This window comes from Pogona vitticeps, chromosome 2 (assembly GCF_051106095.1).
Source record: "Pogona vitticeps strain Pit_001003342236 chromosome 2, PviZW2.1, whole genome shotgun sequence".
Classification (NCBI taxonomy): Eukaryota; Metazoa; Chordata; class Lepidosauria; order Squamata; family Agamidae; genus Pogona; species Pogona vitticeps.
Window position 1 is genome coordinate 5,826,510 of NC_135784.1, and position 287,546 is coordinate 6,114,055.

The 287,546-nt window shown below is 45.3% G+C and overlaps 8 protein-coding genes and 3 long non-coding RNA genes across 39 annotated transcripts in view; 5 read left to right on the top strand and 6 right to left on the bottom strand.

Moving 5' to 3' along the window:
* LOC110070971 (uncharacterized) overlaps positions 1-10,574 on the top strand; it is a 56,514-nt gene extending 45,940 nt beyond the window's left edge. For 3 of the 5 annotated variants that reach the window (XM_078387167.1, XM_078387166.1, XM_072987408.2), the window contains exon 2: positions 7,305-10,574. In XM_078387167.1, the coding sequence (XP_078243293.1) occupies positions 7,533-9,089 (1,557 nt within the window). In that variant the 5' untranslated portion in view covers positions 7,305-7,532 and the 3' untranslated portion in view covers positions 9,090-10,574. Of the gene's footprint in view, positions 971-7,304 lie in introns of all 5 variants that reach the window. The other 2 variants (XM_078387169.1, XM_078387168.1) reach the window with 1 other exon arrangement.
* A 10-nt stretch (positions 10,575-10,584) lies between these two features.
* On the bottom strand, positions 10,585-25,332 carry LOC140703918 (uncharacterized). The gene is made up of 2 exons (XR_012083098.2): positions 25,138-25,332; positions 10,585-10,857 (listed from the first exon to the last, which is right to left on the bottom strand). It is a non-coding gene; the product is annotated as an uncharacterized LOC140703918 (long non-coding RNA).
* Positions 25,333-25,358: 26 nt separating this feature from the next.
* LOC140703775 (uncharacterized) lies at positions 25,359-42,929 on the top strand. 5 transcript variants are annotated; one of them, XM_078387110.1, is made up of 3 exons: positions 25,359-25,589; positions 35,196-35,337; positions 39,567-42,929. In XM_078387110.1, the coding sequence occupies exon 3, from the start codon at positions 39,897-39,899 to the stop codon at positions 41,631-41,633; it is 1,737 nt and encodes a 578-aa protein (XP_078243236.1). In that variant the 5' UTR covers positions 25,359-25,589; positions 35,196-35,337; positions 39,567-39,896; the 3' UTR covers positions 41,634-42,929. The 5 variants fall into 5 exon arrangements, with proteins under 5 accessions (XP_078243236.1, XP_078243237.1, XP_072843552.2 ...); XM_078387111.1 differs by having other exon boundaries at positions 35,199-35,337; XM_078387112.1 differs by lacking the exon at positions 25,359-25,589 and adding an exon at positions 25,828-29,612.
* Positions 42,930-52,326: 9,397 nt separating this feature from the next.
* LOC110070606 (uncharacterized) lies at positions 52,327-72,234 on the top strand. Of its 4 annotated transcripts, XM_072987458.2 has the most exons (4): positions 52,807-53,016; positions 59,468-59,553; positions 60,018-60,438; positions 68,759-72,234. In XM_072987458.2, the coding sequence occupies exon 4, from the start codon at positions 69,093-69,095 to the stop codon at positions 70,908-70,910; it is 1,818 nt and encodes a 605-aa protein (XP_072843559.2). In that variant the 5' UTR covers positions 52,807-53,016; positions 59,468-59,553; positions 60,018-60,438; positions 68,759-69,092; the 3' UTR covers positions 70,911-72,234. The 4 variants fall into 4 exon arrangements, with proteins under 4 accessions (XP_078243218.1, XP_020633956.3, XP_072843559.2 ...); XM_078387092.1 differs by lacking the exons at positions 52,807-53,016; positions 60,018-60,438 and adding an exon at positions 52,327-52,494; XM_020778297.3 differs by lacking the exon at positions 60,018-60,438 and having other exon boundaries at positions 52,508-53,016.
* Positions 72,235-91,414: 19,180 nt separating this feature from the next.
* Positions 91,415-185,516, bottom strand: LOC110070607 (uncharacterized). The gene is given in 5 exon segments (XM_078386432.1): positions 91,415-97,960; positions 117,937-119,394; positions 136,848-138,671; positions 151,603-151,687; positions 185,434-185,516. Coding segments are annotated over 3 exon segments (4,437 nt in total). The 5' UTR covers positions 138,348-138,671; positions 151,603-151,687; positions 185,434-185,516; the 3' UTR covers positions 91,415-96,481.
* Positions 122,606-127,446, bottom strand: LOC140703783 (uncharacterized). The gene is made up of 3 exons (XR_013542465.1): positions 127,240-127,446; positions 123,548-123,668; positions 122,606-122,696 (listed from the first exon to the last, which is right to left on the bottom strand). It is a non-coding gene; the product is annotated as an uncharacterized LOC140703783 (long non-coding RNA).
* On the top strand, positions 127,737-130,060 carry LOC144587312 (uncharacterized). Of its 2 annotated transcripts, none has more exons than XR_013542463.1 (2): positions 127,737-127,908; positions 129,669-130,060. It is a non-coding gene; the product is annotated as an uncharacterized LOC144587312 (long non-coding RNA). The 2 variants fall into 2 exon arrangements; XR_013542464.1 differs by lacking the exon at positions 127,737-127,908 and adding an exon at positions 127,922-128,168.
* On the bottom strand, positions 159,781-185,568 carry LOC144587305 (uncharacterized). Its single transcript, XM_078387382.1, has 4 exons — positions 185,434-185,568; positions 182,845-182,929; positions 169,942-171,511; positions 159,781-163,348 (listed from the first exon to the last, which is right to left on the bottom strand). The coding sequence occupies exons 3-4, from the start codon at positions 171,173-171,175 to the stop codon at positions 161,640-161,642; spliced, it is 2,943 nt and encodes a 980-aa protein (XP_078243508.1). The 5' UTR covers positions 171,176-171,511; positions 182,845-182,929; positions 185,434-185,568; the 3' UTR covers positions 159,781-161,639.
* Positions 185,569-188,399: 2,831 nt separating this feature from the next.
* On the top strand, positions 188,400-196,402 carry LOC140703916 (uncharacterized). Its single transcript, XM_078387192.1, has 2 exons — positions 188,400-189,229; positions 192,331-196,402. The coding sequence occupies exons 1-2, from the start codon at positions 188,400-188,402 to the stop codon at positions 192,995-192,997; spliced, it is 1,497 nt and encodes a 498-aa protein (XP_078243318.1). The 3' UTR covers positions 192,998-196,402.
* A 1,551-nt stretch (positions 196,403-197,953) lies between these two features.
* Positions 197,954-221,244, bottom strand: LOC110071012 (uncharacterized). Of its 4 annotated transcripts, none has more exons than XM_078386927.1 (5): positions 220,978-221,244; positions 220,165-220,277; positions 219,632-219,830; positions 218,988-219,072; positions 197,954-204,370 (listed from the first exon to the last, which is right to left on the bottom strand). In XM_078386927.1, the coding sequence occupies exon 5, from the start codon at positions 204,039-204,041 to the stop codon at positions 201,453-201,455; it is 2,589 nt and encodes an 862-aa protein (XP_078243053.1). In that variant the 5' UTR covers positions 204,042-204,370; positions 218,988-219,072; positions 219,632-219,830; positions 220,165-220,277; positions 220,978-221,244; the 3' UTR covers positions 197,954-201,452. The 4 variants fall into 4 exon arrangements, with proteins under 4 accessions (XP_078243053.1, XP_078243052.1, XP_072843276.2 ...); XM_078386926.1 differs by having other exon boundaries at positions 219,636-219,830; positions 221,123-221,239; XM_072987175.2 differs by lacking the exon at positions 219,632-219,830 and having other exon boundaries at positions 220,978-221,239.
* Positions 221,245-229,714: 8,470 nt separating this feature from the next.
* On the bottom strand, positions 229,715-282,358 carry LOC110071083 (uncharacterized). Of its 14 annotated transcripts, none has more exons than XM_078386995.1 (5): positions 281,002-281,091; positions 279,653-279,739; positions 264,547-266,131; positions 243,601-243,610; positions 229,715-240,433 (listed from the first exon to the last, which is right to left on the bottom strand). In XM_078386995.1, exons 3-5 carry the CDS (start codon positions 265,886-265,888, stop codon positions 238,540-238,542), a joined length of 3,246 nt encoding a protein of 1,081 aa, XP_078243121.1. In that variant the 5' UTR covers positions 265,889-266,131; positions 279,653-279,739; positions 281,002-281,091; the 3' UTR covers positions 229,715-238,539. The 14 variants fall into 14 exon arrangements, with proteins under 14 accessions (XP_078243121.1, XP_072843245.2, XP_072843244.2 ...); XM_078386992.1 differs by lacking the exons at positions 229,715-240,433; positions 243,601-243,610 and adding exons at positions 279,404-279,528; positions 279,829-279,858 and having other exon boundaries at positions 258,182-266,131; positions 281,002-281,075; XM_078386991.1 differs by lacking the exons at positions 229,715-240,433; positions 243,601-243,610 and adding exons at positions 279,404-279,528; positions 279,829-279,862 and having other exon boundaries at positions 258,182-266,131; positions 281,002-281,064.
* Between the last annotated feature and the right edge of the window lie 5,188 nt (positions 282,359-287,546).

Consider the following 287,546-nt stretch of genomic DNA (forward strand, 5'->3'; position numbering starts at 1 on the left):
GGCGGTGGTGGCAGAGGGGGAAAGAAGGGTGCGTTCCCCCAGTGCTTTTTCTCTCCTCCCCCCAATTGCTCCTTCCTCCATACAACCCCCACCTGGCCTCACCCCCCGCATTTTGCCCAGACTTGGAAACGTTACTTTAAGGGCCCCTGTCCTGGGGGGTACAGGGAGGGAGAGAAGGGGCTGAAAAGGGGGACACAAGGGGGTCCCAGAAATGGGGCTTATGGGGAGAAAGGGGTCAGCTGAGAGCAATATCTCTCCCTTCCCTCCCAGATGCCTGAGCCTCTTCTGTATTCCCCTCCCTCTGTGGTATTTAAAGGGGACTGTTAAAGACTTGGTTCAGTAGCTCTGGACCTGGCAAAGGGAAGGGAAGACTAGATCCCTCTCCCGGCCAGATCCCAGGCTGGGGATCCACTGCAGGAAGGGGTGTGTGGGTAGTTTGGAGGGATCTCCTTCTTCTCTGTGTTTGTGTTGAATGGGGGGTCTCCTGGTCTCATTGTGGGAAAAGCCTTTTATTATCCATAGAGGAAAGCAGGGCAGAAAGAGAAAGAGGCCCAGGAAGGGCAGATTCTTGGGACAAAGGTGGAAAGGAGATCTCCTCCCCCCTCCAAGGAGAGGAACCTCTGGCCAGCTCTCCCGGCTGCAAAGAAGAGGCTTGACCAGTGGCAGCCTTTCTCCCAGATGCGCCATTCAGAGCCGCCCAGTTTACAAAAGGCCCCTCCCTCCCTCCCAGCTGTTTTCCTTCCTCGGCTGCTCCTTGCTCTGCCCCACCGGATGTAAGCAGGGGAAAGGCCTCCCTCCAAAGGGAAAACCTTCGCTCTTCCTTCCTCCCGGGATCTCCCCAGAGGGATCCTTTGGCTTCTTCTCTTCTCCCAGGGAGGGTGAAGGGAGCCAGAGCCGATCTCTCCTGGTTCTTCTCAGATCCAAATGAGAAGAGATCAAACTCCAGAGCCCTCCAGCCTTTGCAAGGCAGGTGAGCTCTTTTTATTTCCATCTGATGCACCACCACACTATTAAAACAGCCATCATCATCATCAAGCTCGTTCTGGCTTGGGTGACCCAAGGTTTCTCAGAGAGAGAGAGAGTCCTCAGAAGCGGTTTCCCCTTTTCCTTCTCCTGGTACGGTGGAGCTGGCTATTCTCATGGTCGGCGGCCCCAGCCACCGATCCTGAACCCCAGAGCTCTCCAGCCGGCTACTCTCCCATCAGCAGAATGCCCTTTCTTTTTGCTGCTTGAATAAGGATGTGGAATCATTTGAGCCCCATCGCCAGCAGCCCCAGGAGCCTTTGGGGAGGGGGGGAGGCCACCCCCAAGTCTCTCGTAGCTGCTCTCGAGGGATCGAGAGGCTGCAGAGATGGGCTTGACTTGACCTGCGGGTGTGAAACCTCCATCTTCTTCCCTTATTCCTTTAGTTCCCAATCCTGCTCGGCTCCACCCTGTATTAACTGCTGTGGGTGAGACTCAGCTTAGTGTGGGGCTTTCCCGAATTTCTCCTTCCAAGCTGCTCCTGCGTGTGGGGTTCTTTTGGAGAGGGAAAGGTGGAAGAGAGCCTTTTTCCTTTATAAAAAATGTTGATAAACTAACAAAAATCCAGAATCGCGAAGTTTGAAGAGGCCTCTGAGGCCATTGATTCCAATCCCCTGCACACTGTAGGTCTATTTCTTTTAATAGCTCCTGAAATAGTGCTTGTCCTTTTAGTTGCCATATCACACGGCTGGCTCCTATTCATCTTCTGATCTACAATGATCCCAAGAACCTTCTTGCTTGTAGTTTTGCTCAGACAGTTATCCTTGACTTACTCTGTTGAATTTCATTCATAGAAATCATAGAAAAGTGAAGTTAGGAGGGGCCTACAAAGCCATCAAGCCAAACCCCTTGCTCCATGCAGGAATACAATCAAAGCAGATCTGCCAGGTGATGATCTAAGTTTCTCTTCCATGCCTCCAGTGTTGGAGCACTCACCAACGGGATACATCCACTGCAGGAGGTTGGAAGGAGAGATAGAGCTTTGTGTCATCCGCATATTGGTGACACAAAGCTCCAGAACCCCTGATGACCTCCCCCAGCGGCTTCATATAGATAGCATTGCGGGACTCCACAATTGAGAGTCCACGGAGCGGACAGCATCTCCCCAAGCTGAACTCTCTGGGGACAATCCCCGAGGTAGGATCGAAGCCTGGCCAAGGCCTCCCCCCCCATCCCTACCCCGAGAGTCTCCCTGGGAGGATACCATGATTGACTGACTTATTTATTTATTGCATTTCTATCCTGCCCATCTAGACTAAAGGTCTACTTTGGGCAGTTTACAAATTTAAAAACAATAAAACCAAAAACATATATTAGAGATCCAAGGTGGTGAAAGTATAAGAAAATAAGATACGGCAGGAGGAAAAGCCTGCCCAAATAGCCAGGTCTTAAATTTATTCCTGAAAACACCCAGATAGGGAGCCAGGCGGATCTCCATTAGCAAGTTGTTCCAAAGGCGAGGGGCCACTGCTGAGAAGGTTTTGTTCCTCATTCTTTCTTTCTGGACCTCCCTCGGCCACCCGGCATGGCTGGAATGAGTGATTCTGGCAGAATTGGGTGGGAGAAGGCGCTCTGCCAGATATCGAGGTCCAAAACCGTTTAGGGTTTTATATGTAATCGTAAGAACTTTGAAATCAACGTGGAAATGAAAGGGCAGCCAATGCAGGGTGGCCAGCATGGGGGAAATATGTTGGTACCTTTTCACCCCTGTAAGAAGTCTGACTGCCATATTTTGTACCATCTGAAGTTTCCGTGACAGTCTCAAAGGTAGCCCCACGTAGAGCACATTATAGTAGTCTAATCTTGAGACTATGAGTGCATGGACCAAACCGGTGAGCACCCCCACATCAAGATAGGGATGCAGCTGGGCAATCCGCCAAAGGTGGATGACACCTGGGTCCCCATGGTGAGCACCGGGTCCAGAGGTACACCCAAACTGCGGACCTCACTCTTGGTGGTAAGAGTCATTCCCCCAAAAGAAAAGGGTGTTTCCCAGACCACTGATGTCTGGGACATCCACCTGAAGGACATTCAGCCTCAGTCCATTCACCTGCATCCATTGCTGAACTGTTGTTGGAAAAAAGGAGATGTAGAGCTGAGTATCATCAGTGTCTTGATGACACGAAACCCATATCCCCTGATGACCCCGCCCAGCGGCCTCATATAGATATTAAACAGCATTGGGGAGATTATCGAGCCCTGCGGAACCCCACAATTGAGACTACACGGGGCCAAGAAACTCTCTCCAATCTGCACTCTCTGGGGATGGTTCTCCAAGAAGGAACGGAGCCAGGCAAGAAACAGGCCACCGATTCCCAATTCGGAGAGCCTCCCCAGGAGAATAGCATGGTTGACGGTATCAAAGGTAACTGAGATATCGAGGAGGACCAACTGACACAATTTGCCCCTGTTGGCCTCCCTCAGTAGGTCATCAAACATGGCAACCAATGCTGATTCCTTGCCGTGGCGCAGCCTGAAGCCCGACTGGAATGGATCCAGGGCATTTGGTTTCATCCAGAAGAGCCTGCAGCTGATCAGCTACCACCCTCTCAACTACTGTGCTGAGGAAAGAAACATTGGCAACGGGCCTAAAATTACCAATATTGTCCGCCGCCAAGCTCGGTCTCTTTGTAATGGGTCTAATGAGTGTCTCCTTGAGGGCAAGGTATCAAATGGTATCAAAGGCCACTGAAAGACTGAGGAGGACCAACAGGGACATCTTGCCTCAGTCGGCCTCCCTCGAGAGGCGATCTTGGAAGGCGACCAATGCCAGCTCTGTGCCTAAACCCGGACTGGGACGTACGAAGGGCATTGGTTTCCTCCAGGAGAGCCTGAAGCAGATTGACATTGAAATCACCCAGAACCAAGACTCTGGGGGACCTTAGTGTTGTTGCCAAGATGAAGTCCACCAGCTCCGGAAAAGGGAGTGCTGGATTGCGGGGAACACGGTAAACCAGCCCCATCCCAAATCCGACACATGGAGGGTCTCGAGGCCTGGGATGCTCCAGTCAGAGAGCCTAACAACCTCTAAGGTGTTTTTGTAAATGACGGCAACTCCCCTTTCTTGCCCCTCCAGTCTTGCCGGACGTTGGATGGAATGTCCGGGTGGGCAAGGTCGTGAAAGGGCTACGCTGCTTTCTGCGCCCAAAAAGGGCTCAGTTGGAGAAGCTCGATCTGTTAAGTCATCCAGGATTAAATCCTGGATTTATTGGGTTTTATTTGACATGGATTTGGCGTTTAACAACGTCAGGGATAGAGTGGAGTCTGTTACCCCACTTAGGTTATGGTCCGTTACTCTAATGGAGAGAGAGATCCGATTTCCTAAGAAGCTGGCCCATAAGAAGAGACTTAACAATCACATATAGTTTTCCACTTATTCATGTAACGTTTACTATGTTTCCAATGCCTATAATGGCATACCAGATATCAAGAGGCCTCTGACTCACACATTCTTCCTATACTTACACCCTGACCGTGAAGTCCCTCAGTTGATGGAAGGTGATTGCTTCGCTTTCTCTCGGTGATCATCTGTAGACACGAGAGCATGGATGCCCAGTTGCAGCGCTGTTCTGGAGCACACCATCCATGGAAATATCCCTAACTTTTATAGTTGAGAATAGATATGCTGACAAAAAGGCCTCTTCCTGAATGAGTCATTTTCCAGCTCCTAGTTTTTCCCCATGAAATCCTAAATCAAATCTTTATCTACATGTCCAGATAAAGGCGATTGTCACTCTCCCTTTTCTTTATAAGTCCTTGTTACAGGGTCTTAGTCAGGAACACACTCACAGGGTCACAAGGGTTGCCTGAGCACGTTGCCTTGTATCTGGCATCTGGCATCCAAGCTAGAAGAAGGGACGGGCTTCAGATATCTGAACCCATTTCTTCTAGATTTACTTACTCTTGGGCCACACCATACTTTCCCCTGCCCGTTACCACTTGGATGTTATTCATTCCCTACACTAGAACACAGGACCACAGTCCCAGATGACAAATGCTGTTGTGGTTAAAGTGCAGTGTGAGAATAAATAGTATAAATCTGATTTAAAGGAGTCAATGAATCAGTTGGTGTATACAATTTATAAAATTATCATATAATTTCACAGTTAATCAGTCCTGGTTGCTGAAATAATTTTAAGTAGGGTTGATCAATTATAAAATTTGAAGTTCCAATTATAGTTTTAACGGGTCAATAGTTATGTCATGAGCTAAATTTCCAGGTTAATTTGCACACACTCCTACCAGCGAGCCCGTCTTAGAGATAGGAACATTGTGATTAGGCAGTGAGCCAGTCTTGGAAAGAGGTAAGTAACAACAGAAGCATCCCCAAACCGTGAATTGTTTAGCACCATGGCTTTCCTGGACCACAAAGCCTGTAATCACAGTCTGAGTTTTGTAAAGACTTTCTGAAGAGGTGTTAAAAAAGTCAAGGCATTGAGTCAGGGCAGTGACCTTGAGAACTGTGCTTCCGATAAGCAGCTGGACAGAGTCAAATGAAGAAATGGTACTTTTTAACCATGCAGTAAACAGGAGCTGTAATTCATACTTTTGGGAAGGGCTCATGAATGCAGGAGCCCAACTTAAATTTCCAAGAAGCTGCTGCCTTTGCAGCAATGCAGATTGTGATGGAGTTTGCAGTTCCGGTAAAAACATGGGACGTGTAGTTTCCATGATAGAAATTTTCCAGATAGAAATTTTTAGATGTTGTTTTCACCTGCTCTGGAGGCATGTAAAAACCTGTTTTCTGAAAGCAGTTAGTCAAAAACTCAGAAATAGAAGCAGAGAGAAATTGACTTGTCATTAAATTTTGATCCATGGAATGATAGACAAGGAGTTCAGACAGGACAATGGTTAAATAATGCCATTAGGACTGGTCCAAAGAAAGGCTTTGAAGTTAGCTCCCTATCACTATGGGAAAGATGAAGAATGAGTAGTAGCTCTTTGAATTTATTTTATTTATTTATTTCATTTATATCCGCCTATCTCGTCAATGTGACCACTGAAGCAGCTATGACATCATCCAGGAAAGTTTTCTCTACACTGAAGAATCAGCCAACAGCTTAGCAACTTTGGGAAGAAGCGTTCCCCCACAGCATGATGTTTCAAATACATTCAAACCAGAATCTCTCACCTTCCCTTTCCGTGATAAGCAATGTATCAAGAAATCTCGGTGGGAAAGTTTTTGGTATCCTATGCAGTTTAAAGTCTCATGTTGTTAAAAGAAAATGCCCTATATAATCTTGTCCTGAGTACAGATGGTAACAATGTTAGAGATTCGGTCCAAAAATCTTTTGAGCCTTCATTAATTTCTATAAGTGACAGCAGTATTGGCATTGTACTGTGGGAGCCTAATCCAAAATTTTAAATGGAGATTCAAATGAGACGTTAATCCAGGACGTCAGCAGGACAAAAATGTCCTTCCCGTTCAGAAATCAAATCGACGAGGTCCCAAGAGATTAGACTGCCCGTCATGAAGGGATCATTTGGTTCCCACAATTTTCTGGATGTTAGTGATGGTACTGCTGTCAAGTGGGGGAACCACTCTGAACCTCCTGTGATGTTCTTAGAAGAACACCCAGCCCAAGGTTTTCTCTCACTCCCTTAAATTCCATCCCTCTGACAGTCATTTCTGTCGCTTGTCGAAATGCCAGCTTTGGATTGTTTTGTCCTTTGATGGACATGGCTTTTGTGCTGTAAGCCATCCCATCAGAGGGTGAAGAGGAGTTCTCCAATTACATAAGACCAGTAAAAATTAGGATCAAGTAAGTTAAAAATAGAACTGAACAAAAGAAAAAAAATTAACAAACCATAGAGACCAGACTAATACAAAGTAGAACCCGTCTGCCATGTTGAAAAAAGAAAAAAACCCATGTCTCACCCCTCAGGCTCCTTTTCTCAAAGCAAACCATGCCCAGTTCTTTTCTTCTTTCTATGTTGGCTTTTGGTTCTTACTGCATTGTTTTCAAGTTGCATGTAGAGTGTCTGCTTTGTAATCGGCTCAAGAATTTTCCCTGAGATGGATGTCAGGCTGACTGATTTGCAGTTCCCTGGTTCCCCTTTTTGAAAATAGGGACAGGGTCAGCTCTCCTCCATCTATCTGGCTCTTCACCCATCTCCCTTGATGACAAGAGAATATTACACAGTGGTTCTGCAATTTCTTCAGCCAGTTCCTTCAATATCCTTGGATGCAGCTCACCTGGTCCTGGGGATTTGAAATCCTCCAAACGACGTATTTCTTTTACATTGCACTCCTCTTTGATCTCTTTTTTTTTCTCCATCAGGTGATGAAGAGGACAACTGGAATTCTTTGGAGCCAATCATTCTGTCATTGAAAACAAAACCCAAGTGTGGAGCACCAAAAAAATTCTGCACTATTCATAAGGAGGAGAAGGGAAGCCAGGAAAAAAAGAGAGATAAAGAAAACTCCAGCTTCTCCTTCTGATCACCTTGACACAGTCCACCCAGAGCAGAAACAAAGTCAATGCATAGAAAAAGGAAAGAGCATCACGATGCACAGTGATTGCACTAAACCCCTGAGAGGTGAGAGACAATACAAATGCTTACAGTGTGGAAAGAGCTTCAGTCAGAAAAGTACCCTTTGTTCTCATCAAAGAACTCACACTGGGGAGAAACCATATAAATGTATGGAATGTGGAAAGTGCTTCAGTCAGAGCAGTAACCTCGGTTCCCATCGAAGAACTCACACTGGGGAGAAACCATATAAATGTATGGAATGTGAAAAGTGCTTCAGTCAGAGAAGTAGCCTCAGTTCCCACCAAAGAACTCACACTGGGGAGAAAAAGTATCAATGCATGGAATGTGGAAAGAACTTTAGTGAGAGCAGTCACTTTAGTTCACATCTAAGAATTCACACAGGGGAGAAACCATATAAATGCCTGGAATGTGGAAAGACCTTCAGTGAACACAGTAGCCTTCGTAAACATGAAAGAATTCACACTGGGGAGAAACCTTATAAATGCATGGAATGTGGAAAGAGCTTCAGTGAAAGCAGTACCCTTAGATCACATCAAAGAACTCACACTGGGGAGAAACCATTTAAATGCATGGAATGTGGAAAGAGCTTCAGTCACAGTATATCCCTGAGTTCACATCAAAGAACTCACACTGGGGAGAAACCATATAAATGCATGGAATGTGGAAAAAGCTTCAGTGAAAGCAGTCGCCTGAGTTCCCATCAAAGAACGCACACTGGGGAGAAACCATATAAATGCATGGAATGTGCAAAGAGCTTCAGTCAGAGCAGTCACTTTAAGGCACATCTAAGAATTCACACAGGGGAGAAACTATATAAATGTATGGAATGTGGAAAGAGCTTCAGTCACAACTTTAACCTCAGTTCACATCAAAGAACTCACACTGGGGAGAAACCATATAAATGCATGGAATGTGGAAAATGCTTCAGTCACAGCAGATCCCTGAATTCACATCTAAGTATTCACACAGGGGAGAAACCATATAAATGCATGGAATGTGGAAAGAGCTTCATTGAGAGCAGTCACTTTAGTTCACATCACAGAACTCACACTGGGGAGAAACCATATAAATGCATGGAATGTGGAAAGAGCTTCAGTGACCACAGTAGCCTTCGTAAACATGAAAGAATTCACACTGGGGAAAAACCATATAAATGCTTGGAATGCGGAAAGAACTTCAGTCAAAGCAGTACCCTTAGATCACATCAAAGAACTCACACTGGGGAGAAACCATTCAAATGCTTGGAATGTGGAAAGAGCTTCAGTCACAGCAGTTCCCTGAGTTCACATCAAAGAACTCATACTGGGGAGAAACCATATAAATGCGTGGAATGTGGAAAAAGCTTCAGTGGCCGCAGTAGGTTTCGTAAACATGAAAGAATTCACACTGGGGAAAAACCATTTGAATGCATGGAATGTGGAAAGAGCTTCAGTGAAAGCAGTACCCTTAGATCACATCAAAGAACTCACACTGGGGAGAAACCATATAAATGCATGGAATGTGGAAAGAGCTTCAGTCAGAGCAATAGTCTTCGTTTACATCAAAGGACTCACACTCTAGAAACCATTTAAATGTATGGAATGTGGAAAGAACTTCAGTTGGCAAGGTCACATGAGTTTACATCAGTGAAGTCACACTGGGGAGAAACCATATAAATGCATGGAATGTGGAAAGAGCTTCAGTCAGAGAGTTCACCTGAGTACACATCAAAGAACTCACACTGGAGAGAAACCATATAAATGCATGGAATATGGAAAAAGATTTACTCGAAGCAATAGCCTTAGTTTATATCAAAGAAGTCACATGGAATAGAAACTATAGAAGTGTCAGCAGTCTCTTGTTTGCATCAAACAAGTCACACAGGTGAAAAACCATAGAAATGCATGGAATGTGGAAAGAGCTTCAAAGTCACAAGATTTGTTCACATCTACAAATTCAAAGAGAGAACAGAACAATCCAGGAAATATGAATTGCACGTCCTCAAGTGTTATATTCTCATCAAGAATATGCGGTTCTAATGAATCCGATTCACATGTTGGGGAGAAACCATATTAATACTTGGAACATGGAAGGAGCTCGTCCTACAGTCGTGGCCTTTATAGGAAAGAACTACTTCCGCTACATGGAATATGGAAAGAGTCCACTGTACCAGTGGCAACCTTGAAACATGAGAGAAGCAACTGGTTGAAGCTGTGTGCTAGAAGAACAGTGTTGTGACTTTTCTTTCAGGAGCAGTCAACGTGTTCATCTCAATGGGCAAAATGAAATATTTTGTTAGAGAGCTGCCTTTTTCTGGTGAGGATTTTATTGAGAATGACATTCGGATTGAGATTTAATTATTTAGAATGAAAGTAAGCCTAGAAGTTATACAGTGCAGCTTGCCCATGTGTGAGCATTTGAGCATTTATAAGCTAATTAGAATACAATCTGTAACCCATCAGTTTGTGGTTGTTGTTTTTTTAATGTTGGGAAATGCTTTTTTAGAAATTCAATAGTGTAATTTTCTTAACTATAGATTGAGAATGTTTCTCTGTTTTATGCTTTAAGAATGATAGGACAGACTTAGTAAGAATTAGACTGGAGGTTGGATGCCTGCCATTTCAATAAAGCCTTCACATCAAGATCCTTATTCACTTTCTGGACAAAGTATATTGGTTTGCTATGAACAGTGAAGAGGAGGGACTATTCTTTTAATTAGCTATATTAATTTACTTTATCCTGGAATGTAACAGTTTTTCTTCAAAGTAAAAAGATAAGTATTTCAGCAGTCAGGAAATTAACCACAGAAATTAACCACGATGTTGAAAAAAGGTACTTGACCAGAAATCAACACCGGACCATAAAATGGACTGCTTGAAATGTGTAGAGATGTAGAGTGGAAAGGCCAGTGTTGGAGTCGGTAATGGGGAAATAAAACGATGGCTGCGATGGACACCAGGGGTGACCAGAGCAGAAAAGGCAACCTTTGGGGGCAGATGGTGACTTTGGCCAGATTGGCTTTTTAAGGGAAATGGTGCCATTCCATGATCTTTGTCTCCAATAAATAGCTCAGAATATCTCAGAGGCTGACTGGTGGTTCTTGGATTATTTGAGATTAATTGGTTGTGACCTTCTTTGAAGGTCTGGCCACTTCTACAAACAGTGGCATGTTAAAAATATCAGTCATCTGTGCCCAGGTGGCTAAGGGATCCTTACCTGGAGAGATCTCGTTTTGAGAAATCTCCAGCATTTTGTCCTTGTGGAGGCCTCTCTAGCCTGGATCCAGAAGATCTTGCTCCCCATCCAGCACAGGCTGCCACCCTCTTCTGTGATCTGCTTTTCCACTGTCCAGGATCACCTCTGAAATGAAAGCAGGAATAATGAAGCGCATTGAATAATTGAATTCCATGGAATAGGCAGCATTAAGAACTCTGAGAGAAAAAAATCGATCTGGCACATGGTACTGCGATTATATATGGAAAAAATTGTGACAGTATTAGTGACCAGAACAGATTTCCCGAGGCTGGAGTACAATATTGTCATGACCAGTTTCCTGTGAAGGAGAACTTGATTGGTCGGACAGAGAGTAATTGGAAGTCTGAGCACCCCTATGCAGCTGGGTTGAGTCCTTGGTGACCTCAGCTAGGGCGTACAACAAACGTCTTCTTACAAGTCTGCCCTAAAAAGATACTTGCTCAACTTTAGGAAAAAATCAATAAGAAGTTACACATGAGCTTTGTAGTCCTTAGACCTACTTGGCTCAATAAGGTAGGACTCAGTAGCTTAATGTGGCCTTGCTTCCCCCTCAGGGTTTAGCTATGACAGCTTCACTGTTCAAGAGATCAAAAGATTTTATAATTAATACTTTTTTTGAAAAAATATAAATTTACAGAATAAAGTCAGTTTGATGCAAAAGCATAGCAAATTAACATTTTCAAGGCTTGTTACAAAATATAGATAAAGCAATAATTCTCCTTTAAGTACAATAGCTCTAAAAATCACTAAAGGCTTCCTTAGGGCAGGCAAAAGTCATAAAGCCCCCCCCCCCCTTCTTTCTTCCTTGTCTCCCTACATCTTCCCCAGTCTTTTACCTGCACGGAGCAGCAGGCAACAAGACCTAGAAAAATTGATGATGGAAAAAATAGAACAAAAATGTAGAACAAAAGAAGGATCTCTACACATAGTAAAAGTTCCTTTTTCAAGCTTCTTGGAACCATCCTTCTCCGTCTCTCAAGCTGTCATCCAATTGCGGCATAAGGTTATAGAAGCAGTCCGTCCTTCTCTTCTCATGAGAAACAGGTGTTGTTTTTTCTCAATCCATTGCCTTCTACGCCACAAGAAGTGTCTGGTCTTCTTATCTTGTATTGGCTTGTCCTGGCCTAAAGGAAAAAAATTCCCACAGCCCTCTGGAAATACACTGCCAGCATGCAAAATCATTCATGCACAGAACCAATATGGAATCCATTTCACATTGTTCACAACTACATATCCCATCTTCAGTACATGATTTAAACCACATAATCTGATCCATGACAAATATAAGGATACAGTAGTGCCTCGCTAGACAGTTACCCCGCATGACAGTTTTTTCGCTAGACTGACTTTTTGCGATCGCTATAGCGATTCGCAAAACTGTGATTCCTTTGGGGGAATTTTGATAGACAATGTTTGGTCCCTGCTTCGCAAACCGATTTTTGCTAGACAACGATATGCTTTTTGCTAGACAATTCTTTCGCTAAACAGTGATTTCAGTGGAACAGATTATCGTCTAGCGAGGCACCACTGTACCCGTTTTCCCTGTTATTACTTGATTTGGTTATAGAATTGTTGGTGAATGCTATCAGGAAAGACAAGTCAATTTATTAATTAATGAAGTAGAGGATCCTGGCCAAACAGAGTCAGCGCAAGGACACATCCCTATTCAACTCTGCTTCGGATGTCAAAGGGATCTGATGTTGAGCTATCAAAAACTACAGGGAGCTTCATTTCCTCATAAAAGGACCTGATGATGTTAAGAAGTCGAGGTGGACATCCAATCTTGGGAAGTATTTTAAAAAGTCTGTCCCTGATAACCAAATCAAAGACCTTTGTAAGATCATCTATGAAGGTGACAAAGAGTGGTCATCATTGTTCCCTACATTATACCCCGCCCTGAGTAGACCTGGTCTAGGGTATAAATCTAATTAAAGTAAAATAAAGTACATTTCTCCTTCAACACCTGCTAGGACATTTTGGAAACCAATAGGGATCAATCCGTTTTCAGGGGACAACCCTAATAATAGGTGCTTCCTCCCTGCCGAGGGCATACCGTTCTGCAGAGTCCAAATTTCAGTAGGATAGGATCTGACCATGACAAGGGGAGGGACTCGAGATTCACCATCTTTAGATCATCCTCTCGCTGGCCTGGAGTGAGAGACACCAGGTCTGCACCATGACCTGCCACATGTGTGGCCCTGGTGGAATGTAGGGACAGGCTCATGACCACCATGGCATCCATCAGCACCTGTCGCTCCGCATGCATGTTTGATGTCCAAGGCATCGCAACACAACAGCGAAGGCCTATTTCATAAGCTCTGGTATGCAGGTGTGCTGGGTCACGGTAGGAGTGGTATGCCACCATTCTGGCCCAGTGATAGTGCATCTGGTAAACTGAGATGCAAGAGAGCAGAGACCGTTCTGATATTCAGGGAGTTCCTGTGGAGGAGGGCAGCACCCCTGCCCTGCCCTGATGCTGGATGGAGGAGCCTGGGAAGCACACCTGGGCAAGTGCAGCTCTCCTTTCCTCTCCTACTCAGATCTCAGATCAGCCCTTTCTCTCTTCTGTCAGGTCTAATTGGACCCACCCGGCCTTTAACAGCCCCATGTGCAGATCACAAGGTCGGCTGATAGGGTTACCTCGATTCCGCTGGCTGAGAGGAGGAGGGGTAACAGACTGTCTTCCACTGAATATCATCACAACTGGTATAACTCCACTCACAAGGGGTATATGTCCATGACGATATACCTAACTCTGAGAGCCTGGATGTCTTCTCTTTTTTAGCTAAAAGGACGAGAATTCTAGCTGTGGGGATAAGGTTCCTGCTGGATTCTGGTAACTGTAGTGAAAAATATACCAAAGCCCATGCTTAGTGGTACCTTAGGGACTAGTGCACATCCTTAAGGCCTGCAAACTCAGTCTTGTGTTATGTCCTTCCTCTCTCCCTCCTACCTTCATTTTTATATATATTTATATATATTTTATATATATATTTTCCTCTGGTAGTGCCCAAAAAGGACAGTAGCCTCCGTTTAGTGGTTCTGGCTGCAAAGGTTCTGAGGTTATTGCGTATTTATGGTGCTTTTTCCGAAAACAGCCCCGTGATGCCAAGAGAACAAAACAAAAAGGACACATCCTCCTTCTATATCCCCGATGCTCTAGATTTCTGTTGGCAGGGAGTGACACCCCTTCTTTTGTTTGGCCTCTGTGCAGATCTTGCCTGAGGGTGAGGACAAAATCCTGTAGGTTAAACAGAAGAGGCTGGACAGCGGAGGTGGGGCAGGGATTCTCACTAGAGGTCTGGGTCACACCGAGATGCCTGAAGCAAGGCTGAGATGTATGACTCGCGAGACGGGTCTTGCGAGGAGCAGAAGGCTAACAACGCTCTGGAGAACAGGCTGCTGCCCCTGTTGTAAGAGACTCCCTTCCTCAGACTCCACAGGAGAGGGGAAATCTGACTGTGAGGGGCGCTGCTGCTCCTCGCTTCCTTTCCTGAGGGGTGGCCCCAGCCGCCATCCTCCGCCTCCTCCTCAAAGGAGGACCAACCCAGATGCCCCTCCTCTCCGGACTTCCGGAGTCTCAAGAGGACAAGGCTGAAGGAGGGAGACTCTGAGTCCGTCTGGAGGCTCTGGCTCCGCCCAATGAGGTCGCGCCTCTTCCGCGTCACCCGTTGTTGGGAGGAAGCCCTCCAGGGCTGGTCTCCTTGGGCGTCCCTCTGCCATTTTGTGGCGCCTGTGAAGGAGTTGCCTGGCAACCCGGCAACGTTCTGTTTCCGCCCAGAAGACAATGGAGACCCAATGAGAGCTGGCTCCTTATACTCCGGCTTCGTGTTACTTGTCTCCGGGCGGAAGCCCATCCCCCTGGAAGGCTGGACGGCCAAGAACCGCCATTTCCCCCACCCCTTCCTTCCCTTCTAGTGCCTGACTGGCTGCCCTCCAAGCCCACTCACGGCTCGTCTCTGCGTACGTGCAATCCTCACTGGCTGCCCAGCTCTCCCTACTGCGCATGTGCTCCTCTTCTCCAGAGAGGGGGTCGAGAGGCGTGTGAGTTAGCCAGTGGGTGGGGTGGGGTGAGTCTGTGGCACCTGCGCAGTTGAGAAGGAGGCGAGAACTTCTCGCCTCAGGAAGGCGGTTCTCGAGTTTTAGTAGCCGATCATTTTTTTAAAAAATTCCTCCCTCATGAGAGAGAGAAAGAGAGAGAAAAGGGGGCGGAGGGATGCGCTGTTGTTGTCGGTCGGGTTGACGGGTTCACTCGTGCCGCCTCCTATCTGTGTGTCGTCACATTCAAATCCTGCCCTTCTAAAGGCTTCCGTGACAGGCAGAAGTTCAACAGGGTGGGGCTTTTCCTCTGGTCCTGTCTCCTCTTCCCCCAAACGTTTGAATGGGGAAAGAGAAAGACTTCTCTTCTCCCCCCCCCCACAGGCTGGGAGGGCCAGTTGTGGTACGAAGGAGATGTGGGCTTTGGGGCAGGGGTGTCACATTTCGGTGCTTGGGGGGGGGAAAGCCCCCCAGAAAGGAGGCCAGGAGTGGAGAGAAAACTCGCTGTCGAGAAGCACCAGTGACTCCACTCAAACTGGAAAGGGGTTTTTTTTTGAGAGGGGTTTCTTTCCCAATGACTCAGGCTCAACTCAGAACCCACCCAACCTTTCCCTATTTTTGAGGGGGGGAAAGCTTGTTTTTAATAGGAACTCAAAACTCTGTACCAATGATTCAGACTTAAACTTGGTGTGAAGGACTCAAACTTGGGACTCGGACCCAAAGGCTTTACCAATGGTCAGTGGGGAAGAGGACCGCATGTGCGGGAGAGCGAGCTAAGCAGCCAGTGAAGGGATCTTGCACATATGCAGAGAAGAGCCGTGGGTGGGCTTGGAGGGCCCCCTCCCTCGCTCCTCCCCGCTGTACCCCATAGCCCGCTTCCCATCTGGGGGGAGAGGCTTTGGGGGTCAAAGTACACACAATGGACGCTCCCGCTTTCCCCCTCTGCCACCCCCCAAAGGGATCCAGCAAGATCTGGGGAAAGAAGGGGGTCCCCTCGCAGGAAAGTGGACGACCCACCAACACACACAAAGGGCTTGGGGGTCTTACTCGGGGAGGAATGAGACCCCTCCCAGACTTCCCATCAGTCCCCCCCTCCAAATTTACACCCCCCAAGGAGAAAGAGGAGGAGGAACCAGAGAAAAACAAAATAGATGCCTCCCGCTCTCCCCCTTCTAAGGCCTTCCTGCAGACTGAGGGGGAGGAGGGGTCAAATCTAGAATGCAAGATCTCTGGGGGGTTGCTGTTTCATTGACACAACCTTTGTGAAACAGCACTGGATCCCTGTACAAGACAAAGAGATCCTGACCCTAGTTGAATCCATAGATGGTCGTCTCCTCCGCTCCAGTCGTCTCCTCCGCTCTGGTCCTGTGACCTAAGAAACCCAACCGGTCATCCTCCAGGTTCAACACCATCAGGAGCAACTACACTTCGATATTGCCCGCATGCCCCGTTTTCCACTTATTTTGGGACTTTCCTGGCTCCGAACCCATAACCCCCTAATGGACTGGACACAAGGAGAGTTAGATTTCAGGGACCCGTGTCCGCATCTGGGTCCACCAGCTACCTTGGCCGCAGCAGGGTCAACAGACAAGTCTGTGATACCCTTGGATTATAAGGACTTTGCTGATGTCTTCGAGGAGAAGGGGGCTGACCAACTACCTCCACACCGACCCTTTGACTGTGCTATCAATTTGGTGCCTGTGGCACCTGTGGCACGGATTTACCCCATGTTGGAACCCGAACTCGCAGCCTTGAGGGCTTTCCTTGATAAAAATCTGAAACGGGGATTCATCCGGCCATCCACGTCACCCCTGTCTGCACCTGTCATTTTTGTTAAAAAGAAGGGTGGGGAGCTCCGCCCCTGCAATGATTACAGAGCCTTGAACAAAATAACTATCAGAGAGCGCTACCCCCTACCATTGATTGGCGAACTTCTGGATGGCCTTAAAGGGGCACAGATTTACACCAAGTTGGACCTCCATGGAGCCTATAATTTGGTACGAATTCGTGTTGGCGACGAGTGGAAGACGGCTTTTGGAACACATTATGACCAACATGAATATCTGGTCATGCCTTTCGGATTAACCAACGCTCCTGCAGGACATTTTGGTCAGTACAAAACTCTGCACTTGCTCACACGGGAGTTTTGGTGGCCCCATGTTCAAGCTGATGTCACCCGATATGTTGGTTCTTGTGAGGTTTGTCGTCGAGCCAAGGACATACCAGCCAAACCTTCAGGTCTGCTACAACCATTACTTGTACTGGCCGGCCCTTGGGACACAGTATCTTTGGATGTTATCACAGATCTCCCGCGGTCACAAGGGTATACCTGTGTCTTAGTAATAGTGGACCTGTTTACTAAGGTAGGTGGGACTCGTCAGCCCTGGAAGGCAGCCCATCTAGGAGAAGGAAAACTCCAAATTTAAACCTCCACTGCCTTGTGGCTATATCCACTTATGGAAAGGGCTTCAGGAGATAACCTCGAGGCAAAATCCGGAGCCGGAGTCCCGGAGGCATTTTCTTTCATTCTGCCAACTCCTGCGACGTTGCTGGAACCAGTTGTATTGGCTCTTGCCTTTCCACTGGACCATTTCAGCGATGTGGAGAGGGGGGATTTGCTGCTTGGGTAACAGCCTATCCTCCATACTATTTTACCCAGGCTTCGTGCTCTGGAGAGGACACTCCAGCTTCGCATACAGCGTCGAAACAACACGGGAAGTTACCGGTTATAAGTCTCTGCTCAATTGGCTTAGAGCAGGACGCCAGGGGCTACTTCTGACGGTGGGAGAGGTCATTGCACCTCACTAGGTAGATACCGCCCGCCTTAAGCTGGGCAGCCCCCAGCCAGTAAGGTGCTACCTCGCCACGGTCTGTTAACCTCACGGGGTGCGTGGGGTTTAGGGTGAAACCCGACAAGCAGATCGACAACCGTGCACCATGCAACAATCATAAGAAAACTTCTGCCCTAAAGCTGGGCACCTGGAATGTACGGACAATGACCCCTGGCTTTCCTGACTACGGCTTTCCTAACGACCTGCAAGAAATAGACGATGTGCGCAAGACAGCTGTCATTGACATGGAACTGAGTAGACTGCAGATGGACATTGTTGCCCTGCAAGAGACAAGACTGCCAGACTCGGGATCTGTCAAAGAAAAAAACTTCTCATTCTTCTGGCAGGGAAAACCATCGAATGAGACCAGGGAATATGGTGTTGGCTTTGCAGTCAGAAACACTCTCCTGAGATGCATTGTTCCACCCACTGTGGGGAGTGAAAGAATCCTGTCTCTGCAGCTCCACTCATCAGCAGGACCAGTAACCCTCATTAGTGCATATGCACCAACACTGTCATCCACTACAGAAGTGAAAGACAAATTCTATGACGATCTGGCAGCTACTATCAAAAAAGTCCCTGAAAGAGAGTCACTGTTCATTCTTGGAGACTTTAATGCTAGAGTTGGTGCTGATCACAATTCTTGGCCCACTTGTCTAGGCCGTTTTGGCATTGGAAAGATGAACGAAAATGGCCAACGCTTACTGGAGTTTTGCTGTTACTATGGTCTCTGTGTCAGCAACACATTCTTTAATACGAAGCTGCAACACAGAGTTTCCTGGAGACATCCAAGATCCAAGCATTGGCATCAGGTCGATTTGATCCTCACTAGACGTTCTAGCCTTCCTAGTGTTACGATCACATGCAGATACCAGAGTGCTGATTGCGATACTGATCACTCCCTGGTGTGTAGTAGAGTAAAACTGCGAACAAAGAAATTGTATCACATGAAAAAGGAAGGAAGACCACGTATTGACATCAACAAGACTCACGATGAAAGAAAAGTGAAGGAATTTGCCCAAGCACTCGAGGAAACCCTTCCAGGTCCAGCTAATGTAAATGCACCTGAACGATGGGAACACTTCAAGAACACTGTCTACAACACCGCCTTGTCCACCTTCGGCAAGAAGACCAGAAAGATGGCTGACTGGTTCGAAGCCCATTCGGAGGAGTTAATGCCAGCCATTGAGGATAAGAGAAGAGCTCTAGCAGCATACAAAGCCTGTCCTAGCGAGTACAACCTGCAAGCTCTTTGAGCCGCTCGTAGCCAAGTCCAACAGGCTGCCAGGAGATGCTCCAATGACTATTGGCTTCAGCTCTGCTCTCAGATACAGATAGCAGCGGACACAGGTAACATCAAAGGAATGTATGATGGTATCAAGCAGGCCTTAGGTCCATTACAGAAGAAATCTGCTCCCTTGAAGTCTGCTACAGGTGTGATCATCCAGGACCGAGCACAGCAGATAGAACGCTGGGTGCAGCACTACTCTGAGCTATATTCCAGAAAGAATGTAGTAACCGAAGAAGCATTAAATAACATTGAGTGCCTGCCTGTCTTGGAAGAGCTGGACAGCGAACCAACCCTAGCAGAAATAAACGCGGCCTTGGATTCCCTCACCTCTGGCAAGGCACCTGGAAGGGACAACATCCCTGTTGAAGTGCTGAAATGCGGTAAGGAGATCATCATCACCGAACTGTATGAAATCTTTTGTCTCTGCTGGAGGGAAGGTGGAGTACCACAGGACATGAAGGATGCAAACATTGTCACATTGTACAAGAACAAAGGTGATAGGGGTGACTGCAATAACTACCGTGGTATTTCTCTTCTTAGCGTTGTAGGGAAGCTGCTTGCCTGTGTTGTGCTGAAGAGGCTCCAGGTGCTTGCAGACAGAGTCTATCCGGAATCACAGTGTGGATTTCGAGCAAATAGATCCACCACTGACATGGTATTCTCCCTCCGACAGTTGCAGGAGAAATGCAGGGAACAACAACAGCCGCTCTTAGTGGTCTCATAGACCTTACAAAAGCATTTGACTTGGTTAGCAGGGATGGCCTTTTCAAAATACTTCCCAAGATTGGATGTCCACCTCGTCTCCTTAACATCATCAGGTCCTTCCACGATGGAATGAAAGGCACTGTAGTTTTTGACGGCTCAACATCAGATCCCTTTGACATCCGAAGCGGAGTGAAACAGGGCTGTGTCCTCGCACCAACACTTTTTGGGATCTTTTTTGCTGTCATGCTGAAGCATGCCTTTGGAACTGCAACAGAAAGTGTCTATCTCCGGACTAGATCAGATGGAAAGCTCTTTAATCTCTCTAGATTGACAGCGAAGACCAAAGTCCAACTGAAATGCATGCGGGACTTCCTCTTTGCAGACGATGCAGCCATTGTTGCCCACTCTGCTGAAGACCTCCAACAACTCATGAATCGTTTCAGCAAGGCCTGCCAAGACTTTGGACTAACAATCAGCCTGAAGAAAACACAAGTCATGGGCCAGGGTGTGGACTCACCTCCCTCTATTACCATATCCACACAAGAATTGGAGGTTGTTCATGACTTTGTGTACCTTGGCTCAACCATCTCTGACACCCTCTCTCTAGATGTCGAGCTGGATAAACGCATTGGGAAAGCAGCCACCATGTTCTCTAGACTCAAAAAGAGAGTATGGCTCAATAAGAAACTGACAACACATACCAAGATCCAGGTCTATAGAGCCTGTGTCCTGAGCACACTCCTGTACTGCAGCGAGTCCTGGACCCTTTGTGCACGGCAGGAGAGGAAGCTGAACACCTTCCATATGCGTTGCCTACGACGGATTTTTGGTATCACCTGGCAGGACAGAGTTCCAAATAGAGTAGTCCTAGAACGAGCTGGAATTTTCAGCATGCATACATTACTGAAACAGCGACGTCTACGCTGGCTTGGGCACGTTGTGAGAATGGCTGATGGTCGGATTCCAAAGGATCTCCTATATGGAGAATTAGTGCAGGGAAATCGCCCCAGAGGGAGACCACAGCTGCGATACAAGGATATCTGCAAGTGGGATCTGAAGGCCTTAGGAATAGACCTCAACAGATGGGAAACTCTGACATCTGATCGTTCAGCCTGGAGGCAGGCAGTACATCACGGCCTCTCCCAATTTGAAGAGACCCTTGTCCAGCAGGCTGAGGTAAAGAGGAAGTCACAAAGGAAGCAAAACCAGGGAGCTGGACAGGGGACAGATTGGATTTGTCTTCAGTGTGGAAGAGATTGTAACTCTCGAATTGGCCTCCTCAGCCACACTAGACGCTGTTCCAAGTCCTCCATACAGAGCACGCTACCATAGTCTTTCGAGACTGAAGGATGCCTACTATTACTAAGATGCTCATTTTGTCCCATGTTCCAAACCTCCCACAGCTCCTGACACCGCCAAATTCTACTTCCATCATGTTTTCCGTCTACATGGGCTCCCGACGCACCTAATTTCTGACCGAGGTTCCCAATTCACTTCCCAGTTCTGGCAAGCCTTACACACTAGTTTGGGTACCCAGGTGCACTTGTCGTCAGCATATCACCCCCAAACAGATGGACAGACCGAGCGTACCAATGCTACCTTAGAACAATATTTCCACTGCTACACCTCTTATCAGTAAGATAATTGGGCTACCATGTTACCCCTGGTGGAATTTGCTTACAATAACGCTGTACACACATCTACAGAACAGACACAATTTAAAGCCAACTATGGGTACCATCCTCGCTTTTTCCCGGCTACCTTACCATCAACCATGGTTCCTGTTGCCGATGCCCATATACGCGAGTTGCAGGCCCTCCAAGGCTTACTCCGAGAGCAGCTTCAGCAGGCTAAAGAAGCTTATAAGACAGTGGCCAACTGAAAGCGACAAGAAGGGCCACCTCTGAAACCAGGAGATCAGGTCTGGCTTTCCACCCGTTACCTCCGCTGACCTGGCCAATCCCGTAAGTTGGACCCTCGGTTTATAGGACCCGATGTAATCCTGGAACAAATCAACCCTGTTGCCTTCCAGCTACAACTTCCAGATACTCTCCGCTTCCATCCGGTTTTCCATCGATCTCTCCTTGTTCCTGTCTCTGCATCAGACCCTGCCTGACCTTCACCTCCGGCTCCACCTCCACCTATTCTGATCGATGGTGAAGAAGAATACGAGGTGCGTCAGATTTTAGACTCCCGAATTCACTGAGGAGGTCTTCAGTATTTTGTAGATTGGTATGGTTACGGTCCTGAGGATCAATCGTGGGAACCCGCCAGTAATCTACACGCCCCTGAATTGATACGGCAGTTCCATGCTACCTATCCCGATCAACCCGGCCCATCTGAAGAGGGGAGCCCTGGGGAGGGGGATACTGTCATGAGTACAGCTGAAGACCTGGAATCAAAAGGGTTAACTGAGGCTGAGTAGAATGCTGAGCAATCAGAAACACCTGAACCGCCTCCAGATTCTCCTTCCCCAGCAGACAAGCTTCGGGCCAGGCTTCGGGGAAGACTTATGGCAAAAAGGTCAGAGGATCACTCAAAGGCTGTCCATAGAAACATCCATTCAACTAGCCCTGAGTACTGACAGGATGGAAAGGTATCTAGCAGCTCAAGGGGCTATTTAACTATAAAAGCAGCTCCTAGTCAGCTAGGATTCTGTGGAAGCAATGAGTCAAAACCCCTGGCTTGCATCCACGCTCTTACAACCTTGAACCGTGTTTCCTGGACTCCTGACTCTGGACTCTGACCTTGGACTACGTTGTGTGTTGACTCTGGATTCTGACCCTGGACTACGTTGTGTGTTGACTCTGGATTCTGACCCTGGACTACGTTGTGTGTTTGACTCTGGCCTCTGACCTTGGACTACGTTCTGTGAGTTGGTTTGGTATTTGGATACCGGCTTTGCATTCCTAGTATTCCTGACTTTGGACTGGCTTACTGGACCTCGGCTGTTGTAACCCCTGGGAATGTGACATCCTGTGAGACCAAGCAGGTGGGAGGGTGGGGGTTAAAGGAGAGAGAGAGATGTGCAGGCACCCTCCTTCAAGGTCCCGTTCCTGCTCAACCACCACTGAGGACAGAAGCTCCTCTACCACCTTCCTGACTCTATGTTTTTCCCCTAATGGGTGTCTTCAGGATTAGCCCTCCCCATCATCTCCACATGGGGGAAGGGGAAGCAGAGAAGAGGGATAACACTGGGAGGGAGGGAACTCAGGGGGAGGAAGATTGGGCGGTGAGGGACAGGAAAAGCCCCTCCCAATCATCCCTTGCAGGATCCCAAGGTGGGGCTTTCCACCTGACGGGGAAAGGTGTGGGATGGGGAGGGGTGCCCAGAGCAACAAAGAAGCATGAAAGGGCACCTCTTGGCCTCCCCTTCATGAAGGGACCTATGGCTGCCTCTGCATGGGAACCGGAAGAACAAGGCGGGGTCCTCCACCTGCTTCCCCTCATCTCTGGGTCCTCCCCTCCCTCCACAAGGCAGGAGTAAAAAGCAAAGTTTCTGCTGGGGGGGAGAGAGAGAAGACCCAGAAAAGGGTGAGAGGCTTCCACCAGGCATTGCAAATGAACCCCTGCCAGGTAGACCTTGCTGGAACTGAGGCAGTTCTGGTGGATGCCATCCTGGCCCTTGCTTGTCCCATTTTCATGGCCACTTTTCAGGTGGGGCATCTGGATGGTGTGGCCAAGATTCCTGGAGAGCTGAATGTGGCCTCCCAATGCATGCTGGATCCTGGTCCTTCCTGGCTCAGAAAAGCAGCCCGAGGGAGAGATGGCCAAGTGGGTATAGGGAGCGCGAAGGCCTCCTTGCAGATGGGGCGGGATCCCCGCTTGCTTTCAAGGAGGCAGGAAGAAGACTGTGATGAAAGAAGTTCTCCCGGGATCTCAGTCTAGTGAACAATGAGGGGCTAGTCTCAAAGATTCCAATTCCTGGGCAAGGTCCCAGATTGCTGATTTATCAGCTCCAGCGGTTCCTGGAGGTGACGCATTACCTGGATCGCTTTCAATCTGCCATTTCAGGCCTGGTTAGAGGACAGAGACAACGGCTTTGGTCCCTTTGTGGGACAACTTTGGCTGGGATCTGGACAAGGGGAATGTGTGTGTCCCCTTTCGGTTCTGTTGGGCCTCTCCTGAGCTCTCAATACCATCATCTACAGTATCCTTCGGGGTCTTTTTCTCTAGGATGGGACTTGGGGACACTTGTTCTATTGTGCATCCAGTCCTTCTTGGAGGGGAGAACCCAGCGGGTGATGCTGGGGGGTCTCCAGTTGGACACGCTGGCCTTTGACCTGTGAGGTCCCTTGGGGGATCTCTTTTGCCCCCTATGAATGGTGCGTGTGTCTCTGTCTGTGTGTGAGAGACGTGGGGGCCTTTTTGCCCATTTTCCAGATCTGCTCCTTTTTGCTTTGAGAGGAATTTTGTTTAGCCTTCCTCGCAGGCAGAGCAGGAGGGAAGCACTTGTGCATGTGTTTGTGTGTTCGTGCGTGCATGTGTGTGTCACTTGCACAGACCAATATGGCTACGTCTTCTGCAAGTAGGAAGGCTTGTTATGTTTCAACTTGGGGGTTGACTCAAGATGACCACTCAATGATGACAACTGTCCTATGGCTTGCTCCTTTTTTTAAACCTTTTTATTTTAACCTTATGCTCAGACATTTCTATTTTCTCATCATCCTATTGGTGTGTCCTGAGGGCATCTAGAGACCACAGTGATGGCCTAAATGGCCTTTCAAACACCTGGATTACTGTGGATTATTGGAGCTCAAAGAATTGGCAAAATGGGGAAGAAGGAAACGACAGCCGACTGCTTCTAACTTTCCTCCGAAGGTTGCTAAACAACCACGGCTAAGATGAGAGGGACCTATTTGTGACAGCAACGGTAAGTGAGTCAACTATGAACACCACTCAAAATAAATTCTCTGTTTTGGCTACAGATTCCCAGGAATCTAATGGGAAAAGTCTCAGTTATTGAAAACCTCCCCCCTCTCACTGACTTGAAAATGGCAGGACCAGCTATGAAACAAACTGTAACTAGTCAAGCTGGTGAAGGGTTAGAAACCTCAGAGGAGGGTAAAGATTCATTGACCCTGGTGGATAAGGGGGTGATAGATCTCCAGCTATTGAGATAAATGGGGGAGCACTGCATAGCTACGGGGAAAACAGGGAAGGCTATCTTTGAGAAAATCCAGCATCACACTCTCTCTCTCTCTCTCTCTCTCTCTCTCTCTCTCTCTCTCTCTCTCTCTCTCTCTCTCTCTCACACACACACACACACACACACACACACACACACACACACACACACACACACACACACACACACACACACACACACACACACACACACACACACACACCCCCACCCCCACACACAGCAGAAGGTACAAGACTCCTCTAAATCCAAAAACCACTTCTCGATGCCTTCTAGTAGCACAAATAATCATAGAAGTGATCCACAAGACAGGATTGAGCACGTCGTGGGAGGAGGGCTATCTTTGCTCTGAAAGCCACAGTCCTCCTGCTCACCTTTCCAGTCACCTCTAGGAATCCATCTCTCTTGTCTGGTGTGCTGCCCCTCTAGGATTCCGTGTCTCTCTGATCTCTTTCCTGTCTCGGATGCTCACGCTCTAGGTATCTTCTCTCTCTCTTCAAGCCAACCAGAATGTCTAAGAGAGTTCCTCTCTAGGAATCCGTCTCACTTTGCTCCAGTGGTCCCCAACCTTGAGGATCCGCCCCTTCCTCTCCTCCCTCTTCCTCCTCCCCCCGCCCCTTCTTCCTATGCTGGAAAAGAGGAGAAACCGAGGAGCTCCCAAAGGGGAGGGAAGAAGAGGAGCCTCTCCAAAGGGTGGGGGTCGAGGCGGAACCGGAGGTGGGAAGCTGGGAGTCCGGCCTCCTCCTCTTGCCCCCCTACCTCTAGGATCCCCCCCAGGGAAATGGCCGCTTGCTCGCGAGTTTCCCGCCAGAGGAGCTGCAAGGAGGTAAGCAATCGGGAGGGTTTGTTTAAGAAAAAAAAGAGCCCCTCCTCCTGTCACCTCACAGACTCTCTCCTCCCGCTTAGTCTGCAAAGCGCGAAGGCCTTGCAAAGGGAAGGCGCCTATTTTGTTTTTCTCCCGATCATCCTCCTCCTCTTCCTCCTAGATCTTGATAGTCTCCAGCTCCCATCATCACCGGCCGACCCGCTCAGTGGGGGTGGATGATGAGGCCTATGAGGTAAATGTGGAGGAGGGGGGCAGATGGGAAGTCTCTGGGAGGGGTCTCGATCCCGCCCGAGTAAGACACCCGGGCCCTTTGTCTGTGTGTAATATAAAACTAGTCTATAAAGTTCTAAGTTCACAATACAGTAATAAAGAGTTATGAAGGATGATTTTACAAAATGGAAGATTTTACAAAATGGAGTATAGGCAGTTTAGTCGTGTGATGGGCAGAATGTGAGCCCTCCGCCGTGACTGGATTGGTCAGTGGGATAAAGAGGGAAAATATGCGTCGGGTATAAAAGTGGCTCTTTATGTGTTGTAAGGGCAGAGACCATACTTGCCGAAGTGTGCTCTCTCTCCATGCCTGCAGACATTGATTGATTGATTGATTTGATTTATATCCCGCCCATCTGGTATATTATACCACTCAAGCTGGTGAAGGGTTAGAAGTGTTTGACATGAAAATAAAACTGCTTACTACTATTCGGTGGCTCCTCCTTGGCTTTTCTGCGAGGAGACCCACTTATTTCCCCAGATCGTGCAGGCAACCATCTTTGGGGGGGGGAGAGAAGGGAGGGTCCCCCAGTGCTCTTTCTCTCCCCCTGAATTGCTCCTTCCTCAAAGACCAAGCAGTCCGGATTGGACCCCCTCCTCCCACTCGGTCTGCAACGCGTGAAGGCCTTGCAAAGGGGAGGGGTCTCCATCCCACCTGAGTAACACACCCGGGCCCTTTGTCTATGTGTGTTGGGGGACCTCGGCTTTCCTGCGAGGAGACCCCCTTCTTTCCCCAGATCCTGCAAGCACCCTTTTTTGGGGTGGTGGTGGCAGAGGGGGTGAGGAGGGAGCATCCCCCAGTGCTCTTCCCCCCAGTTGCTCCTTCCTCCATACAACCCCCCTGGCCTCACCCTCCCTTTTGTCCAGGCTTAGAAAAGTTACTTCGAAAAGGCCCCCTGTCCTGGGGGGTGCAGGGAGGGAAGGAGGGAGGGTGCTGCAAAAGGGGGACATGAGGGAGTCGCAGAAATGGGTCTTTGGGGGTGTCAGCTGGGGGCGACAGTGTTCCCTTCCCCCCATGCCTGGCCTGCCATCCTGATCCTCTTCTGGATCCCAATCTGCCTCCCTCTGGATTGAGAAGAGGGAGGGGCAGACCAGATCCCCGTTCCAACCATATCCCAGGCTGGGGATCCACTACAGGAAGGGAGGTGGGTGGAGGGATTTCTTTCATGCGTTCCTGGTGTGTGTTTCTCTCTCTTTGTGTGTTTTTTTTGGGGGGGCTCCCTGGTGGCATTACAGGAAAAGCCTTTGTTTTATCCAGAAAGGAAAGCAGGGCAGAAAGTAACAGGGCCAGGAAGGCCACAGGTTTGGGGCAGAGGCAGAAAGGAGATCTCCCTCCCCCCAAGGAGAGGATCCTCTCCTGGCTTCAAGGAAGAGGCTTGTACAGGTGGGGGCCTTTCTCCTGAATGGGCCATTCAGAGCTGTCCCGTTTACAAAAGGCCCCTCCTACCCTCCCAGCTTTTTTCCTTCAGACCCTGCTCCTTTCTCTGCCCCACCGGATGGAAGAAGGAGAAAGGCAGCCGACTAGAGGGAAAGCCTTTGCTCTTCCTCCCGGGATCTCTCCAGAGGGATCCTTTGGCTTCTTCTCTTCTCCCAGAATAAAGTCAGTTTGATGCAAAAGCATAGCAAATTACTATTTTCAAGGCTTGTTACAAAATAGAAATGAAGCAATAATTCTTTTAATTACAATAGCTCTAAAAACCCCTAAAAATCTCTAAAAGCATCCTTAGGGTAGGCAAAAGGCATAAAGCCCCCCTTCCTTTCTTCCTGGTCTCCCTACATTTCCCTCAGTCCTTTACCTGCACTGGGCAGCAGGCAAACAGACCTAGAAGATCTATGATGGAAAAATCTATGATGCTTCCCCCTCAGGGTTTAGCTATGACAGCTTCACTGTTCAAGAGACCAAAAGATTTTATAATTAATACTTTTTTTGAAAAAATATAAATTTACAGAATAAAGTCAGTTTGATGCAAAAGCATAGCAAATTAACATTTTCAAGGCTTGTTACAAAATATAGATAAAGCAATAATTCTCCTTTAATTACAATACCTCTAAAATCACTAAAGGCTTCCTTAGGGCAGGCGAAAGTCATAAAGCCCCCCCCCCTTTCTTCCTTGTCTCCCTACATCTTCCCCAGTCCTTTACCTGCACGGAGCAGCAGGCAAACAGACCTAGAAAATCTATGATGGAAAAATAGACCAAAAATTGTAGAACAAAAGAAGGAATCTCTGCACATAGTAAAAGTTCCTTTTTCAAGCTTCTTCGAACCACCCTTCTCCTCCATCTCTCAAGCTGTCAACTAATCACGGCATAAGGTTATGGAAACAGTCCGTCCTTCTCTTCTCATGAGAAACACGTGTTGTTTTCTCAGTCCATCGCCTTCTATGCCACAACAAGTGTAATGGCTTGTCCTGGCCTAAAGGAAAAACATTCCCACAGCTCTCTGGAAATACACTCCCAGCATGCAAAATAATTTATACACAGAACCAATATGGAATCCATTTTACATTGTTCACAACTACATGTCCCATCTTCAATACATGATTTAAACTACATAAATCAACCCATGACACCACGTTCTTTCCTTCTGGACCTCCCTCGGCGTTAGGCCCCTCAGCCGCCAGGCTTGGCTGGAATGAGTGACTCTACCAGAACTGGTGGGAGAAGGCGTTCTGCCAGATATCGAGGTCCTAAACCATTTAGGACTTTATATGTCATCGTAAGAATGTTGAAATCAACGTGGAAACCAATGGGCAACCAATGCACGGCGGCCAGCGTGGGGAAAATATGTTGGCACCTTTTCACCCCTGTAAGAAGTCTGACCGCCGCATTTTGTATCATCTGAAGATTCTGTGTCAGTCTCAAAGGTAGCCCCACATACAGCGCATTACAGTGGTCTAATCTTGAGACTACGAGTACATGGACCAAAGTGGTGAGCACCCTCACATCAAGATGGGGATGCAGCTGGGCAATCCACTGAAGGTGGACATGTGCGGAACAGACCACTGATGACATCTGGTTCTCGATGGTAAGCGCTGGGTCCAGAGGTACTCCCAAACTGTGAACCTCACTCTTGGTGGTAAGAGTCACGCCCCCAAAAAGATGTCTGGGACACCCACCCGAAGGACCTCTGTCTTGCCCGGATTCAGCCTCAATCCATTCACCTGCATCCATTGCTGAACAGCCCCCAAGCAGCGCTCAAGGGATGAGACAGCATCCACTGTTGTTGGGAAAAAGGAGATGTAGAGCTGAGTATCATCAGCATATGGATGACACAAAGCCCCACATCCCCTGACGACCCCTCCCAGCAGCCTCATATAGAAGTTAAACAGCATTGGAGAGATAATAGAGCTCTGCGGAAACCCACAATTGAGGCTCCAGAGGGCCGAGAAACTCCCTCCAATCTGCACTCTCTGGGGATGGTTCTCCAAGAAGGAACGGAGCCAGGCAAGAACCAGGCCACCGATTCCCAATTCGGAGAGCCTCCCCAGGAGAATAGCATGGTTGACGGTATCAAGGGCAGCTGAGATATCGAGAAGGACCAGCAGAGACATTTTGCCCCTGTTGACCTCCCTCATTAGATCATCAAACAGGGTGACCCAATGCTATTTCCGTATTGTGGTGCGGCCTAAAGTCTGAATGGAATGGATCCAGAGCATTGGTTTCATCCAGAAGAGCCCGCAGCTGATCAGCCACCACCCTCTCAACTACCGTGCTGAGGAAAGAAACATTGACAATGGGCGTATACTAGGGCAGGTATGTCTGGGCAGATGCTTTGGTGGGACATTTTTTCTAGGCGGACCTTTATTTTTCCTGACCACATGGTCTGATGGGGGGCAGGGCTTCAGCTTTTTTTCTAGGAGCAGGAGCTCTAAGGCCCCTTCTTGAAGAGGAAGCTAGTGCAGGTATGTCTGGGCAGATGCTTTGGTGGAGCATTTTTTCTAGGTGGACCTTTATTTGCTGAGGGGTTTGTTTTTTCTCTTTGTTCTCACTCATCACATGACCCTAGAGGGAGGGCCTAGTGGCTTGAATTGGTATGCCCCTGGAACCTTTTCTCATTTGCCTGGGAGGTTTTGGCTGAGGATGAGGGCCAGGTAAATGGGTGTTCTGCAGAGGCGTTTGTTTTTTTTCTCTTTGCTCTCATTCATTACATGGCCCTAGAGGGAGGACCTAGTGGCTTGAATTGGGATGCCCTTGGAACCTGTTCTAATTTGCCTAGGAGGCTTTGGCTGAGGACAAAGGCCAGATGAATGGGTATTCTGCTGAGGGGTTTGTTTTTCTCTTTGTTCTCACTCATCACATGGCCCTAGAGGGAGGGCCTAGTGGCTTGAATTGGGATGCCCCCAATTCAATACTCTAACTCTATCTCCAATCCTAATATGGTGAATATGAATGGCCTGAGGGAGGGCAGAGTTTCAGCTTTAATGGAGGATGAGCAGGAGAGCATGTCTAATGGTGCATGAAATTCTCTAATCCTATTTTTTACCCTAACTTGATTAAGAGGAATGGCAATTAACATTGCATACCTCCACACTATTAGAGAGCAGGCCGGGTAGGTGGGGCTCGTCAGCCCTGGAAGGCAGCCCATCTAGGAGAAGGAAAACTCTGACTTTAAACCTCCACTGCCTTGTGGCTATATCCGCTGATGGAAAAGGCTTCAGGAGATAACCTCGAGACAAGATTTGGAGCCGGAATTATGGAGGTAGTTTGTGTCATTCTGCCAACTCCTGTGACGTTGCTGGAACCAGTTGTATTGGCTCTCGCTTTTCCACTGGACTATTTCAGCAACGTGGAGAGGGGGGATTTGCTGCTTGGGTAACAGTCTATCCTCCATATTATTTTACCCAGGCTTCGTGCTTTGGAGAGGACACTCCAGCTTTGCATACAGCGTCAAAACAACACAGGAAGTAGCAGTTACCGGTTATAAGTCTTTGCTCAATTGGCGTAGAGCATGACACCCAGGGGCTACTTCTGGCGATGGGAGAGGTCATTGCACCTCACTAGGTAGATACCACCCGCCTTAAGCTGGAATATAGTCAATATACAGGTTTAAAAATTAATTTCCAAAAATCTAAATTATTATGTTTAAATATCCCTATTATAGAACAAAATGAAATTTTAAAAGCATCTCATTTAGAGTTATGCTATTCAAGTTTTAAATACAGTGGTGCCTCGCTTAGTGAGTGCTTCGCTATGCGATGAATTCGCATAGCGAGGGGGTCCGGGCCATTGCTGGAGCATTCGCTCAGCGATGGCCCCTATGGCGATTTTTCGCTTTGCGATGATCGCTAAGCGATTCGCTTAGCGATCTTCGCAAAACGAAGCGGGGGAGAACAGCTGATCGGCGGTTCCAAAATGGCCGCCGGAAGGTCCGCGCCGCATTTTCGCGCCCTGCCCTCGCTTACCGAGGGCGCGAAAATGGCGGCGCTATGGAAGAAACATCGCTTAACGGTGAGTTTTCAAGCCATAGGAACGCATTGAACGAAGTTCAATGCGTTTCTATGGCTTTTTTAGTCCCGTTTAGCGATGTTTTCGCATAGCGAAGGTTAATCCGGAACGGATTAACCTCGCTATGCGAGGCACCACTGTACTTAGGAATATGGGTAACAAAAAACCTTAATTAATCTACAGAAACTATAAAAATCTATTTAAATTTGCAAAAGAAAAAATGACAAAGTGGGTCAATTTGAACCTATCAATGCTGGGGAGAATCACTTTGATTAAATCTTATATATAACCAAAATTTCAGTTTCTATTCCAAAATATTCCATTACAGCCAGATACAAAAAAAAGTAAAACTATGGCAAGGAAAGCTAGAAAATTTTATTGCAGGAAAGGGAAAGAAGATAAGATTCATAAATAGTGTCAAATATCGACAGGGTCAAAAGGGGGGGATTAGGGATACCACAGCTCCGAAAATATTATGAAGTTTTGCAAATAAACCAAATTATTAAACTTATACAAATTGATGAGACTTGTTGGAAAAGGAGAATAAATACAGAACCCATTCATTTCTGAAACATTAAGGATATGGAGAAAAGATAGTAAAGCGTTGCCCCCCCAGTATCCCCTTTATGTCCCCTCTTGGATCAACCAGATTTTAAGTCTAAAGAGAAATATGCACAATTTAAGGAATGGAAACAAAGTGGAATATATAGAATTAATGACATATTTGATTGAGGGGAACCAATTACTATTAGGCAAATAGAAGAGAAAACAAAGCAAATAAAAATCAATTGGCTACAAATAAAACAAATGAGAAGTTTCGCTATGCACTTACAACAAAAACCTGGCTTTCTAAGAACATTAACTGAATTTGAACAATATTATATTCAAAAAGATAAAAATAAAAAGAGAGGACTAACCTCACTAATATATAAAAGCATTATTGAGAAAGAATATGGAAAATGTGGAGGATCTAAAACAGTGTGGGAAACAAATTTAAATATTAATATGCCTGAGGAAATTTGGACAGGAATTTGGGAAAAATACCCATATAAATCTATATCAGCAAGTGTGAAAGAAATGGTTCTGAAGGTAGTGCATCGGTGGCATCTGTACCTGACAAAGCTACATAGAATTAATGAAGATATATCTGATAAATGTTGGAGGAACTGTGGACAAAAAGGAACTCTGGAACACATGTGGATCTCTTGCCCCAAAATAGAAGCATTTTGGCATGAGGTAATTGGATGGATAGAGACACTGACTAATCAAAAAATAGATATTAATGAAACATTATTGTTATTTTCAATATTCACAAGGGGAAATGAGAAACTAGAATATAAAGAATTAGTTGCAAATCTTATAGGCACCGCAAGATCTGAAATCGTTAAAAATCGGGAAAAAGCCCAAGATCTCTCATTGCAAGCATTCACAAGTAAAATACGGCATACAATGCTGATGGAAAAAATGACTAATAAAGTTCGATTACATAGAGGAGAAATAAGCCACAGTAAATTCACTGAAAATTGGAAGCCATTATTAAAATAGGCCGACAAAATAGACTTTGAGACATTTGGCTTGGAAAAAAAAATTAGATTGTTGGCAGTGGTGGGATTCAAATAAATTAACAAAAGGTTCTATGTCCTAATGACCATTTTAACTATACCAAAAGATATACCGAAATACATATGTCTCTTACCAATGGATGTTGATGAGCATGGGGGGAAAAATAGATGGCGCAGCTGGTCTGCTTCCTAACCTAATACTTCAAAGATGTTTTTAACCCCACTCAGTATGATGGGAGCTGTAACCTAAGACATCTAGAGATTCTAGAGGATGCCACAGTAGAAAAGGTTGCAACCTTTTACTGATAACAAATGTACTTAGACACAGATAGATAGAATACAGGCAAATGGAGAGAACACTGACATCATTACACCTGTACATGAAAGTGGTTGTTATTTCTTCTGACTATATGCACTGGTTCTCATTTTCATTTTGTGCTTTGACAAGATACCCAAGAACAAATATGTGTGTGTAACATTTAAAGAAGTGGGGAATGGCAACTAGGAATATAATGCCACGAGGTCAAGCCTGACACTGATTCCAGCATATTTTCAAGAGTCACAAAACGAACATTGCATACATCTGAGCTTCAAACTTAACAGAACCTGCATGCGGTTGGGCACTGAAAAATCTGTATTGAAGTGCAAATTATAAAGTGAAAATTAGCAGTGACTTCAGGAGTTAAATCCCCTGTGAGGCAACCACATCTTCAGACTTCTACTGGAGCTGGTGCTATAGCTACAGAGCTGAACGAATATGGTCTCTCGCTGATAGAATTGTGTGGGTGTCATTGTCTTTATATCCAGCCCGTCTTACTCATTTGATAAGGTTTGCCTGGTGGTCTCCTATCTAACTCCCTCCTGCCACCTGCTTTCCTATTACATTTAGCATCATAAATCAAGGACAGAAAAAACAAAACTTGTCTTCTAGTAATCATCTATTTGCCATGCCTTTCCTGGACAATTATTTTATGTAATTTTTACTCAAAACAAGTATATGCTGACTGTGCTTTGCAGGGAGAATGTTCTTTGTAGCAATCCCAAACATACTGCTGATATATTAGCAGACTTAAGTGAAGACTGAATCCTCAGTGTGGTCATTTTCAGCAGACAGATAGGAGGGATGTCATATTGCCTTTTACCTTAGCTAGCTCAAAATGTCCTGGTACAGAGCATAAGAATTTTGTGCTTCAAGATTCTACACCTGCTATGGAGTTGAGAAAGAGAATGCAATTTTGCCAACTAATACCCTAAGCAAGGTGGAATGATATTAGCAGCCGATCTCCTGCAATGAAGTGTGTGTGGGGGGGTGTCTTCTGACCAATATATTGGAAACACACTCATTCCACTGACAACCAGCATAGTAGCTTTGGTGCTGGCATGGTACACTTATATTAAAATGCTCCCAAGTTAATAAAACTTTTAAACACTCCTACTTGTTTTTCAGTTCAAAATCAGGTGAGGGCACAAGAACCAAAGACAAGGTGTTTGCAAAAAAGTGAGAATTAAAATGGGAGAAGGGTGTTCTGCGAATCTCATCTGTGTAAGGATTGTGAAGGTATTATAATTACTACAAAAAACACCCAAAGTAAATCTCGACAAGACCTGGAAATGCCTTCATGACATTTAAAAGGCTTCTAAGTGAGGTGGATATTTTTTTTAAAAAAAGGAGAAAGACAGGGAAATGAAGAAAGAAAAGCAAGCAGAAAATGCAGATCTATTCCTGGCCTTTGGGAAATCTACATAAGAAAATGAAGGTGTGGGACACTGCCAGATGCTTTGTGATGGGAATTTCTCACATTAGTGTTTTTATATTGGTAGCTATAGAAACAACTAGTCACTGGACACATAGGTTATAAAGCCACACAGCTACTTGGCTAAGCAAGTGATAGTTGCCCTAGGACCATAAAAGCAATCTGATGTACTTCCCCTCCACCTGGAGTAAGTTACACCTAATTTAAGAATGCACAGGCTGCAATAAAGCTGCATTTTTGCTCTCCCAGAAGATGTTTTTTCTCTCTGTATAGTAGTTGGCATTACTGTATATTGTCTCAGAGGATATAAAGGAAACAGAAAGAAAATAGGCATTTTGGGGAGGAAGAGATGCAGAATAGAACAGTTACCTGTTTCAAAGGGGAATGCCCAGAATCTCCCAGCTGCTATGGTCAGTAGTCATATTGGATGTTGTATTCTCAGAGCAGTGAAATTTTTGAACTGCAGCCTGAACACACTTGATCTTGCTAGATTTCAGACTGTTAGACTATCAAGAAACAACAGGGACCTTTTTGTACATTTAGTTAATTTTAAAAAAAAACCTCAATATTTTCAGCAGAATATATGCAGAATTTTGAAAATGTTGGAGACTTCATATGACATAATTTAACAAAGAAAATTCCCACACATGCCTACCCAGAAGAAAAAATGCCTAGTGTTCCTCATGGAAGGCAGCCGGAACCAGCTCCATGCTGAGGGTGAGTTACCTCACGGGGAACCTGACACGCGTGCCATGAAGGGGAAGGGAGAGCAGGGAGGGGTGGGAAAAGCAGGGGAGGGGAGGAGGGGGGACTCCCACGCCTCAGGCAGCCAAGGGCCAGTGCTCACCGAGGAGGCGGCAGCGGAGGAGGTTCTTGGGCAGCTCTAGAAGGGATGGCAAGCAACCTCCGTGTCGGGTGGCAGGAGAAGCAGGTGAGAGGTTGCCGAGCCCTCTCCCAGATGCCCATCCTCCGGCTCCGAGCAGAGCGCGGCTTGTAGAGGCGGCAGCAGCGGCGGGTCAATCCAAGCATGGTGGCAGCTGCCAATAAATCTCTCCCCTTCCCCCTCGCACCTCCCCCCGCAAAGCCAGCAGCAAGAGACTCTGAAGGCTCCAAGGCACACACTCAGGCACTGGCAATCCCAACGTTGCTGCGATGGGCGGGAGGGGAGGAGAGCAGTGGTGGGATTCAGCAGGCCAGCAAACAGTTCTGCAAAACCCTTAGTATATTAGGTACCGGTTCTGTAGAACCGGTGTGAACCTGCTGAATCCCACTACTGATTGTTGGTCAATATTTCTTTAAAAGGTGAGGGGGGTTGGTATAAACGTGATTTGGAGAATTGTGGGGAATAGCTTTGTATGTATTATTTGTAATATGATGGATTGTCTTTCATTCTTTAGAAATATAAATAATTATCACTTGGAAAAAAGAGTCAATGAATCATTGCCATGATATAATTTCACAGTTAATCAGTTTTGGTTGTTGAAATAATTTTAAGTAGGGTTGATCAATTATAAAATTTGAAGTTCTAATTATAGTTTTATTGGGTCAATAGTTAAGGTATTAGCTAAATTTCCAGGTTAATTTACATCTCCCCTACCCCCTCAAGTGATAGTACAGCAAAAGCAGTAGTCAGTGGGATTTAAACTCGGATATCTGTTTTGGATTTCATATTATTGATGTATTAGATAGGTTAATTCATCAGACTTGAATTAAAATGTAAACCATTCCATCCCTTAAGTACACCTTCCTCCCTCTTCTAGAACCCATTCTTGAACCCTTCAGCACTTCCTGTAACAAGCAATGAGCATACCATCTGTAGTCCCCGTGCAAGCAGCCGGAGGTTCCAGGAGTTTTCAGGACATCAGAGGGACCCTAAATGTCCTTCCCATTCAGAAATTGAATTGACTAAGTCCTGAGAGATTAGACGGTCTGTTATGATTGAATCGTTCGGTTCCCACTATTTTCTGGATGTTAGGGACGGTCCCGCTGTCAAGTGGGGGAACCACTCTGAACCTCCTGTGATGTTCTTAGCACGAGGTTTTCAATCATCCCTCTGACTTTCATTTCTATCAATTTTCTAAATACAGAACTTAAGAACTTGAGAACTTAATCCGTATTGGAAGGCGGTTCTCGAGTCAAAAAGTCTGTAAGTCAAGACTCCATTGACCTACAGTGCATTGAAAACCGATTAATCCTGTAACAGGCCATTTTTGTTCCATTTTTGGTTTTTTTCTGGTCTGTAAGTCAAGCCGTCTGTAAGTCAAGGGTCCACTGTACTGGCTTTGGATCGTTTTGTCCTTAGATGGGCACGGACCAGCTTTTGTGCAGGAAGCCGTCCCATCAGAAGGTGAAGAGGAGTTCTCCAATTATGTAAGACCAGTAGAAATTAGGATCAAGTGAGGAAAAATTATTAGACAGAACTTAACAAAAGAAAACAAATAACAAACCACAGAGACCAGACCAATACACAGTATAAACTGTTTGCCATGTTGGGAAAAGGGGGGAATTATGTCTCTCACCTCAGGCTCCTTTTCTCAAAGCCAAACGTGCCCAGTTCCTTCAGTCTTTCTATTTTGGCTTTCATTTCTTACTGCATTGTTTTCAAGTTGCATGCAGAGTGTCTGCTTTGTAATCGGCTCAAGAATTTTCCCTGAGATGGATGTCAGGCTGACTGGTCTGCAGTTCCCTAGTTCCCCTTTTTGAAGATAGGAAGAGTGTCAGCTCTCCTCCACCTGCCTGGCTCTTCACCCACCTCCCATGATGACAAGAGAATATTAGACAGTGGTTCTGCAATTTCTTCAGCCAGTTCGTTCAATATCCTTGGATGCAGTTCATGTGGTCCTGGGGATTTGAAATCCTCCAAACAAGTAAGGTATTTGGTTGTTGTGGGTTTTTCGGGCACTTTGGCCGTGTTCTGAAGGTTGTTCTTCCTAACGTTTCACCAGTCTCTGTTGTAAGCTTTGTCTTCCTCCTAGGAGAACAGACAAGGCCAGAATAGAGAGTTTCCAGAATTCAGGTACTCTGAGATGAGATGAGCCCTTCTCTCACCTAGGATGTCCCCTGACATTCCTTTCCCAAATCTATCCCCATTAAAGAACCAGTAAGAACCACACAATAAACCATGAGTCAGAACTCAGGGAAAATAATGGGCTCAAGGTAGTGAATTTGTGGCCAAAAATAGGTAGCTAAATATTCACGCTATTCTGTTCAAGAGACCAAACTTAGGATCTTATGCATTATTGTTTTTATTAGAAAAATATAGATCTAGAAAGAATTCAGTTTATTGCAAAGCATAGCATTTAAAAACATTTCCAAATAAGCCATTAGAACATTTAACAAACTTCAGCTAGAAAAATAAAACAAAGAAATGAACACTAATCTATATGAAAGGCTAGACCTTCCTTCTATCTTATAAGAAAGCTACATTCTTATGTATCCAGGAATTCCATAGTCCATCAGGAACTGCAAAGTCCATTGTAGTCCATCGAAATGGGTAGCTATTCTCCATCCATGTTGGAGAAAAGCCATACTAATCCATGTTAAGAAAAAGGCCCTCTCTCTCTCTGTCTCAGCAATCCTCCATTTTACAACCCACGGCTCTATCATCCCCCTTCTCCTCCTTCCAGAGGAAAACCAATCAGGATGAAGGGAAAAGTGTCTGTCTCCGCCTCAGATTCCCATGAATAAGGTCAGGTGTTATTAATGTTACTGGTGGAATGTTTTGACTTCGGAAATTCTTCTCTCCAGTCTCCTAGTAACCAGATAAGAGCCTGAGAGCTGCATCTTGAAACTTCTAGCACAGACGCACACATTGATTCAAAATGGATTCCTTGAAGACAGTTACATGACTACATAATCCATCTAAGAAACACACTATAGCTTCACAAACACATATTATCACATCTGTGGCCGGCATCATCAGAGGACAGCACTCTGTGCTCTGTTGTAGTTTGTTTGGTTGATTGGGAGTCCCAAACAAACTACACCAGAGCAGAGCACAGAGTGCTGTCCTCTGAAGATGCCAGCCACAGAAACTGGTGAAACATTAGGAAGAACAACCTTCAAAATGTCACGAAAGGGTGACTACTGGTTCTTTTGTATCCCAAGAAGAACAATATTAAACAGCAAAGGACCTCACAAGACACATTAATAAATGTAAAATGAATATACTTTATTACCTATTGATTACAATTCTAAATAAAGGGGTTTTATGCATTCAGCACATTCACACCACATACATACTCACGAAAGAGAGAGAAGTCTTTATCTACATTGTCCAAGTTCCAAAGAAGGTAGTTGGTTCCAAAAGCTTTTTGGTCTCAGCAGACAGATAGGCTAACAGGCAAAACAGACAGACTAATGTTCTCCTAGACTCCTCTTCTTATATTCTATTTGGACAGTTTTTTTTATAATAGAGCATGCGTAAAAGACATTTCTTTGTCTCAGGTTGCTCACAGGGCATACGTGGTAGAGTTTCCTTTGTTTGCCCCTAGATACCTGGTTCTTATCACTTATTATGAAGTATGGAATGCTTTTGGTCTGACATGTCTTCCATCACTTAGTGGACAGGTATGGAATCTGCTTTGCTCAGGAGGCTCTCCATACCAGGGTCTTCTTAATCCCCTTGACTCTACCCCCAGTGGCAGATGGTTTTTGTCAATTTAGTTCAGCAAAAGTTGAATCTCTCACAATGAGGGCTTCCAGCTGGAAATACAAAGTCCCATAGTTCCTCTGGTTCTGTTGGTTTCCATCTTTGTATCCTAACTCTCTCTCTGATTCTTCACCTGATCCAGGCCAAACATACACTCACCTGACAAAAACACAGCCAAAGAGCCCAAAAAACCCACAACAACCATTAGATTCCGGCTGTGAAAGCCTTTGCGAATACAAGTAAGGTATTTCTTTTATGTTGCACTATTTCATCTCTTTTTTTCCCCCTCCATCAGGCGATGAAGAGGACAACTGCAATTCTGTGAAGCCAGTTATTCTTTCATTAAAAAGAAAACCCTAGTGTGGAGCAACAAAAAAATTCTTTACACATTAAAAGGAAGAAAAAGGAAGAAAGGAACCCAGGAAAAAAAGAGATAAAGAAAACTCCAGCTTCTCCTGCTATTGAAGTTGATGCACTTCTGATCACATGAAAAAATCAACAAGGAAAAGTAAGGACAAAAGTTTCCCTGAGCAGGTTAACATTCAAGGGTGCCTCAGATGACAGTGGATTTGACATAGCTCACCTAGAGAAACAAAGTCAATGCATAGAAAAAGGGAATAGCATAATGATGCACAGTGAATGTACTTCACGTGAAAAATCCCTGAGAGGTGAGAGACAATACAAATGCCTACAGTGTGGAAAGAGCTTCAGAAAGAGCAGTACGCTCAGTTGCCATCAAAGAATGCACACTGGAGAGAAACCATATACATGCATGGAATGTGGAAAGAGCTTCAGTCACAGCAGTAAACTTAATTTACATCAAAGAACTCACACTGGGGAAAAACCATATAAATGCACGGAATGTGGGAAGAGCTTTAGTCAGAGAGTTCACCTGAGTTCACATCAAAGAACGCACACTGGGGAGAAACCATATAAATGCATGGAATGTGGGAAGAACTTCAGTCGGCAAGTTCACCTGAGTTCACATCAAAGAACTCACACTGGGGAGAAACCATATAAATGCATGGAATGTGGAAAGAGCTTCAGTCACAGCAACTCCTTGAGTTTACATCAAAGAACTCACACTGGGGAGAGACCATATAAATGCATGGAATGTGGGAAGAACTTCAGTCGGCAAGTTCACCTGAGTTCCCATCAAAGAACTCACACTGGGGAGAAACCATATAAATGCATGGAATGTGGGAAGAACTTCAGTCAGAGCGATAGTCTTAGTTCCCATCTAAGAATTCACACTGGGGAGAAACCATATAAATGCATGGAATGTGGGAAGTGCTTCAGTAAAAGCAGTAACTTCAGTTCACATCAAAGAACTCACACTGGGGAGAAACCATATAAATGCATGGAATGTGGAAAGAGCTTCAGTCACAGCAACTCCTTGAGTTTACATCAAAGAACTCACACTGGGGAGAGACCATATAAATGCATGGAATGTGGAAAGAGCTTCAGTCGGCAAGATCACCTGAGTTTACATCAAAGAACTCACACTGGGGAGAAACCATATAAATGCTTGGAATGTGGGAAGAGCTTCAGTCAGAAGGATAGCCTTAGTTCCCATCTAAGAATTCACACTGGGGAGAAACCATATAAATGCTTGGATTGTGGAAAGAGCTTCGGTCAGAGGGGTACCTTGAGTTTACATCTAAGAATTCACACTGGGGAGAAACCATATAAATGCATGGAATGTGGAAAGAGCTTCCGTCGTAGAGTTTTCCTGAGTTCCCATCGAAGAACTCACACTGGAGAGAAACCATATAAATGTATGGAATGTGGAAAGAGCTTCAGTCAGAGCGGTGCCTTGAGTTTACATCAAAGAACTCACACTGGAGAGAAACCTTATAAATGCATGGAATGTGGAAAGAGCTTTAGTGATAACAATACCCTTAAATCACATCAAAGAACTCACACTGGGGAGAAACCATATAAATGCATGGAATGTGGGAAGACCTTCAGTCAGAGTGGTACCTTGAGTTTACATCGAAGAACTCACACTGGGGAGAAACCATATAAATGCATGGAATGTGGGAAGAACTGCAGTCGGCAAGTTCACCTGAGTTCCCATCGAAGAACTCACACTGGGGAGAAACCATATACATGCATGGAATGTGGAAAGAGCTTTAGTGATAACAGTACCCTTAAATCACATCAAAGAACTCACACTGGGGAGAAACCATATAAATGCATGGAATGTGGGAAGAGCTTCAGTCAGAGTAGTACCTTGAGTTCCCATCGAAGAACTCACACTGGGGAGAAACCATATAAATGCATGGAATGTGGGAAGAGCTTCAGTCACTGCAAATCCTTGCATTTACATCAAAGAACTCACACAGGGGAAAAACTGTAGATGTGCATGGAATTATGAAGTGTGAGAGAAACAACTGTTAGAAGATGTTTGCTCGAAGAACAATGTTGTGATTTTTCTTCTTTCAGGTGTTCATCTTGATGGGCAAAATTAAATATTTTTGTTAGAGAGCTGCCTTTTTCTGGTGAGGATTTTATTGGGAATGACATTCAGATTTAAATTTAATTGTTTTGAATGAAAATAAGCCTTGAAGAAGTTATACAAAGCAGCTTTTCATAGTTTGTGAGTATTTGAGCATTTATAAGCTAATTAGAATACAATCTGTAACCCATCAATTTGTGGTGGCTTTTTTTAATGTTGGGAAATGCTTTTTTAGAAATTAAATAGTGTAATTTTCTTAACCATAGGATTAGAATTTTCCTCTGTTTTATGCTTTAAGAATGATAGGATAGAGTTATTAAGAATTAGACCAGAGTTTGGATGTTTGCCATTTTAATAAAGCCTTCACATCAAGATCCTTATTCACTTTCTGGACAAAGTATATTGATTTGCTATGAAAAGTGAAGAGGAGGGACTATATATTAATTAGCTATATTAATCAAGAAATGGACTTGTAACAGGGAGACGGGACTTCTACTGTATCCTGGAATGTAACATTTTCTCTTCTGAGTAAAAAGAGAAACTATTTCAGCAGTCAGGAAATTAACCACAGAAATTAACCACAATGTTGAAAAAAGGGACAACCAGAAATCAACACCAGATCATAAAATGGACTGCTTAGAATGTGTAGTGATTTAGATTGGAAAGGCCAGTCTTGGAGTCAGTAAAAGGGTAATAAAAGTGTCAAGGAAAATTACAGGCCTGAGCAGAATAGAGTGGATTAATGAGAATCCATATTGAACAGGTGTGTTAAAACTAAGTCAGGATGACTCCGCAGTGCTGATGCAACTCATGGCTGATGCAACTCAGGGATGATGCAATGTGTGATCTGATTGGTTCTATATGTGTATATAAGTGTGAATTGCACAGTCAGTTGTATCTTCCTGCTTGAAGATCACTTCTACATGTTATGCTGCCAGAATGCTGTAAATACTGCTGTAAATACACGTTGCTGAAGGAAATGCTGCTGGACTGTGCGTGAGTTAATTCTGGACTGCCTGGACTGCAAATTACTCTCCTAAAACCGTGATTTCTGCTAAGAAACGCTGTAAGAATCCAGGGGTGACCAGAGCAGAAAAGGCCATCATTTGGGAAGGTACCTTTGGCCAGGTTCGCCTTGAGGGGAATTGTGCCATTCCATGATCATTGTCTCCAATAAATAGCCTGTATTGCAAAACAGCTCTGAGGTTGACTGCTGGTTCTTGGATTATTTGTTGTGACCTTCTTTGAAGCTTTGAAAGTTTGGCCACTTCTATAAACAGTAGCATGATAGAAATAACAGTCACAATTTGTGCCCAGGTGGAAAAGGGATCCTTACCTGGAGAGACCTCATTTCGAGAAATCTCCAGCATTTTGTCCTTGTGGAGATCTCTCCAGCGTGGTTCCAGAAGATCTTGCTCCCCATCCAGCACAGGCTGCCACCCTCTTTCATGATCTGCTTTTCCACTGACCAGGATCGGCTCTGAAAGTAAAATGAAAGCAGGATTAATAAAGCACATTGTACTGCGATTATACAGTATAGGGAAAAATTTGTGAGAGTATTAGTGACCAGAACAGATTTCCCGAGGTTGGAATACAATATGAGGATACCTGCTTTCCCTGTTATTATTTGATTTGGTTATAGAATTGTTGGTGAATGCGGTCAATTTATTAATTAGTGAAGTAGAGGAACCTGGCCAAACAGAGTCAGCGTGAGGACACAGCCCTGTTTCACTCCGCATCTGATGTCAAAGGGATCTGATTTTGAGCCATCAAAAGCCACAGTGCCCTTCAATGAAACAACCTGATTATGCTAAGGAGTCGAGGTGGACATCCAATCTTGGGAGTATTTTAAAAACATTGTCTGATAACCAAATCAAAGACCTTTGTTAGATCATTTATGATCTAACAAAAAAGAGTGGTTGTCATTTTTCCCTACATTTCTCCTGCAGCAGTTTGAGGGAGAACACCATGCCATTCCAGGAGGAATGGAAGAGAGGAGGGCCTGGTGTGCTCTGGCCCATGGGTTCACGAAGAGTCGGACACGACTTAACAACAACAACCATGTTAATGGTGGATCTATTAGCTCAAAATCCACACAGTGATTCTAAATAGACTCTGGAGTATTTCTAACCGCAAAGCCAAGACCATATTCCCTGGTCTCATCCGAGCACCAGTTCCATACTAGACCTGATAGACAACCAATTGAAAAAACAGAAGCTGCATTGAATGTGAGAACAGTTACCAGTAGGCTACAACTGGCCCAAAAGCATGGTTACAATACCAAATTGAAACCCCAGGAGTTCCAACTGAAACCAAAGGTAGTCCGTCTACTCCCCTCCACCTCAGCAAAGTTCCTTGGCCAGTGACAGAGCCCATTTGAGATAGTCCAGTGTATTGGGCCCATTGAGTACATGATTTATATGCCCAGTCATCACAACCCACTGTAACTCTTTCATGTAAATCTGGAGAAGGGAGTGGAAGGGCCATTGTGCGGCTGTCCTGGTAGAGCAGGAATCCCAGAAGCAAGTAGCCCTGAGGGAGGATTTGTCCCCTTCAACAAAAGGTAGAATTCTGGGATGTATTTTCATTGACTTATGGGAGAATCTTGCCACCAATATCAACCCAGGTGTAGTAATGAGGGCTCCAGGGAGAAATGGGTCAATACAGCTATGGCAGGAAATTGAAGGGACAGTGAAAAATGCCATCCATCTCAGAGTCATAGGGGAAGCACACTTCTTCACCTCCTTGGACCTCATCAGGGATTACTTGATGCAGAAGGAAGACAGAGATGAAACAGTTTTCTCGACCACCAAGGAGCTCTATCAATTCGATTGCATGCCTTTTGGCCCCTGTGGCACAGCTGCATCCTTCCAACAACTGAGACACCAGGCTCTCACCCTTCAGTCCATTACTGATGCCAGACACTAATTTAGAATCTAAACAGTTTGCTAAGATTTAGATGACACGGGTCAGCGGCGTGGTTATGTTCGTGTACATTGCTATGAACTGGCGGTAATAGTTTGCGAAGCCGAGAAACCGCTGCACATCCTTACGATTCCTGGGCTTCTGCCAGGTCGGAACCGACTCTATTTTCTTTGGGTCCATCTGGATCCCTTGGGGAGATACAATGTGACCAAGGAACCCAACTTCCTGCAAGTTGAAGTCACACTTCTCCAGCTTGGCTTAGATTCGGTGGTCTCATAATCATTGTAAGACCTGACAAACATGTTCCATGTGCTGAACAGGGTCTTGGGAGTAAATCAAAATGTCATCCAGATAGATTATCACAAAACGATCAAGCAGGTCCCGAAAGATTACTTTCATGAACTGCTGGAACACAGCCAGAGCATTGGTTAGAGCAAAAGGCATGACCAAGTATTCATGCTAGCCATAACAAAAGCAGTCTTCCACTCGTCGCCAGCACGGATTCACACCAAATTATAGGCACCCCAGAGGTCCAACTTGGTATAAATACATGCCCCTTTAAGGCGATCCATGAGTTTGCTGATCAACGGCAGTCGGTAATGGTCTCGAATGGTTCTTTTATTCAAAGCCCAGTAATCATTGCAGGGGCAAAGCTCTCCGCACTTCTTAACAAAGATAACAGGTGCAGATAGGGGTGACGTGGACGGCCAGATGAATCCCCATTTCAGATTTTTATCAAGAAAGGCCTGCGAGGGCGCGAGTTCTGGTTCCAACATGGGGTAGATCAGCACCACAGGAAGGGGTGCCCTAGGCACCAAATTTATAGCACAATTGTAGGGTCGGTGTGGGGGTAGCTGGTCAGCCCCCTTCTCCTCAAAGACTTCAGCAAAGTCCTTGTATTCCAAGGGTATCATGGGACTATCTGTTAACTCTGCTGCAGCCAAGGTAGCCGGTGGACCCAGATGCAGACACAGGTCCCTGAAATGCAACTCCCCTTGTGTCCGGTCCATTAGTGGGTTATGTGTTCAGAGCCAGGAAAGTCCCAGAATAAGCGGGAAACGGGGCATGCGTGCAACGTTGAATTGTAGTTGCTCCTGATGGTTTTGGACCTGGAGAATGACTGGATGGGTGTCCTGGGTCACTGGGCTGGAGCGGAGGAGACGCCCGTCTATGGACTCAACTAGGGTCAGGGTTTCTTTATCCTGTATGGGGATCCGGTGCTGTTTCACAAAGGCCGTGTCCATGAAACAGCAGTCGGCTCCAGAAGCAACCATGGCGTAAAGAAAGAGCCAGCATCCATCCGGCAGGCAAAGTTTCACTGGAAAAAGGAATGGACCCAGGATGTTAACATAGGGTTCAGGGGACCCAGCTAGGTGCCCCATGTCTGGGGGTCCACTTAGACGTGGGGCAAATCTTTTACTAACAGTGGTAGCACAGAGCCGGAGATGCGCCACTTGACCAAGCAGCTAGACGCAAAGTGTCCTGCTCCTCCACAGTACAGGCAGAAAATCTGGGAGCGGCATCATGTTTTTTCCTCAGGGCTGAGGCATGGCTGAGCAACCCCTAACTGCATGGGCTCAGAATCCTCTTGTCTAGTGTTGGTGGGCATCGGGGATGGCTGCAAGGGACAGGAACCGCTCTATGCTAGGCGTCGGCTCTCCAGGCGGCCATCAACGCGAAGGTATAGAGTGATTAGTTTTTGCAGCATACTGGGTCGTTCTACACATGCCAGCTCATCTAGGATCCCATCAGCCAACCCCTCCATATAGTGGTCCATGAGAGCTGCCTCATTCCAGAGCAAGTCTTGAGCCAAGTGTCTGAACTCAGTGGAATACTGGGAAACTGAACCCTTAAACTGTTTCAGGCCCGAATCTTCCTATTAGCAGCTTGCAAGGGATTAGCAAAAACTGCTGAGATATGTTCCAAAAAGCCCTGGTAATTGGTTAGCAGGGGTGAAGGAGCAAGGAGTAGAGGAGTAGCCCATTTAGCTGCCTGTCCCTTGAGAAGGGTGCTATGAAGCATACCTTGGTTTTGTCCGTGGGAAAGTCTCTGGCACACAGCTCAATATACAGTTTACACTGCCAGGAATGCTGGAAACTCCTCCACCTTTCCTCCAAACTTTTCTGGAGGAAGCATAGGGCACTTGACCTGGGAAGCAGTGTTGGCTTGGGATTGCAGTTGTTGCTGCTGAAGCTGTGCCACCGTTTGAATAAGAAACTGCACTTGAGTAAGCACAGCATTCAGCAGACCCGAACCTTTGCTTGTTTCTTCCTCCATCTTGTGGGGGGAGTGTGGGTGGAAGCAATCTGTCATGTTCCCGGGGGTTACAACAGCAGAGTCCAATAAGCCAGTCCAATGTCAGAAGTTCAGAGAATGCAGAGCCGATATCAAAATGTCAAAGCCAAATCACAAACCGTAATCCGAAGTCAGGGTCCAAAATCAAATCACACAATATAGTCCAGGGTCAGAGTCCAAAGGCAAGGGTCCAGAGAACAAAGTTCAAGGTAGTCAGGAGCATGGATATGAGCCAGAGATTTGACTTGTTGCTTCCACAAGCTTGCCATCATCTGGGTGCAGATTTTATAGCAACAGCAGCCATCTAAACACCTCATCCTGCTAATACTCAGGGCTGGTCGACCTAATGTTCCTATGGGAAGCATTCATGCGGGCTTCAGATCTCTGTCTCATGAGTCCTTGCTGAAGCTTGTCCCTTACTCTGGCTACTGGGGAAGGAAAATCTGGTGGTGATTCAGCTGCCTATGATTCTGATTGCCTAGCATTCTCCTCAGCTGTAATTAACACCTCAGATTACAGATCTTCTTCAGCAGATGACAGTTCCTCATCCAGGACAGAGGGGGGATTGGAAACAATCTGCCACAAATCCTCCCTTCTCAGCAACATTTTGGCTTTATTTATTAATACAAAATAAACCTACTACCACACAAAAAACTATAAAAACAATACAAAACAATACTAACAATAAAATACCATTACACGTGTGCTCCCATCACCTTCAGCACTAGCATTACACTTCATTCAATCCATTTTCACTCCAAAACTTCATTGTTTCTTCCCTTGGTGTATACCCCTTCCCTCTCCAAAATACATTCCATATTTTCTTCAAATCATTATTTTTCCATTGGCCTTATTTTCATATCACATGTCAGTAAATTATTAATTGCCATATCCCATAGTTCTCTATACCATTCCTCCAAGTTAAATTATCATTTCTCCAGTTTCTTGAAAAAACTAACTTTGCAGCCGTAATCCTTATTTTCTTTCAACAATTGATCTTTCTTAATCACATTCAATAAGGCCATTAACGGAGACATTTGAATATTCAATCCAATTGTTTCAGATATTTCTTTAAAGATTATATTCCATTCTTTCTTTCTTTCTTTCACATAACCACCATTATTTATCTATTATATTCACTTTTACCAGTGTTAATTACCACCACCATATTACCTTATACTGTATCTGTATTTGTCTTCAGTGTGGAAAGGATGGTCACTCATAAACTGGCCTTCTCAGCCACACTAGATGCTGTTCCAAGACCTCTGTTCCTTTATTTTTCCAGACCTATTCTTCATAATGTTTTCATCCCACATGTGTGTTCAGGGACCTATGGCGGGGGTGGAGGTGGGGGGTTAGGGTCAAAGATGCTGACCCATTTCTAAAGCAGAGGCTCTTGCCATTAGGGTATATGTGAGGTCAAGTGAGGGAAATGTTGGAAGGTCTTGGAGAGGATGATGTTTTGTTTGCATTATGGGTGATGGAGCCACGATGTGGAAGCATTCTGTCAAAACTGTCAAAACATGGGACCGGCTGAAAATTTGCTCACCAGAAAGACCCAAAAAAGAACAGGAATGTTTTCAAGAATATCTCCTCACTGGGAGGAGGGTGTTTTGTCAGTAGGAGGGGTGATGGGGCCATGATGTGGAAGCGTTCCCTAGAAGGCTGGGAAAGGGGAGTTCTTTTTTATCCTACGGTGGAGCCCATCCAGCAACGGAGGTGGCACCAAGTGTGGCCTCCCTGACCTTGTCTAGATGTCCCCATGCCTGCCTGTGTTCCCTCCTTGCTGAGATGGGCCCTTTCATTAATTCATTCATTCATCCATCCATCCATTCTTTCTTTCTTTCTCTCTTTCTTTCTCCCTCCCAATGGATGGGTGGGTGGGTGGGGACTCAAGGAAGTGTCCACAGGCTGCCAAAGCATAAATGTATTCCAGATCACAATGCACAACAAACTGCAATTAAACCTTTCAAAATATGAAAAACATTCCCAGGTTGAAAGGAATGTAAACACATGGCAGCAGCCAGATTGATGACTGGGGCCCGTGATAAGGATCACATAAGTCCCTGTTACAGCAGCTCCACTGGCTGCTGATCAGTTACCACTGGGTAGAATTTAAAGTTCTGGTTTCAACCAGAATAAAGCCATAAATGGCTTGGGTCCCAGCTATCTCAAAGATCACATATCCCATGATGAGCCCTCTTGGGTGTTAAGATCATCAGGGGAGGTTCTGTTGCTTCTCCCAGACTTTGGAACTCCCTCCCCCTGGAGGCCAAGCTGGCCTCCTCGGCTGTCCTTCCATCTTCGCAGGCCAAGACTTTTCTCTCCAGCCAAGCTTTCCCATCAATGACCAGCAGCTTGTGTGTAGTTTTTATACTGATCATTCTGAATTACCGCTTTGACTGGATTGTTAGTACTACTAGTGTTTTTGATTTTTAGGTTTTCCATTTCTCAGAGCAAAGTGTTTAAAACTTTTGTATACTTATTGATCTTTGCCATAATATTTCCTGTTAATGATGAAAGGTGCCTCATTTATTTTTCACAGTTTTAAATATTGTCTTTTAATCATGTTAACCACCGTTGTTTTCAACTTTAAATATTATCTTTTATTGTTGTAAGCTGCTTGGGTCCTGAGAAAGGTGGGTAAAATATTTCCAACCAACCAACCAACCAACCAACCAACCCACCAACCCACCCACCAACACACCAACCAACACACCAACCAACACACCAACACACCAACCAACACACCAACCAACACACCAACCAACCAACACACCAACCAACCAACACACCAACCAACCAACACACCAACCAACCAACACACCAACCAACCAACCAGCCAACACACCAACCAACCAACCCACCAACCCACCCACCAACCCAAACCAACCCAAACCAACCCAACCTCCCTCCCTCCCTCCACCCTTCCCACTTAAATGCTCAAATCCTGCCAGGGCACCGGCAGATCAAAAGCCAGTTTATATGGTGTGGTATTCACCATGCTCTGTGATAGCTTCCCACTGGAGTGGCGGAGGGCATGTAGTGCAGAAGGCCCCTGGGATCTGATCAGTCCCACCGCACTCCCTCTTCTAAGTGGGCGTGTGTGAATAAGGCAGGATCAGATCCAAAAAGGTACAGTACTTCCTACGTCCTACCTGTCCATCCTGGACTGTCCGAGGAGACTGCCTGTCTTTTCATGCATCCATTCAAATGGGGGCTTCAGAAGGGAAGGTCCCACACGGGTCCGTTCCTGGTTTGGATGAGACCAAGTGACACAGCGAATGCCACCCTGCCCTGGAAATTGCTGTTGTCCTCTGATTACCAATCAGAGGTAATTGTGGGATTCTTCTAGGTACAACTCATGATTTCGAAATGTGATCAATGCAGTGAAACGTGTTCCACTCCATGGGCTTTGGGGCAGGGCTGGGAGTTCTCCTGAGCGACCCACAGGCTAGATTAGGTCTATAGATTGGGTATTCTGTTTCACAGAACAGATTGGTTGTCCTGCCTTATAATAATAATAATAATAATAATAATAATAATAATAATAATAATAATAATAATAATAATAATAATAATAATAATAATTATTATTATTATTATTATTATTATTATTATTATTATTATTATTATTATTATTATTATTATTTATTTTTATTTTTATTTTTATTTTTATTTATTTATTTATTTATTTATTTATTTATTTTTATTTATTTATTTATTTATTTATTTATTTATTTATTTATTTATTTATTTAACTTATATGCCGCCCACACTACCCGAAGGTCTCTGGGTGGCTTACAGCATTTAAAATACAATAAAAGGCCAAAATAAAAGGGCAAAATAATTAAAAGGCAATTAAAATATATATTCTAAAAATTGCCTCAGACCCACATTTGATGTTATTTCAGTTAAAAGCCATTTGGAACAGGAAGGTTTTGACCTGGCGCCGAAATGTCATCAGCGTCGGCGCCAGACGAATCTCAGTCAGGAGGGCATTCCATAGTCTAGGGGCAGCTGCCGAAAAGGCCCTTTGTCTACAAGCCATCCCTCTTATCTCCTTAAGGGATGGCTCTTTCAAAAGGGCCCCCTGGCTAGATCTTAACTGCTGGGTAGGTTCATATGGAAGGAGGCGGTCCTTCAGGTATCCAGGGCCCAAGCCATTTAGGGTTTTATATGTCAAAACAAGCACTTTGACTTGTGCCCGGGCAGCAACTGTTAACCAATGTAAATTAAACAGAATCGGCTTGATGTGATCTCTAGCAGCTCCACCACCCACCAGCCGCGCAGCTCGATTCTGGACCAGTTGCAGTTGCCGGACCGTCTTCAAAGGCAGCCCCACGTAGAGCGCATTGCAATAATCAATATGAGATGTTACCAGTGCGTGTGTAACTGTCATGAGACTCCGCTCATCATCATCATCATCATCATCATCATCATCATCATCATCATCATCATCATCATCATCATCATCATAAATAAATAAATAATAATAATGAAGCTGCACAGTTCTGGAACAGAAAGGGGAAGCTGATCTGCTGTGCATCATAATTCCTTCCTTCCCTTCATTTAGAGGCTTTGGCCTGAAAGGCACCCCCAAGGGGTTGACTTTCAGGTGGCCTTGACTTCTGCTTCTCTCTTGCAAGGCTCTCCTGCTTTCTGCAGCCGGGTGAGCTTCATTTGGACCAGGGTGTGCTTAGAGCAAAGGTGCTGCGCCATCCACATGTTCTTTTCTTCCTCTGCGCCCGCCTCGTCCGGCCCAAATGTCTTATCAGTAGAAACCCCTCTTGAAGGTAGCTCCTTCCCTGCCCTTCTCCGCCCTTTCTGGCTGAGTTCCTCGGGAGTGAACGTTTCCGTGTAAACATGAACGCCCAACTGTACACGGCACCTTTGCTCTCATCTAGGAAAAAGAAGCAAGCCATTATCTGTAATTCTTTACTTTAGGTTAACAACTAACATAACTAGGAGTTATCAAGTTACTTCTGGGGGCAATGAATGACATCAGATGTAAAAATTAACACCTGGTTACTTTCAAAAGCTACTTTTCAAGGGCCTGTTTATGCAAGAGCCCTGATGAAGTGAAGTAAGAGATCATCCAGCCAAGTTCCTTTTCAAATGGAAGGAGGTTGGGGGGGTTCCCTTCTTCTGCCTCTTTAGGTAAAGGTTCCCCTTGACAATTTTTGTCCAGTCGTGTTCGACTCTAGGGGGCGGTGCTCATCCCCGTTTCCAAGCCATAGAGCTAGCGTTTGTCCGAAGACAATCTTCCGTGGTCACATGGCCAGTGCGACTTAGACACGGAACGCTGTTACCTTCCCACCGAGGTGGTCCCTATTTATCTACTTGCATTTGCATGCTTTTGAACCGCTAGGTTGGCGGAAGCTGGGACAAGCGACGGGCGCTCACTCCGTTGCGTGGATTCGATCTTACGACTGCCGGATCTTCTGACCCTGCAGCACAGGCTTCTGCGGTTTAGCCCACAGCACCACCACGTGCCTCTTTGGTGGTGCCTAAACCGGGTGGGCAGAAAGAAACAGCCCAGGTACTGCCTTTTTTTTTTCTTCCCTCTTCTCTGCGCGTGGGGGGCTGGCTAACTTTCCGCGGGGAGGGCCTTTCCAGTCGCCTCTAGGAATCCGTCTCTCTTGTCTGGCATGCTTTCCCTCTAGGAATCCGTGTCTCGTTGATCTCTTTCTTGTCTCGGGCCGTCACTCTCTAGGAATCTTCTCTCTCTGTTCAAGCCAACCAGAATGTCTCTAATCTAAAAGAGTTCCTCTCTAGGAATCCGTCTCACGTTGTTCCCGTGGTCCCCAACCTTAAGGCTCCGCCCCTTCCGCTCCTGCCTCCTCCTCCTCCTCCCACCGAGAACTCTCAAAGGGGGGGGAGAAGAGGATCCGCTCCAAAGGGTGGAGGTCGAGGGGGAACCGGAGGTGGGAAGCTGGGAGTCCGGCCTCCTCCTCCTGCCCCCCCCACACCTCTAGGATCCCCCCCCCCAGGGAAAAAGGCCGCTTTGCAGGGGACGAGAGGGGCTTCCTCGCGAGTTTCCCTCCGGAGGACTGGCAAGGAGGTGAGCGATCGGGGCGGGGGGGGAGCAGAACTGGGTGGGAGGCTAAAGGGTGCGTAGAAGGGGTTGCAATGAGATACCCAGGAAAAGAGCCTTTCTTCCCCCCCCTCCCCCATCGATCCCCAGAGGCCATTCAATCCGGATGGTCCGCAACGGGGGAGGGCCTTACAAGGGGGGCCGAGGGGGAGGTGTCTCTCTCTCTCTCTTTTTGTCCTGTCCCTCCTCCTCTTCCTCCTCCTCGGGGTGGGGGGAGAATTTGGAGGGGGGAACAGATGAGACGTCTGGGAGGGGTATCGATCCGTCCTCCCCCCCCCCCCCCGCAAGACACCCGGGCCCTTTGCCTGTCTGTGTATCAATGGGTCCTCCTCGGCTTTTGTGCAAGGAGACCCCCCTTCTTTCCCCAGAGCCTGCAGGACCCCTTTTGGGGGGGGTGGCAGAGGGGAAAGGAGGGAGTGTCGCTTCCCCCCATTTTCTCCTTCGTCTACGCACACCCCCCAGCTTCACCCCCCCTTTTTGCCCAGGTTGGTTGCTTTAAGCTTCCAGGCTTGCAGCAGGGAGGGAGAGATGGGTTTCCAAATGGTGGACACGGGGGGGGGCTGAGAAATAGGGTTTGGGAGGACAGGGGGGGCAGCTGCCGGCAACGAGGTGCCTGGTCTGCCATCCTGAGCCTCTTCTGGATCCCCCTCCCCCTTAAGAAGCATTTGGTTCAGTGGCTCTGGATCTGGAAGAGGGAAGGGCCGACCAGATCCCCTTCCCGACCAGATTCCAGGCTGGAGATCCACTACAAGAGGGGGGTTGGTGTGAGTGGGTGGAGGGAGGGATTTAAACACTCCCTCCCTGTGCATGTGTGTGTTGAAGGGGGGGGCTTTCTGCTGGAATAGCCGGAAAAGCCTTGTTTTCTCGGGTTTTATGATCGGGGAATACAGATTCTTGGCCTTCTCTGTGAAAAGGTCTCCAAGGTGCCATGCCAGAACCAGAGGAGGCCAGAGATACTTTCCCCACATGGTTACTGCAAAGCCACACGTGAATCAGGCCCACCGGGTGGTCCAGGAGTCATCAGAGACCATCCAGTCGAGCTCCTTTTCAAATGGAAAAAGTTGGTGTTTAACCTTCTTCTGCCTCTGTGGCGGTGCCTGAAACGGGGGGGGGGGGGGGCAGAAAGCACCAGCTGAGGCCGTCCCTTTTTTTCCTCCCCACTTCTCTGACTATTCTGGGTAAAACATGGTCCGGCAAAAAAATCCCAGTCTTCACCTCTGCCAAGACGGTGCACGTGCGCTGGGGAGCCTGGCTAGCTTTCCACGGGGAGGGTCTGCATTATTTTTCTCTCTGTGTGTTTGTGAGTTTTATTTATTTAGTTTATTTATTTATTGGATTTTTACCCCACACCTCTAGACAATGTCTACTTGAATTGCAAGTATTTATTTTATTTATTTATTTATTTATTTATTTAATATCCCGCCCATCTGGTAGACTCTACCCCTCTGGGCGGCTGGGAAGTAGGAAGGCTTGTTGCAATGTTTCAACTTGCAGAGAGCAAGACCTTCTGCCTCCTCCTTTCTTGCCTTCCCCTCGGAAGCCACGTCCCCTCCTCTGCCCCCATGGATCGATCCCGGGCTCACTTTCTTTCCATGGAGAGGGCCCTGGCCCTGCTCGGGGGGGGGGCTCTGCACCAGGAGGGCCACCAGGAAGGGGGATCACTGGAAGCCATCTCCCCCCCAAGGCACTCCCTGCTTTTTTTTTCTGGGGAAGCGTGAAATGCTTGGTAGACCCTATTTGGGGGAGGAATAAGGGGGCTCTCGCAACCCCCAGGTGGCTCCCCCCTCTCCTTGAGGCTCTGCCCCTTCTTCCTCCCCCCTCTGCCCCACTTTCCATTCTGGAAAACAGGAGAAACCGAGAGCTTTCAAAGGGGGAAGATAAGGAGCTGCTGGGGGGGGGGTGTCGAGACGGAACCGTAGGTGGGAAGCTGCGCTCTGGCCTCCTCCTGTCCCCCACCTCTTGGATGCCCCAGGGAAGCCCACTTTGGAATGGGGAGGGGGGTTGGCTTCCTTGTGAATTTCGTGCCAGAGGAGCTGCAGGGAGGTGAGCAATTTGGAGGTGCAAGACCGGGACAGGAGGTGGGGGGGCTAAGGGGTTGCAGAGATACATTTAAGAAACAAAATGAAAAAGATCCTCCCCCAGCCCAAACCCACAGAGATGGTGCAGTCCGGATTGGGGGCCCACTCCAGCTCTGTCTGCAACGTGCAAAGCCTTGCGGGGGGCACCTATTTTGTTTTTCTCTGGATTCTCCTCTTCCTCCTAGGGCAGTGATGGTGAACCTTTTTGAGCCCGAGTGCCCAAAAGGCAACACAAAATCAAATTATTTATTTTGAATTGCCAACACTGCAATTAAACCTGAATATTGAAGTTAGTTTAGAAAAAAAACAACTCGTGTCATTTACACATTTTGTCTCTCTGGTTCTTTATGGATTTCTCCAGCTACACTGAATTCAGTGCACCCTATTTCTAAAGGAAAGAGAAAGACTGCACATCAGATGGATTGACTCAATAAAGAAAACCAGTCTTTTGTTTGTAAGACTTTTTGTGTGGTGTTGCAGTCAATGCAGGGCCAGGAGAAGAGAGACTGGGATTCAGATTTGGGGAATAAACTATGATACTCTTGCCTCCTTTGCGGATGAGAAAGAGATAAATGTTATTGCTACACACTTCAGACATCTAGTCCCAGGTGTGTCAGTTGTCTTTTACTCTGTGTTTGCTGTTAGTGAGACTCTGCTAAATATTCCAGTTCTGCCCAGTTCAATTTAGAGTCTAAACAGAATCTTGGAATACTGTACTTGCTGTTCTCAGCAAAAATTGCAGAGCTAAATGCAGTGGAGATGAACTTTGGAAGGTTCCTTTTTTTCATGGTTTTATTTAGACTTATTTATATTTAATTTATATACCACCCCATTAGTCCCAAGGCACTATTCTGGGCAGCTTATAGACAATTACAAACCAGGACATACAAACTATAGACACTAAAATGTCACAGAAACAGGAATGAGAAATCAAAACGACAAAAGCCAATGGCACCAACAAATGTTCACAATAAAGAGGACCAGATGGGAGGAGCTCAGAGAGTAGTGTTTTTTTAAAGCTGAACCCCCATCTCTGTTGTCTGCTTTTCTTAGAAAAGCTACTTTGCTAAGAAAAGAAAACTGCCCAGAGTAGACCTTCGGTCCATATGGACGGGATAGAAATCTAATACATAAAGAAATTTTTTTTTTTCACTTCACCAGTTTGTTTTCCAGAGTGTCCCGTGACTGGTCACATCTATCATGGCAGCGTTTCTCAATGCTCCCAGGTTTGGGGACCCTTTGCTGCAGCTTCAGATGATCGGGATCATACCAGTACCTTAACGAAGATCACCTAACGAACCTGATAAATGACATAACTATATTCAAATAAAGCAGGCATTCTGAAGGTTATAGAGTGGTGCCCCGCATAGCGAGGTTAATCCGTTCCGGATTAACCTTCGCTATGCGAAAACATCGCTGTACGGGGCAGGAAAAGCCTATTGGGACGCATTAAACTTAGTTTAATGCGTTCCAATAGGCGCCAAAACTTACCCCTCCAGCGATGTTTTCGCTGGTCCGGCGGCCATTTTGGAGCCGCCGATCAGCTGATTGGCGGCTCCAAAATGGCCACCGGACGCCCCAATCGTCGCAAAGTGAGTGCGGCGATTGGGGCAGCTCCGTATAGCGATCCCCAAAAAGGGATCGCTATACGGATTCTTCGTTATACGGTGCGCTCGTTAAGCGAGGCACCACTGTACTTAACTAATGAATGGATTAAATACTCATACTGTTACTTTGTCCTTTAAAAAACCACAAAGATTAATGAATAATCATTTATCAAACCTGTCGTCTTATAAACACCATTGACTACAAGGGATTTACGCTTGTATAAACATGGATAGCATTGCATTTTAGAAGTGTTATGTCACAGGATTGCAGAGCTCCATCCCATAACATATGATGAAGCTCTAATGATATATTTCTGATCTATTTCTATAGTACTATAATTTTTCAAACCTTGACCTATTCCTGCCAAGTTAAAACTCCTTCTTTCCTTTTTCCTTTCCTTTTCCTTTCCTTTCCTTTTTCCTTTCCTTTTCCTTTCCTTTTCCTTTCCTTTTTCCTTCCCTTCCCTTCCCTTCTTTCCTTCCTTCTTTCCTTCCTTCCTTCCTTCCTTCCTTCCTTCTTTCTTTTGTATGCTACTTATCTAGCCAGGCTAATTTGAGTGGTTCATAAAACAGCCAAACAAAAAATATAATATAATGACAATTAAATAATCACATAATAAAATATTAGATATTTAAATATTTCAAATTGTGTAGAGGGCAGAAAAATCTTTTCATCAAAGGTTGTTTTAAGACAAACATGTTTAGGTGTCTTTTATTAATTTCCCTACTTACCACAAAAAGACATTGCAGGGCTATATTTTGGATTAAAAATAGAACTATGTGAAAAATGCTTTAAAATTACTTCCACCTCCCACTCCGTCAAAAAGAAAGCAATTTGTAAGGCTGACCAGGAAAAAATATGAAATGTGTACCCTAATACAATCTTACCAAAATCCTTTACTGGATACTTTTGAATGCAATGTAATCCACCCATTGTGATTAGCTTTTGATGCCTTTTTAATTCAGGTTTTAGGAGTCAAGTCTGTGTCTCTCTCTCATACACACACACACACATACACACAAAATTTGGAAGATTCCTTTTTTCATAGTTTTACAAAAGTGTCACTTTCTCACAGACACAACCTCACACCCTTCCTCCTTGGATTTTCAGCAATGATTTGTATCAGTTCAGTATGTCCCTGTTTCCTCTCATTACTTTTAAACAAGCTTGATGAATCCGTCCGCCTCTTGCACCTTCCTTCCCACCTTAATTGGAGCTTTCCCTCCTGCTTGCAGTCATGTCTGGTGGAAGTAGGAATTCACAGACCAGATTGACTGCCCCGGCCTGTTCTACAGCAGAAAAATATTAAAGCAGCCTTATCTCTGATTTCTAAAATAACTAAATTATTTAGTGCCGCAACCAAGGAAGGTAGCATGGATGGGTGGCTTATAATTGTGCAATTTAAGATTCTGCTTTGTGGGGGTAGCATTCCGCTCATGTGCCCGGGGAAAGGTCTCTGCATGCTAGATGTTGCATGTGTGCCGTACGTTCGCCATCACTGTCCTGGGGGTAAATTTGGAGGGGGGGACAGATGGGAAGTCTGGGAGGGGTCTTCATCCCGCCCTCCCCCTGCCCGAGTAAGACACCCAGGCCCTTAGTCTGTGTGTGTCAGTGGGTCCTCCTTGGCTTTCCTGCGAGGAGACCCCCTTCTTTCCCCTGATCCTGCAGGCACCCTTTTTGGGGGGGCAGAGGGGGAAAGGAGGGAGCCTCCTCCCGGTGCTCTTTCACTCCTCCCCCTATTGCTCCAACCTCCATATAACCCCCACCCAGCCTGACCCCCCCTCTTTTTCCCAGGCTTGGAAAGGTTACTGTAAGGCCCTCTGTCCTGGGGATACAGGGAGGGAGGGAGGGGGCTGCAAAGTGGAGAAGAGAATGGCTCCCAGAAATGGGGCTTTGGGGGAGAAGGGGGGGTTGAGAGTGACAGGATTCCCTTCTTCCCCTCAGATGTCTGACCTTCCATTTCTCCTGGCTGCAAGGAAGAGGCTTTTCTGGTTGGGGCCTTTCTCCTGGAGGTGCCATTCAGAGCCACCCCATCTACAAAAGACCCGTCCCTCCCAGCTGTTCCTTCATCCACTGCTCCTTTCTCGGCCCCACCAGATGGAAGAAGGAGAAAGGCAGCCATCCAGAGGGAAAGCCTTTGCTCTTCCTTCCTCCTGGGATCTCTGCAGAGGGATCCTTTGGCTTCTTCACTTCTCCCAGAGAGGGGGAGGGGAGACTGAGCCAATCTCTCCCATTTCTTCCCAGGAATGAATGAGAGGAGATCAAATGCCAGATCCCTCCAAACTTTGCCAGGGAGGGAGTCCTCAGAAGCCCTTTCCCTTTCCCTTCTCAGGGGACGGTGGACCTGGCCCAAGGCCATCCTGGCTCTTCTCGTGGGAGGTGGCCCAAGGGGGGGAATTGAACTCCCAACTTCTGGCTCTGCAGCCACAGATCCAAAACCCCAGAGCTCTCCAGCCACCTACTCTCCCGTCAGCAGAATGCCATTTCTTTCTGCAGCTGGGATAAGGATGTCAAAGCATTTGAGCCCCATCACCAGCAGCCCCAGGGAGCCTTTTGGGGAGGGGGCCGCCACCCTCCAGGTCTCCCGTAGCTGCTCTTGAGGGATCGAGAGGCCACTGAAATGGGCTTGACCTGACCTGTTCTTCTCCGTCCCTCACAGAGGGCTACGTGGGTGTGAAACCTCCGTCTATTTCCCTTCACTTTGCTTCTGTTCTGTCTGCTTCGTTTCATAGCCTCTGAAGTGACTTCCAGCCAACCTGAGGGGGGGAGGAAACCTTCCATTTGCCAAAGAAAAGCCCCAGAAGCACACACACGACTGGTGAGTTTCCCAGGCCAGGTGGGACTTTGAGCCCAGGTTGCAGGAGTCCCCTTTTGATTATCAACCATGCTGCCTCTCTCAACATGTGCAGAGTGTTATTATTATTTTAGTTCCCAATCTTGCTCAGCTCAACCCTGCATTAACTGCTCTGGGTGAGATGCCGAATGGTGTGGGATATCTCCTTCCAAGCTGCTCCTGTGTGGGGGGTTCTTTTGGAGAGGGAAAGGTGGAAGAGAGCCTTTTAGCCTTCATAAAAACATTGATAAACCAACAAAAATCCAGAATCATGAAGTTTGAAGAGACCTCTGAGGCCATTGAGTCTCAGTGCTTCCTGAAATAGTGTTTGTCCTTTTTGTAGCAACATCACATGGCTGGCTCCTATTCAGCTTGTGATCTACAACGATTCCAAGATCCTTCTTGGTTGTAGTATTGCTGAGATGGTTCTCCCCAACCTTCATTCATAGAAATTGACAGTGTCATTGAAGCGACCAACATGAATTTGACCCAAGTCCGGGAGGCAGTGGAAGACAGGAGGGCCTGGTGTGCTCTGGTTCATGGGGTCATGAAGAATCAAACAACACAAGGCCATCTAGCTCAGCCCCCTGCTCAAGGCAGTAATACCATAAAAGCAGATGTGCCAGGTGATGATCTCAGTTTCTCTTCAATGCCTCACCAACGGGACAGGATCCACTGCAGAAGGATGGAAGGAGAGATAGAATTTCGTGTCATCCGCATATTGCTGACAAAAAGCTCTGATGACCTCTCCCAGCGGCTTCATATAGATAGCATTGCAGAGATAATTAACCCCTGTGGGACTCCATAATTGAGAGTCCACGGAGCGGACAGCATCTGCCCAAGCTGAACTCTCTGAGGATCGTTCTCAAGGTAGGACCGAAGCCTGGCCAAGGCCTGCCCCCCCATCCCTAACCCCAAGAGTCTCCCCAGGAGGATACTGTGGTCAATTTATTTATTTATTTATTTATTAGATTTCTGTCTCGCCCGTCTAGACCAAAGGTCTACTCTGGGCGGTTTACAAATTTAAAAACAATAAAACCAAAACCATATATTATAGATCCATCATGGCAAAGTACTGTATAAGAAACTAAGATATGGCCGGAGGGAAAGCCTGCCCAAATAGCCAGGTTTTAAGTTTATTCCTGAAAACACCAAAAGAGGAAGCCAGGCGGATCTCCACGGGCTAGTTGTTCCAAAGACGAGGGGCCACTGCTGAGAAGGCTCTGTTCCTTGTTCGTTCCTTCTGGACCTCCCTCAGCATTAGGTCCCTCAGCCGCCTGGCCTGGCTGGAACAAGTGATTCTGGCAGAACTGCGGGTGGGGGGGAGAGAGAAGGCACTCTGCCAGACAGTGAAGTCCTAAACCATTTAGGGATTTCTATGTCATTAGCTCGGTTTCTTCCTAATGGGTCTAATGAGTGTCTCCTTGAGGGCAAGGTATCAAGTGATATCAACAGCCACTGAATGATTGAGGAGGACCAACAAGGATGTCTTGCCCCAGTCGGCCATCTTGGAAGTCGATCAATGCCGGTTCAGTCCCTAAACCCTGACTGGAACGTACCAAGGGCATTGGTTTCCTCCAGGAGAGCCTGAAGCTGATTGACATTGAAATCACCCAGAACCAAGACTCTGGGGGACCTCAGTGTTGTTGCCGAGATGAAGTCCACCAGCTCTGGAAAAGAGAGTGCTGGATTGCGGGGAACACGGTAAACCAGCCCCATCCCTAATCCATGCTGGCCCAAAAGCAAGTAGGTCTAGAAGAAAGGATGTAAGATATGTGAATCCTGTCTTTTCTTCTAGCTTGAATGCCAGTGGCCAGATATGTTGTAACTTGCTCAGGCAACCCTTATGACCATGTGAGTGTGTGTTCCAGACTAAGGCCCTGTAACAAGGACTTATGAGGAAAAGGGAGAATGATAGTTGCCTTTATCTGGACATGTAAATAAAGATTTGTTTTGGGTTCAAATAGTCCTCTTCGTGAACGAGTCATTTTCCAGCTTCTACTTTTCCCCCAGGAAAACCCGAAATGGATCTTTATCTACATATCCAGATAATCCACTTGTAGATATGCTGTTCTCTGGGCCCTTCAATGTTGCACATCCATCTCTTGTTGCCTCCCTTTCTCCTGCTTACTTCAGCTTTTTCCATGGCCTTTCTAGTGCACATATCCGTTCCCAGAAGGCGATTGTCATTCTCCCTTTTCTTTATAAGTCCTTGTTACAGGGTCTTAGTCTGGAACCCACTCACACAGTCACAAGGGTTTCCTGAGCATGTTGCCTCATATTTGGCTACTGGCATCCAAGCTAGAAGAAGGGACAGGCTTCAGATATCTGACCCCCTTTCTACTTGCCCTTGGGCCAGCACCGTACTTTTCAATGCCCGTTACTGCCTGAATGTTATTCATTCCCTACACTACAACACAGGACTACAGTCTCTGATGACAAATGTGTTGGCGTAGGGCCAACTCCAGAGGCTTGATATGGCATATTGCCTCTCCAAAAGCTAGGAGTCCGATATGGATAATGAAGCATCTCACAGCACTCTGTTAGGGAAAAACAGACCTTGGAACCAAAGGTAACAAGTTACACAGAGCCTCTTCTTTGGTAGCTTCAAATCCTCCCCTTCAGAAGCAGAGTAAAGATGCAGACGTATGAGAAATAACACAGAGAGAGTACTGATAAGACTTATATTAGACTTGGTCAGACATATATACATGGCAACATATACATTGACATAGACATCTCAGAGCAACATAATACTTCACATTCAAGTAAAGTAATGACTACCAGACTCACAACTCTGTGGCAAAGTACTGTTCTGACTCTTTTTTAAATAGTGAGAGCATCATATCACTGCAGACACGGCAACTGAACATGGTTGGCAAGCATTACTTAAGCTTCCTGTATGCTATCAGTCATACATTGACTTGACATTACAGGCATGACTTTGCATTTCCACTAGAATATTAAATTTAACTCCTTGTTCACTTAAAGGAACAAATCCTGACAAAATGCTGGTGTAGTTAAAGTGCAATGTGAGAATAAATTATATAAATCTGATTTTAAAAGTTAATTGATGTATACAGTTTATTAAATTGCCATGATATAGTTTCACAGTTAATCAATTCTAGTTGCTGAAATAATTTTAAGTAAGGTTGATCAATTATAAAATTTGAAGTTCTAATTATAGTTTTAATGAGTCAATTGTTGTTGTTGTTTGGTCATTTAGTCGTGTCTGACTCTTCGTGACCCCATGGACCAGAGCACGCCAGGCCCTCCTGTCTTCCACTGTCTCCTGGAGTTGGGTCAAATTCATGTTGGTAGCTTCGATGACACTGTCCAACCATCTTGTCCTCTGTCGTCCCCTTCTCCTCCTGCCTTCACACTTTCCTAACATCAGCATCTTATCCAGGGATTGTGTGTAGGCATCCTTCAGTCTCGAGAGACTATGGTATCGTGCTCTGTATGGAGGTCTTGGAACAGTGTCTTGTGTGGCTGAGAAGGCCAATTCGAGAGTGACAATCCCTTCCACACTGGAGACAAATCCAATCTGTCCCCTGTCCAGCTCCCTGGTTTTGCTTGTTTTGGGACTGCCTCTTTGCCTCGGTCTGCTGTACAAGTGTCTCTTCAAATTGGGAGAGGCCATGATGCACCGCCTGCCTCCAGGCTGAACGCTCAGACGTCAAGGTTTCCCATCTGTTGAGGTCCATTCCTAAGGCCTTCAGATCCTGCTTGCAGATGTCCTTGTAACGCAGCTGTGGTCTCCCTCGGGGGCGGCTTCCCTTCACTAATTCTCCATACAGGAGATCTTTTGGAATCCGACCATCAGCCATTCTCACGACGTGCCCAAGCCAACGTAGACGGCGCTGTTTCAATATTGTATACATGCTGAAAATTCCAGCTCGTTCTAGGACTACTCTATTTGGAACTTTGTCCTGCCAGGTGATACCAAAAATGCGTCGGAGACAACGCATATGGAAGGTGTTCAGCTTTCTCTCCTGCCATGCACAAAGGGTCCAGGACTCGCTGCAGTATAGGAGTGTGCTCAGGACACAGGCTCTATAGACCTGTATTTTGGTGTATGCCGTCAACTTCTTATTAAGCCATACTCTCTTTGTGAGTCTAGAGAACATGGTAGCTGCTTTCCCAATGCGTTTATCCAGCTCGACATCTAGGGAGAGAGTGTCAGAGATTGTTGAGCCAAGGTACACAAATTCATGAACAACCTCTAGTTCTTGCATGGAGATAGTAATAGAGGGAGGTGAGTCCACGCCCTGGCACATGACTTGTGTTTTCTTCAGGCTGATAGTTAGTCCAAAGTCTTGGCAGGCCTTGCTAAAACGATTTATGAGTTGTTGGAGGTCTTCAGCAGAGTGGACAACAATGGCTGCATCATCAGCAAAGAGGAAGTCCCGCATGCATTTCAGTTGGACTTTGGTCTTCGCTCTCAATCTAGTGAGATTAAAGAGCTTTCCATCTGATCTAGTCCGGAGATAGACAGCTTCTGTTGCAGTTCCAAAGGCCTGCTTCAGCATGACAGCAAAGAAGATCCCAAACAGGGTCGGCGCAAGGACACAGCCTTGTTTTACTCCGCTTCGGATGTCAAAGGGATCTGATGTTGAGCCATCAAATACTACAGTGCCCTTCATTTCCTCATGAAAGGACCTGATGATATTAAGGAGTTGAGGTGGACATCCAATCTTGGGAAGTATTTTAAAAAGTCCATCCCTGCTAACCAAGTCAAAGGCCTTTGTGAGATCTATGAAGGCCACAAAGAGTGGCTGTTGTTGTTCCCTGCATTTCTCCTGCAACTATCTGAGGGAAAATATCATGTCGGTGGTGGATCTATTAGCTCGAAAACCATACTGTGATTCTGGATACACTCTGTCTGCAAGCACCTGAAGTCTCTTCAGCACAACACGGGCAAGCAGCTTCCCTACCACGCTGAGAAGAGAGATACCACGGTAGTTATTGCAGTCACCCCTGTCGCCTTTGTTCTTATACAATGTGACGATGTTTGCATCCTTCATGTCCTGTGGTACTCCACCTTCTCTCCAGCAAAGACAAAAGAGTTCATACAGCTCAGTGGTGATGATCTCTTTACAGCACTTCAAAACTTCAACGGGGATGTTGTCCTTTCCAGGTGCCTTGCCAGAGGCAAGGGAATCCAAGGCCGCTTTTATTTCTGCTAAAGTTGGTTCACTGTCCAGCTCTTCCAAGAGAGGCAGGCACTCAATGTTATTTAGTGCCTCTTCTGTTACTACATTCTCTTTAGAATATAGCTCAGAGTAGTGCTGCACCCAGCGTTCCATCTGCTGTGCTCGGTCCTGGATGATCACGCCTGTAGTAGACTTCAAGGGAGCAGATTTCTTCTGTATTGGACCTAAAGCCTGCTTGATACCGTCATACATTCCCTTGATGTTACCTGTGTCCGCTGCTATCTGTATCTGAGAGCAGAGCTGAAGCCAATAATCATTTGAACATCTCCTGGCAGTCTGTTGGACTTGGCTACGAGCAGCTCGAAGAGCCTGCAAGTTGTACTCACTAGGACAGGCTTTGTATGCTGCTAGAGCTCTCCTCTTATCCTCGATGGCTGGAATCAGCTCCTCCGAATGGGCTTCGAACCAGTCAGCCATCTTTTTGGTCTTCTTGCCAAATGTGGACAAGGCAGTGTTATAAACAGCGTTCTTGAAGTGTTCCCATCGTTCAGGTGCATTCGCATCAGCCGGGCCTGGAAGGGTTTCCTGAAGCGCTTGGGCAAATTCCTCCACTTTTCTTTGATTGTGAATCTTGTTGATATCTATATGTGGCCTTCCTTCCTTTTTAGTGTGATACAATCTCTTTGTTTGCAGTTTTATTCTGCTACACACCAGGGAATGATCAGTATCACAATCAGCACTCTGGTAACTGCGTGTGATCATAATACTAGATAGGCTAGAACGTCTAGTGAGGATCAAATCAAGCTGATGCCAATGCTTCGATCTTGGATGTCTCCAGGAAACTTTGTGTTGAGGCTTTGTATTAAAGAACGTGTTGGTGACACAAAGACCATAATAACAGCAAAACTCCAGCAAGCGTTGGCCATTTTCATTCATCTTCCCAATGCCAAAACGGCCTAGACAGGTGGGCCAAGAGTTGTGATCAGCACCAACTCTAGCGTTAAAGTCTCCGAGAATGAACAGCGGCTCTCTCTCAGGGACTTTTTTTGATAGCAGCTGCCAAATCATCATAGAATTTGTCTTTGACTTCTGTTGTGGATGACAGTGTTGGTGCATATGCACTGATGAGGGTGACCAGTCCCGCTGATGACTGGAGCTGCAGAGACAGGATTCTTTCACTCCCCACAGTAGGTGGAACAATGGATCTCAGCAGAGTATTTCTGACCGCAAAGCCAACACCATATTCCCTGGTCTCGTTCAATGGTTTTCCCTGCCAGAAGAATGAGAAGTTTTTTTCCTTGACAGATCCCATGTCTGGCAATCTCGTCTCTTGCAGGGCAACAATGTCCATCCGCAGTCTACTCAGTTCAATGTCGATAACAGCTGTCTTGCGCACGTCGTCTATTTCCTGCAGGTTGTCAGAAAAGCCAGGGGTCATTGTCCGAACATTCCAGGTTCCCAGCTTTAGGGCAGATGTTTTCTTCTGATTGTTGCATGGTGCAGGGTTATTGATCTGTTTTTCGGCTCTCCCACCATCAGAAGTAGCCCCTGGCATCATGCTCTATGCCAATCGAGCAAAACGTATAACCAGTAACTGCTAGTTCCTGTGTTATTTCGACACTGTATGCAAAGCTGGAGTGTCCTCTCCAGAGCACGAAGCCTGGGTAGAATAATATGGAGGATAGGCTGTTACCCAAGCAGCAAATCCCCCCTCTCCATGTCACTGAAATAGTCCAATGGAGAGGCAAGAGCCAATACAACTGGTTCCAGCGACGTCGCAGGAGTTGGCAGAACAACACGAACTGTCTACGGGAGTCCGGCTCCGGATTTTGCCTCGAGGTTATCTCCTGAAGCCTTTTCCATCAGTGGATATAGCCACAAGGCAGTGGAGGTTTGAAATCAGAGTTTTCCTTCTCTTAGATGGGCTGCCTTACATGGCTGACGAGTCCCACCTACCCGCTCTGCTACCTAATAGTGTGGAAGTATGACCCTACTCCTGAAACATTCCTGCCACCAGGTGTGTGAAATGCTATTTGGCTATCCCATTTAGCAGATTAGAGTAAAAAATAGAATGAGGGGATTTCTCATTCTCAGCTTCTGCTGGCACTAATTTAAAGGCAAAGCCACGCCCCCTCAGACCATGCGGTCAAAGGGTCAGCCTACCAGAAAAGATCACACCAACTAAAATGGCCCCCAAGCACAGCTCCCTCCTGCCTCCGCTTCCTCTTCAGGGATAATGACCCAGGGATAATGGGTCAATAATTCAGGGTCAATAATTCAGGGATAATGACCCAGGGATAATGGGTCAATAATTATTATCTAAATTTCCAGGTTAATTTACATCTCCCCCACCCACTCCAAGTGATAGCAAAGCAAAAACAGTACTCAGTGAGATTTAAACTTGGATATCCAAGTTGGATTTCATAAGATGGATGTATTAGATAGGTTAAATAATCAAACTTAGATTAAAACTTGAACCATTCCATCCATTAAGTACAACTTCCTCCCTCCACTACAATCCATTCTTGAATGCTCCAGCACTTCCCGTAACAAGCAATGAGCAAATCTTCTGAAGTCCCTGTGGAAGGAGCAAGTGGTTCAAGCAGTTTTTCTCGGCAATGAAATGCTAATGCTGGTCAATTTCACCCCCTCTACCACACCACCTCTCTGTCAATATCAATTCCTGTTGGTAACTATGTCACTAAGAAATCATGATTTGTGTGACCTGAAGGGCCATTTACGCATGGGATTTATCAGCAGCAGTGGTTCTGAGGCAGGGAGGACAGGAAGTATCCAACTTCCTTTTCCTTGTCATCTTGGACATTCTTTCATGTCCACAGGACGTTTCAAATACATCCAAACCAGAATCTTTTGCCTTCCCTCTCCATGATAAGCAGTGTATCTAGAAATCCCAGAGGGAAATTTTTTGATATCCTATCAAATTTAAAGTCTCATTACGCTGTTAAAAGAAAATGCCCTATAAATCTTGTCCTTAGAACAGATGGTAACAATGTTAGGGCTTCGGTCCGAACATCTTCTGAGCCTTCATCAATTTTTGTAAATTACGGTAGTATCAGCATTGCGTTGTGGGAGCCTAATCCAAAATTTAAAACAGAGATTCAAATGAGAGGTTAATCCAGGATGTTGACAGGACTCTAAAAGTCCTTCCTGTTCAGAAATCGAATTGGTTAAGTCCCAAGAGATTAGACTGTCCATCATGAATTGATCATTTAGTGTGTGCAATTTTCTGGATGTTAGCGACAGTACCGCTGTCAAGTGGGGGAACCACTCAGAACCTCCCGTGATCTTCTTAGAAGAACACCCAGCCCAAGGTTTTCACTCACCCCCTGAGATTCCGTCCCTCTGACAGTCATTTCTGTTGCTTGTCGAAATGCTGGCTTTGGATCATTTTGTCCTTAGATGGACACGGACTAGCTTTCATGCTGGAAGCCGTCCCATGAGAGGGTGAAGAGGAGTTCTCCAATTAGGTAAGTCTAGTAGAAATTAGGATGCAGTGAGGTAAAAAAATAGACAGAACCCAAAAGAAAACAAATAACAAATCAAAGACAATACAAAGTAGCACCATTCCGCCATGTGGGGGGGGCAAAGGGGGGGAATCACGTCTCTTCCCCCAGGCTCCTTTTCTCATAGCCAAACAATCCGAGTTCTTTCCTTCTTTCTGTGTTGGCTTTTGGTTCTCACTGCATTGTTTTCAAGCTGCCTGCAGAGTGTCCGCTTTGTAATCGGCTCAAGAATTTTCCCTGAGATGAATGTTAGGCTGACTAATTTGTAAATCCCTGGTTCCCCTTTTTGAAGTTAGGGACAGGGTCAGTTCCCCTCCACCTGTCTGGCTGATCACCCATCTCCCATAATAACAAGAGAATATTAGACAGCGGTTCTACAATTTGTTCTGCCAGTTCCTTCAATATCTTTGGATACACTTCATCCGGCCCTGGGGATTTGAAGTCGTCAAAACAAATAGGATATTTCTTTCACGTTGCACTCCTCTTTCATGTCTTTTTTTCCCCCATTAGGTGATGAATAGGACAACGGGAAATCTATGGAGCCAGTCACTCTTTCATTGAAAAGAAAACCTAAGTGTGGAGCACCAAAAAATTTCTATACACTTAAAAGGAGAAAAAGGGAAGAATTGAAGCCAGGGAAAAAAGAGAGATACAGAAAACTCCAGCTTCTCGTGCTATTGAATTTGATGCACTTCTGATCACGTGAAAAAATCAACAAGGAAAAGAAAAGACAAAAGTTTCCCTGGGCAGATAAAGATTCCAGGGTTCCCCAGATGTCAATAGACTTGACACAGTCAACCCAGAGGAGAAAGAAAGTCAATGCATAGAAAAAGGAAAGAGCATAATGATGCACAGTGAAAGTACTTCACGTGACAAATCCCTGAGAGGTGAGAAACAATACAAATGCCTACAGTGTGGAAAGAGCCTCAGAAAGAGCAGTACGCTCAGTTGCCATCAAAGAACGCACACTGGAGAGAAACCATATAATTGCATGGAATGTGGAAAGAGTTTCGGTGACCACAGTAGCCTTCGTAAACATGAAAGGATTCACACTGGGGAGAAACCATATAAATGCATGGAATGTGGAAAGAGCTTCACTGAGAGCAGTAGCCTTCGTAAACATGAAAGAATTCACACTGGAGAGAAACCATATAAATGCATGGAATGTGGAAAGAGCTTCAATGAGAGCAGTGCCCTCCGTTCACATCAAAGAATTCACACTGGGGAAAAACAATTTATTTGCATAGAATGTGGAAAGAGCTTCAATCAGAGCAGTCACCTGAGTTCCCATCAAAGAACTCACACTGGGGAGAAACCGTATAAATGCATGGAATGTGGGAAGAGCTTCACTCATAGCAGTACCCTGACTAAACATGAAAGAAATCACACTGGGGAAAACCCATATAAATGCATAGAATGTGGAAAGAGCTTCAGTCAGCGCTGTAATCTCAGTTCTCATCACAGAACTCACACTGGGGAGAAACCTTATACATGCATGGATTGTGGAAAGAGTTTCAGTCACATCAGTCAACTTAGTTCCCATCAAAGAACTCACACTGGGGAGAAACCATATAAATGCATGGAATGTGGGAAGTGCTTCAGTCAGAGCAGTACCCTGAGTAGACATCAAAGAATTCACACAGGGGAGAAAAAATATAAATGCATGGCATGTGGCAAGTGCTTCACTCATAGCAGTAGCCTCAGTTGCCATCAAAAAACTCACACTGAGGAGAAACCATTTAAATGCATGGAATGTGGACAGAGCTTCAGTGAGAGCAGCCACTTTAGTTCACATCAAGGAACTCACACTAGGGAGAAACCATATAAATGCATGGAATGTGGGAAGTGCTTCAGTCAGAGCGGTCAACTTAGTTCACATCGAAGAATTCACACTGGGGAGAAACCATATAAATGCATGGAATGTGGAAAGAGCTTCACTCATAGCAGTAGCCTTCGTAAACATGAAAGAATTCACACTGGGGAAAAACCATATAAATGCATGGAATGTGGGAAGTGCTTCAATCAGAGCAGTACCCTGAGTAGACATCAAATAATTCACACAGTGGAGAAAAAATATAAATGCATGGCATGTGGCAAGTGCTTCACTCACAGCAGTAGCCTCAGTTGCCATCAAAAAACTCACACTGAGGAGAAACCATTTAAATGCATGGAATGTGGACAGAGCTTCAGTGAGAGCAGTCACTTTAGTTCACATCAAGGAACTCACACTAGGGAGAAACCATATAAATGCATGGAATGTGGGAAGTGCTTCAGTCAGAGCGGTCAACTTAGTTCACATCGAAGAATTCACACTGGGGAGAAACCATATAAATGCATGGAATGTGGAAAGAGCTTCACTCATAGCAGTAGCCTTCGTAAACATGAAAGAATTCACACTGGGGAAAAACCATATAAATGCATGGAATGTGGAAAGAGCTTCATTCAAAGTAGTACCCTGAGTTCACATCAAAGAACTCACACTGGGGAGAAACCATTCAAATGCGTGGAATGTGGAAAGAGCTTTAGTCAACGCAGTAGCCTTAGTTTTCATCAAAGAAGTCACATGGAATGGAAAGCATATAAATGCATGAAATATGGAAAGGGTCTCAGGTGTCAGCAGTCTCTTGCTTGCATCAAAGAAGTCACATGGGAAAAACCATAGAAATGCATGGAATGTGGGAAAAGCTTCAAATCTTTTTTTTTCACATCTAAAAATTTACAGGAGGAGCAGAACAATCCAGGGAATGCGAAACTTATCTCCTCAAGTACAATGCGGTTCTAATGAATCAGATTCACACAGGGGAGAAACGATATGAATACTTGGAACGTGGAAGGAGCTGCTCCTACAGTGGTGGCCTTTATAAGAATGAACAAACCCAAGGGCAATTCTACTTCACCTACGCGGAATGTGGAAAGAGCCCACTGTACCTTATTAACATGAGAGACTTCCTCTTTCAGGAGTAGTTAAAGTGTTCATCATGATGGGTAAAATTAAATATTTTCTTGGAGTGCTGCCTTTTTTTGGTGAGGATTTTATTGGGAATGACATTTGGATTGAAATTTAATTATTTTGAATGAAAGTAACCCTTGAAGCCGTTATACAGTACAGCTTGCCAGTGTGTGAGTATTGGAGCATTTATAAGCTAATTAGAATACAATCTGTCACCTATCAGTTTGTGGTGGCTTTTTTTAATGTTGGAAAATGCTTTTTAAAGAAATTATATAGTGCACTTTTCTTAACCATAGGTTGAGAATATTTCTCTGTTTTATGCTTTAAGAACGATGGGATAGACTTAGTAAGAATTATACTGGAGTTTGGATGCTTGCCATGTCAATAAAACCTTCATATCAAGATCCTTATTCACTTTCTGGACAAAGTATATCGATTTACTATGAACAGTGAAGAGGAGGGAATATTATTTTATTTAGCCAACCTATCCAAAATGGATAGGTTTGTTCTCCTTGCAGTCCAGGGGACTCTCAAGAGTCTCCTTCAGCACTATAATTCAAAAGCATCCATTCTTCGGTGGTCAGCCTTCACTTCCATACATTGCTACTGGAAAAACTGTACCTTTAAATATCCGGACCTTTGTCTCTGCTTTTTAAGATGTTGTCGAGGTTCGTCATCATTTTCCTCCCAAGAAGCAGGCGTCTTTTAATTTCGTGGCTGCTGTCCCCATCTGCAGTGATCCTGGAGCCCAAGAAAGTGAAATCTGTTGCTGCCTCCATATCTTCCCCTTCTATTTGTCAGGAGGTGATCGGACCAGTGGCCGTGATCTTAGCTTTTTTTATCCTATCAAAAGATTGTGGCATTCGCCCCTCGTGCCCCTTGCCTGATTCTCCAAACATAGAGGACACAAAGGCAAACTATTACTCCTTTTCACCCACTGTTACCAATTGATCACTAAATCAACATTAATTATGAAAGGATGAAGATGAAGGTCCAACTTCACTGTCTTTTAAATAAAACTTGTTTATTGATTACAGATGTTTGATTATTAATCATAGGTAACTTCTTTTATCATCAATCTCAACCTTCTATTTGTTATTACAGTTCTTATTCACTTTTCACTCTAATCACACCTCAGATCTCCCAAATACTACACTCTATCTCTCCACTCTGATCTCCTCTCTCACTCTTACTCACTTTTTTTAGAACCAGGGTAAAGCATTTTCTGTCCCATAGCTTTTTAAAACTCTGATTTTTCCCTTCTTTTTTCTTTTTGCTGTCTATTCCTCACACCCTATGCACAAGACCTGGAGACAGCTTTGTACTCAGAAGTTGGAAATGTCTCCTTTTTGACTGTCCTTTACAGAACCTCCCACCCCACCTGCCTCAGGTAGATGGCCACTGACCCATTCAAAAATGTAACTTTTCCACACTCAGGCTCATATTTGGTATTTGGGCATGGTTACAACACCAAATTGAAACCACAGGAGTTCCAGCTGGGACCAAAGGTAGTCCATCTACTCCCCTCCACCTCAGCAAAGCTCCTTGTCCAGTGACACGGCCCATTTGAGGTAGTCCAGGGTGTTGGGCCCATTGAGTACATGATTTAGATGCCCAGTCATCACAACCCACTGTGACTTTCATATAAATCTGGTAAAGGAGTGGAAGGGCCATTCCCTACATTTGGGAATGTAGCAGATGCCTTGCTGGAACCTGAGGCTGTCCTGGTAAAGCAGGAGTCCCAGAAGCAAGTAGCCCTGACAAAGAGCTTCAACTAAAGGTAGACTTCTGGGATATATTTTCATTGACTTCTGGGAGAATTCTGCCATCAACATCGACCCGGGTGTAGCAAAGAGTGCTCCAGGAGAAACGGGTCAATAAAGCTATGGCAGGAAATTGAAGGGGAGGTGAACAATGTCATCCATCTCAGAGTCATAGAGCCATTCATTGCCCATGGATGTGGCAACCAGTCCTGGTGCCCAAACTGGATGGCAGTGTTCAATGTTGCATCGACCTGTGAGATCTTAATGCCCTGAGTGGGTAAGGTTTTAGAGAGTTTAGGGGAAGCACACTTCGTCAACTTCTTGGATCTCATCAGGGATTACTTGGTGCGGAAGGAAGACAGAGATAAAACAGTCTTCTTGACCACCTAAGAGCTCTATCAATTCGATTGCATGCCTTTTGGCTTCTGTGGCACAGCTGCATCCTTCCAACAACTGTGCGACCAGGCTCTCACCCTTCACTCCGTTACTGACACTAGACACTGATTTAGAACCTAAACAATTTCCTCGGATTTAGATGTAAAGGAGAAATAGAGTTGGATGTCATCCACATCTTATTGACACCATTCCCCAAAACCCCAGACAACCTCTCCCAGTGGTTTCATGTAGATGTTAAATAGCATAGGGGAGAAAACATGCTGATGGAGATCACATGCTGGTGGCCAGGGTGGTGAACAGGAATCCCCTAGCACCACTCTCTTAAGTTCTTCCTTACAGGAAGGACCAGAGCCACTGTAAAACAGTACCCCCCATGTTCCATTCCTGATAGACCACCCAGAAAGATATCATGGTCAATAGTATTAAAAGCAGCTGAGAGGTCCAGCTGAACCTACAGGGACACAGATCCCTTATCCAGTTTCCAGTATAGGTCATCCACTAAGATGGCCTCCAACTCATAACCAGGCCTGAACCAGATTGAAATTGATACAGATAACCCATCTAATCCAGGAACCCCTGGAGCTTAAAAGCCGCAACCTGCTGTGAGTCAGTTGTCATATCTGTTCGCTTTATTGTTAGGTAGTCAGAGCAGTACTCTTTTACTAGATAGGTGGGACAGAAATGGAATAATAGTGCATACATGCACACACACAGAGACACACGCACACAAATACATACTTTACTTTGTCCCTTAGCAGGAAGGATGAACGTAAGCTTGCCTTTGCATGGACCAAAATGAAGAGAAAGCTCCTGTGACATGTTAGTGTGGAAAGGGGAAGGAGCACCAGGTTCTTCAACCTGCCAGTGTGGGAATTTACTAGTCTAGAGCTCCATCTTGTGGCTTCTAAAGGATACACCAGTAGTGTTTAGCATAAATCACGCACTGCTTTGTTAACAGTCAAGCATTGTTCTATGATTCTGCTCTGCACAACATTGTTCTATGATTCTGCTCTGCGCATCTGTGGAATGCCTTAAGACTGATAACCACTCAACGCCTCTTTGGGCGAACCCTTATCTAATGCAAATTTGCTGACTCAATAAAAAGGTCCCTGGGGTGAAGAAGGTAGACATTTTTCTTCACCGGTGACATGCTTTATGACTAGATAAAAGAGTCTAGTGTCTTCCTTTTCTCAGAAATCTCTCCCTTTGATGCAGCTGCTGCTTGGTCAGGTTCCTAGCAGTGGTTCCCTGGCAATTTTGCCACACCACAGATGGCTTCTGGGGAGAGGAGGAGCTCTGGACTTGCTCCTGGTACATTGGGGCTGTGGAGGGGGTGGAGGTGGGGGTCAAGGCATGCATCTCCTTCCATGGCTGGCTGGGGCCAACCTGTGACCAGAAGACTCAAGCTATGGCAGAGGTTTCTACTGACTTCCTCACTGCACACTGATCCTAGTTTCTGGTGGCGTTCCCTCTCTAGTCTTCCAATTAACCCCACTTCTGTGACTGGGCCCTTTTCTTTTTCCTTGTGGGTGAGCTGTTGACTTGCTGGGAATTGACCTGTAGCAGCGCTTTCCACACTGACCCCTTCAGGGGAGGCTTTCCTCTGAGCCTTTCTGTCTTGCAGACCTTGGACCATATGAATAGATTCCACATTTAGTTCCTACCATCCCAAACGCTTTGTCATGGCCAGGTTGCTTATCATGATTTAAATTTGCTGCTTGAAGAAACAAACATGTTTTAATTAAATAATTAATTAAAAGCAAAAAAAAAATCTTTAAAAAGGCACTGAATTGAAATCACAGAAGGAAAGACTAACTGGTGTTAAAAAGCAACACTCCCCCACTGTAAATACAAGCAGCTATGGAGTCATGAGCCAATTCTTTCCGTACCAAGAGCTAGGAAACCATCTTTGTTTCTCTTAGTAGCGAGAAGGGAGGTAGAAATTCTACTGTTAAAGACTCAAGATCCTTGACTAGGGAAGACGGGTAGCAAAACCAGGACATCAAATGCAGGGTCTGCAGGTGCAGGAGGTGAGTCGGCAGACATTGGTCAGGAGAGTTTAATCTCAGCCATTTAATAGCCTTTAAAAATCCTGTCCTTATTCTGGCCAAAAGGCTTTATGGCCTGTCAGTCTGTCATTGCTCCTGTTCCATCCGTATGACCAAAACCCTGTCACTTAAAAGTAGTTAGAGTAGCTGAATCAGTGGGGATTATGCTAAAATAGTTTATAGTTAAAGGAAATCCATTCAGATCTGTGGAGCTTAAGAGTGCGTTCATTAACAAAATCCCTACTGATTCAATAGGCCGAACTCTCTGGCAGCTTTTTACAGTAAACAACAGGATTTTGTCTCATTAACTGAAGTTTGTACCTTTCCACCGTTGGTGACCATTAAAATGAGAATTGGTGGGAATCGTATTGCCTGCTTATGTGTAGGGGATGGGAAGCTTTGAAGTCTTGCCAGCGAACACCTTGGCTTCCATGGCAGCTGCCCATGCTCCTCCGCTGCCAAGACCACCGTCAGTGGGAGGCCTCTGCCGCCACTGCCCAGCCTGGGCTTCACCACCGCTGCCCAGCCGGGATGGGTCCTCTCCTCCCAGCTGGGCTCTGGCTCTCGACGTTGGGTCCCTCCGCACTGCTCGCTTCCCAGCCGGGCTGTGCCTCCTGGAGCCTGGCCAGGAAGTAAGCAGCACGGATGGACCCAACGTCAGGAGCCAGAGCCCGGTGGGGAGGCTATTTGAATTTCCCACCCCTTTTCCCTGCCATTTTCCGTTCATAAGTCAAAATGTTCGTAGGTCAACGCGTTTGTAAGTCAAGGCACCACTGTACAAAACAAACAAAAACATATATGCGCGGAGGTGTTTTCCGTACAATCATATCCAGTATATAGTCCTGAGTACATAAACCATATTGCCCTACTTATACCATATTATATTTGCTTGTATGTGTGTGTGTGTGTGTGTGTGTGTATGCATATATAGTTCAGATCCATGCTTCAAATATTAAATTCAGTAAAAACCTTCCTGATTTATAGTGATTAACAGAAATACATTATCTGAAACATAATCTTACACATATTTATCTTTCACACAGCAACTTATCTATTACTTATATAGATGAAAGTCCAAAATTGCTAACAGAATATCTTAATATACAGTTGTGTTCAAAATTATTCAACCCCCAATACTGTAAAGGGGTTTAGGGACTATAGTGTACATTTGGAATTGTATTCAGAATGAAATCCTACAAGGACGTTTTAAAGAACCAAATGCAACTAAAACAACATCAATTGTTTATGTAACACAGTAGTAAATGTTTCTTTTGTGGTTTCTTCATTGCCACAATTATTCAACCCCTTAAAGACTACCACTCTGAAGAAGAGAGGTTCATTCAGGTGTTTTCGATCAGGTATTGAAAACACCTGTGGATGTCACCGAGCACCAATCAAGCATAATAAGCACCAATTAGGCAGCTTTAAAATGACTGTGATACTCAGCTCCTTCTAGACATTTACTGGTGTGGTTACAAACATGGTGAAGTCAAGAGAATGGTCCAGGAAGACAAGAGAAGAGGTGATTTGTCTTCACAGGAAGGGCAATGGCTATAAGAAGATTGCAAAGAAGTTAAACATACCAAGAGACACCATAGGAAGCATCATTCACAAATTCAAGGCAAAGGGCACTGTTGAAATGCTACCTGGCCGTGGAAGAAAGAAGATGCTGACTTCGACTGCTGTGCGCTACCTAAAGCGTAGAGTGGTGAAAAGTCCCCGTGTGACTGCTGAGGAACTGAAAAAAGATTTGTCAGATGTGGTTATAGAAGTTTCAGCTCAGACAATAAGGCGCACACTGCGTAATGAAGGTCTCCATGCCAGAACCCCCAGACCCCTTGCTGTCTCCCAAGAATAAGAAGAGTCGACTGCAGTATGCCAAAAGTCATGTGGGCAAACCACAAAAGTTGTGGGATAGTGTTCTGTGGACTGATGAAACAAAATTAGAACTGTTTGGGCCCATGGATCAACGCTATGTTTGGAGGAGAAAGAACAAGGCATATGACGAAAAGAACACCTTGCCTACTGTGAAGCACGGCGGAGGGTCAATAATGCTTTGGGGCTGTTTTGCTTCTGCAGGTACAGGGAAGCTTCAGCGTGTACAAGGTACCATGAATTTTCTTCAGTACCAGGAGATATTGGATGAAAATGTGATGCAGTCCGTCACACACCTGAGGCTTGGGAGACGTTGGACCTTTCAACAGGACAATGATCCCAAGCATACCTCCATGGTTGCAGAGCATGGTTGCAGAGGAAAGGCTGGAACATTTTGGAGTGGCCATCGCAGTCACCAGACTTAAATCCGATTGAGAACCTTTGGTGGGACTTAAAGAAAGCAGTTGCAGTGCGCAAGCCTAAGAATTTGACTGAACTGGAGGCTTTTGCCCATGAAGAATGGGCGAAGATACCCGTAGATCGCTGCAAGACACTTGTGTCAAGCTATGCTTCACGTTTAAAAACTGTTATAACTGTAAAAGGATGTTGTACTAAGTACTAAGATTGAATGTCACTTGGGGGTTGAATAAAAACTAATAATGATGTGAGCACAGAAAAGACATTTGTGGTTATTTCATTATAAACTTAAGGTTATATTTCTCTGACCTACAAGTGCCTCTTTCATGTAAATGTAAGCAAGATGACTGAATGATCAAAATCAATGTCAAAATGGCCAAAACATTCAATTTCACTGTAATTATTCACCAAAAAATAAATTGATAGATTCTTTTTCCTGCACCCTTATCTTTCCACCGAACTGTATGAAATCTTTCATCTTTGCTGGAGCGAAGGTGGAGTACCACAGGACATGAAGAATGAGAACATTGTCACATTGTATAAGAACAAAGGAGACAGGGGCAACTGCAATAACTACCGTGGCCTCTCTCTTCTTAGCGTAGTAGGGAAGCTTTTTGCCCATGTTTTGCTGAAGAGACTCCAGGTGCTTGCAGACAGAGTCTATCCAGAATCACAGTGTGGATTTCGAGCAAATAGATCCACCACGACATGGTATTCTCCCTCAGACAGTTGCAGGAGAAATGCAGGGAAGAATAATAGCCACTCTTTGTGGCCTTCATAGATCTCACAAAGGCCTTTGATTTGGTTAGCAGGGATGGCCTTTTAAAAGTCCTTCCCAAGATCGGATGTCCTCCTCGACTCCTTAGCATCATCAGGTCCTTTCATGAGGGAATGAAGGGCACTGTAGTTTTTGATGGCTCAACATCAGATCCCTTTGACATCCAAAGCAGAGTGAAACAGGGCTGTGTCCACGCGACAACCCTGATTGGGATCTTTTTTGCTGTCATGCTGAAGCATGCCTTTGGAACTGCAACAGAAGGTGTCTATCTCCGGACTAGATCAGATGGAAAGCTCTTTAATCTCTCTAGACTGAGAGCAAAGACCAAAGTCCAGCTGAAATGCATGCGGGACTTCCTCTTCGCCGATGATGCAGCCATTGTTGCCCACTCTGCTGAAGACCTCCAACAACTCATGAATTGTTTTAGCAAGGCCTGCCAGGACTTTGGACTAACTATCAGCCTGAAGAAAACACAAGTCTTGGGCCAGGGCGTGGACTCACCTCCCTCTATCACCATCTCCATGCAAGAAGTAGAGGTTGTCCATGAATTTGTGTACCTTGGCTCAACGATCTCTGGCACACTCTCCCTAGATATCGAGCTGGATAAACGCATTGGGAAAGCAGCTACCATGTTCTCAAGACTCACAAAAAGAGTATGGCTCAATAAGAAGCTGACGACACATACCAAGATCCAGGTCTATAGAGCCTGTGTTCTAAGCACACTCCTGTCCTGCAGTGAGTCCTGGGCCTTGTGCACAGCAGGAGAGAAAGCTGAACACGTTCCATATGCGTTGCCTCACACGCATTTTTTGTATCACCTGGCAGGACAAAGATCCAAATAGAGTGGTCTTAGATCAAGCTGGAATTTTTAGCACATATACATTACTGAAACAGTGACGTCTATGTTGGCTCGGGTATGTTTTAAGAATGGCTGATGGTCGGATTCCAAGGGATCTCCTGTATGGAGAATTAGTGCAGGGAAATCGCCCCAGAGGGAGACCACAGCTGTGATACAAGGATATCTGCAAGCGGGATCTGAAGGCCTTAGGAATGGACCTCAACAGATCTCAACAGATGGGAAACCCTGACATCTGAGCGTTCAGCCTGGAGACAGGCGGTGCATCGTGGCCTCTCCCAATTTGAAGAGACCCTTGCCCAGCAGGCCGAGGCAAAGAGGCAGTCCCGAAAGCAGCAAAATCAGGGAGCTAGACAGGGTACAGATAGTATTTGTCCTCAGTGTGGAAAGGATTGTCACTCTCAAATTGGCCTTCTCAGCCATACTAGACACTGTTCCAAGTCCTCCATGCAGAGCATGATACCATAGTCTCTCGAGACTGAAGGATGCCTATGCTACGCTACGCTATATCTTTCCAGTTATACATCAGAGTGTCTATGCTTCTACAATCAACCAAAATCAATATTTTTAAAAAGAAAAATATAAAAATATATACACTTGACTACATAATCATGTCATAGTTCATATATGCTTACTATAGCTATATATCTATCTGCAATCAATAACTTCTAATATTATACTCAACATGAACATTTCTAATTTACTGGTTATAAGTGTTGGTATATGGCAATCCGTAATATTCTACTCCACTCAAACTGGAAAGGGGTTTTTTGGGAGGGTTTCTTTCCCAATGACTGAGGCTCAACTCAGAACCCACCCAACCTCTCCCCTTTTTCTGAGGAAAAAAGCCTGTTTTTAATAGGAACTCAAAACTCTGTGCCAATGATTCAGACTTAAACTTGATGTGAAGGACTCGAACTTGGGACTCGGACCCAAAGGCTTAACCGGCCTCGGTGGGGAAGAGGACCGCATGTGCGGGAGAGTGAGCTGAGCAGCCAGTGAGGGGATCTTGCACATACGCACCCCATGGCCTGCTTCCCATCTGGGGGGAGAGGCTTTGGGGGAGAAAGTACACGAAATGGAAGCTCCCTCTTTCCCCCTCTGCCACCCCCCCAATGGATCCTGCAAGATCTGGGGAAAGAAGGGGGTCTCATCACAGGACCCACTGACACACACAAAGGGCAGATACAAAGGGCTCGGGGCTCTTACTTGGGCAGGATTGAGACCCCTCCCAGACTTCCCATCAGTCCCCCCTCCGAATTTACCCCCCCTTCCAAGGAGAAAGAGGAGGAACCAGAGAAAAACAAATAGATGCCTCTTCTCTCTCCCTTGCAAGGCCTTCCAGCAGACTGAGGGGGAGGAGGGGCTGAATCTGGAATGCAAGATCTCTGGGGGGGGAGGCTCTTTTTTGTTTTGTTTCTCATTGCAACCCCTTGTACCCTCTTAGCCACCCCCCACCCCACTCTTGCACGTTTGGTGAAACTGTCCAACCATCTCATCCTCTGTGTAGCTTGGTTGTATGCCTGGACCCAGTGCTATCGATGGCATCACAGGTAATGTCTTTGGTTCGATCCACTAATTTCCATCTAAAGTGGATCTCCCAGCTGTGGCCCTACCTTGCCGCTGGGTCCCTCACCATGCTGGTTCATGAGTTGGTAGTCCAGAGATTAGACTACTGCAATGCCCTCTATCTACATCCCAATCCCAAAGAAAGGCAGTGCCAAAGAATGCTCCAACTATCGTACAATTGCACTCATTTCACACGCTAGCAAGGTTATCTTCAAAATCCTACAAGGTAGGCTTCAGCAGTATGTGGACCGAGAACTCCCAGAAGTACAAGCTGGATTCCGAACGGGCAGAGGAACTAGAGACCAAATTGCTAACGTGCTGGATTATGGAGAAAGCCAGAGAGTTCCAGAAAAATATTTATGTCTGCTTCATTGACTATGCAAAAGCCTTTGACTGTGTGGACCACAGCAAACTATGGCAAGTCCTTAAAGAAATGGCAGTGCCTGAGCACCTTATCTGTCTCCTGAGAAACCTATATGTGGGACAGGAAGCAACAGTTAAAACTGGATATGGAAAAACTGATTGGTTCAAAATTGGGATAGGAGTACAACAAGGCTGTATATTGTCCCCCGGCTTATTTAACCTATATGCAGAATACATCATGCGGAAGGCTGGACTGGAGGAATCCCAATTTTGAACCAATCTGCTGTTCCATGTCCAGTTCTAACTGTTGTTTCCTGTCCCCACATATAGATTTGTCAGGAGATAGATAAGGTGGTCAGGCACTCCCATTTCTTTAAGAACTTGCCATAGTTTGTTAGCCATGCTTTCTAAGGCCCACTTGACTTCACTCTCTAGGATGTCTGGTTCAAGGGCAGCAACCACACTATCTTTCTGGTATAATTTCTCTGTGTATTCTTGCCACCTCTTCTTGATTGCCACCTCTGCTTCTGTTAGGTCCCTCCCATTTTTGTCCTTTATCATGTCTGTCTTTGCATTAACATCTCCAATTTTCTTGAACAGATCTCTGGTTTTTCCCTTTCTATTATTTTCCTCTATTTCTTTGCACTGTTCATTTAAGAAGACCCTCTTCTCTCTCCTTCCTATTCTTTGGAAGTCAGCATTCAATTTTCTATAACTTTCCCTATCTCCCTTGTATTTTGTTTTCCTTCTCTTCTCTTTTATTTGTAACGCCTCATTGGACAGCCACTTTGCTTTCTTGTATTTCTTTTTCTTTGGGATGGTTTTCATTGCTGCATCCTGTACAATGTTATGAGTCTCTATCAATAGTTCTTCAGGCACTTTGTCCACCAAATCTAGTTCCTTAAATCAGTTCTTCACTTTCAGTGTGTGCTCACAAGGGATTTGGTTTAGTTGTACCTCAGTGGCCTAGTGGTTCTTCTTACTTTCTTAATTTAAGCTTCATTTTGCTATAAGAAGCTGATGATCAGAGCCACAGTCAGCTCCAGGTCTTCTTTTGCTGACTGTATAGAGCTTCTCCATCTATTGCTGATGGAGAACATAATCAATCTGATTTTGGCATTGCCGATTTGGTGATATCCATATGTAGAGTCGCCTCTTGTATTGTTGGAAAAGAGTGTTTTTGATGATCACCTTGTTCTCTTGAGAAAACTCTATTAGCCTTTATGTTGCTTCATTTTGAACACCAAGGCCAAACTTGCCTGTTATTTCTTTTATCTCTTGACTCCCTACTTTCGCATTCTGGCCCCCATAATGAGAAGAACATCTTTCTTTGGTGTCAGTTCTAGAAGGTGTTGTAAGTCTTCATAGAATTGGTCAATGCCTGCCTCTTCAGCATTGGTGATTGGTGCACAAACTTGGATGACTGTGATGTTGAAAGGTCTGCCTTGGATTCGTATTGAAATCTCTTTTGTTGACTATGAGAACTACTCCATTTCTTCTACAGGATTCTTGCCCACAATAGTACATATGAAAATTGTCTGAATTGAATTCGCCCATTTCTGTCCATTTTAGTTCACTGATGCCCAGAATGTCAATGTTTATTCTTGCCATCTCCTGTTTGACCACATCCAGCTTACCAAGGTTCATAGATCTTACATTCCAGGTTCCTATGCAGTATTTTTATTTATTTTATTTTATTTATTTATTTTTTATTTATTTATTTATTTAATTTCTATCCCGCCTATCTGGACATATTAGCCCACTCTAGGCGGCTTACAATAAAAACAACAATGTAATTTTAAGACATTACAGCTAAAACGTAAATAAAAATAAAGAACAGAGTAAGAAAAAGATCGTCAAGGGTTTTCTGTTGGGAAAGCCTGCCTATACATCAATGTTTTTAGTTGTTTCTTAAAAATGCCCAGCGAGGGAGCCACGCGAATCTCAGGAGGTAAGTTGTTCCAGAGACGAGGAGCCACCGCCGAGAAGGCCCGATTTCTGGTCTTCTCCTTCCGGGCCTCTCTCGGCGTTAGGCTCCTCAGCCTTACCTCCTGGCTCGCACGAGTGACACGGGTAGATCTTGGTGGGAGAAGGCGTTCCACCAAGTATCGAGGTCCTAAACCGTTTAGGGCTTTATAGGTAAGCATCAACACTTTGAAGTCGATGCGGAATCGGATGGGCAGCCAATGCAGTGCGGCCAGAGTGGGCGAGATATGTTGGAATCTTCTCACTCCACTGAGTAGTCTGGCCGCCGCATTCTGCACCGCCTGTAGTTTCCGCAGCAGTCTCAAAGGTAGCCCCACGTAGAGCGCATTACAATGGTCTAATCTCGAGACTACAAGCGCATGCACCAGAGTGGTGAGAGACCCCACATCAAGGTAGGGCCGCAGCTGGGCTATCCGCCTGAGATGGAAGAAAGCGGAACGGACCACGGACGCCACCTGGGTCTCCATAGTGAGCGCCGGGTCCAGATGGATCCCCAAGCTGCGGACCCCATCCCTGGTGGGCAGAGTCACCCCCCCCCAAAATGAGGGAGTTTCCCATATCCCCAGATGTGGGGTCGCCCACCCTCAGTACCTCCGTCTTGTCCAGGTTCAGCCTCAGCCCATTCTCCTGCATCCATTCCTGTACAGCCTCCAGGCAACGCCGAAGGGACAGAACGGCATCTCCTGCAGTTGGAAAAACGGAGATGTAGAGCTGTGTGTCATCCGCATATTGATGGCACTGTGCTCCACATCTCCTGATGACCCCTCCCAGCAGCCTCATATAGATGTTAAACAGCATTGGGGAGATGATCGACCCCTGTGGGACCCCGCAATTGAGGCTCCACGGGGCCGAGACATTCTCCCCAAGCTGTACTCTCTGGGGGCGGTCCTCCAAGAAGGAACGGAGCCAAGCAAAAGCCCGGCCACCTATCCCCAACTCGGTGAGCCTCCCCAGGAGGATACCGTGGTCAATGGTATCAAAGGCCGCTGAGATATCGAGGAGAACCAACAGAGACACTTTGCCCCTGTCGGCCTCCCTCAATAGGTCATCACACAGGGCGACCAATGCCGTTTCTGTCCCATGGCGCGGCCTGAAGCCCGACTGGAATGGATCCAGGGCATCTGTTTCATCCAGGAACGCCTGAACTTTGCAGCATCGGACTTTCCTTTCACTTTCAGGCACGTCCACAGCTGAGTGTCCTTTTGGCTTTGGCCCAACCACTTCATGAGCTCTGGAGCTACTTGTCCTTGTCCTCTGCTCTTCCTCAGTAACATGTTGGACGCCTTCTGACCTAAGGGGCTCATCTTCCAATGTCATATCTTTTAGCCTTTTGTTTCTGTTCATGGAGTTTTATTGGCAAAGATACTGGAGTGTCTTGCTAGTTCCTGCTCCAGGTGGATCACGTTAACTCAGAAATCTCAACTATGACCTGTCTGTCTTGGGTGTCCCTGCACGCCACAGCCCATAGCTTCTTTGAATTACTGGGTTAGAAGCAAAGGGTGAGCACCCTTTAATTGTGCGTTCTTTTATATGGACTGATATTTTCTGTTGCAAGAGGAGGGTGTTGACCCATTAAAAATTGATTGATGTATTCCCTGAATTGGAGGTATCGTTAAATTGCAGCATGAGTCTTTTCATGTTAGAGAGGATTAATGCAGTATTTAGATGCCTGTTCCAATCAAAGTCTTTTTCAACAGTTGACATCCACTTAATTTTTTTTCATTCAGGAAATCTATTGTTACTTTTTCATAATTGCTGTTGCAGTGAGTGATTTTGATACTTTCTTAGATTTCTTCTTTTACTTTATGCTGCCATTCAATTCTATATACAGTGGTGCCCCGCATAGAGACGATAATCCATGCACCCAAAATCGTCGCAATACGGATTCGTCGCTATGCGAAATAAAAAAGCCCACAGGAATACATTAAAACCCGTTTAATGCATTCCTATGGGCAAAAAACTCACCTTTATGTGAAAATCCTCCATACGGCCGCCATTTTCGCTGCCCGGTAAGCGAGGAATCTGGGCAAAAACACAGCGGGCGGCCATTTTTTTTAACCCGGTGGCCATTTTGGAACCGTCGATCAACTGTTGGGAAAACATCGTAATGCAAAAATCAGTAAGCGAAGCAGCTTACCGATCATCACAAAGCCACTTTTTCCCATTAGAAACATCGCAATGAGATCACTTTTGCGATCACAAAAACTTAATCACTATGTGGATTCGTCAATAAACAGGGCACCCGTTAAGCGAGGCACCACTGTAGTTCACAAGGAAATACTTTAGTAATCAGTAAATATAGTGCTTTCTTTAGCATATTATGAGAAAAAGACTGAAAGTGGATTGAAATTGACCTAAAATGTATATGAAACTTTGAGGGTTAATGGGTTTGTTTGTTTGTTTTTTTGTAATTTATCCCCCTGAAAGGAGGGCTTACATTTGGAAACATCCTGCACCATGAATAACTTGTGTGAGAATTTTCCATGCTAGATTTTACAACTGTAAGAATAAAGACTGAGCTGCGTATGAATTTGTTGAGGAAAGAATGATTATTTATTTATTTATTATTTATTAAATTTATACCCTGCCCATCTAGACTGAAGTCTACTCTGGGCGGCTAACAATAATAGATAAAATAAAAAACAACAGTAGTAATATCGCTCAACATGGGAAAAATATTCAAGTGATGACATGAGGGAAAGCCTGCTTAAAGAGCCAGGTCTTAAGTTTGCTCTTGAAAACACCCAACGAGGGAGCCTGACAGATCTTTGGGGGCAGACTGTTCCAAAAGCGAGGGGCCACTGCTGAGAAGGCCTGGTTTCTTGTTCTTTCTCTCCAGGCCTCCCTTGGCATTAGGCCCCTCAGCCGCCCTTCCTGGCTAGAATGAGTGATTCAGGTCAATCTAGGTGGGAGTAGGCGTTCCACTAGATATTTATTTATTTATTCCATTTATACCCCACCTATCTGGTCATATTGACCACTCTAGGCGGCTTACAACACACAAAGGAAACAAATATATAAAAACAGTATCTAAATAAAAAGAAATTTATAGATAATTTAAAAATTTAATAAGATGGAGAAAGAGAACATAGTAATGAAAGAAAGGGAAGAGGTCAGGGATTAACTAGGAGGGGAAGGCCTGCCTGAACATCCATGTTTTCAGTTGTTTCTTAAAAGTACCTATCAAGGTCCTAAACCATTAAGGGCTTTATATGTCATCATTAACCCTTTGAAATCAGTGCACAAATAAACTGGCAGCCGATGCAAGGCAGCAAGAGTGGGAGAAATATGCTGATATTTTCTTGTCCCACTAAGAAGTCTTGCCACTGCATTCTGCAACAATTATCAATCTCAAAGGTAACCCCACGTAGAGTGCACTACAGTAATCTAATCTGGAGACTACAAGCACATGGGCCAGAGTGGTGAGTGCCCCAACATCAAGATAGGGATGCAGCTGGGCAATACGCCACAGATGGAAATAGGTGGAGCGGACCACAGCTGGGTTTCCATGATGAGTGCCAGATCCAGTTGGACCGCCAAGCTGCGAACCCCACTCTGAAAGGTGAGAGTCACTCCCTCCAAAAGAGAGGGAGTTTCCCAAACCACCAATGGAGGGGCCACCCACCCTCAGGACCTCCGTCTTGTCCAGGTTCAGCCTCAATCCATTCTCCTGCATTCATTGCAGTACAGCCTCCAGACAGTGCTGAAGGGATGGAACGGCATCCACTGTGGTTGGAGAAAAGGAGATGTAGAGCTGGGTGTCATCAGCATACTGATGACACAAAGCCCCACACCCCCTGATGACCCCACCCAGAGGCCTCATGTAGATATTAAACAGCATTAGGGAGATAATTGAGCCCTGCAGAACCCCTTCCTTCTCAGCCACCACGGGCCCCATCCTGCAGAAAAGGGTCAAAAAGGGGAACAAGTTGGATCAGGCCAGAGGAAAAAAGCCCCCCAAAAATACAAAAAAGGGGACCAAGAGTGGGATGGTGGGGGTCCCTTGGTAGGAAGGAGAGGGCAAAATAGAAATCTGGGGTGGAAGGTCACCTCCCACTTGACTCTGGGCAACCACCATGACCTGCTCCAGTCTCTCCCAGTTGGGCTGCATGGCATGACCCCGAAAGGGTAGTCCCGGTTGAGTCTGGAGAAAGAGGAAAATTTCTTCAAGGAGGGGGATTTCCATTTCCATGGGGGTACGAGTGGGGCGCGAATGCAGCATCCTCTGAAGTCTCTCTGGGAGAAACTGACCAGGAGCCCTGTGAATCCCGAAGTTGATGGCCTTGGTTTCCTTGTGATTTCAGGCCAATTTCCCCAGAAGGAGAAGACACGCTGGGGTGTCTCCCCCCTTCAGTCTTTCAAGGGACCGCCTTGGTCCTCAGCCCCACTTTTTCTCCCCAGGGAGACCACCCCCCCTTCCTGCCTTGGAGTCCACGCAGGGCATGGAGGGAGGCTCTACTTGCCATCTCTCCCCCCCCACATTCTCCCCTCTTCATCCAGCCCTCGCCCCTTTAATGGCAGTGGAGGGCACTCCTCCTCCTCGTCGATTCCTTTTCTGGGGGGTCGCCCCGGCCACCATCCTCCTCCTCCTCAATGGCGGACTGACCGACACCCCAGATACCACCCCCCAACTTCTGCAGTCTCAAGTGGACAAGGCTGAAGGAGAGAGACTCTGAGTCCGTCTGGAGGCTCTGGCCCCTCCCAGGGAAGAACAATGTCGACCCAATGAGAAGTCGATGCTCTTGCGCATCCCCGTTGTTGGGAGGAAGCCCTCCAGGGCTGGCTCCCTTGGGAGTCCCCTTGCCGTTTTATGGCGTCTATGAGGGGGTTGCCTGGCAACCTGGTGGCGCGCAGGGGAGGAGGTGCTGTTTCCGCTCAGAAGACAACGGAGGCCCAATGAGAGCTCTTTCCTCCACCTCCTCCTTACGCGTCACTTGACTCCGGGCTGAAGTCCCTCCCTTTGGAAGGCTGGCTGGGCAAGAACTGCCATTTCCCCCCTCCCCCGCTTTCTTCCCCGTCGAGTGACTGACAGGCTGCCCTCCAAATCCACCCACGGCTCGTCTCTGCGCAGGCGCGAGATCTCACTGGCTGCTCGGTCGCGCTCCCTCCCGCGCATGCGCTCCTCTTCCCCAGAGGGGGCGTGGGTTAGACAGTGGGAGAGGGGTCTGTGGCGCCTGCGCAGTTGAGAAGGTGGCCAGAACTTGTCGCCAGAGGACGGCAGAGAAAGAGAGAGAGACGGAGTGGGGTGGGGATGCGCTGTTTTCTCTGCAATGCTTTTTTTCCAGAAGTGGTTGTGCGATTGATTTTGACCACTGAAATCTTGGGTTGCTCGGTGCATATGATACACAGTTCTAACCATATTCTTGCTTGTCCTGGAAATTCTGAGGAAATTCCCAGTATCTTCTTGTTCTTGGTGCCTCAGAAATCAGCTCCACTAAGTTCAGTAGCCTTTAATTCCAGGTCAGTGGCCCTGGGAATGCAGACTTCATCAGAGAGGACGGCGGACTGAAAACATAACAGGCCTCTCTCTGGAAGCAGGACTGAAGCCTGCTGGGACGTTATGAACCCCCCCCCCAGATCTCTCTTTGCCTTGGCCCAGAAACACCACAGAACAATTAAGAGATTGATCATGTCCCCCCCCCCATTAACAGGCAACATCGAGAAGATCTGAGGCGGCTAGCATTAAATCTTTCATAAATATACGTTGAGGGGCATAGAAGGCACTAACAGAGATGTGAAGGGGCCGCCAGCTCCTCTATGAATGTGGGCGCAAAAGCCCTCTTTTATCTTAGATTCACTTGGTTTCTTCTTCCCACTCTGTTCTGTAGCTGGCTATAAGAGACTTCCAGGCAACCCAGTTCTCTGTGTGACTGAGAGCTAGACATTTCCTGAGGTTCTGTTAAGTTTTGAATCATTCCTTCTTTCCACATTATAGTCCTGGCATCCTCTGCTGTTTCTACAGGAGTCACCGAGGTTGTGAAAATGTTTCCTCAATTTTAATCAGGGAGGGGAAGGGGAAGAGCCAAAGAGTGGGGGCACCTTTTGAGGCAGAGGATTTGAGTCTTTTGTTCTTAGTTGCCGCCTCTCTCAATATGTCACTCTGATGCAACACCTGCTAGGTAAGAGGTTTTATCAATAAGGGTTGGTTTCAGGGATCCAGCAACGATTCTGTAGCTTTCATAGGACAAAATACTGTTATGTAACTGCACCAGCATAATGCTGATCAAGCCCCCAAAGGATTTAATTCAAAACAATTAAAAGCTTATATCCTCTTCTTTCAAGTGTTGAGGATTCCTAAACCTTTGGGAGCCTTGAGATGTCAGGATTGGGATGGAGCCTTTAATAGTTTAAAAAAAATGTTCCTTGTAGGAGCAGCACCTCTGGAGGCAATGCTTTACTCCTAAAGGCTTCCCCGCTTCCTGTTCCAATGCTTCTGAAGTCTTCTCCAGGCAAAAAGGGGGGAGCCCTGCTACCTGGAAGGAAGATGATAGGAAGCTTTATAATTCCGGTGCCTGGCACAGGTTATTTATTTATTTATTTATTTATTTATTTATTTATTGGACTCATATACCGCCCCATAGCGCTACAAGCACTCTCCGGGCGGTTTACATTTTTTAATTATACAGGCTACACATTGCCCCCCCAGCAAGCTGGGTACTCATTTTACCGACCTCGGAAGGATGGAAGGCTGAGTCAACCTTGAGCCGGCTACCTGGGATTTGAACCCCAGGTCATGAGCACAGTTTTAGCTGCAGTACAGCGTTTTAACCACTGCGCCACGAGGCCACACAAAGCGACGCCAGCAGGATTTTGCCCATGGAGGGCTATGTCTGTAGGAACTATCCCACGCTGGCCTGGCCTACTGGAAGCACAGGACCATGTCCGTGTGTCTCAGTCTTTCTGGTTGTGTCCCCCAACAGGTTCTTGATAGCTTTCAAATAATATCGTTCCTTGCACCGACCTTTTGCTTTGTGTTTTGGTGTCATTCATTTGGAAATTTTTTTGAAAAATAACTGGATTACATGTAAACTGGCAAAAATCTGAACTAATGTTGTTTACTCATAATAAATTAGAACAAGAAAGGTTTGCTGAGAAATATGATTTTAGGATAGGCCAATCAGTTGAATATTTAGGTATACATTTACAAAAAAAATATAAAAAAATGAAGGAATATAATTATAATAAATTAAAGGAAGTAATTAAAAATAAATTACAGGAATATAATAATTTTAAACTTCCTTGGGTTTGGAAGGATCGCATTGATAAAAATAAAAATCTTACCAAAAATTAATTTTCTTTTTAGAATGTTACCAGTACAGTTAACAGAGGAAGATTTGAAATTTTGGCAAGGAATGAATTACAAATACTGTAATGAAGGAAAGAGAGCCAGAATAAATAAAATGTATTGGTATAGAACAACCAAAAAAGGTGGTATAGGTTCACCAAATATAAAAAACCTGAAATTTCCAAAAGGCCTCTTTATTTCTCAGATGAAAGGCACACTTAGGAGTCTTAGTAGGGTGAGGTTTAAGTTGATTTCTGTCATTTGATGCACCCTCTTCTAATGCATGAGACCAAAAGGCTATCTGAACAAGAAGTGTGACTGTGAGAATGGATTCCAGGCTAAACCCTACAACAAGGACTCTCAAAGAAAATGGAGAATGACTGTCACGCCCCAGCTTCCTGTTAAGGAGAACTTGGCCGGTGAACAGAGAGTAATTGGGAGCCTGAGGACCCCTGATCAGCTGGGTAGAGTCCTGGTGACCTCAGCCAGGACTCTACAAACCCTTTCTTACAAGTCTGCCCTAAAGATACTTGCTTACGCTTCATAGGCATCCTTCAGTCTCGAGAGACTATGGTAACATGCTCTGTATCGAGAAGTGTCCTCTCCAGAACATGAAGTCTGGGTAAAGTAAAATGGAGGATAGGCTGTTACCCAAGCAGCAAATCCCCCTCTCCACATCGCTGAAATGGTCCAATGGAAAGGCAAGAGCCAATACAACTGGTTCCAGCAACGTCGCAGAAGTTGGCAGAACGTTAAGTTCAGCAAAAAGTTGCACATGAGCTTTGTAGTCCTAAAATCTACTAAGCTCAGTTAGGTAGGACTCAGTAGCATACTGTGGCCTAGCCTCTCCCTCTGGGAATGGCTGCAACAGGCTTTACTGTTCAAGAGACCAAAGGATTTTATAATTGATCTTTTTATAGAAAAAAAAATAGATTTAAAGAATAAAGTCAGTTTGATGCAAAAGCATAGCAATAATACATTTCCAAGGATTGTTACAATTACAGTTAAGGCAACTAATTCCCTTCTGATTGCAAAAGCTCTAAAAATCTCTGAAAACTTCCTTAGGCTAGGTAAAAGGCATAAAGCCCCCTTCCTCCTCTTTCTTCACCTCTCTACATCTCCCCAAGTCTTTTCCCTGGCACAGGGCAGCAGGAAAAAAGACCTAGAAAAATCTCTGGTTCCAACAAAGGGGGGAAAAAGGAACAAGATGGAACATTGCACATGGCAAAAGTTCATTTTTTTATCTTCTAGGTTTCTCCTGTCTTCGTCTCCCACACTATCATCCAATCACGGTGTAAGGTGGTAGAAGTAGTCCCCTCCTTCTCTTCTCGTGAGAAACAGGTGTTGTTTGCCTCTGTCTATTCTCTGCCATAACAAGTGTCTGGTCTTCTTATCTTGTATTGGTTTGTACTGGTCTAAAGGAAAAACATTCCCACAGCCCTCTGGAACAACATTCCCATCATACAAAATCATTCTTACACAGAACCAATATGGATCCATTTTAAACTTCTTAACAACTACACAAATCATATACAGTATGCTTTAAACCCCCATAATCTCAACCATGACATTTTGCTTTCTGGGAAGGAATAAGGACATTCTAAGGAAGTAAGGTCAAAAGAATGCTTATGTAATGAGAAAAACAAAATGAGTAAACAAAAGAAGGATGTGTGTCTTTAGAGATCCCAGAGGACAGTATGTCAGTGAGAATATTTGGATGAATGTGTGTGTGAGAGAGAGGCCTCTTGATATCTGATATACCATTATATGCATTGGAAAATAAATGTTACATGAATTATTGTAAACTCCAAATTGCTGATTGGAGGGAGAGATCTGAGCTCCCAAGAGACTGTAAAAAGAGACTGAACAATCATTTGTAATTTTTCCACCATTCTAATATTTAGCAGACTGGACAAGGGCAGATATTGATGTAGGAGTTAATATTCTGAGTAGGCATACTTCAAAACTAACATAGAAACACTGGGTGGGGGTGAAAAGAATATTTAGATACCTAAAATGTACCCTTGACACATGCTTGTTAATACAACCCTTTAGTGACATCAAGAAGAGGTGGCAAGAATACACAGAGGAATTATACCAGAAAGATTTGGATACCCCGGACAACCCAGATAATGTGGTTGCTGAGCTTGAGCCAGACATCCTGGAGAGTGAAGTCAAGTGGGCCTTAGAAACCATGGCTATCAACAAGGCCAGTGGAGGTGATGGCATCCCAGTGGAACTATTTAAAATCTTAAAAGACAACACTGTTAAGGTGCTACATTCCATATGCCAGCAAGTTTGGAAAACTCAACAGTGGCCACAGGATTGGAAAAGATCAGTCTACATCCCAATCCCAAAGGGCAGTGCCAAAGGATGCTACAACTACCGTACAATTGCACTCATTTCCCAAGCTAGCAAGGTTATGCTCAAAATCCTACAAGGTAGGCTTCAGCAGTATGTGGGCCGAGAACTCCCAGAAGTACAAGCTGGATTTCGAAGGGGCAGAGGAACTCGAGATCAAATTGCTAATATGCACTGGATTATAGAAAAAGCCAGAGAGTTCCAGAAAAACATCTACTTCTGTTTCTTTGACTATGGAAAAGTCTTTGACTGTGTCGACCACAGCAAACGATGGCAAGTCCTTAAAGAAATGGGAGTGCCTGAGCACCTTATCTATCTCCTGAGAAACCTATATGTGGGACAGGGAGCAACAGTTAGAACTGGATACGGAACGACTGATTGGTTCAAAATTGTGAAAGGAGCACAAAAAGGTTATATATTGTCTCCTGGCTTATTTAACTTATATGCAGAATACATCATGCGAAAGGCCGGACTGGAGGAATCCCAAGAAGGAATTAAGACTGCCGGAAGAAGCATCAACAACCTTCGATATGCAGATGATACCACTCTGATGGCAGAAATTGAGGAGGAATTAAAGAACCTCAAAATGAGGGTGAAAGAGGAGAGTGCAAAAAAATGGTCTGAAGCTCAACATCAAAAAAAACTAAGATCATGGCCACTGGTCCCATGCATTTTAAAAAGCAGAGATATCACCTTGCCAACAAAAGTCCGAACAGTCAAAGCTATGGTTTTTCCTGTCATGATGTATGGAAGTCAGAGCTTGAACCATAAAGAAAGCTGACCACCAAAGAATTGATGCTTTTGAATTGTGGTGCTGGAGGAGGCTCTTGATTGTCCCCTGGACTGCAAGGAGAAAAATCTATCCATTCTAAAGGAAATCAACCCAGAGTGCTCACTGGAAGGACAGATCCTGAAGCTGAGGCTCCAATACTTTGGCCATCTCATGAGAAGGTTCCCTGGAAAAGACGCTGATGTTAGGAAAGCGTGAAGGCAAGAGGAGAAGGGGACGACAGAGGATGAGATGGTTGGACAGTGTCACCTTAGCTACCAACCTGAATCTGACCCAACTCTGGCAGGCAGTGGAAGACAGGAGGGCCTGGCGTGCTCTGGTCCATGGGGTCACGAAGAATTGGACACGACTAAACGACTAAACAACAACAACAAAGTGATTTTAAAATCAAGGTTTATGCAGAGAGTGATTGGGCCAACAAAATAGCTGACCGGAAATCAGTTTCAGGTTTCACAATAAAGTCTGCTGAGACATTGGCGGGATGGACATCAAGGAAGCAAAGTTCCGTTGCCACATACACTGCTGAGGCACAGTTTGCTGCTCTTTCAGAAGTCTGTTCAGAGCTGGTGTGGTATGCAGAATGTGTATTAAATGAAGTAGTGTCTGGGGTGATGAAATATCCTCACTGATTGGCTATATGTAAATGTGCATGTGTTTAACTATGTGGACATGTTGAGAAGATGTAGGATCTGTTCTGATGTATGTCATGCTGCTGGCTTTTACTGCTAAAACTTCTGTATATATTGTACATATACTCAGTGTTGGAAGAAGCTGTCTTTGTGTGATTCAACTGGACTGCCTGGACTGGGACAAAACTCTGCAAATTTACTCCAACAAGAAATTTACTCCAACAAGAAATCTCCCAGATAATCTGGAGTTTATTTGTCATGTTTAAACTGAAGCTAGGTAAGGAGATTTTAATATTGGTGATTTGGTGTTGGTCTGGAATCCTATTAAGACAAACTCAAGATTATGTGGGAAATGGTATAAGAAATTTAGAAGAGGAAAAGGATCTTATTGATTCTTTGGCAGAATTTGAAAAGGCCCTTTAATTCTAGTGTTTCCACTTTAAGCCAAATCAGAGTATTAGGGGAAGATATATTTGTTGACTAAAGAATAAAATTTTATATTAGGAAAAGCTAACCCTGCCTATTTTTCAGATGAGTAACGTAATCTATAATTTATGGTGGCTCTTTGTCAACCTTACAAAATTTATTTCTCATATTTGGCCATTCTTGTTGATGTATGTAGATAATGATAGAATCCAAAACAGAAAAGTTAATCTTCACCAAGATTTTAATTTTAGTGCAATTTGACCAAACCTGGACAACTCAATGTTCCCATATTCCTTTAATTTATTTTTAATTTCTTGTATCAAATTTTCTTTTTTTAATTATTGCAAATTTTAAATTCTTCTAAATGTTCAATATTTTTCATTATCTTACTATGAAAAATTTCCCTTATCAGTGATCTCTCCTCATTATTACAATTAAACAACATCATTTATGATTTATTCCAGTTTATTTGTAGACCCTTTATTTCCCGTTTCTTCGAAATGAGCTTTTATATGATGCTTAACCTTAGACGGGTCCTTAACAAAGCAGCCTCAGCTAATAAACTAGTCACAGACCTAATGTTTTGGCAAGCATCCTCTATTTATTTATTTATTTAATTAATAAATTGATTTCCTTTTCCTGAGAGCATTCAACAACAATTCTAGAACCAAATTGAGTAGTAACAGGGAAAAGCGGTATCCTTATCTGGTATCCCAGCCTCAAGATATGTGTTCTGGTTACTAATACTTTTGCAAATCTTTCTGTATACAATCAACGTACCATGTGCCAGATCGAAATTTTTATGTCTGTGCTTTTAATGCTGCCTGTTCCATGGAATTGAACCATTTAAAAATATTGAATGTTATTTTTTAATTCCTGCTTTCATTTTACTTTCAGGGGTGATCTTGGTCAGTGGAAAAGCAGATCACGGCAGAGGGTTGCAGCCTGTGATGGATGGGGAGCAAGATCTTCTGGATCCAGGGTAGAGAGGTCTCCACAAGGACAAAGAAATCTGCAGAATTCTGGAAATGAGGTAACTCCTGGTAAGGATCCCTCTGCCACATGTGATATTGCAAAGGGTGTTTCCAATTGTCCTGCTGGGATGCCTTGATTCTAACATGTGACCATTGATAGAAATGACCAAACTTTCAAAGCTTCAATGAAGGTCACAACAAATTGATCTCAAATAATCCAAGAACTACCAGTCAACCTCAGAGCTGTTCTGCAATGCGGGCTATTTATTGGAGACAAAGATCATGGAATGGCACAATTCCCATCAAGGCCAATTTGCCAAAGTCACCATCTGCCCCAAACAGTGGCCTTTTCTACTCTGGTCACCCCTGGTGTCCATCGCAGGTATCTTTTAATTTCCTCATCACCAATTCCAACACTGGACTTAAGTCACTATGCATTTTAACCTGTGCATTTTTAGATCTGTGGTTGATCTCTGGTTAAGTTGTTTTTATCAACATTGTGGTTAATTTCTGTAGTTAATTTCCTGACTGCTGATATAGTTTCTTATCTTCTTACTCTGAAGATAAAATGTTACATTCGAGGATAAAGTAGAAGTTCCATCTGCCTGTTCTAAATACATTTCTTGATTAATAAGATTAATTAAAAATGACCTTTCCCAGCCAAAACTGTGCTCACGACCTGGAGTTGACTCAGCCTTCTATCCTTCCGAGGTCGGTAAAATGAGTATCCAGCTCGCGCGGGTGGGGGCAATGTGTAGCCTGCATAATTAACTTGTAAACCGCCCAGAGAGTGCTTGAAGCACTATGGGCTGGTATATATGCAGCACGCTTTGCTCTTTTGCGTTTTTCTTGACAGTGTGAGATGTTTGATGTGAACTCAGGGAACTGCTGTGACTGAAGCACTTCCCACATTCCATGCATTAATATGGCTTCTGACCAATGTGAGTTCTTTGATGGGAACTCAGGCCACCGCTCTGACTGAAGCACTTCCCACATTCCATGCATTTATATGGTTTTTCTCCAGTGTGAGTTCTCTGATGTAAATGCAGGTTGTCCTTCCGGCTGAAGCTCTTTCCACATTCCATGCATTTATATGGTTTCTCTCCAGTGTGAGATCTTTGATGTGAACTCAGGGAACTGCTGTGACTGAAGCTCTTTCCACATTCCATGCATTTATATGGTTTCTCTCCAGTATGAGATCTTTGATGGTAACTCAGGGAACTGATGTAACCGAAGCTCTTTCCACATTCCATGCATTTATATGGTTTCTCCCCATTGTGAGATGTTTGATGGTAACTCAGGGAACTTCTGTGACTGAAGCACTTCCCACATTCCATGCATTTATAGGGTTTCTCCCCAGTGTGAGATGTTTGATGTGAACTCAGGGAACTGCTGTGACTGAAGCACTTCCCACATTCCATGCATTTATATGGCTTCTGACCAATGTGAGTTCTTTGATGGTAACTCAGGGAACTGCTCTGACTGAAACACTTCCTACATTCCATGCATTTATATGGTTTCTCCCCAGTGTGAGTTCTTTGATGGGAACTCAGGCCACCGCTCTGACTGAAGCACTTCCCACATTCCATGCATGTATATGGCTTCTGACCAATGTGAGATCTTTGATGTGAACTCAGGGAACTGCTGTGACTGAAGCTCTTTCCACATTCCATGCATTTATATGGTTTCTCCCCAGTGTGAGTTCTTTGATGGGAACTCAGGTGACTGCTCCGACTGAAGCTCTTTCCACATTCCATGCATTTATATGGTTTCTCCGCAGTGTGAGATCTTTGGTGTGAACTCAAGTGACTGCTCCGACTGAAGCTCTTTTCACATTCCATGCATTTATATGGTTTCTCCCCAGTGTGAGTTCTTTGGTGTCTACTCAGCTCACTGCTCTGACTGAAGCTCTTTCCACATTTTATGCATTTATATGGTTTCTCCCCAGTGTGAGATGTTTGATGTGAACTCAGGGAACTGCTGTGACTGAAGCTCATCCCACATTCCATGCATTTATATGGTTTCTCCCCAGTGTGAGTTCTTTGATGTGAACTCAGGTTACTGCTATGACTGAAGCTCTTTCCACATTCCATGCATTCATATGGTTTCTCTCCAGTGTGAGTTCTTTTATGGGAACTGAGGCTACTGCTATGACTGAAGCTCTTTCCACATTCCATGCATTCATATGGTTTCTCCCCAGTGTGAGTTCTTTGATGTGTACTGAGGTGAGTGCTTCGAGTGAAGCTCTTTTTACAGTGTAGGCATTGGTACTGTCTCTCACCTCTCAGAGGGTTTTCATGTGAAGTACAATCACTGTGCATTGTGATGCTTTTTCCTTATTCTATGTATTGACTTCGTTTCTCATCTGGATGGACTGCGTCAAATCTATTGTCATCTGAGGTTCCCTTGAATGCTTATCTGGCCAGAGAACCTTTTCTCCTTCCTTTTCCCTGTTGATTATTTCAGGTGATCAGAAATGCATCAATAGCAATAGCAAGAGAAGGTGCAGATTTCTTCTGGCTTCTCATCTTCCCTTTTCCTCCTTTTAAATGTGCCCAATTTTTTTGGTGCTTTACACTTGGTGTTTTTTTTTCACTGAAAGAACAACTGGCTCCACAGAATTCCTGTTGTCCTATTCATCACCTGATGGGGGAGAAAAAGAGATAAAAGAGGAGTGCAACATAAAATAAACATCTTACTTGTTTAGATGAGTTTAAATCCTCAGGGCCAGATAAACTGCATCCAAGGACATTGAAGGAATTGGCTGAAGAAATTGCAAAAGCACTGTCTAATATTCTCTTGTCATCATGGGAGATGGGTGAAGAGCCAGACAGGTGGAGGAGTGCTGAAACTGTCCCTATCTGATGGAAACGGGGAACTGCAAACCATTCAGCCTGACATCCATCTCAGGGAAAATTCTTGAGCAGTTTACAAAACAGACACTCTGCAAGCAACTTGGAATCTCAGGGGATGAGTGAAAACCTCGGGCTGGATGTTCTTCTTAGAACATCAGAGGATGATCAGAGTGGTCCCCCCCCCGCCTGACAGCAGTCACTTAATTAACATTCAGAAAATCATGGGAACCGAATGATCCATTCATGATGGACAGTCTAATCTATCAGGACTTAGCTGATTCTGTTTCCGAAAGGAAAGGACATTTTGGGTCCTGCTGACAACCTGGATTAGCATCTAATTTAATCTCCATCTTAAATTTTGGATTAGGCTTCCACAACGCAATGCTGATCCTAGCGCCACTTATAGAAAATGGTGCTGGCTAAGAAGACGAGTGGTTCGAATCCCTAACATCATTACTATCTGTACTCAGGACAAGATTTACAGGACATTTACTTTTAACAACATAATGAGATTTAAAAATGAATAGGATAATCAAAACTTTTCCACCAAGATTTCTTGATACACTGCTCATTAGAGAGAGGGATGATAAGAAATTCTGGTTTGGATGTTGTAGCGGAATCCAAAAAGGGGACGTAGTTCCTGCCTGTCCATCACAGCATCTAAGGGGGAGGAGCCTAGGATAGAGCAGGAGGGACGGAGTAAGAATGACAGTTAGAAGGAGTTGAAGAACAGTTAGAGACAGTTGGAGTTAGGGAGAGGTAGAAAAAGTCAGGGACCAGAAGATGTACAGAAAGTGTTAGGGTTTAAGAACAGGCTAAAGAGGTTTAGGAGATAACATTGAAAGTAAAACACATGTAACAAGCAGGAATGAATGCATAAGCACAACAAGAGAGATATTAAATTGATAGTAAAGTAATTGATTGCATGATCTAAAAAGTACTAACACTCATATATGACTTTCCTGTTTTGGTTAATAATAAAAGAATTCTTACTCATAAACCCTGCTTCCTAAAGTATATGATTTATTTGGGGTGCAGCTCCTGTGAGGGACTTGAAGTGGTATTGAGAGAATACCTGGTGGCAGCGAAAAGGGCGTGTTTACCTGTGTGGAGCCCAAGGAAAAAGGGGCCACAAAGGGGTGATCACCACAGATGTATTTGGAACATTGTGTGGACATGAAGGAATGACTGTCTCAAGATGGCGAGAAAAGAGGAGGTGAAGTTCAATATTTCTGGTCCTCCCTGCCCCAGAACCACTGCTGCTGGTAAATCCAGTTCGTAACTTCCATAATGCACTAATCACTATACCGCCATATTTTATGCTATTATTTATATAATTTGATCCATTGTTTTCCACTCGTCCTTCACTTTATTTTTAGTTTGCATATGCAGATGACACGCATGTGTAGTTTGCATTTTAAATCTGAAGTTTTATTTTGTTATTTGATGTTTATTATTGTTGTAAGCCACCCAGAGTAGCAGTGGCTTCCAGATGGGCGATAGATAAATGAATCAATCATAGGACTTTTTTGTAAACATCGGCCTGAATTAATATGGGCAACATCGACAAAATTCATGGGCGCAGAATCAAACTCCCATGAACACCTCACAGGCCAGCTGGGCCAGTCATGTCTCGTCATGCACTGCTGGAGTCATTCTTCTCCAGTGGTGTGTCGATCCAGAACAGAGCTCAGCTGGCCCTTCCCTGCCTCCTCCTGCAGTCAACCAATCATTAGCTCAGTCCTTATTTCTCAGGACTTGCAGGTTTTCATTGTGACTAGAAACTGTTCGTTCCTCTGAAGAGGAGACGATGCCGTTTCTCAGGACTGATAACCAAAACATTTGCGAATGGCGGACCAGCGAACCAGCCTGGGGTGGGAGAGGGAGCTCTGGGAAGTTACCAGTCGGGCATGGAATTGCGGACAAGGGACTGTATGCTGATTGGATGTCATCATGATTCATGAAGAAGAGACTTTAATTAAAGTTATAGAAAAATGAGGTTAAGTCATTGGTGTGTGAGTGTAAGTTGGAGAAGATGGAGGACAGGTTGACAGCCTTCGATGATGATTTGGAGTCTTAGCCATGGTAATTTAGAACAGCCAACAATTAAGTATTAAAGCTCTTAGTTAGTAAGTACTGTATTTTAATGTTTTATGGGAAGAACATTTCAAGAGTTTTCTTAATACTTAGATGCTTTGCATTTAATCAGTACAATTGTATCTTTTGGTATATCTTTTGTTTTTCTGACTTTTTGCTATTTTTGAATAAATATTGTATCTTTTAGCCAAGAGTGCTCCTTGGGAGCAAGGGTGAGAGTGCCTAAAGAGAGTGCTTTAGCCACGAGGACTTTGGTTTGCTGTTTTGTGGTTATTTGGGGTGTCCTACCTGGAAAGGCTGGTGTGCGAGGGACAAAGTACCCAGTTAAGGAATTTTAAGTAAGTAGTTGGAAGTCTAGGGACAGAAGATAGCCCTTAGTTCACTCACACCCTTCTAGATCTCACCTAGTCTAGGTTAGACAAGTGGTGGATGTTGGGAACTATAATTTGGCTCCTTCCCCTCGTGGAAGGGATCCTTGAAGGAGACGCCTTACTGAGACACATGTTTATCTCTCTGAGACAGAAACCTTGAAGAGGACGACTTTGGGCAGATGAAACAAAGCTGCTTCCCAGGCAAATTCTGAAAAACATGTACTACAAAATCCATTTCCTCACATAGACCAATCAGCCTAACATCAATCCCACGGAAAATTCTGGAATATATTATAAAGCGGACATTACACAAGCACCTAAGAAACAATGCACTAAAAAACATAAGCTCATGTAGATTTGTCAAGAACAAATCCTGCCAGACTAACTTGATCTCATTTTTGACCTCCCTGACAGAAAGAGGGAATGCTGCAGACATAGTATATCTTGACTTCATCAAAGCTTTTGAGAAAGTGCCCCATGATTTTATGATTAGCAAGCTAACTAGGTGTGGGCTAGTAAAACAACCATCAGATGGATACAAAGTTGGCTACAGAATCGTACTCAGAGGATAATGATTAATGGCTCCTTCTTCAACTGGGAGAAGATAACAAGTGGGGTACCCCAAGGTTCAGTCTTAGGCCCGTTGTTTTTCAACATTTTTACTAATGATGTGGATTTGCAGGGAATCCAAATCAAATCTGCGGATATCATAAAATTGGGCAGAATAGCTAACACCCTAGGAGACAAAAACAAAATTCAAAATGAGCTTGATAGGCTGGAGCCCTGGGCTAAAAACAACTGAATGAAATGTAACAAGGAGAAGACCACAGTACTACACCTTGAAAAAAGACACCAAACACACAGTTCTAAGATGAAGTATTCCTGGCTCAGCAATACTAAAAAAGATCTTGGAATCATCATAGATCACAATCTGAAAATGTGTCAGCAGTGTGATGTGGCAACAAAAAAAGCAAACACTATTTTATGAGGGATTAACAGGAATAGAGTCTCCAAACCCCACGAGGTCCTGGTTCCCCCGTTCAGCATTAGTTAGGCCTCATCTAGAGTACGGTGTCCTGTTCTGGACATGACATTTTAAGAAGGACACTACCAAATTGGAGCAAGTTCAGAGGAGGCCAAGAGTGTTCCACCATAAGAGGACATAAGAAGAGCTCAGAACCCATGAGCTGACAAGTAAAGGTTCGATGGTTTGCCCCAACGTGCATTACTTTACATTTTCTTAGACTGAAACACATTTTCCATTTTTCCGCCCATTCTCCCAATTTGGAGAGATCCTTCTGGAGTGCTTCACAATTTATTTATTTATTTTATTTATTTATTCTATTTATATCCCACCTATCTGGTCAGTTATGACCACTCTAGGTGGCTTACAGCATAAAATACATGAATAAATTTAAAAAGGATTATTATACAATCCCTTCTGGTCTTCACCACCTGGAAAAAGTTGTGTGTCATCTGCAAACTCGGCCACTTCACTTCTTATCCCTGTCTCCAGGTCATTGCTGAACAGGTTGAAAAGCACCGGTCCCAGGACAGATCCCTGAAGGCACACCGCTCTTCACCTCCCTCTATGGTGAAAATTTGCCACCTCCTCTCTGTTCCCTGGCTCTCCACCAACTCTCAATCCGTAAGAGGACCTGCCCTCTTATCCCCTGACTGTAGAGTTCTCTCAGCAGCCTTTGGTGAAGGACCGGGTCAAACGCCTTCTGAATATCCACAGGTTCGCCCACATCCACATGCCTGTTGACCTTTCCAAAGAACTCTTAAAAGTTTTGTGAGGAAAGACTTGCCCTTGGGGAAGATAGGATTCTCCCTCAACAAGACTTGTTCTTCTCTGTGTTTTAAGATTTTCCTCTTGAATGAGGCTTCCACACAGGGTCCCTCCTCTCAGGTGAGCCATATGCGGAGAAGCAGCCCTGGACTGTATGTCCAATATTTTTTCTGCATTTTTTTTTAAAAATTATATTTTTAATTTTTATTTTTTGGGAGAAAGTCTCAATGGGGATGTGTGAGTCCACCTCTCAGCTGAGAGCAAAGGGTTACCTTTCTCCTTCTTACACCCGGTGGGGCAGAGAAAGGAGCAGTGGATGGAAAAAGCTGGGAGGAAGGAGGGAGGGATGGGCCTTTTGTAAACAGGATGGCTCTGAATGGTGCCTCCAGGAGAAAAGCCCCCGCCTGGAGAAGCCTCTTCCTTGCAGCCAGGAGTGCTGGCCAGATGATCCTCTCCTTTGGGGGGGGAGATTTCCTTTCTGCTTCTGCCCCAAATCCATGGCCTTCCAGGGCCTCTTTCTCTTTCTGCCTTGCTTTCCTCTGGGGTGTGTATGGAAAGGCTTTTCCTGCAATGCCACCATGAACACCCCCCCAAAAAAACACAAACACCCCCAACACTCACACACAGGCACAGGGAAGGAGGGAGGCAATCTGTCCACCCCCCACCCCCTTTCCTGCAGCCTGGGATCTGGTTGGGAGGGAGATCTGGTCTGCCCCTCCATCTTCTAGATCCAGAGCCATTGAATGGAGTGCTTCTTAAGAGTCCCCTTCAAAAAACATATGGGGAGGGGGATCCAGAGGACGCTCAGGATAGCAGGCCAGGTATGGGGGGAAAGGAGGGGAGCCCCATCGCCCCCAGCTGACCCCCCCTTTCCCCCCAAAAGCCCTATTTCTGGGACCCCCTCGTGTCTTCCCTTTGCAGGCCCCTCCCTCCTTCCCACTGCATCCCATATCCCGCTGCCGACCAGGGGGGTGAAGTTTGGGAGGGTTTGATGGAGGAAGGAGAAATTGGGGGGGGGAGAGAAAGAGCACGGGGGGGGAATGGTCCTCCCTTTCCCCGCTCTGCCCCCCCCCAAGAGTGCCTGCAGGATCTGGGGAAAGAAGGGGTCGAGGAGGACTCACCGACACGCACAGAGAAACGGCCTGGGTGTCTTTCTGGAGGGGGGGAGGCGGGATCGCGCTGGGAGCAGCTGGGATCGAGACCCGTCCCAGACTTCCAGATCGCTCCCCCCCCCGTTCCCAATTTAGCCCCCCCCATGCGAGGAGGAAGAGGAGAAGGGCAGGGACAAAAACAATGAGACGCCTCCCCCTCCCTCCCCCGTGCAAGGCCTTCGTGCATTGCACACTGAGTGGATTGTACGGTCTCTGGGGTTGGGAGGGGGGGTCTGTTTTTCTCGGTCTCTGCAACTCCTTAGCCCTCCCAACCGGTCCTGCAACCCCCCCCCCCCCATTGCTCACCTCCTTGCAGGTCCTCTGGCAGGAAACTCGCGAGGAAGCCGCTCCCCCCTTCTCTAAACTGGCCTTTCCCCGGGAATCCTAGAGGGGCGGGGCAGGAGGAGGCCAGAGCCGGGCTTCTCACCTCCGGTTCCCCTTCCACGCAGCAGCGCTGGGAGCAGCTCCTCTTTTTTTTTTTCCTGAATGGAAAGAGGGAGGTGGGAGAGGAGGTCGAGAACAAAGTGGGTGGGGGAGGGAGGAGGAGCAGAAGGGGCGGAGGGGCAGGGGGGACCCACGTGGGGGCGGTGCGAGAGCCTCTCCCCCCCCCCCCCCGCCAGGGCCAGGGACCTCCCCGTGGAAAAAAAGCCAGGCCGGGATTGATCCATGGGGAGGGGAGGGGAAGGGTCGTCCGAGGGGAAGCCGTGTCAGTCTGTGCAAGATCCTTTCCCCAGACATCGGACCACCCCCCTCCACTCCCTGATCTACTTTGACTTGGATTCAAACCAGGGGGTTGGACTCGATGGCCTTAGGGGTCCCCCTTCCGATTCCATCTTCTGTGATGCTATGATTTAGTTCTGATGAGATTTTTCTTGTCCTTCAGTCCTACTCTATATTTTCAAACGCAGCACACAGAACAAAGCATATGGCGACCATAAAGTGCTTTTCCTAAATTGCCTGTTTAGATAATAAGCAGAGCACTTTTTTGCTCGTCAGAAGGAAAATCCCATCTATCTATCTATCTATCTATCTATCTATCTATCTATCTATCTATCTATCTATCTATCTATCTATCTATCTATCTATCTATCTATCTATCTATCTATCTATCTATCTAATAGATTTATATCCCCCCCCATCTAGACCAATTATGTCAGTATCACTCAAGATGGAGAAATTATAGAAAGAAATTAAGATAGAAAATAGGAACCAAGTATTGACGGGAGGGAAGGGCTGCCTAAAGAGCCAGGTCTTAAGTTGGCTCTTGGAGACACCCAGCAAAGGTGCCAGGCAGATTTTCCATATGAGGCCCCTTTCCTTTTCCAGCCTTCGGTTCATTCACCCCGAACACACACACACAGAGAAGCCTTCCCACAAGAACGGCTGCCTTACAAAGCACACACACCTCTGATCTCTCCTTTTTTTGCAGAATGCAAACCCATCTGAAATCAGATTCAAGCACGGTTTTGGGAAGGCTGAGGACGGCGCGCACACACACACACACACACACACACACACACACACACACACACACACCATTTCTACTTCTCCTTCAGGTCCTGGGACACACACACACACACACACACACACACACACACCATTTCTACTTCTCCTTCAGGTCCTGGGGTCTCCTGTAGGCCCATAGATCTGAATCAGAGAGAGGGCAGGGAGCAGGAATCCCCACTTGCTTCCTCCATTTTATCTGGGAGAAGTCCCCCAGAGATCCGCTCGACCCACCCACCCCCAGTGGATCTGTCTTCCTCACAAGAGCTGGAAGGGAAATGGTTTAAGGGCTGATGAGGAGTCATTAACATGACAAAAGACCTGCCTCTTAATGGTTGACATGGCTCCTTCCACGTGCCTCCTTTTGGGGTGTGTGGGTAGGTTGGCTTTCGAGGTGTCCTGACGAACGCATGTGTCCTGAAATCTCTCACTGGCTACCCAAAAACGATCATCCACCCGTATGTCCAAGAGAGACGCCTCCTTTTAAAGCCTCCTGGCACATCGGTTCAACTGCAATCATGCAGCCGAAACTCTGCTCAACACCTGGGGTTCCACCTCAGGGAGCCGGCTCAAGGGTCACTCAGCCTTCCCTTTTTCTGAGGTGGGTCAATCGACCACCCAGCTCCCTGGGGTGGTGTAGGAACAAAATGTAGCCAGTTGTTTTCTTCTAGCACAAGGCCTTGAGCAGAATACCCATAATAGCCAGAGAAGTGTAGAGAAAAATGGGACTACAGCAGCTGAGGCTTTCATGCACCCCCACAGAATCAGAAGAATGGAAACCAGAACTCTTTACATTTCAAAAAGAACTTCAATGTATGATCTATTACTTATGGGTAACCAGGTGGGCTTGATGAACATCATGTGGCTTTGCAGTTCCCAGCAGGGAAATTCTTTCTGGCCTCCTCTAGTGGCCAGTTCTGATATGGCGCCTTGGACATCTTTTCACAGCAAACAGAAGCCAAATAATCTATCTTTCCATTGCCAGATGGGATTGATTAAAAGATATCATAAAACGCTAGAAAAAACATTTCAACATGGCTCTAAATTGCACAAACAAGCCCTTGAAAAGTATCTTTTGAAAGTAACCATGTGTTACTTTTTACACCTGAACAATAACAATTAGGTTATTGAAGCTAGAATGTAATTTCTAAATGGGATTTGTAGTCATAGAAAGGTGTGGAAAGAATCCATCTTGGTCTGTGTCATTTTACTAGAAGCATCAAGAAGCTGTTTTCTCTTGCAGCCAGTAGGAATGTCAACAACACCTGCCAGTCTCATGAGAAAAGGAGGTGGAGAGAGATGAGCATGCCTTCGTCCTGATTGGTGTACGTCTGTGGAGAGTGAAGAAGGGGGGTGTTCCAGCATGAGAAGAAAATGGAGGAATGCTGGCACAGAGATACTTTTTTGTGTTTATGGATTTTTGGACTTTACCTTGGATTATGGATTTTTGAATGGTCTTTGGAGTTCCCATTTATTTGCTAGGATGTAGTTCATAGTAGGAGAATAGAAAGGGAGGCTCAGCCTTACCTATTTCTTAGGTAGTAGTTTTTTTATTTTATTTTGGTAGCTGGGATTTGCTAGATTTCTAACTACCTTAGTAATGGAAATGTTTTTGAATGCTATGCTTTGCAACAAACTGAATTTATCTAAATCTTTATTTTTCTAATAAAACAATAATACTTAAAACTTATGCTTGGTCTCTTGAACAGATAACCTGCTACCATACCTATTTTGTTTTCTTTAAGGCCACAAATTCAATCAATCAATCAGACCTTTATTGGCATAGACAAGACAACGTATAAAAGGAAAATTAAGAGAAGAGTGCAGTTTGCTGGTCTTTGTTGCACAGGATTGTAACATAGTGTAAAAAGGATGCTACGTTCGCAGATACATCCTGTAGTGAGTCACTCAACATAAAATAAACTTTATCAGCTTCGGAGAGGCCTGATTTGTTTTTTAAAATTGGTTCTAAAAGTTGGATACGAGGGGCAGTATACTTGGGACACCCTAGTAGGATATGGGAAATTGGATCAATACAGTTTTGTTTGCATGAACAAAGCCTATCAGCATAGGGGGTCCTTAAAAATCTGCCAGTCAGGACTGCAGATGGGATCACATTAAACCGGGCCAATGAAAACGCCCTCCGGTGCTGGGGGTTACTTAGTGCAGAAAGATATGAAGCTAAATGTCCAAATTTGCAAGGAAGAGACAATTTCGTTGGTGAACAAGTCTTGTTAGCCGCATTATAGAGATTTTGTTGCTCAATGTCCAGGACTCTTCGTTTAATTATTTGAAACATTTCAGAGGCAGACAGCATATAAAAAGAGTCCAAGCATAGACCCAAAGCACTAATTTTTTTCTCGATGATGGCAAGCCAGTTGGAGGGGGACACATCTTGAAGTAGTTGAAAAATGAGACTATTTGGATCAGGGTCGTTATGAAGTCTCAGCCAGTATTTGAAGGTGATCAACCAGGCTCTAGATTCAATTGAAGTCTGTCCGGTTTCCAGGCAAAGAGCAGCGTAAGGAACGCAATTAGGCAGCCCTAATATTTTGCGAAGAAATTTTGACTGGATACACTCAATAGAATGGTCGAATGAGCTAATCCATATAGGGCAACCATATAAAATTTGGGCCTGAACTTTAGCGTTAAAGACCTTTATGGCTGCAGGGATGAATTGGTTGCCAGTATTGTAGAAAAACCGGGAGACTGCAAAGGCGCTGGAAGTGGCTAAATTTGTAACAGAATTACGGTGTTGTGTCCAAAATAGGTTATATTGAAAGTTGATACCAAGGTATTTGTAATGTTTAACCTGTTCTATTATGTTACCATTGATTACCCATTTTAAGGGTCGCCAGGATTTGGAGAAAACAAGAATTTTTGATTTTTCGTAGTTTAGTAGTAGCTTGTTTTGGTTGAGATATTCGAGGCACCTGGAAAGTAGGCGTTTCAAACCCACACGGGTGCGGGAAATTAGAACGGCATCGTCCGCGTAAAGGAGCAGAGGGACTTGTAGGGAGCCGATTTTAGGAGAGTGAGCATCTATTTCAGCCAAGAAAGGAGCCATATCATTGAGGAACAGATTAAATAAAGCGGGCGCTAGGATGCAGCCCTGTTTGACGCCTTTATTAACCGGGATCTTTAATGTTAGTATTCCAGTGGGGGAGCACTTGACTTGGCATGTTGTAGAAGTATGCAGTCTTTTGATGAGGAAGAGCAGCCTTGGATCAATGTTCAGTTTGTTTAGTTTAGTCCAGAGAAGATCTCTGTCAATAGAATCAAAAGCTCCCTTCAGATCCAGGAAAGCGGTGTAGAGTTTGCAATTGGGCTTCTGTGAATATTTGTTGGCCAGATGATAAAGAACCAGACAGTGGTCTGTAGTTGACTTCCCTTTAGTGAACCCGATTTGTTCAGGCCCGGGGATTTTGGACTGTGCCATCCAGGAGGCAAGTTTGGCCATTAGATGCTTTGCATAGAGTTTCCCGATGATAGACAAGAGACTAATTGGCCTATAGTTGGAGGGAAGTGAACGGTCTCCCTTCTTGAAGATGGGAGTTATAATGGCATTCGTCCATGCTTCTGGCATTAAGCCAGTTTGGTCAGCCATTGAAAAGGTGGAAGCAAGAAGGGGGGCCCAAAAGTCCGAGTCATGCTTTAGCATTTCAGCTGAGATGACATCGGGGCCAGGGGCTTTTCCATTTTTGAGTTGAGAAATTAACTCACGGACTTCGCCGGGTGTGGTCAAAGGCCAGTTGGGTAAGGCGATCAATGGGGGATCTAAAAAGTTTGAAGCATCAGTTTGATTTTCATAGAACAGAGCTGAGAAGTGTCGACGCCACTCCTGTGATGAAACTGTGGAAGCCTCTGGGTCAGCGTTGTGAGAGGACCCAGATATTATAGACCAGAAGAGTTTAGGTTTATTATGGATTGTGGCTTGATATAGCTGTTCCCATTGGAAAGATGAAAGGTCTTCTTTCTTTTTCTGGATAAGTTGTTGGAGTTGTTTTTTAAGGTCAAAGTATCTTAGAAGTAGAGATCTGTCATTAGAGTCCCGGAATTGGCGGTAAGTATCACGAATGAGACATTTCAGTTCACGACACCCCTTGTCTGCCTAGGGAAAACTATAAGGCGTTCTTAAGATCCTTTGAGGTCTTGGGCTCTGGATCAAGGAATCAGCTATGTGGGAAAGTATAGCCTCGTATCTTTTAATAAATTCAGGGGGGTCGTCAGATAAAGTACAGTGTAGCCGGAGTTCTAACATGGTGTGGGATTTGATTAAGATAGAAAATTTTTGAATTGAGGCCTCGTTCCAATGGATTTTGCATAGGGCCTCAGTAGATTCAGCAGGGAATTGTTTGGCTAAAACAGAGCTTGGCTGGTAGTGAAGCTTAATTATCAATGTTAGAGGAACGTGGTCGCTGTCTGTGTGGTCGCCCACTGCAAAATCAGAAACGTATGGCAAAAAAGAAGAAGAGATCACTATATAGTCAATTACGCTGCAGCCTCTGGGTGACAGGAAAGTAAAATCACCGGAATTGGCGAAGTTCGTTGACCCATTAAGCCATATTCTGTTAAACTGGAAACAGAATTTTGTTAGACAAATACCAGCACGGTTTAGTAGTTTGTCTTTTGAATATCGGCTTTGAGAGTAAGGAGGTGGTAAAAAGGTGTCGTGGTCAATATCAAGAGCCTTGTGGAACAACAAGGCATCGTTACCAACCCTTGCATTAAAATCTCCTGCCAGAATAATTTCTGAGGAGGGAAATTTTCTTTCCAGGTCCTCTATAAGAGAAGTTAAGTGAGACCAATAGTAATGTAGAGAGGCAGAATTGGGGAATGGTGGAATATATATATTAAGTATGATTAGCGTTGTTTTAGCAAAAGTAAGTTTTATGGCTTGAATTGAATGAGGAAAGTCCGACAATAAATTGACAGCTTCAGAGGTTAGATGCGAGACCACCAGACTTGCTAGACCGGCTTGTGGACGGCCTCTGTTGTTAGTTTTTAGGGCTGTAGAACAATAAGAGTTGAAACCTTCGACGTTAATTTGCGTTAAAGCCCAGGTTTCTTGGAGGAGCACGACATCGAAGGATCGAAGGTAATTCAGGAAGTCTTTGTCCTTGGACTTGCTCCTCCATCCTGAGAGGTTCCAAGAGATTAGCTTGATAGGTGAAGTGGAGGAGGAGAATGAAAGGGGGTTGCCCAGTCAATCAGATTCAGTAAGTGGGTCAAGAAGGTTGTTGGATTGGGATGGAGCGCAACCATTAGCAATTGCCTCAAGGTCGGAATTGTGACCCACGAGAAAGTTAGAAGGGTCTCTGGTTTGGTGCAGAACAGCATTAGAATCCGTTGTCGAAGGGCTCACTGTCGTTCTGCTGAGTTCGCTAGGAGGGACTGCAATGGGATCGACGTTAAAAATTGTAGGACACTTATGTTGGGGCGGAGCCTGAGTATTCGTTACAGTGGCTGCTTCAGCCCCAACAGTCTCAAGCTGCAAGAGTGAATCTTTTGGAGTAGGTTTAGGGGCTGGGAGATTTGCCTCTCCTGAGCTTGGGACAGAACTTGCAAGGTTTTGAAAAGAAATTGTCAGACTAGAATCGGATGGCCTAACTGGATCCATTACTGCAATGATCTCTGCGTCCGGCTGAGGTTTGTTATGGGAGTTCGTTAAGAGGTCAAAAATGTCTTCATGGCCAGATGCTGGAACAGCTGTGGGAGCAACCCTTCGGTCATCTTGGAGTCTAGGGTCAGCTACTTGGTCTTGTTCAATCCCCAGGAAATTCTCGATCTCCATCAGGAACTCCTGGGGGTTTACTGGGCCAATATTCCGAAGCGTATCAGAATTTCCTTGGATGCCTCTTTTGAGCGAGGAGCCTCTGATGTTGGCTAAGGATTTCTCTAGGCTGAGAGTCAGACTCTGTAGGGCAGATTGGTCTTTTTCAGTAAGGATATGGCTGTGGGGATTCACCTGTTTAGTTTGTGAGTTAATTGCAGAAGGCTTATCGGAGGTCTGGGAAGCTGGCCAAGAGGTATTTTGAGCAGCCCGGAAAAAAGGGAGGCTTGCCAAGGATTTTTCTTCTCCTGTAAACAGAGGTTTTAACCCTGTGGTTGCAAAAACTCTTTTAGTTGTTATTTGAAAATTTCCTAAAAACCTCCCCATGCGCAAGAGCATTAAAGGTAATGTGTTTGTGGAAAAGGTAAGGTGAATTCTTTCTGAGTTAGGAGATCCAGGAAGCCATTCTATTTTTTCCAGATCTACGTGGCTGATCTCTGTACGAAGAAGTTTACTTAAAGAGATGAGGGCACATCGTTTGTTAAGCCATTTGTCCTTGTTAACTAGTGCATTTTGAATTTCAAGGACTATTTGATTAGGTTGGAAACGTTGCGAGCAAGCAGAAAAGTAGCTCGGTGTTTCGAGTTTTAACTTATGTTCTTCATTCCCTTTGTCAGGTGAGTCAACCGAAAAAGGCTTCTCTCTATTTCGACTGTTGCATGGATCTAAACAGTGAAGAGTTCCAGAAGCATTTTGTGGGGCACTTTGCTTCATTTTCTTCTGGAGGGTTTCAATTTGGGATGATATTTCTTTAAGCCGGTGGAAAATAGACATAACTGTCCTACCAGAGATAATGCTATATTCTCCCAAGAGGGACAGGAATTGTTCATAGTCCACTTCGGCATTCTTACACAGCATTTGATGGGTTTGTTTAAGGTTTCCCACCGAGGCTGCGATTGTTGGGAGGGAGTGTTTGGTGAAAAGCTGGCCGTTTTCAAAAGAAGGGAGGTTAGCTAGGGTTGAGCAAGTATCACTCTCTTCCCCCTTATCATTCGCCGTCAGGGCAGAGTTTTTCGAAGCAGAGTGGCTGTTAAAATCACTTACTGGAAGTAATTCGGTCCATTGGTCCAGCTTCTGTTGTTTTGGAGCCTTGCTAGGAGAACCGCTGGAGGGACGTTGTCTTTTCTTTTTCTTGCCCATTGGAAGAGGAGCTGGGAGCTAGGCTGCCATGCAGCCAAGGCCACAAATTAAGCTATTTCGATTCCAGTATTTTCCTGAGTTTTTGGAGTTCTGGATGACTCTAAGACTCATGATTTTAACTTGATTTCTCAGTGGTTTTTAAGTGGGAATAGACTTGGTAGAAGAGTGTCAGTTAGCCTGGTTGAGACAAGGACTCATCTCAACTTAAATAGGGGTCAACTGGACTTGGAACCTCTCTATTCCAGCTTTCAGCATTATCTTAGGAGAACTAAATGTTACACTCATGACACCCAGAAGTAACTTGATAACTTCTAATTTCATTAGTTGTTACTCTAAAGTAACTAATTATAGAAAATTGACCTCCACCCCCTCCACAGCCCCAATGGACCAAGAGCAAATCCAGGTTGAGGACTATTTTCCTTTTTGGAAAAAACTGCAGCAAAGAAGGTGTTCTGCCTTTTCCCTGTCCCTTGTTAGTATTTGGCCATCATCTCAACGTAGAGATCCTATTGTTTCCTTCTTTTTTCTTTTAATGCTGACAGAACTTTTAAAAATCTCCTTTTATTATCTTTAAACTCTCTAGCAAGCCTCAGTTCATGCTGTGCTTTAGCTTTTCTTTCCATCCCCCTACAGGTACTATTTGCTTGGATTCCTCTTTGGTGCGTTCCCCGTTTTTCCATTTCTTGTACATGTTTTTTTTACACTTAGCTGAATTGAAAGTTCTTTATTCAACCATTCTGGTTTCTGTAGAAATCTCCCATTTTTCCTTCTTGTTGGAACAGTCTTATAATGTGCCTTTAGTAACTAAATTCTAAAAAATTCCCATCCATCCTGCACTTCCCTCTCCTTTGGTGCCTCTGTCCATGGAATTTCAGCCATTAATTAATTAAGTTTACAAAAATTGGCTTTCTTGAAGTCTAGAATGCGTGTGCAATTACGCTTGGCTTCCCCTTCCCACTCTATAACAAATTCCAAGAGAGCATGGTCACTCCCACCTAAAGCTCCCAACACTTCAACCTCATCCTCCCTGTTGGTTAAGATCAGATCTAAAATAGCTGTTCCCCTTGTTGCCTCTTCCACCTTCTGGACCATGAAATTGTCTGCAAGGCCAGTAAGGAATTTCTTGGATCTTGTGTTCTTGGCAGAATTTGACTGCCAACATCTATCGGGATAGTTGAAATCTCCCATTACTACTGCATCTTTCCCCTTTGAATGTCTGGCCATCTGCTCCGGGAAGGCTTCACCCAACTCCTCAGACTGGCTTGGGAGTCTGTAGTATACATCCAAAATGACATTCCTCACATTTTTCTCCCCCTTAATTCTTACCCAGATGCTCTCAACCTGGCTTCCTAGATTTATTTATTTATTTGATTTATACCCCGCCCATCTGGCCTAAAAGGCCACTTTAGGCCTGGATTTCTTCACCAGTATAAGTGCTCTTAACATATAAAGCTACTCCTCCTCCTTTTTTACTAGCTGCTTCTCTGAAATAGGTTATACCCTCCAAGAACTACATTCCAATCATGAGGGCTTCCCAGAAGCAGCAGCGGTTTTCCCATGATGCTGAAGCCAGGCAAGGAGATTTTGTGTTCCTGATTTGGTGTTGGTCTTGAATCCTATTAAGATAAATAAAGTCCACATTCTGTGGGAGGGGTTTGGAAAAAGAATTCAAATGTTGAATCCAGTGAATTCGGTGGTAGAAATGACAGAGAAAGGAAACCTTGTGTTTATCGTGCTAACAGTTCAAACTGTTATGGGAGCACAGAGAGGGTCATTTTAAAATGAAATGGTGTACGAAATTCAGAAGAGGAAAGAGGATATTATTGATGCTTTGGCAGAATTTGAAAATGCCCTTTATTTCTTGTGTTTCTTATTTTTACTTTTGATTTTTTTATTATTACCAAGGCCCTCACTTCGTTTTGTTGCTCAGGGGAAAGTAAAGGACTAACTCTGACATCTTCAGGGTTAAATTTGGCTTTTCCCCTCCCTTCCCAATATGGTAAATCATGTTTTTCATTGTCTGCTTCTTTCATTGCAAACAGGACAATGTTTTCCTTCGTATAGTAAGGCTTAATCATGTTTATATGGACCACTCTCCTGATTGGTTCTCCATCCTTCTTGATGACATAATTAATTTCATTCATTTTGGAAATTACCCTGAATGGTCCTGCCCCATTTAATTTTAATTCATTCCCTTTGATAGGTCTCAACATTAGCACCTCATCTCCGGGATTAAGCTCTTTCTCTGGCTTCCTCATCATACCAGACTTCTTGTTTCTTTTGCTGCCCCTGTAAATTTATAGCAGTCACTAATTGCTTCTGATTGTTTTCCCCTTCCCTCCTGGGATTCACTAAGATCTTCCTGTGTAATAGATCCTTCTCTATAAGGTACCTTTCAGGATTTTCAGGGGTTAATGGTTCTTCAGTAAGTTTTTCAAAGCAATGTTGCAGCCTGGAATCTGCTTTTTGTTCTTGTTTAAATGCATTGTCTTGGGGATTCTCAACATGTATTAGCTCAGCTGGGTCATTAGTATCTCTCATTACCTCTATAGGAACTTCAACTTTTTCCTCAGCTATTTTTTCATTTTCTTTCTGGGAATGAGTCTGCACTAAAACTCTCTTCACATGCTCAGCGAGGTCAATCCCTATTAAAACTGGCACTGGCAATTGTGAAGCTACTCCTGATCTCCATTTTCCTTCCCAGCCTTGATATCTGGTGGGTATTTCAGCTACTGGAGAATAACAGCTGCTTCTCCAATCCCCTTAACTGTCATGCTTTCCCCTTTCAAAATACACTCCTGAGGGACAATGTCAGGATGGCATAAGGTTACCTGAGAGCATGAATCCTTCAGAGCCATAAATTTAATGTTATTAATAAAAATATTATCACCAGAAGTTTTAAAGAGTTCTTGGTTCATTTCAGTTAGATAACAATGCAGTATTTCAGCCTCTGGAAGTTGATCTGGTTCTCTGTTCTCATTTTGTGCAGGAAGATTAGCCTGGGTTGCCATGGCACCCAGTTCCTCCCTCTTGGTGGTATCTTGGTCCTGCTGTAAACAGTATACAGCTTTAGGCTTAGGCAAAATTCCCTTTTGTGATGCAACTTCTCTGTTCTTATTACACTGGGCTAAGAAGTGTTCCTTCTCCCCACAACGAAAGCAAGTTCGAAAGTTTTTTGATAATAGACCCTTTTTCTCCCTTTCCTTCCCAATCCTTGTTTCTGATTTGGTTATGATCTGAGATCTTGCCTACAAAATGGCCCCCAAACGTCTGTTGGTTCTTAAACTGCCCTCTGGGATCTATTTTCATGTCCTCCCAAGCTTTCCTTTCAACTTTTACATCAGAGAAGTTTGGATTTTGAATGTGTGAAATAAAATCAGCGGCTTCTCCTGGTTTCTGAACATCTTTGGGCCTTATTCTTTCTTTCAGAATCATTACCCTTTTCCGCTTCAGCTTTGGGCTGTAAAACTTTTCCCTCAGCCCCAGCCCCTATGTCAAATATCTCCTTAAAAGCTAGCTCCATTAGTCCATACTCAGATCTCTGTTTCTGTTGTTCAGTGTATTCATGTTTCAGTCGATTAAAAATATTATTAATATCTTCAATATAATTATTACAGTCATCTCTATTATTCTTTTTCTCCCTATTGGTTTTTTCATCACTATTTCTTTTCCTTTGACATGTGTCACAATTCTGACAAAATTCTTTTATTTCCTTTCCCATTTTTGGCCAGTAGTTATTCTGGGATATTCTCTGCTTAGTCCCTGTAATACCTAAATGTCCAGATAAGGTGTCTGTGTGACCTTTTCCCATTATTTCTGTCTATATTCAGGAACTATTAGCAGTTTTTGAAGGTTCTCCCCTTCCCTCCTGGAGTTTATTAAGATCTCCCTATATAAAAGGCCTTTTTCCTCAGACCTGGCCTGTACAGTAGCTCCAGTTCCCATTTTCGGAATTCTATAGAGTCCTCCCCCCTTGAGGTCTCCATTTCTTTTCCTGAGGTGATTTCTTCCTCAGATTCTTCCCTTTCCTGATCTGAGCCAACTGCCATCTCAGTAGGCACTTCTGCTGCCTTTTTACCCCACGTGGAAGGCATGTTTAGTTATTTAGGCGTCTTCTCCAATTTACAAGCCTAAAATTTAAAAGGTACACTTTTTTCCTTTCCTTTTTTTTCACAGTGAGATGTCTTCTGCAATAAAGTTGCTTCCCCAGCAGTCTTCCACTGCTAAGATACTGTGTTTAGAACTCTGGCTCCCAGCCAGGCCTTTTCCTGAGACAAAATTTCGCCCTGCCTCTAGGCACCAAATAAACAGAAATATCAGCTTTAACTCTTTCCAGTTTTTGCTGATTTGAGTCACCTCAGCTTCTTCTGACCTTGGCCTCCGTTTAGTCCCCTCAGAACTCTTTCCTTTGAGCTCAGGACAAACTTGCCAACTGTCCTTTCTCTGCTTGAAGTAAAACTCCCTCCAGAAATGGTTTCCTCAGAGCCTGTCCCTGTCTTAGCCCCCTGATCTGAGCTTAGAAGCCTTCCCACTAAGCTTTTCCCCTTGAAAAAGTCCTAGGAAGTTTACCCACTCCTTTCGCTCACATCCTCTGGCTAAAATATATGTTTATGATCTGGGCACATTTCTGTTTTTAGACGTTACTGGATTATATTCGAATCCCAACCACTTGCCAACACTTGTGAAGCACCTCTGTCTCTGTGACCTATATTATGTTCTGGTACCTCACAAAGATGCAAGCTGCATCTATCTTCTCACTCACTGCCACCAGATGTTTACTTTTAAACATCAATTAATTCAAGGACACATCAGTTAACAAACACATTAAGTTTATCAGGGTGGGGTTAATGATTGGTTGAAAATAACAGTGTCAATCACAGGAAGCAAATCACATATATAAACTAGGCTGTATTTAACTTCTTCTGTTATTTCAATATATATCCTTTGAACCTCTGATCTGAATCTATGTTTGTCCTCTCACTATACTCTCACTGTCCCACACTCCTCCAGAACTTCACACAGAATCTAGCTCACACAGAACTGGACTCCAATCTAATCTAGTTCACACAGAACTCTAATTGAATCTAGCTCACACAGAGCGGAACTGCCTATCTCCTCTAGACTCCTTTTGTACCCCCCTTCTCCCTTGCTCCCGCCTTCCGTCCTCCTTATTGGCTCTCCTGCCAAGGTTCCATTGTGACAGGCAGGTGCTGACTGGGGTACCCGCTACAAAGACCTTTTCCACATTCCATGCATTTATATTGTTCCTCCCCAGTGTGGGTTCTTTAATGTGAACACAAGGATCTGCTTTCACTGAAGCTCTTTTGACATTCCACGAATGTAAATGGTTTCTCCCCAGTGTGAATTCTTTCATGTTTACGAAGATTACTGTAGTCACTGAAGTTCTTTCCACATTCCATGCATTTAAATGGTTTCTCCCCAGTGTGAGTTCTTTTATGTGTTCTAAGTGTACTGCTTACACTGAAGCTCTTTCCACATTCCATGCATTTATATGGTTTCTCCCCAGTGTGAGTTCTTTGATGTGATGTAAGTGTACTGCTTAAACTGAAGCTCTTTCCACATTCCATGCATTTATATGGTTTCTCCCCAGTGTGAGTTCTTTCATGTTTACGAAGGCTACTGCTCTCACTGAAGATCTTTCCACATTCCACACATTCATATGGTTTCTCCCCAGTGTGAAGTCTTAGATGTGAACTAAACTGGCTGCAATCACTGAAGCTCTTTCCACATACCACGCATTCATATGGTTTCTCCCCAGTGTGAATTCTTAGATGTGTACTCAGGGATATTCTGTGACTGAAGCTCTTTCCACATTCCATGCATTCATATGGTTTCTCCCCAGTGTGAATTCTTAGATGTGAACTCAGTGACATTCTGTGAGTGAAGCTCTTTCCACATTCCATGCATTCATATGGTTTTTCCCCAGTGTGAATTCTTAGATGTGAACTATAGGGACTGCTCTCACTGAAGGTCTTTCCACATTCCATGCATTTATATGGTTTCTCCCCAGTATGAATTCTTAGATGTGAACTCAGGGATATTCTGTGACTGAAGCTCTTTCCACATTCCATGCATTCATATGGTTTCTCCCCAGTGTGAATTCTTAGGTGTGAACTCAGGGATATTCTGTCAGTGAAGCTCTTTCCACATTCTATGCATTCATATAGTTTCTCCCTTGTGTGAATTCTTAGATGTAAACACAACTGAAAGCTACGACTGAAGCACTTCCCACATTCCATGCATTTATATGGTTTCTCCCCTGTGTGAATTCTTAGATGTAAACTAAAGGGACTGCTCTCACTGAAGGTCTTTCCACATTCCATGCATTTATATGGTTTCTCCCCAGTGTGAATTCTTTCATGATTACGAAGGCTACTTCTCTCACTGAAGCTCTTTCCACATTCCATGCAAATAAATGGTTTCTCCCCAGTGTGAGTTCTTTCATGTTTACGAAGGCTACTCTTCTCACTGAAACTCTTTCCACATTCCATGCATTTATATGGTTTCTCCCCAGTGTGAATTCTTTCATGTTTACGAAGGCTAGTGCTCTCAGTGAAGCTCTTTCCACATTCCATGCATTTAAATGGTTTCTCCCCAGTGTGAGTTCTTTGATGTGTTCTAAGCGTACTGCTTACACTGAAGCTCTTTCCACATTCCATGCAATTATATGGTTTCTCCCCAGTGTGAGTTCTTTGATGGGAACGGAGGATACCAACCCGACTGAAGCTCTTCCCACATTCCATGCATTTATATGGTTTCTCCCCAGTGTGTGTTCTTTGATGGGTAGTGAGGCTACTTCTGTGACTGAAACTCTTTCCACACTGTAGGCAATTGTATTGTCTCTCACCTATCAGGCATGAAATATAATCACTGTGCATCATAATGCTCTTTGCTTTTTCTATGAATGGACTTCGTTTCTACTCTGGGAGGACTGTGTCAAGTCTATTGTCATCTGAGGCACCTTTGAATGTTTATCTGCTCAGGGAAACTTTTGTCCTTTCTTTTCCTTGTTAATTTTTTTCAGTTGATCAGAAGTACATCAACTTCAATAGCAGGAGAAGCTGGAGTTTTCTTTGTCTCTCTTTTTCTCCTGGTTTCCCTTCTTCCCATTTCCTACTTATAAGCGAGTAGAATTTTTTGGTTTTCTTTTCAATGAAAGAATGACCGGCTCCATTGAATTGCCATTGTCTTCTTCATCACCTAATAGAGAAAAAAAGAGATCAAAGAGGAGTGCAATGTAAAAAACAAAGACCTTACTTGTTTGGAGGAATTCAAATCCCCAGGGCCAGATGAAGTGCATCCAAGGACATTGAAGGAACTGGCTGAAGAAATTTCAGAACCACTGTCTTATATTCTCTTGTCATCATGGGAGGGGGGTTAAGAGCCAGACTGGTGGAGGAGAGCTGACCCTGTCCCTGTCTTCAAAAAGGGGAACCCAGGAACTGAAAATCATTCAGTCTGACATCCATCTCTAGGAACCTTCTTGAGCAGATTACAGAACAGACACTTTGCAAGCAGATTCAAAACAATGCAGTAACAACTAAAAGCTAACATTGAAATATTGAACAAACTGGGCATGTTTGGCTTTGAGAAAAGGAGCCTGGGGAGCGAGATGTGATTTCTTTCTTATTTTTTTTCAACGTAGACGGGTGCTACTTTGTATTGATCTGGTTGCTGTGGTTTGTTGTTTTCTTTTGTTACGTTATGTCTAGTTATTTTTACCTCACTTGATCCTAATTTCTACTGGTCTTAATTAATTGGAGAACTATTCACCCTCTGATGGGACGGCTTCCAGCACGAAAGCTAGTCCGTGCCGATCTAAGGACAAAACAATCCAAAGCTGGCATTTCGACAAGGGACAGAAATGAATGTCAGAGGCATGGAATCTAAGGGAGTGAGAGAAAATCTTAGGGTGGGTGTTCTTCTAAGAACGTAACAGAAGGTTCAGACACAGCTAACAACCAGAAAATCATGGGAACCGAATGATGCACTTATGACAGACAGTTACTCTCTCGGGACTTAGTCCATTGAATTTCTCAATGGGAAGGGCATTTAGAGTCCTGCCGACGTCCTGGATTAACATCTCATTTGAATCTCCATCTTAAATTTTAGATTAGACTCCCACAACACAATGCCAATACTATCGTTACTTACAGAAATTGATGAAGGCTCAGAAGATGTTCGGACCGAAGCCCTAACATCGTTACCATATGTACTCAGGTCAAGATTTATACGGCATTTTCTTTTAACAACATAAGGAGAGTTTATAGTTTTTAGGATACTGAAAATTTTCCCACTGGGATTTCTTGATACACTGCTTCTCATGGAGAGGGAAGGCAAGATATTCTGGTTTGGATGTATTTGAAACATCATGTGGACATGAACGAATGCCTGTCTCAAGATGACTAGGAAAAGGAAGTGAAGTTAATCCATCCTTTACCACTAGGGGGAGATTTTTTTCTTCTTTAACCTACCACAGTGGTACCTCGACTTACGAATGTCCTTACTTATGAGCATTTCGACTTACAAACAGCTCTGGTCACAACTGTTTGCTTCGACTTGTGAACGGAGCTGTTTGTAAGTCGAAATGCTCATAAGTAAGGACATTCGTAAGTCGAGGTACCACTGTGGCAATTCAGATTTCTAACTGTAGGTGGCACCGAGGCTGCTTCTTTGTGATGTAGCTCTTTTGGCAGTTATAGGGAGTGTCGCAGTTGGAGGCTTGGGAGAGCTTCCGGCTTCGGAGTGAGCCTGTGTGTGCGTCTGCAGGGGGGTAAGCTGCTGTTTTCTCCTTTTTAAACATTGTTCTGAGTGGGTTTTGGTGGCTCTGCTTCGGAGTGTGTATGTGTGTCTGCAGGGAGGGTTTGTTTCTGTGATCTGCTTCGAAGTGGACATGTTTGTGTGTGTGTGTGTGTGTGTGTGTGTGTGTATTTTTGGTTTTTTTCCTTCTTAAACCTCAGCAACGGAGGTGGCTCTAGTGTCTCTTTTTTGACTTTTTTTCTTAAAGCCTCAGCAATGGAGCACCTCCCAACTGGTCTTGCTGTGCTCTTTTTAATTTTTTGGTTATTTTTTCCTCTGGGCAGCAGGGGGCGAAGCCGTGGCTGCTGACCAGAGTGAGGGAAGCTCCGGAGGAGCAGGAGGAGGCAGGTGGGCAGGCAGGCGAGTGCTTCCCGGTTTACAGCAGAAAAATGTTCTGATTTTTTTTAAAAAAACCTTGAAGTGTAAAACCAATTTTACAGCATGCCAGCCACCACAGACCCTTGCAGAAAATGTTCTGATTTTAAAACAAACAAAAAAACCTTTGGAGTCACATTTTAATCCCACACATTTTAAAACAAAAGACAGGTCACACTACACAAACCCTAGGAGCCACAGAATGCAAAAATAAATAAATACATTTTACATTTTAAAATTAATTTTCACATTTAATTTTAATTTAATATTACAGTCTACAGTACTTTTCACATTTTAAATACACACTGCATGACCCATCAGAACACAGAAACATAAACACCCTTAGCCCAAACCCAAGCTGAAAAAAAACCCTGTACAGTAAATCCCTGCCTCCCCCACTCCGTTTTTTTTTGGTCGTAAGTCAAAGCTCCGGTCACAAGTCGAAGCAAAATTTTGCGACCAGAGCTGTTTGTAAGTCAAAATGATCGTAAGTAAGGGCGTTCCTAAGTCGAGGCACCACTGTACCTCAAGAGGTGGTGAACTAGCCCTGGAGGCACTTAAGAGAAAACCAGACAACCATGTGGCAGATATCCTTTGATTTGTAGACCTACGTTGATCTGGAAGTCCCCGATGGCCTCAGAGGCCCCTTCCAAATTCGTGGTTCTGTGGATTTGTTAGTTTATAAACGTTTTGATAAAGGGAAACGGCTCTCTTCCACCTTTCCCTCTTGAAAAGAACTCCCACAGGCAGGAGCGGCTTGGAAGGAGAAATTCGGGAGAGCCCCACACCATGCTGCATCACACCTCCTGCAGTTATCATAGGCTTGAGTCAAGCAGGATTGGGAACTAAAGTAATAATAACACTCTACGCATGTTCAGAGAGGCAGCATGGTAGATAACCAAACAGGGACTCCTGCAGCCTGGGCTCAAAGCACCACTTGGTTTGGGAAACTCACCGGTCATGTGCGTGCTTCTGGGGATTTCCTTTGGCCAACCGAAGGTCTCTCCCCCTCCCCACCCGGGTTGGTGGGAAGTCACTTCAGATGCTATGAAATGAAGCAGAAAGAACATAATGAAATTGAAGGGTGGAAGAGTGGCTACGGGAGACCTGGGGTTGGCGGCCCCCTCCCCAAAGGCTCCCAGGGGCTTCCGGCGATGGGGCTCAAATGCTCTGACATCCTTATCCCAGGTGCAGAAAGAAAAGGCATTCTGCTGATGGGAGAGCAGGTGGCTGGGAGCTCTGGGGTTCATGATCGGTGGCTGCGGAGCCAGAAGTTCAGGACTTCAACTCACCCCCTTCTGCAACAAAGGCCAGCCAGGGTGGCCTTGGGCCAGCTCCACCGTCCCAGGAGAAGGAAAAGGGAAACCTCTTCTGAGGACTCTCTCCCTAGGAAAAAAGGTCACCCAAGTCAGAACTGGGATGCTGGCACATCATGATGATGATAATGATGACTCTTTTAATAGTACGGCAATAAAAAGAGCTCACCTGCCTTACAAAGTTTGGAGGGATCTGGCGTTTGGTCACTTCTCTTTTGGTTCTAGGAAGAATAGGGACAGATTGGCTCCGTCTCCCCTCCCCCTCCCTGGGAGAAGCTGCCAGAGGATCCCTCTAGAGAGATCCTGGGAGAAACGAAGAGCAAAAGCTTTCCTTCTGGAGGGCTTCCTTTCTCCTTCTTACATCTGGTGGGGCAGAGAAAGGAGGAGCGGATGAAGGAACAGCTGGGAGGGAGGGGCCTTTTGTAACTGGGATGGTTCTGAATGGCCCATTCAGGAGTAAGGCCCCCGACCGGAAAAGCCTCTTCCTTGCAGCCAGGAGAGCTGGCCAGAGGATCCTCTCCCATCACACTCACACCCACACACCAGGATCACATGAAGGAAATCCCTCTAATCTACCCACCTCATTTCCTGTAGTGGATCCCCAGCATGTGATCTGGTCAGGAGGGAGATCTGATCTTCCCTTTGCTTTTCTCGATCCAGAACCACTGAACCAAGTGCTTCTTAAGAGTCCCCCTCAAACACTACGGAGGGAAAGGTACAGAAGAGGCTCAGGAGGGCAGGGCAGGCATTTGGGGGGTGAGAGAGCTCCATCACTCCCAGCTGACCCCCTTCTTCTCCCCAGAGCCCCATTTCTTGAACATCCTTGTTTTCCCCCTTTGCAGCCCCCTCCCGCCCTCATTTCTTCCTGCACCCCATAGCCCGCTTGCCACCTGGGGGGAGAGTCTTGGGGGGAGAAAGTGCATCCAATGGACACTCCCTCTTTTCTCCCCTCTGCCACACTCCCGAAGGGATCTAGCAAAATCTGAGGAAAGAAGGGAGTCTCCTCACAGGCAAGCCGAGGAGGACCCACTGAGACACAAAGACAAAGGGGCCAGGTGTCTTCCTTGGGTGAGATCAAGACCTCTCCCAGGCTCCAAATTCCCCCCCCCGAGGAAGAAGAGGAAGAGGATCCAGAGAAAAAGAAAATAGAGGCCTCCCCTTCTTGCAAGGCCTTAGCGCATTGCAGATCGAGCGGGAGGAGGGGCCCAATTACAATTGCATGGGGGAAGGCTCTTTTTCTGGGTATTTTTAAAATACAGTGGTGCCCCGCATAGCGATGATAGTCCGTTCCGGAAAAATAGTCTCTATACGGATTCATCGCTATGCGGGGAAAAAAACCCATAGGAACGCATTAAACCCCATTTAGTGCATTCCTATGGGGGAAAAACTCACCTCCATAGCACGGCCATTTTGGCTGCCTGTTAAGTGAGGAATCCGTCCCAGAAAACAGCCGGCGGCCATTTTGAAACCTCCAATCAGCTGTTAAAAAAAGCTTTGCTTTGCGATGATCGGTTCCCCAAGCAAGGAACCGATCATGGCAAAGCACCGCCAGCCAGCCAGCCCCATGGCCGGGCAAGAGTGAGGGAGAGGGAGCGCGAATGTCTCCAGCCAGCAAGGGCTCGGAGGCAGGCAGCTGGGAAGGGTCGTGCCACTCACCACCAGCCAGCCAGGCAACCCCGGACGCCCGGTCTCCTTGGTGGGGCGCAGATGGGGCAAGGAGGGGGTCTCTGGCGCGCTGCACCCCCCGTCCAGCCGCTGCCACCCTGATCCCGGGCGGGCGCCTCCTCCTTTGCAGCACTCTGGTTTGGCACCCACCCCAGGGGTGCGGGCGGGCATTGGGGCCAGGCCCTTCGCCCCTCCTTCCCTCCCTCCTCCTGAGACGCCAATCCGGAGCACCCGCTACCCCCAAGGCCCGCCCATCAGCTGTTCCAAAAGGCGGGCCTTTGGGCTGCTTCCGGAGAAGTGCTTCTCCAGGAGCAGCCCGAAGGCCGGCCCGTCACCTGTAGCTTTGGGCTGATCGCGCGGGAGCGCTTCTCCGGGAGCAGCCCGAAGGCCCGCCCATCAGCTGTTCCAAAAGGCGAGCCTTTGGGCTGCTCCCCGAGAAGCGCTCCCCCGCGAGCAGCCCAAAGGCTGGCTTTTTGGAACAGATGACGGGCGGGCCTTTGGGCTGTTCCCAGGGGAGTGATCCCCCGCGAGCAGCGCAAAGCCCGTTTTTTGGAACAGCTGACCGGCGGGGGCCTTTGCAATGATCATGGTGGAGCGCTCCCCACGATCATCGCAAAGCGAATTTTCTCCATAGGTGCCATCGCAAAGGACTTGGAAGAGCGTCCAGTGTGGCTGAGAAGGCCAATTTGAGAATGACCATCCCTTCTCCACTGAAGACAAACACAACCTGTACTTGTCCAGCTCCCTGATTTTGCTACTTTCGGGACTGACTCTTTGACTCAGCCTGCTGGACAAGTGTCTCCTAAAATTGGGAGAGGCCATGATGGACCGCCTGCCTCCAAGCTGAATGCTCAGATGTCAAGATTTCCCATGTGTTGAGGTCATGTATACATACTAAAAAATTCCAGGTCATTCTAGGACTACTCTGTTTGGAACTTTGTCTTGTCAAGTTATACCAAAAATGCATCGGAGACAGCGTCCATGGAACGTGTTCAGCTTCCTCTCCTGCCGTGCACAAAGGGTCCAGGACTCACTGCAGTACAGGACTGTGCTCAGGGCGCAGGCTGTATATAGACCTGGATCTTGCTATATTCTGTCAGCTTCTTATTAAGCCATACCCTTTTTGTGAGTCTAGAGAACATGGGAGCTGCTTTGCCAAAGCGTTTAACCAGCTCGACATCTAGGGAGAGAGTGTCAGAGACTGTTGAGCCAAGGTACACAAAGTCATGAACAACCTCCAATTCTTGTGTAGAGATGGTAATACAGGGAGGTGAGTCCACGCCCTGATCCATGAAGTGTTTTTTTTTCCAGGCTGATCATTACTCCAAAGTCTTGGCAGGCCTTGCTAAAATGATTGGGAGTGAACAAATGTATGGGAGACCCCCCAACAGGGTCTGCCCAGAATTTCACGCCACCCCCCCGGGGAAAAAAGCAGGGAGTGCCCCTGATGGAACACTTTCCCGGTTCAGCTCAACCCCTTTGGGGGGAGACGCCTCCAGCATGTCCTCCCTTAATGGCCCTCCTATAGGGGAGCCCTGCTGCCATGGCCAGTGCCCTCCCCACGGAAAGAAAGCCAGGCTGGGATGGATCCAGGGAGAAGGAGGGGGCATGCGAGGTGATGGCAGAACCCATCCAGATGAGGAAGGGGGGAGGCAGGAGGCCCTGCTAGCCCCTCCGTCTCACACACACCAACCTAGGAAGGAAGGAAGCTCTGGCTCTCTCTCTGCAAGTTGAAAGGTGGCAAAGAGCCTTCCTCTCAGTCTGTACAAGTCACACACAAGTGTGCGTGCGCACGCACGCGCACACACACACACACACAGATCTAGTCCCGCCGACCCACCTGTCCCCATCCAGTTTTGGCAGAGGTGGGAGAGTAAGAAAGGCTAGGAGGGTTGCTAGATGGGGTTTTGCTTCTCCCAAATCCCACCGCCCTCTTCACCCACAAAGCCCCATTTCTGGGACATTTTCATGCCCCCCCTGTCCAGCCCCCTCCCTCCCTGCACCCCACAGGACAGGAGGCCTTAAAGTAACTTTTCCAAGCCTAGGCAAAAGGGGGGGTGAGGCCGAGGGGGTTGTATGGAAGAAAGAGCACTTGGGGGCTCCCTCCACTCCCCTTCTACCACCCCCCCCCCGAAAAAGGTTGCCTGCAGGATCTGGGGAAAGAAGGGGGGGTCTCCTCGCAGGAAAGCCGAGGAGGTCCCACTGACACACACACACACACACACACACAGACACACAAAGGGCCCGGGTGTCTTTGTCAGGTGGGATCGAGCCCCCTCCCAGAGACTTCCCATCTGCCCCCTCCTCCATATTTACCTCATAGGTCTCATCATCCACCACCACTGAGCGGGTCGGCCAGTGATGATGGGAGCTGGAGACCATAAAGATATGGGGGAGGATGGGGGGAGGGAGTAAAATAGGCGCCTTCCCTTTGCAAAGCCTTCAAGCGGGAGGAGGGAGGGGGCCCAATCCGGACTGCACAGTCTCTGCGGGGGGGGGGGAGAAGGGAGGCTCTTTTTTGGTTTTGTTCCTTAAATGTCTCTCTTCAACCCCTTAGCCACCCCCCCCCCCCGTCCTGTCCCGGTCTTGCACCTCCCGATTGCTCACCTCCTTGCAGCTCCTCTGGCGGGAAACTCGCGAGGAAGCCCCTCCCGTCCCCTGCAAAGCACCCTTTTCCCTGGGGGGGGGGATCCTAGAGGTGGGGGGGGCAGGAGGAGGAGGCCGGACTCCCAGCTTCCCACCTCCGGTTCTGCCTCGACCCCCACCCTTTGGAGCGGCTCCTCTTCTTCCGCCCCCCCTTTGAGAGCTCTCCGTTTTTCCAAAGGGGGGGAGGAGGAAGGAAGGAGCGGAAGGGGCGGAGCTTCAAGGTTGGGGACCACTGGAACAACGTTAGACGGATTCCTAGAGAGGAACTCTCTTAGATCAGTGACATTCTGGTTGGCTTGAACAGAGAGAGAATATTCCTAGAGCGTGAGCGTCCGAGACAAGAAAGAGATCAGAGAGACGCGGATTCCTAGAGGGAAAGCACGCCAGACAAGGGAGACGGATTCCTAGAGGCGACTGGAAAGGTGACCCGGAAGACTGTGGCTTTCAGAGCAAATATACCCCCCTCGCACACAGACACATACAGACACACACGTGCTCAATCCCGTCTTGTGGGGATTTGATACCTTGCACATTGTTAGAAACAGGATGCTTGAAGAATCAAAAAGCGGTGGCTGTTTTAAGGGCAGGTTTTGGCTTCCTTTTCCTCTGCCCTCCGGGAATTGCATGGAGGCGAGATGAAAGCTGGGTGGTCTTCCCTGCCCTTTTGTTAGGATTGGGTGTCCGTTGCCCTTCCCGCCCCTCTGGCACTCTGGCTAAGCCTTCCAGGGAAAGGGGGAGTAGCAGTCAATTCAAAAAAGCGCACGCACACGCACACGCACACTCGCATATATATGTGTGTGTGTGTGTATATCTTGAGGGTCCTTGCTTTCTCCTTCTCTGCCAAGCCAGGAGGCCTCCCAGTTTCCAAGCCGTTTGGACTAGTAATTGAGGTAAAATGGGATCTAATGAAGGAGAAAATAATTGTATACGGGGAGGGGGGGAAGAGGGTCTCTGGTTGGGAAAGGATGGCGAGACAAAGGAAGGCAGCCTTTTGCAGGAGGGGGGGGGAGGAAAAAGACCATGTAGAAGTCTGATGAGAAAGAGAGACAGAGCGAGAGATAAACCAGTGGGAACAGGTCTTAAATGCCTTAGGTTTTAATCTTCCACTCTGTGGAAGGATCATCACTTGTTTATATAAACTGGTCATTAATTTTGTATATACAATGAAATTAACTTTAATATATTCATTTATAAATACAGTGGTGCCTCGCTTAACGATTGCCTCGTTTAGCGATGAATTCGCATAACGATGTGGTTTTTTAGAAAATAATATGCCCCGTATAACGATGTTTCCTATGGGCGATTTTCGCTTAGCGAAGTTTGGGACCATGCTTCGCATAACGAATGCGATTTTAGGTCCCCTGCTTCACTTAACGATGTTTCTTTTTTCATTTAAAAAAGTGTCTTAGAAGGGTCAAAAACGGTTCTAAATGCTTGGATTCGTTAGAGGACCCCCTAAGCCATGTGCAAACCTGATTTGGCTTTGATCTGACTTTTCGTTAATTTATGGTTAATTTTTTTTTCCGGCCCATAGGAATCAATGGACCTGTCAAAATCTGACAGCTCCATGTTTTCCTATGGGGGAGAAAACAATTCGCCATAAATTAACGAAAGTTCAGATCAAAGCCAAATCAGGTTTGCACATGACTTAGGGGGTCCTCTAACGAACCCAAGAATTTAGAACAGTTGCTGAGTCTTCATTAATTTTTTGTGAATTTTTTCTTCCCCCATAGGAAATAATGGAGCTGTCAGATTTTGACAGCTGTCAAAAGTTGGGAGAAAAAAATTCACCATTAATTAACGAAAAGTCAGATCAAAGCCAAATTAACTTTTGCATCCGTTTTAGAGGGTGCAGAAGCTAATCCAAGCATTTAAAACCATTTTTGACCCTTTTATGACACACTTAATTTTGCAAAAATTGACTTCGCAAAGCCATTGGAATGTATTGAGTCAGCTACAATACATTCCAATGGAGGAAACATTGTATCGTATAATGATGTTTCCTATGGGTTTTTTCGCTTAAGGACGGCAATCCGTGCCTATTGGAACGGATTAACCGGTTTCCAATGCATTCCTATGGAAAATGGCGTTTCGCATAACGATGTTTCGCATAACGTTTTTTTTGGAACCAATTAAAATCGTTATGCGAGGCACCACTGTAGTTCACTATGGTGCCCAAATTAAATTACCACGAATCAAGCAGAAATGTAAGCAAGGAAGGCTTTAGTTCCAGTTATGGGTTGGATTGAATGTACTATTTCATAGATGCTGTAGTGTGTAGAGGATACCCGGCAAAGGCCTATGATTTGGGTGAGTGTATCTAAATATAAGCAGAGACATCACCTTGCCAATAAAAGTACGCATAGTCAAAGCTATGGTTTTTCCTGTAGTGATGTATGGAACTGAGAGCTGGACCATAAAGAAAGCTGACCGCCGAAGAATTGATGCTTTTGAACTGTGGTGCTGGAGGAGGCTCTTGAGAGTCCCCTGGACTGCACGGAGAACAAACAAAGAGGAGAAGGGGACGACAGAGGATGAGATGGTTGGACAGTGTCATCGAAGCAACCAACATGAATTTGACACAACTCCGGGAGGCAGTGGAAGACAGGAGGGCCTGGCGTGCTCTGGTCCATGGGGTCACGAAGAGTCAAGACATGACTGAACGAACGAATGTAAATCTGAGTAATGGGAATTGCTTGTTAGGTAGACCTGATATGTCAGAAGGGTGAGGGTTTAAAACAAAAGAGAAATAAAGAAGACAAAAATGTTCTGGCACGTTAAAGACTAACTGCTATACTTTAATACGCGCTTCCTTAGAAATATATAATTCTTTGATACGGGTTCTTCTAATCTGTTTAGTTTGAACAGGGGATATTCTGTACTAGTCATGATTGACATCTAAAGGCTGGGGGCAATGCTCAGCCAGAAGCAGATGTTATGCAAAATCTTATTCTGTTTAGCTTATTGTTTGCTGATTGCACTTGAATGTTATTTAGGTCCTTGGGAAGCGAGAATCCTTCAGCCGTACAATGAGAACGCTAGAGATGATCGCTCAAGGCTTATGTGGCAGTGACACAACACTGTTCTCTAGAGCTTTCCCATTCAAAGTCATCATGGCCATGATGACGCCCAGCCCTAGGAAAGACAAGAAGCCAGATACTTGTTTATATCTTTGTCTCTTTATTTAAGGCAATTAAGTAAACCTTTTATTTTAACATAAATATTTTCCTGGTTGCCAGCAAGCATCTGATTGCAAAGCCTCTTCCAACCTTGAGAGTATTATTAAGCATTTCTTCACTGAACCTCTCTTTGGCTCCATAGGACTTGATTTTCCTTCGGACACTTTTTGCCTTCAGAGAGAGCTGGCAGAAGAGGAAAGCCATTATTGATCACGTCGGACGCAGACTATATCAAGAATTGGAGAACAGAGAAGAGGACTTGACCAACCTAGAAGTTAGAACTCCTCAAGCCACTCAGAATTACTTTGGGATAAAAAAGGGGGGGACCCCTTCAGTTCCGGCATCCAGTGCTGAAGCCACAGCAACAAGCAAAGGCTGAGGATTTGAGCCTTGTGACCCTGGAAGAGTTTCTAGCTTTCCTCAGACTCAAGATGGAGAGCTGTGTGAGAAAGGGTGGCATGGAGACCAGTTCTCAGGGCATAGCTATGGCTGAAAGTTTCCTCCTAAGCCAGGCAAGGGAGCAAAGGCTGGAGAGAACAAAGTAGGTGAGAACATTTCATTGTGGTCATTTCAACGGGTTCCCAAAGAGGGGGGATCCAGTTACAATGTCACTCATACTGGCATAACTCTGGGAGGTAAATGTCTTCAAGGGTAGGAAGATCCACAGATGACACCTGTGGCGCTCCTCATCGTGCAACTTGATGTGCATGAGGTCATGCCTATGGAGGTTTCTTAACTTGAGGCAATGTGCATAACAGCTTCAAAGGTTCATGGGAAGGGCAGCTCTCTGAGAAAGGCCCACTAGTGTAGGAAGTATTTAGTGACAAGTATCTTAGTTTAGAGCTCCATCTTGTGGCTATTAAGGGGTACATCAGTGGTGCTTAGCCTAACCAAACATTGTTCTATGATTCTCTCTCTGCGCATGTGTGGAATTTCTGGAATGTGTAGACTAAGACGTTTCGTTGGCTGAATCTTCTCTTTATGTAAATGATGCTACTTAATAAAAAGACATGCCTCCGGGGAAGAGGAGGAACATTATTAACAGGCAGACATCCTCTTCACCGGTGATATGCCTCATAACTAAAGACTGCAGTCTGTCTGTCTTCATTCTATCAGAGATCTCTCCCTGGTGTTCAATTCAACTGTTGCCTGGGGCTGTTCCTCAGCAACGGTTCCCTGGGGATTATTATCCCTACACACTAGAGCAGAGGTCGTCTACCCCCGGTCCGTGGCCTGAGCCAGATCGGTCCATGAATAGAGACCCCCCTCCCGCACGCAATCCCCTCCCCACATCTGCTTTGCGCATGCGTGCCGGCGTGAGCGCTGCCCCACCCCACTCTCTGTTCCATTCTTAAGAACCAATAGGTCGCTGGATCACAGCCCAGGGACCAGTTAGGGCAAGGATCCCAACTTGTAATCAGCTGGGCCCAATCCCAGTTTTTTGGGGGTATTTTGATTCCCTATTTGTAAACAGGAGATATGTCTCTGACCAATGTTTTCTTTTTGGGATCTCTTCTCAGGGTCCCAGCTTTCTGCTTTGGTACACTTTGTTTTCTCAATAAAATGTGTTGGATCACAGCTGACTCGGCTGTGTCCAATCCTCTGCCAGAGATTAGCTTACATTTTCCTAAAATCCTTAAAATTTAGGCCAACAGAACTTTGACTACCAGTTGCCCAGAACTCCAACCGATGTCTCCTGTGCTTAAAGTCAAGGGCTTTTTAATCACAGGAGAGGCAGTCTCCACATGCCACTCGCTAATAAGGTGTTCGCTGACAAGACTTCAAAGCTTCCCATACCCTACATATAAGCAGGCGAAACAATTCCCACCGATTCTCATTTTAATGGTCTCCAATGGTGGAAAGGTAGAAACTTCAATTAATGAGACAAAATCCTGTCGCTTACTGTAGAAAACTGCTATAGAGTTTGGCCCATTGAATCAGTTGGGATTTGATAAATCAACGCACCACAGATTTAAATGGCTTTCCTTTAACTATAAACTACTTTAGCATAATCCCCACTGATTCAGCTACTCTAACTACTCTTAAGTGACAGGTTTTTGGTCATACGGATGGAACAGGAGCAATGACAGACTGACAGGCCATAAAGCCTTTTCTCCCGAGTAAGGACAGGATTTTTAAAGGCTCTTTAAAGGCTGAGATTTGCCTCTCCTGACCAATGTCTGCCAACTGACCTCCTGCACCTATGGACCATGGATATGTTGTTCTGGGTTTGCTACCTTTGTTCCCTAGACAAGCATCTTGAGTCTTTAACAGCAGGATGGTTGCAAGTCCAACAGGTACTGTTCCTCTACTAGTGCTCCTGCATGATGAAAAAAGTTGTACCAGGTGAATTTCTACCTGCCTTCTCTCTACTAAGAGAAAGAAAGATGGTTTCCTAGTTCTTGGTAAGGAAAGAATTGGCTCATGACTCCGTAGCTGGTTGTATTTACAGTGGTGGAGTGTTGCTTTTAAAGACCAGTTAGTCTTTCCTTTGGTGATGCCAATTCAGTGGCTTTTAAAAGATTTTTTAAACTAATAATTAAAACACGTTTGTAAATAATGATATGCAATCTGGTCATGACAAAAATTTGAGATGCCCACGGCAGGTTGAACAACTTCGTCCTCCATCCCCCTTCCACACTAACATATCACGGGAGCTTTCTCTACATTTCAATCCATGCAAAGGCAAGCTTACTCTTGTCCCTTCCAGATAAGGGACAAAGGTATGTATGTATGTAGGTATTTATGTATTGCATTTCTGTCCCACCTATCTAGTAAAAGAGTTCTATTCTGAGCACCTAACAACAATAAAGCAAACAGATATGACAACTGACTCACAACAGTTTGTGGTTTTTCAACTCCAGCAGTTCCTGGATGAGATGGGTTATCTACTGTAGATCTATATCAACCTGGTTCAGGCCTGGTTATGGGTTGGAGGCCACCTCAGTGGATGACCTATACTGGAAACTGGATAAGGGATCTGTGCCCCTGTAGGTTCAGCTGGGCTTCTCTGGGGTTTTGGAGGTGGGTGTCAATAGGATGTGGATGACATCCAACTCTATTTCTCCTTTTCATCTAAATCTGAGGAAATTGTTTAGATTCTAAATCAGTATCTGGTGTCAGTAATGGACTGAAGGGTGAGAGCCTGGTCTCTCAGTTGTTGGAATGATGCAGCTGTGCCACAGAGGCCAAAAGGCAAGTTGCTGAATTGAAAAAGTTCCTTGGCGGTCAAGAAGACTGTTTTATTTCTGTCTTCTTTCTGCAAGGGTATCTGCCAGTAATCCCTGATGAGGTGCAAGGAGGTGGTAATGTGTGCTTCCCATAAACTCTCTAACGTCTTATCCTCTCAGGGCATTAAGATGTCACAGGTTGATGTAAAATTGATAATTGCCATCCCGTTTGGACACTAAGACAGGTTGGCACCTCCATGGGCAATGGGATGACTCTATGACTTTGCGATGGATGACATTGTTCGCCTCCCCATCAATTTCCCGCCATAGCTGTATTGACCTGTTTCTCCCTGGAGCCCTCATTACTACACCTGGGTCAATGTTGATGGCAGAATTCTCCCAGAAGTCAATGAAAATACATCCCAAAATTCTAGCTTTAGTTGAAGCTCTTTGTCAAGGGGACAAATCCTCCCTCGGGGCTATTTGCTTCTGGGATTTCTGCTCTACCAGGACAGCCTCAAGTTCCAGCAAGCCATCTGCTACATTCCCAGATATAGGGAATGGCACTTCCACTCCTTCACCAGATTTACATGAAAGAGTCACAGTGGGTGTGATGACTGGGCATATAATTCATATACTCAATGGGCCCAACACCCTGGATTACCTCAAATGGGTTCTGTCACTGGACAAGGAGCTTTGCTGCGGTGGAGGAGAGCAGACAGACTATTTTTGGTCCCAGTTGGAACTCCTGGGGTTTCAATTTGGTGTTGTAACCATGCTTCTGGGCCAGTTGGAAACTACTGGTAACTCTTCTCACATTCCATGCTGCTTCTGTTTTTTGCACTTAGGTATCTTTCAGGTCAAGTATGCAATTGGTGCTCAGATGAGACCAGGGAATATGGTGTTGGCTTTACGGTTAGAAATACTCTGCTGAGATTCATTGTTCCACTTACTGCAGGAAGTGAAATAATCCTGTCTCTGAAGCTCCTCTCGTCAGCAGGACCGGTCACCCTCATTAGTGCATATGTACCAAAACTGTAATCTACAGCAGGTCAAAGACAAATTCTAGGATAATCTGGCAGCTACTATAAAAAAACCATTGAGAGAAAGCTGCTGTTTTTGTCTTTGCTGGAAGGAAGGTGGAGTACCAGAGGACATGAAGGATGCAAGCATTGTCACACTGTACTGCAAGAAGGCGACAGGGGCAACTACAGTAACTGTCATGGCATCTCTCTTCTCAGCATTGAACGGCAGCTGCTTGCCTTTGTTGTGCTGAAGAGACCCTACGGGCTTGCAGACCGAGTCTATCCAGAATCACAGTGTGGATTTTGTATTGGTATTTTCCCTTCAACAGCTGTAGAAGAAATGTAGGGAACAATGACGACCACTCTTTGTGGACTTCATAAATTTCACAAAGGCCTTTGATTTGGTTATCAGAGACAGTCTTTTTAAAATACTTCCCAAGATTGGATGTCTACCTTGACTCCTTAACATCATCAGGTGTAGTTTTTGATGCCTCAACATCAGATCCCTTTGACATCTGAAGAGGAGTGAAACTGCGCTGTGTCTTCGCACCGACTCTGTTTGGCCAGGATTCTCTACTTCATTAATTAATAAATTGATTTGTCTTTCCTGATAGCACTCACCAACAATTCTATAACCAAATCAAATAATAACAGCGAAAGCGGATATCCTTGTATTCCAGCCTCGGGAAATCTGTTCTGGTCAGTAATAGTGCCATAAATTTTTTCATATATAATTGCAGTGCTATGTGCTAGATCAAAATTTTTCTGTCAGAGAAATGCTGCCCATTCCATGGAATTCAAAAATTCAATGCACTTTACTATTTCTTCTTTCAGTTTACTTTCAGAGGTGGTCAATGGAAAAGCAGATCACGGAGGAGGGTGGCAGCATGTGCTAGATGGGGAGCAAGATCTTCTGGATGCAGGGTAGAGAGGCCTCCTCAATGACAAAATGGTGGAGATTTCCCGAAATGAGATATCTCCAGGTAAAGATCCCTTTGCCTCCTGGGCACAGACTGACTGATATTTCTAACGTGCCACTGTTTATATAAGTGGGCAAACCTTCAAAGAAGGTCATAACAAATTAATCTCAAATAATCCAAGAACCACCAGTGAACCTCATAGCTGTTCTGCAGTACTGGCTATTTATTGGAGACAAAGATTATGGAATGCCATGATTCCCCTCAAGGCCAATGTGGCCAAAGTCACCATCTGCCCCAAATGGTGGCCTTTTCTGCTCCTGTCACCCCTGGTGTCCATCGCAGGCATCTTTTTATTTCCCCATTACTGTCTCAAATGCTTACCTTTCCTATCTAAGTCTCTACACATTTTAAGCACTCCATTTTATGGTCTGGTGTCAATTACTGGTTTTCAACTTTGTGGTTAATTTCTGTGGTTAATTTTGTGACCGCTGAAATAGTTTCTAACCTTTTTACTCAGAAGAGAAAATCTTACATTGAAGGATGAAGTAGAATTCCTGTCTGCCTGTTACAAATCCATTTCTCGATTAATATGGCTAATTAAATTAATGGTCCCTCCTCTTCACTGTTCATAGCAAACCAATATACTTTGTCCAGAAAGTGAATAAGTATCTTGATGTGAAGGCTTCATTGACATGGAAACCTCCAGTCTAATTCTTATTAAGTCTGTCCTATTATTCTTAAAGCATAAAACATAGAAAAATTCTCAACCTATGGTTAAGAAAAGTGCACTATTTAATTTCAAAAAAGCATTTCCGAACAATTAAAAAAACACCACAAACTGATAAGAAAGAGATTGTATTCTAATTAGCTTATAAATGCTCAAATACTAACACACTGACAGGCTGCATTGTAAAACTTCGTCAAGGTTTACTTTCATTCAAAATAATTACATTTCAATCCAAATGTTTTTCACAATAAAAGCCTCAAAAGAAAAATGCTTGGCTGTGTTCTTTCCTATAAAGTCCACGACACTAGGAGCACCTCCTTTGACGTTCAAAGTATTCAAAAAGTTTCTCCCTAGTGTGTGAATCCGATTCATTGGAACCGAGAACCATTTCACATTCCCTAGACTGTTCTGCTCCTTTTGTGAATTTTTAAATGTGAACAAATCTTATGACTTTGAAGTTCTTCCCAGATTCCATGCATTTCTATGATTTTCCGCTGTGCGACTTCTTTATTGCAAACAAAAGAGACGGCTGAAACTGAGACCTTTTACAAATTCCATGTGTTTATATGGTTCCTCCCCAGTGTGGGTTCTTTGATGTGAACACAAGGTCTGCTTTCACTGACGCTCTTTCGACACTCCATGAATGTAAATGGCTTCTTCACAGTGTGAATTATTTCATGTTTATGAAGATTACTCTGGTCACTGAAGCTCTTTCCACATTCCATGCATTTAAATGGTTTCTCCCCAGTGTGAGTTCTTTGATGTGTTCTAAGCCTACAGCTTACACTGAAGCTCTTTCCACATTCCATGCATTTAAATGGTTTCTCCCCAGTGTGAATTCTTTGATGTGTTCTAAGCGTACTGCTTACACTGAAGCTCTTTCCACATTCCATGCATTTATATGGTTTCTCCCCAGTGTGGATTCTTTCATGTTTACGAAGGCTACTGCTCTCACTGAAGATCTTTCCACATTCCATGCATTTATATGGTTTCTCCCCAGTGTGAATTCTTAGATGTGAACTAAAGTGCCTGTAATCACTGAAGATCTTTCCACATACCATGCATTCATATGGTTTCTCCCCAGTGTGAATTCTTAGATGTGTACTCAGGGATATTCTGTGACTGAAGCTCTTTCCACATTCCATGCATTCATATGGTTTCTCCCCAGTGTGAGTTCTTTGATGAGAACTCAGGTTAGAGCTGTTACTGAAGCTTTTTCCACATTCCATGCATTTATATGGTTTCTCACCTGTGTGAATTCTTAGATGTAAAGTCAACTGACTGCTACGACTGAAGCACTTCCGACATTCCGTGCATTTATATGGTTTCTCCCCTGTGTGAATTCTTAGGTGTAAACTAAAGGGACTGCTCTCACCAAAGGTCTTTCCACATTCCATGCATTTATATGGTTTCTCCCCAGTATGAATTCTTAGATGTGAACTCAGGGATATTCTGTAACTGAAGCTCTTTCCACATTCCATGCATTTATATGGCTTCTCCCCAGTGTGAGTACTTTCATGTTTACGAAGGCTACTGCTCTCAGTGAAACTCTTTCCACATTCCATGCACTTATATGGCTTCTCCCCAGTGTGAATTCTTTCATGTTTATGAAGGCTATTGCTCTCAGTGAAGCTCTTTCCACATTCCATGCATTTATATGGCTTATCCCCAGTGTGAATTCTTTCATGTTTATGAAAGCTACTGCTCTCAGTGAAGCTCTTTCCACATTCCATGCAATTATATGGTTTCTCTCCAGTGTGAGTTCTTTGATGGGAACTCAGGTGAGCTCTCTGTCTGAAGCTCTTTCCACATTCCATGCAATTATATGGTTTCTCTCCAGTGTGAGTTCTTTGATGGGAACTCAAGTGAGCTCTCTGACTGAAGCTCTTTCCACATTCCATGCAATTATATGGTTTTTCCCCAGTATGCGTTCTTTGATGAGTACTGAGGCTACTTCTCTGACTGAAACTCTTTCCACACTGTAGGCAATTGTATTGTCTCTCACCACTCAGTGGTTTGTCACATGAAATACAATCACTGTGCATCATGATGCTCTTTCCTTTTTCTATACATTGACTTCGTTTCTACTCCAGGAGGACTGTGTCAAGTCTATTGTTATCTGAGGCACCTTTGAATGTTTATCTGCTCAGGGAAACGTTTGTCCTTTCTTTTGATTATTTCAGCTCATCAGAAGTGCATCAACATCCATAGCAGGAGAAGCTGGAGTTTTCTTTATCTCTTTTTTCCTGGCTTCCATTCTCCCCTTTTCTTCCTTTTAAGTGAGTAGAATGTTTTTGGTGCTCCACACTTTGGTTTTCTTTTCAATGAAATAATGACTGGCTCCATAGAATTCCCGTTGTCTTCTTCATCACCTTATAGAGAAAAAAAGAGATAAAAAAGGAGTGCAATGTAAAAAACAAACACCTTATTTGTTTGGAGAAGTTCAAATCACCAGGGCCAGATTAAGTGCATCCAAGGACATTGAAGGAACTGGCTGAAAAAATTTCAGAACCACTGTCTTGTCCAAGTTCCAAGTTTAAGTTTATTGTATTAGCTAAAAGTCGTCACAATTGTTTAAAATACAAATATTATTGAATAAAATCAGAATGAAAACGCGGAGATATAAAATAATAAGAGACTGTTCATATCTGGGAGTCTCCAGCACAATTGATTGCAATGGCTCTCAGGGAATTAGCGCGAATGTTTCTGGCCGCTTTTGCTAACAGTGCTGTTCTGTAAGTGATATATGGGTCACAATCCAAAAGCAACCTGACCACCTTTGTCTGGGGGCTTTCGTCCTGTAGAGCAGCCAAAATGTTACCCAGGAATTTTTTTCTGGGGTTTTGATAGAGCTGGCAATTAAGTAAATAGTGGACAACATCCTCTATCTCACCTGCTCCACAAATACAGAGCCTCAAATGCTTAGGTACATTCATGTACCTGCTGTCTAAGACAGCAGTTGGCATGGTTTGATAACGGAGTTCTGTGAATGCGGTTCTCAAGGATGGAAAAGTAAGTGTTTGTAAATATTGTGCCCTTGAGTGGTTTGTTTTCAGCAGATGGTACCACTGAGAGAAATTTGAAGAGTGGATTGAGGATAAGTCCTGGTCGTTATCCAATTTGTAGAGCCAGTTCCTCAACATTCTTTTAACACCAGAAAAAACAAAAATATCTGTAGAGAGGGATATAGATTTTAGTAGGGCTTGAACTGAGGTTGCCCAGCCGCCACTCTTCCATTGCTCTACCATGCAATGTTTAGGTAGACAGTGGTCGGGCATATCCATCACCCTCTTATAATAACAGAGTATAGCTAGCGTTGCCCTAGCTTTAATGGACACCATACCTGTCTCTGTTCTGAGAAAAGCTGCTGGGGTCCCCTGGGGTACCACGAGGATGTGTCTCAGAAATTTGTTTTGTCCTACTTCAAGATGGTGTAGGTTCTGATTTACACCCCAGATCTCAATTCCATAGAGTATTTGAGAGATGACCCTCCCTGAAAAAACTTTTAAAGCTGGTGTTACAAGTTTACCACCTTTGAGATGGAAAAATTTGACCAGAGCATGGCTAGATTTCTGAGCCGATATTTTCGTGCTCTGTTTCTGGGATTTCCAGCAGTTTTTCTCATCAAAATGCACTCCTAGGTACTTAAAGGTCTGGACTTGTTCTATTTTGTTTTCACCTATAGTCCAGCTAAATTTTTTTGGGGGGGGGTGCTTTCCAAAAATCATCACTTTAGATTTTGTGTAATTTATTTTTAGTTGCTCTAGGTGGCTGAACTCTTGGAGTTTATTTAAGCTTCTCTTCAGTCCCTTTTTGTTCATAGATAATAATACAATGTCATCAGCATATATAAGGCTTGCAATCTTATAATTTCCAATTGAGGGGGGGGAAGTGATCTGGATGGTTTAAAGCTGATACAATGTTGTTAATATAAAAGTTAAAAAGTAGGGGTGCGAGTAAGCACCCTTGTTTTACCCCTTTGTTAGTATGAATTTCCTCTGTCAGCCTTCCATCTGTGCTAATCCTTACCCTCAACGTTGTGCTGGAGTATAGTTCTTGTATTAGGGTTAGGAGTCTCTTATCGATGTTGGTTTCTGTGAGCTTGTCCCACAGGTGGTTTCTGGTGATTGTGTCAAATGCAGAGGAGAAGTCAATAAAAGCTGTGAACAGCCATTTGAATGGCCTGGTGGTGTATTTGCATACTAGATGATGTAGCACGTAGATTTGATCTACTGTGCTATGGCCCTTCCTAAAACCTGCTTGTTCCTGGTGAAGGATATTATTTTCCTCCATCCATTTAGCCAGCTTCTGATGAAGAAGTCGGGTATAGAGCTTGGAGCTGATATCCAATAAGCTGATTGGGTGGTAGTTCTGGGGGATGGATTTATCACCTTTTTTATAAATTGGGAAAATTATGCTCTGCCTCCACCCCTTGGGAAAGATTCCTGTAGCATTAATGTAGGAGAAGAGCTGTGCTAAGACTGGGGCCCACCATTCCGGGTTGTTCAAATCACCAGGGCCAGATTAAGTGCATCCAAGGACATTGAAGGAACTGGCTGAAGAAATTTCAGAACAACTGTCTTGTCAGCATGAGAGGTGGGTGAAGAGCCAGATTGGTGGAGGAGAGCTGACCCTGTCCCTCTCTTCAAAAAGGGGAACCCAGGAACTGAAAATCAGTCAGTCTGACATCCATCTCTAGGAACGTTCTTGAGCAGATTACAGAGCAGACACTCTGCAAGCAGATTCAAAACAATGCAGTAAGAACTAAAAGCTAACGCTGAAAGACTGAACAAATTGGGCATGTTTGGCTCTGAGAAAAGGAGTCTGGGGGGAGAGACGTGATTTTTCTAATCATTTTTTCCTATGTGGTAGACAGGTGCTACTTTGTATTGGTCTGGTCTCTGTGGTTTGTTATTTGTTTTCTTTTGTTACGTTATGTCTAATTATTTTTACTCACTTGATCTTAATTTCTATTGGTGTTAAGTAATTGGAGAACTCCTCTTCAACCTTTGATGGGATGGCTTCCAGCACGAAAGCTAGTCCGTGTTGATCTAAGGACAAAATCATCCAAAGCTGGCATTTTGTCAAGCGACAGAAATGACAGTCAAACGCATGGAATCTAAGGGGGTGAGAGAAAACCTTGGGGTGGATGTTTTTCTAAGAACGTAACAGGAGGTTCATAGACAGCGGTACCGTTGCTAACATCCAGAAAATCATGGGAACCGAATGATGCACTCATGACAGACAGTTTAATTTCTCGGGACTTAGTCCATTGAATTTCTGAACAGGAAGGACATTTAGGGTCCTGCTGACGTTCTGGATTAACATCTCATTTGAATCTCCATTTTATACTTTGGATTAGACTCCCACAACATACAGTGGGGTCTTGACTTGAGAACTTAATCCGTATTGGAAGGCGGTTCTCAAATCAAAAAGTTCTCAGGTCAAATCTGCATTTCCCATAGGAATGCATTGAAAACCATTTGATCCGTATCTGCTCTTTTCTGTCCATAGAAACTAATGGGAAGCTGCTATTCCGCCTTCGACCACTAGAGGGGGATATTTTGTTTCTTTTTTTCTTAGGTCAAGAAAGGTTCAGGGAAGGCAGGAAAAATACAGTCCAGGCAGTACAGTACCAGGCAGTCTGAAGACTGTCTCCCAATCCACTCTCTAAACGCTGGGAGGAGTGAGGAAGCAGACAGGCACCCTTTTCACTGGCCAACAGTTAACTGAAAGTTCACATTTTGCACTTTCCCTGCCTCCCACGTGGGTTTTTTTCAGTTCTTAACTGAAATCTAAGTACTTAAGTCAAGTCAATATTTTCCTATGAGAGCGGTTCTTAAGTCAAAATGTTCTTAACTCGAGCCGTTCTTAAGTCAAGACCGCACTGTAATGCCAATACTATCATCACTTACATAAATTGATGAAGGCTCAGAAGATGTTCGGACTGAAGCCCTACCATCATTACCATATGTACTCAGGTCAAGATTTATAGGGCATTTTCTTTTAACAACATAATGAAACTTTTACTTTTTTTAGTGTACTGAAAATTTTCCCACTGGGATTTCTTGATACACTGCTTCTCATGGAAAAGGAAGGTGAGATATTCTGGTTTGGATGTATTTGAAACATCATGTGGGCATGAATGAGTGACTATCTCAAGAAGACAAGATAAAGGAAGTGAAGTTAATCCATCCTCTACCACTAGGGGGAGATTTTTTCTTCTTTAATCTACCACAGTGGTACCTTGACTTACGAACATCCTTATGAGCATTTTGACTTATTTTATTTATATTATTTTATTAATTTTATTTGTATCCTGCCTATCTAGTCAATTAAGACCACTCTAGGCGGCTCCGGTCACAACTTTTTGCTTCGACTTGCGAACGGAGCTTCCACTTACGAACAGAAACAGGCAGTGGAAAAAAGCGGGCAGTTCAGATTTCTAACTGTAGGTGGCGCCGAGGCTGCTTCTTTGTGATGTAGCTCTTTCGGCAGTTATAGGGTGTGTCACAGTTGGAGGCTTGGGAGAGCTTCCGGCTTCGGAGTGAGCCTGTGTGTGTGTCTGCAGGGAGGTAAGCTGTTGTTTTCTCCTTCTAAAAATGTTCTGAGTGGGTTTTGGTGGCTCTTCTTTGGAGTGTGTGTATGTGTCTGCAGGGAGGGTTTGTTTCTGTGCTCTGCTTTGGAGCGAACATGTGTGTGTGTCTGCATTTTTGGAGTTTTTTTCCTTCTTAAACCTCAGCAACGGAGGTGGCTCTATTGTTTTTTGAGTTTTTACTAAAGCTTCAGCAATGGAGAACCTTCCGATTGGGCTTGCTGTGCTCTTTTAATTTTTTGTGGTTAATTTTTTCCTCTGGGCAGCGGTGGGATGGCATTGTTGCTGACTGGAATGAGGGAAGCTTCGGAGGAGCAGGAGGCGGGCAGGCAGGCGAGCGCTTCCCGGTTTACAGCATGCCAGCCAACACAGACCCTTGCAGAAAATATTCTGATTTTAAAACAAAAAAACTTTGGAGTCACATTTTAATCCCACACATTTTAAAACAAAAGAGAGGTCACAGTACACAAACCCTAGGAGCCACAGAATGCAAAAATAAATAATTTTTTCATTTTAAAATTAAAGTCTCATTTTCACATTAAATTTTAATTTAATATTACAGTCTGGGGTAATTTCATATTTTAAATACACTGCAAGACCCATCAGAACACATAAACATAAACATCCCTAGCCCAAACCCAGGCTGCAAAAATCCTGTACAGTAAATACAGTGTACTCACCCAGAACAGGCAGTATGATTTAAAAAAGAAAGTCACAAATGCAAAAAGCAAAAATTATTTTTAACCCCCCCCCCAAAAAAACAACAACAACAGTATGCACAGTACAGTACCAGGCAGTCTGAAGTTATCCACACTCTCTGACCGCTGGGGCAAACGAGGTACAGAGAAGCAGCCTCTTTGCTGGCCAGCAGTTAACTGAAAGTTCAAATTACCCGCTTTCCCTGCCTCCCCTGTGTTTTTGTCCCGGTCATAAGTCAAAGCCCTGGTCAAAAGTTGAAGCAAAATTTTGCAACAGGAGCTGTTCGTAAGTCGAAATGGTCGTAAGTAAGGGCGTTCCTAAGTCGAGGCACCACTGTACCTCAAGAGGTGGTGAACTAGCCCTGGAGGCACTCAAGAGAAAACCAGACAACCATGTGGCAGATATCCTTTGATTTGTAGACCTACGTTGAGCAGGGAGGTGGCCTCGACGGCCTAAGAGGCCCCTTCCGACTTCGTGATTCTGGGGCTCTCTTCCACCTTTCCCTCTGAAAAAGAACTCCCACAGGCAGGAGCGGCTTGGAAGGAGAAATTCGGGAGAGCCCCACACCATGCTGCATCACACCTCCTGCAGTTATCATAGGCTTGAGTCAAGCAGGATTGGGAACTAAAGTAATAATAACACTCTACGCATGTTCAGAGAGGCAGCATGGTAGATAACCAAACAGGGACTCCTGCAACCTGGGCTCAAAGCACCACTTGGCTCAGGAAACTCACCGGTCATGTGCGTGCTTCTGGGGATTTCCTTTGGCCAACCGAAGGCCTCTCCCCCTGCCCACCCGGGTTGGTGGGAAGTCACTTCAGATGCTATGAAATGAAGCGGAAAGCACAGAATGAAAGTGAATGGAGGAAGAGTGGCTACGGGAGACCTGGGGGTGGCAACCCCATCCCCAAAGGCTCCCGGCGATGGGGCTCAAATTCTCCCACATCCTTATCCAATCTGCACAAGAAACGGCATTCTGCTGACAGGAGAGTAGGAGGAGGATCCAGAGAAAAACAAAGTAGAGGCCTCACCCCCCCTTGCAAGGCCATAACGCATTGCAGACCAAGCAGGAGGGGGGGGCAATCACGACTGCGTGGGGCAAGGCTCTTTTTCTGGGTATTTTCAAAATATATCTCATTGCAACCCCTTGCACCCCTTTAGCCCCCCCCACCCTGGTTCTGCATCCCCCATTGCTCACTCGTGAGGAAATCACCCCTCCCGCCCTTTCAAATCTGCCCACCTGTTCCCTCCTTTCATAGCTTTTGGTTTTCCTGTTTTCCAGAACAGAAAGAGGGGTGGGGGAGGGGTGTGGAAGGGGCGGAGCCTCACCCTCAGGAGGTCATCAAAAAGGGCGACCAATGCTGTTTCCGTGCCATGACACAGCCTGAAGCCCAACTGGAATGGATCCAGAAGAGTCTGTAGTCAGCCACCACCCTCTCGACTACCTTGCTAAGAAACATTGGTGACGGGTCTATAATTACCAATATCGTCCGCCGCCAAGCTTGGTTTCTTCATAATGGGCCTAACGAGTGTCTCCTTGAGGACATCTCAGCTCAATCTACTGTTTTCAAATAGGGCGTAAGATCCCAGCAGATGGCCTCCACTTTTGATTTTTTTAAAAGGCTGCAAATTGGTCAGGTGACATGCTAGTGGGAGGCCAATCACTATGACCAACTCCGGATAGATCACGAACCGTAAGGAAAAGTTCCACCTGCTGGTTGGAGGCTTCACTTTCCAGACAGCGAAGTAATTTTACTAGCAGCCTTCACCTTAGATTGGTAGAGTTAGTCGTGATCCTGACAGCTATTTAATTATTTTCCATCGGGTTTCACCTGCATATGCACTCTAGCCTTCTCCTATTTCGCTTCATTGATTGGAGCTCTGGATTAAACCAGGGTGAAGGGTGATCTCTGCGACAGAGAGGGCATTTAGCTGCGATCATATCAACAGCCCTGGTTGCAGCGGCCAGCCAGCTATCAACCACAGCCTTGACAGGAGAGCCATTCAAATCAGCCATAATCCCTCTCATGGTGTCCTGGAGTCCTATAGGATCCAATAACCTTCAAGGGTGAACCATTAAAACAGGTCCTTGGTCCCTGCAGGGAGGGAAAGCCACTGCAAGATTGCATTTAATTAGGCAATGATCCAACCATGACAAGGGGACAGGCACTAGGTCAGTCACCATCAAAGCACACTCACTCTGCTCAGTGGGTGTGTGGCCACCCACGTGGGTAGGGCCGTTGACATGTCAGAACATGTCCAAGGAGGCCATGGTCTCCAAGAACTCAAGAGCTGGACTGGAAACTTCCACCTTCACATGCACATTGAAGTCACCAAAGATCAAAAGACTGGTGGACCCCAACAGTGCCAGGGAGACGAAATGACTGGGTTGCAGGGAGCGCAGTAACCGTATACCATCCCTGGCCCCAATCGAAATGTGGAGGGCCTCTAGACCCGGTGTCATCAGAGCAGAGCACCTAGCAACCTGAAGGGTGTTTTTTTAACTCCTCCACCCCACCCCTCCAGTCTACCCTGGTGTTGGACTGCATAACTGGGGGAGGGCAGGCAAGAGTCAGGGGGACGCTCCCTTCCCTGCCCATCCATGTTTTGGTTATGCATGCCAGACCTGCATCCTCCTCCAGAATCAGATCTTGTATAATCTGGGACTTGTTTGATACAGATCTGGAATTCAACAACACCAGGTTTAGAGTGGAGGGCTGGCTGAGTTGAGTACCTCGCGTCTGGCAGGAGGTCACAGTGCCAGAACAGTGAACATATTTCAGGCATCTGTTCACCCTTCCTCTGGAATGAATGGCAACAGCACCTTCACCGTATCTCCCTCTGCCAGAAATCACTCTGATGTTAAAAAGTCATCCTCTGGGGGAAGGGCAAGACTTCCACTCTATGCCAACCAAGAAAGAAAAAAGAAACCAAAAGATTTAACAACTGAAGAGTAGCTGATAATTAGTAACAGAATTAACAATCAAATAAATGATCAAACAAAATAAACAAAATGTAACATAATAAATGCAATACAGATTAATCAGACATCAGCAAGAATATAAACAAATTAACAATTAACACTATAACTCATATAGAATTATGCAAAAAGAAAACAATTTAAGAAAAACTAAACAAAATAAAAATAAAAAAGAGCATAGGCAAAAGGTCTCCCTATCACCCCTCCCTCCCCATTGCACTTAGATAACAGAGACTTTACCTCCTCCAGCCAGCCAGAACAAAAGGTGTAATTGAATAGGATTACTGGGTTTAATGTCTATCTTCCTCTCGGTATTTTTTTTTAATAACACAAACAGACATACAAAACAAACACAAACATATATACAGGGATATAATTTCCATATATCCATCTGGTACAGTGGGGTCTCGACTTACGAACGGCTCGACATACGAATGTTTCGACTTACGAACTGCTCTCATAGGAATATATGGACTCGACTTACGAACTTAGATTCGAGTTACGAAGTCTTTTTTTCCTTTTTTAAAAAGCTAAGTCATCTTAGGTTAAAAGGAAAAAAGAAAAATATATATCCCCCTCTAGTGGCAGAAGGCAGAATAGCAGCTTCCCATTAGTTTCTATGGACGAAAAGAGCAGATACGGATTAAATGGTTTTCAATGCATTCCTATGGGAAATGCAGATTCGACTTAAGAACTTTTCGACCTGAGAACTGCCTTCCAATACAGATTAAGTTCGTAAGTCGAGACCCCACTGTATATAATTCTGACTACGTAAACCATATTACCCTACTAACATATTTAGGCCATATCTATCTAGTATATAATTCTGACTACATGCACCATATTACCCTACTAACATATTTAGACCATTACTGTATTAAGATCAAAATGTGACTTCCTAGCTTTATAATGATTACCATACATACATTATCTAAAATGTAAACTTAGACCTACAGTGGTGCCTCGTACAACGAGCACCCCGTAGAGCGATGAATTCACTCTACAGGGATGTTTTTCCGATCGCTAATGAGATCGCAGAGCGACGGCCCCAATGGGCGAAAATCACAGAGCGAAGGTCGGTAAGCAGTTCGCTTACTGACCTTCGCTTTGCGACCTGCCGATCAGTTGTTCCACGGCTTCAAAATGGCCGCGTGCAGTGTTTTTGCGCCCTCGTTAAGCGAGGGGAGGGCGTGAAAATGGCTGCCAGCCATAGAGGAACATCGCTGTACAGTGAGTAAATCAGCCGATTGGAACGCATTAAACTAAGTTTAATGCATTCCAATGGCTTTTTTCTTTCCGTACAGCGATGTTTCACACAGCGAGGGTTAATCCGGAACGGATTAACCTCGCTGTGCGAGGCACCACTGTATATTGATCTTATATTCAAACAATTCTTAACTACACAATGATTCATATATTATTTAGTGTCTTTATATTTCTGTCTTAGCATCAATAACTTCTAAACAATTATAATCAAAAGACCTTTGAGTAGAGTGGATGGCATATAAGTTAAATAAATAAATATATAAATAAGATACTTATTTTAATTTAAATGTTATATGCATTTATCAAAGATTTAAAATATTCAGCAAGTAACTTCCAATTTTTGTTATACAGTATTTCTCTGCTCCATGTATAGATCAGGGACTTCAGATTACCTATAGCCTTGTAAATCTAGAATTCATTTCTTGCATTCTTTTCACCAGCTTTGAAGTGCCATCTATGAAATCTCTATCAATTCTTTCACCTGTGTACCCACCTATCCAATACTCATCATAAACATTTCTAATTTCATCTTTAAGATTACTTATCCCTCAAAAAACTCCAAGCCAGGACAATGTCATGAGTGCAGCCGATGATCTGGAACCTGAAGGGTTAACTGTAGCTGAGGAGAATGCTGAGCAATTAGAAATACAAACACCTGAATTGCCTCCAGATTCTCCTCCCCCAGTAGACAGGCTGAGGGCCAGGCTTTGGGGAAGACTCATGCCAAAAAGGTCAGAAATTCGCTTGAAGGCTGCCCGCAGAAAGATCCGATCAATTAGCCCTGAGTTCTGACAGGATGAAAAGGCTTCCAACAGTTCAAGGAGCTGTTTTACTAAATAAACAGCTCTCAGATGGCTGAAAATCCGTGGAAGCAACAAGTCAAACCTCTGGCTTGCATCCACGCACCTGACAACCTTGAACCTTGTTCTCTGGACTTTTGGCTTTGGACCCTGGACTACGATGTGCGTTTTAGCTTTGGACTCTGACCCTGGACTATGTTGTGTCAGTTGGCTTTGGTTTTTGGATATCGGCTCTGCAATCCCTGAATTCCTGACATAGGACTGGTTTATTGGACTCTGCTGTTGTAACCCCTGGGAATGTGACACGTTCGCAGCTTGGGGATCCACCTGGACCCAGCACTCACCATGGAAACTCAGGTGGCGTCAGTGGTCCGTACTGCTTTTTTTCATCTGGGACAGATATCTTGATGTTGGGGCACTCACCACTTTGCTACATGCACTCGTAATCTAGAGATTAGACCACTGTTATGTACTCTATGTGGAACTACATTTGAGGCGGATGCGGAAACTCCAAATGGTGCAAAATGGGGCTGCCAGACTCCTTAGCGGAGCGAGAAAATACCATCATATCTCTCCTAGTCTGGCCGCCTTGCATTGGCTGCCCATTCGGTTCCGTGTTGACTTCAAAGTTTTAATGCTTACATACAAAGCCTTAAAAAGTTTAGGGCGTCAATACTGTATTTGGTGGAACGCCTACTCCCACTGAAATCTACCCGTATCACCCGATCTAGTCAGGAGGTGAGGCTGAGAAGCCTGATGCCGAGGGAGGTCCAGAAGGAACAAACAAGAAACCAGGCCTTCTCAGTGGTTGCTCCTCGCCTCTGGAATAATCATCCTCCTGAGATTTGTGCGGCCCCCTCGCTGGGCATTTTTAAAAGCCAATTGAAAACCTGGCTGTTTAGGCAGGCCTTCCCGCCAGTTATTATTTGATTTATTTCTTCTTATTCTTTCCATCTTGAACAATTTGATTATTGATGTTTATAACGTTATTTTTATAATGTTTTATTATACATGTTAAAAACCACCCAGAGTAGTCAATTGACTAGATGGGCGGGGTATAAATGCAATAAATAAATAGACCAAGATCTGTTTTGGGTTTTCCTTGGGAAAAAGTAGAAGCTGGAAAATGACTCATTCAGGAAGAGGACTTTTGGTCAACATGTTTACTCTCATTTACTATAAAAGTTAGGGATATTTCCATGGCTGGTGTGCTCCAGGACAGCGCTGCAACTGGGCATCCACACTTTTGTGTCTACGGCTGATCACCAAGAGACAGCGAAGCAATCACCTTTCTGTCAACTGAGAGACTTCAGGGTCGGTATGTAAGTATAGGATGAATGAGTGAGTTAGACGTCTCTTGATATCTGGTATACCATTATATGCATTGGAAATATAATAAATGTTACATGAATAAATGGAAAACTATAAGTAGTTGTTCAGTCTCTTCTTATGGGCCAGCTTCTTGGGAACTCGGATCTCTATCTCTCCATTAGAGTAGAAGACCATAACGTACATGGGGTAACAGACTCCACTCTATCCGTGATGTTGTTAAACGCCAGATCCATGTCAAATAAAACCCAATGACTCCAGGATTTAATCCTGGATGATTTAATAGATTGAGCTTGTCCAACTGAGCCCTATTTGGGTGCAGAAGGCAGCGTTACCTTTTACGACTTTGCCCACTCGGATATGCCATCCCGGTTAGACTCTCTGCCTTGAGCATCCCAGGCCGCGAGACCCTCCACATTTCAGTGGGGACCAGGGATGGATTTGGGATGGGGCTGGTTTTCCTTTTCTCCCCACGATCCAGCACTCCCTTTTCCGGAGCTGGTGGACGTCATGTCTGTGGCAGCACTGAGGTCCCCCAGAGTCTTGGTTCTGGGTGATTTCAATGTCATTCAGCTTCAGGCTCTCTTGGAGGAAACCAAGGCCCTTGGTTTTTAGGCCACGTCATGGCATGGAGCCTTTCAAGATGACTGGGGCAAGACGTCCTTGTTGGTCCTCCTCGATCTTTCAGTGGCCTTTGATACCATTGACTACAGCATCCTCCTGGGGAGAATCTCGGGCTTAGGGATGGGGGGGGGGACAGGCCTTGGCCAGGCTTCGGTCCTACCTCAGGGACCGTCCCCAGAGAGTTCAGCTTGGGGAGATGCTGTCCGCTCTGTGGACTCTCAGTTGTGGAGTCCCGCAGGGGTTAATTATCTCCACAATGCTATTTCATATCTATATGAAGCCGCTGGGGGACGTCATCAGGTGTTATGGAGCTTTGTGTCACCAATATGCAAAAGACACGAAGCTCTATCTCTCTAAGAGAAACTTAGATTTCCTGCCTTGAGCAGGGCGTTGGGCTTTATGGCCTTGTAGGCCCCTCCCAACTTCACTTTTCTATGATTTTTATGAATGAAATTCAACAGGGTAAGTGAAAAATACTGCACCTTGGAAATAGAAACCAAATGCACAGTGAGAAGATCGGAGATAACTGTCTCAGCATTACTACAAGCAAGAAGAACCTTGGAATCATTATAAATCACAAGCTGAATAGGAGCCAGCCTTGTGATGTGGCTACAAAAAGGACAAACATTATTTCAGGAGCCATTAAAAGGAGGAGACCTACAGTGTGCAGGTGATTGGACTCAATGGCCTCAGAGGCCTCTTCAAACTTCATGATTCTGGATTTTTGTTAGTTTATCAATGTTTTTATAAAGTAGAAAGGTTCTCTTCCACCTTTCCCTCTCCAAAAGAACCCCCCACGGAGGAGCAGCTTGGAAGGAGATATTCGGGAGAGCCCCACACCAAGCTGCGTCTCACCCACAGCAGTTAATACAGGGTTGAGTCGAGCAGGATTGGGAACTAAAGGAATAATAACAACAGTCTGCACATGTTCAGAGGAGCAGCGTGGTAGATAAGCAAATGTGGTCTCCTGCAACCTGGGCTCAAAGCGCCCCTTGGCCTGAGAAACTCACCAGTCGTGTGTATCCTTCTGGGTCTTGTCTTTGGCAAACCAAAAGTCTTTCCCCCCCTCGGGTTGACTGGAAGTCACTTCACAGGCTACAAAACAAAGCAGAAAGAACAGAACCAAAGTGAAAGGAAGAAGAGAGAGGTTTCACACCTGACTAGTCCTCTGCGAGGGGCAGAGAAGAACAGGTCAGGTCAAGCCCATCTCAGTGGCCTCTCAGTCCCCCGAGAGTGGTCATGGGAGACCTGGGGGGGGTTGGCCCCCTCCCCAAAGGATCCTGGGGCTGTCAGCGATGGGGCTCAAATGCTCCGACATCCTTATCCAAGCTGCAAAAAGAAACTGCTTTCTGCTCACAGGAGAGTAGCTGGCTGGAGAGCTCTGGGGTTTTGGATCTGTGGCTGCAGAGCTGGAGGTTGGGTGTTCGATTCCCCCCCGCGGGCCCCCTCCCATGAGAAGAGCCAGCCAGGGTTGCCTTGGGCAGCCCCACCGTCCCAGAAAGGGGGAAACCACTTCTCTCCCTGGGAAACTTTGGGAAAAGGGTCACCCAAGTGTTGGTGCCTCTTATGGCAATAAAAAGAGCTGACCTGCCTTCCAAAGGCTGGAGGGATCTGGCATTTCATCTCTTCTCATTCAGTCCTGGGAAGAACCGGAAGAGATCAGCTCCGTCTTCACTCCCCCTCGCTGGGAGAAGAGAAGAAGCCAAAGGATCCCTCTGGAGAGATCCCGGGAGGAAGGAAGAGCAAACACTTTCCCTCTGGAGGGCTGCCTTTCTCCTGCTTCCATCCGGTGGGGCAGAGAAAGGAGCAGCGGATGGAGGAACAGCTGGGAGGGAGGGAGGGGCCTTTTTTAAACTGGACGGCTCTGAATGGCACATCCAGGAGAAAGCCCCCCCCCCAGAAAAGCCTCTTCTTTGCTGCCAGGAGTGCTGGCCAGAGGATCCTCTCCTTTTTTGGAGGGGGTTTCCTTTCCGCCTCTGCCCCAAACCCATGGCCTTCCTGGGCCTCTTTCTGCCTTGCTCTCCTCTCCGGATAAAACAAAGGCTTTTCCTGCAGTGCCACCAGGATGCCGCCCCCTTCAACACACACACAGGGAGGAAATCCCTCCAATCTACCCACCCACTCACCTGTAGTGGATCCCCAGCCTGGGATCTGGTCAGGAGGGGGATCTGGTCTGCCCCTCCCTCTTCTCGATCCAGAGCCACTGAACCAAGTGCTTCTTAAAGAGTCCCCTTCAAAAACCAGAGAGGGAGGGGGAGGGGGATCCCGAAGAGGCTCAGGATGGCAGGGAAGGCATCTGGAAGGGAAGGGAGCTTCGTCATGCCCAGCTGACCTCCCCTGTTCTCCTCCCAAAGCCACATTTCTGGGACCCCGGCATCCCTCTTTTGCAGCTCGCCTCCCACCCACCCTCCCTGCACCCCCGAGGACAGGGGGCCTTAAAGTAACTTTTGCAAGCCTTGGGCAAAAGGGAGGGTAAGGTGGGGGTGTTGGTATGTAGGAAAGAGTAATTTGGGGAGAGAAAAAGCCCGGGGGATGCTCCTTCTTCTCTCCCTCTTTTGCTTTGTCCCATTAATGTCTCCCTGCAACCCCTTAGCCCCCCCCCGTCCCACCATTACACCCCCGATTGCTCACCTCCTGGCAGGGAAACTCGCGAGAAAGCTGCCCCCTCCTTGCAAAGCAGCCTTTCCCCCGGGGGGGGGAATCCTAGAGGTGGGGGGGCAGGAGGAGGAGGGGGCCGGACTCCCAGCTTCCCACCTCGACCCACCCCCTGGGAGCGGCTCCTCACCTTCCCTCTTTGACAGCTGTCAGGTTCTTCCCGTTTTCCAGAATGGAAAGAAGGGGCGGCGGGAGGGGGAGGAGGAGGAGGGAGAGGAGAGAGCGGAAGGGGCGGAGCCCCAAGGGTGGGGACGTGAGATGGATTCCTAGAGAGGAAGTCTCTTAGGTTGGACTTTCTGGTTGGCTTGAACAGAGAGAGAAGATTCCTAGAGAGTAAGCGTCCGAGACAAGAGATCAGAGACACACGGATTCCTAGAGGGAAAGCACGCAGGACAAGAGAGACATGGATTCCTAGAGGCGACTGGAAAGGTGAGGCAGGAGGACTGTGGCTTTCAGAGCAAATATACTCCCCCTCCCACGACATACTCAATCCCCGTCTCGTGGGGATCTGATACCTTGCAGGTTGTTGGAAACGGGATCCTCGAAGAAGCCAAAAGCGACGGCTGTTTTAAGGGCTTCCTTTTCCTCTGCCCCCTAAGATGGCGGACCGGTGACCGGTCGGCTCTCTTTTCCTCCTTCCCCCCCTTCTTTGTGTATTGTGTGTTTTTTGTTTCATTTGTCCTTCGTTCCCTAATCCTTCCCAAGACCAGCAAGGAGTTGTAAGCGAACCGACTCGTTTGGGGGGAAAAAGCTACAACAGCGCCATTTTATTTTCCAACCTTCCTGATGTTGCTTCTCTCTCTCTCTCTGCTTATCATTGAAACTCATTTGAAACTTAAGATCGGACTCACAAGTGTTCTAATAAACCTTCTTGGAAAGACAAGATTGCCAGACAGAACAGGACAGAACAGGACAGTGAGAAAAACTTGTGGAGTTAATCCTCTACCTATTATTTTGTTGCACTGAGGGGGGGGGGGATTTTCTGGGCTTAATTTTTGCTTCTTTTTATACATTTTCTATTTTATACTGTTTATTTTATTTTAGTTTAATTTATGGGTATTTTTGCTTTATGTTAAATTGTTTTGTCATATTTAATTTGTCTGTTTTAATACTTACTGCTTTATGCACTCCTTTTGTATTTTATGCACTTTATATTTAATTTGATTATAGTTACTGTTTATTGTTTAGTGCAGGGGTCAGGGAACTCTTTTACCTTTTACTCCCCTCCCAGAATTATATAAGCCAACATTACCCCCTTGATTTGAAAGAAAGGAAATGATACAGTATTTGATGAAGCCACCCTTTTCCCCACCTTAATTCAATACTTGCCTATTCTTTTCATAGTTTTGAGTCAGTCTCTCTCTCCCTCTCTCTCACACACACATCCACCCTCCCTCCACCCTTTCCCCCGCCTTAATTCAAGCCTTGCCTGTTCCTTTTTTCATAGTTTTGAGTCAGTCTCTCCCTCTCTCTCACACACACACACAAACACCCTCCCTCCACCCTTTTTTCCTGCCTTAATTCAAGCCTTGCCTGTAGCTTTTTTCAGTTTTTTCATAGTCAGTCTCTCTCTCTCTCTCTCACACACACACACAAACCCTCTCTCTCGCTCACTTACACACACACACACACACACACCATCCATCCATTTTCTCCATACATTTAAATGATCTTATTTAGGGTCTCTCGCACCTTCCTTCCCCTCGTTAACTTGATCCTTTCCCACCTCCTGCTTGCTTGCATTCATTTCCAGAGGAAGCGGTCATTCAAAGCCCTGGATTGATTGATCGGGTCTATTCCGCAGCTGTAGCCAATTAAGCAGGCTTATCTCCGATCTCTGAACCAAGGGAGGATTTACAACTGCCTGCTGCAACCAGGAAGTAACAGGGAGAGGTGGCTTACAATTTGAGGTTTGGCTGCAGGGGCAGGGGGGGAAGGGTAGCGCTCTGCTCATTACCCCCAGGATTTTCACTTTTACCCCATTTGGGGTAATTTAGGGTACAGCCTGGGGGGCTGTACTGCAGGAAAATGGGGTGAGGCTGAACCCAGAGAAGATGGAGGTCCTGAGGGTGGGTGGACCCACTGTCAGTGGTTTGGGAAACTCCCTCTCTTTTCGGGGGGTGACTCACTGCTGAGAATGAGATTCGCAGCTTGGGGATACATCTGGACTGGGTGCTCACCATGGAATCCCAGGTGGCGTCAGTGGTCCACACCACCTATTTCCATCTTTGGCGGATTGCCTGGCTGCGTCCCTTTCTTGACATTGGTGCACTCACCACCTTGGTCTATGCTCTCGTAATCCCGAGATCAGATCACTGTAATGAGCTCTACATAGGGCTGCCTTTGAGATTAATGCGGAAACTACAAATGGTGCAGAATGCAGTGGCCAGACTTCTTAGTGGGGTGAAGAAACATCAACATATTACTCCCACTCTGGCTGCATTGGCTGCCCATTTGATTCCCTAACCCTAACCCTAACCAGTTTAGGACCTCAATACTTGGCAGCACTCCTCCCACCTAGATCTACTCGTGTCACCCGATCTATCCAGGAGGGGCGACTGAGGAGCCTAACGCCGAGCGAGGCCCGGAAAGAAAAAACAAGACACCGGGCCTTCTCAGCAGTGGCTCCTAGGCTTTGGAACACGCTCTCCCCTGAGATTTGTCTGGCCCCCTTGCCGGGCACTTTCAAGAACCAGCTCAAGACCTGGTTATATAGACAGGCCTTCCCTCCAGACTCTACGTAATTCTCTCTCTTTCTTTATCTATTCTGTTTTGTGCTAATGTAGGTAAAGGTTATTTTATATTAATTATTTTTATTATGTGTTTGAGAGCCGCCCAGAATAGACAGCGCCAACCCCTCCCTGTAGAAAGAAAGCCAGCCCGAGATGGATCCACCATGAGGAGGCGTTGGAGGGGAAGGCGGGACCTGTCCTCCTGGGTGAGCAAGAGGGAGGCAGGAGCTCCCGGCTGGCTCCTCCAGATCATACACCAACCTTGGAGGGAAGGAAGGAAGGTCTGACTCTCTCTGCAAGTTCAAACATGACAAGAAGAATTCACACTTGGAGAAAGGGGTGGCTGGGTCAGTCTGTGCCAGTGACAGGTACAAACAGACACACAGACACAGAAGGGCATCCCTCCCGCTCTGCCTGTGAGGAAGGCCAAACAGGCCAGGAAATCCTTCTGAAAGCAAAAAGGAGCAGATCTGGAAAAGAGGCCAAAAAAAACGTGCAGTCTCCCTTCTTTGCCCTCGCTTTCTCCTCTTTCTCCAAGGCTTCTATATGTTTGAGAGATTTTCCCCTGTTTTCCAGCGATGGGATTTCTGCAAGGTCAGCATCTGGGCCGAATCCTAAGGGCCAGGGTCCCCTGAGCAAGGCCGGCCCAGTGGGGCCCCTCCTGACTGGACGGGGAGCGTCCCTCCCTCTGCTCGCCCACCCAGGCCACCTCATCCACCCAGGTGTGGCCTATGCACGGGGGGTGGGCACCCCAAAAAAGGACAAGACAACCACCCCCCTGGAGTGGGGCTTTCTCAGTGGTGGCCTCCAGGCTCCGGAAGTGGTTTTCCTCAAGAGCAATGCCCGGCTTCCTGCCTGTCGACCTTCAGGAAAGAGAAGGAAGGAAGGAAAGCTGAGCTTCTCAAAAGAAGCCTTTGGGCATAAGGGTTTTTATTGTTATTGCTGTTGTTGTTGTTGTTGTTATCATCATTGTCATCGTCATCATCATCATCATCATCATTATTATTATTATTATTATTATTATTATTATTATTATTATTATTATTATTATTGATGGGTCTCTCTCTCTCTCTCTCTCTTTCTCTCATATCCCCTCCTCTCTCCTCAGAAAGAGCCCAGGATGGCTTTCTTCATAAGATAATATTTAAAATTAAAAACAGGAAACAGGCAAATAATTTTTGAAAAATCAAAGAAATACCATATTTATTTATTTATTTATTTATTTATTTATTTATTTATTTATTTATTTATTTATACCCCACCTATCTGTTCAAAATGACCACTCTAGGTGGCTTCCAGACATATAAAAACACAGTAAAATGTTCATATAACAAAAAAAACCCCAACATACTAAACAATAACAATAGGCAGCCAACAATAAACAGTAGACATATTTTTCAAGATGGCAATATAACAAAAATAGATTAAAAAGAAAAGATTAAGTGTTATCTGGAGGGAAAGCCTGCTTGAACATCCAAGTTTTAAGATGGGTCTAAAAATAGGATACAAAAGCAATGCCAAACACACATTCGAAGCAACAAGCAGGAAAACAGAACAAACTTTTTTTAGAAACCCCACTGAGGAAATCATTCATAGGGGGGGGGGAAACAGATCCTCGAGGGACCTCATGGGTCAAAGGCCAGGGTGTCCAACTGGAGTCCCCCAGCATCACCCGCTGGGTTTTTCCCTCCAGGAAGGACCAGATCCACCATAAAAAAGATACCCCCAAGTCCAATCCTGGAGAAAAAGACCCAGAAGGACACCGTGAACGATGGTATCGAACGCTCAGGAGAGGCCCAACAGAACCAAAAGGGGACACGCACTCCCCTTGTCCAGATCCCAGCCGAGGTCATCCACCAAAGGGACCAAAGCTACAGTCTCTCTCATCTAACCAGGCCTGAAATGGCCAGATTGAAAGGGATCCAGGTAATCCGTCTCCTCCAGGAACCACTGGAGCTGAGAAACCACCACACGCTTGTCAAGAGTGGTGCAGTTTTTAGCAGCATCCATTGCCAAAGCTCCTTGTTCCAGTCACAGACGTCAAGAAAATCAGGCAGAGACAACTATGGAAAAATATACAGTGGTGCCTCGCTTAACGGGCGCCTCATTTAACGACGAATCCGCATACCGATGAAGCTTTTGCGATCGCATACTGATGTTATCTATGGGGAAAAATCGCTTTGCAATTTTTCCCCATACCTTTCCCCAGCTTACCGGCAGTGGCGACTGGGGGGGGAAGCCGGGAGGGAGAGCAAGCCCTGGCTGCTCTCCCTTTCCGGGATTGGGGACTGGGGTGGGGGGAAGAAGGGACGGAGAGCAAGTCCCGGCTGCTCTCCCTTCCCGGGATCGGGGACTGGGGTGGGGGGAAGAAGGGAGGGAGAGCAAGCCCCCTCCACTCTCCCTTCCCAGGATCGGGGACTGGGGTGGGGGGAAGAAGGGAGGGAGAGCAAGCCCCCTCCACTCTCCCTTCCCGGGATTGGGGACTGGGGTGGGGGGAAGGGAGGGAGAGCAAGCCCCCTCCACTCTCCCTACCCGGGATCGGTGACTGGGGTGGGGGTAATTCCGGAGGAGAGGCAATCCCCGGCTGTGCTCCCCTCCGGGCATCGGGGACTGGGGTGGGTGGGAGCCCGGAGGAGAGGCAAGCCTCAGGAGGCAGGAGCCGATCCGGTCTTTTTCCCCCATCATCGGGCGCAGCACTTTGGGAGAAGCCTCCCGCTGGGGGGGAAAGATCGGATCGGCTTCAGCCTTCCTTCTCCACAGCCCAGCTCCTCCCAAAGGGCTGTCCCGATGGTGCTTACAACAGCGGAAGAGGTGCCCGGTGGAGGAGAAATGACAGATCGGCTCCTGCCTTCTCCCCCACCGGGCACCTCTTCCGCTGCTGTAAGCACAATCGGGGCAGCCCTTTGGGAGAAGCCGGGCTGTGGAGAAGGAAGGCTGAAGCCGATCTGATCTTTCCCCCCCAGCGGGAGGCTTCTCCCAAAATGCTGCGCCCGATGATGGGGGAGAAAACTGGATAATCTGTTCCTATTGGAACGGATTATCCAGTTTTTGATGCATCTCTATGGGAAAACGCGTTTCAATTAGCGATGTTTTCCCATAGCAATGTTTTTTGTGGAACCAATTAAAATCTGTAAGCGAGGCACCACTATATACAGCAGCAACCCCATGACAGCTGTGAGACATGAGCCAAGAGATCACTACACAGTGTCTCTCTATATTCTCACTCTCCAATCAGTTGTCAGAGATGATTACATCATCTTCACCCTAAAGAGGTGTATTCCAGTCTCCTTGTCAGGCACCCCTGCTGACACTTTGTACCTGATCTCTGTGCTTCGTGTTCATGGCTATAAAATTCAGGTTCCATTTTATTTGGCGTATTTTATATAACCTTGCCCAGGAGTTGGAATCTGGAAGACTGGCCTCTCGTTTTCCAGTAGACTGGGATCCCAGGAGGGCTCTTCCATCATGGTCTTCTTCCTGCCTCCTTGAAAGCAAATGGGGATCCTGCCCTCCCTGCAAAGAGGCCTTCGACACACGCATTAAGCACTCCAGGAATCCTGTCCACATCATCCGGCTGACCCACCTGAAAAGCACCTACGAAAACTGGACGAGCAAGGGCCAGAATGTGTACAGTGTGTTTCCAGGTCCAGGAGCCGGAAGCATGTGAAGTTATCCCCCGTGCTTGTGGGAGCTGGAAATTCACATACAAACAAGGGGATTTTTCTCAGCCTGAGCAATTGCAAAGGGTGGAGAAAATGGCTTTGTGTGCACGTGTGTGTGTGTGTGTGTGTGTGTGTGTGTGAGAGAGAGAGAGAGAGAGAGAGAGAGAGAGAGAGAGAGAGAGTTCTGTCCAAAGAATTCCTGGGACAACAACCTACGGGAAGCAAACTCTCTGTGTTTGTGTGGGTCAACCCATTCGGTGTGGCTGGCATTAAAAACTAGCCCGTTTAGATCAAACACAAGCAAGGCTGGCTGACTTGGCTGTTCATCTGTGCCATCATCATGCTCCAGACTTCCAGGGAGAGTTAGAGAATTTCCCAAGCATTATAGGTGCAAACACAAAAAAATTAAAAATAAAATGATGCCTCTTAAAGACTAACTTTTTTTAAAAAAAATGTGAGGTAGGTAGGCAGGTTCAATGTATATATGTATGTGTGAATGTATGCATGCATATACTATGTATTGTATTACTGTCCCACCCATCTAGTAAAAGAGCTCTGAGCACCTAACAACAATAAAGCGAACAGATATGACAACTGACTCACAGCAGGTGGCGGCTTTTCAGCTCAAGGGGTTCCTGGATGAGATGGGTTATCTACTGTAGATCCATTTCAACCTGGTTCAGGCCTGGTTATGGATTGGAGGTCACCTTAGTGGATGACCTATACTGGAAACTGGATAAGGGATCTGTGTCCCTGTAGGTTCAGGTGGACCTCTTGGTGGCTTTTAATACTGTTGATCATGATATCTTTCTGGGTAGTCTATCTGAGATGGAACATGGGGGGCACTGTTTTACAGTGGCTCTGGTCCTTCCTGAAAGGAAGAACTCAAGAGAGGGGTGCTAGATGATTCCTGTTCACCACCCTGGCCACCAGCCTGTGGCGTCACTCAGCATCAGTTTTGTCCCCTGTGCTATCCAACATCTGCATGAAACCACTGGGAGAAGTTGTCTGGGGTTTTGGGGGTGGGACTCAATAGGATGTGGATGACATCCAACTCTATTTTTGCTTTTCATCTAAATCCGAGGAAACTGTTTAGGTTCTAAATCAGTGTCTGGTGTCAGTAATAGATTGGAGGGTGAAAGCCTGGTCTCTCAGTTGTTGGAAGGATCCAGATGTGCCACAGAGGCCAAAAGGCATGCAGTTGATTTGATAGAGCTCCTTGTTGGTTGAGAAGACTGTTTTACCTCTGTCTTCCTTCCGCAAGGGTATCTGCCAGTAATCCATGATGAGGTCCAAGAGTTCCGGAAGTCTAAACTCTCTAATGTCTTATCCACTCACGGCATTGAGATCTCACAGGCTGATGCAAAACTGAACACTGGCCAAGGAGCTTTGCTGAGGTGGAGGGGAGTAGACAGACTACCTTTGGTCCCAGTTCGAACTCCTAGGGTTTCAATTTGGTGTTGTAACCATGCTTCTGGGCCTGTTGGAAACTACTGCTAACTGTTCTCACATTCCACGCACCTTCTATTCTTGCACTTAGGTGTCTTTCAGGTCAAGTATGGAACTGGTGCTCAGATGAGACTAGGAAATATGGTGTTGACTTTGCAGTTAGAAATACGCTGCTGAGATCCATTGTTCCGCCTACTGCGGGAAGTGAAAGAATCCTGACTCTGCAGCTTCACTCATTAGCAAGACCGATCACCCTCATTAGTGCGTATGCACCAACAGCAGAAGTCCAAGACAAATTCTATGATGATCTGGCAGCTACAATTTAAAAAAGCCTTGAGAGAAAGCCACAGTTTTTGTCTTTGCTGGAGGGAAGGTGGAGTACCACAGGAAATGAAGGATTCAGACATCACCACATTATACTAGAAAAAAGGCGACAGGAGTGACTGCAATAACTACCATGGCATTTCTCTTCTCATGATTGTACAGCAGCTGCTTGCCCATGTTGTGCTGAAGAGACTCCAGGTGCTTCCAGACAGAGTCAATCCAGAATTACAGTGTCAGTGCTTTGATGTAAACTAGTTTCTCCCCAGTGTGAGTTCTTTGATGTGAACTCAGGTGAACTCTCTGACTAAAGCTCTTTCCACATTCCATGCATGTATATGGTTTCTCCCCTGTGTGAATTCTTAGATGTGAACTAAGGTTACTGCTGTGACTGAAGCACTTTCCACATTCCATGCATTTATGTGGTTTCTCCCCTGTGTGCGTTCTTTGATGGGCACGAAGGCTACTGCCATCAGCAAAGCTCATTCCACATTGCATGCATTTATATGGTTTCTCCCCAGTGTGAATTCTTTGATGAGAACTCAGGTGAACTCTCTGGCTAAAGCTCTTTCCACATTCCATGCATGTATATGGTTTCTCCCCTGTGTGAATTCTAAGATGTAAACGAAGGTTACTGCTGTGACTGAAACACTTACCACATTCCATGCATTTATGTGGTTTCTCTCCTGTGTGCGTTCTTTGATGGTTACGAAGGCTACTGCCATCAGCAAAGCTCATTCCACATTGCATGCATTTATATGGTTTCTCCCCAGTGTGAATTATTTGATGTGAACTCAGGTGAACTCTCTGACTAAAGCTCTTTCCACATTCCATGCATGTATATGGTTTCTCCCCTGTGTGAATTCTAAGATGTAAACTCAAACTACTGCTACAAGTGAAGCTCTTTCCACATTCCATGCATTTATATGGTTTCTCCCCTGTGTGAGTTCTTTGATGTCTACTCAGGGCACTGCTCTGACTGAAGCTCTTCCCACATTCCATGCATTTATATGGTTTCTCCCCATTATGAGTTCTTTGATGGGAACTCAGGGCACTGCTGTGACTGAAGCACTTTCCACATTCCATGCATTTATATGGTTTCTCCCCTGTGTGCGTTCTTTGATGAGAACTCCGGTGAAATTGGGAACTGAAGCTCATTCCACATTGCATGGATTTGTATGATTTCTCCCCAGTGTGAGTTCTTTGATGTGAACTCAGGTGAACTCTCTGACTGAAGCTCTTTCCACATTCCATGCATGTATATGGTTTCTCCCCTGTGTGAATTCTTAGATGTGAACTAAGGTATCTGCTCTGACTGAAGCTCTTTCCACATTCCATGCATGTATATGCTTTCTCCCCTGTGTGCATTCTTTGATGGGAATTCAGGTAACTGCTACGACTGAAGCTCTTCCCACATTCCATGCATTTATATGGTTTCTCACCAGTATGAGTTCTTTTATGGGAACTCAAGGTACTGCTGTGACTGAAGCACTTTCCACATTCCATGCATTTATATGGTTTCTCCCCTGTGTGCGTTCTTTGATGGGTACGAAGACTACTGCCATCAGCAAAGCTCATTCCACATTCCATGCATTTATATGGTTTATCCCCACTGTGAGTTCTGTGATGTAAACTCAGTTGAACTCTCTGACTATAGCTCTTTCCACATTCCATGCATGTATATGGTTTCTCCCCTGTGTGAATTCTTAGATGTGAACTAAGATGACAGCTGCGCTTGAAGCTCTTTCCACATTCCATGCATGTATATGGTTTCTCCCCACTGTGAGTTCTTAGATGTGAACTAAGGTGACTGCCCTGACTGAAGCACTTTCCACATTCCATGCATTCATATGGTTTCTCCCCTGTGTGCGTTCTTTGATGGGTTCTGAGGTTACTGCTGTTACTGAAGCGTTTCCCACAATGTAGGCATTTCTTGCCTCTCAGGGGTTTGTCACGTGAAGTACATTCACTGTGCATTGTGACGCTCTTGCCTTTTTCTATGCACTGACTTCGTTTCTCCTCTAGGTGGACTGTGTCAAGTCTTTTGATATCTGAGGCACCCTTGAATGTTTATCTGCCCAGGGAAACCTTTGTCCTTTCTTTTCCGTGTTGATTTTTTCAGGTGATCAGAAGTGCATCAACTTCCATAGCAGGAGAAGCTGGAGTTTTCTTTATCTGTTTTTTCCTGGCTTCCCTTCTTCCCCTTTTCCTACTTCTAAGTGTGTAGATTTTTTTGTGCTCCACACTTGGGTTTTGTTTTCAGTGAAAGAATGACTGGCTCCATAGAATTCCCTTTGTTGTCCTCTTCATCACCTTATAGAGAGAAAAAAGAGATAAAAGAGGAATGCAAAGTAAAAGAAATATCTTACTTGTTTGGAGAAGTTCAAATCCCAAGGGCCCGATGAAGTGCATCTAAGGATACTGAAGGAACAGGTTGAAGAAATTGCAAAACCACTGTCTAAATATTGTCATGTCATCATGGGTGACGGGTGAAGAGCCAGACAGGTGGAGGAGAGCTGACACTGTCCCTATCTTTAAAAAGGAGAACCCGGGAACTGCAAACCCTTCAGCCTGACATCCATCTCAGGGAAAATTCTTGAGCAGATTACAGAACAGACACTTTGCAAGCAGATTCCAAAGAAGGCAGTTAGAACTGAAAACTAACATAGAAAGACTGAAAGAACTGGCGCCTGGGGGGAGAGACGTGATTTTTTTCTTTTTCTTTTTTCGAACATGGCGGACGGGTGCTACTTTGTATTGGTCTGGTCTCTATGGTTTGTTATTTGTTTTCTTTTGTTAAATTATGTCTAATTATTTTTTTCCTCATTTGATCTGGCATTTCGACAAGCGACAGAAATGACTGTCAGAGGGATGGAATCTCAGGGGATGAGAGAAAACCTTGGGCTGGGTGTTCTAAGAACATCATGGGAGGTCCAGAGTGGTTCCCCCACTTGACAGCGGTACTAACATCCAGAAAATTGTGGGAACCGAATGATCCATTCATGATGGACAGTCTAATCTCTCGGGACTTAGTCCGTTCGATTTCTGAATGGGAAGGACATTTAGGGTCCTGCTGAAGTCCTGGATTAACATCTCATTTGAATCTCCATTTTAAAGTTTGGATTAGGCTCCCACACCTAACGTCATTTACAGAAATTAATGAAGGCTCAGAAAATGTTCGGATCAAATCCCTAACATTGTTACCATCTCTACATCTTTTAACAACATAATGAGACTTTAAACTTTATAGGATACCAAAAACTTTCCCACCAGGGTTTATTGATACACTGCTTCTCATGGAGAGGGAAGGCAAGAGAATATGGTTTGGATGTATTTGAAACATCATGCGGACATGAAAGAATGACTATCTCAAGTTGGGAAGGAAAAGGAAGTGAAGTTCGATACTTCCTGTCCTCCCTGCCTCAGAACCACTGCTGCTGGTAAATCCCATGTGTAAATTGCCCTTCAGGTCACACAAATCATGATTTCTTAATGTTATAGTTACTAACGTGAATTGATATTGACAGAGTGGTGATTTGGAAGAGGGGGTGAAATTGACCGGCACTAGCATTTCATTGCCAATGAAAAGTGCTCGAAGCGCCGGCTGCTTGCACTGGGACTTCAGATGGTTTGCTCCTTGCTTGTCACAGGAAGTGCTGGAGGGTTTGAGAATGGGTTGTAGAAGAGGAAGGAGATTGTATATAAGGGATGGAATGCTTTACCTATTAATTTAAGTCTGATGAATTTACCTATCATCCATCTTATGAAATCCAACTCAGATATCCAAGTTTAAATCCCATTGAGTACTGCTTTTGCTTCTCTATCACTTGAGGGAGTGGGGGAGATGTAAATTAACCTGGAAATTTAGCTCATAACTATTGACCCATTAAAACTAAAATTAAAAGTTCAAATTTTAGAATTGATCAGCCCTACTTAAAATTATTTCTGCAACCAGAACTGGTTAACTGTCAAATTATATTATGGCAATTTTATAAATTGTATACACCAAATGATTAACTGACTCTTTTAAATCAGATATATACTATTTATTCTCACATTGCATTTTAACCACAACAGCATTTGTCATCTGAGTCTGTAGTCCTGTGTTCTAGTGTAGGGAATGAATAACATCCAAGTGGTAACGGGCAGGGAAAAGTACGCTGCTGGCCCAAGAGCAAGTAGGTCTAGAAGAAAGGGGGTCAGATATCTGAAGCCTGTCCCTTCTAGCTTGGATGCCAGCGGCCAGATACGAGATAACTTGCTCAGGCAACCCTTGTGACCGTGTGAGTGGGTTTATTTATTTATTGGATTTCTATCCTGCCCATCTAGACCAAAGGCCTACCCTGGGCGGTTTACAAATTTAAAAACAATAAAACCGAAACCATATATTATAGGTCGAAGATGGCAAAGTATAAGAAATTAAGATATGGCATGAAGGATAGCATGCCCAAATAGCCAGGTTTGAAATTTATTCCTGAAAACACCCAGAGAGGGAGCCAGGCGGATCTCCATTGGCAAGTTGTTCCAAAGGCGAGGGGCCACTGCCGAGAAGGCCCTGTTCCTCATTCTTTCCTTCTAGACCTCCCTCAGTATTAGACCCCTCAGCCGCCCAGCATGGCTGGAACGAGTGACTCTGGTAGAACTGGGTGGGAGAAGGTGCTCCGCCAGATATTGAGGTCCTAAACTGTTAAGGGTTTTATATGTCATCGTAAGTACTTTGAAATCAATATGGAAACAAATGGGCAGTCAATGCAAGGTGGCCAGCCTGGGGGAAATATGTTGGTACCTTTTCAGCGCTTTAAGAAGTCTGGCCGCCACATTTTGTACCATCTGAAGTTTCCGTGTCAGTCTCAAAGGCAGCCACATGTAAAGCACATTACAGTACAGTGGGGTCTCGACTTACGAACTTAATCCGTATTGGAAGGCGGATCTGCATTTCCCACAGGAATGCATTGAAAACCATTTAATCCGTATCTGCTCTTTTCCGTCCATAGAAACTAATGGGAAACTAATGGGAAGCTGCTATTCCGCCTTCTGCCATTACAGGGGGATATTTTTCTTTTTTCTTAGGTCAAGAAAAGTTCAGGTATGGAGGGGGGGAGGTAGGGAACAGTTTTAAAAGCACTTTTGAAATTCTTTTTTTCAATGAAGCCAATTTTAAAGCATGTTTCAAAGCATGTTGTGCTGATTTTTTCAGCACAAAGACACACAGGCAGGAATCTGAAACTCACACCTTGACCCAGGTTTTGCAAGCCAGAATAAAGCTCCCCCGCTTTCAGAAGCCTCCCGGGGGCAAGGGAAAAGCTGCAATGCTTTACTTCCAAGCCTTTTTAGGTGCTGAGCAAGCCTCCTGAAGCCTCTTCAGAGCCAGCCGATCAGCTGTTAGGCGGGGAGAGGAGGGGCAGGAGCGGAGCAAAGCAGAAAATGGCTGCCAGGCTCCCTTCTGGGTGTCGGCTTTCATCTGTTTGCTGCTCTTTTTCCTGCAGTTTGGGGGCTACCACTATATACAGCAGCAACCCCATGACAGCTGTGAGACATGAGCCAAGAGATCACTACACAGTGTCTCTCTATATTCTCACTCTCCAATCAGTTGTCAGAGATGATTACATCATCTTCACCCTAAAGAGGTGTATTCCAGTCTCCTTGTCAGGCACCCCTGCTGACACTTTGTACCTGATCTCTGTGCTTCGTGTTCATGGCTATAAAATTCAGGTTCCATTTTATTTGGCGTATTTTATATAACCTTGCCCAGGAGTTGGAATCTGGAAGACTGGCCTCTCGTTTTCCAGTAGACTGGGATCCCAGGAGGGCTCTTCCATCATGGTCTTCTTCCTGCCTCCTTGAAAGCAAATGGGGATCCTGCCCTCCCTGCAAAGAGGCCTTCGACACACGCATTAAGCACTCCAGGAATCCTGTCCACATCATCCGGCTGACCCACCTGAAAAGCACCTACGAAAACTGGACGAGCAAGGGCCAGAATGTGTACAGTGTGTTTCCAGGTCCAGGAGCCGGAAGCATGTGAAGTTATCCCCCGTGCTTGTGGGAGCTGGAAATTCACATACAAACAAGGGGATTTTTCTCAGCCTGAGCAATTGCAAAGGGTGGAGAAAATGGCTTTGTGTGCACGTGTGTGTGTGTGTGTGTGTGTGTGTGTGTGTGTGTGTGTGTGTGTGTGAGAGAGAGAGAGAGAGAGAGAGAGAGAGAGAGTTCTGTCCAAAGAATTCCTGGGACAACAACCTACGGGAAGCAAACTCTCTGTGTTTGTGTGGGTCAACCCATTCGGTGTGGCTGGCATTAAAAACTAGCCCGTTTAGATCAAACACAAGCAAGGCTGGCTGACTTGGCTGTTCATCTGTGCCATCATCATGCTCCAGACTTCCAGGGAGAGTTAGAGAATTTCCCAAGCATTATAGGTGCAAACACAAAAAAATTAAAAATAAAATGATGCCTCTTAAAGACTAACTTTTTTAAAAAAAAATGTGAGGTAGGTAGGCAGGTTCAATGTATATATGTATGTGTGAATGTATGCATGCATATACTATGTATTGTATTACTGTCCCACCCATCTAGTAAAAGAGCTCTGAGCACCTAACAACAATAAAGCGAACAGATATGACAACTGACTCACAGCAGGTGGCGGCTTTTCAGCTCAAGGGGTTCCTGGATGAGATGGGTTATCTACTGTAGATCCATTTCAACCTGGTTCAGGCCTGGTTATGGATTGGAGGTCACCTTAGTGGATGACCTATACTGGAAACTGGATAAGGGATCTGTGTCCCTGTAGGTTCAGGTGGACCTCTTGGTGGCTTTTAATACTGTTGATCATGATATCTTTCTGGGTAGTCTATCTGAGATGGAACATGGGGGGCACTGTTTTACAGTGGCTCTGGTCCTTCCTGAAAGGAAGAACTCAAGAGAGGGGTGCTAGATGATTCCTGTTCACCACCCTGGCCACCAGCCTGTGGCGTCACTCAGCATCAGTTTTGTCCCCTGTGCTATCCAACATCTGCATGAAACCACTGGGAGAAGTTGTCTGGGGTTTTGGGGGTGGGACTCAATAGGATGTGGATGACATCCAACTCTATTTTTGCTTTTCATCTAAATCCGAGGAAACTGTTTAGGTTCTAAATCAGTGTCTGGTGTCAGTAATAGATTGGAGGGTGAAAGCCTGGTCTCTCAGTTGTTGGAAGGATCCAGATGTGCCACAGAGGCCAAAAGGCATGCAGTTGATTTGATAGAGCTCCTTGTTGGTTGAGAAGACTGTTTTACCTCTGTCTTCCTTCCGCAAGGGTATCTGCCAGTAATCCATGATGAGGTCCAAGAGTTCCGGAAGTCTAAACTCTCTAATGTCTTATCCACTCACGGCATTGAGATCTCACAGGCTGATGCAAAACTGAACACTGGCCAAGGAGCTTTGCTGAGGTGGAGGGGAGTAGACAGACTACCTTTGGTCCCAGTTCGAACTCCTAGGGTTTCAATTTGGTGTTGTAACCATGCTTCTGGGCCTGTTGGAAACTACTGCTAACTGTTCTCACATTCCACGCACCTTCTATTCTTTGCACTTAGGTGTCTTTCAGGTCAAGTATGGAACTGGTGCTCAGATGAGACTAGGAAATATGGTGTTGACTTTGCAGTTAGAAATACGCTGCTGAGATCCATTGTTCCGCCTACTGCGGGAAGTGAAAGAATCCTGACTCTGCAGCTTCACTCATTAGCAAGACCGATCACCCTCATTAGTGCGTATGCACCAACAGCAGAAGTCCAAGACAAATTCTATGATGATCTGGCAGCTACAATTTAAAAAAGCCTTGAGAGAAAGCCACAGTTTTTGTCTTTGCTGGAGGGAAGGTGGAGTACCACAGGAAATGAAGGATTCAGACATCACCACATTATACTAGAAAAAAGGCGACAGGAGTGACTGCAATAACTACCATGGCATTTCTCTTCTCATGATTGTACAGCAGCTGCTTGCCCATGTTGTGCTGAAGAGACTCCAGGTGCTTCCAGACAGAGTCAATCCAGAATTACAGTGTCAGTGCTTTGATGTAAACTAGTTTCTCCCCAGTGTGAGTTCTTTGATGTGAACTCAGGTGAACTCTCTGACTAAAGCTCTTTCCACATTCCATGCATGTATATGGTTTCTCCCCTGTGTGAATTCTTAGATGTGAACTAAGGTTACTGCTGTGACTGAAGCACTTTCCACATTCCATGCATTTATGTGGTTTCTCCCCTGTGTGCGTTCTTTGATGGGCACGAAGGCTACTGCCATCAGCAAAGCTCATTCCACATTGCATGCATTTATATGGTTTCTCCCCAGTGTGAATTCTTTGATGAGAACTCAGGTGAACTCTCTGGCTAAAGCTCTTTCCACATTCCATGCATGTATATGGTTTCTCCCCTGTGTGAATTCTAAGATGTAAACGAAGGTTACTGCTGTGACTGAAACACTTACCACATTCCATGCATTTATGTGGTTTCTCTCCTGTGTGCGTTCTTTGAAGGCTACTGCCATCAGCAAAGCTCATTCCACATTGCATGCATTTATATGGTTTCTCCCCAGTGTGAATTATTTGATGTGAACTCAGGTGAACTCTCTGACTAAAGCTCTTTCCACATTCCATGCATGTATATGGTTTCTCCCCTGTGTGAATTCTAAGATGTAAACTCAAACTACTGCTACAAGTGAAGCTCTTTCCACATTCCATGCATTTATATGGTTTCTCCCCTGTGTGAGTTCTTTGATGTCTACTCAGGGCACTGCTCTGACTGAAGCTCTTCCCACATTCCATGCATTTATATGGTTTCTCCCCATTATGAGTTCTTTGATGGGAACTCAGGGCACTGCTGTGACTGAAGCACTTTCCACATTCCATGCATTTATATGGTTTCTCCCCTGTGTGCGTTCTTTGATGAGAACTCCGGTGAAATTGGGAACTGAAGCTCATTCCACATTGCATGGATTTGTATGATTTCTCCCCAGTGTGAGTTCTTTGATGTGAACTCAGGTGAACTCTCTGACTGAAGCTCTTTCCACATTCCATGCATGTATATGGTTTCTCCCCTGTGTGAATTCTTAGATGTGAACTAAGGTATCTGCTCTGACTGAAGCTCTTTCCACATTCCATGCATGTATATGCTTTCTCCCCTGTGTGCATTCTTTGATGGGAATTCAGGTAACTGCTACGACTGAAGCTCTTCCCACATTCCATGCATTTATATGGTTTCTCACCAGTATGAGTTCTTTTATGGGAACTCAAGGTACTGCTGTGACTGAAGCACTTTCCACATTCCATGCATTTATATGGTTTCTCCCCTGTGTGCGTTCTTTGATGGGTACGAAGACTACTGCCATCAGCAAAGCTCATTCCACATTCCATGCATTTATATGGTTTATCCCCACTGTGAGTTCTGTGATGTAAACTCAGTTGAACTCTCTGACTATAGCTCTTTCCACATTCCATGCATGTATATGGTTTCTCCCCTGTGTGAATTCTTAGATGTGAACTAAGATGACAGCTGCGCTTGAAGCTCTTTCCACATTCCATGCATGTATATGGTTTCTCCCCACTGTGAGTTCTTAGATGTGAACTAAGGTGACTGCCCTGACTGAAGCACTTTCCACATTCCATGCATTCATATGGTTTCTCCCCTGTGTGCGTTCTTTGATGGGTTCTGAGGTTACTGCTGTTACTGAAGCGTTTCCCACAATGTAGGCATTTCTTGCCTCTCAGGGGTTTGTCACGTGAAGTACATTCACTGTGCATTGTGATGCTCTTGCCTTTTTCTATGCACTGACTTCGTTTCTCCTCTAGGTGGACTGTGTCAAGTCTTTTGATATCTGAGGCACCCTTGAATGTTTATCTGCCCAGGGAAACCTTTGTCCTTTCTTTTCCGTGTTGATTTTTTCAGGTGATCAGAAGTGCATCAACTTCCATAGCAGGAGAAGCTGGAGTTTTCTTTATCTGTTTTTTCCTGGCTTCCCTTCTTCCCCTTTTCCTACTTCTAAGTGTGTAGATTTTTTTGTGCTCCACACTTGGGTTTTGTTTTCAGTGAAAGAATGACTGGCTCCATAGAATTCCCTTTGTTGTCCTCTTCATCACCTTATAGAGAGAAAAAAGAGATAAAAGAGGAATGCAAAGTAAAAGAAATATCTTACTTGTTTGGAGAAGTTCAAATCCCAAGGGCCCGATGAAGTGCATCTAAGGATACTGAAGGAACAGGTTGAAGAAATTGCAAAACCACTGTCTAAATATTGTCATGTCATCATGGGTGACGGGTGAAGAGCCAGACAGGTGGAGGAGAGCTGACACTGTCCCTATCTTTAAAAAGGAGAACCCGGGAACTGCAAACCCTTCAGCCTGACATCCATCTCAGGGAAAATTCTTGAGCAGATTACAGAACAGACACTTTGCAAGCAGATTCCAAAGAAGGCAGTTAGAACTGAAAACTAACATAGAAAGACTGAAAGAACTGGCGCCTGGGGGGAGAGACGTGATTTTTTTCTTTTTCTTTTTTCGAACATGGCGGACGGGTGCTACTTTGTATTGGTCTGGTCTCTATGGTTTGTTATTTGTTTTCTTTTGTTAAATTATGTCTAATTATTTTTTTCCTCATTTGATCTGGCATTTCGACAAGCGACAGAAATGACTGTCAGAGGGATGGAATCTCAGGGGATGAGAGAAAACCTTGGGCTGGGTGTTCTAAGAACATCATGGGAGGTCCAGAGTGGTTCCCCCACTTGACAGCGGTACTAACATCCAGAAAATTGTGGGAACCGAATGATCCATTCATGATGGACAGTCTAATCTCTCGGGACTTAGTCCGTTCGATTTCTGAATGGGAAGGACATTTAGGGTCCTGCTGAAGTCCTGGATTAACATCTCATTTGAATCTCCATTTTAAAGTTTGGATTAGGCTCCCACACCTAACGTCATTTACAGAAATTAATGAAGGCTCAGAAAATGTTCGGATCAAATCCCTAACATTGTTACCATCTCTACATCTTTTAACAACATAATGAGACTTTAAACTTTATAGGATACCAAAAACTTTCCCACCAGGGTTTATTGATACACTGCTTCTCATGGAGAGGGAAGGCAAGAGAATATGGTTTGGATGTATTTGAAACATCATGCGGACATGAAAGAATGACTATCTCAAGTTGGGAAGGAAAAGGAAGTGAAGTTCGATACTTCCTGTCCTCCCTGCCTCAGAACCACTGCTGCTGGTAAATCCCATGTGTAAATTGCCCTTCAGGTCACACAAATCATGATTTCTTAATGTTATAGTTACTAACGTGAATTGATATTGACAGAGTGGTGATTTGGAAGAGGGGGTGAAATTGACCGGCACTAGCATTTCATTGCCAATGAAAAGTGCTCGAAGCGCCGGCTGCTTGCACTGGGACTTCAGATGGTTTGCTCCTTGCTTGTCACAGGAAGTGCTGGAGGGTTTGAGAATGGGTTGTAGAAGAGGAAGGAGATTGTATATAAGGGATGGAATGCTTTACCTATTAATTTAAGTCTGATGAATTTACCTATCATCCATCTTATGAAATCCAACTCAGATATCCAAGTTTAAATCCCATTGAGTACTGCTTTTGCTTCTCTATCACTTGAGGGAGTGGGGGAGATGTAAATTAACCTGGAAATTTAGCTCATAACTATTGACCCATTAAAACTAAAATTAAAAGTTCAAATTTTAGAATTGATCAGCCCTACTTAAAATTATTTCTGCAACCAGAACTGGTTAACTGTCAAATTATATTATGGCAATTTTATAAATTGTATACACCAAATGATTAACTGACTCTTTTAAATCAGATATATACTATTTATTCTCACATTGCATTTTAACCACAACAGCATTTGTCATCTGAGTCTGTAGTCCTGTGTTCTAGTGTAGGGAATGAATAACATCCAAGTGGTAACGGGCAGGGAAAAGTACGCTGCTGGCCCAAGAGCAAGTAGGTCTAGAAGAAAGGGGGTCAGATATCTGAAGCCTGTCCCTTCTAGCTTGGATGCCAGCGGCCAGATACGAGATAACTTGCTCAGGCAACCCTTGTGACCGTGTGAGTGGGTTTATTTATTTATTGGATTTCTATCCTGCCCATCTAGACCAAAGGCCTACCCTGGGCGGTTTACAAATTTAAAAACAATAAAACCGAAACCATATATTATAGGTCGAAGATGGCAAAGTATAAGAAATTAAGATATGGCATGAAGGATAGCATGCCCAAATAGCCAGGTTTGAAATTTATTCCTGAAAACACCCAGAGAGGGAGCCAGGCGGATCTCCATTGGCAAGTTGTTCCAAAGGCGAGGGGCCACTGCCGAGAAGGCCCTGTTCCTCATTCTTTCCTTCTAGACCTCCCTCAGTATTAGACCCCTCAGCCGCCCAGCATGGCTGGAACGAGTGACTCTGGTAGAACTGGGTGGGAGAAGGTGCTCCGCCAGATATTGAGGTCCTAAACTGTTAAGGGTTTTATATGTCATCGTAAGTACTTTGAAATCAATATGGAAACAAATGGGCAGTCAATGCAAGGTGGCCAGCCTGGGGGAAATATGTTGGTACCTTTTCAGCGCTTTAAGAAGTCTGGCCGCCACATTTTGTACCATCTGAAGTTTCCGTGTCAGTCTCAAAGGCAGCCACATGTAAAGCACATTACAGTACAGTGGGGTCTCGACTTACGAACTTAATCCGTATTGGAAGGCGGATCTGCATTTCCCACAGGAATGCATTGAAAACCATTTAATCCGTATCTGCTCTTTTCCGTCCATAGAAACTAATGGGAAACTAATGGGAAGCTGCTATTCCGCCTTCTGCCATTACAGGGGGATATTTTTCTTTTTTCTTAGGTCAAGAAAAGTTCAGGTATGGAGGGGGGGAGGTAGGGAACAGTTTTAAAAGCACTTTTGAAATTCTTTTTTTCAATGAAGCCAATTTTAAAGCATGTTTCAAAGCATGTTGTGCTGATTTTTTCAGCACAAAGACACACAGGCAGGAATCTGAAACTCACACCTTGACCCAGGTTTTGCAAGCCAGAATAAAGCTCCCCCGCTTTCAGAAGCCTCCCGGGGGCAAGGGAAAAGCTGCAATGCTTTACTTCCAAGCCTTTTTAGGTGCTGAGCAAGCCTCCTGAAGCCTCTTCAGAGCCAGCCGATCAGCTGTTAGGCGGGGAGAGGAGGGGCAGGAGCGGAGCAAAGCAGAAAATGGCTGCCAGGCTCCCTTCTGGGTGTCGGCTTTCATCTGTTTGCTGCTCTTTTTCCTGCAGTTTGGGGGCTACCAAGTCCTGGTAAGTGACTTTCTTTTACAGTACAGTACTTTATTTTTAAGTTTCTGACCCTTTTTCCCTTCAAAAGCCTCTAAGGGGAGGGAGGGGGCACTTTTTTCCTGTTCGTAACTCGAGGGAATTTCGTATGTCGAGTTGTTATTTTCCTATCGGGCGGGTTCGTAAGTTGAATTGTTCGCAAGTAGGGCCGTTCGTAAGTCAAGACCCCACTGTAGTCTAATCTTGATACTAAGAGTACATGGACCAAAGTGGTGAGCACCGCCACATAAAGATAAGGACACAGCTGGGCAATCTGCTGAAGGTGGAAATGTGTGGAATGGACCACAGACGACACCTGGGTCTCCATGGTGAGCACCGGGTCCAGATGTACACCCAAACTGCAAACCTCAATTTTGGTGGTAAGAGTCGCCCCCCCCAAAGGAAAGTGAGTTTCCCAGACCACTGATGTCTGGGAGACCCACCCGAAGGACCTCCATCTTGCTTGGATTCAGCCTCAGTCCATTCACCTGCATCCATTGCTGAACAGCCCCAAGGCAGCATTCAAGGGACGAAACAGTGGTTGGAAAAAAGGAGATGTAGAGGGGCGAAGCAACAGGCAGTGAGTACAGAGGAATTCTCAGGACTCTGAAAACCCCTGGGTTTTATTTTGTGTCAGCAGACCCTCCAAGAAAGGGGCCACGTTTTCAACGGGAGAAGTGGGCTTGCAGCAGGGAAGCTTGGAGACGCTGGAGAATTCAGACTTGCAATCAGCTTTTTTCGGAAGAGTTTCCTTTCCTCATTGCAACTGACTTCTGAAGTCACCATGATGAATTGGTGTGTAGCTGCCCGGAGAAGGGGAGAATGAAGATTTATGATCTGACTGCATGAACAGAAGATGAACGACTATTTTTTATGGCAAGGAACAGACCAGATATGTGGGGGTGCCATTCCCAAGGTTGCTAAGCCACATGGGTGTTGTAGTGTAGAGAAAACTCTCCTAGCATCCTGTGGCTGCTTCTGAGGGGAGGAGCTGCCACCATTCTGCCTCTTTCTCATTATCATAGAGAGCTTGCTATAGAGGCCTTTCCTTAGGGCAGTCAGAGGACTTGATCAATTGCCTTTCCCCAGACCAACCCTAATAACATGATGTAACCATTGTCCTATCTGAACCCTGTCTACTATCTGTAATGCTGTCACGACCTGTGACCTTGTAATGTTAATAAAAGAGCACCCTCCTGGGGGAAGGGCAGAGATGGACAGAGAGAGAGAGATGGACAGAGAGCGAGAGAGAGGCAGAGACAGAAGAAGTCAGACTTCTCATTCTGCTTCCTTGATGAGTCGCCCACCAGGAGTACTGCTGGCAGACATCCATCTGTGTGTGTGGGACTGACTTCCTTAATCTATTGCTAAGAGACTCTTTGCTATCCTATTATCTGGTGATCACCACAAAGACCATCAGCCTGCTCATTGCCCCCTTTCCTGGGGGAATCCGCTGACTAAGAGTAAAACCCAGGGATTCTCAGACCTCTGTGAATTCCCATTCCCGCTGCCCGTTGCTCCGCCCCACACTTTGAATACCCCTCTGGGTATTGTTAATGGACAGCAGAGATGGAATGGCCTGCCCTCTCCAAGGGCCCAATTGTCCTTGTTGGAACTACAACAGCTCTCCAAAAGGTGACAGACCAGACAGGTTTGCCTTTCAATATCAGCCAGGAGAGTCAGGGAACAGAAGCAGGAGTAACAGCAGCTGAAGCCAGGGTAATCTGTGAGAGAACGCCAACAATCGCACCCCCAGGGGATGACGGCTGCAAGAGGTAAAAAGCCACCCAGGGCAAGCACAATACCCTCACAATGGGGCCAGATACCAGCAGCGTTGTCTCGGCGTCCTTAGCAACCACACCTCCCCTCAGTTCCAGTGCATTACCAGGAAGTTCCATGGTGGTCAATGTTTCAACCACCATCAGAGTCATCATATTCTCATGGTGGAATCGAAACCTCCGCGGTGCAAGCAGTAGCTCAATCCCGCGGGGTTCCAGAATAAGACTATGTAACAAGGACTTATTAAGAATATGGAGAATGACAATTGCCATCTGGGAATGGATAGGTGCACTAGTAAGGCTATGGAAAAAGCTGAAGTAAGCAGAATGAGAAAGGGAGGCAACATGAAAAGGATGTGCGACATTGAGGGGCCCAGAGAAAAGCATATCTACAAACGGATTATCTGGACAGGTAGAGAGAGAGAGAGCCAAAATAGCTGAGGGAGAGAAAGATCTGCTTGTTGTGGTTTTACAAGTCGCTATGTTGAGAGCTGCAGCAATAGCAATATTGCCAAGACCCTCTTTCCCCGCTCGTCTCCCTAACATGGACACTGACAACTTTTCAACTGTTCTCCAAAGGAGGAAAATGGCAACAGTGGTACCATACCCAGTTCTAATCTTAGTGCTACTGTTGCTTCCTCTGTCTATTGCCGAAACTCCTGAAATCTGCCTCGTCTGTAGGAACTTAATAAGTAACCTAATAACATCTAGAAGGACAAGATCATGAGGCAAAGTAAGGCAGATCAGGACTATAAGAGGAGGGAAATAATCTGTGGGTTTTTTCTTTTTTTCTTTAAATGTTATTTATTTTATTCCATATTGTATTTTTATATTATATCTTCTAATTTATTTTCATAATGTCAGATTATTAGTTTATTATATTGCACTTGGCTTATGTATTTATTTTATTGTGGGTTTTTTTCTTTCTCTCATCTTTTTCCTGTTTTCTGCTCAATTTGTACTTTAAATTAATTATTCTTTAATAATAGATATTTAGTTAAATAGCATATACATTTTTCTTCTCTTATGTTAATAATTTTGTTATTATTATATAATTTGTCTGTATTAATTTAGGGTCTTTCTGTTTTTTCTTTCTTTTTTGATATGGAATGGAAGGCCTGCCCTCCCAGCAAGGGGCCATTGAACATCTCGGTGATTATGGGTAGAGGGAGATATGGTGCTGGCACAGCCCCCACTCGTGTTAGAAGAACGAGGAACAGATACTTGAAGGCTGTTCACCGTTCTGGGACTGTGATCAACCGTCAGTATCAAGGTAGCCAGATCAGCCAACCCTCAACTCTTAAAACTGGTGTTGTTGAACGCCAGGTCTGTATCTAACAAATTCCAGGTTATTTACAACCTTATTCTGGAGGAGGATGCAGACCTGGCATGCATAACCGAAACATTGATAGGTGGGAAGGGGGGCCCTCCCCTCTCGCCTGTCCGCCCAGTTATGCCGTCCAGCACCAGGGTAGGCTGGAGGGCTGGGGGGGAGTAGCCATTGTATATAAAATCACCTTGGAGGTTACTAGGCACTCCTTGGTGGTAAAGCCGGGTCTGGAGGCCCTCCACGTGTCGATAGGGGCCAGGGATGGTATTGGGATCTTGCTGGGTTACCGCGCTCCCCGCAACGTAACTACCTCCCTACTGGAGGTGGCGGACTTTGTCTCCGCGGCACTGTTGAGGTCACCGAAGCTATTGGTTTTGGGTGACTTCAACATTCATGCGGAGGCAGAGACTTCTGGGCCGGCTCTTGAGTTCTTGGAAACCATGGCTTCCTTGAACATGTCCCAACATGTCAACGGCACCACCCAATGGGTGGTCATATGCTAGACCTGGTTTTTTCTACCAATTGGAGTGAGTGTGGTCTGATGGTGACCGACCTTATGTCAATCCCTTTGTCATGGGCAGATCACCACCTAATAAAATGTAACCTCTCAGAGGCTGTCCCCCCTCGCAGGGAGCAAGGACCTATTTCTATGGTCTGCCCTTGAAGGCTACTGGATCCTGTAGGATTCCAGGATGCCATGCGAGGTCTACTGGCTGATCTGGATGGCGCTCCTGTTGAGGCTCTGGTTGATGACTGGTTTACAGCTGATACCAGGGCTGTAGACACGATTGCTCCTAAACACGCTCTCCAACGCAGAGCTTGGCCTGTGTCCTGTTTTAATCAGGACCTACAAGCGATGAAGCAAACTAGGAGAAGGCTAGAGCGTAAGTGGAGAAAGAACCCGATGGATTATAATTGGATACCTGGCCAAGGTAAAGCCTGCTAACCAAATACATCTCACTAACCGGATAAGCAAAGCTTCAAACCAGCAGGCGGAGCTCTTCCGTATAGTGTGTGACCTATCAGGAATTGGTCGAAGTGACAGGCCTCCCCCTAGTATCTTACTGGACCAATTTGCAACATTTTAAAAAGCTAAAGTGTAGGCCAGCCGCCAGGAGCTCTCTCCGTTTTTGGACACAGTCGAGCAGAGATGTCCAGTGCTCCGCCTTGCCCAGTGACTCTTGAATTCTTTCAGCCTTTGACGCCAGATACTGTGGACAAAGCGCTTGATCGCTGTCGGGCCATTACCTCATCCCCTGACCCTTGCCCAGCCTGGCTAATCAAAGCAGCCAGGCCTATAACAACTGAATGGGCTACAACAATAATTAATGGGTCTTTCCTTGAGGGCAGGGTACCTCCTGCCCTCAAGGAGACACTCATTAGGCCCATAAGGAAGAAACACAGTTTGGCAGCAGACAAAACTGGCAATTATAGGCCCATCACCAGCATTTCTTTCATTAGCAAAGTGGTGGAGAGGGTGGTAGACGATTTGTTTCGGGCTCATTTGGATGAAACAAATGCCCTGGATCCATTCTAGTCGGGATTCAGGCAGCGCCACAGTACAGAGACGGCACTGGTCACCCTGTATGATGACCTACTGAGAGAGGCTGACAGGGGTAAAACATCCCTGTTGGTCCTCCACGATATCTCAACCGCCTTTGATACTGTCAACCACGGTATCCTCCTGAGGAGGCTCACCGAGTTAGGAATTGGTGGGTTGGCGTTTGCCTGGCTCCAATCCTTCCTCGGGGAAGAGAGCACAGTTTCGAGAGAGGGTATCGGCCCCATGGAGCCTCAATTGTGGGGTTCCGCAGGGCTCGATCATCTCCCCAATGCTGTTTAATATCTACAAGACGCCACTGGGTGGGGTCATCAGGGGTTGTGGGGCATCGTGCCATCAGTACGCTGATGACACTCAGTTCTACATCTCCTTTTCACCAGCTACAGGGGATGCTGTTCTGTCCCTTCAGCACTGCTTGGAGTCTGTGTTGCAATGGATGCAGGAAAATGGGCTGAGGCTGAACCCGGACAAGACGGAGGCCATGAGGGTGGGTGGCCCGACCATCAGCGGTCTGGGAAGCCCTCTCACATTTTGGGGGGGGTGACTCTTACAACCTGGACCCGGCGCTCACCATGGAAACTCCGGTGGTCAGTGGTGTGTACCACCTTTTTTCATCTTTGGCGAATAGCCCAGCTGCGCCCCTATCTTGAAGTTGGGGCACTCACCACTTTGGTCCATGCACACGTAATCTTGAGATTAGACCACTGCAATGTGCTCTACGTGGAGCTACCTTTGAGGCTGATGCTGAAACTCCAAACGGTGCAAAATGCGGCAGCCAGACTCCTTAGTGGAGTGAGAAAAATATCACCATAAATCTCCTACTCCGGCCACATTGCTTTGGCTGCCCATTCGGTTTCGTGTTGACTTCGAAGTTTTAACGCTTACATACAAAGCCCTAAACAGTTTAGGGCCTCAATACTTGGCGGAACGCCTACTCCCACCGAAATCTACCCGTATCACCCGTATCATCAGTCAGGAGGTGAGGCTGAGGAGTCTGACTCTGAGGGAGGTCCAGAAGGAAAAAAATAAGAAACCGGGCCTTCTTGGCAGTTGCTCCTCGTCTCTAGAATAATCTTCCTCCTGAGATCCGTGCGGCCCCCTCACTGGGCATTTTTAAAAGCCAATTGAAAACCTGGCTGTTTATGCAGGCCTTCGCTCCGGTTACTATTTGATTTATTACTTCTTATTCTTTTCATCTTGAATAATTTGATTATTGATGTTTATAACAGTGTTATTTTTATAATGTTTTGTTATACATGTTGGAAGCCGCCTAGAGTAGTCAATTAACTAGATGGGCGGGGAATAAATGCGATAGATAGATAGATAGATAGATAGATAGATAGATAGATAGATAGATAGATAGATAGATAGACAGACAGACAGACAGACAGACAGACAGACAGACAGACAGACAGACAGACAGACAGACAGACAGACAGACAGACAGACAGACCGACCAAGATCTGTTTTGAGTTTTCCTGGTGGAAAAATAGAAGATGGAAAATGACTCATTCAGGAAGAGAACTTTTGGTCAACATGTTTACTCTCATTTACTATAAAAGTTAGGGATATTTCCATGGCTGGTGTGCTCCAGGATAGCGCTGCAACTGGGAATCCATGCTTTCGTGTCTACAGCTGATCACCGAGAGACAGCGAAGCAATCATCTTTCGGTCAACTGAGGGACTTCAGGGTCGGTGTGTAAGTATAAGATGAATGAGTGAGCGAGAGGTCTCTTGATATGTGGTATACCATTATATGCATTGGAAATATAATAAATTTTACATGAATAAATGGAAAACTATAAGTAGTTGTTCAGTCTCTTCTTATGGGCCAGCTTCTTGGGAACTCGGGTCTCTCTCTCCATTAGAGTAAAAGACCATAACCTACATGGGGTAACAGACTCCACTCTATCCCTGATGTTGTTAAACGCCAGATCCATGTCAAGTAAAACCCAATGACTCCAGGATTTAATCCTGGATGATTTAATAGATTGAGCTTGTCCAACTGAGCCCTATTTGGGTCCAGAAGGCAGCGTTGCCCTTTTACGACTTTGCCCACCTGGACATTCCATCCAACGTCTGGGGAGACTGGAGGGGTGGGAAGGGGGAGTTACCATCATTTACAAAAACACCTTAGAGGTTGTTAGGCTCTCTGCTTAGAGCATCCCAGGCCTCCAGACCCTCCACATTTCAGTGGGGACCAGGTATGGTTTTGGGATGGGGCTGGTTTTCCTTTTCTCCCCACGATCCAGCACTCCCTTTTCCGGAGCTGGTGGACTTCATCTCTGTGGCAGGACTGAGGTCCCCCAGAGTCTTGGTTCTGGGTGATTTCAATGTCATTCAGCTTCAGGCTCTCTTGGAGGAAACCAAGGCACCTTGGTACATTCCAATCCATTTTTAGGCCACGTCATGGCATGGAGCCGGCGTTGGTCACCTTCCAAGAAGACCTCTCAGGGGAAGCCAACTGGGGTAAGACGTCCTTGTTGGTCCTCCTCGATCTTTCAGTGGCCTTTGATACCATCGGCCACAGTATTCTCCTAGGGAGATTCTTGGGGTTAGTGATGGGGGGGCAGGCTTTGGTCGTCAGAAAGTCTCCAGAGAGTTCAGCTTGGGGAGATTCTGTCCGTTCTCTGGACTCTCAATTGTGGAGTCCCGCAGGGGTTAATTATTTCCACAATGCTATTTCATATCTATATGAAGCCGCTGGAGGAGGTCACCAGGTGTTATGGAGCTTTGTGTCACCAATATGTGGAAGACACGAAGCTCTATCTCTCTAAGAGAGACTTAGATCATCACTTGGCAGATCTGCTTTGATTGTATTCCTGTCTTGAGCAGGGCGTTGGGCTTTATGGCCTTGTAGGCCCCTCCCAACTTCACCTTTCTATGATTTCTATGAATGAAATTCAACAGGGTAAGTGAAAAATACTGCACCTTGGAAATAGAAACCAAATGCACAGTGAGAAGATCGGAGATAACTGTCTCAGCAATACTACAAGCAAGAAGAACCTTGGAATCATTATAAATCACAAGCTGAATAGGAACCAGCCTTGTGATGTGGCTACAAAAAGGACAAACACTATTTCAGGAGGAATTAAAAGTAGACTTACAGTGTGAAGGCGACTGGACTCAATAGCCTCAGAGACCTCTTCAAACTTCGTGATTCTGGATTTTTGTTAGTTTATCAATGTTTTTATAAAGGAGAAAGGTTCTCTTCCACCTTTCCCTCTCCAAAAGAACCCCACATGCAGGAGCAGCTTGGAAGGAGATATTTGGGAGAGCCCCACACCAAGCTGCATCTCACCCACAGCAGTTAATACAGGGTTGAGCCGAGCAGGATTGGGAACTAAAGGAATAATAACAACACTCTGGACATGTTCAGAGAGGCAGCATGGTAAATAACCAAATGTGGTCTCCTGCAACTTGGCTCAAAGCGCCCCTTGGCCTGAGAAACTCACCAGTCGTGTGTGTGCTTCTGGGTCTTGTCTTTGACAAACCAAAAGTCTTTCCCCCCCTCGGGTTGACTGGAAGTCACTTCACAGGCTACAAAACAAAGCAGGAAGAACAGAAGCAAAGTGAAAGGAAGAAGAGAGAGGTTTCACACCTGTCTAGTCCTCTGCAAGGGGTGGAGAAGAACAGGTCAGGTCAAGCCCATCTCAGTGGCCTCTCGGTTCCTAGAGAGCAGCCACGGGTGACCTGGGGGGTGGCGGTCCCCTGCCCAAAGCCTCCTGGGGCTGTCAGCGATGGGGCTCAAATGCTCTGACATCCTTATCCAAGCTGCAAAAAGAAACTGCTTTCTGCTGACAGGAGAGTAGCTGGCTGGAGAGCTCTGGGGTTTTGGATCTGTGGCTGCAGAGCCGGAGGTTGGGTGTTCGATTCCCCCCCCCCCCGGGCCTCCTCCCGTGAGAAGAGCCAGCCAGGGTGGCCTTGGGCAGCCCCACCGTCACAGAAGGAAAGGGGCAAACCACTTCTCTCCCTGGGAAACTTTGGGAAAAGGGTCACCCAAGTCAGAACAAGCTTGATGATAATGATGATGATGGATGTTATAATAGTATGGTGGCGCCTCTGATGGCAATAAAAAGAGCTGACCTGCCTTCCAAAGGCTGGAGGGATCTGGTGTTTGATCTCTTCTCATTCGGTCCTGGGAAGAACCGGGAGAGATCAGCTCCATCTTCGCTCCCCCTCCCAGGGAGAAGAGAAGAAGCCAAAGGATCCCTCTGGAGAGATCCCGGGAGGAAGGAAGAGCAAAAGCTTTCCCTCTAGTCGGCTTCCTTTCTCCTTCTTACATCCTGTGGGTCAGAGAAAGGAGCAGCGGATGAAGGAAAACATCTGGGAGAGAGGGGCCTTTTGTAAACCGGACAGCTCCGAATGGTGCATCCAGATGAACCCCGTCCCCATGGAGAAGCCTCTTCCTTACAGCCAGGAGAGCTGGCTAGAGGATCCTCTCCTTTTGGGGTGTGTGTGTGAGATCTCCTTTCCGCCTCTGTCCCAAACCCGTGTCTTTCCTGGGCCTCTTTCTCTTTCTGCCTTGTTTTCCTCTCCAGATAAAACAAAGGCTTTCCCCGCAATGCCACCTGGAAGCCCCCCTTCAACACAGGGAGGAAATCCCTCCAATCTACCCACCCACTCACCTGTAGTGGATCCCCAGCCTGGGATCTGGTCAGGAGGGAGATCTGGTCTGCCCCTCCCTCTTCTCGATCCAGAGCCACTGAACCAAGTGCTTGTTAAAGAGTCCCCTTCAAAAAACCAGAGAGGGAGGGGGAGGGGGATCCTGAAGAGGCTGAGGATGACAAGCCAGACATCTGGGAGGGAAGCTCCATCACTCCCAGCTGGCCCCCCTCTTCTCTCCCAAAGCCCCATTTCTGGCACCCCCTGTGTCCCTCTTTTGCATCCCCCCTCCCACCATCCCTGCATCCTGAAGGATAGGGGGCCTTAAAGTAACTTTTCCAAGCCTGGACTAAAGGGGGGAGTGAGGTGGGGGTGTTGTATGGAAGAAAGAGTAATTGGGGGGAGAGAAAAAGCACTGGGGAAGATGCTCTGTCCTTTCCCCCTCTGCCACCCCACCCCTCGGAGATGGGGAAAGAAGGGGGGTCTCCTTGCAGGAAAGCCGAGGAGGTCCCACCGACACACAGAAAGGGCCTGGGTGTCTTGCTCGGGATCGAGACCCCTCCCAGAGACTCCCCATCTGCCCCCTCCTCCACATTTACCCCATAGGTCTCATCCACCACCACTGGGCGGGTCGGCCGGTGATGATGGGAGCTGGAGACCATCGAGATCTTAGGAGGAAGAGGAGGAGGATGATCGGGAGAAAAACAAAACAGGCGCCTCCCCCTCCCTTTGCAAGGCCTTCCCGGGTTGCAGACCGAGCGGGAGAAGGGGCCCAATCCGAACTGCAGGATCTCTCTGGGGATGGGAAGGCTGTTTTGTTCTCTTTCTTCAATGTCTCCCTGCAACCCCTTAGCTTCCCCCGTCCTGTCCCGGTCTTGCACCTCCCGATTGCTCACCTCCCTGCAGGGCCTCTGGCAGGAAACTCGCGAGGAAGCCCCTCCCGTCCCCTGCAAAGCAGCCTTTTCCCTGGGGGGGATCCTAGAGGTGGGGGGCAGGAGGAGGCCGGACTCCCAGCTTCCCACTTCCGGTTCCGCCTCGACCCCCACCCCCTTTGGAGCGGCTCCCCTTCTTCTCTCTTTGACAGCTGTCAGGCTTTCCCGTTTTGGGGGAGGAGGAGGAAGGAGCGGAAGGGGCGGAGCCTCAAGGTTGGGGACCACTGTAACAACGTGAGACGGGTTCCTAGAGAGGAACTCTCTTAGGTTAGACCCGTGGTGTCCAATTCTGGTTGGCTTGAACAGAGAGAGAAGATTCCTAGAGCGTGAGCGTCCGAGACAAGAAAGAGATCAGAGAAACGCGGATTCCTAGAGGGAAAGCACACCAGACAAGAGAGACGGATTCCTAGAGGCGACTGGAAAGGGGAGCAGGAGGACTGTGGCTTTTATACCAAATATACACCCACACACATACGTGCACAATCCCGTCTTGTGGGGATTTGATACCTTGCAGGTTGTTGGAAACGGGATCCTTGAAGAAGCAAAAAGCTACGGCTGTTTTAAGGGCAGGTTTCGGCTTCCTTTTCCTCTGCCCCCTAAGATGTCCGACCGGTGACAGTTCGGCTGCGCTCCCTCTGCCCTACCGGTGGGCTCTCTTTTTCTCCTCTCCCCCCCCCCTTTGCGTATTGTGTGTTTTTTCTTTCATTTCTCCTTCCTTCTCTAATCCGTCGCTGTTCCTGGTGGTCTGTCTGAGCTTGTGAGGCTGAGAGCAGCTGTAGCCCCACCCCTTCCCCTGAGGAGACCAGCAAGAACTTGTCAGCTAACCCAGTGGTTCTTAACCTTTGTTACTCGGATGTTTTTGAACTGCAACTCCCAGAAACCCCAGCCAGCACAGTTGGTGGTGAAGGCTTCTGGGAGTTGCAGTCCAAAACTCCTGAGTAACCCAAGGTTAAGAACCAGTGAGCTAACCCACTGGTTCTTAACCTTTGTTACTCAGATGTTTTTGGACTGCAGCTCCCAGAAGCCTTCACCATCAGCTGTGCTAGCTGGGGTTTCTGGGAGTTGCAGTTCAAAAACACCTGAGTAACAAAAGTTAAGAACCACTGAACTAACCTCCAGATGTTCTTGGACTTCAACTCCCAGAAATCCTGGCCAGCAGATGTGGTGAAGTCTTCTGGGAATTGTAGTACAAGAACATCTGGAGGCCCAAGGTTGGGGGACCAGTGAGTTAACCGACTCGATTGGAAAAAAAAACAGCTACAACAGCACCATGTTATTTTCCAACCTTCCTGATGCTGCTTCTCTCTCTCTCTGCTTATCATTGAAACTCATTTGAAACTTAAGATCGGACTCACAAGTGTTCTAATAAACCTTCTTGGAAAGACAAGATTGCCAGACAGACCTGGACAGAACAGGACTGTGAGTGCAGGGAGAAAAACTTGTGGAGTTAATTCTCTGCCTATTATTTTGTTGTACTGAGTTGGGGGGGGGGGTTTCTGGGCTTAATTTTTGCTTCTTTTTATATATTTTCTATTTTATACTGTTTATTTTATTTTAGTTTAATTTATGGGTATTTTATTTTTGCTTTATGTTAAATTGTTTTGTTGTATTTACTTTAATTTGTCTGTTTTAATACTTACTGCTTTATGCACTCCTTTTGTATTTTATGCACTTTATATTTAATTTGATTATAGTTTATTGTTTAGTGCAGGGCTCAGGGAACTTTTTTACCTTTTACCCCCTCCCAAAATTATATAAGCCAACATTACCCCCTTGATTTGAAAGAAAGGAATGATACAATATTTGATGAAGCCACCCTTTTCCCTGCCTTAATTCAATACTTGCCTGTTCTTTTCATAGTTTTGAGTCAGTCTCTCTCTCACACACACACACACACAAACACCCTCCCTCCCTCCCTCCACCCTTTTTTCCTCCCTTAATTCAAGCCTTGTCTGTTCCTTTTTTCAGTTTTAAGTCAGTCTCTCTCTCTCACACACACAAACACGTCCACCCACCCACCCTCCATCCATTCATTTTCTCCATACAGTGGGCCCTCTACTTACGAACGGCCCTAGTTACAAACGTTTCAAGTTACGAACCCAACCTCATAGAAAACAACAGGCCCTACTTACGAACAATAACCAAGTTACGAACCCGATCCATAGAAACAGTGGACCCTACTTACGAACCTGTGGTTCAAGTTTCGAACAAAAAAAAACGGTGAGGGAGGCAGGGAAAGAGCAAAATTTGAACTTTCAGTTAACCGTTGGCCAGCAAAGAGAGTGGTTGTCTGCTTCCTCACTCTTCCCAGCATTTACAGAGTGGATAGAGAGACAGCCTTCAGACTGCCTGGTACTGCCTGGTACTGCCTGGTACTGGTACAGTGCTGTACGGACAGTACAGTACAGTATTCTAAAAAATTTTTGGCTTTTTTTTAAAAAATGGATTTTTTATTTGTTATTTTTGACATTCTTTTTTTAAGCAGAGAGACTGCCCGTTCTGGGTGAGTACACTACAGCAGTGGTTCTCAACCTTTGTTACTCAGGTGTTTTTGAACTGCAACTCCCAGAAACCTCAGCCAGCATAGCTGATGGTGAAGGCTTCTGGGAGTTTGTGAAGGTGTAGAAAGAGAGAGTGTGCCGTCCACAGAGACAAAGGTGGAAAAAGATGATGAAAAGAAAGAACAGCTGAATAGCAGCAAAAGTAATAAAGAGGAGAGGAAAGGGTTAACAGATAAAGAAGGAGAGGTGAAGGTAGAAGGGTGTTTAGCTGAAGGGGAGTGGGAGGAGTCAGAAGTGACAGTTGGAGGAGGATATAAGGATGAGGAGGGGGTAATGTGGTTCAGTGCTGTGGTGGAAGAATATGAAAGAAAGAGGAGGGAAGAAAAATGGCAAGCATTTGAGAAAGTCCGCACCCAAGGTTTAATCAGAGATTTCCCTAACCTGCGAGTGGGTGGACTATTGCCTAATCCCTCAACTCAGCGAAACCCATCTGTGAATGTGCCGGCAAAAGAGTGGAAAGTGATTGTCGCTCCGTGGGAAGAGGAGTTACAGAGGGAGCGTAACTGGAGAAGAGAGGAGTTTGATGAAGGTCCTGACGAGAGGGGGTGGATTCGGCACAAATGCTGTGGGACAATCTGTGCCAAGAGGAGTCCCCCATCCCCTCAATGGGGTTACAAGAAACCCTTTGGGGACCAGCACCGCTAACCCCCTGGGACTATGTTCAAAGTTTAGAGCATGTTGATGAGAGTTTGTTTCCCAGTTGTAAACCGTTGGAACCGTTAAAAGATGTGCTGGAGAGTGGAGGAGACAATAAAAGTTCAGCTGTTAAAATTATAAGGACTCAACCTTTATTGTTGCCTGCTGACATAGAGGGCCTGAGGGAAAAGGCGAACCTTTTGACAGTGGCGCCCAACGTGGGGCGGCCCCTATAGCAGGAAATGAAGAGATGAAAGAGTTGCACGCCAATTGTTAATGTTAAATACAGGGGAAGAAAAAGTTAAAAATGAGCAAAAAGATGTGAAGAACCCATGGGTAGCAAGTCCCACGCCAATCCGTATGCAGAAGATGAGTGCCTCAGACGACCCAGAAGCTTATCTGCATACCTTTGAGAGGGTAGCCACTGCAGCAGGGTGGCCAAAGGAACAATGGACATTAATTTTAACACCATGCTTGACAGGAGTATTACAAGAAGTAGTGGACACGTTACCCACCCAAGAAGCAACTCAGTATGAAACAGTCAAAGGCGCCATTTTACAAACTTTGAACTTGACAGAAGAAGCCTATCGCAAAAAGTTCCGTGAGCTTAAATTCAAATCAGGGATGCATCCGCGCCCAGTAAGCCAGCGTATGAAAGCCAATGTAATCAGATGGTTAAAACCAGAAGAAAAAACAAAGGACGAGATAATAGAAACTTTTGTTATGGAACATTTGATATCAACATTATCCGTTAATATGCATAGCTGGGTACAGAGGAATAGACCAAAGCGGTTGGAAGAAGCCATTAGCCTAATTGAGAATTATTGCGCGGCAGAGGAGGGGACTAAAGAGCACGCCGGAACTACTTTTGAGAGAACCCGCCCGCAAGACAAGATGGCGACCGGGAGCAGCAACGCACCGCGCGGTCCGTCTTCTTTTTCGGTCATCGGCAGAGGAAGGCCTCAAAACTTCGAACCCATGCGCCCCAAACCAACGCGCCCTACAACTTATGACCAACGCTTATTCGAACCGGGCACAGGGTTAAAAGAAGGAAAGGACGGCAAACCCGTATGTTTCGATTGCGGCCGCGTCGGCCACGTGAAAAGGTAATGTCCCGGACTGGATTGCTCATGGGTAGGACAGAACAACGAACGAATTAAAATATTAGGATCAGAACAGGAGGGTTGGGAAGTAATGGCTACGGTCAATGGACATGCAAAGAGGGCTTTGATTGATATGGGATGTAGCAAGACGTTGGTTCGGCAATTGGAGGGGGTGGTAATACCGGATGATGTGACTGTAAAATGTATACATGGGGATTCAAAGAAATATGCCACCACTTGGTACAGATTGGAAAAGATTGTCGGAGGATGAAAGTGGGAATTGTACCAGGGGTTTCAAGAGAAATGTTGTTGGGACGTGATTGGGAGGGTGCGAGTGAATTGCTTAAGAATAAAGAAGGGCTAGCTGGGGATTGTGATGCTAGTGGAACTGAAATGGATTTTTTAAAAGGAGCCTCTCGGGATCAAATGAGGCTATGGCAACAAGATGACCCAACATTACAAAAGGTATTACATGAGGCTCAACCTACGGGATCTATTGTATCCGGAGAGACTGGGTTTGAAATAGATGATGGTTTATTATACCAAGTAAACCAAGAAGGGGAGAAGCAGTTAGTGGTGCCCATAAAATGGAGGAAAGATATATTAAGAATAGCCCATGATATACCCACTGCTGGTCATTTAGCCACAGATAAAATGATTGCTCGAATAGCCCATAGATTCTGGTGGCCAGGGCTTAATGGTGAAATACAACAATTTTGTAAAACGTGTAAAGAATGTCAAATGACTCAAACCAAACCCAGACCAGGCGCCCCGTTGATGCCAATGCTTCTAATAGACCGCCCCTTTGACAGAATAGGAGTCGACATTGTAGGGCCTTTGACGAAGTCAGCAGGGGCACATACCCATATTTTAGTATTGATTGATTATGCAACAAGGTACCCAGAAGCTATACCATTACAATCTACAAGTGCTAAAATAATTGCAAGAGAGTTAATGCAAGTTTTTACTAGATTGGGATTCCCCAAGGAAATATTAACAGATCAAGGCAGTAATTTTATGAGTTTAACATTGAAAGAAATGTGGAAACTCCTAGACGTAGAACCAATACATGCCTCAGTTTACCATCCACAAACAAATGGATTGGTGGAGCGATTTAACAAAACGTTGAAAGGAATGTTAAGGAAGTTGGTTATGGAGAAACCCCGGCGGTGGCATCTGCTGGTGGCTCCGCTTATGTTCGCAGTCAGGGAAGTACCACAAGCCTCTACGGGGTTTTCTCCATTCGAAATGATATACGGTTGGAACCCTCGAGGAATTTTAGATTTGATCAAAGAAAAATGGGAAAGTGGAGTAGATAATTCTCAGCTGACAGTACAACATGTACTAGAGATGAGAGAACATTTAAAGAAAGTAGCCGAAATGGCCAAAGAACATTTAGGACAAGCTCAAGCCGGGCAAAAGAAAAGATACGATGCAAAAATATCACCAAGATCATTCGTAGCAGGACAGAAGGTTCTCTTATTGTTACCAGCAGAGAATGCCAAATTATTTGCGTGGTGGCAAGGGCCTTATGAAATTATCAGACAAGTAGGAAAGGTAGATTATGAGATAAAAACACCAGACAAGAAAAAGAAAACTGGTGTTTACCATGTGAATCTGTTAAAGGAATGGCATGAGAGAGAAGCTTTATGGGGTGAAAGTGTAGAAGAAGATTTAGGGCCAGAATCGTCCTTGTATCAAGAGGAACGATTGGAAATTCCACAAGGGAAAACTTAGATACCCCACAAAAAGCACAAATAAAAGAAATAGAAGAGGAATTCCAAGATGTATTCTCCACTAAACCAGGCTATACCCGAATGGCAGAACATTGTATTAATACTAAAGAGGGGACAGTGATACGTAGCAGAAATCGAAATTGGCCTTTCCATTTAAAAGATGTAATCAATAAAGAAGTAGATGAAATGTTGAAATTAGGAATAATCGAACCCTCAAATAGTCCATGGAGAAGCTATCCAGTAGCAGTCCCAAAACCTGATGGAAAGGTGAGACTATGCATTGATTTTAGGAAACTCAATGAGGTGTCAAAATTTGATGCATATCCAATGCCACGCATTGAGGATTTATTGGAAAGGCTAGGGGGCGCTAAATACCTCAGTTCGTTAGATCTTACTAAAGGTTATTGGCAAATTCTGGTGAGGGCTGAAGATAAAGAAAAAACGGCATTCGTCATCCCAAAGGGGTTGTACCAATTTCTGAAAATGCCATTTGGGTTGCATGGGGCAGGAGCTACGTTCCAACGCTTAATGGACAGAGTTCTAGAGCCTGTTAACACATTTGCTGGCGCTTACATCGATGATATACTTATTTTTAGTAAGAGTTGGGAAGAACACATAATTCATATTAGACAAGTACTAGAAGAACTCAGGAAGGCAGGATTAACCATTAATCCTTCTAAGTGTAAGGTTGCCCAAGAGAAGGTAAAGTTTCTGGGTCATGTTGTAAGCAAAGGAGAGATACGCCCATCAGAAGAAAAAATTGACAAACTATCTGATTGGCATATTCCCAAAACAAAGAAAGAAGTGCAACAATTTTTAGGTTTGGCTGGATATTACCGACAATTCGTACCTAATTTTTCCGGAATTGCAGCCCCACTAACTGATCTTACTAAAAAGAAAGTGAATAAATATGTTAAATGGGGCAACTTAGAACAAGAGGCTTTCGATAAGTTAAAGAATATTCTTAATGAGTTACCTAAGAGATACGCACCAGATTTCTCTCTTCCTTTCATAGTACAAACAGATGCGTCAGATAGAGGTATCGGGGCAGTGTTGGCACAAGAAAAGTTAGGGGTAGAATACCCAATTATGTATCTGAGTAAAAAATTGAGTCCTCGAGAACAAAAATATGCAACTATTGAGAAAGAGGCATTAGCAGCAAAATGGGCCATTTTGACATTAAAATATTATTTGTTGGGAGCACCTTTTATATTAGTAACTGATCACGCACCCCTTCAATGGCTAAATAGAATGAAGGATGCTAACCTACGACTGACACGATGGTATTTTAGTTTACAACCATATGCATTTCAGGTGAAATATAAAAAAGGGACCAATCATGCTAATGCTGATTATTTTTTGCGACAGGGAGAAGGAAATATGCGCGGTGATGAAGAGCAGACGGCCCACTCCTCCGGGGGGGGCGTGTGAAGGTGTAGAAAGAGAGAGTGTGCCGTCCGCAGAGACGAAGGTGGAAAAAGATGATGAAAAGAAAGAACAGCTGAATAGCAGCGAAAGTAATAAAGAGGAGAGGAAAGGGTTAACAGATAAAGAAGGAGAGGTGAAGGTAGAAGGGTGTTTAGCTGAAGGGGAGTGGGAGGAGTCAGAAGTGACAGTTGGAGGAGGATATAAGGATGAGGAGGGGGTAGTGTGGTTCAGTGCTGTGGTGGAAGAATATGAAAGAAAGAGGAGGGAAGAAAAACGGCAAGCATTTGAGAAAGTCCGCACCCAAGAAGTCCGCACCCAAGGTTTAATCAGAGATTTCCCTAACCTGCGAGTGGGTGGACTATTGCCTAATCCCTCAACTCAGCGAAACCCATCTGTGAATGTGCCGGCAAAAGAGTGGAAAGTGATTGTCGCTCCGTGGGAAGAGGAGTTACAGAGGGAGCGTAACTGGAGAAGAGAGGAGTTTGATGAAGGTCCTGACGAGAGGGGGTGGATTCGGCACAAATGCTGTGGGACAATCTGTGCCAAGAAGAGTCCCCCACCCCCTCAATGGGGTTACAAGAAACCCTTTGGGGACCAGCACCGCTAACCCCCTGGGACTATGTTCAAAGTTTAGAGCATGTTGATGAGAGTTTGTTTCCCAGTTGTAAACCGTTGGAACCGTTAAAAGATGTGCTGGAGAGGGGAGGAGACAATAAAAGTTCAGCTGTTAAAATTATAAGGACTCAACCTTTATTGTTGCCTGCTGACATAGAGGGGCCGCCTGAGGGAAAAGGCGAACCTTTTGACAGAGTTACAGTCCAAAAACATCTGAGTAACAAAGGTTAAGAACCAGTGCACTACAGTATGTTTTTACTTTACTGTACAGGTTTTTTTTGCATATCGTTGGTGGGGGGGTAGGGCTAGGTGGGGGGGTTCTGAGCTCTGATGGGTCTTGCTTGGTAGATTTTACAGTTTTAAAATGGCTGCATGCTTGCTGGAATCTTTCTATGCTGTGTGTGTGTGTTCTGAATCTGTCTGGTTAAAATGTGGACCCAGAGGGCATTTTTGCAATGGAGGCATGGGTCTTGCTGGGTAGATTTTACAGTTTTAAAATGGCTGCATGCTTGCTGGAATCTTTCCTTGCTGTGTGTGTCTCTGGGGGTGTGTTGTGTACTGAATCTGTCTGGTTAAAATGTGGACCCATGTCTCTCTTTGTGCTGAGATTCTGTTGGGAAGAAAGCTTGCTTGCAAGCAGGGTAAAAATGGAATTCAGAGCCATGTCTCTCTTTGTGCTGAGGAATTCTGCTGGGAAGAAAGCTTGCTTGCAAGCAGGGTAAAAATGGAGTTCAGAGCCATGTCTCTCTTTGTGCTGAGGAGTGTTTTTCAAGGTGTTCTGTTGTCTGAAAGGTGCTTGTTCCCTCTCTCATTTCCTGTCCCTCCCCCCCAAAAAAGTTTCCTGTCTTGGCTGACAATGTGCTTTTCAAAGTGTTCTGTTGAAAAGGTGTCTGTTCCCTACTTCCCTCCCTCTTTTCTTTCCTTTTTAAAAAAACCTAAGTCATCATAGGTTAAAAGGAAAAAAAGAGAAAAATCTGCCCCTAGTGGTAGGAACAGATTAACCGGCTTTGCATTAGTTCCTATAGGAACTAATTATTCGAGTTACAAACCGTTGCTCAATTTAAGAACCAGAAACAGCCAGAACGGATTAAATGGTTTTCAATGCATTCCTATAGGAAATGCTGATTTGACAAACTTTTCGACTTACAAACTTGCTTCTGGAATGGATTAAGTTCATAAGTAGAGGACCCAATGTACAGTGGTGCCTCACACAACGATGTTAATTGGTTCCAAAAAAATCAACGTTGTGTGAAACATCGTTCTGTGAAACACCATTTCCCATAGGAATGCATTGAAAACCAATTGGAACGGATTGCCATCGCTGAGTGAAAATCCCCATAGGAAACATCGCTGTGTGAAACAATGTTTCCTCCATTGGAATGTATTGAAGCCGACTCAATACATTTCAATGGCTTTGCGAAGTCCTTTTTCGCTCCTGTAAAAGTGTCTTACAATGTTTGGAAGCTGTTTTAAATGCTTGCAATGGTTAGCCCACCTCCTGAAACCTACGCAAACTTAATTTGATGTTGTTCTGACACTTCGTTAATTTATGGTAATTTTTTGTTTTCTCCATTGAAAACTATTGAATGGTCTGTCTAATGGTTTCCAATGGAGAAAATTCAAAAAATCACCAAAAATTAACGAAGTGTCAGAACAACACCAAAATCAGTTTGCATAGGTTTCAGGAGGTGGGCTAACCATTGCAAGCATTTAAAACAGCTTCCAAACATTGTAAGACACTTTTACAGGAGCGAAAAGGGAGATCCGGAAAGGGCTCTTTGATCTCCGTTTGTCTTTTAAAGGTCTTCCCGATCTCCCTTTTCGCTCCTGTAAAAGTGTCTTACAATGTTTGGAAGCTGTTTTAAATGTTTGCACTGGTTAGCCCACCTCCCGAATCCTACGCAAACTGATTTTGGTGTTGTTCTGACACTTCGTTAATTTATGAAAAATTTTTGTTTTCTCCATTGGAAACCATTAGACAGACCATTCAATGGTTTTCAATGGAGAAAACAAAAAATTACCATAAATTAACGAAGTGTCAGAACAACACCAAAATCAGTTTGCATAGGTTTCAGGAGGTGGGCTAACCATTGCAAGCATTTAAAACGGCTTCCCAACATTGTAAGACACTTTTACAGGAACAAAAAAGAGACATCGTTGTGTGAAAATCCCCCATAGGAAACATCGCTGTGTGAGGTGGCAAATTTAACAGAAAAAGGCATCGTTGTGTGAATTCATCGTTGTGTGAGGCACCCGTTGTGCGAGGCACCACTGTACATCTAAATAAGCTTGATCTTATTTAAGGTCTCTCGCACCTTCCTTCCCCTTGTTAACTTGATTCTTTCCCACCTCCTGCTTGCTTGCATTCATTTCCAGAGGAAGCAGTCATTCAAAGCCCTGGATTGATTGATTGCTCTGGGCTATTCCACAGCTGTAGCCAATTAAGCAGGCTTATCTCCTATCTCTGAACCAAGGGAGGATTTACAGCTGCCTGCTGCAACCAGGAAGTAACAGGGAGAGGTGGCTTACAATTTGAGGTTTGGCTGCAGGGGCGGGGGGTGGGAGGGAGGGGTAACGCTCTGCTCATTACCCCCAGGATTCTCACTTTTACCCTATTTGGGGTAATTTAGGGTACAGCCTGGGGGCTGTACTGCAGGAAAATGGGGTGAGGCTGAACCCGGACAAGATGGAGGTCCTGGGGGTGGGTGGACCCACTATCAGTGGTTTGGGAAACTCCCTCTCTTTTGGGGGGTGACTCTCACTGCTAAGAATGAGGTTCCACACCACCTATTTCCATCTTTGGCGGATTGCCGGGCTGTGTCCCTTTCTTGACATTGGTGCACTTACCACCTTGGTTCATGCGCTCGTAATCCCGAGATCAGATTACTGTAATCCGCTCTACATAGGGCTGCCTTTGAGATTAATGCAGAAACTACAAATGGTGCGGAATGCAGTGGCCAGACTTCTTAGTGGGGTGAAGAAACATCAACATATTACTCCCACTCTGGCTGCATTGGCTGCCCATTCGATTCCCTAACCCTAACCAGTTTAGGACCTCAATACTTGGTGGAACACCTCCTCCCACCTAGATCTACTCGTGTTACCCGATCTAGCCAGGAGGGGTGACTGAGGAGCCTAACGCCGAGGGAGGCCCGGAAAGAAAAAACAAGACACCGGGCCTTCTCAGCAGTGGCTCCCAGGCTTTGGAACACACTCCCCCCTGAGATTCATCTGGACCCCTCGCCGGGCACTTTCAAAAACCAACTCAAGACCTGGTTATATAGAGAGGCCTTTCCTCCAGACTCTACGTAATTCTCTCTCTTTCTTTATCTATTCTGTTTTGTGCTCATGTAGGTAATGGTTATTTTATATTAATTATTTTTATTACGTGTTTGAGAGCCGACCACAGTAGACTATGTCTAAATGGGCCTCATATAAGCTCAATAAATAAATAAATAAATTGCATGGAAATGAGACGAAAGTTGAGTGGTTTTCCCTGCCCTTTTGTTAGGCTGGGGTGTCTGTTGCTCTTCCCGCCCCGCTGGCACCTTGGATCTGGCTGACCCTTCCAGGGAAAGTGGGGGGGGGGACAGCCAATTTAAAAAGGGGCAGATGCATCCCCCCAAACCCACCCACCCACAGGCAGCTGTTGGTTTTTCCTGTTTTCCAGAATGGAAAGAGGGGAAGGGGCAGGAGCAGAAGGGGCGGAGCCTCAAAGGGGGGCAGAAACAGGAGAGGGAAAACATTCCTGGGGGTTGCAAGAGCCTCCTTATTCCACACCAACAGTGTGGGACAAGCATTTCATGCCCCCCGTGAAAATAAAGCAGGGAGTGTCCCCGCCCCCATAGAGCCTTTTCCCGGCTCCACTCAACCTTTTCAGAATGGAAAGAGGGGAGGGGGAAGAGGCAGAGCCTCAAAGGGAGGCAGAAACAGGAGAGGGGAGACCCATGTGGGGGGTACCAGAGCCTCTTTATTCCTCTCCCTCATGGCCAGGGCCAACCCCTCCCTGCAGAAAGAAAGAAAGCCAGACTGGGATGGATCCACTGTGAGGAGGCGTCTGAGGGGAAGGTGAGACCTGCCCTCCCAGGAGAGCAAGAGGGAGGCAGGAGCTCCTGCCTGGCTCCTCCAGATCACACGCCAACCTTGGAGGGAAGGAAGGAAGGTCTGACTCCCTCTGCAAGTTCAAACATGACAAGAAGAATTCACACTTGGAGAAAGGGGTGACTGGGTCAGTCTGTGCCAGTGACAGGTACAAACAGACACACAGACACAGAAGGGCATCCCTCCCGCTCTGCCTGTGAGGAAGGCCAAACAGGCCAGGAAATCCTTCTGAAAGCAAAAAGGAGATCTGGAAAAGAGGCCAAGAAAAGGTGCAGTCTCCCCCCCCCATGCCCTTGCTTTCTCCTCTTTCTCCAAGGCTTCTATATGTTTGAGAGATTTTCCCCTGTTTTCCAGCAATGGGATTTCTGCAATGGCAGCATCTGGGCCGAATCCTAAGGGCCAGGGTCCCCTGAGCAAGGCCGGCCCAGTGGGGCCCCTCCTGACTGGACGGGGAGCGTCTCTCCCTCTGCTCGCCCACCCAGGCCAACTCATCCACCCAGGTGTGGCCTATGCAGGGGGGGGTGGGCACTCCAAAAAAGGCCAAGACAACCACCCCCCAGGAGTGGGGCTTTCTCAGTGGTGGCCTCCAGGCTCCAGAAGTGGTTTTCCTTGGGATCAACGTACGGCTTCCTGCCTCTCGACCTTCAGAAAAGAGAAGGAAGGAAGGCTGAGCTTCTCAAAGGAAGCCTTTGGGACATAAGGGTTTTTATTGTTATTGCTGTTGTTGTTCTCTCTCTCTCTCTCTCTCATATCCCCTCCTCTCTCCTCAGAAAGAGCCCGGGATAATATTTAAAACTAAAAACAGGAAACAGGCAAATAATTTTTGAAAAATCAAAGAAATACCATATTTATTTATTTATTTATTTTATTTATTCCCCACCTATCTGTTCAACATGACCACTCTAGGGGCGGCTTCCAGACATATAAAAACACAGTAAAATGTACATATAACAAAAAAAACCCCAACATACTAAACAATAACAATAGGCAGCCAACAATAAACAGTGGACATATTTTTCAAGATGGCAATATAACAAAAAATAAATTAAAGAAGAAAAGATTGTGTTATCTGGAGGGAAAGCCTGCTTGGAGTCCCCTAGCATCACCCGCTGGGTTTTTCCCTCCAGGAAGGACCAGATCCACCATAAAAAAGAGTCCAATCCTGGAGAAAAAGACCCAGAAGGACACCGTGGATGATGGTATTGAACGCTCAGGAGAGGCCCAACAGAATCAAAAGGGGACACACGCCCTTTGTCCAGATCCCAGCCGAGGTCATCCACCAAAGGGACCAAAGCTATGGTCTCTCTCTTCTAACCAGGCCTGAAATGGCCAGATTGAAAGGGATCCAGGTAATCCATCTCCTGCAGGAAACGCTGGAGCTGAGAAACCATCACACGCTTGTCAAGAGTGGTGCAGTTTTTAGCATTGTGTGTTGCCAAAGCTCTTTGTTCCAGTTGCAGACGTCAAGAAAATCAGGCAGAGACAACAATGTGGAAAAATATATACAGCAGTAACCCCATTACAGCTGTGAGGCATGAGCAAGAAAAGAAATCACTACACAGTGTCTCTCTATATTCTCACTCTCCAATCAGTTGTCAGAGATGATTACATCATCTTCAACGTAAAGAGGTGTATTCCAGTCTCCTTGTCAGGCACCCCTGCTGACACTTTGTACCTGATCTCTGTGCTTCATGTTCATGGCTGTAAAATTCAGGTTCCATTTTATTTGGTGTATTTTATATAACCTTGCCCAGGAGTTGGAATCTTAGAGACTAACCTCTTGTTGTCCAGTAGACTGGGATCCCAGGAGGGCTTCTTCCATCATGGTCTTCTTCCTGCCTCCTCAAAACCAAATGGTGATCCTGCCCTCCCTGCAAAGAGGCCTTCACCACTTCCTGACGGGTTCATTGGCAGGAACTCTCCCACCCTTTTCTGGGTCTTCCCCTCCCTGCCAGAAGCCTCTTTTGCTTTTTACTCCCACCTTGTTGGGGGAGGGCAGGCCCCCTGCAGTGTAGGGTTGCCAGACGTCCAGCAAAAGGAGGACATGTCCTCTTTTTAAGGTTAATGTCCTCCGTCCGGCAGGCAAAGGGAAAGCTCCAATTAAGGCAGGAAGAAAGGTGTGAGAGAGGGACGGGTGGCTTCATCAAGCTTGTTTAAAGGTAAGATTGTAGAAAATTTAGGGAGGAAGGTACGGTGTGTGTATGTGTGAGACTGACTTTAATAAATCATTGAAAAAAGGATGTGACTGCAAGGGAGAGAAGGCTCCAATTAAGGTGGGAAGTAAGGTGCAAGAGAGGAACCGGGTGGTTTCATCAAGCTTGTTTAAATATATGTAGAAAATTGAGGGAGGGAGGGAGGGAGGGAGGGAGGGTGTATGAGAAAGACTGAATCAAAACGATGAAAATAGGAACTGATGCAAGCAGGAGCGAAGGCTGGTCTGGAGTTCTGGGGGGGCAGCGGTTGCCGAGGGAAAGGAGGCAGAGAGAGAGTTCTGTCCAAAGAATTCCTGGGACAAAAACCTACGGGAAGCAAACTAGCAGAAGGCTTGTGAGGGTTGTGACTTTTTCAAACTCTCTCTCTTTGTGTGTTTTTGTGGGTCAACCCATTCGGTGTGGCTGGCATTAAAAACTAACCCGTTTAGATCAACCACAAGCAAGGCTGGCTGACTTGGCTGTTCATCTGTGCCATCATCATGCTCCAGATTTCCAGGGAGAGTTAGAGAATTTCCCAAGCATTATAGGTGCAAATACAAAAAAATTAAAAATAAAATGATGCCTCTTAAAGACTATTTTAAAAAAAATGTGAGGTAGGTAGGTAGGTTCAATGTATATATATATGTGTGAATGTATGCATGCATATACTATGTATTGTATTACTGTCCCACCCATCTAGTAAAAGAGCTCTGAGCACCTAACAACTATAAAGCGAACAGATATGACAACTGACTCACAGCAGGTGGTGGCTTTTCAGCTCAAGGGGTTCCTGGATGAGATGGGTTATCTACTGTAGATCCATTTCAACCTGGTTCAGGCCTGGTTATGGATTGGAGGTCACCTTAGTGGATGACCTATACTGGAAACTGGATAAGGGACCTGTGTCCCTGTAGGTTCAGGTGGACCTCTTGGTGGCTTTTAATACTATTGACCATGATATCTTTCTGGGTAGTCTATCTGAGATGGAACATGGGGGCCACTGTTTTACAGTGGCTCTGGTCCTTCCTGAAAAGAAGAGCTCAAGAGAGGGGTGCTAGATGATTCCTGTTCACCACCCTGGCCACCAGCCTGGGGCATTGCTCAGCATCTGTTTCGTCCCCTGTGTTATCCAACATCTGCATGAAACCACTGGGAGAAGTTGTCTGGGATTTTGGGGGTGGGACTCAATAGGATGTGGATGACATCCAACTCTATTTTTGCTTTTCATCTAAATCCGAGGAAACTGTTATAGGTTATAAATTAGTGTCTGGTGTCAGTAATGGATTGGAGGGTGAAAGCCTGGTCTCTCAGTTGTTGGAAGGATCCAGATGTGCCACAGAGCCCAAAAGGCATGCAGCTGAATTGAGAGAGCTCCTTGGTGGTTGAGAAGACAGTTTTAACTCTGTCTTCCTTCCACAAGGGATCTGCCAGTAATCCATGATGAGGTCCAAGAGTTCTGGAAGACTAAACTCTCTAATGTCTTATCCACTCACGGCACTGAGATCTCACAGGCTGATGCAAAACTGAACACTGGCCAAGGAGCTTTCCTGAGGTGGAGGGGAGTAGACAGACTACCTTTGGTCCCAGTTCGAACTCCTAGGGTTTCAATTTGGTGTTGTAACCATGCTTCTGGGCCAGTTGGAAACTACTGCTAACTGTTCTCGCATTCCACGCACCTTCTATTCTTTGCACTTAGGTGTCTTTCAGGTCAAGTATGGAACTGGTGCTCAGATGAGACTAGGAAATATGGTGTTGACTGTGCAGTTAGAAATGTGCTGCCGAGATCCATTGTTCCGCCTACTGCGGGGAGTGAAAGAATCCTGACTCTGCAGCTCCACTCATTAGCAAGACCGATCACCCTCATTAGTGCATATGCACCAACAGCAGAAGTCCAAGACAAATTCTATGATGATCTGGCAGCTACAATTTAAAAAAGCCTTGAGAGAAAGAAACAGTTTTTGTCTTTGCTGGAGGGAAGGTGGAGTACCACAGGAAATGAAGGATTCAGACATCACCACACTATACTAGAAAAAAGGCGACAGGAGTGACTGCAATAACTACCATGGCATCTCTCTTCTCATGATTGTACAGCAGCTGCTTGCCCATGTTGTGCTGAAGAGACTCCAGGTGCTTCCAGACAGAGTCAATCCAGAATCACAGTGTCAGTGCTTTGATATAAACTAGTTTCTCCCCAGTGTGAGTTCTTTGATGTGAACTCAGGTGAACTCTCTGACTAAAGCTCTTTCCACACTCCATGCATGTATATGGTTTCTCCCCTGTGTGAATTCTTAGATGTGAACTAAGGTTACTGCTGTGCCTGAAGCACTTTCCACATTGCATGCATTTATGTGGTTTCTCCCCTGTGTGCGTTCTTTGATGGGCACGAAGGCTACTGCCATCAGCAAAGCTCATTCCACATTGCATGCATTTATATGGTTTCTCCCCAGTGTGAATTCTTTGATGAGAACTCAGGTGAACTCTCTGACTAAAGCTCTTTCCACATTCCATGCATGTATATGGTTTCTCCCCTGTGTGAATTCTAAGATGTAAACGAAGGCTACTGCTCTGACTGAAGCACTTTCCACATTCCATGCATTTATGTGGTTTCTCCCCTGTGTGCGTTCTTTGATGGTTACGAAGGCTACTGCCATCAGCAAAGCTCATTCCACATTGCATGCATTTATGTGGTTTCTCCCCAGTGTGAATTATTTGATGTGAACTAAGATGACAGCTGCGCTTGAAGCTCTTTCCACATTCCATGCATGTATATGGTTTCTCCCCTGTGTGAATTCTAAGATGTAAATTCAGGCTACTGCTACAAGTGAAGCTCTTTCCACATTCCATGCATTTATATGGTTTCTCCCCGGTGTGAGTTCTTTGATGTCTACTCAGGCCACTGCTGTGACTGAAGCTCTTCCCACATTCCATGCATTTATATGGTTTCTCCCCATTATGAGTACTTTGATGGGAACTCAGGGCACAGCTGTGACTGAAGCACTTTCCACATTCCATGCATTTATATGGTTTCTCCCCTGTGTGCGTTCTTTGATGAGAACTCCGGTGAAATTGGGAATTGAAGCTCATTCCACATTGCATGCATTTGTATGATTTCTCCCCAGTGTGAGTTCTTTGATGTGAACTCAGGTGAACTCTCTGACTGAAGCTCTTTCCACATTCCATGCATGTATATGGTTTCTCCCCTGTGTGAATTCTTAGATGTGAACTAAGGTATCTGCTCTGACTGAAGCTCTTTCCACATTCCATGCATGTATATGGTTTCTCCCCTGTGTGCGTTCTTTGATGGGAATTCAGGGAACTGCTACGACTGAAGCTCTTCCCACATTCCATGCATTTATATGGTTTCTGACCAGTATGAGTTCTTTGATGGTTACTCAGGGTACTGCTGTGACTGAAGCACTTTCCACATTCCATGCATTTATAAGGTTTCTCCCCTGTGTGCGTTCTTTGGTGGGTACGAAGGCTACTGCCATCAGCAAAGCTCATTCCACATTCCATGCATTTATATGGTTTATCCCCAGTGTGAGTTATTTGATGTGAACTAAGATGACAGCTGCGCTTGAAGCTCTTTCCACATTCCATGCATGTATATGGTTTCTCCCCACTGTGAGTTCTTAGATGTGAACTAAGGTGACTGCTTTGACTGAAGCTCTTCCCACATTCCATGCATTTATATGGTTTCTCCCCATTATGAATACTTTGATGGGAACTCAGGGCACAGCTGTGACTGAAGCACTTTCCACATTCCATGCATTCGTATGGTTTCTCCCCTGTGTGCGTTCTTTGATGAGAACTCCGGTGAAATTGGGAATTGAAGCTCATTCCACATTGCATGTATTTGTATGATTTCTCCCCAGTGTGAGTTCTTTGATGTGAACTCAGGTGAACTCTCTGACTGAAGCTCTTTCCACATTCCATGCATGTATATGGTTTCTCCCCTGTATGAATTCTAAGATGTAACCTCAGCCTACTGCTACAAGTGAAGCTCTTTCCACATTCCATGCATGTATATGGTTTCTCCCCTGTGTGAATTCTTAGATGTGAACTAAGGTATCTGCTCTGACTGAAGCTCTTTCCACATTCCATGCATGTATATGGTTTCTCCCCTGTGTGCGTTCTTTGATGGGAATTCAGATAACTGCTACGACTGAAGCTCTTCCCACATTCCATGCATTTATATGGTTTCTCACCAGTATGAGTTGTTTGATGGTTATTCAGGGTACTGCTGTGACTGAAGCACTTTCCACATTCCATGCATTTATATGGTTTCTCCCCTGTGTGCGTTCTTTGATGGGTACGAAGGCTACTGCCATCAGCAAAGCTCATTCCACATTCCATGCATTTATATGGTTTATCCCCACTGTGAGTTCTTTGATGTAAACTCAGTTGAACTCTCTGACTATAGCTCTTTCCACATTCCATGCATGTATATGGTTTCTCGCCACTGTGAGTTCTTAGATGTGAACTAAGGTGACTGCCCTGACTAAAGCACTTTCCACATTCCATGCATTCATATGGTTTCTCCCCTGTGTGCGTTCTTAGATGGGAATTCAGGGAACTGATATGACTGAAGCACTTCCCACATTCCATGCATTTGTACGGTTTCTCCCCTGTGTGCGTTCTTTGATGGGATCTGAGGTTGCTGCTCTTACTGAAGCTTTTCCCACACTGTAGGCATTTCTCGCCTCTCAGAGGTTTGTCACGTGAAGTACAATCACTGTGCATCGTGATGCTCTTGCCTTTTTCTATGCATTGACTTCGTTTCTACTCTAGATGGACTGTGTCAAGTCTTTTGATATCTGAGGCACCCTTGAATGTTTATTTGCCTAGGGAAACCTTTGTCCTTTCTTTTGATTTTTTTCAGGTCATCAGAAGTGTATCAAATTCCCTAGCAGGAGAAGCTGGAGTTTTCTTTATCTCTTTTTTTCCTGGCTTCCCTTCTCCCCTTTTCCTCCTTTTAAGTGTGTAGAATTTTTTTGGTGCTCCACACTTGGGTTTTGTTTTCAATGAAAGAATGACTGGCTCCATAGAATTCCTGTCATCCTCTTCATCACCTTATAGAGGAAAAAAAAGAGATAAAAGAGGAGTGCAACGTAAAAGAAATATCTTACTTGTTTGGAGAAGTTCAAATCCCGAGGGCCCGATGAAGTGCATCTAAGGATATTGAAGGATTAGGTTGAAGAAATTGCAGAACCACTGTCTAAATATTCTCGTGTCATCATGGGAGGTGGGTGACGAGCCAGACAGGTGGAGGGGAGCTGACAATGTCCCTATCTATAAAAAGGAGAACCCGGGAACTGCAAACCATTCAGCCTGACATCCATCTCAGCGAAAATTCTTGAGCAGATTACAGAACAGACACTTTGCAAGCAGATTCCAAAGAAGGCAGTTAGAACTGAAAACCGACATAGAAAGACTGAAGGAACTGGACATGTATTGCTTTGAGAAAAAGCGCCTGGGGGGAAGAGAGACGTGATTTTTTTCTTTTTCTTTTTTCGAACATGGCGGACGGGTGCTACTTTGTATTGGTCTGGTCTCTGTGGTTTGTTATTTGTTTTCTTTTGTTAAATTGTGTTTAATTATTTTTTACCTCATTTGATCCTAAAAGCCGGCATTTCAACAAGAGACAGAAATGACTGTAAGAGGGATGGAATCTCAGGGGGTGAGTGAAAAGCTTGGGCTGGGTGTTCTTCTAAGAACATCATGGGAGGTTCAGAGTGGCTCCCCCACTTGACAGCAGTACCGTCACTAACATCCAGAAAATTGTGGGAACTGAATGATCCATTCATGATGGACAGTCTAATCTCTTGGGACTTAATCCATTGGATTTCTGAACAGGAAGGACATTTAGGGTCCTGCTGAAGTCCTGGATTAACATCTCATTTGAATCTCAATTTTAAATTTTGGATTAGGCTCCCACACCTACCGTCACTTACAGAAATTGATGAAGGCTCAGAAGATGTTCGGATCAAATTCCTAACATTGTTACCATCTGTACCCAGGACAAGATTTATAGGGCATTTTCTTTTAACAACATAATGAGGCTTTAAACTTTATAGGATACAGAAAACTTTCCCACCAAGTTTTATTGATACACTGCTTTTCATGGAGAGGGAAGGCAAGAGAATATGGTTTGGATGTATTTGAAACATCGTGTAGACATGAAAGAATGACTATCTCCCTGCCTCAGAACCATTGCTGCTGACAAAACCCAGGGGGGATTGCTTTACCTTTTAAGTTTGATGAATTAACCTATCATCCATTTTATGAAATCCAACTCATATATCTGAGTTTAAATCCCATTGAGTACTGCTTTTGCTTCTCTATCACTTGAGGGAGTGGGGGAGATGTAAATTAACCTGGAAATTTAGCTCATAACTTAACTATTGACCCATTAACACTATAATTAAAACTTCGAATTTTATAATTGATCAAACCTACTGAAAATTATTTCATCAACCAGAACTGATTAACTGAGAAATTATATTATGGCAATTTTATAAACTGTATACACCAACTGACTAACTCTTTTAAATCAGATATACCGTATTTTTCGCTCCATAAGACGCACCTCTCCATAAGACGCACCACATTTTTAGGCGAAGAAAACAGGGAAAAAATAATCTGGGAATTTCGGCCTGCTGGGCCAGTGGGAGTGAGGGTGGGGGAAGCCTCCAAAGGGTCCGAGAGTGCCTTCCAGGACCCTTCGTTTAAGATGTCAGCATCAGAGCTGAATAAGAATATGCTATTAAAGGGCATTAAATTAAATACAGTATATCATCCTACAACTTCAATCAGAATTTCAGACCAACTGTTATTTAGTACAGCTCTCAAGTGGAGCAGAATAACAAATCGCACACTTTGCTTTACCTTCTTTGAGTGCCAAATGGAGACAGGTGATAAAGAAAGCACTCATGCACAAGCTATGAAGTTTCCCCCAGAAATTAATTCTAACCCCCAGATTCCTATCTCAGAAAAATTTCCAAAATGGCACACAAATATGCCTCTGCTGGAGAGATTACTGGAGCTGTCCCAGCAAATACACTTATTACCAATGTAATACCAGACTCCTAAAGAAACAGAACTCTCTGGTTTGGTGGGGGAGGGCAGCTGGGGGCAGAGGGAGAAAGCAAAACTGGTATTTATGTGTTGGCTTTTTTTCCCCTCTACAATTCTGTGTGCAGGAAACCAGGATGTTGCTGAAGACATTATTAGTAATATACAAGTGCTTTTGCAGTCACTGGAGAGAAAAAATTGAATGTTCCTAGCTAAAAGGGAAGTAAAGGAATGCTAAACTCAGGCTACTAGAAATTTCATCAAGATGATGTATTCCCATCATAAATATATCCAAATATAGCTGGAGGTGGAAATGCAACAGTTTATACTATGAACAGAGCACCAAGTATAGCATGAACAAAAGCAGCCTATTTGGATTTAAACCTATTTAGAAAATGAGATTATATCAACTCAAATCCAAACAATTCACCAGAAGTGATATACAGATCACATCCTCCAATACCTGTTGTCATGACAAGCATACAGATTTACACTTCACCTTTACTTTGACACTGACATTTTCCTTTAAAAGCCAGATGTTACCATTTATCAGTACAAAACACTAACTACAATATTAACTACACTCTCTAATATTAACACTAACTACACTCTCTAGTAATCCATTCTACCATGTTTAGATGTATACTTTCTACATATTTCAAAAACCTCATTGGAAGATAGATTATTCAGTAAGCTATACAGAAAAAGCTATCTCACCCCTGGGCTACCCAAACAGAACTAGCACCCAGTACCTAGTAATGCTAATGGGGCAGAAAAGAGGAAAAAAAACAATATGTGCTTCGACATTCTTTTGCTGATATGAAACTGAAATCACAATCTAAAAATTTCACTATTCAACAACTTTTAAACTTTGCAATGTTTGAAACATTATACAGAGAAGCTTGTCTAACTGAGATAGCAGAGAAGCCATACAAGCTTCTCTGCATAATGGCAATTCCCATGCCATACCCAACTGATCTCTTTAACTTCTTCCTTGCCATTTTCACTCCCAATTCACCCTTCCACTTTCTTTTCTGCTGGACTTGCTAGGAATGAAGGGAAATGCTGAGCTTCAATTTTGCCTAGACTCACACACCTTGTGGTAACAAAGCTCTGCCTCTTAATTCTATTTCTACAAAAACTAGTTGCAATCACCCAGAAAGTACTTTGCACAGGCTCAGAGGGAACAGATTGACCAAGCTTTGGAGGTCCCTAACTCAAACTGCCACCTCAGCTTTCCCTTTTTTAAAAGGCTACAGCTGACTTCCCCTAAAAACTCACATCTCTTTAAAAAGCTTTCACACCTTAACTCTGCCACTCAGTCCCATTGTTTCCCATGGCTCTTCCAGATGTGCTCACTTTCAATGGGCCAGGCATTAGTCTTTGTACCAACAGTCTCATCACTAAAGATGCCCTTTATTTTGACTCAGACTAGAGCAGCAGACATGCCATCAGCCACAGAGTTGCCCAAGAGCCACACTAAAAGTGAAGGGATTGGAGCTGGGGGCGGGGGGAGAAGAGGAAAAGAGTGCAAAGATTTGGGAACTGAGAACGAACCCACTTCTCGCCTGTAGTGTCAATGCAAACTCTTCTCCCGAGTACCGCGAAGGAAGTCTTAAGTTTAGAGGCTAATTCCCAATCGCGAGTGGTTGCAACCGGCAGCCCCAGGGGGCGGGGGAGGGTTTAAAGGCACAGCGCTCTGCAATTGTTGCTGGACTTCCATTCAACTTACCCCAGGAGACCTCACGAAGAGGCCAACCAGCTCTCTTCTCCTCTAGTTTTTGTCTTAACAGCAGGAGCCTCGTCAGCCCCTCTCCCTGCCTGCCCATCTCCCTCTCTACACGCTCCGTCAAGACCATCCAGCCAAAAAGTTGTCTCCCGGGAATTCTGCCTCAGACCCCCTTCCTTCCCTCCCTCCCGTCCCTTTTCTCCCACCAACGCGCCTAAGCAAAACACTGACGCCTGCAATGTGGGGAGGTGCAGACCCGCTGCTGATGCTGTTGAGGGAGCAGCCGAAAGTGTGCGGTGTGTCTGCACAGCACCAGCAGAAGCGCTGCCGCCAAATATGCATGCAGCAAGCGAAACTCCCGAGACCCAGCAGTGCGAGCGAGCGAGTCTCTGCTAGCAGAGAGGATAGTCGCCGCCGGCTCTGCCAAGACCCAGCAGTGCAAGTGAGTCTCTGCGTCTCTGCTAGCAGAGAGGATAGTTGCAGCCATCTCCTGAGACCCAGCAGTGCAAGCGAGTCTCCGCTAGCAGAGAGGATAGTCGCTGCCACCAACAATCCCCCCTCCATTTTTCCTTTTCCCGGTCGTGGAATCCAACCAAAACAAAAGCCTCAAAAGCTGCCGATTTTGCCCCCGCTGGCCCCGTTGGGAGTTGGGGGAGCTCCCAGGAGTTCTGGAAGGCAGACTCGGACCCTTGGGAGGCTCCCCCCCACGGGGTCAGTGGGGGTGAAATCGCTGCCTTCACTCAATAAGACGCAGAGACTTTCCCAAGCACGTTTTGGAAGAGAAAAAGTGTGTCTTATGGAGCAAAAAATACAGTATACTATTTATTCTCACATTGCACCTTAACCACAACAGCATTTGTCATCTGAGATCGTGGTCCTGTGACCTAGTGTAGGGAATGAATAACATCCAAATGGCAATGGGCAGGGAAAAGTACAGTGCTGGCCCAAGAGGAAGTAGATCTAGAAGAAAGGGGGTCAGATATCTGAAGCCTGTCCCTTCTTCTAGCTTGGATGCCAGTGGCCAGATATGAGGTAACTTGCTCAGGCAACCCTTGTGACCGTGTGAGTGGGTTTATTTATTTATTGGATTTCTCTCCCGCTCATCTAGACCAAAGGCCTATTCTGGGCGGTTTACAAATATAAAAACAATAAAACCAAAAACATATATTATAGGTCAAAGATGGCGAAGTATACTAAATTAAGATATGGCAGGAAGGAAAGCCTGCCCAAATAAACAGGTTCTAAGGTTATTTCTGAAAACACCCAGAGAGGGAGCCATGCGGATCTCAACTGGCAAGTTGTTCCAAAGGCTAGGGACCACTGCCGAGAAGGCCCTCCTCCTTTCCTTCTAGACCTCCCTCAGTATTAGACCCCTCAGCTGCCCTGCATGGCTGGAATGAATGATTCTGGCAGAACTGGGTGGGAGAAGGTGCTCCGCCAGATATTGAGGTCCTAAACCATTTAGGGTTTTATATGTCATCATAAGGACTTTGAAATCAATGTGGAAACGAATGGGCAGCCAATGCAAGGCGGCCAGCGTGGGGGGATATGTTGGTACATTTTCAGCCCTGTAAGAAGTCTGGCCACCGTGTTTTGTATCATCTGAAGTTTCCGTGACAGTCTCAAAGGCAGCCCCACGTAGAATGCATTACAGTAGTCTAATCTTGATACTATGAGTGCATGGACCAAAGTGGTGAGCGCCGCCACATCAAGATAGGGACACAGCTGGGCAATCTGCCAAATGTGGAAATGTGTGGAATGGACCACAGATGACACCTGGGTCTCCATGGTGAGCACCGGGTCCAGATGTACACCCAAACTGCGAACCTCAATCTCGGTGGTAAGAGTCACCCCCCCAAAGGAAAGTGAGTTTCACAGACCACTGATATCTGGGACACCCACCTGAAAGACCTATGTCTTGCTTGGATTCAGCCTCAGTGCATTCACCTGCATCCATTGCCGAACAGCCCCCAGGCAGCACTCAAGGGACGAAACAGCATCCACTGTTATTGGGAAAAAGGAGATGTAGAGGGGCGGAGCAACAGGCAGTGAATTCTCAGGGCTCTGAGAACCCCTGGGTTTTATTCTGTGTCAGCAGACCCTCCAAGAAAGGAGGCAAGTTTTCAACAGGAGAAGTGGGCTTGCAGCAGGGAAGCTTGGAGACGCTGGAGAATTCAGACTTGCAATCTGCTTTTTTTGGAAGAGTTTCCTTTCCTCATTGCAACTGACTTGTGAAGTCGCCATGATGAATTGGTGTGTAGCTGCCCGGAAAAGGGGAGAAATGAAGATTTATGATCTGACTGCATGAACAGAAGGTGAACGACTATTTTTATGGCAAGTAACAGATGTGTGGGGGTGCCATTCTCGAGGTTGCTAAGCCACATGGGTGTTGTAGTGTAGAGAAACCTCTCCTAGCATCCTGTGGCTGCTTCTGAGGGGAGGAGGAGCTGCCACCATTCCTCCTCTTTCTCATTATCATAGAGAGCTTGCTATACAGGCCTTCCCTTAGGCCAATCAGAGAGCTTGATTAATTGCCTTTCTCCAGACCAACCCTATAACAAGATGTAACCATTGTCCTATCTGAACCCTGTCTACTATCTGTAATGCTGTCACGACCTGTGACCTTGTAATGTTAATAAAAGGACAGTCTCCTGGGAACAGGGCAGACCAAGAGAGAGGAGGCAGACAAGAGGGAGAGAACCTCACAGATGGAGAAGACTTCTCATTCTGCTTTCTTGCTGAGTCACCCACTAGGAGTACTGCTGGCAGACATCCATCTCTGTGTGTGGCTGACTTCCTTAATCTATTGCTAAGAGACTCTTTGCTATCCTATTATCTGGAGATCACCACAAAGCCCATCAACCTGCTCATTGCCTGAACCCAACATAATTTTTTTTCTTTCTTGGAAGCCAGTTTGTGGCGATAGATCTCTTAAGCGGCAGAGAATCTTTTGGCAATGTTGGAGGGCTTTTTTAACTGCGCCACAACTGATAGGTTTTCCACCTTAACCCTCCCTCCCTAAGATTTGGCTTTTTTTAAATTAGAAGCTTGAGAATCTTGAATGACTATGAACAACTTAATCCATGGAACTTTACTTTGAGCCATAAAGGGGGATTATAAATCAAATAGTCACTTTTATGACCAGAGTGTTCTCCGCAGGACTCTGAATTCATTCAGAGTCAAGGAGCTAGGAGGGAAACCTGAGCAATTTAGTCTGTTTGACTCTTATGGTTTTGGATGAGAGATTGAGGGTGAGAATCATTATTGGGATTTAAAATGGAGGCTTATCTTGTATGCTGTCTTCAGGAATTTCAATTTAATCTCATCAATTATCTCAAGGCTCCTGTTTCAGAACTGGAGACAGAAATCAAAACAATACTTCTTGGCTGGGACATTAAGATAGAGACAGGAGACAAAGACTGTATTTACTGAATTTTCTGAACAACTACTATCGCCAGAGAAAGAGACTACTGCTCTTAAGAAGGAGATGGGACACAAAATTACTGACTGCTTTGAATTCATTGGACGATTGCCTCTGGAGAGGGAGAGAGAGACTTTAAAAAAAACAGAACAAAATATTTAAAAATGAGGAAAGGAGGGACAGGGACAAGGTGGGAAAGCATATGGAGATTACCTTGATGGAAAAGAATGTAAAAGGGAAGGCATGGGTGAATTTAGAGGCAGAAATTTATGATCAGAGATGGGATAGATCTGTGTTGCTCCAAAATCAAGACATCGATTATACTGGGAGGAAATTAGTAAATCGGATAGAAAATACCTTCAAGAAATTTCATAGATGGCATTTCAAAACTGGCAAAAGGGGAGCAAGAGATTAATCTTTAAAGTATGATACTGGAGATGAGAAGCAAAAATGAAAATGGGAAAGGTAACCTGCAGATTAAATGATAAAATTTCTTGGTTTGAGAGATATGTAGTCACATATAAAGCAATATGAGTAATTACACTATGAGCAATTTTGGCTAGGTGGGAATCTAAATGGTAGACAAGCATATGTAATTATGAATTTTAGAAAGGTTAATAAAGAATAATAATATAAGATGCTTTTGTTTCTATGGTACATATATAGAGATTAAATATGAGTGAATTACTATACCGATTATATAGACACAAGTAGGTATACAATGTCTTTTTACCTGCAAAAGTGGGGATCTTTGAGAAATGTATTAATCTGGCTTAGAACTTGTGTGTGTGTGTGTGTGTGTGTGTGTGTGTGTGTGTGTGTGTGTGTGTGTGTGTGTAAGTTATCTTAATGATTAAATTAGAATTGCTTATGATGAGTATTGGATAGAGGGTTATGCAGGTTAAATAAATAAATAAATAAATAAATAAATAAATAAATAAATAAATAAATAAATAAAATATTCTAATTTAAATGTTATATGCACTTATCAACCATTTAAAATATTCAGCAAGTAACTTCCAATTTTTGTTATACAGTATTTGTCTGCTCCATGTATAGACCAGGGATTTCAGATTACCTATAGCCTTGTAAATCTAGAATTCATTTCTTGCATTCTTTTTAGCAGCTTTGAAGTGCCATCTATAAAATCTCTATCAGTTCTTTCACCTGCATACCCATCTAATTTCATCTTTAAGATTACTTATCCCTCAAAAAAACTCCAAGCCAGGACAGTACATTGCTCAAAGATCTCCATTTTTACAAATAAAAATGTATTATATACCTAATCTTATCTACATAGTCACTATAGTAATTAACACATATTTGATCTCTGTACATTTGATCTCTGTACCATAAAAACAAAAACATCTAATATTATTATTCTTCATCAACATTTCTAAGAGTCATAATTACATATGCTTGTTTACCATTGAGATTCCCACCTGGCCAGAATTGCTTATAGCATGATTACTCATATCTCTTTATGTGTGATTATATATCTCTCAAAGCAATTTTTATTATATAATCAGCAAGCTACTTTCTCCCTTTTCATTTCTGCTTCCCAGCTCCAGTGTCATATGTCCAAGATTAGCCTCTTGTCTCCTTTTTGCCAGTTTTAAAATGCCATCTGGGAAATCTCTTTAAGGCATTTTCTATCCGATTTACTAATTTCATCCCAGTATAATCGATGTCTTGAATTTGAAGCAATATAGATCTATCTGATCTCTGATCATAAATTTCTGCACCCCAATTCACCCATGTCTCCCCTTTTACATTTTTTCCTATTGAGGTGATCTCAGTATGCTTTCCTCCCTCATTCCCGCCCCTCCTTCCCTCATTTTTAAACATTTCATCCTGCTTCTTAAGGAAAACAGTCTCTTTCTCTCTCTCTCTCTCTCTGACGATAGCAGTTGTTCAGTGAGTTCAGTGAATTCGGTCAGTTTGTCTCCCATCTCCGTCTTAAAATCTAGGTCAAGAAATGTCGCCTTAATTTCTGCCTTCGCTTCTGAAATTTGAGCCATGAATTGATTAATGACATTGAACTGTCCTGAAGATAGCACTTGAGATAAGCCTCCATTGTGAATTCCAATAATGAGTCTCACACTCTATCTCCAATCTGCAACCATAAAAGTCAAACAGACTAATTGCTCAGATTTCCCTCATGGTTCCTTAGCCAGCCCAAACTCAAAGTCCTGCAAAGAACACTGGTTGTAAAGATGATTATTTGATTTCTAATCCACCTTTATGGCTCAAAGCAGAGTCACATAGGTTACATTGTTCAGAGTTATTTAAGGTTCTCAAGCCTCTAATTTATGAAAAGCCAGTTCTTGAGGAGGGAGAGTTGAGGTGGAAAAGACAAAGTTAGTTTCATTTTCCCAGTTCTCTCAGTTGTGAAGCAGTAAAAAAAACCCTCCAAAGTTGCAGGGCTTACCAAAGATTCTATGTCGCTTAGAGATCTTCCTCCACAGTCAGCTTCCAAGAAAAAAACATCTGATCTATTACTTGTCATAAAAGTAGCCATTCATTTAACCTCTGTTCATGCAGTCAGATCGTAAATCTTCTTATCTCCCCCTTCTCTGGGCAGCTACTCACCATGCATCATGGCAACTTCACGAGTCACTTGCGATGAGGAAATGAAACTCTTCCGAAAAAAAGATCGCAAGTCTGATTCTCAGCGTTTCCAAGCTCCACTTGCTGCAAGACCACTTCTCCTGTGGCAAACTTGTCCCCCTTTCCTGGGGGATCCGCTGACTTGGAGTAAAACCCAGGGATTCTCAGAGCTCTGAGAATTCCCGTTCCCACTGACCATTCCCACTTGAAAAAGCCACCCAGGGCAAGCCCTCAACAATGGAGCCAGACACCAGCAGCGTTGTCTCGGCATCCTTAGCAACTGCACCTTCCCTCAGTTCCAGTGCATTACCAGGAAGTTCCACGGTGGTCAATGTTTCAACCACCATCAGAGTCATCACATTCTCAAGCTGCAATCCAAACCTCGGCAGCGCAAGCTGTAGCTCACTCCCGTGGGTAGCCATTATATATAAAATCACCTTGTAGGTTACTAGTCACTCCTTAGTGGTAAAGGCGAGTTTGGAGGCCCTCCACGTGTCGATAGGGGCCAGGGATGGTAGTGGGATATTGCTAGGTTACCGCACTTCCCACGACCCAGCTACCTCCCTACTGGAGCTGGAGGACTTTGTCTCCGTGGCACTGTTGAGGTCCCCAAAAGCTATTGGTTTTGGGTGACTTCAACATTCATGCAGAGGCAGAGACTTCTGGGCTGGCTCTTGAGTTCTTGGAAACCATGGCTTCCTTGAACATGTCCCAACATGTCATATGCTACCATGCTACGTGGGTGGTCATATGCTAGACCTGGTTTTTTTCCACCAACTGGAATGAGTGTGGTTTGATGGTGACCAACCTTATGTCAGTCCCTTTGTCATGGGCAGATCACCACCTAATAAAATGTAATCTCTTAGTTGCTCTCCTCCCTTACAGGGAGCAAGGACCTATTTCTATGGTCCGCACTCAAAGGCTACTGGATTCTGTAGGATTCCAGGATGCCATAAGAGGTGTACCGGCTGATCTGCCTGGGGCTCCTATTGAGGCCCAATTAGTGATTAGTTTACTGCTGCTACCAGGGCTGTTCGCTCCTAAATACCCTCTCCAACACAGAGCTCAGCCCGCATCCTGATTTAATCAGGACCTACAAGCGATGAAGCAAACTAGGAGAAGGCTAGAGCGTACATGGAGAAAGAACCCGATGGATTATAATTGGATAGCTGTCTAGGCCGCAACTAACCTTTACCTGGCCACGGTAAAGGCTGCTAACTGAATACATCTCACTAACCGGATAAGCAAAGCTTCAAACCAGCAGGTGGAGCTTTTCCGTATAGTGCACGACCTATCTGGAATTGGTCGAAGTGACGGGCCTCCCCCTAGTATCTCACCGGACCAATTTGCAGCATTTTTAAAGCTAAAGTGGATGCCAGAAGCCGGGAGCGCTCTCCTTTTTTGGACACTGTGAGTCGAGCAGAGATGTCCAGTGCTCCGCCTTGCCCGGTGACTCTTGACCTCTTTCAGTCTGTGACACCAGATACTGTGGACAAAGTGCTTGATCGCTGTCGGGCCACCACCTCATCCCTTGACCCTTGCCCGGCCTGGCTAATCAAAGCAGCCAGGCCTATAACTGACTGGGTCACAGCAATAATTAATGGGTCGTTCCTTGAGGGCAGGTACCTCCTGCTCTCATTGAGACACTCATTATGCCCATAAGGAAGAAACCCGGTTTGGCAGTGGATGAAATGGGCAATTATAGGCCTGTCGCCAACGTTTCATTAGCAAAGTGGTGGAGAGGGTGGTGGCCGATCAGCTTCAGGCTCATTTGGATAAAACAAATGCCCTGGATCCATTCCAGTCAGGTTTCAGCTGTTCCATGGTACAAAAACGGCATTGGTCACCCTGTATGATGACCTATTGAGAGAGGCTGACAGGGGTAAAACATCCCTGTTGGTCCTCAACGGTATCTCGGCAGCCTTTGATACCGTCGACCACAGTATCCTCCTGAGAAGGCTCTCTGAGTTCAGAAAGAGTGGCCTGGCATTTGCCTGGCTCCGATCCTTCCTTGGAGGCAGTCCTCAGAGAGTACAGCTTGGGGTCAGGGTATCGGCCTCATGGAGCCCCAATTGTGGGGTTCTGCAGAGCTCGATCATCTCCCCAATGCTGCTTAACATCTATATGAGGCTGCTGGGTGGGGTCATCAGGGGGTGCAGGGCATCGTGCCATCAGTACGCTGATGACACCCAGCTCTACATCTCCTTTTCACCAACTACAGGGGATTCTGTCCCTTCAGCGTTGCTTGGAGTCTGTGCTGCAATGGATACAGGAAAATGGGCTGAGGCTCAAGACGGACAACACGGAGGTCCTGAGGGTGGGTGGCCCCACCATCAGCGGTCTGGGAAACTCACATTTGTGAGGTGACTCTTACTGCAAAGAGTGACGTTCGCAGCTTGGGGATCCACCTGGACCTGGCGCTCACCATGGAGACACAGGTGGTGCCAGTGGTCCATACTGCCTTTTTTCATCTGGGGTGGATAGCTTGATGTTGGGGCACTCACCACTTGGTACATGCACTCGTAATCTAGAAGTTAGACCACTGTTATGCGCTCTATGTGAGACTACCTTTGAGGCTGATGTGGAAACTCCAAATGGTGCAAACTGGGGCAGCCAGACTCCTTAGTGGAGTGAGAAAATACCACCATCTCTCCCACTCTGGCCACGTTGCATTGGCTGCCCATTCAGTTCCGTGTATGCTTACATACAAAGCCCTAAACAGTTTAGGGCCTCAATACTTGGTGGAATGCCTACTCCCACCGAAATCTACCCGTATCACCCAATCTAGTCAGGAGGTGAGGCTGAGGAGCCTGATGCCGAGGGAGGTCCAGAAGGAAAAGCAAGAAACCAGGCCTTCTCAGCGGTTGCTTCTCGCCTCTGGAATAATCCTCCTCCTGAGATTTGTGCGGCCCCCTCGCTGGGCATTTTTAAAAGCCAATTGAAAACCTGGCTGTTTAGGCAGGCCTTCCCGCCAGTTACTATTTGATTTATTTCTTCTTACTCTTTCCATCTTGAACAATTGGATTATTGATGTTTATAATGTTATTTTTATAATGTTGGAAGCTGCCCACAGTAGTCAGTTGACTAGATGGGCGGGGTATAAATCCAATAAATAGATAGATAGATAGATAGATAGATAGATAGATAGATAGATAGATAGATAGATAGATAGATAGATAGATAGATAGATAGATAGATAGATAGATGATAGATAGATAGATAGATAGATGATAGATGATAGATGATAGATAGATAGATAGATAGATAGATAGATAGATAGATAGATAGATAGATAGATAGATAGATAGATAGATAGATAGATAGATAGATAGATAGATGATAGATGATAGATAGATAGATAGATAGATAGATAGATAGATAGATAGATAGATAGATAGATAGATAGATAGATGATAGATAGATAGATAGATAGATAGATAGATAGATAGATAGATAGATAGATGATAGATAGATAGATAGATAGATAGATAGATGATAGATAGATAGATAGATAGATAGATAGATAGATAGATAGATAGATAGATAGATAGATGATAGATGATAGATAGATAGATAGATAGATAGATAGATAGATAGATAGATAGATGATAGATAGATAGATAGATAGATAGATAGATAGATAGATAGATAGATAGATAGATAGATGATAGATAGATAGATAGATAGATAGATAGATAGATAGATAGATAGATAGATAGATAGATAGATAGATAGATAGATGATAGATAGATAGATAGATAGATAGATAGATAGATGATAGATGATAGATAGATAGATAGATAGATAGATAGATAGATAGATAGATAGATAGATAGATAGATAGATAGATAGATAGATAGATAGATAGATGATAGATAGATAGATAGATAGATAGATGATAGATAGATAGATAGATAGATAGATAGATAGATAGACAGACAGACAGACAGACAGACAGACAGACAGACAGACAGACAGACCAAAATCTGGGGAAAAAGTAGAAGCTGGAAAATGACTCATTCAGGAAGAGGATTTTTGGTCTACATGTTTACTCCTGTTTACTATAAAAGTTAGGGATATTTCCATGGCTGGTGTGCTCCAGGACAGCGTTGCAACTGGGCATCCATGCTTTCGTGTCTGTGGCTGATCACTGAGAGACAGCGAAGCAATCACCTTTCTGTCAACTGAGGGACTTCAGGGTCGGTGTGTAAGTATAGGATGAATGTGTGAGTGAGAGGCCCCTCAATATCTGGTATACCATTATATGCATTGGGAATATATATGTTACATGAATAAGTGGAAAACTATAAGTGGTTGTTCAGTCTCTTCTTGTGGGCCAGCTTCTTGGGAACTCGGATCTCTCTCTCCATTAGAGTAAAAGGACCATAACCTAAGTAGGGTAACATACTCCACTCTATCCCGGATGTTGTTAAACACCAAATCCATGTCAAATAAAACCCAATGAATCCAAGATTAATCATGGATGATCTTCCCCTTTTTTCCAGCGATGGGATTTCTGTAAGTTCAGCTTTTGTGCCAAATCCCAAGAGCCAGGGTCCCCTGAGCAAGGCCGGCCTGGTGGGGCCCCTCCTGACTTGACCGGGAGCGTCTCTCCCTCCGCTGGCCCACCCGGGCCACCTTATCCACCCAGTTGTGGCACTTACAAGGGGGAGTCGGCACCAGAAAAAAGCACAGACAATCATCCACAGCAGTTAATGCAGGGTTGAGCCAAGCAGGATTGGGAACTAAAGTAATAATAACAACACTCTGCACATGTTCAAAGAGGCAGCGTGGTAGATAACCAAATGTCTCCTGCAACCTGGGCTCAAAACACCACTTGGCGTGAAAAACTCACCAGTGATGTGCGTGCTTCTGGATCTTTTGTTTGCAAAGCGAAAGTCTTTTGCCCCCCTCGAGTTGGCTGGAAGTCACTTCACAGGCTACGAAACAAAGCAGAAAGAACAGAACCAAAGTGAAGGGAAGAAGACGGAGGTTTCACACCTGACTAGTCCTCTGCGAGGGGCAGAGAAGAACAGATTGGGTCAAGCCCATCTCAGTGGCCTCTCGATCCCTCGAGAGTGGTTATGGCAGACCTGGGGGTGGCGGCCCCCTCCCCAAAGGTTCCTGGGGCTGCCAGCAATGGGGCTTAAATGCTCTGACATCCAAGCTGCAAAAAGAAATGGTCTTCTGCTGACGGGAGAGTAGCTGGCTGGAGAGCTCTGGGGTTCAGGATTGGTGACAGCGGAGCCAGATGTTGGGAAGCCGACTCTCCCCCCATGGGCTGCCTCCCGCGAGAAGAGCCAGCCGGGGTGGTCTTGGGCCAGCTCCACCCTCCCAGAAGGAAAGGGGGAAACCACTTCTGAGGACTCTCTCCCTGGGAAACCTTGGAAAAAGGGTCACCCAAGTCAGAACAAGCTTGATGATAATGATGATGATGTTATAATATTATAATATTATAATAGTATGGTGGTGCCTCTGATGAAGATAAAAAGAGCTGACCTGCCTTGCAAAGTTTGGAGGGATCTGCCGTTTCATCTCTTCTCATTCGGTCCTGGAAAGAACCGGGAGAGATCGGCTCATTCTTCCTCCCCCTCCCTGGGAGAAAAGAAGAAGCCAAAGGATCCCTCTGGAGAGATCCCGGGAGGAAGGAAGAGCAAAAGCTTTCCCTCTAGTCGGCTTCCTTTCTCCTTCTTACATCCTGTGGGGCAGAAAAAGGAGCAGGGGATGAAGGGAAAAAGATGAGAGGGAGGGGCCTTTTGTAAACCAGACGGCTCTGAATGGTGCACCCAGGAGAAAGCACCCACCCATGGAGAAGCCCCTTCCTTGCAGCCAGGAGAGCTGGAGATCTCTTTTCCGCCTCTGCCCCAAACCTGTGGCCTTCCTGGGCCTCTTTCCCTTTCTGTTTTGCTTTCCTCTCCGGATAAAACAAAGGCTTTTCCCATAATGCCACCAGGATTTCCCCCCTTCAACACACACACACACACACACACACACACAGGGAGGAAATCCCTTCAATCTACCCACCCACTCACCTGTAGTGAATCCCCAGCCTGGGATCTGGTCAGGAGGGGGATCTGGTCTGCCCCTCCCTCTTCTCGATCCAGAGCCACTGAACCAAGTGCTTCTTAAGAGTCCCCGTCAAACACTACAGAGGGAGGGGGATACAGAAGAGGCTCAGGAAGGCAGGCCAGGCATTCGGGGGGGGGCTCCATCACTCCCAGCTGACCCCCCCTCTTCTCCCCCAAAGCCCCATTTCTGGGACCCCCGTGTCTCTCTTTTGCAGCCCCCCTCCCATTCTCCCTCCCTGCATCCCCCAGGGCAGGGGGCCTTAAAGTAACCTTTGTAAGTCTTGGGCAAAAGGGGGGTGAGGTGGGGGTGTTGGGGGAGTGAAAAAGCACAGAGGAACGATCCATCCTCTCCCCCTCTGCCACCCCCCCTGGAAAAGGGTGCCTGTAGAATGTGGGAAAAGAAGGGGGTCTCCTCGCAGAAAAGCCGAGGAGGTCCCACCAACACATGCAGACAACGGTCCTGGGTGTCTTGCTCGGGATTGAGACACCCCCCCCAAGAGACTTCCCATCTGCCCCCTCCTCCACATTTATCCCATAGATCTCATCATTCATCAGCACTGAGCAGGTTGGCCATCAAGGTCTAGGAGGATCAAGAGAGAAACAAAATAGGAGCCCCCACCCCCCCGGAAGGCCTTTGCGGGTTGCAGACTGAGCAGGAGGAGGGGCCCAATCCAGACTGTAGGATCTCTCTGGGGTGGGGAGGTTCTTTTTTTGTTTTGTTCCTTAAATGTCTCTCTGCAACCCCTAGCCCCCCCTCCTCCTGCCCCAGTCTTGCACCTCCCGATTGCTCAACTCCTTGCAGGTCCTCTGGCAGGAAACTCGCGAGGAAGCCACCGCCCCCCCTTGCAAAGCGGCCTTTCCTGGGGGCGGGTGGATCCTAGGGGTGGGAGGGCAGGAGGAGGCCGGACTCCCAGCTTCCCACCTCCGGTTCTGCCTCGACCCCCACCCTCTGGGAGCGGCTCTTCTTCTTTCCTCTTTGACAGCTGTCGGGTCTTTCCTGTTTTCGAGTACGGAAAGAGGGGTGGGGGCAGGAGGAGGAGCGGAAGGGGCGGAGCCTCAAGGTTGGGGACCATTGTGACGTGAGACGGATTCCTAGAGACGAACAATCCTAGATTAGAGACGTTCTGGTTTCTTGAGCAGAGATTCCTAGAGAGTAAGCGTCAGAGACCAAAAAAAAAAAAGAGATCAGAGAGACATGGATTCCTAGAGGGAAAGCATGCCAGACAAGAGAGACGGATTCCTAGAGGCGACTGGAAATATACCCCCCCACGTGCTCAATCCTGTTTTGTGGGGATTTCATACCTTGCAGATTGTTGGAAACTTGAAGAAGCAAAAAGCGACGGCTGTTTTGAGGGCATCTTTTCCTCTTGCATGGAGTTGAGGTTAAAGTTGAGTGGTTTTCCCTGCCCTTTTGTTAGGATTGGGTGTCCGTTGCCCTTCCCGTCCCTCTGGCACCTTGAATCTGGTTAAGCCTTCCAGGGAAAGTCGGGGGGGGGGAGCAACCAATTAAAAAGGGGGGTAGATGCAGCCCCCACACCCATACACACAGGCAGCTGTCGGTCTTTCCTGTGTTCCAGAATGGAAAGAGAGGAGGGGGAGCAGCAGAAGGGGCGGAGCCTCAAAGGGGGAGGAAACAAGAGGGGGGAGACTCACGTGGGGGTTGCGAAAGCATCTTTATTCCACCCCCAACAGTGTGGGCCAAGCATTTCATGCGCCCCCCGTGGAAAAAAAAATCAGGGAGCGGCCTCGCCCCCGTAGAGCCTTTTTCTGCCTCCTTTGGGGGGGGTGACGATGTCCAGCGATCCCCCTCCCTTGGTGGCCTTCCTGGAGGGGCGCCCCCTCCCCCGCCGGGGCCAGAGCCCTCCCCACAGAAAGAAAGCTAGCCTGGATCGATTCAGGTCGGCGGGAGGGAGGGGACGTGGGGTCCGAGGGGAAGGCGGGAGGGCCCCTCCCCCCGCGAGAAAGGGAGAAGCAGAAGATCTTGTTCTCTGCAAGTTGGAACACTGCAACAAGGGTCTCAACACACACACACACACACACATATAAATACACACAGAGAGAAATCATGCAGAGCCAGCGCCCTCCCCCGCAGAAAGCTCGCCTGTCCTCCCAGCGCATCCGCACCCTCCTGGCAGAGGCTGGTGTGTGTGTGTGTGTCGGAAAGAGAAGGCTGCGGGGGGGGGGTTTGCTGGATGGGTTTTTACTTCTCCCGAATCCTTCCCACCCCTCGGCCCCTTGTTTTCTTCCGGCCCTAGACCCTGAGCACAATACCCAGAATAGCCAGAGAAGTGGGGAGGAAAAAAAGGGACGGCCTCGGCTGGTGCTTTCTGCCACCGGGTTCAGGCACCGCAGCAGAGACAGAAGAAGGGAAACCACCCGCTCTTTCCATTTGAAAAGGAACTCGACTGGATGATCTCTGATGACCCCTGGGCCACGTGGGAGGGGCTGATTCACGCGTGGGTTTTGCAGTGACCACGCCGGGAGAGGCAGACTCTCTGGCCTCCTCTGGTGGCCAGTCCTGGCATGGCACCTTGGAGACCTTTTCACAGAGAAGGCCAAGAATCTGTGTTTCCATTTTCAGATGGGATTGATAAAAAGAGATCATAAAACCCCATAAAATAATAGCTCTAGATTTTCATGTTTTCCAGAATGGAAAGAGGGGAGGGGGGAGGGGTGGAGCCTCAAAGGGGGGCAAAAACAGGAGAGGGGAGACCCACGTAGGGGGGGGTGCCACAGCTTCTTTATTCCTCCCCTCCATGGCCAGCACCCTCCCTGCAGAAAGAGCAAGCCCCAGATGGATCCACGGCGAGGAAGCATCCCAGGGGAAGTTGGGACCACCCCCAACAGGGAAAGGGGGAGGCAGGAGCCCCCCCCCGGCTGGCTCCTCCGGATCACACACCGACCTCGGAAGGAAGGAAGGTCTGACTCTCTCTGCAAGTTCAAACATGGCAACAAGAATTCACACTTGCAGAAGGGGGTAGCTGGGTCATTCGGTGCAAGTGACACACACACGCACCACACAAACACACACAAAAGGGTGTCCCTCCTGCTCTGCCTGCAAGCCAAAAAGTCCAGGAAATCCTTCTGAAAGTAAAAAGGAGCAGTTCTGGAAAATAGGCCAAAAAAAAGAGGCACACTCACCCCACCCCCCATTTTCTCCTTCTCCAAGGCTTCTCCGTGTTTGAGAGATTCTCCCCTGTTTTCCAGCGATGGGATTTCTGCAAGGACGGCATCTGGGCTGAATCCTAAGGGCCAGGGTCCCCTGAGCAAGGCCGGCCCGGTGGGGCACCTCCTGACTGAGAAGGACACCATAGACGATGGTATCAAACGCTCAGGAGAGGCCCAACAGAACCAAAAGGGGACACACACACTCTCTTTGTCCAAATCCCAGCCGAGGTTGTCCCACAAAGGGACCAAAGCCGTTGTCTCTAACCAGGCCTGAAATGGCAGATTGAAAGGGATCCAGGTAATCCATCTCATGCAGGAACCGCTGGAGCTGAGAAACCATCACACGCTTGTCAAGAGTGGCGCAGTTTTTAGCAGCGACTGTCGCCGAAGCTCCTTGTTTCAGTCACAGCCTTCAAGAAAAGCAGGCAGAAAAAATTCAGTCTATAATACAGCAGCAACTGCACAACAGCTGTGAGGCATGAGCCAAGAGGAATGTCTCTCTATATTCTCACTGTCCAATCAATGGTCAGAGATGATTGCATCATCTTCACCCTAAAGAGGTGCATTCCAGTCTCCTTGTCAGGCACCCCTGCTGACACTTTGTACCTGATCTCTGTGCTTCGTGTTCATGACTGTAAAATTCAGGTTCCATATTATTTGGCATATTTTATATAACCTTTCCCAGGAGTTGGAATCTTGGAGACTGGCTTCTCGTTGTCCTGCAGACTGGGATCCCAGGAGGGCTTCTTCCTGCCTCCTCGAAAGCAAGCGGGGATCCTGCACTCCCTGCAAAGAGGTCTTCGCCACTCCCTCCGTCCAGCTGCTTTCCTGAGCCAGGAAGGGCAAGGCTCCCGCATGGCTCGGGGAAATGCATTCATCTCTCCAGGAATCCTGTCCACATGATCTGACTGCGCCGACCTAAAAGTGGCCATGAAAATGAAACAAGCAGGGGCCAGGATGGCATCCACCGGACCTCCATTGATTATAGCAAAGTCTACCTCACAGGAGTGATGTGTGCAATGCCTTGAAAAGGCCTCTGGTGGGCAGGGCAGGTGGCAGAAATCCACTCGCCCTTTTCTGGGTCTTCCCCCTCCCGCCAGAAACTTTGTTTTTTGTTCCCATATTGTGGGGAGAGGGCAGTCCCCCCTCCTGCAGCTCCCCCCTGGGAGGCCCCAAAGATGGAGGGGGGAAGCAGGTGGAGGCCCCCACCTTGTTCTTCTGGTTCCCAGTCAAAGGCAGCCATGGGTCGCTTCATGAAGGGGGGACAAGAGGGGCTTTTTGTGCTCCTTTGTCACTCTGGGCACCCCTCCCTTTCCCAGGCATCCACCTCTCAGGTAGAAACCGCCCCCCTTGGGATCCTGAAAGAAAACCAAACCAATATACAAATATACAGACCAACCAATAGACCAATTGGCAGCCTCTCTGCCTCTGAGGAAACATGAGTTCTCAGAGCGGATGAGCTCATATAGCATCGACAGCATCCCTTCTTCTATACAGTGGACCCTCGATTTACAGACGGCCCTACTTACAGACTTTTTGAGTTACAGACTTCTCTGGCTGCAAAATTTAGGTTCAACTTGCAGCCGGAGAATCAACCTACAGACCGGGGGGAAAAACAAAATGGAAGAAAAACGGCCGGTTATGGAATAATTGGTTTTCAAAGCATTGTAGGTCAATGGAGCCTCGACCTACAGACTTTGACCTGCAGCCACCATTCCAATACGGATTAATTTTATAAGTTGAGGGTCCACTGTATACAGTAGCAATATCAAAATTATTTACTACGTAGTGATGTGACACTGCCACAGTCAAGGCTAATTTCAGTTTCACTTCTCACTATTGGAGCAAGCGCCGGATCTTAATGTACAAATTCTCTTTTTGCGAACCCCTGTGCCACCCGCCTAGCCTTGTGTTTCGGCTCTCCCATAACAGAAGTTTTTCATTTGAAAACCCACCTACGTCCTATAGCCTTTTGATTCTCCGGTAACTTCACTGCAGTAAAAAACCTTATGGTCATCTCTTGCATTGATTTCTTTGTTCATTGCTTCCTGCCATTTAATACGTTCTACTCTAGGCAATCCTAAGATCGAATCCACACAATGGAGTTAGCTCTGGTTGCTTGTCCCAGCTCCTGCCAACCTAGCAGTTCAAAAACATATAAAAATGCAAGTACAGTGGTGCCTCGCTTAACGAGTGCACCGTTTAATGACGAATCTGCATAGTGATCTATTTTTTTAGATCACTAATGTGATCGCATTGCGATGTTTTAATGGGTAAAAAAATGGCCACCATTTTTGCGCCCTGCCCTCGCTTACCAAGGGCACGAAAATGGTGGTGCTATGGAGGAACTTCGCTGAATGGTGAGTTTGGTAGTTTCCTCATAGCGACATTAATCCGGAACGGATTAACATCGCTATGCGGGGCACCACTGTAGATAAATAGGTACCAGCATGGTAGGAAGGTAATGACATTCTGTGTCTAGTCGTGCTGGCCATGTGACCACAGAACCTGTCTTTGGACAAACCCTGGCTCTGTGGCTTGGAAATGGGGATGAGCACCACACCCTCGAGTTGGAAACAACTGGACTAAATGTCAAGGGGAACCTTTACCTATATATAAACCAGGCCTATTTTTCAAATGGATAATATAATCCATTATTTATACTGGCTCTTTTGTTGCCCTTATACTCACTCTTGAATTGGCCTTCTCAGCCACACTAGATGTTGTTCCAAGACCTCTATTCAGAGCACATTGCCATAGTCTCTCAAGACTGACGGATGCCTATAATAAAGTTGATCTCTGTCTATATTATTTACAGTGGGGTCTCCACTTAAGAACGTCCCTACTTAAGAACAATCCAACTTAAGAACAGCTCCATTTGCTAAATTTGCTAAATTGCTACTTGAGAACAGAAATCCAAGATAAGAACAGGAAAAAAAACTTTCCTGCTCTTTTTTTAACCTTAGGTCATCTTAGGTTTAAAAAAATTCTCGCCCTAGTGGTAGAGTATGTATTAACCAGCTTTGCATTAGTTCCTATGGGAACTAATGCTTCAATGTACGAATGCACCTCTACATAACAAAAAAACAGCCAGAACGGATTAATTGGTTTTCAGTCCATTCCTATGGGAAATTTTGCTTCAACTTAAGAATGTTTCAACTTAAGAACACCATTCCAAAATGGATTAAGTTCTTAAGTAGAGGTTCCACTGTAGTTTCTATGGATGGAAAAGAGCAGATATGGATTAAATGGTTTTCAATGCATTCCTATGGGAAATGCAGATTCAACATAAGAACTTTTCAACTTGAGAATCACCTTCCAATATGGATTAAGTTCTTAAGTAGAGACCCCACTGTACACTATTTTTCTGCTTTGGCAGAATTTTAAAATGCCCTTTAATTCTTGTGTTTCCATGTTCAGCCAAATCAAAGTATTGGGTAGATATAATATCTGGAATAAATCTTTCTTCTTTGGCTAAATAAAATGTTATATTAGGAAGACCTAACCCTGTCTAGTTTTCAGACGGATAAAATAATCTATTATTTATGATGGCTCTTTTGTTGCCCTTAAATTCAGCCATTCTTGTCGATATTTGTAGAATCCAAAATAGAAAAGTTAATCTTCACCAAGATTTTCATTTTATGTTGTGCAATTTGATCAAACACGGATAACCTGATGTTCCTATATTCATTTAATTTATTTTTAACTTCTAGTATCAATGTATCATTTGTTCTTTTTTAAATTCTTGTCAATTTTATAATCTTGTAAATGTCCAATATTTTTCATTATTTTACTATGAAAATCTTTCCTTGATCAGTGCTTTCTCATCATTATTACAATTAAACAATATCATTTCCAATTTCTTAATAGATCCTTTATTTTCCCAGTTTCTTCCAAATGAGCTTTTATACGATGCTTAAACTTAGGCGGGTCCTCTATTGTTAACAAAACAGGCTCAGCAAATATTTTAACCACAGACCTAACACTTTGGCCAGCATCCTGTATTCCATTAATTAAGAAATTAAGTTGCCTCTCCTGATAGCATTCACCGATAATTCTATAAACAAATCAAGTAAGAACAGGGAAAAAGCGGGTATCCTTATCTTGTATCCCAGCCTCATGAAATGTGTTCTGATCACTAATACACACGTTATTATTCAATAAGTCATCAGACTGTTTCAAAATTAGATATCAAAACATATTAATAGAAATAAATTGATCAAATGATAGTAAATGAGAATACACACACAATAAATTACCTTTCAAACAAGATTTTAAAACAAATACTTAGATATAGGTAACCTCCTATATCTAAGTATTGAACCTCTAGAGCGCCATATCTCAACTAAACAGACCCCTCACCCACTTCTTGTTTCCTCAGGACTGCTGCTTCTACAGCAAAAATTGCCACTTTAAAAGTTAAATGGGGGTTATCCCCTTGCAGTAAATAAATCAAATTCCTCTCATCACCCGAAGCCACCTGTAGCGATTTCCTCTGAAGCCCCTATTCCCCAGGCCTTCAGGAGGTTCTTGCTTTTCTTTCTTCGCTGCCACCAGGTATTGCTGCTGCAATACCATCCAATCAAAGAGACGTGTGTGCTTTTAAAACTTAACTCATGTATTAGATCAGGGAAGTCAACATAAGATTAATATTCAGTAAGTAAATCACAGGTTGCTAATCACTTGTATTTGAAATCAGCTCTACTTTAACTTTAAAACTCTATTAACTCTCTGTTCCATTCAGCGTTCTTACAGATCTCTAACTCACTCTTGGTTCATTTTTAAGTTTCATACTGTCTCTCACCAGGATCTCTCTCATACTCCATATGCCAGCCCTTATATCCAGCCCCCTCCCCCTTGGCTCCACCTTCCGTCCTCTCATTGGCTCCTACTCCACTGTTCTGCTGTGATGGACAGGTGAGGGCGGGGCTGATCGCTACACACCTCCCCCCTTAAAAAGTTGTTTCATGGGGTAAAAGCTATAGTGTTTTACCCTGATGAACAACAAGCTTTACAGTAGTTGATCAATCACTACATAACATTCCAATCAAAAATCCTTTCAACATAAGTAATAATCAAACAACTTATATGCATACTATACATTGCCTTTGTAATTCCGTTACTAGTTCAATTACATTCCGCACCACTACAGTCATTTACACAGGTAAATGTCATTTACCCACCAGCAACAACACATAACACTTTTAATATTTACATAATTTTTTTTTCTTGAACACACAGCATATAACATTTAATGAGGAGCAAATGAATACTTTATCGCTTTAGCTTTATTAACAAAGTCCATTTCCTTCTTCAGCCTTCGGCACGCATCACCATGGCATCTGCCACAACAATATGAATCCCTTTTAATTGTTCTCGGTTTAAGTATTATGACAGATGAGCTTTCTCTCACCACCACATATTTGTCTTTTTCGAAAGTCCAAAACCGTAGTCATGGTGGAGTGGTAGCGCTCATACAGGAAACTTCCTACCCTCCGGCACGCCTGGAGATGTGGTGAAGTCAACCTCCCTCTGCATCTCCACAATACTCACTACATACTGACAGCTGGGGCCCCTCACCAACCTGCAGCTTCCCTCTCAGAAATGACCTTGAAGGATCTTGCAGTCATCTGCCTGGCTCAGTGCGACCCCTGTCTCGAATCTGGACCTCTTCGCGATGGTGCCGCCTCTTCAGCACTCGGAACCTCTCCGTATGCAGTCAGCCACCGGCACAGTCATACATGTCTCCTTCCGTGTAATTTTAGCTGCTCTATAGAGTTTAACCTCTCCCTCTGGAGCTGCTAACATGCTGCTCTTGGTTAAACCCTTCAGGTAGGGCCTCACAAGATTGAACCTAACTTGCAATCCTTTTGTACTTTGCACCACTGGTAGGGTTAGGCTACGTCTCAACCTATTTAACTTTTGATAGGTCAACCCTCTGCCTTCCCAATACAGACATGTATGTTTTCTCAGGGCCTTTCTCCTTCTCTTATCTCGAACAAACTTTGCTTTCTGGCCCCAAAGTTTGGCTAGATAGGTTCACTCTCTATAAGGTGCAACTACCTGTGGGTGTGCAACTCCGGTGTCAAACCTGTGCACTACACTCTTGGCTACTCCTGGATCGCTATAAGCAGGGCTATATCTTCTTTTTGTGCTTCTGGGGAAACTGAGGGACTGATTTGGTCCTCCTCTGAGGTGTATTTGAGTTCACCCCTCCCTTCCCCACAAAGTTGTAGGGAATAATTAATAATTCCCAGGGAACCGTTACTTGAGGCCAGTCTCAGGTACAGTTGAATTAAATACCAGGGAGAGATCTCTGATAGAATAAAATATGCAGACTGCAGTCTTTAGTTATGAAGCATATCACCGGTGAGGAGGATGTCTGCCTGTTAACAACGAATCCTGTTAACCATGTGTTCCTCCTCCTCCCCAGAGGCATGTCCTTTTATTAAGAATCATCATTTACATAAAAGAGATAGCCAATGAAACGTCGTATTCTACACATTCCAGAAATTCCACACATGCGCAGAGAGAGAATCACAGAACAATGTTTGGTTAGGCTAAGCACCACTGTTGTACCCCTTAATAGCCATAAGATGGGGCTCTAAACTAAGATCTTTGTCACTACATTCCCTCCATTTTTATTATATTTTGGCCAAGTAAAATTCTGCCAATAAGACTCTGATAACTCCTGATTCCATAAAACCTCTTCAGTGACGGAGGGGAATGAATCTATGTCATCCAACCAATATGTTGTGCATAAAAATCCTCATCTACTCTAGAAAGTAACACAAGATATTAGGTTGATACAGTTGCTTAACAGAAAAAGACAGTGATTTTACAATTTTTGATAACACAGTAAAAACAGTAATCAATTAAGGAATACATCATATAAAATGGTATATAAGATAATACAGATTACCAATAAAATAATACCATATGTTAGTAGTATGCAAAGCCATCCCATAGGGAAGTGTTAATATTATTAATAATAATGGCATCAAGCAAATCAGCTAATTTATGCTAAATAGAATGCTGCAAATTACAGAAGCAAAATAATACTTTGAGTATTTATTACAGTACAAACGCCTGTATGAATATGTGCAAGCGAATATTGATTCTTTAACTGAAAGCTACTTTAACTAGTTTAACTGTTTTTCACTCTGCAGATCTACCATAATTCATGCAGTAGCATTAACTGTTTTTTCCAGGTGACAAGTCAGACCCTAAATGCTATGCCTGTTCTTGTGCAGAAATGCCTTGATATGACCCTAGTGTGAGCACACCTGTAATAACATTTGGGTGCCCACTATTATTCCATCCTTAAAACCCTTAAGCATAACCTGGGTGAAAATTGATAGCCTATAGATCAAAAAAGAACCAGAAATTTGGATCTATTAGAAACATGTGAGCACAGATTGAACTTGATCACACAAACCATGAGTGTAATGTGTAAACAGCTTCTAAGCATTACATATTATCACTACAGCATTTCTTCATTCTAAGATTTCTACTGGGCTTAACTTATACACCCCTATTGTACCTAAATATAGAAAGATACATAGACATAGAAAATTCCAGAATTAGCTAATAGCTCTATGTTCTGTCCCATCAGCAGAACCATTTACTAACATTTCCCTCTGTTTTATTGTGTGTTTTGTATTTGAAACCATCCATCACTAGTTATACACGTCAGAAAGTTCTGTGTCTAGGGATCCACGTCGTTCAGTCATCGAGTGGTGGTAAAATCCATCGTTGAGCAATCAGCAAGTCATAAACATCATTTTCATGGAGGATATGATATTCAGCCTGGTAACTGCTGAGGGCTAAGAAAATTACATGGCACAGTCCAATGACAGCCGTATCACAGCGTAGATTAAAGAAAACACAATATTGGATAACAAAAATCACAATTAACAATACAGGAAAAGAAAACATATTGATCACTTTTGCATAGAAACATTTGCCACAGAAACTCCCCTGCTTGAGGTCAGCCTCTGCAAAAGAGAATCAAAAATTAAATGTGCTCTTTCCACAATTGCCCTGTGGAAGTAAAAGAAATCCTATGCAATGTGATTCTCAACTGAACACACACACACACACACATCTGGCAAAATAACATCAAGTTTAAAAACAACAACTTTAAAACCTATAATCTGTCAGTCATATCCTATAGCTGTTTTGTCTTTTATTCTGTACAGTGTTTATTTTTATTGTGTGGGATAAGGAGTAAAAAAATATAGATGCTTGCAGGCATCTGCCTCGCTCTTGGGCAAAGCTCTTCCTAAAAACAATCCATTGCTTCAAAACAAAACTTTAATGTGACCTAAAACTACAGGAGATAACATGATCTAGTTGGTGTGAACAGTGGAACTGACTAAATTAAAAAGGTGCTTGCTAGTGTCCTTATTTTTCCCCTTGTTTCTGGACTAGAATGCTACTTTCAGAAGTTATGAAAAGAGCTTTAAGCTCATCCTACATGATGGTTACTGAAAATGTGTTTCTACAAGAACAAGGATTTCACCTAGTCACTGTATTATTCCTTTTATTTATACATACAAAACTGTCTACTGTGGGGCCTACTTGTGGCACATTCTTACTCCCATTTATATTAACTGTGGAGGATTGACTGGTCTCATAATAAAAAAAATACCTGTAAAAATGTCCAGGTGGCATCATGGAGCAATGACCATAACACAGTCATATGCAGACTTGAACAGTCATAAACTCAGAGCAAACTTACACCCACGCAGTCATGGCTCTTTGACAGCAATCTGAAACAATCATTAGCATATGTTGAATTGGTCCTAACATGAGACACACTGACACAACTGCTTCAGGCAGAAACTTTAGGAGCCATGGAAGGTTAAAAGTTAAGTTATTTTGCTTCTTATTACTGTAAGAAATAGGGAAAATGCTTTTAGATTTTCTCTCCTCATGTGCTAAAGTGAAACCATGTCCCTTATCTTGTGTATGTCCCTCAGGGGAAAAATTTGTTTCTCTGTCTCAGGCATAAACAAAGTTTTCAAAGTTTTCAAGGAAAGCTTGTGACATATTTAGAAGACAGCCTCAGTGAGCTAAAAGTCTCTCCATCTACAACAAAAATAAATTCAACATTATATAAAAAACTCAAAGGATAAACTGCAGCTAATTCTGAGTATTAAAGCCGAAGCTCTGCCCTGTAAGACCTGGTTAACAGAGGTCTGTTATCAGCATCACCCTGCAGTAAAAAGAAGCAATTAATTATTCTGACAGTTTAACAACCATCAGGAATGTAGAACTGCATTTAGCAGCCATGAAGTAAACCAAAATAGCTTGTAAACCACAGCTTGCAGATGAAAATTTGTTGAGAAAATTTGTTGTAAGAAACCTTCATTGATGACATGATAGGGATGATGTTAACTGGAGATAAGTGGAGTTTGCAGAAATTTAAGCTCAAGTTTCTTATAAGGTGTAGTCTGTTGATTTTCTCTGAGGCTGCACAATAACATTCTGCAGGAGCTGTCCTCCCATTTGCTGAGACAAATGGCATTCTCTTGGAACGCTTGGAATTGCTGATAACACAGAGGCAGCATCTGCAACTGAACATTCAGGAAACTGCCATCATGCTGAGCTATCATTTGGATCCCTTACAAGTGGTGTGAGAGTAAACAATGCTTTCTCCAGATTGGAAGGTGATGGGGAAAAACTTTTAAGAAGCTGGTTCACGTCCTCCCCCTCCCAACGTCTCTGAAGACACATGGCATGCCTGTAAAGCGTCTTTTGTATACCAGCCCGTGACATCAAACCTTGCAGACCTCCTAGGTTGTCATCCTATTATTTTCTCTTGGCCTGGGGGCTGCCCTAAATCCCACCTCCACGAGATGAAATGTGATCTCGGCCGATCTGTTTCCAGGCTTGCCAGGGACGGAGGCATGCAGGCAGGCAGTTTTGCTGAATGGAATGTGTGCTTCAAAGCTTTTACAGCTACTTCTGCTGTTTGAGTTAAAGCTGCTGCCGTGAAGCTTTGTTTAAATGCTAAATCCTGCCATTCATGAAGGCAAGTGAGTCCTTCTGCTGGAGGAGACCCCTGCTCCAGTCACTAGGGGCCAGCCATTGGGCAGATGAGAATTCTGGGAGAGCCTCTGTCTCTTTGTCTTTGAAACTGAGTTGCAGTTCGCGGACGCTTTGATATGGGAGCAGTTCAGAACTATGAGAAACCGCTACTCGTGCTGTGCTCTCAAGGACAGGAGAATAAATCATACAGTCAGGTTGCAAAGCAGTATCAATCGTAGTATCCATTAAAGGACTGTTAAAAGTCTTGTTCTCAGCTGCCTGATGAACGGCAGAACTGGGAGGCAATGCCTGGGTTTTCCAGGAGGTGTCCTCAGGCTGGTCAAAATGCAGCAGGGAAGCCAAAGAGGCTGAAGGGAGGGGGGGCAAAATTTGAGGAAGTTTTTTGAGCAGATTAACCTCGAATTCTGGATCGAAAAGGAGGTTACGTTGCACTGATGGGGCCATGATGTGTAGCTTATTTAGACCAATTCCTACTCACCCTAGGGGATCCTTTAAAAGGATGAAAGGCGCGCCGAGCTCATGCCGAGTGAGGTGGTAGAACAGAACATGGCTTTCCTACCATTGTTCCGTGGTCGTTAGCTGAAGAGTTATGGCTCCTGTTTTGCTCGAAGTCTAGGTGTCTTACTTGACAAATTCCACTTACCGAGGGATCCTTGCGGATGATTGATGCGTCTTGGGGCCCGTGCCGGGCGAGGCAAGTGTGAATTGTCGTGCTGGTGCCTTGCGCAGCTTCTCCCATGCGTCTAGCCTCGCACGGGGCGCCACGTGTAGGGAATAATTAATAATTCCCAGGGAACCATTAACTGAGGACCAGCTTTAGCCAACAGTTGAATTAAATACCAGGGAGAGATCTCTGATAGAATACAACAGGCAGTCTTTAGTTATGAAGCATATCACCGGTGAGGAGGATGTCTGCCTGTTAACAACGAATCCTGTTAACAATGTGTTCCTCCTCCTCCCCAGAGGCATGTCCTTTTATTAAGAATCATCATTTGCATAAAAGATAAGAGATAGCCAATGAAACGTCGTATTCTACACATTCCAGAAATTCCACACATGCGCAGAGAGAGAATCACAGAGCAATGTTTGGTTAGGCTAAGCACCACTGTTGTACCCCTTAATAGCCATAAGATGGGGCTCTAAACTAAGATCTTTGTCACTACACAAAGTAACTCAAGTCTTTCCATGTCTACTCCTTTCAAGGCTAGCAAGACAATGTCTTCTTTCCCATAGAAGGGATTATTTTCCCTTGGTCCCCTACCTGGCTTGTCTTTCCCTCTAACACAGTGGTCCCCAACCTTGGGCCTCCAGATGTTCTTGGACTACAACTCCCAGAAATCCTGGCCAACAGAGGTGGTGGTGAAGGCTTCTGGGAGTTGTAGTCCAGGAACATCTGGAGGCCCAAGGTTGGGGACCACTGCTCTAACACATTGACGTAATCTCGCCCGTTCACTTGGGAGGTTACTTGCATCATCTTGTAAGGGAAATAGGTTCCCAAAAACTTGGATGAGCTCAGCAGTAAACCTCATGCTACTCAATTGCCTCAGCAGAGCATCACCAATGTTCTGAGCCTCGATATTTTCAAGGGGAACTGATTTGGGACAATGTGTTGCCCAGTCAACACATTGTAATTTTATGATTTTATATATTTTTACACTGTTTTGTTTTATTTTGTAAGCCGCCCCGAGTAGACATGGTCTAGAGGGGCGGGGTAAAAATCAAATAAATAAATAAATAAATAAATAAATAAATTCAGACTGACGTTGTCTCCCCTCAGGGTAACTCTGGCCCATGGTTCAATTATGTCTAAACCCAGGCGTTGTACTGAGCTCCAAATGACAGGTACAGGACACAGCTTGGCATCAGAGTGATCACTGTAATCCCCTTGCTCCTGACTTTCTTCACACCTCTGGGCCAAATTCTTTTAACTGCTCCTCAATTTCAAGGCGGTAAAAGTTTTGTCCTAATTTCTGCTCAGTGTTTGCCAAGTCTATATTAGCTGCAAAGGTACCAGCGTGGCCCTCCTCCTCTATCCCCCCTTGATCCTTGAGAGGAACAATCAGTTGCCTGAGGTGAGTCTCCCCTCCTCCTCATAACGGTGCTGCAGATGCCCTTTCAAGAAGACCCGATGAATGAAGAAGGGAAAAGGATTATGAAATGAAACTAAAACAATAAAATGTATTAAAATGTAAATGGTTCAAGAATAAAAATGCAATAAAAAGTGTATTGAAATGAAAAGTAGATTAAAATGAAACAGTGTTGAAATGTACATATATAAATGTTGAATAAGTTTCCATGCAATTGGAGATGCTAAGGTTATTTAAATGTTTATAAGAAAATTTGTTTTTAAATAACTTATCGGCATAAAGTAATAAGATTAAAATGTAATTGGTAAAGTAATGTTTAAATATAACATGCCATAAAACACTGCTTTGTTCCTAGGGCTGACCACTGTAGGTTCACCCCAGGAAACAACTTTAAAGAGGAAGGTATGTAGCGGGTACCCCAGTCGGCATCTGTCTGTCACCAGGGAACCTTGGCAGAAGAGCCAATGAGCAGGATGGAAAGCGGGAGCAGGAGAGAAGGGGGGGTACAAAAGGAAGAGTCTGGAGGAGATTGGAGTTCAGTTCTGTGTGAGATTAGAATTCTGTGTGATATAAGATTAGAGTTCTGTGTGAAGCTCTGGAGGAGTGTGAGATGAGATTAGGGTTCTGTGTGACAGTTTAGGTGGAGTGTGAGATAGATAGGAGTGTGAGAATGGAGGAGTGTGAGACAGTGAGAGTAAAGTGAGAGGACAAACAGAAAGACTGAGATCAGTGGTTCAAAGGGGACTGATTAAGGTAGATTGAGATCAGAGATTGGGGCATATATTAAAGTAATAGAACGAATTAAATGCATACTTGTTTATCTAAGTGATTTGCTTCCTGTGATTGACTGTTATTTTCAACCAATCATTAACCCCACCCTGATAAACTTAATGCCAAGGTTCCCTTGTGACGGACAGGTGCTGACTAGGGTATCCACTGCACTCTTTTTCTAGAAAGAGCCTTTCAAGCTTCTTGGGGGCTACCTGACCTTCTCCACCTTTCCCCAAATGTTGACCCAACGTGGGATCTGTTTTCTGTTCCCTTTTAAATGTAGTTTTCATTGGACTATTTCAGTGACATGGAGAGGGGGAATTAGCTGCTTGGGTAACAACCTATCCTCCATATTATTTTACCCAGGCCTCGCGCTCTGGAAAGGACACGCCAGGTTTACATACAGCATCAAAATAACATGGGAAGTAGCAGTTACCAGTCATAAGTCTTTTCTCTATTGGCGTAGAGCATGACACCAGGGGCTACGTCTGACTGTGGGAGACAGCATTGGACCTCAATAGGTAGCTACTGCCCTCCTTAAACTGGACAGCCCCCAGCCAGTAAGGTGCTGCGTCACCACGGTCTTTTAAGCCCATGGGGTGTGTGGGGTTCAGGGTGAAAGCTGACAAGCAGATCAAGGCACAGCAGAAGACATCTAACAATTCCTCCTGTACACCCACGAGTGCTACAAATTTTGGGGGTGAAGATCTGATTCAAACATTAAAGTCACCTGAGAAGTAAAGCATTTGGAAAAAACTATGCATTTGTTCCATTTGTGTCCAGATTTCATCACCGAAGTACTTAAGAGTTTGCAGGTAGAATGTATATGTTATGTAGAATTATGAGTAAAATTAAACTACATAACTTAATAATTATTAAACAGTTCTACGACATAGCGATTTCCGACACCAAGACGGTCTCCCACCCTAAAACTTCTTTAACTGCTGTTAAAGAAGATGCTCTTCTTTAAGATGCTCTTCATGCTCTGCCCTTTAACTTTCCAGTTCCTGCCACAAAAGGTAACCTGGAAGTATAATCCTATCTTTTTCGGTAAGCCATGTTTCCTACAGCACAATCACATCCTATTCCGATAGCAAACCTGGGAAGTCCTCCTTAGGGAAGGGGAGCTGGGAGTCCATGAAGGAACAAGCATAACAAACCCCCAAAAACAGAAATAATTTTCCCAGTAAAATCTAACATTTCCTATCAAAGTTTTTCTAAAGAACAGTTAATTTGTGAAGACCTAACAAATTCCTGACTAATTGAAACGGAGATAACACACCTGCAGCTGAGGTAGAGGGAGCAGTTAAGCCTCTGTTGAGTTAAATAGTTTAAAGCCATGAAGGAGGAAGTCCTAGGAATGTAAAAAAATGAATGATGGGTTATGTGAGACAGCATTTTTTTCCTAAGAGAAGTTCAGGATGGATTGAATGGTACAGAATGTAGCATGGTAACAAAGAAGGAGGCAGTGATAAGTCCTCTTAGTTCAGCTTTGTAGTGTTTCTTAATTTCATGGGAAGTAGTTGTTTTATTTAACTGATGCAACTGCATGAACATAACTTTACGCTAATGCTTAAGGAAACAATGTGTTTCTATGAAACTATATTTTCTTAATAACAAATAATTATAAAAATTCTAACTGAGGACTAGTGTCTGGGACCAGCAAGGTTTGGCTAAATCCAATAGAGTAGAAAAGCTCGCTGATTAGCTACCATAGAGAAGTCCTCTTTAAGTGAGCTGTTGCGAGTTCTATGGAATCACAAAGCCCATGTTGAAGTACTTGCAAAGTATTGAGTAAAGTGTTCTTTAAGGGTCAGGCTTGTTCAAGGGACATATGCTATGCACTGCTGTTAGAGGACTTGAGTCAGTAGAAAGCAGTAGATTTGTTGCCTGTGGAACTCTGCCCGAATGCCATATGCTTCTTAGGCAGACTTGAGCATCACACCAAGTATTCATATGGTTTCTCCCCAGTGTGTGAAGCTGTTGCATTTCAACCACATACGTTCCCTGGATGGTTCTGCTCCTTCTGTGAATTTTTCGATGTGAACAACTCTTATGATTTTGAAGCTCTCCCCACATTCCATGCATTTCTATGGTTTTTCCCATTATGATGTCTGTGATGCGAGCAAAGGAGACTCCTGACACTGAGACATGTTCCACATTCCATGAACTTCTATGCTTTCCATTCCACATGATTTCTTTGATATAAGGTAAGGCCATTGCTCAGACAGAAGCTCTTTCCACATTCCATGAATGTCTATGGTTTCGCTCCAATGTGAGTTCTTTCATGGGAAGTCAACTGAGGTCTCCGACTGAAGCTCTTTCCACATTCCATGCATTTATACAGTTTCTCCCCAGTGTGAATTCTTTGATGGGAACTGAAGCCACTGCTCTGACTGAAGCTCTTTCCACATTCCATGCATTTATATGGTTTCTCCCCAGTGTGAGTTCTTTCATGCACACTCAGGGATCTCCTGTGACTGAAGCTCTTTCCACATTCGATGCATTTATATGATTTCTTCCCAGTATGAGTTCTTTGATGTGAACTCAACTGATTTCTCGAAATGAAGCTCTTTCCACATTCCATGCATTCATATGGTTTCTCCCCAGTATGCGTTCTTTGATGTGAACTCAGTGTATCACTCTGACTGAAGCTCTTCCCACATTCCATGCATTTATGTGGTTTCTCCCCAGTGTGAGTCCCTTGATGGGAACTGAGGCCACTGCTATCACTGAAGCTCTTTCCGCATTCCATGCATTTATATGGTTTCTCCCCAGTGTGAATTCTTTGATGGTAACTGAAGCCACTGCTCTGACTGAAGCTCTTTCCGCATTCCATGCATTTATATGGTTTCTCCCCAGTGTGAGTTCTTTGATGTGTGCTCAGTTCACCTCTCCAACTGAAGCTCTTCCCACATTCGATGCATTTATATGGTTTCTCCCCAGTGTGAATTCTTTGATGGGAACTGAGGCCACTGCTCTGACTGAAACTCTTTCCACAGTCCATGCACTTATATGGTTTCTCCCCTGTATGCGTTCTTTGATGTGACCTCAGTGCATAACTCCGACTGAAGCTCTTCCCACATTCCATGCATTTATGTGGTTTCTCCCCAGTGTGAGTCCTTTGATGGGAACTGAGGCTACTGCTATCACTGAAGCTCTTTCCGCATTCCATGCATTTATACGGTTTCTCCCCAGTGTGAATTCTTTGATGGTAACTGAAGCCACTGCTGTGACTGAAGCTCTTTCCACAATCCATGCATTTATATGGTTTCTCCCCAGTGTGAGTTCTTCCATGCACACTCAGGGATCTCCTGTGACTGAAGCTCTTTCCACATTCTATGCATTTATACGATTTCTCCCCAGTGTGAGTTCTTTGATGTGAACTCAACTGATTTTTCCAAATGAAGCTCTTTCCACATTCCATGCATTCATATGGTTTCTCCCCAGTGTGAGTTCTTTGATGTGAACTCAACTGATTTCTCCAAATGAAGCTCTTTCCACATTCCACGCATTCATATGGTTTCTCCCCAGTATGCATTCTTTGATGTGAACTCAGTGCATCACTCCGACTGAAGCTCTCCCCACATTCCATGCATTTATGTGGTTTCTCCCCAGTGTGAGTCCTTCGATGGGAACTGAGGCCACTGCTCTGACTGAAGCTCTTTCCGCATTCCATGCATTTATATGGTTTCTCCCCAGTGTGAATTCTTTGATGGTAACTGAGGCCACTCCTCTGACGGAAACTGTTTCCGCATTCCATGCATTTATATGGTTTCTCCCCTGTGTGAATTCTTAGATGTGAACTCAGCTGACTGCTCTGACTGAAGCTCTTCCCACATTCCATGCATTTATATGGTTTCTCCCCAGTGTGAATTCTTTGATGGTAACTGAGGCGACTGCTCTGACTGAAACTCTTTCCACAGTCCATGCACTTATATGGTTTCTCCCCTGTGTGAATTCTTATATGTAAACTCAGCTGATTGCTGCGACTGAAGCTCTTTCCACATTCCATACATTTATATGGTTTCTCCCCAGTGTGAGTACTTTGATGGGAGCTCAGGTGAACTCTCAGACTGAAGCTCTTTCCACATTCCATGCATTTAAATGGTTTTTTCCCTGTGTGCATTCTTTGATGGGAATGGAGGCTACTTCTCTGAGTGTAACTCTTTCCACACTGTTCGCATTTGTATTTTCTCTCGACTCTCAGGGGTTTTTTATGTGATCTACAATCACTGTGCATCGTGATCCTCTTTCCTTTTTCTATGGACGTATGTTTTTTTTTTCTTCTTGATTTTTTCATGTGATCAGAAGTGCATCAACATTAATAGCAGCAGAAGCTGGAGTTTTCTTTATTTCTCTTTTTTCCTGGCTTCCCTTCTTCCCTTTTCCTCCTTTTAAATAGGTAGAATTTCTTTGGTGCTCCACACTTGGGTTTTGTTTTCAATGAAAGAATGACTGGCTCCATAGAATTCCCATTGTCCTCTTCATCACCTGATGGAGAGAACAAAAGAGATCAAAGAGGAGTGCAATGTAAAAAACAAAGACCTTACTTGCTCGCAGGAGTTCAAATCCCCAGGGCCAGATGAACTGCATCCAAGGATATTGAAGGAGCTGGCTGAAGACTTCCAAAGAATAGCAAGGAGAGACAAGAGGGCCTTCTTAAATGAACAGAATAGGAAAATAAGAGAAAGGGATATAACTGAGAGCTGTTCAGGAAAATTGGAGATATTAAAGGAAACTTTTGTTCAAAGATGGACATGAAAAACCACTGGGCTAGTCAGGTATAAGCTAGCGTAAATTAGCAGAGAAGGGAAACAAAATGCAAGGGAGATAGGGAAAGTTACAGAAAACTCAACACAGGCCCTCTTCTCTCTCCTTGCTATTCTTTGGAAGAGGGCCTTCTTAAATGGACAGTGCAAAGAAATATTGGAAAATAAGAGAAAGGGATAAACCAGTGATCTTTTCAGGAAAATTGGAGATATTAAAGGAAACTTTTGTTCAAAGATGGACATGATAGATGACCTTACAGGAGAAGACATCAAGAAGAGGTGGAATTATATCAGAAAGATTTGGATTTCCTGAACAACCTAGATAGTGTGGTTGCTGACTTTGAGCCAGACATCCTGGACAGCGAAGTCAAGTGGGGCTTAGAAAGCATGGCTAACAACATGGCCAGTGGAGGTGATGGCTGTGACACAATTCCATCTCTGAGACCTTTATATTGTTCTGATTCCTCAAAAAGACGCAAGCTGCACCTATCTTCTCACACTATCACCAGATGTTTTCTTTTAAACATCAATCAATTCCAGAACACACCATTTAACAATCGCATTAAGTTTATTTATCAGGGTGGGGTTAATGATTGGTTGAAAATAACAGAGTCATTCACAGGCAGCAAATCACTTAGATAAACAAGTATGTATTTAACTCCTTCTATTACTTCACTATACTTCCCAATCTCTGATTTGAATCTACCTCAATCAATCAATACCCTTTGAATCTCTGATCTCAATCGTTATGTTTGTCCTCTCACTCTACTCTCACTGTCTCACACTCCTCCACTCTCACACTACTATCTATCTCACACTCCACCAAAGCTTCACACAGAACTCTAACTCAAATCAAATATAAATAAATAAATAAACTCCCAGAAGTCCAAGCTGGATTTTGAACGGGCAGAGGAACTAGGGACCAAATTGCTAACATACGCAGGATTAGGGAGAAAGCCAGAGAGTTCCAGAGAAACATCTACTTCTGTTTCATTGACTATGCCAAAGCCTTTGACTGTGGACCACAGCAAACTATGGCAAGTTCTTAAAGAAATGGGAGTGCCTGACCAACTTAGCTATCTCCTGAGGAATATATATGTGGGACAGGAAGCAACAGTTAGAACTGGATATGGAAAAACTGATGGTTTCAAAATTCGGAAAGGAGTAGAATAAAGCAATATATTGTGACCCTCCTTATTTAACTTATATGCAGAATACATTATGCGAAAAGCTGGACTGGATGAATCCCAAGACAGAATTAAGATTGCTGGAAGAAATATCAACAACCTCAGATATGCAGATGATGCCACTCTGATGGAAGAAATTGAGGAGAAATTAAAGAACCTCTTAATGAGGGTGAAAGAGGCAAGCACAAAAAATGGTCTGAAGCTCAAAAAAAACCAAAAAAGATCATGGCCACTGGTCCCATCACCTCCTGGCAAACAGAAGGGGAAGATACAGAGACAGTGACATATTTTACTTTCTTGGGCTCCATGATCACTGCAGATGGTGACAGTAGCTAGAAAATTAAAAGACACCTGCTTCTTGGGAGGTGATCTCTCCTTTATCTCTGTGAAGGACAGAAGACAGTGTGCCATCCTCTATCCCCATAATGTTGACCGAAGAGAACAAGTGCTTGGAGGGGATATTGGTTAAAATAGAGCAGGACCCAGTAGTGCAGAAGGAGGCTCTAGAAGTGTGTCTAGCTGATGAAGAAAGGGAGAAGTTAGATCTAATCCTCCCTAGATCTGACTAAGGGATACTGGCAAATTCCCTTGTGCCGCGAGGACTGTGAAAAGATGGATTTTGTCACCCCCAAAGGCCTCTTCCATTAAAAAAAAAGCCTTTTAGTTTGTTTGGGGTGGCGGCTACTTTCCAAAGGTTAATGGACCAAGTCCTGGAGCCTGTGCAGGAGTTTGCTGGAGCCTACATTGATGACATCTTGATTTACAGCAACAGTTGGGAAGAGCACATGATGCACTTAAGACGTGTGCTAGCCAAGTTAGGAAAAGCAGGCCTGAAATTAAACCCCTCCAAATGTAAGATTGCCTGAAAAGCAGTGAAGTTTTTAGGATTTCAAGTTGAAGAGAGTAAAATACATCTAGTGACTGACAAAGTGGACAAAGTGGTAGCGTGGAACACCCCATGCACTAAGAAGGAAATAAAACAGTTTCTAGGGCTTGCTGGGTATTATAGACAGTTTGTGCCTAATTTTTCAGAAGTGGCTGCTCCCTTCACTGATCTTACACAGAAAAGGAAAGGGAACCACTTCCAAAAGAACAAGCTTTTGATTTGCTGAAAGACATTCTATCTCAGTTACCTAGTAGGTATGCCCCTGACTTTGTACTTCCATTCATAGTACAAACTGATGCGTCTGACAGAGGAATAGGCACTGTTCTAGCTCAGAAATGAGGAGAGGTAGAATACCCTATCATGTACCTGCGTAAAAAGCTGAACCAGCGGGAGCAGAGGTATGCCACTATAGAAAAGGAGACCCTTGCTGCCAAGCGGGTGATACAGACCTTACGGTATTATCTGTTAGGAACCTCCTCCACTCTAGTCACAGACCATGTGCCACTTCAATGGTTGAACTGAATGAAAGATACTAACCTGTGGTTGACTCGATGGTATTTGAGCCTGCAACCCTTTTCTTTTGAGGTACAATACAGGAAAGGTGGTGCCCACTCTAACGCAGACTATTTTTCCTAACAGGAAAGGGAAGGAGCTCGGCCTAAGGTGAGGATGGCACTCTCGGAGAGGGGGGCGTGTGAAGGAGAGAAGACCAGTGTGCCATCCTCTATCCCCCTAATGTCAACCAAAGAGAACAAGTGCATGGAGGGGATACTGGTTGAAATAGGGCAGGACCCGGTAGTGCAGAAGGGGGCTCTAGAGGTGTGTCTATCTGATGAAGAAGGGGAGGAGTTAGCTCTAATCCTGTGAGAGGATATAAAAGAGGGGGAAAGCACGCGGTTTTTCAATCTGGCAACTGACAGGGAACTGTCTGGAAGGAAGAGCCGAGGGGTACAGACTGATCCCATGCTCGGCCCAGAAGGAGCTACCTGCTTATTGAGAGACTTTCCGAACATGCAGATAGGAGGTTTATTACCTGAACCACATGGTTTCTACAAGAAAGAGGGTGAGCTGAGTCCCTTAGAATGGATGGTTGTGGTTTACCCGCACAATCAACATGGGGGCGGAGCTTCAAACAGCGAGGCAGCAAGAGTCCGGCTCTCCGGACTCTTGCTGTATTTGCCGAGAATCCAGGATTCCCTCAAAGATTTGAGGGACGGGGGGTGAGGAGATACCCTCCTTTAGGTTGTAAGAGAGCGGAGGATTTTGGAGGGGGTGAAAAGCAATCACCTCCCCACATTACTCTTGTCTCTAGACAAAGGATTCCGTCGACGCCATGTTTATGGTTGTCCCAGCTGTAAAGCTCCGCGGCAGTAGGGAGAAGCATGAAAGATTTATGAAGGACTGCATCAACTGACCCAATCAATTTCAACTTTTGTAAGTACAAAAGAAATTTAAGCGACTGTTTTTGAGAACTGTAATCTGGAAGCGGCAAAGGAATTTAAAACCCAAACAGCCCAGTACTTTTCTACTGCGTCACAAGTGATCATAGTGGACAAAGACAGAGCTTTCACTATCTATCTTACTACCCTCGATGGGAACACACGCACAGTAATTGTCAAGCTGGAGAAGCTGCAATTTGAGACGGTATGAATCACTAGCCCCGTCGGAGAACTGACTTTTATGGCTTTTACGACCGAAGTGCTTTATTGCTTGTAGCCGGAAGAAGCAAAATAAACTGGGTTAGAAAGTACTTTTGTCCAGCTACTTTTCAATAAAGATGGATATAACCTGGGAGTTTTTAAATGAACTTCAGAATATGGAAACCAACATCATGAACTGCATTCAAGAGCAGTTTTTAGGGCTCCGGTCTGTTCTTTTGGACCTAGGAAAAACAACTGAGAATTGGGAACCCCCGCAGTATATGGGAACAGTTGCCGGAGATCATCTCATCAGCAGCACAAGAAAGCACCACCTAGTGGCACAAAAGACAGAAGCCGGAGATCATCTTATCAGCAGCACAAGAAAGCACCACCTAGTGGCACAAAAGACAGAAGCTGGAGATCATCTCATCAGCAGCACAAGAAAGCTCCATCTAGTGGCACAAAAGACAGAAACCGAAGATCATCTCATCAGCAGCACGAGAAAGCCCCACCTAGTGGTACAAAAGACAGAAGCTGGAGACCAAGTCATCAGCAACATAAGAAAGCACCACCCAGCAGCACAAGAAAGTCCGGATTTATTGGACCTTAGAAAGAAGGGTAAAAGCCTTAAAAAGCTTAGGAAAATTGAGGGGCATTGTGAAATAGAGATCCAGAGGAGGGAAAACGGGACATGTCCTAAGTTGATAGGTGAATTTGGTAATCAGGAAAGTGAAGAAAGGCGTAAGGGTAGTTGGAATGATTACAAACCAAGCATCCTTTGGCTTCAGTGGCAAATTCTTATGATGGGGGAAAATCCAAACCAGAGACAAAATAGCTTAATTGGGCTCTACGGAAGGTACTATAAAACTAGGGAAAAAAATAAAAATAAAATAAAATAATTGATGTCTATAATAATAAAATGATGCTGATCATATTTGGAGATAAATGATAGTTGAGAACTAGCAATTGTACAATCTGGAATATGTATGTCAAGCTAGACGAAATAATTGATGTCCCTGATTGTAAAACAATTTTGATTATATTTGGAGATAAATGATGAGTAAGAACTACCAATTCTATAATCTGGAATATGTATGATGAATATAATATTAGAAGTCTCTCAAGGTATACTTTAAGAGGTAAATCTATTGTAGATTAATAATGTAATGAGTGATCGGGCTAATTTCTGAATTATTGGTGAAAGGGAAAATCTAGATATGAAATACTGGTATGTGTTGATAGAAAATAGAGGTTTAATAGAACATGGGAGACTGTCAAGCTAGATAAATATATCTGGTGATTCTGTTTTATGATGAATATAACATTAGCAATTGATGATTTTAAGGCATATACTAAAAGACATGAATCGCAACATGTTTGAATTTAGAAAGTAAGATATTTGAACACACCTATTCTTTGAAATATTGATATCATATGAAACTCTCATATAGAATTCATATTTGTATAGATCTTAAACCTTCTTATGGTCTTGTTAGTGGTTGAAATGCATTTTGCCTTTTCTTTCTTTTCTTTTTTTTTAACTTTTTTCTTAATGATGGCAGTATAGATATTCTGAGGAATGATTTGAAGCCAAAGAGGTGAGAGAAATAACTAATAGAATTTAGTACAATTTTAGGATGGATCACACTTTGAATTCTCATAGAGTAATAAGGTTGATGGCAGCCAGATTTTTAAGAATGGAAACTTTGTGTGGAATGCCTCCCCCTGCCATATGTGTGGGGTTTTGTTTTGTATTTGTTTTTGATTGTATTTGTATTGTTAGGTCTTGTTTTTATGAATTAGGTTTTGTTTTTTATGAGTAGTTTTTTTTTTCTGTATTTAGGAAAAATAAAAAATAATAAAAAAAACATGGGGGCAGGAGGGTGATCCGTCCCAGTCCCTCTTTACTCCGTCAACCACACGAGGGGGATTGGGCACGTCACCCTTGCTGTGGAACAATTTGCACTGTGAGGAGCACTCCACTCAGACCGATGACTGATCGGGAGCGCTTTGAACCGGCCCCTCTATAAGGAGTGATTCGAAGACGCCCGATGTTCGAGTTAAAAATTATAAGGTTTTACCAGAGCTGAGTTTGTTGGACCCGTTCGATGCAGTTGAGTTAAGTGATTTGAATAATAAAAAGACTCATCTTAAAAATTCAGAACTGCCTCTGCGTCTCTTTCCCGCCCAAACCCATGGCACCCCCCCGGCTCCAGATGAACCTGTTTACAATCTCACGTGGTGGAATTAAGGAATTTTCTGGAAAATCTAAAAAATTTCAAAAATATATTAAAAAGTAAAGAGAGAAGTAGATTAAAAGATTGGACAGAGAAGATAACAGATAAAGAAGATATTAAAATGGTGTTATGAGGAGAGGGGATTTCATGGTTAAATATAATTCAATTAGAAAGGTGGACAAGGGAATGGAACACTAAAAAAGGGAAAGGTAGAAAAATGACAAAATTTGAAGAGATTATAGAAAAAAACATTAAAAGTAGAGGAAAAGACAGAAAGAAAAGGAACTGTAAACCAAATATATAAATTATTAATGCAAGCTGAACAGGGTAAACAAGGATTAAAAACGCAATGGCAAAATGATTTGGATAAAGAAGAAATGGGAATGGGTTAAAATATGGGATCAGAGAATTATGAAGAACATGTCAGTAAGGATAAAAGAAAATTGTTACAAAGTAACATGGAGGTGGTATTTAACGCTGGTTAAAATGAATATAATGGATAAAAGTGTGTCAACATTATGTTGTAGGTGTAAAAAAGAGAAGGGGGCGTACTTACACATGTGGTGGTTATGTGAAATAAGAAAGAAAGAATGGAATTTAATTTTTAAAGAAATATCTGAAATAATTGGATTGAACATTCAAATGGCTTTACTGAACGTGATTAAGAAAGATCAATTGTTGAAAGAAAATAACTGCAGATGGTGACAGCAGCCACAAAATTAAAAGACACCTGCTTCTTGGGAGGAAAGCGATGACAAACTGACAGCATCTTAAAAAGCAGAGACATCACCTTGCCAACAAAGGTCCACATAGTCAAAGCTATCGTTTTTCCAGTAGCAATGTATGGAAGTGAGAGCTGGACCATAAAGAAGGCTGACCTCCGAAGAATTGATGCTTTTCAATTTTGGTGCTGGGGGAGACTCTTGAGAGTCCCTCTGGACTCCAAAGAAAACAAACCTATCCATTTTGAAAGAAATCAACCCTGAGTGCTCACTGGAAGGACAGATCCTGAAGCTGAGGCTCCAATCCTTTGGCCATCTCATGAGAAGATTCCCTGGCAAAGACCTTGATGTTGGGAAAGAGTGAAGGAAAAAGGAGAAGGGCACGACAGAGGACAAGAGGTATGGACATAATAACCAAAACTACCAACATGAATTTGACCCAACAAAACCTAACAGATTTACCGGATCTCATTTTTTTTTACCTCCCTGACAGAAAGAGGGAATGCTGTAGATGTAGTATATCTTGACTTCGGCAAAGCTTTTGATCAAGTGCCCCATGATCTCCTGATTATAAAGCTAATTAAGTGTGGGCTCGATAGAACAAAGTATTGACATTTAGTTCATTTAGTCATGTCCGACTCTAGGGCGCGGTGCTCATCCCCGTTTCCGAGCCGTAGAGCCAGCGTTTGTCCGTAGACAGTTGCCATCGTCACGTGGTCAGCACGACTAGACACGAAACACAGTTACCTTCCCAGCGTGGTGTACCAATTTATCTACTCACATTTTTACAGGCTTTTGAACTGCTAGGTTGGCAGGAGAAACACTATTTTAGGCATTAAAAGAAGTTTATTCTCCAAATCCCACAAGGTGCTAATTCCTCTCTATTCAGCATTGGTTAGGCCTCCTCTTGAGTTCTGTGTTTAGTTCTCAACACCACACTTCAAGAAAAGTACTGACAAATTGGACCAAGTTCAGAGGAGGGCAACCAGGATAATCACAGGGCTGGAAACCAAACCGAGGAAAGATGGAAAGAACTAGGCGTGTTTAGCATTGAGAAAAGAAGGCTGAGGGAACATATGAGTAGGACCCACCTGGGGGTGTTGAAAACCCTGGCCAGAGGGAAAATGCGGTTCTTCTGGCCAAGCAGGAGGAAAGAGGTGGTTGAAGGCTACCCATCCCCAAGGCCCATTCCCTCCAGCGAAGCCACCCCGAGCAGAGCCATGAACACTGAGGCCCCCACCGAGCACAGGCCTTTCGACAGAATACGGAGATTGTCAACAACGGGTTTCTTTAAAAAAGGTCTTCACTGACCAAGGATCTCACTTTTATGAGCTGGACCTTTGGACTGACGGGGAAATTGTAAGGGGTGAAGCCACCAAGTGTTTCCATTTGTAGTCCCCACAAATGGGCAAGTGGAACGGTTTAATTGGACATTGACTGGAACATCTTTACACCTGTGGAAGAACCGGTGGAGGGAGGGGAACCACCAAGAACAAGCCTTAATTTTGGAAAAAAAGACATTTCTTGACACTCCTTGTTCACCTCCTTTCTCGTTTCCTGAAAATAACCCCTCTCTTCCACAGCCTGGACAACGCCTGCCACCTGGCAGCAGCTGAGGTTCCCCCCACAGCCTGGGATCGGGGCCCCAGTGGTCCAGGTGCAAAGTTCTGCCTCCCTTCCTTGGCTGTGGTTTTTATCCCCTTCCTTCCAGATCACTCCCTTGATTGCCCACAAGTTTAGGAGACCGAGGCACCCCATCCATGCCGGATGCAGGGGAAGAGGGGTCTCTGGAGAGAGGGGGGGCTTGGTGCACTCGGGAGCATCTGGTTGGGGCACGGGGAGAGACAGGAAGGGGGGCTAAGAGGGGCTCCGGGCCTGATCTGTCAAGGAAAATTAAAGGCCTGCTAAAACCACGATTTGTGCTAAGAAATGCTGACATGATCCACCACAGGGCTCTTTTTAGGTTCTTATGTAGCTTCATCTACGAGGAATTCAGAGAAACTATGGGCTATGCCGTGCAGGGACACCCAAGACGGACAGGTCATAGTGGAGAGTTCCGACTAAACGCAATCCACCTGGAGCAGGAACTGGCAAGCCACTCCAGTATCTTTGCCAAGAAAACCCCATCATCAGAAACAAAAGGCTAAAAGATATGACGCTGGAAGATGGGAACCTCAGGTCAAAAGGCGTCTAACATGCTACTGAGGAAGAGCGGAGGACAAGTATAAGTAGCTCCAGAGCTGATGAAGTGGATGGGCCAAAGCCGAAAGGACGCTCAGCTGTGGACGTGCCTGGAAGTGAAAGGAAAGTCCGATACTGGAAAGAAAAATACTGCATAGGAACCTTGAATGTAAGATCTATGAACCTTGGTAAGCTGGATGTGATCAAACAGGAGATGGCAAGAATAAACATTGACATTCTGGGTGTCAGTGAACTAAAATGGACAGGAATGGGTGAATTCAAATCAGATGATTATCATGTCTACTATTGTGGGCAAGAATCCCGTAGAAGGAATGGAGTAGCCCTCATAGTCAACAAAAGGGTGGGGAAAGCTGTAATGGGATATAATCTCAAAAATGATAGAATGATGTCAATATGAATCCAAGGCAGACCTTTCAACATCACAATAATCCAAGTGTATGCACCAAGCACCAATGTGAGGAGACTGAAATTGACCAATTCTATGAAGACTTACAACACCTTTTAGAACTGACACCAAAGAAAGATGTTATTCTCATTCTAGGGAACTGGAATGCTAAAGTAGGGAGCCAAGAGATAAAAGGAACAACAGGTAAGTTTGGCCTTGGAGTTCAGAACGGAGCAGGGCAAAGGCTAATAGAGTTTTGTCAAGAGAACAAGCTGGTCATCACAAACTCTCTTTTCCAACAACACAAGGGGCGACTCTACACATGGAAATCACCAGATGGGCAATACCATAATCAGATTGATTATATTCTCTGCAGCCAAAGATGGAGAAGCTCTAAACAGTCAGCAAAAACAAGACCTGGAGCTGATTGTGGCTCTGATCATCAGCTTCTCATAGCAAAATTCAAGCTTAAACTGAAGAGACTAACCCCACTGGGCTAGTCAGGTATAATCTAAACCACATCCCTTATGAATACAGAGTGGAAGTGAAGAACAGATTTAAGGAACTGGATGTGGTGGACAGAGTGCCTGAAGAACTTTGGATAGAGGCTCGTAACATTGTACAGGAGGCAGCAACAAAAAACATCCCAAAGAAAAGGAAATGCAAGAAAGCAAAGTGGCTGTCCAAAATAGCAGAGAAGGGGAACAAAATGCAAGGGAGACAAGGAAAGTTACAGAAAATTGAATGAAGACTTCCAAAGAATAGCAAGGAGTGAAAAGAGGGCCTTCTTAAACGAACAATGCAAAGAAATAGAAGAAAAGAATAGAAAAGGAAAAACCAGATATGTGTTCATGAAAATTGGAGATATTAAAGGAACATTTTGTGCAAAGATGAACATGATAAAGGACAAAAATGGTAGAGACCTCACAGAAGCAGAAGACATCAAGAAGAGGTGGTAAGAACACACAGAGAAACTATACCAGCCCGGACAACCCAGACAATGTGGCTGCTGACCTTGAGCCAGACATCCTAGAGAGCGAAGTCAAGTGGGCCTTAGAAAGCTTGCCTAACAAGGCCAGTGAAGGTGATGGCATTTCAGTGGAACTATTTAAAATCTTAAAAGATGACGCTGTTAAGGTGCTACATTCAATATGCAAGCAACTTTGGAAAACTCAACGGTGGCCACAGGATTGGAAAAGATCAGTCTACATACCAATCCTAAAGAAGGGCAGTGCCAAAGAATGCTCCAACTACCATACAATTGCACTCACTTCCCACGCTAGCAAGGTTATGCTCAAAATCCTACAAGGTAGGCTTCAACAGTATGCGGACCAAGAACTCCCAGAAGTGCAAGCTGGATTTCGAAGGGGCAGAGGAACTCGAGACCAAATTGCTAACATGTGCTGGATTATGGAGAAAGCCAGAGAGTTCCAGAAAAACATCTACTTCTGCTTCATTGACTATGCAAAAGCCTTTGACTGTGTGGACCACAGCAAACTATGGCAAGTCCTTAAAGAAATGGGAGTGCCTGACCACCTTATCTATCTCCTGAGAAACCTATACGTGGGACAGGAAGCAACAGTTACAACTGGATACGAAAACACTGATTGGTTCAAAATTGGGAAAGGAGTACGACAAGGCTGTATTTTGTGTCCCTGCTTCTTTAACTTATATGAAGAATACATCATGCAAAAGGCCGGACTGGAAGAATCCCAAGCTGGAATTAAGATTGCCGGAAGAAATATCAACAACCTCAGATATGCAGATGATACCACTCTGATGGCAGAAAGTGAGGAAGAATTAAGGAACATTGTAATGAGGGTGAAAGAGGAGAGTGCAAAAAATGGTCTAAAGCTCAACATCAAAAAAACTAAGGTAATGGCCACTGGTCCCATCACCTCCTGTGAAATAGAAGGGGAAGATATGGATGTAGTGACAGATTTTACTTTCTTGGGCTCCATGATCACTGCAGATGGTGACAGCAGCTACGAAATTAAAAGACGCCTGCTTCTTGGGAGGAAAGCGATGACAAACCTCGACAGCATCTTAAAAAGCAGAGACATCACCTTGCCAACAAAACTCCAAATAGTCAAAGCTATGGTTTTTCCTGTAGTGATGTACAGAAGTGAGAGCTGGACGATAAAGAAAACTGACCACCGAAGAATTGATGCCTTTGAATTGTGGTGCTGGAGGAGACTCTTGAGAGTCCCCTGGACTGCAAGGAGAAGAAACCGATCCATTCTAAATGAAATCAACCCTGAGTGCTCACTGGAAGGACAGATCCTGAAACTGAGGCTCCAATACTTTGGCCATCTCATGAGAAGAGAGGACTCCCTGGAAAAGACCCTGATGGTAGGAAAGTGTGAAGGCAAGAGGAGAAGGGGACGACAGAGGATGAGATGGTTGGACAATGCTATCGAAGCAACCAACATGAATTTGACCCAACTCCGGGAGGCAGTGGAAGACAGGACGGCCTGGCGTGCTCTGGTCCATGGGGTCACGAAGAGTCGGAAGAGTCGGACATGACTAAACGACTAAACAAACAAAAATGAGAAACGCGAGAGGGAAAAAGGCTTTCTCTGCCACCGTTCCCTCTCCAAAAGAACCGGACACCCAGGAGCAGCTTGGAAGGAAAAGCCCTCACGCCGAGCTGCCTCTCACCCACAGCAGTTAAGACAGGGTTGAGCTGAGGAGGATTGCAAACTAAAATAATAACACTCTGCACATGTTCAGAGGGGAATCTTGCAATCTGGGCTCGAAGCTGCACGTGGCCCGGGAAACTCACCGGTCGTCTGTGTCCTTCTGGGGCCTTCTTTTGGGAAACCCGAGGTCTCTCCCCCCCCCCCCGGGTTGGCTGGGAGTCGCTTCACAGGCTCTGAAACAAAGTGGAGAGAACTGAACCAAAGGGAAGGGAAGAAGATGGAGGTTTCACACCCGCTCAGTCCTCTGCGGGGGGGGGGGGGGAGAGAAGAACATGTCAAGTCCCGCCCAACTCTGTGGCCTTTCTGCCCCTCGGCTACGGGAGACCTGCTTTCCTCTCTGGATAAAACAAAGGCTTTTCCAGCAATGCCGCCAACACAGAGAGAAAGGGGGGTAGAGGGAGGAGGAAATCCCTCCACCCACCCCAAAGACCTTCCTGTAGTGGATCCCCAGCCTGGGATCTGGTCGGGAGGGGGATCTGGTCGGCCCTTCCCTCTCCTGGATCCAGAGCCACGGAACCTAGTGCTCCTTAAGGGGGAGGGGGATCCCGAAGAGGTTCAGGAGGGAAAGGCAGGCATGAGGTTGGGAGGGAGCCCCTCACAGCCAGTGCAAACCCCCTCTTCTCCCCCACAGCACCATGTCTGGGACCCCCATGTCCCTCTTTTGCAGCCCCCTCCCTCCCTCCCTGCACTCCCCCTGGACAGGGGGCCTTAAAGTACCTTTTCCAAGCCTTGGCAAAAGGGGGGATGAGGCGGAGGTGTTGTACGGAGCATTTGGGGGGGGCAGAGAAAGAGCATAAGGGGAAAGAGCTCCCTCTTCCCCCCCCCCCGCTACACACACCCAAAATGCAGCCTGCAGGATCTGGGGAACGAGGGGGGGCTCCTCAAAGGGAAGTGGAGGAGGAGCCATTGACACACATAGACAAAGGGTCCAGGTGTGTTACTCAGGCGGAGGGCGGGATCGAGACCGCTCCCAGACTTCCTATCTGTCTCCCCTCCAAATTCAGCCCCCCTCTAGCAGGAAGAGGAGGAGGATCGGGAGGAAAACAAAATAGGCGCCTCCCCTCCCCCCCTTTGCAAGGCCTTCCCGCTTTGCAGACCGAGCGGGAGGAGGGGCCCAATCCGGACTGCAGGGCCTCGGGGGGGGGGTGTTTCTTAAACCTATTTCTGCAACTCCTTAGCCCGCCCTCTTGTTCCGGCCCTGCGCCCCCCACCCCGGATTGCTCACCTGCTTGCAGGTCCTCTGGCGGGAAAATAGCGAGGAAGCCCCTCCCGTCCCCCCTTGCAAAGCGGCCTTTCCCCGGGGATCCTAGAGGTAGGGGGGCAGGAGGAGGCCGGACTCTCAGCTTCCCAGTTCCGGTTCGCCTCGACCCACCCCTGGGAGGGGCTCCTCTTCTCCCCCCCCTTTTGAGAGCTCCCGGTTTTTCCTCTTTTCCTGAACGGAAATAGGGGTGGGGGGAGGAAGAGGAAGGAGCGGAAAGGGCGGAGCCTCAACCTTGGGGACCACTGTAACGTGAGACGGACTCCTAGAGGGGAGCTCTCTTAGATTACAGACGTTCTGGTTGTTTGAACAGAGAGAGAGAAGATTCCTAGAGAGTGAGCGTCCGAGACAAGAAAGAAATCACAGAGATACATATTCCTAGAGGGAAAGCACGCCAGGCAAGAGAGATGGATTCCTAGAGGCGACTGGAAAGAGGGGCAGGAGGGGGTGAGGAGTGGAAGGGGCGGAGCCTCAACGCGTGGGGGGGCAGAGTGCACAGACAGGCGAGGGGAGGACTACGTGGGGGGGTCTGAGAGTCTCCTTTTTCTTCCCCCACCAACAGGGTCTGCCAAGCATTTCAGCTCCCCCCCCTCCGTGGGAAAAAAAAAGCAGGGAGCTCAAGTCCTTTGGGGGGGCAACAGCGTGGGGGGGCTTTCTGCCCACCCAGATCAGGCACCGCCACAGAGGTAGAAGAAGGGAACCCACCAACTCCCCTCGATCCACTGGGGGAGGAGGCGGAGGCTGAGTTCATGCCTGGCTTTGCAGTGACCACGCCGGGAGAGCCTCTCTGGCCTCCTCTGGTGGCCAATTCTGGCCTTTTCACAGAGAAAGCCAAGAATTGGCAGATGGGATTGGTAAAAAGTGATCCATAAAACCCCAGAAAACAAGGCTTTTCCCGCCATGGCACCAGAAAGCACCCCTTCAACACACACACGCACAGAGAGGGAGGGTTCAAATCCTTCCACCCATCCACTCACCCCAACCCCCTTCCTAGACCGGATCCCCAACCTTATATCTGGTCAGGAGGGAGATCTGGTGGGCCCTTCCCTCTTCCTGGATCCAGAGCCACTGAACCAAGTGCTTCTTAAGGGGGAGGGGGATCCAGAAGGGGCTCAAGATGGCAGGCCAGGCATGGGGTTGGGAGGGAGGGAGCCCCGTCGCAGCCCCCTCCCTCCCTCCCTGCACCCCCCAGGAAAGGGGGCCTTAAAATAATTGTTCCAAACCTGTGCAAAACGGGGAGGTTGAGGCTGGGGTCGGTGCCTAGACGAAGGAGAAATTGGGGGGGGGGTGCTTTGTTTCTTAAGAGTATCTCTGCAACCCCTTAGCCCCCCTTCCTGTCCCGGACCTTCAGCCCCCATCGCACACTCCAACCTGATCACTTACCTCCTGCCTGGTCCTCTGGCGGGAAAATGCGCGAGGAAATCGCCCCTCCCCCCTTGCAAAGCAGCCAGCCTTCTCCAGGGATCCTAGAGGTGGGGGGGCAGGAGGAGGCCGGAGCCCAGCTTCCCACCTCCGGTTCCCCTTGGACGCAGCGCTGGGAGCAGCTCCGCCTTTCCCTCCTTTGGGAGCTCTCGGTTTTCCTCTTTTCCAGAATGGAAAGAAGGGCGGGGGGGGGGGGGTGAGGAGCGGAAGGGGCGGAGCCTCAAAGGAGGCAGAAACGGGAGAGGGGAGACCCACGTGGGGGGGGGGCGAACGAGAGCCTCTTCATTCCTGCCCCTCAGGACCAATATTAGGGGAAGGTATAATATCTGGAAGAAATCTTTTTTTCGTTGGCTAAATAATAAAATGTTATATTAAGAAGACCCAACCCTAGTTTTCAGATGGATAAAATAATCTATTTTTAAAAATGGCTCTTCTATTATCCTTACAAATTACTCCTCATATTCAGCCGTTCTTGTCGATATTGGTAGGATAACTTGATGTTCCTATATCCTTTAATTTATTTTTGACTTCTAGTATCAATTTATCATTTGTTCTTTTTTCTCCTCTATAACAACATAATTTTTTATTTATGCCGGTTTATTTATGTTGTTGTTGTTTAGTCGTGTCTGACTCTTCGTGACCCCATGGATCAGAGCACGCCAGGCTGTCCTGTCTTCCACTGCCTCCCGGAGCTAGGACAAATTCATGTTGGTCGCTTCGATGACACTGTCCAACCATCTCATCCTCTGTCGTCCCCTTCTCCTCTTGCCCTCACACTTTCCTAACATCAGGGTTAGGAGCCTCAGCTTCAGGATCTGTCCTTCCAGTGAGCACTCAGGCTTGATTTCCTATAGAATGGATCGGTTTGTTTTCCTTGCAGTCCAGGGGACTCTCAAGAGCCTCCTCCGGCACCACAGTTCAAAAGCATCAATTCTTCGGTGGTCAGCTTTCTTTATGGTCCAGCTCTCACTTCCGTACATCACTACAGGAAAAACCATAGCTTTGATTATTCAGGCTTTTGTTGGCAAGGTGATGTCTCTGCTTTTTAGATGCTGTCGAGGTTTGTCATCGCTTTCCTCCCAAGAAGAAGATGTATTTTAATTTCGGGGCTGCTGTCACCATCTACAGTGATCATGGGAACTAAGAAAGTAAAATCTGTCACTACATCCATATCTTCCCCTTCTATTTCCTAGGAGGTGATGGGACCAGTGGCCATTACCTTAGTTTTTTTGATGTAGAGCTTCAGACCATTTTTTGTGTTTGCCTCTTTCACCCTCATTAAGAGGTTCTTTAATTTCTCTTAACTTTCTGCCATCAGAGTGGTATAATCTGCATATCTGAAGTTGTTGATATTTCTTCTGGCAATCTTAATTTTGTCTTGGGATTCATCCAGTCCAGCCTTTTGCATGATGTATTTTGCATATAAGTTAAAGAAGCAGGGAGACAATATACAGCCTTCTCGTGCTCCTTTCCCAATTTTGTACCAATCAATGTTTCCGTATCCATTTCTAACTGTTGCTTCCTGTCCCACGTATAGATTTCTCAGGAGATAGATAAGGTGGTCAGGCACTCCCATTTCTTTAAGGACTTGCCATAGTTTGCTGTGGTCCACACAGTCAAAGGCTTTTGCATAGTCAATGAAGCAGAAGTAGATGTTTTTCTGGAACTCTCTGGCTTTCTCCATAATCCAGCGCATGTTAGCAATTTGGTCTTGAGTTCCTCTGCCCCTTCAAAATCCAGCTTGCACTACTGGGAGTTCTCGGTCCACATACTGTTGAAGCCTACCTTGGAGGATTTTGAGCATAACCTTGCTAGTGTGGGAAATGAGTGCAATTGTACGGCAGTTGGAGCATTCTTTGACACTGCCCTTCTTTGGGTTTGGTATGTAGACTGATCTTTTCCAGTCCTCTGGCCACTGATGAGTTTTCCAAACTTGCTGGCATATTGAATGTAGCCCCTTAACAGCGTAATCTTTTAAGATTTTAAATAGTTTCACTGAAATGCCATCACCTCTACTGGCCTTGTTGTTAAACAAGCTTTCTAAGGCCCACTTGACTTCACGCTCCAGGATGTCTCGCTCAAGGTCAGCATCCACACTATCTGGGTTGTCCGGGATATCCAAATCTTTCTGGTATAGTTCCTCTGTGTATTCTTGCCACCTCCTCTTGATGTCTTCTGCTTCTGTGAGGTCTCTCCCATTTTTGTCCTTTATCATGTTCATCTTTGCACAAAATGTTCCTTTAATATCTCCAATTTTCTTGAACAGATCTCTGGTCTTTCCTTTTCTATTCTTTTCCTCTATTTCTTTGCATTGTTTGTTTAAGAAGGCCCTCTTGTCTCTCCTTGCTATTCTTTGGAAGTCTGCATTCAATTTTCTGTAACTTTCCCTGTCTCCCTTGAATTTGTTTCCCTTCTCTTCTCTGCTATTTGTAGAGCTTCGTTGGACAGCCACTTTGCTTTCTTGCATTTCCTTTTCTTTGAGATGGTTTTTGTTGCTGCCTCCTGTACAATGTTACGAGCCTCTATCCAAAGTTCTTCAGGCACTCTGTCCGCCAAATCCAGTTCCTTAAATCTGTTCTTCACTACCACTGTGTATTCATAGGGGATTTGGTTTAGATTATACCTGACTAGCCCTGTGGTTTTTCCTACTCTCTTCAGTTTAACCTTGAATTTTGCTATGAGAAGCTGATGATCAGAGCCACAATCAGCTCCAGGTCTTGTTTTTGCTGACTGTATAGAGCTTCTCCATCTTTGGCTGCAGAGAATATAATCAATCTGATTACGGTATTGCCCATCCGGTGATTTCCATGTGTAGAGTCACCTCTTGTGTTGTTGGAAAAGAGAGTTTGTGATGACTAGCTTGTTCTCTTGACAAAACTCTATTAGCCTTTGTCCTGCTTCGTTCTGAACTCCAAGGCCAAACTTCCCTGTTGTTCCTTTTATCTCTTGGCTCGCTACTTTAGCATTCCAATCCCCTAGAATGACAAGAACCTTTTCCTATGGTGTCAGTTCTAGAAAGTGTTGTAGGTCTTCATAGAATTGGTCAATTTCAGTCTCCTCAGCATTGGTCGTTGGTGCATAAACTTGGATGACTGTGATGTTGAAAGGTCTGCCTTGGATTCGTATTGACATCGTTCTATCATATTTGAGATTATATCCCATTACAGCTTTTCACAGTCTTTTGTTGACTATGAGGGCTACTCCATTCCTTCTACGGGATTCTTGCCCACAATAGTAGATAAGATAATCATCTGAGTTGAATTCACCCATACCTGTCCATTTTAGGTCACTGACGCCCAGGATGTCAATGCTTATTCTTGCTATCTCCTGTTTGATCATACCGAGCTTCCCAAGCTTCCTAGATCTTACATTCCAGGTTCCTATGCATTATTTTTCTTTGCAGCATTGGACTTTCCTTTCACTTCCAGGCACATCCATTAGCTCTGGAGCTACTTGTACTTGTCCTTCGCTCTTCCTCAGTAGCATGTTGGACGCCTTCCGACCTGAGGGTCCCATCTTCCAGCGTCATATCTTTTAGCCTTTTTTCCCTGATCATGGGGTTTTCTTGGCAAAGATACTGGAGTGGCTTGCCAGTTCCTGCTCCAGGTGGATTGCATCTAGTTGGAACTCTCCACTATGACCTGTCCATCTTGGGTGTCCCTGAACAGCATAGCCCATAGTTTCTCTGAATTACTCAAGCCCCTTCCCTACGACAAGGCAGCAATCCATGAAGTTTATTTATAGACCCTTTATTTCCCCAGTTTCTTCCAAATGAGCTTTTAAACGATACTTAAGCTTAGATAGGTCCTTTTTTAAAACAAAGCAGAATGAGCAGATCAGTTAATCACAGACCTAACACTTTGGCCACCATCCTATATTTCATTAACTAAGAAATTGAGTTGCCTCTCCCGATAGCATTCACCAAGAATTCTATAAACAAATCACGTGATAACAGAGAAAAAGTGAGTATCCTTACCTTGTAGGCCCCTTACCGACTTCTTGTTTCCTCAGGATTGCTGCTTCTACAGCAAAAATTGCCACTTTTTGAGTTAAATGGGGGGTTTCCCCTTGCAGTAAATAAATCAAATTCCTCTCATCAGCCCAAATCCCCAAACGCTCCAGATAGGGTGTGACATAAAGTTTTCTGATGTTACCATTTAACTGACAAGGTAATAGATAATGTGCCAGATCTTCAACTTTTGCTGTCCCACAAATACACAATCTATCCTGCATGGGAATGCCCTGATATCAGCCTTCTAGCATCCTTGTCTCCATTAGCTCAAAACGGAGGTGGGTAAAAACCTCACAAAGATCTTTTTTCATTGGAAACAGCATGTATTTTTCTACCTGAAAAATGGTTTTAGCGCTCGCTAGCCATTTCATAGATTCCCTGAGGGTAAGGCCACCATATCTGTTTCAGCTCTGAGGTCAAACACTCTTAGCAAGCCCAAGATTCCCCTTATAAATTTGCTCTGACTCTTTCAATGCTCTTACTAATACCCAGGTCCTATATTTCCGCACCAAAGATGAGTGTCCCTTAAACACTTTTATAATTGGTTGGAGGGAACTGGGGTATTTATAATTAAGTAGTTTATTCAGAGAGTTAGCTGCTAGTAAATATTTCATTTCATTCCCCTTTATCTGTTGGGAACAAGATCCTGTTGCAGAGAAAACTGCCAAGATAATTATAGGTTCCAGTCTTTTCTTACCAAAGACAACAACCTTTGGTGTACTGTTATTAATTACTAAATTGTTAAGCTGGCAATATGTTCTGAATTTTCTCAGTTGCCTACACAGACCAACTGGTGTTGTAAAATCATGTCATCTGCACAGAGATGTGTGAGAGCAATAATACCTGCTCCCCCTACAAACCTGACACTTGTGACACTAAAGGGTCTCATGACACCAGGGAGGGAAAATGGCTACTTGGGCTCAATTTGGACATTGTCACTTAGGGGTGTACTCACATTTCTTGCCAGCGGTTTAGACATTAATAGCTGTGTGTTGCGTTATTTAGAGGCGCCAACACATTTACACTGTTATACAATCTGTATACTCACTGCTTTACATCGTAGCCAAGTGTCATTTCTTCAGTGTTGTCACATAAAAAGATATACTAAAAATGTTTGTTTGTTTGTTTGTTTGTTTGTTTGTTTATTTATTTATTTGATTTTTCCCCCACCCCTCTAGACCATGTCTACTCGGGGCGGCTTACAAAATAAAACAAAACAGTATAAAAATATATAAAATCATAAAATTACAAATTTCAATTTAAAACAATTAATTTAAAGAGAGGATTACCAAGATGGAATAGCCAAAGAGAGAGAGAGAGAGAGAGAGAGAGAGAGAAATGTTTATGAAATGTGAGGGGTGTATTCACTTCTATGATATACTGTACCTTTAAAAGTGGGACTCTTATTAGTTAAAGACCTCCAGGGTAGGTGGGGCTGATCAGACCTGGAAGGCAGCCCATCTAGGAGAAGGAAAACTCCAATTCCAAACCTCCACTACCTTGTGGCTATATCCACCTATGGAAAAGGCTTCAGGAGTTGACCTCGAGGCAAAATCTGGAGCCGGAGTCTCAGAGGCAGTTCATGTCATTGTGGGAACTCATGCAGTGTTGCTGGAACCAGTTGTAGTGGCTCTTGCCTTTCCCTTGGACTATTTCAGTGACGTGCAGAGGGGGAATTAGCTGCTTGGGTAACAGCCTATCCTCCATCTAATTTTACCCAGGCCTCGTGCTCTGGAGAGGACACGCCAGCTTTGCATACAGCATCAACATGACATGGGAAGTAGCAGTTACCGGTTATAAGTCTTTTCTCTATTGGCGTAGAGCGTGACACCAGGGGCTACTTCTGATGATGGGAGACGGCATTGCACCTCAATAGGTAGCTACTGCCCTCCTTAATCTGGGCAGTCCCCAGCCAGTAAAGTGCTGCCACACCATGGTCTTTTAATCCCACGGGGTGTGTGGGGTTCACGGTGAAAACCGACAAGCAGATCAAGAAGATTAGTATGACTCAATGACAAATGAAAACCCGCCCCTATATACTCCTGTTAAACTAGTATCCTGGAACATAGGTGGTCACTAATACTGTCGCAAACCTTTCTGTAGAAAATCGACATACTATCTACCAGATCGAAATGTTTCTGTCTGTGCTTTTAATACTGCCCTTTCCATGAAATTCAACCACTTAGACATATTAAATGCTATTTATTATTCCTGCTTTCAGTTTACTGTCTTAGGTGATCCTGGTCAGTGGAAAAGCAGATCGTGGAAGAGGGTGGCAGCCTGTGCTGGATGGGGAATGAGATCTTGTGGATCCAGGCTAAGGCCTCCAAAAGGAAAAAATGCTGGAGATTTCTCGAAATGAGACGTCTCCAGGTAAGGATCCCTTCGCCACTTGGGCACAGATTGTGACTCATATTTCTAACCTGCCACTGATTATAGAAGTGGCTAAACCTTCAAAGAAGGTCACAACCAATTAATCTCAAATAATCCAAGATCCACCAGTCAGCCTCAGAGCTGTTCTGCAATATGGGCAATTTTATTGGAGACAATGATCGCGGAATGCTATGATTCCACTCAAGGCCAGCCTGGACAAAATCACCATCTGCCCCAAACGGTGGCCTTTTCTGCTCTCGTCACCCCTTGTCTCCATCGCAGGCATCCTTTTATTTCCCCTTTACTGACTCCAACACTGGCCTTTCCAATCTAAGGCACTACACATTTTAAGCAGTCCATTTTATGATCTGGTGTTGATTTCTGGGTAAGAACCTTTTTTCAAGATCGTAGTTAATTTCCTGACTTGATTAATATGGCTAGTTATCCATTTATTGATTAATATGGCTAATTAAAATAATTGTCCCTCCTTTTCACTGTTCATAGCAAATACAATATACTTTGTCCAGAAAGTGAACAAGGATGTTGATGTGAAGGCTTTATTGAAATGGCAGGCATCCAACCTCCAGTCTAATTCTTACTAATTCTTACTACAAATCTTAAAGCATAAAACAGAAAAATTCACAACCTAAGGTTAAGAAAAGGACACTATTAACTTCTAAAAAAGCATTTCCCAACATTAAAAAAACCACCACAAACAGACAGGTTACAGATTGTATTCTAAATAGCCTATAAATGCTCAAATACTCACACACTGACAGGCTGCATTGTGTAACATCTTCAAGAATTACTTTCTGTCAGAATAATTAAATTTCAATCCAAATGTCATTCCCAATAAAATCCTCACCAGAAAAAGGCAGCTCTCTAACAAAATATTTAATTTTGCCCATTGAGATTAATTTTGCTACTCCTGAAAGAAGAAAAGTCACAACGCTGTTCTTCTAGCAGACAGCTTCAAAGAGTTGCTTCTCTCACGTTTCAATAAGGTTGCCTCTGGAACGGTGGGGTGGGCTCTTTCTGCACTCCACATAGCTGAAGTAGTTTTGGCCTTGGATGTGTTCTTCCCTATAAAGGCCACGACTGTAGGAGCAGATCCTTCCACAATCCAAGTGTGATGATATTGAAGGAGAATGGGACTTGTAGAAAATGGAGTCAGTTAGGTCTCAAAGTGAAAGCAAGGCATGGGAATGTGGAAAAGGCTGAGAGGCTCATTTCCTTAATTTACAGCCAGGCTGGTAGAGAGTGAATCCTGATGAGAGGCAAGGTCGAAGAGGCCCCAGGGCAGAAGACCGAAAAAAATCCTGACTAATTGGAACGGAGATAACACACTTGCGGCTGAGGCAGAGGGAGCACTTACGCTTCTCTTGAGTTAATTGATTTACAGCCATGAAGGAGGAGGTCCAAGGAATGTAGAAAAATGAACGATGGGTTAGGTGAGAGAGCACTTTTTTCCTAAGAGAAGTTCAGGATGGATTGAATGGTACAGAACGTAGCACGGTAAAAACGAAGGAGGTGGTGTTAGCTCCCCTTAGTTGAGCTTTGTAGTATTTCTTAATTTCATGGGAAGTAGTTGTTTTATTTAACTAATGCAACTCCATGAACATGTCTTTATGCTAATGCTTAAGCAAACAATGTGTTTCTATGAAACTATATTTTCTTAATAACAAATAATTATAAAAATTCTAACTGAGGACTAGTGTCTGGGACCAGCAAGGTTTGGCTAAATCCAGAAGAGTGGAAAAGGTCATTTATTAGCTACCATAGAGAAATCCTCTTTAAGTGAGCTGTTGTGGGTTCTATAGAATCACAAAGCCCATGTTGAAGTACTTGAAAAGTATTGAGTAAAGTGTTCTTTAAGGGTCAGGCTTCTTCAAGGGACATATGCTATGCACTGCTGAGGTTTGAGGACTTGACTCAGTAGAAAGCGGTAGATTTGTTGCCTGTGGAACTCTGCCCGAATGCCATATGCTGCTAAGGGAGACGTCAGCATCACACCAAGTATTCATATGGTTTCTCCCCTCTGTGTGAATCTGTTTCATTTGACACACATACATTCCCTGGATTGTTGTGCTCCTTCTGTGAATTTTTCGATGTCAACAACTTTTATGACTTTGAAGCTCTCCCCACATTCCATGCATTTCTATGGTTTTTCCCAAGTGTGATGTCTGTGATGCAAGCAAAGGAGACTGCTGACACTGAGACCTTTTCCCCATTCCATGCACTTCTATGCTTTCCATTCCACGTGACTTCTTTGATGTAAAGTAAGGCTATTGCTCAGACTGAAGCTCTTTCCACATTCCATAAATTTCTATGATTTCTCCCCATTGTGAGTCCTTTGATGTGAACTCAATTGATTTCTCCAAATGAAGCTCTTTCCACATTCCATGCATTCATAAGTTTTCTCCCCGGTGTGAATTCTTAGATGTGAATTCATCTGACTGCTGTGACTGAAGCTCTTTCCACATTCCATGCATTTATATGGTTTCTCCCCAGTGTGAATTCTTTGATGGGAACTGAGGCCACTGCTCTGACTGAAGCTCTTTCCGCATTCCATGCATTTATATGGTTTCTCCCCAGTGTGAGTTCGTTCATGGAAAGTCAACTGAAGTCTCCGACTGAAGCTCTTTCCACATTCCATGCATTTATATGGTTTCTCCCCTATGTGAATTCTTAGATGTAAACTCAGCTGATTGCTACGAGTGAAGTTCTTTCCACATTCCATGCATTTATATGGTTTCTCCCCAGTGTGACTTCTTTGATGGGAACTCAGGGTACTGCTGTGACTGAAGCTCTTCCCACATTCCATGCATTTATATGGTTTCTCCCCAGTGTGAGTTCTTTTATGGGCACTCAGGTTAGCTCTCTCACTGAAGCTCTTTCCACATTCCATGCATTTATATGGTTTCTCCCCTGTGTGAGTTCTTTGATGTGAACTCAATTCATCACTCCGACTGAAGCTCTTTCCACATTCCATGCATTTATATGGTTTCTCCCCTGTGTGAATTTTTAGATGTAAACTCAACTTAGTGCTACGAGTGAAACTCTTTCCACATTCCATGCATTTATATGGTTTCTCCCCAGTGTGAGTTCTTTGATGGGAACTCAGGTGACCTCTCTCGCTGAAGCTCTTTCCACATTCCATGCATTTATATGGTTTCTCCCCAGTGTGAGTTCTTTGATGGGAACTCAGGTGACCTCTTTGACTGAAGCTCTTTCCACATTCCATGCATTTATATGGTTTCTCCCCAGTATGAGTTCTTTGATGGGAACTCAATTCATCTCTCCGACCGAACCTCTTTCCACATTCCATGCATTCATATGGTTTCTCCCCAGTGTGAGTTCTTTGATGGGAACTCAATTCATCTCTCCGACTGAAGCTCTTTCCACATTCCATGCATTCATATGGTTTCTCCCCAGTGTGAGTTCTTTGATGGGAACTCAGGTGACCTCTTTGACTGAAGCTCTTTCCACATTCCATGCATTTAAATGGTTTTTCCCCAGTGTGCGTTCTTTGATGGGAACTCAGGTTACCTCTCACACTGAAGCTCTTCCCACATTCCATGCATTTATATGGTTTCTCCCCAGTATGAGTTCTTTGATGGGAACTCAGTTCATCTCTCCGACTGAAGCTCTTTCCACATTCCATGCATTTATATGGTTTCTCCCCAGTGTGAGTTCTTTGATGGGAATGGAGGCTACTTCTCTGAGTGTAACTCTTTCCACACGTTTGGCACTTGTAGTGTCTCTCGACTCTCAGGGGTTTTTCACGTGATGTACAATCACTGTGCATCGTGATGCTTTTTCCTTTTTCTATGAACGTATGTCCTTTCTTCTTCTTCTTGATTTTTTCATTTGATCAGAAGTGCATCAACATTAATAGCAGCAGAAGCTGGAGTTTTCTTTATTTCTGGCTTCCCTTCTTCCCTTTTCCTCCTTTTAAATAGGTAGAATTTCTTTGGTGCTCCACACTTGGGTTTTGTTTTCAATGAAAGAATGACTGGCTCCATAGAATTCCCATTGTCCTCTTCATCACCTGATGGAGAGAACAAAAGAGATCAAAGAGGAGTGCAATGTAAAAAACAAAGACCTTACTTGCTCGCAGGAGTTCAAATCCCCAGGGCCAGATGAACTGCATCCAAGGATATTGAAGGAGCTGGCTGAAGACTTCCAAAGAATAGCAAGGAGAGACAAGAGGGCCTTCTTAAATGAACAGTGCAAAGAAATAGAGGAAAATAAGAGAAAGGGATAAACCAGAGATCTGTTCAAGAAAACTGGAGATATTAAAGGAAACTTTTGTTTATAGACGGACATGAAAAATCACTGGGCTAGTCAGGTATAATCTAAACCAAATCCCTTATGAATACACAATGGAAAAAAAGAACAGATTTAAAGAACTCGATTTGGTGGACAGAGTGCCTGAAGAACTATGGTTGGAGGCTCGTAACATTGTACAAGGGGCAGCAACAAAAACCACTTTAGATCTTCTAAATTGCTAGCGTGCTACAAAGATTCGGAGACGACTTGACAACATGTCCCATGGCAATTCAAAACTCAGCCAGACTCCCTGAACATCCGATGGGGGCTGAAGCAGAGATCCACCCCCTACTGGACTCGGGGATGATCAACTCTATGCAGCCCAGAGTGGTCAACCCTACGTACCCTTCCCCTGATGTACCCAGTGGTTCCAGCCTCAACAATGGCTGCATCCATTTTGACCCAAACAGTTCACTTGATCAGCTGACTGAAATCAACTGATGGTCAACATAGCCCCAGCCTTCAGCAGTGAAACTGTTATCCTGGAATATAGCTGGCTGGGCAGCCAAGAATCGGGACCTTGACCTCTGCTCTTACCTTCAACAATTTGAAATCATTTTCTTCCAGGAAACTTGGACGGACTCCCTGATCCACCTAGAGGGCTTTTTAGTGTACTCCCTGCCCGGATTCAAAAGTAATACACGTGGCCGGTTCCAAGCAGGCCTCTTCCTATTAGTTTCTCAGCAATCTAAATTTAAATTTAGTCATAGTTTTGTGTTTATTGTCGTTAACGTTTACCTTCTCCCCTCTCCCGACACAGCCTCACTATGCCTCCTTGGGGAGTGTCTGACTACATACCTTGAGCATCTTGAACACCTCTTCCCCACGACAGACATTATTCTACTTGGAGACTTCAATGCTAGAATTGGCAAAGATGACTGGGACCTCTTGGAAGCCTTGAATCTAGACCCTAATGTTCCTCTCCCCTGGCTTTTTAGGTCTGGCAAGATCTCTAAAGATGCTCACATCAACCAGGCCAGCATCCAATTTACTAAGTTCTGTATCCAATTCAACAAACTAGTGCTAAATGGCTCCTCTGTCGGGGACTCCCCAGGGGAAATTACTTTCGCATCAACCCGAGGCTGCAGTGTTTTAAATCACATTTTAATTCCCCCATCCTTTACAGATAACTTAAAGCACTTTAATATTGATAATTGTTCCGAGAGTGACAACTTCCCCATGGTTTTTATATTTAATAATCCATCATCCCCCGATGATAACTCAGTCCGCGAAATAGTACATATGCCTGCTGGGTCTATTCCCAGATTAAACTGGTCATGCAATCTTGCTATGAAAACCCAGCTAATAACCACTGAGCAAGCACTTGAGAATTAACGTTTTACCTTTATGTTTTCTTTGAACCCCAAGGAAGTCATCCTCTCTTATGATAATCTTATTAATCTTATTTCCCTCCTCAACCCCTCCTCACCCATGGTTCCCAAGAGCAATTCCAACAATAATCCTTGGCACAACAAAGAATGTCTTCGCTTGAAATCCACCCTACGCTCCATTTTCCATTGTTATAGGAGCCAAAATAAGCCCGGCCTATTAAAAGATTACTTTGTCGTCAAACACCAGTTGTCAGATATGGTCAAGGCTAAGAAGCTCCAGCTCGCCAGGACCCAATGGAGGCATTTGATTGAAGCTTCCAGGTCCAACAATAGCGGGAAATTTTGGGCTTTAATCTCCAGAGACCTGCAGGGGATACCTCATCAACCAATAACAATTCCTCCTCAGATCTGGTTCTCATACTTTATAAACCTTTTTAGTAGTGACAGGGCAATTCTCTCCACTGACCTTGACTCTGATATCGGTGAATAACCTGAGTGGCCACCAGTATCTCCTAAGGACATTATCTCCTCGATTTTGCAACTTAAATCCAAACAGGCCCCTGGCCCCGATGCAGTCATCCCAGAACTACTGAAGTTCCATCCAGATTGGTGGGCTCCTCCTCTAGCTGCCCTGTTTACCACGATAAATAGCACCGGAATAATGCCCAAGACATGGACCAATGCCATCATTGTTCCTATATACAAAAAAGGCAATCCTTCATTTCCCAAGAACTATCGGCCGATTAGCCTTTTATCGGTTATCGGCAAACTTTATGCTGAATTTCTTTTAGCGAGGCTGGCTGACAACGTCCAACATATTAGGCCCATAACAAATAGGGTTTTGTCATGGCAAGACCATCTTCGACCACTGTGTTGTATTAGCACATTTAGCCTCTAAATACAGTGGGAAATCAGGAAATAAACTCTTTGCTGTCTTAGATCTCAAGGCAGCATTTGATTCAATCTCGAGAGAGTTGCTTTGGGTTAAGCTAGCCAAGATGAACATGGACCCCAGACTGCTCTCCTTGATTAAAAACCTGTACACACGCACCAGCTGCCAAGTTAGATACAATCTTCACGGGAATTTAACCCCGGAAATTCCAATTAGCAAGGGTGTGAAACAGGGCTGTATTCTTGCCACAACACTTTTTAACCTATTTTTAAATGATTTAGCCCCAGCTGTACATGCAATTGTAGCAACCCCAGACCCACTGGAGTACCCCACCCTGTAGTTATGCTGCCACCAACCATCCGCTCTACCAAGTCACCCAGACCAGGAATGGATTTTAATAAACAAAAGAACAAGGTTTATTGAAAAAACAAATAGGGTAAATAAAAGGATCAGGTAAATAGGATACTGGAACTTGGTATAGTCCCAATCATACACATACAATAGATTGGTTCCCACGGAACACTTTAAGGTAACACACAGACCCTGAACCTATCAGTTCTGGCTACCTAGATAGAAACCTGAACCTATCAGGTATGTACTATCTGACGAAGAGTTGTACCCAGTCTGACCCACAGACTCCAACTCCACTTCTCCACGTCAGCTCTCCTACGATGGACTTCCCCCAAATATATATACAGTACAGCTCCTCCCCCCTGATGTCCCGCCTTCCACTCCCCATAGGATGGAACTTTCCCTCCAAACCCATGACAGACAGGTACCATCAGTGCTGTATGTGACACCTCCCCCCTTTATAAGTTGTTTTGCGGGGGGAAAGCTAAAGTGCTTTTCTCCAAAAAAACAACCTGGTTAAAACACACAAAACCAGTTATACATACAATACCATACTTACTTATACTTACATTCTAAGTTAACCATATCAATTAGGCATTTAAACATTTACCATATACATTACATCAAGTTACCTTTATTCATACAAACCAAGTTCAAAAAACAGGTACATTTAACTTTTTGTCATCAATATATATACATAGTCCATGTTTCTTTCGCCGTCTTCATTCTTCAGGTCTTCTTGACAAGGCGTCAGCAACACAGTTCACTGACCCTCTGACCACCTTCACTTCAAAGTCATAGTCTTGTAGGTTTAAAGCCCACCTCATAAGTTTACTATTGTGGGTTTTCATTGTCTTTAACCATTGCAGTGGTGAATGGTCAGTGCACAGAATAAAATGTCTTCCCCAGATGTAAGGCTTGGCCTTCTGGATCGCGTAGACTATGGCCAGGCACTCCTTCTCCACGGTTGCCAAATGTCTCTCACCTTTCTGGAGTTTCCTACTCAGGTAGGACACTGGATGCTGGTCACCATTCTCATCCTCCTGGCAAAGAACTGCTCCTACCCCGCTGTTAGACGCATCGGTGTAGATGATGAACTCCCGGTCGAAGTCTGGAGCACGCAGCACTGGATAGTTGATGAGCGCCTGCTTCAACCTCTGGAACGCCTCCTCACAATCGCTGGTCCACGGGATGCGGTCATCAGCCTTCTTCCTCGTCAGATCGGTCAGCGGAGCCGCAATCTCGCTAAACCTCGGGATGAACTTTCTGTAGTAGCCCACCAACCCAAGAAATGATTTGACTTTTTTCTTGGTGTTGGGTCTGGGCCAATCACGAACGGCTTCTATCTTGGCCTCTAGGGGTTTGATCACTCCTCCCCCTACTACGTGACCCAAGTATTTTATTTCTGGGCTACCCAGCTGACACTTGCTTGCCTTTACTGTTAGCCCTGCTGCACTTAACCTCTGCAGCACTATCTCCAGGTGTTTCAGGTGATCTTCCCAGGTATTGCTGAAGATCCCTATATCGTCAATGTAGGCCACAGTAAAGTCACTGAGCCCTGCTAAGGTCTGGTCCATCAGCCTTTGGAATGTGGATGGTGCATTTATGAGACCAAAACTAAGGACTCGAAACTCATAGAGACCAAAAGGGCTGCAAAATGCGGTCTTTTCCTGATCCCTGGGATCAATCCTTAATTGCCAGTAACCCTTTACTAGGTCCAACGATGAAATGAACCGACAAACCCCTATGGTTTCAATCAGGTTGTCTAGCCTGGGCATTGGGTAGGCATCAGGAGTGGTTACACGGTTTAATTTCCGGTAATCTACACAAAATCTAATGCTCCCATCAGGCTTGTCCACCAGGACTATCGGAGAGGACCAAGGACTAGAAGAGGGGACGATTATGTTCTCCCTAAGCATCTCGTCCAGCTCCTTCCGCACCTTGTCCCTATAGGGTCCCGTCACTCGGTATGGGGATACTGCTTGCGGGGGTGCATCCCCTGTGTGGATCCGATGCATCACTCCCTTCACTATCCCCGGCTTATTTGAAAAAACCTTATGATATTTAGTGAGCAGCACTTTTAGTTCTTGCTGCTGGTCTTGGGTGAGTGCAGGACTGATCTTCACCTCATCTGGGTTGTATTTCACTTCCCCTCTACCCTCCCAGAAGGGCAATTCAGCTTCCTCACTCTCAGCTGCTTTTATGGCAAATAAACCCCTCTGTTCCCCTCTGTAGTAGGGTTTCAGGGCATTCACATGTACCACCCTCCGTGCTTGGTGTTCCTCCTGTTCTATAAGGTAGTTCAGGTCCGACATCTTGGAAATGACCCTGTATGGTCCTGCCCATTTGAGCTGCAGTTTGTTCTCTTTGCAGGGCCTAAGCCAAAGCACTTCCTCCCCTGGGTTAAAGTGCCTCTCCCTGGCTTTCTGGTCATACCAGGTTTTCTGTCTGACCTTCTGAGCTTGCAGGTTTTCTGCTGCTAGCTCTAGGTTTCTCTTCAGGTCATTCATTAAAGTGTCTATATACGTCACAACATCTTGTGGGTCATCCTGGGTGATCTGCTCCCAATTCTGTTTGATTAAATCAAGTAGACCTTTTACTTTTCTCCCAAACAAAAGTTCAAACGGACTGAACCCGGTACTGGCTTGGGGCACTGATCGGTAAGCAAACAAAAGGGATTGCAGCTTCTGGTCCCAATTGTTTGGATTCTCTGCCAAGTAAGCCCTAATCATGCGCATCAGAGTCCCATTGAACTTCTCCGTTAACCCATTACTTTCAGGGTGATAGGCAGTGGTTTCCTTGTGTTTAATTCCATAGATTTGCCATAACCGTTTCATGAGCTTTGATGTAAACGATGGGCCCAAATCTGTGATTATTTCTGAGGCAAATCCCATCCTGGACCTATACCCCACCACGGCATCTGCCACGGTGTTAATTTCGATGTTAGTCAAGGGAATGGCTTCGGGGTACCTCGTGGCATGGTCCACAATGGTGAGAATGAACCGGTTCCCCCTCTTTGTGGCCTTGGGCAAAGGTCCCACAATATCCACTCCTATACATTTGAACGGGGTGTCAATCACAGGCAAAGGGCACAACTTCGCTTTGGTCCTTTCACGGTTATTCCCCTGCCTCTGACACACATCACATTGTTTACAGAACTCCTTGATCTGCTTCCCTATTTCAGGCCAGTAAAAATTTTGTGTGATTCTCTGCTGTGTTTTGTTCACCCCCAAGTGCGCAGCAAACATGTCAGAGTGCCCCCTTTGTAAGATCATGGGGCGATACTTTTCAGGTACCACTAGCTGACTTCTGATCCCATCTCCGCCTTTTGAGATATTCATCAGGGTCTCTCTATATAAAATTCCCTTTTCCCCCGTGAAATCTCGCTGGGGTTTCAGTTGTTAGCTGGGTGTCTGTCACCTTTTCAAAACACCTTCGGAGAGTGGCGTCTGCCTTTTGCTCTTGGCCAAATTTGCTGTCTGTGGTTAAGGTTTCTGCCACAGCTTCGGGACTACCCTCATCTGCTTCCGTCTCGGGCTCTTCAGTACCCCCCTGAACTGTCCCCGTGGTAGCTTGTGAGCGTGTAATCACTAGCACCCGTTTCACATGTTCAGCCAGGTCATTTCCCACGAGCACGGCTGCTGGCAGAGTCGATGAAATCGCTAGCCGCCAAACTCCCCTCCAGCCTTGAAAGTTCACAGGTACCTCAGCTACTGGCAGCGAGATCACCTGTCCCTCAATCCCTGCCACCTTTATGCTCTCATTCGGGATTATATACTCCCTAGGAATAATATCTGGATGGCATAGGGTCACCTGGGAACAAGTATCCCTTAACCCCCGATACTGATGGTCAAGTATTCCTATGTCCGCCCCTGCTGTTTCAAACAACTGTGAATCTGTTCTCACAAGTAAGCAGCGCTTGACCTCCACAAGAGGACCATTTTCCTCAGCCTGATCAGCAGATGTCACTGTTCCAGATTGAGTAGCCACGGCAACAGGCTCCCTCAGTGACAAGGAGCTTTGCTCTTTCTGGACACAGAACACAGCTTTTGGCTTGGTTCCACTCAAATCATGAGGCACATTTCCTTTTAGCTGCTTTAATTTCTCACACTCTGAGATTAGATGGCCCTTTCCTTGACAGAAATAACACTTTCTGCTGTATTTTGAGTCTTTCTCATCTTGTTTTGGTTTTCCCTCCAAAATCTGAGGTCTTGGTTTCATGTCTGAGGGCTTCCCTTCACCATGGGCCCCTCCCACTTGCTGGTTTTTTCCTGGTCCCTGAGAGTACTTGCTGTAGGTTTCTTTGGGTTTACCTACAGATTTCCCCTCACCTAAGGGCTTTCTTATTTGGGAAATAAAATCTGCGATCTCGGCCACCTCCGCCACAGATTTCGGTTTCCTTTCCCTCACCTGGAACTTCAGTTCCCCATGCAGGACTGAATAGAACTGTTCCAGCGCTATCAAGTCTTTGAGCTGCTGAAAGGTCTCTGTTGCCTCCTGAGATAGCCATTTCTCTAGCAGCCTCACCAGTTGGGCCCCCACTTGGGTAAAAGTCTGCTCTGGTTTCTTTGTGAGGGACCTGAATCTTTGCCTCAGCTGTTCCGCATTTATCCCATGTCTGGCAAACACCAGTTTTTTAAACTCAGAGAAGTCTTTTAGCAGCTCCTCTGGCATCTCTGCATAGACTTCTGCCAGGCTGCCACTGATTAAAGATCGCATAATGGTCATCTTCTCAGTTTCCCTTACTGAGAAGACCACAAACGCTCTTTCCACTAGGGAAAAGAACACCTCAGGGCAATCTCCCTTGTGGTACACAGGGAATTTCTTCAGGTCAGTTTTAGACAATTGGCCTCCCTCAGAATCCCTATTGTTATTATTATTCTGGTTCATCAGTTCCAATTTTCGTAACTCAAATGCCATTTTCTCTCTCTCCAATCTTTCTTCTCTTTCCATTCTCTCTATTTCAAATTGTCTTAGTCTCTCTCTTTCCCTTTCCTGTTTCTCTTCCTTTTCCCTTTCAAACGCCATTCTTTCTTTTTCTAATCTTTCCTCCATTTCCCTCACCCTCAGTTCATGCTGTTGGGCTAGGAGCATTTTCCTGAGTTCTGGGTTCTGTTCTCCCGTGCTGTCATCCTGCACTGAGCCAAATTCATCCTCAGAACCTTGGTCTACCTGGGGTTCTTTCACTTCACCCATTTCTGCCATTTGGCTTCGAGTCAAGGGCATAATCCCCCCCCAGAACAGGCTGCTTTCAAAAGTCAAGCCTCAAAATAAAGCGACCACTTTTTTTTCCTCTTTTTTCTTTTGCCTCAGAACCAGCCTTCTATAGATTGCTGCTGTTCTTCAGCACTAACTTGCAACTGTTGCCAGCCAGAGTCTACCCCCCTCTGCTAGGCCTCTCAGCAGACAAGCTAGATCACTGCTACTTCACTCAGCTTTGCCTCAGCTTTTTTCCCGCCAAAACAGGTTGCCTCAGAGCTCCCTAATCTGGTCCCCAATCTGAGGTGGCACGTTCTTCCACTAGCGTACCTCCCCGTGAGGTAAGCCTAGAAGATTACCTACGCGCTCTCAGATTGTCCCTGACTAGACCCCCCTTGCTCTGGGCACACTTGCCAAGGCTTTGCTGGACCACTGGACAACTGGACCAGTCGTATCCCACACGCTGGACACCAATCAATGTGACAACCCCAGACCTACTGGGATATGCCACAGTTTCACTAAGCTGCCACCAACCATTCCCTATAAGGAGTCACACAGACCAGGAATGGATTTTTACTAAATAAAAGAAAAAAGGTTTATTTAAACAACACACAGGGAAAATAAAATGATCAAGTGAATAAGATACAGTAACGTGGCTTAGTCTCAATCATACATACACCAGTTTAGTTCACACAGAACACCTTTAACTACAGCACAGACCCTGAACCTATCAGTTCTGGCTTCCCATACAGACACCTGAACCTATCAGGTTGGTACTGACTGACACACAGTAGTACCCTGTCTGACACACAGACTCCCACACCAGCTTCTTCTCTCAGCTCTCCTCCAGCTTCTTCTCTAGCTTCTTCACACACGCTCCACATATATATACAGTACAGCCCCTCCTCCTGATGTCCCGCCTTCCACTCCCCATAGGATGGAACTTTCCCTCCAACCCATGAGAGACAGGTAACATCAGTGCTGTATGTAACAAGCATACCTGGCCTTCATTCCCAGGTAGTAAGGATAAAAGAAAATGAATAAAAATGAATATAATGGATAAAAGTGTGTCAACATTATGTTGGAGGTGTAAAAAAGAGAAGGGGACGTACTTACAAATGTGGTGGTTATGTGAAAAAAGAAAGAATGGAATTTAATTTTTAAAGAAATATCTGAAATAATTGGATTGAACATTCAAATGTCTCAGTTAATGGCTTTACTGAACGTGATTAAGAAAGATCACTTGTTGAAGGAAAATAAGGATTAAATTGTAATAAGGCCAGTTGAAAAATAATGATATTAAGAAAATATGGAATGTATTTTTGGAATATGTATTTCGGAGATGTAAGGGGTATACACCGAGGGAAGAAACAATGACATTTTGGAGTGAAAATGGATTGAATGAACTTTAATGCTAGTCCTGAAGGTGATGGGGGCACATGTGTAAGTATATCTTATTGTTTTGTATTTTTTAAAATTGTTTTTATAGTTCTTTGTGTGATAGTAGGTTTATGTTGTATTAAGAAAAAAATTTTAAAAAAGAAGGGGAAGATATGGAGGCAGTGACGTTCGTTCGTGACCCCATGGACCAGAGCACGCCAGGCCCTCCTATCTTCCACTGCCTCCCGGAGTTGTGACATATTTTAGGCAGTGACATATTTTACTTTATTGGGCTCCATGATCACTGCAGATGGTGACAGCAGCTACAAAATTAAAAGACACCTGCTTCTTGGGAGGAAAGCGATGACAAACCTAGACAGCATCTTAAAAAGCAGAGACATCAACTTGCCGACAAAGGTCCGCATAGTTAAAGCTATGCTTTTTCCAGTAGCAATGTATGGAAGTGAGAACTGGACCATAAAGAAGGCTGACCGCTGTAGAATTGATACGTTTGAATTGTGGTGCTGGAGGAGACTCTTGAGAGTCCCCTGTATTACAAAGAAAACAAACCTATCTATTTTGAAAGAAATCAACCCTGAGTGCTCACTGGAAGGACAGATCCTGAAGCTGAGGCTTTAATACTGTACTTTGGCAATCTCATGAGAAGAGAAGATTCCCTGGCAAAGACCTTGATGTTGGGAAAGAGTGAAGGAAAGACGAGAAGGGGACGACAGAGGACAAGACGGATGGACAGGGTCACCAAAACTACCAACATGAATTTGACCCAACTCCGGGAGGTAGTGGAAGACAGGAGGGCCTGGTGTGCTCTGGTCCATGGGGTTACGAAGAGTCGGGCACGACTTAACAACTAAACAACAATGCAAGCACCTAGAAAACAATGCAGTAATAGAAGCTCATATGGATTTGTCAAGAACAAAACCTAACAGACTTACCTGATCTCATTTTTTGACCTCCCTGACAGAAAGAGGGAATACTGTAGATGTAGTATATCTTGACTTCAGCAAAGCTTTTGACCAAGTGCCCCGTGATCTCCTGATTATAAAGCTAACTAAGAGTGGGCTGGATAGAACAAAGTATTGCATCTTGAAGAAAGAAACCCATCACAGTTATAAGATGGGCTATCCCTGGCTCAGCAATATTATAAGCAAAAAAAGATCTTGGAATCATCGTAGATGACAAGCTGAGCATGACCCAACAGTGTGATGTGGCTACAAAAGAAGCAAAAAGTATTTTTTTAAAAGGTAACAGTTCCCCTTGACATTTAGTCCAGTCGTGTCCGACTTTAGGACGCGGTGCTCATCCCCGTTTCTGAGCCATAGAGCCAGTGTTTGTCCGTAGACAGTTTCCGTAGTCACGTGGCCAGTGCGACTAGACATGGAACACAGTTACCTTCCCACTGTGGTGTACCTATTCATCTACTCACATTTTTACAGGCTTTCGAACTGCTAGGTTGGCAGGAGAAACACTATTTTAGGCATTAAAAGAAGTTTATTCTCCAAATCCCACAAGGTGTCAGTTCCTCTCCATTCAGCTTTGGTTAGGCCTCCTCTTGAGTTCTGTGTTTATTTCTGAACACCACACTTCAAGAAAAGTACTGACAAATTGGACCAAGTTCAGAGGAGGGTAACCAGGATGATCAGAGGGCTGGAAACCAAGCCATGGGAGGAAAGATGGAAAGATGAGAAAAGAAGGCTGAGGGGACATATGATCACACTCTTCAAAGACTTCAAAGGCTCTCCTTCAAAAAAGGGACAGGATCATCCCAGAGTGCGGGAAATGCAAAAATGGGCTGAACTGTACAGAAAGCCAGATTTAGGCTGAATCAGGCGAAACGTCTTACCACAATATACTGTGTTAAATAGTAACATATGGTATATGATTTAATAGTTAACATATTATTGTAATGATCGCTTGGATTGTTCCCTGCAAAGTTCATTGTTCATAAGGGTAAACTATAAGGTTTCCCCCATGAAACAAACTTTTCCAAGGGGGGAGGTATGTGACGGTTGCCTCGCATCACTCCTATCACTCACAGGCTGGTTCTCATTTGCATGAGCCTATGAGAGGAGTGGAGAGGCGGAGTCAGTAGATATAAGAAGGTTTGGCAGAAGAGATGAGAAGGAGTGATAGAATTGCAGAGAGAGAAGTAGAGAAAGAAGCAGAGAGAGATTGCGAGATAGTCAGGGAGACAGTGAGAAGGAATAATAATAGAGATAAGCTGGTCAATAGAAATAGAAAGAGCAGGTGGTGAAGGTGGCAAGATATATGATATCTGAATGATTATATATTATGCATTGAATAAATAACGCCTGTGATTAGAATTAAAGTTAATACATTTCAATTAAATCAGTTCCGTTGGCAGCAACCTGACAAGTGTTTGAATAAAGTCTTTATATACTGCGGATAAAGGAAATCCACTGGTGGCAGTGAGTAAAAGGGGGAACGTTCCAATTGTTATCTGCTGGTGGGAAGACAATTGTCCCCAGAAACTGATGGTTCCCCAAGGGAGCTGTCACCTATCCGGCTGCTGCCTTGTGAAACCGCTGATGTTCCCTGACCCTTTCCATCAGCAGCCCCACATTGAGGGTGTTACAGTAATCCAGCCAAGGAAATACCTAGCGTGTGTGAGTCACAGTGCCCAGATTAGATCTCTCCGGAAATGGATGTCGTTGGAGTACTAGTTTTAACTGTGCAAATGCACTCACGGCCGCCGCTAAAACCGGGACATGCAGGCTCAGGGACGACTCCAGGAGGACCCCCAAGTTGAGGACCTGTGTTTTCAGGGGGAGTGTAATCCCACTCAACAGAGGCTGTATCCCTCTGCCTGGATCTGCCACCAGAAGCACCTCTGTCTTGTTTGGATTAAGTCTCAGTTTATTCAGCCTCATGACTGATACCAAAACTGATTTAGAACTGAAACAGGTCCCTCAGATTTAGTTAGCAAGGAAGGGAGCGTTGGGTATCATCGACATACTTTTAACTCCCAACCCCCAACTCCGGACACTCTCTCCCAGTGGTTTAATGTAGATGCTAGATAACAGAGAAGATAAAACAGAACCTTGAGGGACCCCACAGGTTGGCAGCCAGGATGTCAAATAGGAATCTTATGGCACCACCTTCGGAGTTCCCTCTTCCAGGACGGACTGGAGCCACCATAAACAGTGCATCCACGTCTCTTTGTAGACGGGTCAGTTTGGAAAAGAGTAAAAACTCAGGTATACTGTATTCTGTACTATTCATGAAAATGCAGATGTCTTTGTACTGTCAGTGCATTAACATTAGTCTAGCTGGTGGTGCTCAAATGAAGAGGAATATTTTTTGGGTCCAACCTGGATGGCCAAGAATTTGCCAAGCCAACCAAGCCTTAGAGATGCATGAAGCTGGGTTTTGACAGTCCCAGTCAGAGAAAGCCTTGGGCTGAGACACCTTGTGACCTGAAAGATGCAGGCTCAGGGGAATATTTAGGCCATATTTACCTCACAGGAAAAATATGACCTAGAGCAGTGGTCTCCAACCTTGGGCCTCCAGATGTTCTTGGACTACAACTCCCAGAAGCCTTCACCACCATCTCTGCTAGCCAGGATTTCTGGGAGTTGAAATCCAAGAACATCTGGAGGCCCAAGGTTGGGGACCACTGGCATCTGATGAAGTTCCTGCTCTGACAGCCACTAGCCCAGCATTACGACAGAGTAGTAGAGGGTAACTCTGGTCCAAATTATTTTCAAACACCCTTCTCTACTTTTCCACTCTCTGTCATCGGGGCATTCACAGCTTTGGGCTAAGATGGCGCCCACTCAGTTTCAGCTTCCAGATGCACCTTCAAAGAGAGGCCAATCCAGGAATCTCCTGGGCCATGCTGGATAAGGCATCGTTCAGTCTCAAGAGACTATGGTGACGTGCTCTGTATGGAGCAGCTGGAGTTTTCTCTCCAGAGCAGGAAGCCTGGGTAAAATAATGTGAAGGATAGGCTGTTACCCAAGCAGCAAATCCCCCCTTTCCATGTCAAAAGAAAGAAAGAAAAAAAGAAAGAAAGGATAAGAGGGAAGGAGGGAGGAAGAGCTCTCACCTGCTTTGCAAACGCTGGAGGACTTGGATTCTTCCCTTTTGCACCAGAGAAAAGCCACTGAGTGGTAAGCTCCCCTCTCAGGCCTTCCTGTGGACAACAGAGTGGGGGGGGGGAATTAGTCAAGAGGCTTCTTGGACAAAGGAAACATCAGAAAAGCTCCTGAGTTCTTTTCTTACTGTTTGTGGAGGAACAGCCCTCTGTCTGTCCTTTCTTCCAAGAGCATAAAAACAGACGATGGAACGGTAGGGATGAAGAGAACAAGAGGGAGAGAGGAAAAGAAAGATGAAGAGCGTGGAGCTGCCTCGGGTTGTCCCCCCCCCCCAGTGGATTCCCTGGGATCTTCTTCGGCCATTTCCCCCTTCCCCCCCCCGCCTATTTCACTTCCCTACAATTGGGATCCATGGCAACGCATGCCCCCCCTCTTCCTCCTCTTCCCCCTTTGCCGCCTTCTTCCTCCCCCCTTGCCCCCCACCCTTTGGGGGGGAAAAGGGAAGGCTGGTAAAGGTGGGGTGCTTCCCTCTCCCACCCCCACCCCGAGTTTTACACCCTCCGGTCCAGGCAGGATTCGCGGGTGGGTGGGTGGGTAGGTAGGAAGGAAGGAAGGAAGGAAGGAAGGGGGGGTCCCGTCCGAGGAAAAACCAGCAGGATTTCCATCCCCTAACCCAGTGGTTCTTAACCTTTGTTACTTGGATGCTTTTGAACTACAACTCCCAGAAACCCCAGTCAGGACAGCTGGTGGTGAAGGCTTCTGGGAGTTGCAGTCCAAAACTCCTGAGTAACCCAAGGTTAAGAACCAGTGCCCTAACCGATGTCCAGATCCTCTTCATGCAAGAGGAGGGAGGGAGGCAGGGAAGCGGAGCGGGGGGGGCAGAAACGAGGCTCCGTCCCAAGGTGAGTTGGATCCCCCTCCCTCCGCACCCGCATGGCCCCCACCTTCCTTCCCCCCACGCCACCCCCTTCCTCGGATCCCAACACCTTGGGCAGCCTCCCCACCTCCTCCCCGAGACCTGGCCCTGATCCTGGCCGCCTTCCTTGACCCCCCCCCCGCTTTGCCCAAGCGATTGAGGGGAACGAGGAGTCTTTTCCAGGTGGGGGGGGGGATCTCAACCCCGTCTGAATATTCTCCCCCCCCCCCGCAAAGGAGGAGAGCTTGCAAGGGAGGGGGGGAAGAAGGCCGAAGCCCCCCCCCTTGCAAGCCGGAGCCGGTCGTGCAAACTAAAAGGGAGAAACCGGTTTCCGATCCGGATTGCCCGGAGGAGACCCCCCCTCCCCTCCCCTCTCCTTGGGGAGTCCCTTATTCTCCTCCCCCCCCCGCCTCCCCAAGGAGTGAAGCAAGCGGGGAAACTTACGAGAGGAGACCTCCTTCTTTGGGAAGAGCGACCGCCTGAGACCATAGAGGTGGCGGGGGAAAGAGGGGCCAGGAGCACAGATTCCCTCTTCCGGTTCCTGATGACGGGAGGGGGGCGGAGGGATGGAGGGGGAGGGAGAAGGAGGCCCCGCCCTCGCCCTCCTTTTCCCATTGGGGGGCGGGGGAGGGAGGAAGGGAGAGGAAGGGAAAGACTGGGGCGCTCAGGAGGGACCCCCCAGATTTAGGGTGGGTGAAGGGCAAGACCCCCCTCTCAGGGACGGAGCAGCCCCTCCCCTTCCCAAGGGGGAACCTGTGGCTGCTTCCGCGGGGGGGGGGGGCGGGGAGGGATCGTCGGGCTCCTGCTTGGCTCTCCCTCCCCATCTCTAGGGCTTTTTCAGGGGGGGAAGCTAGTGGGCGTTGCAGGCCCCCCTGCCCTTCCAGGCCTTCCCTGCCTAAGAGGTCGACCTCCTTCTGGGGTCGTGTGTGTTTGGGGGGGATATGGACAGGAGGAGGCAGCCCCTCAGAAGCTCCCTGGCGAAGCCCCCCCCCCTTGCCAGGGAGGCTTTCGGAGCCCCTGCAGGATCTCCTTCGGGTCCGCAGCCTGGAAGGGACCTTGGGAGGGGGGGCAAGGGGGCCTCTTGACCCATAGAGGGGGGTTCGGGGGGGGGGCTGAGAGGAGGCCACGCTGGGACCGAGCTCTTCCATCCGGGGAGGATCATGGAGGGCAAAAAAAGGTGTCCAGGATTCCTTCCAGCCGGGAAATTTTTCAGAGGGAAGGAGGGAAAAAAGAGAGAAACGGGAGAAGGGAAGAGTCTGGCCAGGCGACGAGGTGGATGATGATGATGCCCACCCGTCACAAAGGGATGATGGAGGGGGAACCAGTGCCTGTGAAGGGAAGGCGGGAAAGCTGCTCGGAAGAGGGAGAGAGGAGGGGGGGGTCTCGGTCCAGGGCTCCCCTCCCCTTCCCCCCTTGTCTGCCTCTCCTGTCCCCACACCCGATCCCCCCCTCTGGGACAGGGAGGCGGAGACCCTGCTGGGACTCCCGTTCTCCCTCATCCACGTGTTTGAGCATCCGCGGAGAGGATTACCCCCCTTGCCCATGGGGTGGGGGGTCCCTCCTGCATAGCAAAGGACTAGGCAGCCCCTCCTCCCCCTTGGAGAAACACGGACCCCCTGAGGCAATGGTGAAGGTGTTTGCCCGGCCTCAGGCAGAAGGAGCGGAGGAGAAGACATTGGCAGAGGGGGAGGGGCTTGCACTGAGTGAAGGGCGATTGGCTCCTCCTCCGCCCTCGGTACTTTTCCTGCCCGCCCAGTCTCTCACCTGGCGGGTGGCGCCTTCCTGCCCTCTCTATGGTCGCCGGAGGGAGGGAACTCAACATCAAAAAAAACATAAGGTTATGGCCACTGGTCCCATCACCTCCTGGCAAATGGAAGGGGAAGATATGGAGGCAGTGACAGATTTTACTTTCTTCTGCTCAATGATCCCTTCAGATGGTGACAGCAGCCACGAAATTAAAAGACGCCTGCTTCTTGGGAGGAAAGCAATGACAAACCAAGACAGCATCTTAAAAAGCAGAGACATCACCTTGCCAACAAAAGTCCGAATAGTCAAAGCTATGGTTTTTCCTGTTGTGATGTATGGAAGTGAGAGCTGGACCATAAAGAAAGCAGACCGACGAAGAATTGATGCTTTTGAATTGTGGTGCTGGAGGAGACTCTTGAGTGTCCCCTGAACTGCAAGGAGAACAAACCTATCCATTCTAAAGGAAATCAACCCTGATTGCTCCCTGGAAGGACAGATCCTGAAGCTGAGGCTCCAATACTTTGGCCATCTCATGAGAAGAGAGGACTCCCTGGAAAAGACCCTGATGTCAATAAATAGAGCAGACCTGCCTCGCAAAGGTTGAAGGGATCTGGCATTTGATCTCTTTCGGTCCTGGGAAGAACCGGGAGAGATCAGATCACTCGCCCCTTCCCCTCCCTGGGAGAAAAGAAGAAGCCAAAGGCTCCCTCTGGAGAGATCCCGGGAGGAAGGAAGAGCAAAAGGCTTTCTCTCCGGAGGGCTGCCTTTCTCCTTCTTACATCCAGTGGGGCAGAGAAAAGAACAGCCGAGGAAGGAAAAAACGCTGGGAGGGAGGGGCCTTTTGTAGACGGGATGGCTCTGAATGGCGCCTCCAGGAGAAGCCTCTTCATTGCAGCCAGGAGAGCTGGCCAGAGGATCCTCTCCTGGGGGGGGGGTGAGATCTCCTTTCCGCCTTTGCCCCAAACCCATAGCCTTCCTGGGCCTCTTTCTCTTTCTGCCCTGCTTTCCGGGGGGGGGGGGGGGACGGACGGAGGCTTTTCCTGCAATGCCACCAGGAAGCCCCCTTTCAACACAAACACAGGGAGGGAGGGAGGAAATCCCTCCACTCCCCCCCACCCCCCCTTCCTGCAGTGCATCCCCAGCCTGGGATCTGGTTGGTAGGGGGAATCTGTTCTGCCCCTCCCTCTCCTCCATCCAAAGCCACTGAACAAAGTGTTCCTTAAGAGTCTCATAGGGGTGTGTGGAGGGAGGGAGCCCCGTCACCCCAAGCTGAACCCCCCTCTTCTCCCCTAAATCCCATATCCCGCTTCCCACTGGGGTGGTGTGAGGTTTCCGGGGTGGGGTTGCTGGAGGAAGGAGAAATTGGGAGGGGAGAGAAAGAGCACGGGGGGGGGGACGACGCTCGCGAGGAAGCAAAGCATCCTTTCCCGGGGGATCCTAGAGGGGAGTGGGGCAGGAGGAGGCCAGAGCCCCGCCTTCCCACCTCCGGTTCCCCTTGGACGCAGCGGTACTGGGAGCAGTTCCTCCTCCTCTTTCCCCACTTTGATCTGGAAGGAGGGGCATGGGCGGAGCCTCAAAGGGGGGGGCAGAAACAGGAGAGACCCACATGGGGTGGGTGCGAGAGCCTACTTATCCCCCTCTTCTGCCAAACCAGGGGAGATGGAAAAGCCGAAGGGAGGGGGGGGGTCTGGCCTCCTTTGCTCTCTCTTTCCTCCGCCCCTCCCCCCAGACCTCTTTGATCTCCCAGTCTCTCAGCATTATCTTTCTTTACACATCCACTATTTTAACATACTTAATTAACTCTTTGAAAATATTACATGCCAGCAATCCAAATTACTTCCCATTTTTCTTTTCTTGAGCTAATTCCATATGCTAATAATGGTTGCCAGGTTTTCATAAATGTATCCGGTTTTATTTCTCCTCCATATATTTTGATTGGTCAACTTTTCCATCCGGACCATTTGCCAGATTCTGTTCTCCCAATTTTTTTATTTTATTTTATTTTATTTTATTTTATTTATTTATTTATTTATTTATTTATTTATTTGCACTGAAAGATCTCGAGCATTTCACCAGTTTTGTGTAATTCCAGCTCCTGCTGCATCGACTAGATGCACAATTAGGTCTTTATTAAATACCTTTTCATTTCCATCCTTAAATATTGGAAATATTTTTGATTCATTTTTTTAAAAAATTTTTCTAGCCGTTTAATTATTTTCCGCCAATAGGCTTCCATGTTGGGGCAAGAGATCCACATGTCTTCTAGTGTGCCTTTATTTCCACAGTTTCTCCAGCACCTATGTGAGATTTCTCCATTCATTTTGTGTAGTTTTGTGGGGTGCCAATACCATCTGGGATACCTTCAAAACCATTTCTTTAAACAAAAGTTTGATATAACTGATATTGATTTATATGGATCGTTTGTTCGTTTAGTCGTATCCGACTCTTCGTGACCCCATGGTCCAAAGCACGCCAGGCCCTCCTGTCTTCCACTGCCTCCCGGAGTTGCGTCAGATTCATGTTGGTTGCTCCATAGACACTGTCCATCCATCTTGTTCTCTGTCGTCCCCTTCTCCTCTTGCCATCACACTTTCCTAACATCAAGGTTTTTTCCAAGGACTCTTTTCTTCTCATGAGATGGCCAAAGTACTGGATATGTGGTCCATATTCCCATCCATTCCTTCTCTGATATACTGATATTCAAATTTGTTTCCCATGTTATTTTAGATCCCATATACCTGGGAAATGCTTTCTCAATTAAATGTTTATATATTGCTCAAGTTATTTCCATCTTTTTCAATGCTACATTTTTCTAGTTCAATGAGCATTCTCATAGATCCATAACTTTGGTATAAATGAGTTGCCAAATTTCTTACCTGTATTAATTGTAACCAATTAGTTTTTATTTCCTTTGTTTTGTCCTTTATCTGACTAATCGTCATTGGTTTCTCTGCATTAAATAAGTCTCTTTTTCTATAAATTCCAATTCTTTTCCAATTTTTGAATTGTACATATTTATCTCTTGATTTAAAATTTGGATAATCCAACATAGGGCATAGAGGGGATTATAGGCGGAGCAAATAATCTGATGTATTTACACCATATTTTTAATGTCTCACAAGTATAAGGATTTTGTATCTGCTCCTTTCTAATTGGTTCCATTGTGTAAATATAAGTGTTATCTACACCAATACAGTGGACCCTCGACCTATGAATGGCCCCACTTACAGACTTTTCAATGTACGGACAGCTCCAGCCGCAAAATTTTACATCGACTTGCAGCCGGAGCTTCAACATACGGACCGAAAAAGGCAGGGAAAAGGGCGGGAAATTCAAACTGTTGGTGGCGAAGAGGCTGCTTCTTTAGCTTTTTAGCCCCAACAGTTTGGAAAAGGGAGGCTCAGCCTCCCGGGCTTCCACCACTGCTGCTACCGCCGCTGGGAGGCGAGGCACCAGACATTCCGGCAGGGCTCAGCCTCCCAGGCCTCCAGCACCATCGGGGTAGCCCTTCAGGAGAAGCTGCGCAGTGGGGGAGAAAGGCCAGATTGGCTCCCGCCTTTCTCCCCTGCCGCCCGGCTTCTCTGCTGCCAAAACCACCATTGGGGCAGCCCTTTAGAAGCCAGGTGGCGAACAAAGGCGGGAGCCAATCCAGCCTTTCTCCCCCACTGCCAAGCTTCTCCCAAAAGGCTATCCTGATGCTGGTTTCAGAAGAAAGGCAGTGGCGGAGGCCAGGCCTGGAAGCAGGGGTTAGAGTCCAGGAGGCCTCCTGGCAGCAATTGTCGCAGTGGTGGAGGTAGGGTGCTGCTTTTTGCTTTTTAAAACTTTTTTTGTCTTTTGCAGGGTGGGATTGGGCTGGTGGGTTATGCTTGTGTTTGTTTTGTTTTTTGCAGCCCCAGGGGCTTGCAGTGTTTTATTTTTATTTTGGGGGGGTATTTTTTTTCTTGGGCCGGAATGGATTAATGGGTTTTCAGTGCATTCCTATGGGAAATGCATATACGACCTACGGAATTTTTGACCTGTGGCCACCGTTCCAATACGGATTAAGTCCGTAGGTCGAGGATCCACTGTATCCTTATCTCTTTCTATTTCAACCCAATCTGGGATTTCGTCTCTCTGTATAAACTTTAGTACTTGAATAATTTGAAAGACTTCATAATACTCCCTCATCGTCGTTTAGTCGTGTCTGACTCTTTGTGACTCCATGGACCAGAGCACGCCAGGCCCTCCTATCTTCCACTGCCTCCCGGAGTTGTGTCAATTTCATGCTGGTTGCTTCGCAGACACTGTCCAGCCATCTCATCCCCTGTCATCCCCTTCTCCTCTTGCCGTCACACTTTCCCAACATCAAGGTTTTTTCCAAGGAGTCTTCTCATGAGATGGCCAAAGTACTGGAGCCTCAGCTTCAGGATCTGTCCTTCCAGTGAGCACTCAGGGTTGATTTCCTTTAGAATTGATAGGTTTGTTCTCCTTGCAGTCCAGGAGACTCTCAAGAGCCTCCTCCAGCACCACAATTCAAAGGCATCAATTCTTCGGCGGTCTGCTTTCTTTATGGTCCAACTCTCACTTCCATACATCACGACAGGAAAAACCATAGCTTTGACTATTCGGACTTTTGTTGGCAAGGTGATCTCTCTACTTTTTAAGATGCTGTCAAGGTTTGTTATTGCTTTCCTCCCCAGAAGCAGGCGTCTTTTAATTTTGTGGCTGCTGTCTCCCTCTGCAGTGATCATGGATCCCAAGAAAGTAAAATCTGTCACTGCCTCCATATCTTCCCCTTCTATTTCCCAGGAGGTGATGGGATCAGTGGCCATGATCTTAGTTTTTTGATGTTGAGTTTCAGGCCGTTTTTTGCACTCTCCTCTTTCATCCTCATTACAAGGTTCTTTAATTCCTCCTCACTTTCTGCCATCAGAGTGGTATCATCTGCATATCGGAGGTTGTTGATATTTCTTCCAGCAATCTTAATTCCGGCTTCAGATTCCTCCAGTCCAGCCTTCCGCATGATGTATTCTGCATATAAGTTAAATAAGCTGGGGGACAATATACAGTCTTGTCGTACTCCTTTCCCAATTTTGAACCAATCAGTTGTTCTTGAATAGTACTTGAATAATTTGAAGGACTTCATAATACTCCCTTGTCGTCGTTTAGTCGTGTCCGACTCTTTGTGACCCCATGGACCAGAGCATGCCAGGCCCTCCTATCTTCCACTGCCTCCCGTAGTTGTGTCAATTTCATGTTGGTTG

What these genes read in the sequence shown, in the direction of transcription:
- LOC140703775 (XM_078387110.1), top strand. Translation starts at nt 39,897, where the DNA reads ATGATGCACAGTGAATGTACTTCACGTGAAAAATCCCTGAGAGGTGAG.
- LOC110070606 (XM_078387092.1), top strand. Translation starts at nt 69,093, where the DNA reads ATGATGCACAGTGAAAGTACTTCACGTGACAAATCCCTGAGAGGTGAG.
- LOC140703916 (XM_078387192.1), top strand. Translation starts at nt 188,400, where the DNA reads ATGTTAAATACAGGGGAAGAAAAAGTTAAAAATGAGCAAAAAGATGTG. An exon ending in CGCGTCGGCCACGTGAAAAG is followed by an intron (nt 189,230 to 192,330) that starts GTAATGTCCCGG and finishes TTTTTGCGACAG; the next exon opens with GGAGAAGGAAATATGCGCGG.
- LOC110071012 (XM_078386927.1), bottom strand. Translation starts at nt 204,041, where the DNA reads ATGCACAGTGATTGTACTTCACGTGACAAACCTCTGAGAGGCGAGAAA.
- LOC110071083 (XM_078386995.1), bottom strand. Translation starts at nt 265,888, where the DNA reads ATGCACAGTGATTGTACATCACGTGAAAAACCCCTGAGAGTCGAGAGA.
- LOC144587305 (XM_078387382.1), bottom strand. Translation starts at nt 171,175, where the DNA reads ATGCACAGTGAATGTACTTCACGTGACAAACCCCTGAGAGGCAAGAAA. An exon ending in ACCATATAAATGCATGCAAT is followed by an intron (nt 163,349 to 169,941) that starts GTGGAATGAGCT and finishes AACCCCTGAGAG; the next exon opens with GCAAGAAATGCCTACATTGT.